Raw genomic sequence first — 288,358 nt, forward strand, 5'->3', positions numbered from 1 at the left:
TTGAATCGTTATGCTTGGGAACGATGTAATCATCTCGTTCAATCATGGATTATCAATTCCGTTTCGCCTCCAATTGCGCAAACCCTAGTTTTCCATGAAAACGCCATTGATGCATGGAATGATCTTAAAGAACGTTTCTCAAAAGCTGATAAAATTCGAATTGCTTCACTTCGTTCTAAGATCAACAATCTGAAACAAGGTTCTAGATCAGTGTTGGAATATTACACTGAAATGAAAACTCTATGGGAAGAGTTGAACTCTCATAGGCCTATGCCTCACTGCACTTGCCCTCATCCATGTCGTTGTGCAGCTATGAGGGAGGCACGCCAGTTTAGACTTGAAGATCAAGTCATGCAGTTCTTAACTGGACTCAATGATCAATTCAATGTGGTTAAAACGCAGATTCTCATGCTAGATCCTCTTCCTTCCATTAACAGAGTATATTCACTTGTTGTTCAGGAAGAAAGTAATAATCTATCTCTTGTTTCTTCCAACATTGAACCTTTTTCTGTTGCTAATGCTGCTGAGTCACGCCAACCTCAAGGTAGAGGTAGAGGTAGAGGTCATTACAACTACTCTAAACCTCCCAGACAATGCAGCTTTTGTGGTAAAACCAATCACACTGTGGAATATTGCTATCAGAAACATGGATATCCCAATTTTCCCAAGCAACATGCTTCAGTGAATGCCTCTAGTAACAATGATGAAGTTGAGGCTCAACCAGGAAGTTCTAGTGCTTCACCTTCCAGTTCCAGTATATCTCAAGAAAAGTATGATCAGTTGCTTAGCTTGTTACAACAAGTAAATTTGCTTCCTGCAGCATCTACCCCAACTTCATCTGCTGGTGCTAATCATGTTCATACACCAGATTCCAGTTTTCCCACTCAGTCAGGTATATCTTCCATTTTCACTTGTTCTATTGCTTCTAATAATCATGATTGGTTTTTAGATTCTGGTGCTAATGAGCATGTTGTTTCTAGTACTGATTGGTTTACTTCTTTCCATAAAATCAAGCCTAAACCTGTTAATTTACCCAATGGTACTTCTGTGTTAGTTGAGTATGCTGGCACCATTCATTTCACTCCTGATTTTTTCGTAGAGGATGTCTTGTATTCCCCTTCATTCACACTTAATCTGATTTCTATCTTCAAAGTGTGTTCTACTTTACAGTGTTTTGCTTCCTTTCATGCTAAACAATGTTTATTACATGACATTCACTCCCAGAGGATGATTGGTTTGGGTGAACAAGTTGGAGGTCTCTATAGATTAGTCTTAGATTCCTCTAAATTTCAGTTTCTTAATAAACCTTCTGTTAATAATGTTACCAATGGTAACACCTTTACTATTCCTATGTCTGCTCTGTGGCATTTCAGATTGGGCCACATTTCCAATAAAAGACTCCATCATATGTCTCACCTTTATCCTACTCTCACTGTTGATAATCATGCTACATGTGATGTTTGTCAATTTGCTAAACAAAAGAAATTACCATTTACTTCTAGTGTTTCTATTGCTTCTAGCAAATTTGAACTTTTACACTTTGATATTTGGGGTCCCATTGCTGTTACTTCCATACATAATCATAGGTATTTTCTTACCATTCTTGATGATTATAGTAGATTTGTGTGGATTGTCTTGTTAAAATCAAAATCTGAAGTTTCTCAACATGTCCAAAACTTTGTCAATCTTATTCAAAATCAGTTTCACATTACTCCCAAAATTATCAGGTCTGACAATGGTCCTGAGTTTTTACTCAATTCTTTCTATGCCTCAAAAGGTATTATTCATCATAGGTCTTGTGTTGAAACTCCCCAACAAAATGGGAGAGTTGAAAGAAAGCATCAGCACATTTTAAATGTTGGCAGGGCTCTTTTGTTTCAGTCCAAATTACCTGCTTCATATTGGTCTTATGCTTTGCTGCATGCTATTTTCATCATCAATAGAGTCACATCTCCCACTTTACATAATAAATCTCCTTATCAACTCCTTCATAACATTATCCCTGATGAAAAATCTTTCAAAATTTTTGGTTCTTTGTGTTATTCTACCACTCTTCAGTCCCATAGAACCAAGTTATCTGCTAGAGCCAGAAAGTTTGTTTTTTTAGGCTATGCTGTTGGTTATAAAGGCTATGTTCTTTTAGATATGCATACTAGAGAAATACATATCTCTAGACATGTTCAATTTCATGAACACATTCTCCCATATCCAACCAATCCATCCACTATCACTACCACTTGGGACTATTTTTCATTTGATGCTTGTTCTCCAAGTAACTCTTTTTCTGAATCTTCCACCATCACTCCTGTTTGTCCTCCACCTTTTGTTGATGTTGAGTCCTCCCAAACTACTCCTACTCCACCTATATCTCCTTCTCCACCCCCACCTGTCATTAGGAAATCTTCTAGAGTCACTCACCTACCTACTCATTTACAAGACTATGTCTGTAATATTCCTAATGTTGCTGCTTCAGTTCAATATCCTATTTCACATTACTTGTCATATAATAACTTGTCTTCTTCCCATTGTGCATTTTCTTTGTCTCTTGATGCTCATACTGAACCCACCACCTATGCTGAGGCAAGCAAGTTTGATTGTTGGAAGCAAGCTATGCACACTGAACTGTCTGCTCTTGAAAGTACTGGAACCTGGACACTGGTTGATCTGCCACCTAATGTCAAGCCTATAGGTTGCAGATGGATTTACAAGATCAAATATCATGCAGATGGTTCAATTGAGAGATACAAAGCAAGACTTGTAGCTAAAGGTTACAATCAAATTGAGGGTTTAGACTATTTTGACACATACTCTCCTGTTGCTAAGCTTACAACTGTCAGAACTGTTATAGCTTTAGCATCCATGCACAACTGGCACATTCACCAATTGGATGTCAACAATGCTTTTCTGCATGGTGACCTCCAAGAAGATGTGTATATGATTGTTCCTCAAGGTATCACACTTGCTAAACCCAATCAAGTCTGCAAACTCAACAAATCTCTTTATGGTCTCAAACAAGCAAGCAGGAAGTGGTATGAAAAACTTACATCCCTCCTTGTTCAAAACCACTACATTCAATCTGCATCTGATCACTCTCTTTTCATTAAAAAGACTGATAATGCTTTCACAGCACTGCTTGTTTATGTTGATGATGTGATTATCACTGGAACCTCTCTTTCAGAATTCCAACACATCAAAGCCATACTGCATTCATCTTTCAAAATAAAAGATCTTGGTCAATTGAAATACTTTCTTGGTCTAGAGATTGCTCATTCTTCACAAGGTATCTCAGTTTGCCAAAGAAAATACTGTCTTGATCTCTTGACTGATACTGGCTTTCTTGCTGCAAAACCTGCTTCCACACCTTCAGATCCATCCTGCAAGGTTCATGCTGATGAGAGTCCTCCTTATACTGACATTCCTTCTTATAGGAGACTCATAGGCAGGTTGATTTATCTCACCAACACTAGGCCTGATATCACCTATGCCACTCAACAACTCAGCCAGTTTCTTAACTCTCCTACTGAGAAACATTTTTTGGCAGCCACTAGAATCTTGAGATACTTGAAGAATGCTCCTGGTCATGGTTTATTTTTTCCCAGAGATTCTTCCTTGTTTTTGTCAGGTTACTCTGATGCTGACTGGGCAGGATGTTTGGATTCAAGGAGGTCCATCTCTGGCCAATGTTTCTTTCTTGGTAAATCAATGATTTCTTGGAAGACTAAGAAGCAGTTAACTGTTTCTAGATCTTCTTCAGAGGCTGAATATAGGGCATTGGGAGCAGCCACTTGTGAGTTGCAGTGGTTACTCTATCTTCTGCAGGACCTTCATGTCACAACTGTTAAGCTTCCAGTTCTTTATTGTGACAATCAAAGTGCCCTTCACATAGCAGCTAATCCAGTTTTCCATGAAAGAACAAAACATTTGGAGATTGATTGTCACCTTGTAAGAGAGAAACTGCAAGCAGGCATCATGAAATTGCTTCCTGTGTCATCCACTGATCAGTTGGCAGATTTTTTTACAAAGCCTTTGCTTCCACAACCCTTTCATGCTCTTCTATTCAAGCTGGGAATGTTAAACATTTACCATTCTCCAGCTTGTGGGGGACTATTAGAGGAAGAAGAACAAAAGAATAAAGAGACTGGTTCAGCTGTTACTTAAATAGCAAGCTTTCTTGCATTCCAAGTCTTTCCATTATGTTTAGCCTTAATCTTTGATTAGTTTGTAATTAGGCTAATTGTATTTTGTTCTATTCCTATAAATAGCTGATGTACTCTCATTTCAACACATGATGAATGAAGCTATTTTTCCATTTCTCTATTTTCATAATAGGATTTTTCCAGCTAGTCATTTTGTAAAAAACTATCCTTAAATGGTTAATTTATAGTTGACTCTATCCTTATTCTTTAATTAGTCATTTTTAACTAGATCAAAGCTTATCTCATCCACCTAATTTATGTGCATGTAACAATTATCTTTCTGACCTATAAATAGAGGCCAAGTCACCACTCGAGAGGTACCTTATTAGTACTTTTACTTTGTCTAATGATTCATTGAATGTTATATGTATATTTGCTTGTACAACGAAGCAAATGAGATATTAGTTTCAATGGTTTCAAAACTCAAAAGTACACCATTGAAGATGCCAAAAAGTAGCAATTTGTAAGATAAAGACCCCAATGTTCAATTCATGGAGTACCCCAAGTTGTCTAAAGTTAAAAATGTCGCTCCTAGGCATGTTAATTTGTACCTAGGATGCTCTTCAAGAAGCTGCTTGAATCATGGAAAGATTACAATGCAAGCAACATCTAAAACAGAAGCACACACAGTTGTCACGGTCGTAATTGCTTGCACAAATAATCATGGAAGACACAGACCAAAAGGAGTGTAAGATTGCAAGGCCATGGTCAAGGGCTTTGACTTTCTGAGAAAATCTAGTTCAGAACAAGACTGACGACAATATCTAAGATTTCATTGATGGCAAGGACGGGTTCTTCAGATATTTCACCTCCAAACAATGGCACCACCGTTGTTACCACGCAGCCAACACATGCGGCTTCACCAATCAACAATGCCGAACCAATTCTTGCATTTTGAAGATCTAAATCTTCAATGGATAAAATTTCTAAAGGTGGCAGGAATGTGTCTAAGTGTGTGTCCTCAACATGCACAAAACTGTATCTACCATCTTTAAGCCAAAGTCATTGCCATCTACCAATCCTAAACTACTCGACCAATGAGCATATGCAAATAAGGTATGTCAATACACCAATTCTTCTCCTCTACCATTTTTCTTCTCACCTCTTGGGTTACCATATGCCAGTTTATTTTATAGTTCGAGCTATTCTACAATGATCTCAATGTCTACGGCTCCCTTTGTGACCCAACAGTTATGTGTTTGTCATACGTATGAGTTGTTGGTCAAGATTTAAGAACAGTTGAGGCTGGCTTATCCTAACGGACACAAGCTAAATTCCCACAAGTATTGTTTTTTGTAACAAGAAAAGAAGATTGAAGATACGTTTTGGTAAACCAAGATAATAAAGGTGTGGTATGAGAAAGAGAAACATCACTATCAAAACTTATATTACAATTGTAATGCTACTCTGCTCACTATATTCCTATCCTCACTAGAATACATTAATCTGCTCGCTACACTCTTCTCTCTAGAACGTGCTTCACTCGTTGCGTCTTAAGCACCGGAAAATGCAAGCCACGGCCTGTTTAACTGAACGAGAATTTATTTCAGCATAGTCACCCTGAAAAATGAAATACAAATCTCAATAAAACTATTTAGTGGCAAAAGAGAGAAACAGTTACTAGAGCAAGAAACAACACCAACAATATATTTGCTGAATACTAAGGACATACTCAACATTGACTAGGATCCAAATGGTTAGGTTAATTATACAGGTTACTAGCAGAATATCAAATTAATTTTTAGTACTAATCTCTAAAATGCACTCATATTCCAACCACATTCCAGTTCCAGATTCTTCATAACTGATTTCGTAGGAAAATAGTTTCACTTGGTTCACATTACTTGGAAATTAAGCCATTAGGAGTGAGCTATATAAGCGAGAGCATTGGAGAGTCTACAAGAGTAGTGAGATGATAGATTAAAATCACAATGTCGCTATTAAGAAAAGCACAGGCTTCAGAACTAGAATCCTAAGATTTCATGTCTGTTTCGTTTGAGAAAATATTATATTCCTTGTTTTCAAGTATTTGTTCAAGAAAAAATTGAAAATAACTGTTTTCATATTATATTCCTCTTCAATATTATGTTTGCATAGGAAAAATCTGTCATTTTGTATCTTAAAGTAATTGCTAAACATTACTACGAAAATTGCAATTCAGTGAAAGTATTGGATAAACCATACACAATTACATATTGCCAAAAAAAAAAAAAACTAGTTAATTATACTTACTAACATGGTATATATTCTGTGAAGACTCAATCTGCGTCTTTTATTTCGGCTTCAACATCAATTGCTCTACCAGAATCCTTGTCTGCCATAAACGAAACACGGAAACACAGCACCATCAACAAAGATAAGGGATAATAAAGAATAAAGAGATAAGGGAGAAATTTAATTTAAACAAAATGTACTAATAACTTGTGAAGGTTACCATTTTTAGAACGCGAGAAATTGTCGAATGCTTGTCCAAATGTTGTAGATTGGTTTGAAAAATTCACAGGTTCCTTGACAAACTCATTACCATCAACTGATATCAAAATAAAAGTTCTTCAACAGTAAGAAATTTGCATATTTTGATTTTTTTTTTAAACGAAACACTGATGGATGATAAAACACAGTGAATAATTTTCTAACCACAGCTTACCAGAAAAAGGTTGACCGCAAAATGGGCACAACTGCAATTCTTCATTTAAAGTGGATCTGTATCAAATAATTATACGTATAAAATAACGATGGCTAGTTCGAACTACTTCGAAATAAATCATCTATAAGTAGCTTATTAGAATGTAAATAAAACACATCTTACTTGAAAACCTGAAAATCATTTCCACAGTTTGGACACTGCATATAAAACACAGACACAACAATGTCTAATTAAATAAATAAACCACAAGAAAAATAATCCATCGTTTAAAAAGTGTAAAAGTTGAAAGTGCAAGATGTAACACCCTATTTCTATTAAGCGGTAAAACGCGCGAATACATCAGAAATATTCTAGAAATAGATGCTACGTCTCCGAATAAACCACAATTCATACATGCATAAAGATCATGTTACACAACATAGCAGCGGAACAACATATAATTCATAAACATCTCTGGATCTCCAAACTAAATACAAATGTATCTCCAAATCTCAAATAACAGAATATCTCAACAACTCCGAAATACCAAGTCAAATAAACATCATGCAAAGACTATCCTAGATCAGAGCCCTAATCTAGACACTTGCATGAAAAAGAGGAACTCCACTCCTCGGCATCAACAAGCAACAACTAAGCATCCTGCACGCCGTCTACCCATCCATACAGAGAGGTAGGCGGTCCACCACAGACCACTGAGGGTTAGCATTACATCATCATAATCCGTAAAAGATTTAAACAAGAACATTGGAAATGAAAGATATATTCAAGAATACAAAATAACGAATCACACATGTATTCACAGTATTCATGATTCTCATACCATTCAAACCATTCCATATCATCATTCCAAGTTCATATCAACAAGTGTATCATACACGTATCACATATACATAACCCTCCCTCCTAGAACACTAGCATCACATGATCATTATTATCCCCCATCACTTACATTTCAAGCTATCACAGCATAACAGACATATTCAATCTCTAATCAAGACATCGACACAAGCTCATCATTATCAATAACAATCAATGAAAGGATTACTCACCTCATTCTTCACTTAGCATACTTAACGCAACAACTACAGTTCATCATTTCAGAATTAAAAGCAAGTACTCATCATCATCAAGGAAATCACCACATCATATGCATATACATATACAACTCTCACTTCATCATTATTATCAAATTAATTATCATCAAATAGATTCACCAAGTGTATAAGCACAAACAAATAAGACGTGCAATTAGAGCATAATTTAATTATTCACAACCATCAACAAATCCACCAATGTACATATACACCAATCCACACAATCACAACATTCACCAAATTTCACCAATCCACAAATTCATCAAGCCACATATTCAATTATGTCACAACTCATCAACTAATCAAATGCATGCAATGTTCTAGACTCTTCTAGATGCATGTGGTACCAAACTCCTCCAAGGTCGTCACCTTATGATGTAACAAAAACATCATTATCAACGGCTATAATCAACGGCAATATGGATACAAGTATCCAGTCAACGGCAATATGGATATAACATCCGAAACGACATATGATGCATGAACATATGACTCAATCCACAATGCATATGTTCACAACAATTCAACTGCTATAATCAACGGCTATAAGTCAACGGCTATAATCATCATTCAACTATATCATATAGTTCATATCTCCACATAGTTCCTTACATTCCAAATAAAAGAACAATTACAACATATGATCACAAACATCATATTAATCACCTAACAACCATTCATACATCATCTCATAATCATATCAATCTAATCATAGAGGGTTCATAAGCAATTGGCCCTCAATGATCATTTTCAATCTAGTTCGTCTCAAAAATCACAATATTGAAAATAATTGAGCACCTAAGTCAAAACCAAGTAAACGAGTTCAATTGCCTATGCCATGTATCCTCTCAAGTCACACATATGTGCAGTAGAGATTACATAAACATTTCATCGGCCAAATACGATGAATTCATAAAAATCACAAAGTTCGTCTCACCGAAACACTTTTCAAGAAATTTTCCATTTTCTAAGTAAAACAAGTTAAATCCTCACATCATAGTTTAAATACTACTAAACACCTTAATTGAACTCATAAAATATAAGTTTGAAAGTATGGAAACAATCCATAAGGTTTGGGTCGACTTAGAAATAGTTATGCGGATTTTTCGTAAAATTTCACCAAGACCACCTTGGAGTATTTGCCTCATAACTCAAAAACCAAGAATCATTTTCAAGTCAAACCAAAGCCATTGGAAAGCTAACAAAATTATCTACAACTTTCATGTTTACACCGAAAGCCAATTCAAAACAGAAACGAGCGAAAAAGATGCAAGAACGTGAAACAGGGGATGCTGTCACTGTGCAGCTCGCCGTGGCGAGTAAATCTACTCGCGAGGCGAGTAAGCTCACCAAAAGCACCTCCTGCTCGCCTCCAACTCGCCTCCCACTCGCTGTGGCGAGTTGGGACAGTCCTGTTACGAGAAAAACTCACTTTTTCACCCCAAAACCCCAATTTTGACTTCCCAAAGCTCAAATTTGATCCCAAAGTTTGTTTAAACATTTCTAAACATGAAAAGACACTCAAAATCATGTAAAACTTGCATCAAAACATCCTTACAACAAAAATCATCATTTGACCCATTTCTCATCAAACTTCAAACAAAACAACACAAAGTCATATCAAACTCTCCAATTATGATTACTCAATGTTTTAATCATCAACAACAACATCATGAAAAGACACTCAAAATCATGTAAAACTTGCATCAAAACATCCTTACAACAAAAATCATCATTTGACCCATTTCTCATCAAACTTCAAACAAAACAACACAAAGTCATATCAAACTCTCCAATTATGATTACTCAATGTTTTAATCATCAACAACAACATCTATCAACAACAACAGCAGCTAAACATCATGAATTCACCAACAATTCATCACAACAACATCTCATATCACCATTTTTGGGCAAAAATGCAAAGTATACATATAACCACAACTTAAGCATGTAATTTCATCATCAACAACTCAATTAACATTCAAATTACATACTCAAACATTGCATCAAAACATGAACACGAATTTGAAAGCAATTAGGTTCAATTCAACAATTTCACAAAAATGGGTAAAGAGAAAAAGATGTGAATTATGGTTGAAATCTAACCCTCTTACCTCTAGCACCAAGATTCTCTAACCCAAGCTTCAATTTAGCTCCTAGATGATGAATCCCTCTTGCCTCTAACCCTTGCACTTGTTCTTCTCTCTAGCCTCTATCTCTTATCTTCTCAAATGAAAAATGAAATGAAAATGTTGTAACCCTATCTCTTCTCACTAACATTAGTTTATAAAGGCTCACTTAATGGGCTTATCTCACAAACCTTAATGGGCCTAACCCATTTCTAATTCAACCTTAAAAATGTTACTACTCACCTACCGGTAAAATATAACACTATCGGTCACTTAACGGTAATTAAAATAATTACTACACCCTCTCTAGTAACTTGGTAAAATAATAACTTCCACTAAACACTAAAAAAAATAACTTTCTGCAAAATTACAAAATTGCCACTGCCCTCAAAATGACCAAAATGCCCCTAAGTCCAAAATGACTAAAATACCCTTCTAACACCGAATTCTACGATTCCCAACCAAAAATACACACAGAGGCAAATAATCACATAAGAGCACATATAACACACATAAATAAATAATAAAATAAAACTAGCGAAAATCGGGCTGTTACACAAGAAGTTTTTCAGAGTAAGTAATGAAGAAGCCTCACAGTGCCTTTCATTATATCTCGACCTGCCCACCAGAGGAAAGCACCAAGACCTACTATCGGTACTAACACCGCAAAGATCTGTGTGGGAATAAAGAAAAACAAGAAGAGAAAAGTTAGACGCTGAATTTACATGTATAAGTTTTGGAGGAATACATCATTTACTAGAAGACATTATCAACTAAGGGACAAAAAGCTAGATCTTCGAAAAATTATTTACATTGAACAGGAAGAATTTACATCACACAATTTTCTATATGAACAGTTAACATGTTTGACCACAAATAGCCTAATAATGTAGAATTTATATATAGTAAGCTAATTGCATGAACAAGCATAGAAAACTATCCTTCGCTTAATCTTTATTCAGTTGACACAGTCATGTCTGTCTTGTTTCTTGCTTCTTTAGATAGGTTATGTGAAATTTGGATTCATAACAGAGTTCAATTAGAAGAATGTTGCAATCAGGATAGGGGGAGATTCTACAAGGAGTTTAAAAAGGTAAACCTATTTGATTGGCTCATAATTGCTTTTTCTGTTTATCTGCTATTAATCTATCTTGTTGCAAGATGATAGCAAGAGGATGAACGTTAACACAGCAGTAAGGTTGCTGGTTGCTACCTCTTAAAATTTAGGTTGAGCCTTATTCACCCGTACAAAACTGACTTGTAAGGCAAGGAATGTCTTTTTCAGGTTGTGTCTCATACCATCATATGACCCTATCATAGACGCGTCTTACCTTGCATTTGTAAAGCATTTACAAGAGGCTAATTCCGGGAAAACATAATTTAAGAAAAATACTAGTCTTTAAAGTGAATAAGTAAAGGCTTATCTATGGTTAAATTTATTTTAATGGGGCAACATCAGGGTGCATGTAAAATTCAGTAATCTCTGTAAATTCTGAGTAAATTATGTGCGTCTATAATGAGATCACACACCTTGTATTTATAATGGTTTAACAATAAATACATTGAATGCTTAATTAGTAAGCACTAGCCTAGGAAACCAAGAGAGAGAGAGAGAGTACCCAAATGGAAACAATAGCATCAATTATCCAGCCAAGTTGTCCAGTCATTGAGAGATAAGTCAACCCAGCAGCCAGAGCAAGATTTCCCAAAATCCTAGCAGTGCTACCATCATCTCTTCCACCACCTCCACCATTATTGAATCCAAATCCTTTATTATTCTTTACTAAAACCACTCTCTTTTCCCTCTTGCACCCCTTTTCTTCCCACATACACCCATTTTTAAATACTGCGCCTCCCAAAAAAGAGCACCTCTCCCTGCATGCTCTCAACTTGAAACCACCCAGATGAAAAGAACTAAACTTTGGGTCTAAATTGGAGAAAGAAAAGGTGGGTTGTGTCTTGTATATGTTATCATTGGGTTTCAAGTGTGAAAATTTGATAGAGAATTGTACAAGAGTGGACATGGGGAATATTGTATATGGGTGAAGTAAAATCTTAGTGTACTAATGGAGTTAGAAAAGGTTTAGACATGTCGAATGGAACATTGTAGATGATGATGATGTTATTATTGTAGTTGTGTCAAATATCATCTTTGAGGTATCAACTTAGAAGTTGAATTCGTTAACTCTTTCGATTTTCCTTCACATGTTGTTCTTTCCAAATCCAACGAACATTTGCCACGTTGGTTTTAAGGACCCTTCAATCTACATTATCTTCTTTGGTTTATCTAAAAAAATTCCCATTATAACCTAAAACTATCATTCAAAAAATAGGTATATACCCTATCGTTATCATGTATTTGACACAATTGACTTTGTCACGCTCACGCATGGGAATGTAAAATTTTGATCTTAAATATTTTTAATAATCTATTAAAAAAAGGGTAGTGTTAACTTGTGTCCTTAGGGCATATGTTAAGAAATCCTAAAAAAAAAAATATTCTCTTAAACTTTGTGCATTCAACTCATTAAAACATTAAAGATTAAATTTAATACACGCATTCCAATATATTTTTTCTACATTTGGTTTCTTAACTTGTGCCTTAAAGACACAAGTTAACATTTCCCTTTAAAAAAATGATATATAATTATTTATATGGTCATGTTAACTTGTGCCCTAAGGGAAGTTAAAAATCTAAAAAAGGAATTAAAACATAAAGTTTGTATTGAAAAAATAAGTTTTTAAACTTTGAAGACATTGAATGCACGATTTCCAAAATTAAATTTCTACATTTAGCTTCTAAACTTATGCCTTGAGGGCACACGTTAACATTTCCCTTATTTATATTAATAGAAAGTATGATCAAAATATATTATATGAATAATATAAATTTTCAAAATAAGTCATTTTAAATGAGATGTACCGAGCATCTTTTGATACTATTCACAAAATAAGTGGTTAAGTTCTTAAAAAAAATGGGTTAAGTTTGTTATTTTTTTGAGAGATGTTAAGTTTGTTCAACAAAAAAATCTAAAATATATTTAATTTAAATATTTTGGCATTTCATCTGACACTTTGACGATATGAATTTCTCCTCCTCCTGATAAAAAAAATTGTCTCTTTTTTGTTTTGAGGGACTCTTAAATTTGTCTCTTGTAACAAAAAAGAAAAAAGAGTAAATTTGCTACTTGCTTTCTGGAGACAAAGAAGAAGAAAATAGCAAATGCACATGTAAGTGGGATTTGAAGTGAATATCTTCTCTATTGTAGGAGAGTGATTTTGCATGTGTCATTTGAAATAGAGAAGATATTCACTTTAAATCCCACTTAGAGAGTGCTATCTCATCGTAGGAGTGTAGTTTTGCAGAATTTAGCTAATTATTTTGTGTTAGAGAAGTGAACCAGTAGATTTTGTTGAAAATTTCATTGCAGATTTTCTTGGTGTTGTTTTATTTTGTATTATAGTTTTTGACAACTGAGCACATCCTGTGTTTAGCTTTGCAATTAAATCATATAAGGGATTTCGATTAAAACGCGGTAAAGGAGAAAATAGAAGGAATATTGAACGTGAGAGATTTCAAGCATGCTCGCCAACTGTTTGATAATATTCCTCAACCAGACCCCACCACTACTTCAATTCTTATTTCATCTTTAACCACTCATGCTCTTCCAAATGAGGCTATTAAGATCTATACTTTCTTGCGGACATGTGGGATCAAACCCATCAGGCCTGTGTTCTTGGTTGTTGCTAAGGCTTGTGCTGCTTCTGGTGTTGCCTTCAGAGTTAAGGAAGTTCATGATGATGCGACTCAGTGTGGGGTATTGTCTGATGTTTTCATTGGCAATGCATTGATTCATGCTTGTGGTAAATGTAAATGTGTTGAGGGTGCAAGATATGTTTTTGATGATTTGGTTGTTAGAGATGTGGTTACTTGGAACTCACTGTCTTTGTGCTATGTTAATGGTGGATTTCCCTTGCAGGGTCTGAATATTTTTCATGAAATAGGATGGAATCAGGTGAAACCAAATCCAATGAGTATAGCTAGCAGATTGCCCACGTGCTCGAATTTGAAAGATTTGAAATCAGGTAAAATAATTCATGGATTTGTGGTGAGACGTGGGATGGTAGAAAATGTGTTTGTTTGTAGTGATTTGTGTGCAAAATGTCTGTGTAAGAGAAGCTCAAGCAGTATTTGATTTGATGTCTCATCGAGATGTTGTGTCCTGGACTGGAGTTTTAATGGTATACTTTACAAACAAAGGATATGAGCACGGTGTTTCCTTGTTTTCTCAGGTGAGCAGAGATGGAGTCAAAGCAGATGAAGCTACATGGAACGTTGTTATTGGTGGACGCGTGGAGAACAGGCAAATAAAGGAGGCAATGGAGATGCTTAGAAAGATGCAAAATATGGGATTTAAACCCAATGAAATAACAATTAGTAGTCTCTTGCCAGCTTGTTTTCTTTCAGGAAGCTTGAGAATGGGAAAGGAGATACATTGCTATATCTTCAGGCATTTGATAATTTGGGACTTGACAAGAACAATAGCTACATGTATGCCAAATGGGATGCACGAGAATGGAAAAGAAGCATTTTTTCTCTTCGAGAAGATGCTACTATCAAGGGTCAAGCCTGACTATGTTACTTTTATTTGTGTTTTATCTGCTTGTAGCCATTCAAGGCTAGTAGACGAAGGAGTCCAAATATTCGATTAAATTGAGAAGGGATCATCTTGTTACATTATTCATGTGTGGTCTTATATCTATAGCCATGTTGGTCTCCTCGATGAGGCATATGAGTTTATACAGAGAATGGTTTTTCGTTGATAAATGGTACAAGCGTAATTGTTTTGATTTGTCGTCGTCGTTGGTTTTAGTCAATTTGATGAATTTTTAGGATTAGATATACTTTTTTTACTATAAATTTATTCCTGCATCGATTTGATATGTTTTTTTTTAGTTTTAATGACAGATTGCAACTCATTATTTTAGAATACAAAAATGATTAAAATTTAAAAGTGAATCATTTAAAAATATGACAATTTGACACGCCCAATTGCAGATGTTTTGATTTTAGTTTCAACTTTCAACAATTGATCTTGTACTTCAATTTTAGATGCCTTGATATGGAATAAAGGACAAATGAATTTAAAATTGGTTTGTTCAGATTAAGAATTATATGTGACTGGATGACCTGCCATATATAACTAATGTTAATTTCCGTTAAACCCATCAACCATCAACTGTTAAGCTACCAGCATTAGGTGTTATTCTTATTTCCCGCTGTACATGTTATGGTGAAGTGTGCCATTACGATGCTGATTGAATTATGTAATTTCTTAAGGAATGAAGTTAGGTTTAATCTTTCAATAACATATAGAATTATTAATGTAATCATGTTGAAACATTCTTGAATAATACTATGGTTTGACTCAACCTTATGTCTTGTACTTATAGAACATCATGTTGTCACAGGCCCAAAGGGCCTGATTGTATGCAGTGCTGTTGAGAAGATAAAATTAATGATGCTGCATTTCTGTTTGAGTTAGTATTGTTTGTGGTTTTTAAGTGGGGCTAACAGTATGGAAGCTAGTGCAGAAAAATATAACCTTACTGATAGCCATTTTTAGTGCAGTTGTGGACTACTTGTGGTAAAAGCCATGAACATTGCCTCGACACTGACTCACAGTATCATGCTTGGCAAATGGTGTTACTGTATTTTTCCTACTGTGGTTGTTGTTTTGAGTTTTTTACTTTTTTTTTATATTCTTTACATGTGGTCTAACTCAATGATGTTATGTATCAGTGGAAGAAGCGTGTGAGGAGGTTGAAGAGGAAGCCCCGAAAGGCGAAAGCCGAGACAGAGTTCTAAGTAGGAGCATATGCAGGAGAAGAGCTTTCCATCTTGCTTGATGCTTGCTTCATGATATGTTAGCCTGTTCTTGTTTAATGATCTTGAGGTTTGGATGGGAGGGGAAGCTTCTCTCTAGACATAGTTTAGATGTGTGTTATTCTAAGACAATTGATTTTGAGTATTTTGTAGTATTAGTAGCATGCACTGGTTTGGTGTACTTACTGATGTTTATAATAAGTCTTACATAAGCATTTTAAGTCTTGCATGAAAATTTGTTCCTTTTATTTATGCTTCAGTTTACCCTTAATTGTTAGGACAGATCAAACCGTGTTTTATGATACGCCTTCACTTGGTTAGCTTAAGACGTGGCTTTTCTTTCACATTCTTCATCTTTTGTGATTAAATACATGAAAACCAGTTGGATGAGGGGGGAAACTTGCTTACCATTTTCATGTGAATTTCGAAATATATATGGAAGCTTGATGAATTGTGTGGTCAAGCTTTGCACAAAATAGGTGAAGCATTTCCCTCTATTCATGTGAATTTTCCTTTCATCCTTTACAAAAATGCTTTCAAAATAGGTGAAGCATTTCCCTCTCTTCATCTTCCCCGTCTTCCCCTCTCTAAACATCAACATTATGCATGGCCATTATGAATGGAATGCAATGTTTTTCATTGTGTTTGTTATTATGAATGAAATATTATGCTACAAGTTGGTAATTAGTGTACTAAAACATGACATTAATAATATTTTTTGTCTTGCGTAAAACCGCATCAACCGAACCAAACCAAACCACATCTGTTTGGATTGGTTTGGTTCGGATTGCTTTTTAAAAGCCAACCGAACCAAACCGAACCGCATGCTTTTTTATATTGCGGTTAGGATGACTTTTATGCTCAAAACCAAACCAAACCAAACCGCACCGCGAACACCCCTATATGAAATTATGTTTGTTGGATATTTATTTTTATTTTATATATGTTATTATTTTAGTTTTTGGAGTAATCGAGTCACCGGTTCAATCCGATTTAATCTGATTAAATACCTATACAAATTTAATCTAAACACCGGGTCATCTAACCGAGTCATCCGATTTAATCCGATTCTGTCATGCAGTTCAACCAATGACCCGATGGTTCGACCATCGACTCAGTGACTCAGTGCCTCTGCCGATTCGATGACTGTGCTGAGTTTTAAAACTATGGATGTAAGGCTTTGGATACACGAAGCACTAATCCAAGGCCAAATTACATTGGGTATTTCTCTAGTTTAACTTACCGTGTGACTACAAATAACTTGGTATCAATCATGTTGGAACCGACTTTCTCTTCTTATTTTTGTGGATAGAATAATTTATTGAACTTTATTAGCTTTTCATAAATACGCCACTGGCTTAGTTTTGCTTAAAGCACATTGAAATATAGAATTGTCATGTATGAAATAAACTTTAAGCATGCAACAGATCGGCATGAATGAATGAGCTGGATTAACAAGACTCTACCCTCCATCATCTTCCTAGGTCAGCTAGGGAGCTCAAGTGGAGGTTTGCTTTTTTTTAGTCACGCCATATGGTGTTAATATACACATCATTTAGGCCCAGTGTGGTGTAGATGTTCTATATATGGTTTGGACTTCAATAAAAAAAAATCCAGGATCTTTTCAAAACGAAGTCAAAACACTTTTAATATATCGTCTGATTTATACACTTAACTTTTTTAGAGTTTCCGACTACAACACATATTTTCTATACACCCAACTTCTTTAAGCTCAGTTAAAATGTTTGTTTTCTTGAAAGAATGGTTTGGAGTTGGTTAATTAGGAATCTTCACTTTAACCTTCTGACTTTTATTTACAGTTCATCTACATATATATTTTAGCTATGGAAGAACTTAGGTACTACCTATAATGTTCAATTTCATTCCACCTAATCTTCATACAAATCACACTCACAATACAAGTGGAAAACTATTATACAAAATTATGTACGTGTTATTTGATTTGTTTTAGGGATACAAATTATTTCCTCATATTTATCATTTGATCTTTGGTGGATAGACTGGGCCTCTAAAAAAACCGAGAGTTGTTTGAATCATTTTTTTTTTTGTTTTTACAACAGTTGCCTAAAACGAATAGGCAACGATTATTCATAGGAGAATGGACAAAATGTAAAAATCTAGCAACACTTAAAAAAATTGTTGCCTATTAGCAACGGTTTTACAATCTTGATCTATATTTTTGTTGTCTAAAGTAAAAAATGTTACACTCTTGCTAACAATCAGCATGAGAGGAGGAGGGTTGCTGCAAAATAACTATTAAGTGTTTTTGTAGAGAACATTTCCCGTCTTTTTTAATTGTTGCATTCACTAAAAAAATCATTCTTATTTACACGTTTATGTAACATTAATTATTGTTTTGTTGGTTTATCTTTAGTAATTTATTATTGCAAAGAGATTAAATAAACTGATTTAAATATAATTAAGAATATTATAAAATAAAAAAATTAGAAAGGTCGTTAAAAATGGATGCTGCATTATTTGGGCACTTTCTTTGATTACTCCCTCCATTCATTCTTTTTACTTTTGACTATGAAGCTATGATTAAACTGCTGTAGTTAATTGATTAGCGTGAGAGATGACAGCAATCAATTATATACATTTGATTGGCAACGAATAAACATTTGGTTTCTTTCTTGCCATCTAGTGAAGGCAATCAACAGCACATATATAGATAATGATTAAGACTGGCTAACTGAATTGAATGTATATATGTGCACATGGAATAAAGGGCATAAAATAAGCCAGAGAAGAGGCCCAGCCAAACAAATAATGTTACAATTAAGGTCCCTTCAGTTGAGAAACACTTGTGTGGACCAGGACCAAAAATTTTGGTTTGGTCACACACACAAGTTTTTTCCTTCTCTCTTTTCTCTTCTCTCTTCTCCATTTTCTCTCTCTTCTCTCTTCTCTCTCTTCTCTCTTCTCTCTTTATGTGTGACCAAACTAAAATTCTTGGTCCTGGTCCACACAAGATTTTCTCCCTTCAGTTACTTTAATTTAATTAATAATCACATCTTAGTTGTTTATTAAGTGGACGACCATCTACGATGGTCGGTGCTTCACCTATTTAGCACCGAGCTAAATAGGCACCCCCATTGTGGAGTGATATTTAATGGTGTTTATAGAGAAGAGTGCTTATATAAGTACTCTCTCTCTTCATTTTTTTTTTGTGTGAATTTCATTTAATATTTTATAATGAAATAAATGAGTGTTTTAGAAATATAATAATAGAGTTATTGGTGGGACCTATTAGTAAATTTTGTTGTGGTGCTGAGTTGGAGGAATTGGGTGCTTATTAGGTATTGACATTAAAAATTTATAAAATGAATGATGTGTACATGTGTGTTCCACTTAAGCACCCAAATAGGGGAGCTCTATTGTGGATGGTCTTAGATATGCTCTTGGCTCTTACCGAAGTTTGGTCATGCACCAAAAATTATTGGAAGACCAAAATTACACATCAATTACAATAGATAAACTACACAAATACAATAAAAGCCTATAGCTCATGAAGAATACTTTTAAAAATAAAACAGACTGCCATTTATCTATGGTATCCTTCAATGCTTAGTCTTTTTGTTGGTGTTGACATTGAGGATAAAGAAATATAGAAGGTCCTTAAAGCATGATTTAGCAATGACAGTAAATAATAATCTATGTGCCACACTTGCCTGTCATGTATGATCCCATAGTCCATGCCTGTACACACAATAAATAATAACCCTCCTACTTTTTCCTTTTGCTTTTTCCAACCATTTATACCTAAAAATAAATTACATGGTAACTGAAATCGGCAAGCGATTTAGGGATAGGCTGTCGATGACGGGTTAGACAAGCATAGATACAAGCAAATACGAATTAGTCAAATCTTTCTCGAGTCTATTGAAAAGTACGAAAGTCGTAAAGACATCTGTCTTAGTTAAAATTCGGTGGAACTGGACAATTGGGCAATCAACTCATGCCTCATGTTTCCAGCGCCACTAACCGAAAGTGGATATGAGCCACGTTTTTAGGAAAGTTTTGTGTGTGTGGATAGGTGCAACGATACATGCCGAGAAGTGGAAGACTGCAATTCAAAAGTGGGGTGCCACGTACCCCTCATTGGGGAAAGACTCATGCACTGCCTGCGAAAATAGCCAAGCAAGACTAATTTTTGTAGGTCACATCATTTTGACCAGTAGGATTATTGTTTGCCTATATATATTGAACTTGTACATTTTATTCGACACATAATCAATCAAATTAGCTATTTTTCGCATTTTTATCTCTTTATTTTTACTTTATACACTTCTAAGATTAGTAGCTCAAAACTCAAAATTATTGTATTTAACACTCTTTGGAGTAGTTAAAAAAAACTCATAATTGAGAGACATAATTCATTCCTCAGCGCAATGGCTTGAAGAAAGGGAATCACTTTTGAAAGTTATTAGGTGATACCTCGACTAACTTTCAAGTTCAAAACTATTAGATTGGAGCTATGTGTGTCTAAGCTTTACATAATGGGTAAAGATCCTCTCCATTTTGTATAATAAATGAAGTATGCAATTTGGAGAGAGATAGACACATAAAATAGATAGTGGGTCCCACTATTAAGTGGGTCCCACCATCATTAATTACTTTTTAGTTTTTCGAGATTTTTTTGTGTCTATATCTCTCCAAATGGATGAAATGGAGAGAATACCAAATGGAGAGGATCTTAACTCATAATGAAGATTATGGACCATGGGGCAAGTCCAAAATGCAAATAAATTACGTCCAACACAGTTAATGTAGTGTGAAGCTAGTAAAGTCCAATTTTAGAAGGAAAACATGATGGATATGATAGAAAATTTGGGGAATCATTGTGACTAGTGTGGGCATGCTAAGAGCACCATTATCGGTGGTGTCTTTTGGCTATCAAAGTCCACGTGTTGCTACTGTGTCAGGAAGGCATGGATAATTGCACAACAGTTGGTATCTTTTCTTGGCAACCGGTTCCAAACTCTACCACCGTGTCTTTCTCTTTCTCACACACTTTTTTGATATAAATCAATTAAACAATATCATATAAACTATAAATCAATGGGACCCATTGTAAGTTTTGGAATATATTGTAAGATTAATGGGACCCATTGTAAGTTTTGTAAGAGTGGTATAGATATTTAGAAAATGTAGTTGAGTGGTTTAAATAATTGGAAAGTGTGAAGTAATATAAAGTATTACGTGGGACCCATTTATACCACCCATGTAGAGTGGCATGGATGTGGGTGCTCTAAGTTATGGTAAATGTTGTGCTTGTAAGACAAATTTACCCCAAAGTTTTAGAAAAAAAATCAATATAGTTTGAAAACATGTCCCTGTAATGGCACCAAAGTCTAAGATAACCTCCCTTAAAGTACGTGGTCCTTACCACCGTATATAGCCCACTAAATCAACGAGATCATTGCATACTAAATTTGTATAAGGGGAGTGCTCAAATTCAAATTAGTTTTTAAGGGGATTTATTTATTTTCAACAATAACAACAAATTTTTCACACGCAAGTATTTCATATTGGTTTTTTTTTTCTTTCTAAAAGCCAAATGTATTGGGGAAGAAAAAAAAAACAAGTGTCTGAATCAAAGGATAGATATACAAAATGATGTTTGGTCCAAAAACAAAGAAGTAATCCAACAAGTACCATCAAAGATTGCAAAAAATAAAATCAGAGATAAAAAGCCTAACCAACAAAACACATAAAAAAGGGCAGAAGCTTCCGAGACATTTTGTTGGGTGATCCCACCATTGATTTAAGTCATAACAAAACCTTTAGAATGGTGCTTGAACCACCATTAAGATAGAAGCTTAACCTAATCAATAATGCAATGGTTAGTTTCATCCTGATTAAAAAAACCAAATTATTATGAGCCTTCCATATAGACCACAAACAAGCACACCAAATCACAAACACCTTTTCCTTCAACTTCCCTCTCCCATTGAAATAAAATCCTTCTCCTCAATCACCCCCACCTTCCACATCTACTTCATTAAACAACATATTTGTGGCGGGTACCTCTTGGCACCAGATATGGTGAATGATAATGTGAGAGTGTTTGAGAGTATTGAACATTACTCCCTCCGTCTTTTTTTATAAGCAAAAAACACTAATTCACACTTATTAAGAAAACCAATACTTAGTGATTTGAGGTATAATTTTTTGTGTTCTCCTTGGAATAAGTTTCATGGAAAGATGTAAAAATAATTCTCATTGGTTAAAAATTATGGAGAAAATAAAAAGAGAAATAAATTGAATGCAACATGCATTTAATTTTATATTGGAAAAGATGATTTGTTTGAAAAAACACAATAATAACATAAAAGTTGGTGTTTTTTGCTTATATTTTGATACAAAGAAAATGATATTTTTTTGCTTATATTTTAGGACGGAGGGAGTATATTGTAGTTTGTAGGAATAATTCTTATTTTAAAAACTTTTTAAAAAAATGAATACTATTATTCCTTCAAAATAGTCTTTATAAATAAATAATTTTTTTTAGAGATTAAACTTAAACTTGTAATTTTGTAAAGATTAAAACATATTTAACCTCATTTTTTTTTTTTTATCTAGTTGACTCTATAGTAGAATGAAAGCGTGTGGGCCAATAAACAATGGTGACAAATAAGAAGAGTCAAGAAGTGCGTTGTGAAATTGCGAACACTATTTTGTTCCTCCTATATAATAAGACGAGAAATTTATTTCCATAAAGAGACGAGAGGGGAAAGAACGTCAAAAGACCATTTTGACCTTGGATCTTCTTCTTCTTCTTCCTTTCTCAAGCTTTCGTTTTCTGCAACTTCCCTTTCCGATTCGTTCCTGAAGCAATCACCATGAACGGAAAGGCCAACGTTACCAAAGAGCTTAACGCCAAACACAAGAAGGTTTCTTCTCAATTTCCCCTTTTCATTCTTCTTCGATAATTGCATCGATCATTCATCTTTACTTTACTCGTTTGATTTCAATCCATCATCATCATTTCGATTTTTGTTTATATTATATTAAAGTGTGTTTTTATTATATTTTATGTTAATTCGAATGTTAGTTTATTCTTAGTTGGTAGGTTGATTGATCTATGGTGTTTCACTTTGTTCGGATTAATCAATTAGGATATTTTGGTTTCAATACTTTTCTAGTGATGCATGGTTGCACACTTATGTCTGCCAGTTATGCTTGATCGACAGTGCAAAAATTCTTCATATGGATGCTGTATATGAATTAAATCGTACAACTACTTGAGTATATTTGAATTAATTTCTATGCAATGCATTCATTGATAGGGTAAAAATGTGCATCATGAAGTGGTTTGATTGGATGCATGTGCAAAAATCGTTGTCGTTGTATGTAAAATTAAATCCTATGGGAAAGATATACTAGTTGCATTTTTATAATTAGCAAGAAAAACAAGAAATACAAGATATTTTCGCGAACTAAGTATGCCCTTAGTTTCCCATATTTCCTTTTTGGGGGTTTTTCAGCGTTATTTGGATGCTCGGTGAAAGATTATTTAGCTTCTGGGATTCTTCAAGCTATATGTCCTTATTTTCAAGATGTTATGAGTCCACCTTCAAGGGTCTCACCTAACTCGTGAGGTTTATAAGTCATGGATTAGTCATTTGGGATGGACTCTCCAGGCTTATGCTCATAACACCAGAAAATTCTAAACCGTTTTTCCCAAGGCCATTTAGTTGTTTGTTTGAGTAATTGTAAATTTGGGATATTAAGGAGGACTTGTTCCGTTATGGCTGAAGGGATTGATTTCAGAGGCATATATGTTGATGACAAGAAAGGAAAAAACATTGCGAGGATCGTCTTTTTTATTTTTTTAATGTTTTATTGATATTTTGAGTGGAAAAGGAGAAAACTTTAGTTGTATCTTAAAAGTTATTCATATTTGGTTTTCCCTACATGAAGATGGATTCAGTTTAATTGGTTGCGAACAGGTTTACCTTGCAGTAACAAATATCTTAATTTTTTATGCATGATTGTGAGTTACATGTATTTGAGATCCTTAAATCCTTTCAACATAAGAACTACAATAATTTGAATTCTTTCATTTATTGAACAATTTTGTTTTTAGGATTTGCCACATCTTCGGTTTCCCTTCTCTTCGGCTTACGTCTTTTCTGTCTTTTACTTCAAATATGTAGATACTAGAAGGACTTCTTAAACTACCAGAGAATCGGGAATGTGCTGACTGCAAAGCTAAGTATGTATTTGTCTGGATCTGAAGGGGTCCTATCCGGATCTCATGTCAGCAATAAATCAAGCAAATAGATACAAAATTGGTTCTTGAAATGTGGATAGCCTTTGTGTTTTTCATTTCCAGGATTATTTATTATTATTATTCACAGTGTGAACTAAACATTCTATGCTAATTTACTATGCAGAGCTCCGAGATGGGCAAGTGTAAATCTTGGCATCTTTATATGCATGCAGTGTTCAGGAATACATCGAAGTTTGGGGGTACATATATCAAAGGTGATGCTATGTTCCATTAGCCCTTGGTCTGGAATGTCTGTCATATTGTGAAATATCAGTAGTGGAGACTCTTGGGTTCCCTTAAAATTTTGATGCTAAATAGTTATGTTCATGTCTATAGTAAAAATTTCACAAGTGGGCAATTGTATAATATGGTGATTTGTGGAAGTTATCTTTATTCAATAACACATAATGTTTTGTGGATATATTATGCTGATGTTTATGTGCTCGGCATATATTTCTGTTATTGTAATGTGTCTAGTTTTTTTTTTAGGGGAATAATGTGTCTAGTTGAATGGGTTGATTCTCTACACTTAATAATTTGGATAGGCACTGCAATTTTTGTATCACTCATATTTAAAACCCTTGATATAAACAAGAAATAAATGGTTTCTGAATGAGTATCATTTTCCTTATTTAACAGGAAATCAGCTATTTTTTTAATATTTCGTTTGGATATTATTAGCAAACCCCACCTAGTTGGAAAATACAACAGTGTTGTTGTTGTTGTTGTTGTGTGTGTGTGTGTGTGTATTGCTGAGCTGTGCTGCTGCAGGACATTCACATGTAAACTTTTAGTAAGACTGTTATTATTTTTTTACTGCGAATCACCGACTCCGGCAGTGTTTATGCAGTTCACTTTAACTCTGATGAGTACTAGGCTGGCTGCACCATAACTTTTTGTCGGCAAAGTTTTTCAATGTGGTTTTGTTGCTTTTCAATTAAAAAAATCATGTATCGGTACTGACTTAATTTGACGTGGGAATTGCTGAAGTATGGCTCCTAAGTCCAAAATGTTGGTTTTTATAGTGATTAAAGACTGTTCCTTTAAGTTCCAATGACTTTTGTCTTTCCTTCATTGTATACTAATGTAATTACTTTACTTTCAGGTTCGTTCTGCAACTCTTGACACTTGGCTTCCAGAGCAAGTTGCATTCATTCAATGTAAGTGAGTTGAGTGGTCGTGTTCTTGTTATTGTGGTTAATTTGAGCTTTTTTTATGTACATAAGTTATATAATCAGCTCATTATTTTAGAATTTCTTGTTTTGGTTCTATTCAGCAATGGGAAACGAGAAAGCAAATAGCTACTGGGAAGCAGAATTACCTCCACATTACGATAGAGTTGGACTTGAAAATTTCATTCGCGCAAAGTATGTATGACACTCTGAGTCTTGCTAATTTTTCATACTTAAACTGTTAGAAGTTAGAAGTGTATGCCTCTTGCTTTCTGCACCTGATTTCAATTATTGCATATACTTAAAGGTATGAAGACAAGAGATGGGTTTCAAGGGATGGGAATCCAAAAACACCTTCTGGACTGCGTGAAGATAAATCTCCTTCACATCAGCAGAGGCCTGCAGAAAATAGTGGACATGGTTATGCCACTGTTGCTGAGAATACTTTTGAAGAAAGGAAGAAAATCCAACCATCAAATGCAGTTCCTGCTACAAGACGTAGGGTTCCAGCTCCTCGCAAGGTACCGGAGCAGGTAATTGATATTCTAGATTTTATTTTGTTTTTGTAACAAGGAAATTTCTTCCCTTTTTGTACTTTAAATTTGGAGATTATTACAGTTTATAGTGTATGAAATATTCATTTTGTAAACAGGTAACTCCTGCTACCCAACCTCAGCACACTGAGAAAGTTGAACCAGTAGCCCCGCAACAACAAGCTGAAACTTCAAAGCCGGCTACCGACACAGCTCAAAGTACCCCTCCCAAAGTAGACTATGCTACAGACCTTTTCAACATGTTGTCTATGGATGACGCAAATGAAAATCGCTCCAAAGCAGCTGGTGCTACTGCTGATGATATTAACTGGGCAGGCTTTCAGTGTATGTTTATGTCCTTAAAAAAGAAAAAGGAAAAATAAATTCTATGGAAGCACAATAAAAATGTTACTCGACATTTTGTTTTGGAAGATTTGAAGATTTGAAGATGTCACTATTGATTTTGTTGTGAAGAACTTGGGCCTGTTTGCTTTGAGAATACGTTTTCTGTTTTCATTTTCAAATGTACGGAATATTGTGCAGGAAAAAAAAAGAACTATAGTTTTACCTATAGAAATCTTTGAAAATAGGAAACAAATTGAAAACAGTGTCAGCATTTTGTAGTTAAAGTGCAAAAACAAAATGAAACATAAAATGTTTTCTTAAAGTAAACGGACTCTAAGGTTGTAATTTTATTGCTATATTTGTTTCAGCTGCTGCAGAGGTGTCAGCAGCCGAGAAGACTGGCCCACCAAACGCAGTTGAGAGTACTCCTCTGTCTGCACCTGGAATTGAGGATCTATTTAAAGATTCATTTTCTGTGACACCAAGTTTAACTCCAGTAAAACCACAGAAAGATGTTAAAAATGATATAATGAGCCTCTTTGAGAAGGTATGAATCAATGCTTCAATAGGTTTGTAAAAGATTGTGTAATTACTTTTTACATGAACTTGCTATGCTTAGTCTTAATTATTAAATATATAAATTCTTTTATTCTTATTGGATATCTGCAGAGCAATATTGTATCTCCATTTTCAATGCATCAACAACAGCTTGCCATGCTAGCACAGCAGCAGTCTCTTCTGATGGCTGCTGCAGCTAAATCTACCGGTGTGGATCTCAAGTATCCTACAAGCATGCAACAGCCGAGTCCCAATGTTTCTGTCCAAAATTGGCCGGCTACTGGATTCCCGATATCTGGAGTAGCGCCCATTGGTGTTCAGGGAGAGTTGCAGAATCATATGCAGGTAAATGACTCAAGCAAGAGAAATTTGTATTGTTGAATGATTTTGTTTGTGTCCAGTCCAGCAACTAACTTATGTCTTGCCTCTCTGGATCAGACCAGGAACATGACACCAGCATATCCGGCAGGAAACTCTGTTCAATATCCACCATCTGGGTATGTCACTAGTTAGTGTTCTTAAAGCCGACTTAATGTCACATTGGGTAGCTTATTGGGATTTGTCAATATTACCTGCTATTGTCATTTGCTCCATAGAATTCAGAGTAACCCTCGGCTGATATTGGTGCTAATTCTTCAGTTTCACATGCCAAAACAAATGGGAGTTACTTGTAGACTGTCGTACCACAAGACTACTTTTGGGGGATATGTTTTTGTTACTACCATTATGTTTGTCAAAAATAGATCCTCCTTTAATCTAGATTTTTAATGACTTGCATTTTCATTTCACTTGAGTCAAATGCTATTTTTGCTGCTCCCACACACACGCACATGTGCTCATATGAAATTAATTTTGAATGCAAATCTATTTTGTTTCAACAGCTTCCCACTAGTTTAGCAGATTATGGAACAGTGCATTAATCCACAAACCACCAGAAAATGTCTTACACTACTATCAATTCAATTAATTTATATGTTGTTACTATCTGTTCTATTCTATCTTTTACTTCCTTCCACATCTAATCTATTGCATATACTGTTTATAACCTTCCATCTTGATGTCTGTGTTAAACAAATTTCCATTTGTTGCAGTTTCTATGGTATAGGGCAAGTTGGTCCAGTCAATGGTATGATGACAGTGGGAGCGAATAAGCCTCAGTCAACTCCAGCGACGTCAACCACTTCCAAGTCAGCAAAGGAGTACGATTTTTCCTCCTTAACACAAGGGATGTTTGCAAAACAATGATTGGTTTGTTGAACAAGGCTGGCTGCCGTGTAGCATATAGAAAAATTAGATGAAAATTACAGGAACTGCACTTCTTTTTTCGATTTTTCCCTTGGCCAATCCGTGGGTCTGTAAACCATTTGTAGAGCTAATTCAGTTTTCACCTCTTTTGTCTTGGGGTGATTTCTTCATTCATCAGAAGGTGTATTCACTTTTTACAATAAAAGTGATATATTAATCATATATTCCTTCCTTTGCATCTCTTTTATCTGATAGTAAACATAATTTTGATGTTTGGTCTCTCAGCTTACCATATACTAAATTTCATTCTTATATAGTAATTTTGTGCTTAAATTCTATTCTGTGCTTAAATTCTTAAATTCTATTCTAATATGATAAGTATGTGCTTAAGACTTGGAAATGGAAACTTGATATTAATGTATATGATTTTTCTGTGTTCTTAAGTGTGTGTTTCTTAAGAAGTTACTCAATTGCACTAAATCACGGTAATTGCTCATAAACGTAGCTTGTGCGTTGGAATTGCATTATCAATTGACATATAGATGTCTTGGTCAATATTTTTTAACGAAATGAAATAGTGTCATGTATAAATTAGCTATTAAATGAAGAGATTATAATGTCCTCTATTTATATGTGAAGTCGGAGAATAAATGATCTTATTCATAAGCCAAATGGGGAGGAAATCAACATGTGAAACATCAAGGGTATATATGTCTTAAGCCATTTAAAATTAACAAGTGATAGTAACTCAACTTTTTTTATCGGAGATCTTATAAATAAGATTCAATGTAGTGAGAACAGGTCACTTATTACTTATGCTAACATTAAAATTAATTTTTGTTGTCTCTTTCTTATGGTGTGTTCGAGAAAGTTCTACTTGCATTATTGAGAAAAATAATCTATAATGACTTTCATATCCTTACGGCTGGTGTATGATTTGATTCATACAGTTGATAATATCAACTATATCCATGATGTAAAATTCTAATCATAGCATGTAATAGCAATTTACGATGCTCTTATTATTAGTCCAGGCCTAGTTCAATACCTTGCTAAATAGGTTTGATGCATTACGTCCATGATATTCCTCCCCAGACCACTGGAAGAAAAAAAGAGTAATGAAAATTACACTTTAAAATGGTACAAGGAGAAATTGATTTTCTCATTCTCCATTCTCATATATATGTTATAACGTGTCACGTATCTAATCATTTGACGGTGCCATACTATTGACTAAATATAGCATAAGTAATACTCCTAGATCCATCTTTACATCATGACGCAAATTTACCAAACTTCTTGATCATATTTTTATCACTCACTAACAAAATAAGACCAGTACAGTACGTAAGTAATCCACTCCATGCATATTCCTGCGACTTTGATGATACTAACAAAATGAAATATTAATCTAGCAAGTAGCAAAACATATCGCTTTGTATTTAATTAATCAGGTTTTAGTAATAATAATATTTTAATTTTTTTATTTTTGACAAAATAATATTTTAATTTTGTGACGTCTAACATAAATATAAAAAATAATGCGATTAATACTAATATGCATCTTCGGTCAAAAAAAAAAATACTAATATGCATCTCACATTATTAAAAACTTGACCAAAAGCGTTCATCACGTACTTTTATAATTATGATTTGGTCATACATGGAGGGACATGTCACAGGTGCTATTTCATATAACTGCAAATAAATTCGACTTGAGTTTTCTTTACGTCGTTCTTTAGAAAATGTGCTATTTTTTTCCTTACCTTTGATTTTCATGTCAAGTTTTAAAATAATGTAAATAACACAAGGAATGTAAAGAAATACCTTAGAACAAAATATAACAAAAAATTAACCAAGCAATTGAGTTTAAGTGGTTGATGAACTTCACAATGATGAATTGTTTGAAAGATCCGAGTTCATTCTTGAGTGGAACAATTCTTAACTAGACTAACCTTATTTCACGGTTAAACTCTGGGTTACCAAGGTCTCTTTCTCTAGGAGCCGGAAGGTTGGCGAAAAAAAAATATAACAAAAATTTAGCTAATATATCTAAGAATAAAATATAAGCCAATAAACTAACATAAAAATAAACTATTTAATCTTGCATAAACATGTTGGAGTTTCCTCCTAAGTGTCTTCTTTTATATATAGTTTTCACTTCCTGACCGAATAAGTCACTCATTGTCATTCATGCCCACTAGGTTGTTTCTCAGAGTCTCTCCTTCCTCATATGTACGACAACGTGTGAAACTGGATGTCCTTCTTCAATGCAACTTGTTCTTCCTTGACGCATGGAGCTAAGATGCACTTCAAAGACTTGGTTGTTCTCATAGGACACATGGTAAATCATGAAGCACTTGACAAGGAGTACACAACAAGTTGAATTGCATTGCCGAGTCAAGGGTGAGATTGACATGGTTAAGTCGAGTTAGGCTTGAACCGAATGGTCATGCAAGTGTTGAGCAGGGCTTGGTTGATTGAGGTGAACTGGGCATGACATGAATGGTCAAGTTAGGACCTGATTGGTTGAGGTGAGTTAGGCAAGATCTCAATGGTCAAACTAATGCTAAGTAGGACCTAGCTGATTAAAGTGAGTTAGTCATGACATGAATTGTCTAACTGGTGTTGATGAGTATAAGATGATTGGTTGAGTGAGGTAGACATGACTTGAATGGTTAAATTAGTGTTGAGTATGACTTGACTGGTCAAACCAAAATATTAGAGGCCATGTGGTATAGTCGTCCATATCAGTCCACCGAACCTATTAGAGGCCATGTGGTATAGTCGTCCATATCAGTCCGCCGAGTCTCAAACATATTAAGGCATAGACATTAGCTCTTTGTCAGGTCGGCATGTACCAATCGAGTTTGTTGCAAAGAAACAAAGTCACAAGTGCAAGGGGTTGGATTCTCGATGCATTGTGGATTATGATGTCTAGTTTCCTCCTAATTGCATTGAAAAAACATGCTTTGCATGAATTGTTTTTTGCGAGCCCGTTCGTCTTTGCATTAATTAATTTGTTGATATAATATATCTTCCTCGTTCACATTTCCATTCGCCAAATCAATACGATAACGATATCTGACTTTGGTGCAATACAAGAGATAAAATCATTATAAAGAAACAAAAATATACTATAAGAGATAAATTTTACAACTATCATCAACTCCTATGGTCGTGGTGCTTGCTTGATGGTATGACACAACTCTCAAATCAAATGCAACCACATATATGAAAGTGTGCATGTGTCGCATTCGATCAAATTGATAATAATGTCTTGTTTTGGTAAGTGAAACAGGAAATCCAGTGGGCCCAAGTGTAATTTGTCTATGGTAGGCGTTTGGGGAAGATTATTATTAACCATTCATTATACGCTATCGCTTTTGACCGTGTAAACTATAGTGTCACACATGCATGTCAGTGTCCCTTATCACCCTGCTTATATTTTTTCAATGCAAGGGATTAGATTAGGAATGGCTTTCGTCGACATAACTTTACGTGTTTAAAAAACTTAATTGATACATACGGGTAGACTAGCTAGAAGGAACTTAAACTGTTCACCTTATAATAAACATGCAATATATTTTATCAATGTTAATGCAAAAGAAGCATATATATTTTGATGTTCAACAAAGTTATCATCTCAATTAACTTGATAAATGTTTGCACGTGTTTTAATAATATTCATAGGAAAAAATACTACTAATGTTACTCATCAGAGTAACCTCAATGTGATATATATTATATTAATGGACAAAGGAAAAGGATTATATATTTAACTTGCATAGCACGAAATTAGCTCTTTAGGTTGTATAAAGAAATAGATCATGATTATCTCCACTTGAAAAGAAAAAAAACATTGAGAAAATTTGTGGAGATCAACGGTTAAGATCTCCACATTATTTTCACAAGTAAATTTTTTTCAATAGAAAAAAGTAATGAAATCATATGGAAAAATTGTACATAGTTCGACTGATTTGAGTTAAGGGTTAAAGAAATAGAAAGTTTTCAAAGATACATGTTCGAATTAACTTGGTGAAGGATAATGTATATAGTAGCATAACTAGATAGATCATTTGATAGTTCAACTCTATTTAATTTATGGTTAAAGATATTGAAGAGTTATTAAAGATCAGTGTTTATGTCCTGGCTAAATAATATACACGCACTAAAACAACTAAAAACTAAGTTTTATCTATAAAAAAAAAAAAAATCTTTGAAGAGTTTTGTTGATGAAACCATTAATTAATAAATAAAGAAAATTAAATCGAAAAATTATTTAATATTGTGAATTTTTAAATAGTACTCAGATTTTTTAAATAATTTGGTATATCATCTTATAATTTTATAAGAAAAGTAATTTATATGTCATTTTTTTCCTCTTGTTTTCCAGTAGATTCTTTTCATCAAAAATAATTTTATTTGAAGCATGTCAGGTATTATGTGGGTATCTTTAAGCCAAAACTCAATTATTTCGCCGCATTGTGAGCGTCTAGTCCCTTCAACTAGATCCAACCTCTGTTGGTCGTTTTTATATTTTTTCAATCAGTCAAAATAATTAATGACACTATTTGTTGATATTGTGAAAATAATACATAAAATGAGTTTTTTTTTTTCTTTTTAAGCAAAATTCGAGTGCAGATACGTCACTTTCTACCCAAGACAACCCAACTATATATGATTTGGAACTTAAGTGTGAGTGGTTAAGTACAACATCTCTTATAAGTGAAAAAAAATTGAATATATAACAAAGGTGACTCATATGTCCATTGTCTTAAGATTTTGGGTGAAGATGTGGTGTGAAATTTGATTAGAGATCATGAACGTTTAGCTTATTGCCACCAACAAATGGTATCAGAGTGTCATGGTTTGAATTAATGGGAGAGCGGGATCTTAGTGTGGATCATGCTAGTGATATGGTTGATGATTATTTTGAAGTCAAATATGATTGGTTAGTCACATATCAACTAAGAATGAAGAAAATATTGTATATATAAGAAAAACGACTCATAGATGTAATGTTTTAAAATTTAGGATAAAGAGACGATGATGACAAAGTCCCTTACGAGCTTTTGACGTTTAGTTCATTGTCGATCTCGGTGTTTCCCCAAATTTTTGAACAATATATAGAAAAAAGTATAATCTTTGAACAATATTCGATTATCATCTATCATTTGCAACACTAATTAAGTGTATTGATGATAGGGATAAAGATGAAGAGAGGGACTTGACATTGGTCAAAATGCCTTCTCTTTCATTCAATTCAATTGGTCGGTGCGGTGGGCTTATCATGAGTGGACCATATTAAAAGTCAGGCCCGCAAGAGTTGCAATGGTATCCATATTACTTTGCTACCGCTCCATCTTCAACGGTCATATTCTTTGGCCGTTACTTACCCTTTCCCATATTAACTTAATGCCACTTACACCAACCAACTCTCCTCCAACGGAAATCCTCATTACTTAATCAACATTAATCCCTTTATTACTGCACCAATTATCAATTAATTAATAAACTCAGAGAAAAAGATAACAAGAAAGCTATGAAACATCTGGAACTAACATGTGTCTCTCCATAGAATACAAGATTTAATCGATTCATCAAGAGAATTAATAATAAAAAATTTGAGTATGGATAGAGAATTAGAGATAGCATAGCATAGTATAGTAGTACTATTAATAGAAAGCGTGATGATGTTGATATTGATTTGATTTTGCTGCGTTCGATAGCATTAGTGTCTTTTATTGTCACGTCTCATTACAATTTTCTCCATTTAAAATAACTTAGCTCACAAGCTAAGCAAAACAAAACACTAACACTGATCAATTTAATTAACCCTCCATTCACTACCGACTTCAAATTAGTACACTAATAATCAAACTCCAATCCTAATTTGCATTACCAAATTAATCAATCCCACATTTTTTTTTTTATAAACCATATCCTTCGCGCATAAGTGTAGAGACAAATTCTTTTGAGTCTTGTGAGACCTAAATAAACAATAAATTTTTCATTAAAGTTTTAACAATATTGCATGCTCAAGACTAAATTTAAACTCAAGACTTTGATTTCTTTTTTCCAACTCAAGATTTTGGTTAAATTAAAAGAGACCCGCGTCATAAAGCCACACCATTTTAATTTCACTATAGCATTGTTCATAATCATAAAATTAACAAAATTAAAGCATGATAACGAGACTTTACTTCTTTTCAGGAATTAAAAAGAAACTTTATTTTTGTACCAAAGTGGCCATAAATTTTTCCAACTCTTTCTCCCTAATTTTTCCTTTATACGCTTCATCAAACGGTCAACATTTCTCATCACACACACATTATAAATACCCTCTCATCCTTCTCTCACAAACCTTCTAACTCCCCACTCACACTCACAGGAACAAGGTAAGTTCCCGTTAGAACCATAATATCACAACAAAAACAAAAACCCCAAAAAAAAAAATTATGAAAATGAATTCTCTATCTCTGAAAACAGTTCTAATCTCCACTGCAATTCTATCAACAGCAATGGCGCTGAAACTCACAGTTCCAATGGTTTCACATTTCATCCTCAATGAAGCTCCAACCATATGGAACTTCATCCTCTCTTGCTTCACTCCTCCTTACCTTTATCTCCTTCTCAACCTCATCATCCTCACCATCGTCATCACCTCCAAATTCCACAATCATCACCACCATTCCCCGCCGGAGCACCTTCCTTTTGACGCTACATCTTCTCCTGTTCATGTTCCTGTTCAGATCCCTGTGCCGGAGACACTCCAGATCTCTGAAACCGCAACTCTAACGAACTACAACAGCTTCGTCGTTCCAGAAGCTTCTGAAGGATACCGTTATGAACTGAAAACCGATGAAACAGTTGCAGTAAGTAACGAATCTAACGATTCTGTTGCTTACGTCGCCGATGAGATTCCTCCGGTGAAAACAACGGTTAACGGAGTTGAGGACTCTGTTCACGGTTCCATTTTGCAGAAGAATGTACCGTTGCAGTTCGCGTTTAACGATGAGAATGAGAAGCCTCCGATTTCAGCTAGGTCTAGTCACCGGAAAACCGTTAGATCAAGTCCAGAAGGTACTGTCACCGTCTCTCTCTGGTTTTGTAATCGTTTTTTTGTTTCTAATTTTTGAAATTTGAAATTGAAAATAATTATTATTATTGATAAGGAAAAAGAAAACTGAAATTGATTTGTTACTATAGGAGGAAAGGTGAATGCGTTGAGAGTGGCGAAGACGAAGAAGCAAGAAACATTGGAGAGTACATGGAAAACGATAACGGAAGGAAGAGCGATGCCGTTAAACAGGCATTTGAAAAAATCGGAGACGTTTGAATCACAGCCGCGTCGTAACGGAGTGCCGTTAGCTGATTTGAACGGCGGTGCCGGTGGAGGAAGTGGTCCGGTGATGAAGAAATCCGATACGTTTTCCGGTATGGAGAAGAGTGTTTCTCCGGTGAGGAAAGAACCGTCGCTGAGTCAGGACGAGTTGAATCGGCGAGTTGAAGCGTTTATTAACAAGTTCAACGCGGAGATGAGGTTGCAGAGACAAGAATCGTTGAGACAGTATCGGGAGATGGTGAACGGTGGTAGAACTTGCTGACGTGGCAGATTAGTCCAACGGTCATATCTTGCTGATTTGGCAGATTAATCCAACGGTTTGATTTTTTTATGGGGAAATGGGAAATTCAATGGAGATTGGAGATGAGGGTTTGTTTTTATTTTTGTTATGATGTAATTGGTTTGAGACCAAAAAAAAAAAAAAAGAAATATATAAAGGTTTTTGTTATTTTTTGGGGAAAATTATCCAATTTTCTTCAACTGGATTTTTTTGTTCTTTATGATGTTAATAGAGTGATTTGGTTGCTAATGCAACTTTTTCAATTGCTTATAACTTGTTACTATTTATGCTTGGTCTTTGAATGCAAAATAAATGATGCGGGAATTAGAGCTAACTAGAACTAACTATTTTCTTGTAGGTAAAAATAGTAAAGTGTTTATGATATGGTTTTGTTTAAATTGTTTGTGATGTTTAGAATTTAGTGGTTGGTCATTACAACGGTCACTTTTCCTTTTGCAAAGGGGGTGTGTTTCGCATGATATTTGCATGAATGACTATACTCTCTTTTACTAAATATAATTGCTTTGAATTGAATGTCAAATTTCGTTAATTTAATACTCACTCAACCCAATCTAAACCTAATAATAGAGATTTAAAAAAAAATTGCAATGCCAAAGAAATCGAATATTAATGAATGTATTATTATCTTATTCTTTAAATCTAATATCTTATTATATTGGTCAAATTATGAGTATGTTTGTTTTAACTTGAAAAAAAAAAATAGATAGTTAAAATAATCTGGATTTTTTTTCGAGATTTTTAAAAAATCTGAATCTATTTTTGTTTGTTTACTATCATAAAAATCAATATTTAATGTAATGTGATTTAAAGAGATATTTTTAGAGATTTAAATTGATTTTTTTAGAGATTTAATCGATATTTACATAGACTCACAATCAATTTAGCTTTTACATCTTTCTTTTATGAGCTTTTACGTCTTTCTTTTGTCTTACACATAGGTCTTGCATCTAATTTAAACGTCATAATAATCATTTATTTTAAGGACAAAAGTATAGCTCTTAACATGACGAGGGAGTAGGGTTGTACATGGGTCAGATTCAATCCAATATAACATTTCCCTTTTATTAAAGGACAAGATTATCCATGCAACTCCTTTCAAAAAAAAAAAAAAAAAGATTATCCATGCAACTTATCAACATTATTGTTTAAAACAATCTGTTATCATCATTATTGTTTAAACAACCATTATTGAATCTAAGTTTTCCTTAAAAATGGGATGCTTTAGAAATAATTGATTATATGTAAGAATATGCGTAGCCATGATTCGGTGGTAAACCTAAAACAGAGCTGTGGTTTTTCATTTTCAATGAGAAAATAATGAACAAACTTCAAAACACTATCATAATGATAAAGATGCAACAAAAATAAGGAGCTTCAATCTTAAATAACACTTGGCCTAAACAAATAACTGAATTCGTCTAAACTAAATTACAAAGGCTTATATTCAGTGCTTGCAATATAAAGTATCAAAATTTAATGAGTGGTGATATGAGCCATCCAGCAAGTTATTTATTCGTAGAGTGTTTTCGCAGATTGAACTCTACTTTTTTTGTTTTCAGACTTGGAAACTTTCGCGGCAGACTTCTCATTTGCGGATATAGCTTTTGCTATTTTCTTCATCTTTCGAACACTTTTTGATCTCTTCATGGGCCTTCCATTCTGCTTCACCTTCCTGTTTCAGAGCAAAAGCATGCATTTGAAAATGCAGTAAGAATGCAATACTATCATACAGTAACTTTTAAATGTGCGAGATGAGAAGAACTTGAGCATTATTATGTTTTGCAAGTAGATGGAAATCAGGAAGCAGGTAATATGTGTTTACTCCACGACATATTGGACGCACCATAAAGTTTTAAACAATGATGGAACTTGAATCACATTAGAACTCACGAAGTATATTACAGAAGGGAAATCTCCTCTGCGAAAGTATAGAATATTTATTGAAAACTGATGAACAATTCACAGGAGGTTCGAGGAACCTGATAACAAATATCCCATACAACTATTATTATGCAAAATTTTCTCTCTACCAAATTTTCCTATTGATAGACTCCCATCCATCTACTCTTCCTAGCTAACTATTGTCAGTTATAAATATCGACAGTTATGACAAATAACTTCCCCTATTTAACTCTCTATTTGGCTTTCTCCTATCATAGACTCGATTGATATCGGGTTGCCTTGTTCTATCAAACAATCATTCAAGGCAAAAATTCTGATGGACTTCAGATCCAGCGCATGTTATAATTGAGGACATTGGCAACAACTAACAGTTAACATATAACTCATAGGCATGCCCATGACAAAACAGAAGAGCAAAACAAAGCAAGTGTATTCAAAAAAAAAAAAAAAAGTGTCATCAAAATGAGGGACAATGCAGAAAAAGCATTGTACACAATCCATCAACTATGCGAACTGAACTGAAGTATATAAATTTTTGTTAAACAAAATATTGCACTTACAAAATTGATCAGCATTGGTAACATTGTCCATTAGTGAATTGTTCGTATTCTAATTACACAGGCAATTTAGTGATGGAAAGATAATGTTTTCTGCTCTGCTGGGTCTCATAAAACTTGACTCATTAAATGTCTATAGACTTGACTCATAAGAGTTTGTTTAATACAAAAAATATGTTTAAAACATATATGTGCGTAGGATATATTCACCGCCTTCTTTAAAAAATTATAATACTACATCGAATTTGTATTTATAAAGTTCAAAGCAAACCCAAAATACAAGGCAACTACTATTACTAACAAACCACATCTTGCAGTGCACCAAGTGCATGCTTTAAAGAATACCCTTCTTCAAGAACTCAACAGATCAAGTAATCAAAACCAAGTCTAGAACCTAACATCCAGTGCAAAAGTAAATGTGATTGAAGATACAGTTGTTTTGTCCATGCAAAAAAAACTACATTGCCATTGCTACAATGAAGAAATGGCAGTAACGTGTGTACAGTTGAACGCAATTATAGGAGGGAAGAGGGCCCAGATTTCCTATATCACACAGTTAAGTGATCTCAACCGTTCGACAAAGAATGATGACTCATGATCTAACTTCACTACATCGACTCTAAAATACCAACTTAGAATATGAGGAGATATGGCATCATGATGACAATGCCCAATTCAACAACAACATCCAATAATCAGTTGAGTAACTGGACGGTAATTATGTTGCACCAAATCAAACTTATTGGATTAAGGGTATGTCTGAATTAACTATTATTAACGTATTTGAGCTTACCTACCAGCATATTCACATGTGAGATTGTTAATAGAAATAGCTTATTCATAACCACTCATATGGTAGAAGCTGCAAATTAATTTGTTTATCCAAACAAGGCCTGAATTGCAACGATTTGAGAAAATGTTGGTATCATTCTGTTCCATCAACCAAAGCATTAAAAAACTAGGGTTTTAAAACAAGCTCACAACCGCGTTAAACCCCATTTAACTTGTGATTCTCTACAATATCATTATCAAGCATCGCGACGAAGGCTAAAAATATAAGGGCAATAAAGAAAACTTACAAAATGGTAGCACCACCAGCAACCTTGATTTTAGCTCCTGATTCTGATGTATCCATTGCTGCAAATAAACAAAAGTCTCAAAATCTTAAACCACAAAAAAAAAAAAAAAGGAAAATTAAAACAAAACAAAACAAGAGTTCACTATAAGATTAGAAGCAGAGAAATAAAAGTAAAAAAATTGAAATTTTAGTTGTTAATTGAAAAGCGAATATACCTTGAGGTGCTTCGGAAACGATGGTGTCGGTTATGTCCATCGAAACGGCACCGTTTTTGTTCTTCTTGTTTTTGTTCCTGTTTTTCGCCATTGGATTGGAGCGGACGGTGAAGCGGCGCAGAGAAAGGTTTCAAGCTGCTGCTGCTACTATTTTCTCAAATATCGACTGATGGTCTTCTTTTTTTCTTTTTTTACAAAACTCTCAATTTACTTCATTTATTTATATTACTTTTGGTGAGAAACTTTATTTATTTATATTGATATAGTACTTTGGAAAAAAAAATTCCAAGAACATTTTAATGAGACTATTAGAGATATCTTCTAACTTAACTTAAGGTTTCAGGTTCTAACTCATTGTTAGAAATACCACAATGTTAAATCTCTTGAAAAAGAGTTTTGTCACTGATTACAGTTCTATCCAATATAAAAAATTAATTAATATTTTCAGTTACATGCAGATGGTATCTAATCACATCAAAAAAAACATAACATCAAAATAAAGGTCACTAATATTGGTAGAGTTTGCAACATGGCTCTCTCCAAAAAAACGAACTCGAGTTCAATTTCTGAAGTCAGTCAATCCAAAGACATTCCAACCCTCATATATATCACACCATGTAGCAGGTTCAAAGAACTTAAACAGTGGATATATCTTAAAGCGCTTATTGGATCAAAGATCCTAATTACAAAACTTATTACATCCTTAATTTTGATCATTAATTTAATTTGAAAGTTATTGCATCAGTTTGAGATCGTTGAAAATCAAATACACTCAATCGAAAATCCAAAAACCGCTTTTCAATAATTTATTATGCAAACGAATTCAAAAGTGCAAATGTTATTTTTAAGCAAAACCAAAGTGCAAAGTTATACTATTGGTATATACTAGCAGTCACACATGTTAACGATCTCAGAAAGGATAACTATCATTAAAAAAAAGGCATCATAAACTGGTTTTTTTTTTTTTTTTTGGAATATCATATAACTAGTTATTACACACTTCACTTAAAATTTTAGCTTAAAAATCATACTGCAGAAATACATTCATCCGATATATCATCATGTTATAATGTTGGGGAGCACAACTACTATAATTACTTCCTTCAAAAAAAAAAAAACAACTATAATTACTATTCGTCAATTCTTGACAAATTCTAGAATTTAATGTTGTTTAAAGAATTAAATTTCTTAAATCATTATTTATAAATATTTGTGACGAAGAAAAGCTTGCTCTACTTTATTTAAAAGATATTCAAATTCAAAATATATAATACAGAAAAAGAAAAAAAAACATAAATGGGACGATACATGAATCCCTGAAAAAATTCAGTAATAATATTGTAGGTGATGGGGACGGAAAAAATTTGGGTCGCTAGTCAACCCCTCCTAGAGCAGCAGCCAGAAACCACCAAGGACAATACAGCAGTATCAAACGTACTCCAGTAATCAAAAAAATTTGACAATGACTATGTTTACATCCGAAGAATCTAGGCCGATCCTGCAGCAACCTTTTTCCGTACAATCCTTTTTCGACGAGCTTTGGGAGCTGAAGATTCTGCACCAGACACATCTGCATTCCCTTGTTTGATGCCCAAGAGACCAAGCCCAGAAACAACTGCATTCTTTGATATAAACCATTTTGAGGATGATGGTTGTTCTACATTTTCAGAAGTCCTGTTGTAAACTTTCAAGAGTTCATCTGACTGAGCTAGTGGATCTGCCTCAACTCCAAGCCAGGCACGTTTGGAAGTCTCTCCCAGTTGAACGTTTAACACCCTGTAGGACATTTCAAATAAACCCTCAATACATACCACATCAAAATTCAACAATAGTTTATTCCAATACATACAAAACTATTGATAACATTTTCTAAATGGAGTGGTAAAAGAATTCAAATTTGTGTTTGAAGAAGTCAAATGAAGCAAAATCATTGTAAGATTTTTTTTTTTTTTTTGCCAATAAGTATTGTTTCCTTTCAACAGGATAAAGGGTACACATTATAGTAAAGCAAATACTGTCATAAATGCCCAACTTATTTAGTAGGAGGAAAAAGCATACCTGAATGCTGTGCTGAAGAACAATGCAACTCCAATAACATCAAACTGACGAACCATTCCTCTATCAAATCCACATAGCAGTTGATATCTCAGGTTAGCATAGATTCCAAGAAAAGCACCATAGCCAAGTGCATTACTGCTCACAGTTGGAACGGTTACAGATAATCTGCATACAATTCATGCATGGCATGTTCAAAATAAAATTAGAATGTAGCAGTCATAGTTTGACCAACACAAGTAACACTCTAGATCTATTAAATTCAATGCTTGAATGCTATTGAACATAAGCTGGGTTTCGACCCTGCACACCTTCCTTCCTTTTTCTTAGCCAAAGTGTTTGACAATGCACCCTGTACTGCACCCGCGCTTAAACCAACCATGCACAACTCAGCAGCCTTGAACAAAAAGCATTGAACTCTCTTTTGCAGGTCAAATTCCCTAAGAGGATAGCTCATTTCAAATATGTTGTTTGGAAGCTTCTGCAGTGTATTTTGTAAATCAAATTGAAATGTGTTTCCATATGATCGACAAGGAGCAAGGGACCAAACAACAACGGCATTGCATGCTGCTGCAGTGAGGACGTTGATAAGTGCAAGATCCCACTCTTGCTTAATCCTAAAATCAAAATAAAGTTAACAATTATTCAATTTATCAATGACAAACCCCAATAAACTTCCATATCTTTTCAAAATAGACAACACACCTATCTTTCCGATTTGTAAACTCCCACCACACAGAGCAGCCTACCGTAGCAACTTGCTCTAATAGAAACCTATACATGAAAGCAGGGTCTGCAAGCATCCTGTTCAAAATAATTTTATACATGAGAAAATAGTACTAAATACAACAATACACTCCAAAAGGAATATTCATCAATCTCCATCATATTCAAGATTTGATGACAAACTAAATTATCAAGTCTTATCAGACATGAGAGGACATCTATTCAATGTTCACAGGAAGTCAGTTTGACGAATCATATTAAAGTAACCATGAAAGCAAAATATATAGCCCTGTTATACTTTCAGGATAAAACATAGATGAGAACTATGGCTTCTCTCATTAAGATTTTCCTCGGGGGACAATGGTCCTCTCTTCTGTAGCTTCTACTATAGAAAGGTATTTGAACAAAAATTGGAAAATTCATGATTCAGAAGCAAGGACATGGGGTTAAAGTTTGAGATATCAGATTGCCAAATTTTCTTATATCTTAATGAAATATTTGAAGTCAACCGAAACATAATTGAGATTACCTGCCAATGAAAGATCTTGATAGTCCTTGCGGTAGTTTTCTGGAAATAAGCCTACTGGCAGTTGGCCTGGCATTCATTGCTAAGAATTTCACCATTTGGGCTGAGCTAACCAAGCCCTAAAATCATAATTTTAGTTAGTACGCGGCCAAATGCTTTACAACCTAAACAAGCATAAACTGTAAAGTATTGTACCATTTCATAAGCTTGCCGAAATCCAGCGGGCAAATCCATGATAGTCCTTTGCCATTCATTCAACACAGCATCCACAAATTTACGGTCAAATAGCTGCCACAACACAAGGACAAAATGGCGGTCATTCCTTCAGGAGACGTCAAATAAAAGCAAAAAAAAGATAATATAGCAGCGTCTATTTCACATAGGAAATTAAACCTGCAATTTAATAACATAAATGAGATGTCTAACCTCTTGAAGAAGTATGCGTCTTCTAAACAGGCCACCTTCATCTCCCTCATCACCATCATCAAAGTCATCAAAGTAGTCGTCGTCATCACCATTATCATCACCTCCATCACCACCACCATAACTGATTATCTTTCCAATATCTCCACCACCTCCCCCAGTGGCTAGCTGTCAATAAAGCATAAAAAGGAATTCATATATACAAACTACCAAATAAAAAAAACATAAAAAGAATTAACAAAGACTCCAATGGTATGAGTAGCCACAGGTGTGTTGCATACAGTATGGTATTTGATTAAATCTGTACGAGGTTGATACACCATTTGGATTCATAATACATTTTGATATTTTTATTGCTGTGCTTCTAGTATAATTTCTTGCACAACTGAAAATTTCGATACTACTTTGAATTAATACATTTGTCAATTTTGATATCACTTCCGCTTTATTTTTATATTAGCATGCATTATTGTCAGATATTTTTCCTTCCCAATAAGTGGGAATGCTTCAAAGAAATGCTTCCCAGAAATCATTTCACTAATTAAGTATTTCAGTTTTTTACCTCTGGTGCCAAAGGTCCCAGAGAAACAAAGTATAAACATCCTCCCCTTCCCCTCTTTAAAGGTCCTGTGGTTCAGGGGATATTCCTTCCTCTTTCTCATTCTCTAGGACCTCCCTCTTTCCTCTCCCCCTCCCACTTGATGTTCTTTAATTTATATAGCAGTGAAAAGCCTAACAGGGACTTCCTCACCTTCACTTATTTTATCTGCATTGCAAAAATTGGCCTCCCCCCCCCCCCCCCCCCCCCCCCCCCCTACCCCTTCACCGAAATAAGGCACCGCAACCAGAAGTAACAAAATAGGAGCTCAGCTCACAGTTGTGGCCCATTTCTGAACATATCTTCGACAACAAAACAAACTAGCACAAAAACGAACCGCAAACTGCCATGCATGGCCCAGATTATAAATTGTAGTGATGTTGTGCAAAGTAGGTAGCGGGGGCAGGACACTAACAAAAGAAGGAAAATCAAAAAACAGCCAAGTTTCTTTGACAAAATATATTAAAATACAACGGAGGCGCTTATTAAACATGAAGAAACTGAAGTAGTCAATGAGTTAAAAAAAACACATTAATTTTTAAAAAATATATATATTTAATGTTAGCTAACCTTTATAATATATCCTTTTTCTAAAAAAGAAAACTGTTATTTTAAATTAATAAATAAATTACGATCTTGAAACAACTTTTATACATCAAAATATTCAGGACACGTTATTGCTGATGCAGGATTATCACCGATGTAGGCCTAACAAATATTTTCCTACAATATAATTCTTACCGATGGCATTGATGATGCGTGTGATCAAATGATTCAATTAAGGTAATTCCTAAGGCATTATATGTGGTTCTCGCGACAACAAAAGTAGCACAAAACAACAAACGTATTAATGTGAAGACTGGTTGATCCGGACACGATACTTCACACAAGTAATTTCCTAAACAAATCGATACTTCACAAGTAATTTCCTAAACAAACAACCTAATATTTGCATAAAAAAACATTCATTCCTGTTTCATGTCACGAAACCGGCCAACATCATAAGTCTTCACGATTAGCAAGCAACCGCAATTTTACGTGTCCAAGGCAACACGTTTAACTCAACACGTAATCTCCCATAACAGACAGATTCATTTTACGTGTCCAAGGCAACACGTTTAACCCAACATGTAATCTCCCATAACAAACAGATTAATTTTCACATAAAATACATTCAATCAAGTCCAATTTCAGACACCAAAAACACCTTCAGTCTTCTCAATTAGCAACCCATCACAACTGAATGTGTGTTTTCATACGTTTCCAATACAACACATCTTGCATAACACGAATGCAAGCATGCAAACATTTGCACATTTATACAAACACATAATGTGTTGTACAAGCACACTTTTTCATTATTACCGGCGGAAAGTTGGAAAAAAACATGATTGTATTGTATCATACACTATTAAGCAAACCTTTGTAGCACCTACACTTCTGATACCAACACGACACCGACAAATATGATTATACAATTAATTCATTTTTAAATTTTTTACCAGTGTCGTCGACGTGTCTGTGTAAATATGTGTTTGGTGTCTGTATCGGTGCTTCGCAGAAAGGAAAAACGAAATACCGTTTAACAATGATAATTCAATTTCGAAACCAATCCTCAACAAATTATTAAGTACCTTCACTCCAGAATTTTCCTCTATTGTCGCCGTTACATGTGATTACATTCAACTATACCATTTTTTACGAATATAACGACTTGCCAGTGCTTCATAGGTATTATCACTACGTCAATTTCCTAAGCCACTGAAGTTTAATAATCAATTCAAATATTATAATAATTAAAAAAAATCAAATACATGTTCTACTAATCAATTGTAGCGTAAACACAAACAATATAATTCAAGTATTCAATCATTTCTTCAATTCAACAAGAAATAATCATAACAAAAATTGAAAAAATAAAATTAAAACTTAAAACCCTAATTCTAGTGAAGAAAGAAAGAAATATGACAAACCTCAGGCGCAGACTTGTTACTTTGCTGTTGCGATATTTCAAGCTTCGATTTCTCGAGCGTAACGGCACCAAACGCACCGTATTTACCTTTCATAACCGGATTAATGTTACCGGAAGCGGAAGGAGGCGCGGCCGGAGCAGCGAAACACCGTTCAAGCAGCGAGGAACCGGAGGAAATATCGCTGTCGACATCGGCGGGAGAAGCGGACCACGATCGGATAACAAGACGGCGGTGACGGTTACGGAGGAGAGGGAGTTTAGGGAAGGGTTTTGGTGATAAGGTTTTAGAAGGGATGGATGAGTTCATTGGGAGGATTTGCGCTGCTTGAAACAGCGCGTGAGACGACATCGTTTAGGGATGGATAAGAGAATTTTTGAAAGAGAGAAAGTGAAAAACGGTTACTGAGAAATGAAGAACTGAATTGTTGAGAGTGGAGAGGAAGGAGAAGAAGATAGGCCCATAGAGGGATCAACCAACCCAATCCCAAAGAGACTTCTCTATTTTGCTTGCCGGCCCCTTTTATTCATCATTAATTCGTTATTAAGCGGCTAATAAGATAACCTCGTCTGAAACTCACACATTTACAAATCTTGAATTTAAATTTCGGTTAAAGAATTTTTATTCTAACCATATCGATATTTTTTTAGGGTTTAACAATATCGATATTATCAATTGTGAATACATCATTTGAGTTTTTATTTATTCGTTGTTAACCGGCTAATAAGATAATCGTCATCTGAAACTCACACATTTAAAAATCTCGAATTTAAATTTCGGTTAAAGAATTTTTATCTTTATATAATACAAAAGCATAAACCTATGAGGGATAGTACACGTGGCACCTTAGTATTGCCTTGCATTTAATGTTATTTTGATTGCAGTATTTCAAATATTTGAATTTCAAATGGATTGAATAAAAAAACTATGATTATGGTCTTGAGATCGTGACAATTATTGTTGGTCGAATAAGGAGTCAAAATTTGGGAGTTGCTGAAATCTTTATCTTTATATAATACAAAAGGATACTTCTATGAACATAAGTACACGTGGCGCCTCATTTTGCTTCTACCATTTAATGCTCCTCAAACAAATTTTTTGCAATGCATTAGACCTTAGATCAAGAAAGTTGACTTAATTATGTATTATGTATTATGTATCCATTGCATTTAATATTTTTATCAACCAATTAGAATGGATCATGACTCATAATTTTTTTTCTTAACCAATCAAAATAGATCATGACTCATTTATATTTTATGAGCCAATCAAAATTGATCTTGACATGATTTTTTTCCTATATATAGACAATTTGTTTTTCATTATCTTCATATCATGACTCATAATTTTTTTTCTTAACCAATCAAAATAGATCATGACTCATTTATATTTTATGAGCCAATCAAAATTGATCTTGACATGATTTTTTTCCTATATATAGACAATTTGTTTTTCATTATCTTCATCTACCATCTTCCTCTCATAAAATAAAAGACATTTTGTGTCCATAATTTAGGTTTCGAGTATACTTTTTATGATTGTTTTTCATTGTGGTTGTATTTATGTGCTTTTTGTTATAGCATGTAGGTGTGAAAATTCTGTATTTAGTTTTCCTTCATTTTTTTTTATCCAGTTCCTTTTTTTCTTCTTCTTCTAATTAACTATTTGCATTTTCAGGGTAACAAAATTCATGCTATTGTATGAAGAAATATGATCTATAAATTTAAGAAGGATTTGAAGGAAGGAAAGATCTACTTTGGTGTTGTGCTACAAATCTTGGATCTTATCAAACAACGAAACATGACTACAAACAAAAATTTTAGTTTAACACAAATAAAATTATGTGGAGTGAATAGTGTACCTTCAGATATTTCAGTTCAGATATTTGGTGTTTCTTATTATGTCATTTATATGTATAATACTTTTATTTTGTTCGGATTAGTTTTTTCATCACAACATTATTTTCGATCTTAAACAATCTATTTGGAGGCTTTGATAAACTTTTTTTTTTTAAAGAATGAGGCTTTGATAAACTTGATCATTTGTTATTTACACAAGTACAAAAAAACAACCATTTTTAGAAAACTCCAATATTGTTTTAAGCAATTGTAAATTTGAAACAATTAATTGGACTCAAAGTGGTTAATGAGTTCTACTAAAAGATGAATTATTCAAGAAATTTTTTTTTTGTTAAGACTTTAATTTCCTCTTTGCTCGAATTACCCGGGTCCTTTTCCTCTGGGACCGGAGGGTTAACCCCAACAACAAAAAAACATATTAGATTTTTTCCACTATATTTTTAAACAAGTCTATGGGTGTGTTTGTTTCAAGTTTACCAAATTTATTCCTAGGAATAACATTCCTTGGAATATAAAGATGGGAATTTTATTCCAAGGTATTTAGGAAAAATATGTTTGGTTAACTTTATAATATTCCTAGGAACCATAAAAATAGGGATTATAATAGGTAACTATTTATGAATTTATTCCCATCTCCATGGGAACTTTATTCCCACCCTTTTCCTTGGGAAATTTTTTCTATTCCCAGGAACATTTTATACCCGGGAATAAAATTTAGTAAACTTGTAACAAACATAGGCATATATATTCCTATCATTTTATTCCCGGGAATCAATAAATATAACTTGAAACAAACACACCCTATGAATAACAAGATAAATGATACACATAAATGTATCAATCATGCAAGATAAATGTCTTTTGTTACTAAATGATTAATGATACACATAAATGCATCAATCATGCAAGATAAATATGGAAGCTATTTGTTTGACCAAATAAATGAAGGATATTATTATGAATGTGTTATGAATAATTGAAAAAGACATTTGTACTACTTTATATGTGTCATCACTTATATTATAAGTCATTCAAATGTTAACATATGTCAATGATAATTTCCAAGCCAAACAGATTCAAACACTTTAAAAAGGAACATGATGTAAAAAAAAATTAGCATTTATCTACAATATTCTTTTCTTTTTTTTTCCGAATATTACAAGTTTTTTTTATGGTATATCAATGTATGCAACAAAATAATAGTAAATGCAAAAAAAAATTATATATATAATCAAAACTGTGTATATTAATGTATATGCTCTTTGCTAAAACCATTTATTATTATTGAATGAATATGCATGTTTTTTTTTTGCTAACGAAATTTTTATTTTGTTTTTTGTTACTGCTAACGAATGAATATGCATGTTTGAACCCAAAAAAGTAGTATAGAATATGAAAGGCCTAGACATTTAAGAAAAAAATCGTATACTATCTATAAAAATGAATGAAATGAGCTTTCAAAACCTCTATAAAGGTAGTATTATAAAAAGAGAAATGATAGCAACACACACATTTCAACATACCTTTTTTATTGGTTGCAATTCGCACGGGTTCCACCAAATCATGTGAGACCCATATAAATTTGGTGGAACTCAAGTGAGTTTTAACCAATCAAAAGAGTGTGTTAAAAAATGTATATTAAAATGTGTGTTACTAACATTCCTCATTATGCAAAAGAAATGAAATTATTTTCCATGAAAACCGGTAAAGGTTATTGTCCCCTTTTTCTTATTTGATTTCTTCAATTTAATTGCAATCAACATTTGGTCTTCACAGTTTTTTTGCCAATCATAGACATTGATAAAATCAAGTGTACGTATTTTCCAAATGGAAAGGAATTATTTAGGAAAAACATTGCATTGAATTATATCATCAGAATAAAAGTTGGAAATTAATATATTTTAATGTTTTTATAACAATAAAAAATAGCACAAGAAAAAAGCGCACCATACAAGTATGTTCCTTTTTTTACTCATATAAAAATACTATCTTTTCCCCTAAAAAAACATATTCGTTTTTTTTTAATAATTTTATTTAGGTGAGATTTTTTTTTTTGGTCAATATCTCTCTTTATTTAGGTGAGTTGAGTCCAAAGAGAAAACCTCAGGAATCAAAAAGAGATTACAATGTATTATCCATCGAGGATGTTCTAATGCTGGTATTGAGGATTGTACTCACACTTTAATGGGGGCTGGAGTCAATTTATTATCAACTAAATCAACATATATCGACAATATAAGCACATTCTCAATCACACTACAGATCTTTATATTTTTTATCTTTATCTTTATAATAAACATTTGTCTTACATTACATATAAAGTACACATGACGGTCTCTCATTTCCTACCTCATTTCATGCTATGATATTTCATTTTTATAGAACAAAATATTCAAATAAATATTTAAAATTGTCCATGATGATTATTCTAAATTAAATGTTTTTATATCAGCATTTACACAAAAAATCAATTATGTCTATATTTGTTTTTTTTTTGGGGTCAAGTTATGCCGATATATGTTAATTGTGGGTGTTTACTAATTTGTTAAATAAATGTCTTTCAAGTGGTACTAACATGTTTTCCTAATTCAACTTTCAATTTATGGATTTCTCCCATTTAGTATCAAAAACATATATTCTTTCTCAATGAAGATTTGGTTCAATTGTCGTGAGTTTAGCTTTTACTGCTAACGTGAAAACTTCTTGATGGGTGGTACGTAAGTATCTCAATTAGAGCTCGATAAATCTCAAAATCTATCCTAATTCAGATGAGCCCTTGGAGTCTGACTCACTAAACTTTCACTTATAAAAAATAAACAAATTAAAAATAACAAGTTTTCTTTGTGAGAAAAACATCCGCAATGCAAAATATATTCTTTTATTTTTTTTAAAATGTATTTGATAGTTTTGAATATGTCCACCAACAAGCATATTTTTCTTTTGGTGAATTTTAATGGAATGCTTACTAACAAGTATATATACATCATCTTTCATAAAAAAATAAATAATACACATCATCGTAAATATATATATTTTCTTCAGTTTGATGTAAATATGATTTATTTTCAATTTAAATGACTGAATAAGTATACCACTTATTTTTACGATCACACCCCTTAATTAAGGGAATGTTTAATATGACGTTTCTTTTTACCATTTCTTTTTTACTTAATTAAAAAAATATCACATCATTTAAAATGTTAAATAAATATGTAATTTATCAGCTCAAGTAACACATCAATATTTTTCCATGGTTACTTTCCAGCAATTACCAAAAGTCTTCTCATGGATAATCACATTAGACTAAGAGTAACCACAAAGATGAAATTGACACCACATCTCCGTCCTAATCTTTAACGCACTGGTATATAAGTCATCTCATTTATATGTTTCTCACCACATACTCTTGCATCCAATATGAAGTTTTAACTCATATATGACATATTAAGTTATTAACATATCTCCTTTACGTGTGAGACTTTGTACATTTGTAATCTGGTAACATAACCAAATAAGATTAGAGAAAACATAACATGCTATAAAAGTGGGTTGGTGGTGATTTAATGGATGAATGTTTTTATTCTTTTCATTCATGAGAAGAGAGATAATAAGAAAAAAAGAAATGTTTGTGCTTTGTCTATGAGAGTATATAGAATAGAGTGAATTCCTGGTGATTTACGAGTTTGTTGAAGGAGTTCGAAATTTTTTAGTATATATTTTACCAAAAAATTAAACTAAATAAAAAATGTCACATTGTTTTAATAATAAATACAACAACCCTTTATTTTGTCAAATTAGCAAAACGCATGCAATTTTTCATTGTCAAATCCAACCAAAGATCAAAAGTGAATGAATTTGAAATAATAGAGGTTAAATAAAAGATATAGCATGAAAGTGAATAACAACCAATAACTAAAATTTAAGATAAAAAATTAACAAATGTCATCCAATACCTAACAAAGTAGTTTATCATAATTTTGGGATAATGTTCAGACTTTCAGATGAGCCTACATTGAGTTAGATCACCATATTAGGTCAAAAGCAACCATATAAGTGAGATTGCCACACCACATCTTCACAAAAAAATCTTAAGTCATTAAGTATATATGTCAACTCACACTTGATACATTAACATATGTCAATCAAGTCTGTGACTATCCACATCCGTAAATATGTGACATAGTCAAATAAGGTCAATCGTAGGCACATCATGTTCAAAAAGGTAGTTTGATAGTGATTTCATGGAGGCAAACTTATGTTTATTTATTTCATGATAATAGAGAAAGGAAATTAAAAAGAAAAAATAGAATACGAAAAAAGAATTTGAATATGATAAAAATGATTAGGGAAAAAAATATATGTAGCATGCTTTATCCAAAAAATTATTGGGAATAAACTGAGTTGCCGGTAATTATATGGGTTTGTTGAAGGGGTTGAAGATTTTTGGGTAATTATTTTACCAAAAAATTAGACTTAATTAACAAAGTGTCACGTCATTTTCAAATGTCTAATAAGCATGTGCTTTGTCAACTAACATAACACATCTGCATTTTTCCATTGTAACATCCCACTAAATACCAAATGTAAAGTAATTTTAAATGATAAAGGTTGAATAAAAAATGGCATGAGAGCGAATGACATCCAAAAACTATATTTAAGTTAAAAAATAAATAAACAAATGACATCTAAACACCAGCAAAATAGTTCATCTTAATGTTGGGACGACACAGGGAGCCTATATTGTGTTTGATCCTCATATTATGCAAAGAACAATCACACAATGGAGATTGACACCACATATCGACTTAAAATATCTAATGAGCTTATGAATATGTATTTTTTTCAACTCAGCATAACACTTCTACATTTTTCAATTCTTAGATCCCACCAAAGACTAAAAGTAAAATGGTTTGAAATAATAGATATTGAATAAAAAAACAGCATCAAAGCAAATGACATCCCTAAACTATAAATTTTAAGATGAAAAAAATTTAATAAATGATATCCAAAACTAAGTAAATAGTTCATCATAATATTGTGTCTTCTAAGGGAGCCTATTTTTTTTTTATATAATCAGTTTAGGCTAAGATCAACCACAAAAGTAAGATTCACACCACATCTTTATCTAAAATCTTAAGACATTATGTACATAAGTTATCTCACTTATATTTTCCTCACCATCTACCATTGAATTCGATGTGAAACTTTAACTCACATATGACACATTAACATCTCTCTTAAATGTGAGACTTTTTGCATGTGTAATATGGTGACATATCGAAATTATAAGGACAAACTGAGACCTAACATGAAAAAGGAATTTTTTACATGAGATAGATGGTAAGGAAAACAAGTAAGGGGTGTGTGCTTTAACCTTTAAAGTATAGCAAATGGATTGAGTTGCTTGCAATTTTGTAGGTATGTTGAAGGATTAGGAGATTTTGGGGTAATTACTTTACGAAAAAAATAGACTCAATTAAAAAACGTCACATCATTTTGGGGATTATGCATAGAGTTTGATCACCATCTTAGATTAAGAGAAACCTCACAAGTGAGATTGATATCATATCTTCGTCCAAAACCTTTAGGCATCAGGAGTGATCTCACTTATATGATGTTCAAAATCTATTATTCCATCCAATACAGAACTTTAATACACACTTGATAAATTATCATTCAACTATCCACCTCCGTAATTACATGATGTATTTAAATATGGTCAATTGAAATCACAAAATGTTCAAAAAATTTGGTTGGCGGTGGTTTCATGGAGAGGGGTTTATGTTTCTTTCTTCCACGAGAAGAAATAAAGAAAACTAAAAGAAAAAAAAATCAAAAAAGGAATTAAAACACAAGGGAAGATAGGCGAAAGAAAATAAGTATTGTGCATTTTTTTGTAAGAGTATAGAGAATAGTGTGAGTTGCTGGTTATTTTATGGGTTGGTCGAAGGAGTCCGAGATTTTTGGGTAATTATTTTACCAAAAAATTAGATTCAATTAAACAAACGTCACATGATTTTTTTTTAAGGAAAACGTTACATGATTTTAAATAGTCTAATAAATATATATTTTTGTCAACTCAACATAACACATCGACAATTTACCATTTTCACCTGTCACAAAAGTCCAAAAGTGAATAAATTGAAATAATAGACGTTGAATGAAAAAAAAAACATGGAAGAGAATGCCATATAAAAACTAAACTTTAAGATGAAAATAAACAAATGACATCCAAAAACTAAAAAACCGGTTGATAACAATATTGTGATTTTTGCATAATCCTACATTGAGTTTGATCATCTCAACATACAAAGATAATCCACACACGTGAGTTTGACACCACATCTTAACCCGAACCTTAAGAAATTATGTATATGGATCATATCACTTACATGTTGCTCAACATCTACTCTCACATCCAATGTGAAACTTTAGCTCACAGTCAACACATCAACATATCTCACTTAAGTATAAGACTCTCCGCAGCCGACATTTGTCACTGGGATTCACCCATGCTTCATTCGCAAAGTCGAACCGAGTTATAATATCATCATTGGACCTTATGGAAAGAGCCAGCACTGGTGTTAATCTACTCATTAGACATAGAGCAACCACATAAATGAGAATAATACATCTTCATCCAATGTTTTAATTACGACGAAATTCTAGCCCGTGTTTGGCACGGGTGTCTATACTAGTTCTAACCATATCGATATTTTTTTAGGGCTTAACAATATTGATATTATCTTGAGTTTTTAATTATATAATTTTAATAAAATAGTTTTTCTTAAGTAAAAAAAATATTAGATATCCCCGTGAGCTTAGCTCAGTCGGTAGGGATATTGCATATTATATGCAGGGGCCGGGGTTCGAACCCCGGACACTCCATTTCTCCACAATTTATTGTGTGAGCTTTAGCTACTAGACTATTTGACAAAAAAAAAATATTAGATAGTTTTTCTTTACTTTTATATTGTTCATGCTTTTTATTTTATGTTACTCTGACTCTTCTTCTACAATTTTTCCTATAAGTTTAAACAATGGTCAACATTTCTCTAATATTTGGAGGAGAAAGTTTTACATAGATACAAACATAAATAAAATTATTTGAACACACACAACAATAAATAAAATTAAATGATAAATAAATTAGTCACATCATTAAATCAATTTATATTAAAAAAATAAACATTTGTGTTAATATACCCAAACCTTTTATATTTGGGTTTGTCCCTAAGCAAGTATTTCTCCATTTAGAGGGGTGTGTTTTTAAAAAAAAAAAAAAAAAGTAAACATGCTCCTTGCATTTCATTAATAATAATATTGTCAATACAAGATGAGATGCGATAATAAATGACGGAAATAGCTAGAAATGTAGCATCTCCTGCAAGAACACGAGCAGCTGCATTTCCTTATCGCCTAGTGAACTCTACCCTGAAGTTTGTAAAGAAAGCGGAAAAAAGAGCTTTGCAAGATGCGATGACGTGCCCAAACTCCGAAATATCATCTCGACGGGCATGAAAGGCATCACATGTAACCTTATAATCTAGCTTGAAATCAACATTGTCGAAAGACATGTCACTAAGCCATTGGAGGGCTACAAATAAACCCATAGCTTCACCAACCGCAACTTGATGTAGACAAGGGGAAACTCGCCATCTTAGCTAAGACGAAAGTGCCTTCCTCGTCACATATGCATATACCAATCCCCGTACGTTTGAAATTTGACGAAAACGCTGCATCAACATTGCATTTATAGCGCCCCGAGCTCGGCTTCTGCCACACAACCGGATTAGCATCTGATGAGGTGGTTGCTGCAGCGTTGGGAGGCACGTGAACCTACAGTTGCAGCAGAAAGCACATTCGGACTGCTGGGATTTGCTTGTTGCCAATCAGAAATCATGACACGGGCACTTTCCACAACAGTAGCCACACCTTCAGATTCCGATGTTTCCATATGCTCCACACCATGGCCGCAAAAGCCTGTTTCCATTCGGTTGGAAGAGTTTCTACCAAAGTGAAAAACATCTCTGTTGCAGGCACAATAGTTGACACTACAGTTTGAATATGAGGCCATAGTTCTGAAAGACGTCATACTTGAACCGCAAAGGAACAATCAAAAAATAAATGTGTCATATCTTCTTGACCGGAACACAACTAACATAATGTGTAGGACATTGTACACCTTTAAATCCTTGCATAGGATATTGAAAGGTGTGTTGATGGCTTAATCCTTAACAATATTTATATTATTAAAATAATATTAAGTTTGAGAACCTTAAGATTAGTCAGTTAATTTTTTATTTAAGATTATTATTATTGAGAAAATAATGTGGCATGTTATCTATGTTTCAACTCTCACATAGGGTCACTTGAAATAGTTTTACTCGTATGGACTATTTTGATAATTGTGGATTTTCTCCTTCTTTTCAGGATTAGTTCTTTCTTTTGTATTTCTTCTCCAAGTTTCCCTTCATCCAACCATTTTATTAATGAGAATGTTAACAAGTGTCCCTGGAGTATTGGCTAAGCAGCTAAAAGATGTAAGATTTTAATAAAAAGTGGTGTAATAATTAGTTAGTCAAAAATAACAATTTATATTTCCAAGACAATTTTTCCTTCAAAAAAAAAATTCCAAGACAATTTTTCTACTTTTGGATTCCTTAACCAGTGCCCTGGGGGCACCGGTTAACCGGACCCTTTTATTAATAGTCTTTCTCTATTACATTACACTCGTAGTATTTTCTTTTTTTTAATAAAAATGTAGTATTTATTTTAAGTTGTTTGTTTTACATTTTATATATGTCTACATGTAATTTTTAACTAAATAAATAATGATATTATTAATAAGAAAAGTTCAAAAAGTTTTGCTGAGCAATTACACTAAAACCAAAATATTTAACATATTTTGCTTCAATAGAGATGTGCCAACTTGTACAAAAAAAAAAAGTGCTAACAAGACATTTCATACTTGATATTTGTAATATTTGAAAAATAAGTTAGTAGCAATTTTTTTTAACGAAGAAGCTCAAGTCTTTTTATATATGAATGATGTCTCACTTGTTAAGGAATGAGTTACACTATTCACTTGCCTTTGAACACAATTTTTTAAAGTCGAGAAAATTTAAAATCGTGTGATAAGTGATATAAAAAAATTATAAGCCAAATTATTATAAAAAAAAATTAACTTGGTAGAATATTTGACATTGTTAAATTATTTTTATCGGAGCTAAAATCAAATTATTAATAATCTTTATCTTTATAATAATAAAAAGAACATGAGTAAATTACACCCCCTCCCCTCAAAGATGTTTGAATTACACTCCCTTCATCTCTTATGTTAAAATATACACTCCCCTCCCCTCTTATTCAATACATATTAGAAAAATTTCACTCCCCTCCGCTAAGAGAAGCTTGAATTGCATTCCCCTCCCCTCATATGTTACAATCTACACTTTACTCCCTCAATATTTAATTTTTTTCTAATAATCTAGAAAAATAATAAATCAAACACACTTCAAAAAAAATAGTATTGCAGGTATATTTTAATATAATAAAAAATTGAATACATATTTTTTGCTATTTTTTATTCACAATTTCATTAACATGTAGTTTTAAATCCTATTATAAAATATGAAACAACCCAAAATAAAATTAAAATATGTGAAAAATTACTAAAGATAATAAAACATGATTATTTAAAAGTTGATTTTATACTCTAAATTATCAAATCAATAGCAAAATATTTAAATTTAATTATCATTGACATTTAAATTATAAAAAAATGAATTAATTTTTCTTAAATGATGGTTCAAAATTAATATATATCATAAAAATATTTATTTATGTTAAAATAGATTAAAGTGTAGTGCATATTTAATTATTAAAGGATGAGGTTGTAATTCAAGCATCTTACAAAAGATAAAGTATAAATTTTATTTTTTTGAGTGTATATTTTATCATGCATAGGAGATAGGAGTGTAATTTAGTCAAAGAACATTTTACTATCTTTTAAGAAAAAAAGAAGCCAATTTTTTTTTGCGGAACTGGAGAAGGGAAAGAAATGATTATGCCCAAGCCATTTCTGTCACCGGTTTGCAAGGTGGGTCCTTACCCACTTGATATCATTGCCACCGCCGCGTCCCTCCATTTCAGCCACCGTGTCTCCCACCGTCTCCGCCTTCACTTTCTACTTCGTTCCTGTCTCCAGGTCTTCTTTTTATTCACTCTTTTTACTACAAATTGCAAAAATTTAGACTTGGTTTTTTGTTGAAAATTTTCAAATTTTAGTTATATTTTCCTCATTTAGGTTATAGAAAGAAACCATTGAAATGGAGTATTTAAGTATCATATGTTGCTTTCATCATATCAATCATAGTGTAGTTAATGTTGATGATTAAAATGGGAATAGGAAGTAGCTCATGTTTGGATAAACAACTCAATTAAGCGCTTATAAATGATAAAATAAAGTAAAATTGTTTTTGTATGGGTTATAACTTGTTTTCACAAGCTATCTTGGAGAGTTTATGAAAATAAGTTGAATGCAGCTTATGAACATGTCATAAGTTGTTCAAAGTTTTAAACAAACTCGCCATTGCTTATGTCAGTAGATAACCTCAAATAAGCCAATCCAAACATATCCTTAATTAAGTGATTGTATCATAATTGCTTATGCATGAGCGATTTCTGTAACAAAAAATAAAATAAAGTCGATCTGTTTTCATGTAAGCTATAAGTTGTTTTCATAAGCCATCATAGAGAACTAATAAAAATAAGCTGAAAACAGCTTATGAACATATCATAAGTTGTCTCTCCATAAGCTCTCTCAAACAGTCTCACAAGTGTTTATGTTAGTTTCATAAGCTCTCCCAAACAATCTAACAAGTATTTATGACAGTGGATAAGCTCAAATAAATCAATTAAAATATGCCCCGTTTGTGTCTCTTCTTTCTTCTGAAATCTGGATGTTGCGGCAGCATTCCTTGACTCACATGTCTCTCTTGTTGAACAGAAACTTGCTCCCGTGTTTAGATTGAAGGATAAATGGTGTCAAAGATGCCTTCAACTCAAAGGATTGAATTATCTTCAATTGTCAAGTGATGGGTTGACTTCTGCATGTTCAGCTAGTTTCTCTTTTTTTAATGGAGGAAGACCTGAAGCCAGCTCTGGAAATGCCGACTCAAAGATGTCCAGAAAAAATCCATTTAATGGAAGGAAGTGGACAAATATTCTCCTTGCTGCCAATGTTTTGTGAGTATGAGCATATTCCCTTGATTGGTGTATTAAGTTTATGACTTCCTAGAATTTGGCTCCTCTAAAATGAGTGAAGTGTAAAGTGAAAAGAAAGAAAAACAAGGGTTGTTATTTCAACGAACTCATGATTTGTTATGATATACTTGCAGTATTGACCTTTGATTTGTTAATCAATGATCCATAATGCTCACTTTGCTTTCTAAAATGAGTTGCTCGCTTCAAATGAGCCGGATTTGAATAGTTTGTACTGCCATTTTTCTCTTCATTTTTCTGTTTCTAGTTCTATTAGCTGATATTACCTCTTTTCACAATTTTAGATACCTCTTGGTGAGAGTGCTTATTGATTATTATTTACTGTTTGTTTACACAGATTTTATGTTGCGCAACTTGCAACCCAAGGCAAGCTTTTGTCGTGGGGAGCAAAGGTAAGGTTGCAATTAAGAATCTTTTATGAATAGATATGATCTGTGTTGTGGATCGTTACATGTTAGTTGTGTTGTGTATGTTACTAGGTAAACAGTCTCATTGACAAAGGACAACTTTGGAGACTTGTTACATCTTCTTTTCTGCATGCAAATATTGGACACCTAATGGTAGGATTTGAATTAAATTGTTCCAAGTTTGTTCTGTCATGCCTGGTTTAGTTTTGTATTAAAATTACTACAAATTCTCTGCAGATAAATTGTTACTCCTTAAATTCAGTTGGTCCCACTGTGGAGAGCTTTAGTGGTCCTCGAAGATATCTTGCAATTTACTTTGCCTCATCAATTGCAAGTAACCGCTTATATTATTCCTACAATAGCCAATGAAATTCCTTACCTCCAAAATATTCTAATTCCATAATTTCTAGAAAATCAGGTGCAGCTATGAGTTATTGGTTCTGCAAAATGCCTGCAGTAGGTGCGTCAGGAGCAATTTTTGGACTAGTGAGTTCTCTTATTATTTTATTTGTTACAAGTTTGCTTAATCATCTGCCTTATTTTACTTGATACAAGTCCCCTGAACCATTTTAAAAAAAAATAAAAAAAATCAAACGTACTTGTCTCTCTTGGATTCCTATCTTGGTTTTCCATATAGAGAAGATAGAAAACTGAGATGCTGGTCCTTTATCTTTCTTCACTGTTTTTCTAATGAGCTGTAATGGTTTAGGTTGGATCGGTTGCGGTGTTTGTTTTAAGGCACAAAGACCTTGTAGGAGGTGGTAAAAAAGATCTGCAGCACATTGCACAAGTAATTGCCCTCAATATGGTAAGTGTCTCATTCCCTGTGTTACTTCTGATTCTGCTTTGTTAGTTTTGCAACTTCACTGGATTGAGTTATCACGAGACAGTGTGTGGTACATGCTTCTGATTAGCCACAGTGGAACAGAAATTTTACAGTAATTTTCTGCATACTAGTGCTTTTATGTTAGTATGTTATTATATATTTTTTCTTCTTATTTAGGAAATGTTTGTTCGGTAGAAGTGTTGTTGGTTCATGCAAGGGTTATGTCGGGAACTTTTTCTACTTTTAACTTAGACCATCACTCTATGGTTGTGACTTATAGATGGGATACTGTTTACTTTCCTTGTCTGTGTTCTAACGGTGCAAGTATTTCTCATGCAGCTTATTGGGTTATCATCAACTGGCATTGACAACTGGGGACATGTAAGTGTAGGAGTGTATCATCCATGGATTTTTTTACTGCCCTTAAATTTTTCATTTTCTTAGTTCCTTTGTTCAGTAAAAGTTGCGGGCTGTATAAATGTGTCTTATTTCGTTCTCGTTGCTTTATTCACTTTTTAAAATGTGGCATGACCTGGAATGACTCTAAATTCGAGAATAACTTAATACACTAACTAACCTCAACTAAGATAAACAACTTAATTAAGCACTTATATCATATAAATATTTATGAATAAGCTATTTCTTGAATAAAATATAAAATAAAGTCAAATTGTTTTCATATAAGCTACTCCCTCCATCTCACAATAATTGTCTCTTTACCAATTTTTCTTTTTCTCAAAATAATTGTCACTTTAGAATATCAATGCAGCATTTATTATTATTTTCCATTATTATACCCTCATTTATTGAATTTCATCCAACTTAACTACTCCACTAACTACAATTAATAAGGGTGTTTTAGTAAATGACACTACTTTTACCATCAAAATCAACACAATTAATCATTTCCTTAATAACCGTGCATAAACCTTAAACGACTATTATTTAGAGACGGAGGGTGTATAAACTGTTTTCACTTTTCATTTTCTATCATGATGAGCTTGTGGAAACAAGCTGATGACAACTTATGGACATATCTTAAGCTGTCTCCATAAGTCTTCCAAACAGTTTCATAAGTGTTTATGCTAGTAGATAAATCAAAAAAGTCAATCCAAACAGGCCTAAAAACTATGTGGACATGGACATAGCATTCATAAACAATCCTCAATTTTGTATTCCGTGTATAAGACTATCCATTTTGTTATGTATGTAGGCACTGGCGATCTTATGTTCAATTAAATAACTAAACCAGTGTAATCTGTGCATAGTTTCTTTTCTATTGCTAATGCTTCCATTAACATATACATTTTTCAGTTAGGAGGCTTGATTGGTGGAATTGCTGCATCATGGCTTATTGGACCTGCATGGAAGCATGAATCCACATCTTTAGATGGAAGAAGACTTTTCATTGACAGTGCACCAATATATAATCTCTTCAAGATTACGAGAGGACCTAAGCCATGGAAATAGAAACATTTCATCGGCCTATTGGATTACAAGCGCAAGCAAACAACAAATAGTTGCTTGTTGTGTTTACTTGTATGATGCTAATGATACCCTGTTGTAAGCTTCCCTTAAGAGAATATTTGAATGGTGGTTTCTACTCCCTGAAACCCCTTTAACTTATGTTGCATACTTTTGTTGTACATGGGGACATCTTTATGCTTTTGTTTGTTTTCCTTGCTTGTATGGATGATTTTTTGGGTCTAGGCTCTCCCTACAACCCAAAATGAACTATAATGTGGCAAAAGCAAAGAGATCTACTTCTCCTTCGTTACCATTCTGAAAAACCAATCCCACCTGGATGCACCGCTCCGGGTGGGAATTCAACATCATTTTCCAACATCCGAAACAATGAATCTGGAGAAAACCATGTTTTTTATTCGTCCAGAACGTGCATCTAAGTGAAATTGGTTTTTTAGGTGTTGGAGGGGATAAAAGCAGCTCTCAAAAGCAAAACTCTATCACCTACTCCCTCCGTCCATATATATAAGCACCTTTTGCCTCTAATAAAAGGGTGCTTATATATAGGGACGGAGGGAGTACATCACAAGACTCAAATGAGGCCTTATATTTATAAGGAACGAAACTCTTCACTACTTGGATAATTTATTTAGAAAATTGCTCTTCTCCCATCAAAAAACACTCATGTCCAACTGAATGGACGAAAGTACCCCGGCGTGACTTAAGTCACGCTGGGTACTTTCAGCGTGAGTTAATTCACGCAGGTTAAGCCCATCGTGATTTAACTCACGCTTCGTTGGCCGGTGGCGTGACTTAACTCACACTTTTTTGGCCGGGGTCTACACCACATAAAACACATTTATGGACGGTGGTTAGTTGGTAAAACTTTATTTTACACGTTTTTTTGACTCACCATTATGGGTAGATACAACCTATGCATCCATTCCCCCTATAAATACCCTTCCAACCTTCACCATTTCTCACACCATCATCTCACACTCTCTCCTCCTCTTCCTTCTACAACAACAATGTGTTTCCATTGTTGGCCTTTTATAGAAAGAGACCTCTTTAAAAATTTCAGGGACTGTATGAACGGTCAATGGGGATGGCAACACATTGCAAAGAAGTGCGGTTTGTTTGGGTGTCATGTTGGTTTATTTGGATGCAAGGTTGACCATCAAAGTCTCTTTCGCCTTAGACAAAAAACATATCTTACCCCAATCCACTTCTCCCCCACAGATTTTGCTTTACCCCATCACCTCCATCTTCTTCTGAAGCAGATGTAGTTTTACCCAAATCCCCCTTCCCTAGATAAGAAACATATTTTATTGTAAATGTATCGATATAATAATAAAATGAGATTTTATGTGTATCAATTTTGTTCTTTTATTTTTGTTTATATTTGCATTTATTTTATGATTTTGGCATCTAAAAAATATAATGTCTTCGAAGACTAATTAAACCCAACGTGAATTCGAATAAAGTTGCGGTATTGAATAAATTCGAATAAAGTTGCATAAGTACACAAAATCAATTCAAAAAATACACAATTTTATTTAGCTTTAATTTCATCTACATTACATTACATTCTCCCTAAATATATGTAGTATCATCATGATGTTGGATTTAAGTTAAATTGTTGAAAGTTTGCGGAAAATGTCGGCATTGAAGTGTCTTATACTTAGTGTAAAAATTTAAAGCGCCCTTTGAAAACTCAAAAGAATGGATATAACACATGTTGCATTCTATCTAATGAGTTGTACAAATTTTCTCATCAAATTCCCTCATATAAGATGAGTAGTGACAAACAAGAATGCATTTCAAGATGTTGTTTTGAACTTAATCTTACTGTCATGCCAACTGACAAGTTTCAATTGATAGAGGAGCATGATCAAGTACAAAACAACATCTTAGAGGTGCATTCCCTTATGTCCCACTCATCTTATACGAAGGAATTTGATGAAAAAATTTGTACAACCATTAGGTAGAATACAACATATGTTTTATCCATTCTTTTGACTTTTCAAAGAGGCTTGCAAATCTTTACATTGAGTATAAGACACTTCAATACCAACATCTTCCGCAAACTAACAAGAATTAACCTTGAATTCCAACAAAATAAAGATACTACATAATAATGATGCTACCTAAATATAATCTTCTAGTTCTGGCAAAATCAAACTGTTGAGGATATCTTCAGGCGATCTCAGCAACGTAACAAACATATCAATCCACGAGAACATGTTGTGCTGACAAAAAATCGAGAACATGTTCCTCACGTCGTCGTTCGTTAATTCTAGCCGACTGAACGTTATTCTCCCCTCGTCGAACGTTGGACGTTCATACCAAATGTAGTACACCCTCCTTGTGTCTCTGGGATTGAGTCCTTGGTTGATTTCATTCAGTTGATCCTTCATATCTTTTAACGTAATATTAATGTACCGAACCTTGAACAACTGAGGATTTCCACCGTTGAAGCGTATGCAATCAAATCGGCCATTGTTTCAAATCTACACCGTTAAAAATTTAAACAATCAATGAAAAACTCATTCAAACATTTCATCATAAACCCTAAAACTCATAACTACAACATAAACATGCAAACATCTAAACAATTAAGCAATATAAATCATTTACATGTAAATATTGTATCATTTCTTGCCAAAAAAAATAAATTTTTTTTGTTATAAAAAAAATCAATTTTTTTTTGTTACCAAAAAAATTTTAACATAAAAAAAAATCAAAATTTAAACAAACCCTAAAACTAAAAAAATTCTAATTTAAGAGGAAAAATCTAACATATAAACATAAAAGGTTGATAGTTTTTTTATTATGAAAACTTACTTGTTATTGGAGTGTTGTTGGATTTGAACTTGAAGAAATTAGGGATTTGGTTGATTTGAGAGAGTTTTTGGAGATTTGAGATGAGAAATGAGGAAATGAATTGTTGTCTGATCTTTAAAAGGACATGCAACGTGAGTTAACTCACGTTGGGGGTCAGCGTGACTTAGGTGTATAACCTAGCGTGTGTAAACTCACATTGTGTTTAACATCTGCGTGACTTAACTCAAGTTGGGGGCATTTTCGAAAGTGCAGTTGGGAGCAAGCAAAATGTGATGGGAGAAGAGCAATTTTCATATATTTTTGTTTTTCTTAATCTATGATAATAGATAGAAACATCCAATATTTTAATGATAATTTTTCTGTATACCTCAATGTTCAATTGTGCCATTTTTTTCTTTTTTTTGGGTAGTGTCTATACTTTTTTTTTGGTAGTGAGTGCCATTTTTTTCTAACATTCCTTTTCTTAAATTAGGAAAACTAAAAAAATAAAAAATGAATTTATTGAATCAAAATAAATTCCTACAAAGTCAAATTTTGAATTTTCTGAAAATCAATTATTGAAATATCATTTTTCAAACTTTTCCAATTTCTAAGATTGTGGCCATGGTTGGATCTTGGCTAAAACAATGTTCAACTATGGCTAAAGGAACGTACAACAACAAAAAGAAAAAAAAAACAGACTTTCCAAAATTTCACCATGCACTTCCTCTCTATTTCTCTTTTTGTCCCACCATCTCCACTCCTTGCAATACATCTCCCTCTTCTCTTCTTTTTGTCCTCCTTATATCGGGTGTGATCGTAAATGGAAGAAAATATCTGAAATGAGAAATTGTGCTAGTAGGATATTAAAGTATCAGAAGCACGTCTATGAATTTCACTTTTGTAGGCTAGAAACGATTGAACTAATTCTTATTGCTCAAATTTCACAGTAAGATTACTTAATAGTAAATCATTATACATATGAAGGCCTTTTACTATGAACTCGGAAAATTGGTCATAAAACCCAACTGTTCACATCAAAAGATATTGGTTCCACTTGAAACTCCATGGAGATCCCAAAGCACTCGCCACACCAATTAGGTGATGTCTAAGGTGCACGATGTAAGCAAGTCAAGAAATGCGTGTGAGTTCTTAAACATTAGAATTTAGGATGATGTAAAAAGATTACTCCTTAATATTCACATTATTTACCACTCTGATGGTTTAAATCCCCAATACATGACACGGTAAAAGACCATGTTGCCATCAACTTTGTTAAGAAGAGTAGTTAGTGTTTAATGGACATGTATTGTAGTTTCGATTGAGAGGTTTATCTACTTTACCGATTGCCAAAACTATATTATTATTTGAACATATTGGAGATCAACTACCTTAAATTTCAAGTACTTTAATTCAATTTAGATCGATTAATTATCCTCATCTATCTAAATGATTCATATCTCCTACTAGTAAAGATCTTATGCAAGATCGGATAGAATGTAAAAATATTTTGGAAAACAAAAGTGTGAAATTTAATCATTGTGCCCATAAAGCATTTTTCTTTAAACTAGTAAAAACTTCATATAAGATTGCACCAAAATGGTAAAAAAATATCAAATAAAAAAATTGAATGTTTTCGTGTGTCGTTAGGAAAAAGACATTTCCTAAAATACAAATATATTTCAGGGGCTCAATGAGTTATTCCTCATAAAATAGCAAAAAATAGAGGCAACATCAATGCGAATAACCAATTCAAGCTATTTAACGCAATTTTAGGGAGTTTTACCACACCACCTCAAATTTATGAACTTTGGTTATTTTTTATTCCAAATATGAGACCAATTAAGAAACAAAAATTAGCCTCACTCAACAAGACAATAAGGCAAACAACAATTTATTCCACGACTTCAAAGTAATAAAAGTACGAAGTGCTCAAATTCATAAAAAAAAATACAAAACCATAAGCTTAAAACCATTTTGATATTGGTTTGACATAACTTTCAATACAAAATAATAAAAAGTAAAATCATTTAGAAACCTCATGCTACAACAAAGGCAACTAATTTATTTGTAAAGAGAGATTTTGTCCATAGCTTAACTCACATCATTCAATGAAAACTCAATGCCTTCAACAATACTGTTTCAATTTGCTCGGGGGTCAATTCTTGGTCTTTGTTGTGTTGCTGAAAAGAAACATGAAAAATCAAAATTAACATAACAAAACTAAGGATGACAGTGATGGGTTAATAATGTGTGAGCACCAAATCCAAATACCAAAGATTTGTTATTAACAAATAACAACCAATATAAAAATCTCATAAGACATTTGACCTACTTCATATTGTTCTTCTTCGAAAGAAAAAAGCAAAGATGATTCGCTAATTCGTAAAATTCACAAAGATCTTTTGTAAATATCATCTCATTACAATTGAAATTCTTTCTCATTCAAAAGACAAATTTTTATTGTAGGAAGTAAAAAAGCTTTAACGTTCATTCATAAAAAATAATGAAAATAAAGAATGACAAGAGTCAATCTTGAAATTACAAATCTAATGATCAAAATTTACTCATATAATCTCACATTAGAAAATAATCTCATGATAGTCAATACAAACATCCACATTCTCCATAGAATCACTTAAGTTCACATATTATTGCAAAAAACATAAATGTAAGTGCAACTTTGAACTAAATAATTGTTGGTATGCTTTAAAAAGTCAAGCTAGCATAGATCATACAACAATCATTACATTTTTCTCATGATCACATATTGGCATCTAAAATGAATTTTGAAAGAATAGTTAATGGAAATTATAAAATAAATGACTTGGTAATTGAATAAGAAAATTTATAAAGTATGGTGGTGAAAAATAAATGTATACCTCAGCTTTGAACACATCTAAACAAAAATCATTGAAACAACTTATGTTTGCCTGGTGAACATCCAATCCAAGGCTATCTAATGCCTTCATAGTCGACGCCAAAACACCTGGTTTGCAAGCACAAAACATATGGATGTTGACAATTCCTCCTTCCCTTACCCTAACATCTACCTGCAAATACCATCATAGTATTATCTATACTTATATATCTATTTTATACCTATATATAAAGTGAATAAACTGTTACTTCGGAGTGGTTTTTTCTTTCATTTTTACCATTCGTTTAAACTGTTTTATCCTTTTTATAATATTAATTGTTTTGTTAATTTATAAAATTGTCAATTTTTTTAAACAGTTATATGAACAATATTTAATACTGTAAAAAAGAGCTTACTTGATTCTTATTTTTATAATATCTAGTCATTTTTCCTCAAAAAAAATTGATCATTATACATGTCTAATTATCTATAAAATTAAGTGTGCTAGAAAACTAGACAGATGGTTATGTTAGTGTCTGTCTTTTTGCTAGTTAATATTTGTAACACTATAAAACTAAATGTGGTTGACATTGACATAGCTGTTTGACTTAATTACACTTTTGGTTCCTCTATTTAATCAAATTCTCAAAACTAGTCCATCTGTTTTAAAAATGAACTATCTAGTCCTTCAATATTCACATTTATTACAATTTTAGTCTCAACATTTTTTTTCTGCCCCATAATAGGTAATTTGTTGCCTTTCAGTGGTGGTTTATTGCTCAAATGTTAAATTTCAAGAGAAAGTATCAATTTTGGGAGTAAAATTCATTTTCTTTTTGCATAAAAATAATCGATTATGAGGCAACAAATACGAGTTTAGACAAAAAAAAATACAACAAATATGAAAATAGAAGAACCAAAAAATTCCACAAATTTAGTTAAATATGGGGGCAACAATACAATTAAGTCAACCTATTTTTATAAATATTTTTGATCGAAGGTAGATATTAAATGAAAGTATCCAAAATGAACAAAAAAAAAATTCAAACATGTTTCAGTTTTCAATCATAGTTATCAAATGCATGCCTTATCCAAGCTTTTAGACTTTTTAGTAAGTTATCAAATTTGTGTGTGTGTTTGTAATATTTCACCCAAAATACCCCAAAAAATCGAAAATATAAGACTCCTAATGATGTCAACAATACATCGAATGACATGTCTTCATTTTACATATAAATGTTTATCTTGAAGGTGATAAGCATTTATTGATATGGAATAAGAACTTTCTATTAAAGTAAATAAGTACCTTTGTTGATTGGTTTTTAAGACCTGACACATTGTTAAGACATAACTCTTCCTTCATTTGAACTGGAAGGGTTGACATGGTGGATGTCTTAATGTGAGTTCCTGTAGGCGGTGGCATAAATGATGTAGGAGAGCTTGACTCTATCTCACTTTGAAGATCATTAATTTGTTTTTGTAACTCCTTTGAGTAGTCAATAGCATCCCTAAGTATTGAAATTTTATCCATCTGTGAAAGAAATGAAATACATAAACTTGTATTATGGAGGGTTGCATAACTCAACTTGTTTGAGCTAAGGGAAAATGTGTAAGAGGTTGCGGGTTCAAACAAGGGTAAAAGAGTAAATATTAGTCTAACAACTAAATACTGATATTTGTCATTAAAAAACATAGACCTTGCATTGTATCATACACAAATTAAGGGGCCAAATATTGTTAATAGCCTATGTAGTAAGAGCTGTTAAAAAACACATGTTAAATTTAAAACCATAAAATTGTCATATATGTATAAATAAAAACAAAAATCGTGTTCGTCAGTCATAAATATTTGTTTCATTTCACATTATATTAATACCCAAATTTAAAAGATGAATAAGTTATTATTTTTCCAGATAAAAAAAGCAGTCATACAGAATGAATCAATATCCATTGGAAAAAATGTCACTTGACCCTTAAATATTTCAGTAAAAATCACAAAATTGTTAGCATTATTATCATTTTTCTAAAGTAAGTCTATAATCTGGTTGTGACATCATAGTTTTTATGTTTTCACAGTTGTTGTATGACCTTAATTTAAATAGCTAAATAAAGATTTTAGTAGTTGGGTTACTATGTGTTCCCTGTCAATCTATGTGTATAGCTAATTATATTTAAATTAAGGAGATTTTTTTTCAATAAGTGTTTTATGTGAATGATAATTTATGGAGAAAATCATTCCCTAAAACATTTATGGAGAAAATGATATGCACTTACATATAGACATTACATTACGATCGTGTTTACATTGTCTTAATTTGTGTTATGTTAAGAACATGTTAGCTATTATGCTTTATATTTCTTGCATGCTATGTGTGTCTGTTTTATATATTATGTATATGTGTTGAATTTATATTATGACTCTCTGTTGTTGTGGATTGAGCTTAATACCTTGTACTTCACTAAATCGAGTTAGGGGATAACAATGATGATAGAGGCATAGAAGAATAGTAATTTGGATTGGTGGTCATATGCCTTAAGGTTTGACATCAATAATGGGTTTTTAGTACCCAATAGTCTTCATACTTAGAGTAGATACCAACTTACGGTTTTTATTGAAGTGTTATATCTCTTTTATTTTTGATTTTATGTTTGTTTAAAAGAGAAGGTATCCTATTTGAAATTGGTGTGCTTACATTTGTGAATATATCATGTGTTGTGACTTTGTTTTAAAAAATATGACATGTCTCTTATTGTCATTCTGAAAAAGGTTTTTAAAATAAATTTTACTCTAATTTTATGAAAGACGCTCATGATTGAGGATTCAAATATTTTTTGAATTTTTTTGAAGAAGAATAAAAATACACTATTAATGTTAAAAATCAGGGTAAAGTTATCATTGTTGGGTCATGAGGGAAGGAGCCAGTGGACCACCCACGTCAAGGTAGAGCAACCACATAAGTAAGAGAGACGCCACATTCTTACCCAAAACCTTAAGGGAATGGGTTTATGGGTCACTTATATAGTGTTCAACCTCTACTTTTCTCCGACATATAACTCACACTTGCACACAACACTCCCCCTCAAAATTGAGTCCATCAATTCATCGTGCTCCCCCTCAAGCGGAAGCTCTTTCATCCATTATTACTTGCTTGTACCATTGTTGCTGCTCTCTTCACGACGAAATCGGTCATCCGCGTGAGTCCATCAATTCACCGTGCTCCCCCTCAAGCGGAAGCTCTTTCCGCAATGACTTACTTGTACCGACGTTGCTGCTCTCTTCGCAACGGAATCAGTCATCCGCGTGAGTCCATCAATTCCTCATGCTCCCCCTCAAGCGGAAACTCTTTCATTCGCAATGACTTACTTGTACCGCCATTGTTGCTCTCTTCACAATGGAACCGGTCATCCGCAAATACTTGCTTGTAATGTTGTTGCTGCTTTATTCGCAACGGAACCGGCCGCCTGAACACCTTCTCAAGAGAACTTTAGACCCAAGGAGTATGTCACACCCTTCTTAGAACCAAGCTCTTATAACATTGTTGGGTCACGATGGCAGCTGGGGGGGCATTCACATCTAGGCTAGAACAACCATATAAGTGAGAGAGAGGTCACACTCTTACCCAAAACCTTAAGGCAATGGGTTTATGAGTACTTTCACTTATATAATGTTTAACCTCAACTTTTCTATCCGATGTGAGACATATAACTCACACTTGCACACAACAGTCATAACAATTAGGGATGTTTGTGGTATGATTTAGCTCGGCTTTGAGACAAAAAAAAACTATCAAATTCCAAGATTAAAATCACAAAGTTGTTTGATTTGATTTGGATGACTTATTTATTCTTTTAAAGTCACAAATATTTATACTTATAATTGAAATCAAAATCAAAATATTATATAAAATGTTGTTCATAATTTACATGTGTTATTGCAATAAAAAGAGCGGAAAGACGTTAGTGAGAATGATAAAAAAAATTAAACGAAGTTATGATACCTTGGTAATCTTTGGCACAACAGAACGAAGCTTGCGCATATTATCGCTGAGTTTCTGCCTTCGCTTCTTTTCAGCGATGAGACTCTTTGATGGCATTTTCTTTTTCTTCCCTTTTCGGTCCCCCTCAGCAACACAATTTTCATCATCATTATTATCTATGATGTTATTATTACTACCACCAACATCGTTATTTGCATTATAATTATTGCCCTCATTTTTCCCATGATTCCCCATCTTCCCAACACCAACACTCTCATTAGAGTCATAATTCGATCCTCTGCCAACCTCTCCATTTCCATCTTTTTTTGTCTTATTCTCGATCTCGTTCAACCATGTCGAGGTTAATTGCGCAATTGACAATGGAGGTTGAAAAACACCTTGGGATTTTAAATTGAAGACATTACCAAATGGATTGTTTGTGGTGGTGGTATCAGTGATGTTGATATTGTCATTAATATTTAGTTGATTTGAGAAATTGGATTTGGGTGATGGCAAAGAAAATGAGGATAAATGGTGCTCAATAACAGAAGTGTTTGGGTCTGAAGAACCGACAATGTTTTGTTGTTGAATGTGGTTTTGAAGATTTGGGATAAGTTCTTCGGTACAAGGTGGTATATTGTTCATATACCACTCTTCGTCGATTTGGGGTTTCCACCAAGGTAGCATATCTCTCTCCATTGAGAAAGAGATAAAGATTTGATTGTTGGTTATGGTCAATGAGAAAAAGTTTAAGAGCCTTTAAGTATAAGTTTTTAGTTCTCAAAGAAAAGTATTAGTATTGTGATTGTTAAAATAATAAAATAAAAAGTCAAAATATTTTTATGTAAGAAAAACGAGAGGAGTGTGAGTGACTAGAATGAGAGGCGTGAAATAAAGTGTGCTCTCTATTTCTCTATGTGCGCATTCGGCTGCGTTACAATTTTGCAATCATAATATTCTCGAGAATATGACCTTTATGGCGTGGAATTAGAATGATTACTAAATTTACAGGGGATTCAATTATTTCATTTTTCACATTATTAAGACAATGTATATATCTTAAAAAATACTAATCATTTATAATAATAATTATTAGTATAGCAATATTTTTTTTTAATTTTTTATTTATTTATTACAAAAACAATCAACGATTATATTTAGACTTAGTTACATTTTTTATCCCTTTTATTTTAATTTGCTCACGGGATTGACCCCCCATTTAAAAATCTATCAGTTTTGGTTCCTCTCTCAAATTTTTAGACTAAAAAATTATGATATAATATGTTTCCCATGACGTGATATCCGATCCAATGATGCATAGCCATCTATACAAATAATTTTTTTTGCATTTTATTATTTACATTGTAAAAGTTGAAACCTATTTTTTTTTTAAATGATTTTCTTGTAATTTAATGGGTGTTTTTTTATAAAGTAATTTAATGGGTATTGGTCATTACATATCACATCAACACTTTTCAATCCAAAAATTTGACTAAAGGGCCAAAACCTGTGGGTTTAAAATAAAGGTTGGACCAATTTCGTGAGTATGTAAAAAAAAATCAAATTTATAATTAATTCTTATATTTATCCGAATAAAAAATAAGTAATCAATATACTATACGTTATAAATTCAATAAACAATGATACTATTTTTTTTTTTACAAAAAACAATGCCACTGGTATTAGATTTTTTTTTTTTGTGGTGACCGGGTTCGAACCCCAGACCTTGCATGTATTATGCATTGTCCATACCAACTGAGTTAAGCTCACGAGGACAATGACACTGGTATTAGATATAATAACACTCATTAATATTTATATATAATTTATGTCAAACAAAATATTTATAAATTTTGTAACCAAAAAAAAAAAAAGAGTAGAAGTCAGTGTTGAAGCTTGATGACCGAAGTTGGCCCTATTTTAGTGTTGAGGCAGGGGCTCCGGTTTTTTCTTTTGTCATTCAACTGGAAAAAAAAAATCCTTAATTTGGGTCATATTTAAGGCATGTAAAAAAAAATATTAAGCCTGGAGGAAATGGTGATCACGTTGTCACTAGTCTCACTAAAGTTTTATCTCAATCAAAGTCGGTGACATATTGCACCAATTCCTATAAAAAAAACTTACATGCAATCAAGGTTGTTAGAGTAGCAAGTCTACATAAACTTGAAATATGTAGACTCGACATGTAAACTTGACTTGCACACTCATATGAGTTTATGGAAAATTAAAATTGACTTTAAAAAATCTGTAAGTGACGAACGTCAAAAACAAAAAATGTAAGTGACACATAAATGGCATGTTTTCTATACTATATACTAAGGGAATACATAGTTTTGGGTTATTTTTTTCATTTTCAATTGTACCCTTCAACAAATGTGCTTATAAGAATGATATATTGTTGACGTCTTTCAAAAAAGATAAGAATTTATGTCATATTTGTTATATTGTTGGCGTCAATTAAAAGAGAAATATAGTTTGCTACAATATGAAAGTGTGAAATATATATACCTATAATTTTAATTAAAATTAAAATTTTATAAAAACATTACTGCTCATAATTTATACGCATTAGCACAAGAGCAGGCAGACAAGCACGGAGTCCCCGCATGAACACTAGTGTTTATATTAGAACACCATTTAACATAAAAACTAAAAATTCAAATTCCATAACAAACTTTTTAACTAAAATTCCATATTAAAACAGGCAAAGTAGAAAATTAAGTAGATAATGTCCTAGTTCCTTTCTAATTGGCTAATACATATACTAAAATAATCATAACATATATATGCTAATGACTTCAAACATCCAAAGATTCTGTGAAATCTTATTGATCATCACCAACATTGTCATCATCACCAGCACCTTCACCAATATCATAACCATCATCATCAAACTCGAGGCCAGATAAAACACCTTATTAATTATTAACCGTAACCTAACTTGAATTTTTTTAACCTCTACCTAATTTAACATTACCTCCGCCACCACTCTACACATCATTATATAAGAATTAATGTCACGCTCATTAATTTAAATGTGTTGCTGTTATGCAAAATTTGGTGCTTAGTTGGCTAGTTGCATGATCGGCGTCATGACAACTTGGTTAATTTACGGATTCTTCGGTTGATAAGATGATATGTAAATTAATTTGCACTTGAGACAATTATCCTCTATTTTATCAAACGATTATGTTAAGAAAGTGATTATGTCTCTCAACTGCAGTTACCTAGACAACTCCAAAGTGTGTCTAGTGTTGAAGGATGAACTATTATTTGAGAAGACATAAAGATAAAATAAATGAAAGCGATAAAGGAAAACAATAAGGATATATAAAGGCACCATATTTTACTTAAGTTGACTCTAACATCAATTGATTGTGATGTAAGTGATAGTTGAATACATACAACATGACTGACAACAATCTCCAAACCCATTTGAACATGGTAGCCATACTCGGTTGTCATCGATTCACCTATCAACCAAATTTGCACAAGTTGTCTATCAATTTTTCACCAATTATGCATCACTTGATTCTAGTGTCAACTAATTGTGATACAGCTGATAGTCAAATCATTCCACTTCAGTTTTGTGGGAACAAAATAAAATATCTAATCGGTGAAATTTATCCTTAAAAAATGCATAAAAATTAAAATCTTATATTTTAGAAGTACGGTAATTAATAGCCAAGAAAAAAAGAGTACAATAATATAAATTAGTCTTTTTTTTTTTTTTTTACATATGTTAATCCAGGATACATGTTTCTTAGTTGATAGAGTATCTCATATTTAGTGTTTGACATGACACAAATAAAATTACCAAGAAACAAAAAATTACTGGATTTGTAGTTTATATATTCATAGATATTCAATATAAACATATTAACATATTTTTTTTTCAAAAATTAGAATTAGACTACTTGTACAAAAAAAAATAGCCTATTAATCATACTTTTTTCCCATTAATAATTGAGAAGCATAATACTCCCTCCGTCCCATATTACTTGACCTATTTAGAATGTTTGCACTATTCATGTAACATGTTTTGACTCTATTTTTCTACTAATATATAAAAACAAAATATAGCATATAAGATGTTGTTAGATTCGTCTCGATTAATATTTTCAAAATATCAAATTTTTGTAATTTTTTCTACTAGATTATTAAAGAAATTTAAGTTTAAAATTGTGCATTGACATACGTGACAGAGTCAACTAGGTCAAGTAATATGGGACGGAGGGAGTAATATAAAAAAACTTTGATGATTATTTTATTTTTGTGTTTCATAGGTTCATTTAACTTTAGATAATTGAATTTGAGGCATAAACTCAAACTCCCAACAAAAATTTAAACCTTGAAAGTTTAGTTTACTTCCCTAAACTCAAACTCCATCCCCCATTGGTAATCATGATAATAAGTAAGTATTGAAGAATTAATATGACAATATTAACTAAACATTTTATTGTAAGTGACTATTTTGATTAATGAAATGTACAAACCAATCATTATCTTGTATATTGTGACTATTTGTTTTCGAGACTAAAATTAATTAGAATCTTATTAACGAGTGTCCCGTGACACTCTTTAAGCAATCAAAAATAAGAAATTACGTTAACATTTTCCCTGTTAGAAGTCAAAAGTAGAAAGTCAAAACCCTCTCTCCAAACCTCGAAACTGTTTAGCGAGTGCGGTGTAGCTATGTGTTACACTCACACCACGACACATTACACAGTCACACATGCATGATGCATCTTCATTCTGATCAAATTGAAAACAAAGAGTGAAGGAAAAACAAATATTCTGATCAATTTCCTCTTTTCTTCAACCTAACAACATTATTCTGTGAGTTTTTTATTTTTATTTTTCATTTTTCTGCATCTTAATTTTAAATTTCACATTGATATATTTAATTTCAAAATGCTCTTAAATTAACATGACTAATTAAGATTAATTTCTTCCTAATTTAGGTTTATGCCTTATGGATTTGAAAGGAAAAAGTCTTTGTTACCAGAGAAAATCTCTCACAACCAAACCATTAAACAACGTTGTTAGTGACAGAAAATTCCTCATTGATTTCATAATCACAACTTACCTAGGACCTGATGTTAAATCCGATAATCCAAGATGTTCATCACTTCAAAGATTAATCACTGGATTACCACCTTATAATTTGCATGATTTAGGATCTTCTTATGTTTCAATTTCCCTCTTAGAGAAATTATATTACTATCTCCTTAAAAATGCAATTCCTGAACTTATATTAGATATTAATATGTTTCATATGTATTTAAAGGGAGAATTGGACTTGCCCAATAATGAATTTTCAGAGGGTTGTCAACAATTTACAAGTATTTTCCCTTTGAATCTTCATAAACAGATTTGGTATCCTGATAGCTTTAGAATTGTTAAAGGGGTTGTTTTGATTGATGATCCGAGTGTGTCGTCGTGTGTTAAAGAGGAGGATTTGAATAGGTTTAGGTCGTTGACCGGTCTTGATAGTTTGAAGTTGGATTTAAGTGAATGTTTGCGTGTTCGGATTCAACCTCGGTTGAGCAAAGAAAGTAGCGATAGTGATAGTGATTGTGATAACAAATTGAGTAAAGAAAATGAGGGTGACTGTGTTAACAAATTGGGAAAAGAAAGTGATAGTGACCGTGTTAACAAATTGAGCAAGGAAAATGATGGTGATTGTGTTAACAAATTGAGCAAAGAAAGTGATGGTGACTGTGTTAACAAATTGAGCAAGGAAATTGATGGTGATTGTGTTAACAAATTGAGCAAAGAAAGTGATGGTGACTGTGATAACAACTTGTTGGAGAGTAGTCCTAATGAGGGGTGCCAATCGGGGAAGTTTCGACGAGAGTGTAAGAGAAAGTATGTTGATGATCATGATACTCCTTCAATGCCGGAATTTCCACATACTGCCAATGGAGAGCCTTCTTTGGACAAGATGTGGAAATCTGATGGGCCTTCGATGATGCCGCTTCTCTCGATACCTGATATTGACAATTATGTGCAAAATTATTCTGTTGTTTTGACAGGGACAGCCAATAGAGGGCTACTTGGTCCGTCGGTTGGTGTTGTGGATATTGGTATTAGTAAAGTGGCATATCTATTTCGAGTTTTGGTACCAGGTGTCAAGAGAGAGCACAGTATGTTTCTCTTCTTTCTGTGTACTCAAGTTTATTCTTCCAGATTTTTTTTATTATTATTATTATTATCTCTGATTGTATGCTGTGGAAATGGATCTTCATGTATTATAGCTATAGAGGCAATGCTTTTGTTTTTTTATCCATATATCTTGGTCAAGAGTCATGAATATTTGTTAACAAAGTACCTGTAGCCTGCATTTTTTACATGCTTTTTTATTAGAATTGTTCTATATGCAACAATGTTATTAAATGGTGGCTGTAGCGTAGTGGAATTTGAATAACTTGCTATAGTTCTGCAATACGCTATTTAATACAAAATGTTCTCAACAGCGCCTATAGTGATGCTATAGCACTGCTGTGTAACAAAATTTGATCAAACCTTTGTTTTTCGCAATCTGCAATTGACAACATTGATATGCAATCAACTTATTTCTTTGGGATATTTTAATTGGAGCTGAGTATTGCAAAGAGTGCTTAGCACCTTCAGTAATAAAGAGGACAGATCGAGGGAGTGAAATTCATAGGAGCTCTTATTGCAAGTTTGTGGTGTGGGAGGGCCAGAGGGCCTTGAAAAGAATTTCAAGTTTAATGTGATGCCATTTCTTTTAATATATAACAAATAACATTTAATAATTGCTAATCTGGTAATGAACATAACGTTCTATTATTGTGACATGCCTCTTTTGCACACGATTCATTTTACCTTATGTTTTTTGGGGGGAAAATTGGGTTAGGAGAACTGGAAAACAAAAGATAATAGTACGTGCCTTTTTTCATGTGCATGTTGCTTCAGGGTCCTCAAATTAGAAAATTTCTGAATGCCTTGGCACATCCTCCATCTCTAGTCCTTGTCTTAGAACATATAGTTATCTTCATCAAATCAGCGTTGTCAATCGTGGATCGCAGAAGATAGCGTATTAGTGACTATAACAGCAAAATTTGATGCTGTTGTAGTCACTGTTTGATTTTGAAAACAATCTGTACTAAATAGCGTATTGCAGAACAGTAACTATTTGTTCAAATACCACTGTGCTATAGCGCTACAGTGCTGCAATAGACTATTTGAAAACAATGATACATTCATAACAAAACTGTCCTAACATGTATATATGCTTTTCAGAAAGATTCTTTTATACTTGTTTCTTTAAATGAATGTCCATCCTACATTTTGCAGATCGGTTCAGTTGTGATATTGAATCTGATGGGAAGGTTGAGATCAGAGGGTTGTTATCTGGTGGAAGAACTATAGCGAGACAGTCACGTCTTTTCCAAATGAAAACCCAGCAGTTATGCTTTCCTGGGCCATTCACAATTTCATTCAGTCTTCCAGGACCCGTTGATCCAAGACTCTTTGCACCTAACTTTAGGTCTGATGGTATTTTTGAAGGAGTTGTAATCAAGCTCTAGTTTTGGGCATCTAGCTTTTGTAGGTAAATCTAAATGTTCTGAAAGTGCAATGTACAAATTTTGGTTTATTTTTTGCTTTTATTGCACCAGATACTGTTATGTCATCTAAGTTGACAGTGAACTAATTTTGTTATCCAACTATTGAGGAAATGGAATGATATAGATTAGTCTGCTACTACAAAGAGTTTGCATGTGTATTCTGTAAAGCATCACTTTTCTTTAATTCAAGGTGTTGGGACCTTAGTTGGCAATAGCATTTCTCTTTACCTATTTGGTATTGTGGTCCATACTGTAATGTCATTTTTCTTACACACACATCAGACATAAATGATTACTTTACATCTATCACAGCCAGTGTTGTCAAATATCAGGCGGCACCATGGTGAATATCGGAGGTGGTTTTTGGGCTCTCCACCATGCCCAATTTTGCCCAATATGGCGGGATTTTCCTCCATAATCTGATATGATGGCGCCGCATAGTGGCTGATATGGCGGGATTCTGGCTCTCCGCCCTGAATTGGATCGCCATCCGCCGTAGACAAAACTAATCATCACGTTTGGGAACAATTGAATTTAATTTGCTTCCTCTGTTTCCTGTCCAAATCTTTTTGGTCTACACAAAAGTAATTAGAAAAATCAACTGTCCCTTTCTGACAAGGCGTTTGCTCACTAAAACAAAACATGCTCTGATTACTTCATACATATTTGAAGGATGTTCCTTTATTCCTGAGTCATGTTTACATTGAAAAAATGTCACCACCGTAAATGTAGGATGCTCATGAGGCAGACAGTTATTGCACCCCATGACAAGTCAGTGTTTGCTAGGAAGTCCTATAAAGCTTTTTGTGATGATTGGAAGAAAAAACATCAGTCTTTCATTTTCCATACTGACATGTATGCCTTCTGCTTTTATTTAAAAATAATGATGCCATTGACCACTTCAATATACATGTGTCATTCTTGTCATTCAATTTCTGAGCTGCCTATTTTGGAGGCAGTTAAACCATCTGTATAAAAATCAGATGTTCCATTGCTGACTTAGTAGGGTCTATCTGGGTTAGTCTTTGCACTAACATTTAGTGCAACGAGTTTGCGTGTGCATGATGTAAAGTATCAATTTTCTTTAATTGAAGGTGCTTCATAATTCATATTTTGGGTCACTGACTAAGTGAAACCAAGTTTCTGATCGACTTTGAGATCAACCATCACATTTACCTGGCAATATGTAAATAAGCTAGGTTGCATTGATTGAGGAGGACAAGAAACAATGGTGAGAACAAGGACATCAATAATGAGAGGTACACTTACGTATTGTAACATACAGATTAATCAAAGAGCTGAAATTATGGTGCATAATGGCTATCTACAATGGTGGTCCAAATTAGCCATTACCATTTTCAAAAGACAATTTCAAAGGGGTACAATTTTCTCCACTCCTACATTCCTAATAAACCACGTGTTTTCAGAACCGCACTTTTAGATAATATTTTTTTGTGAAGTGGAGTACACTTATGGACAACCAAAATTCATGCTTAATGGGGATTCTCAGTGAACCACGTACCATAATAATTCACCTCACTATACTTTCATGAGTTGTTTAAGACAGTGGCACGTGAGATGAGTGATTCAAAGTTCCACAACTTGCTTGTAGATAGGAACTAACAATGTCTCACAATAACATGGCCCGCACATTAAAAATTAGAATTGAGTTGAGGGAAGGGAACATAGGCAAATGATTTATGGTATCAATAAAGCAATGGTCACTCTTTAATATCACACTTTGATCAACTCACTTCCTTTACATGTCAGAACACGACACCATGCGTGTGGAGTATGCAATTGTAATGGCCCTCTTCATTCATATAAATTCCTTTTCCTCTTGTTATATTTGTGTGGGTCCAAAGCAACAATTGTACCTAACACTATGTGTTTTCTGGATTTAATGTTTGTTATTTTCCACTTTTAACATTTCAATGATCAAATGCCATGTTGCTAAATCCATTTGTAACCTGTTTGACACTTTTTGATTGCATTTTATGATTGATTTGAGGTTTGAGTTATGTATTTGTGTTATTTTGTCTATCCAACAGATGGAAAACATTAATTTCCCATTAATTTTTGTTGCTCAATGGCCATGAAATCAGTTCCCACTTTATTTTTTTTTCTTGATAAATCAATCAAGAGAGGGATAAAAAGAAGAAAATAATGTGTTGGAAAATGATGGATGTCTAAATATAAGTTTTATGTGTGAAAGCAGAGAGAATCAAACCTCGAAAACAGAGAAAATCGAACATGAAAGCTTGAGGAAGAGTACATTTTAAGGTTTGCAGTTAACACCGCCAGACCAGACCAATCAAAATGGGTTAAAATATCAACTTTATTAGGTTTTTAAAACCCTATGAAGTATGATTCTGTTATATTTTTTTCTATCACAAACTATAGTGCTTTTTTTAACAGAAGTATACTACTTTTTTATGTACTACATTTATGGGTCGTTTGTTTGAGATTTTCTAGAAAAAACAATTTTTACACCATTTTTATAAATACTGTTTACTTCAAATCTTTAAAAATATTATTTTGTTAAAAATATAAGTTTTAACATTAAAATAAAAAGTTTTTTTTTATAAAAAATGTTAAAATGAAATTAAAATGTCAAATGGTCAAGACCTCCCAGCACAAGGTGTGCCATGAAGAACGAGCTAAATCAAGAGATTACATAGTAAAAAAATAGAACCAAAAATGAAAGAAAAATAAAAATTAAGTTATAGCTTCCAAGTACATAATTGGGTTAAGCTACCAAGAATGATAATCAAAAGAGAAAGTAGCATATTTCGCTTTCAACCATCAAAATGTCGGAAGTTTGATTTTGTTGCCTAATATAAAGAGAGATCTCTTTGTGCTTGAAAATACGACGGTATTTTCATTTCATATCACTCATATGCAAGAAAGTTATAAAAGAAACATTAAAATAAAAAGTTGATACCGGTAGGTTTTTCAAAACCTTTTTTTTCCATGAACAAGGAACTTAAGTTTAAGACATTCTAATTTAAAATATATATATATATATATATATATATATATATATATATATATATATATATAGGGTAATGCTAATGCACACCCACCTTAATCTTAGAAGGTGTGTGTTAGCATCCTACACCTTTATGTTTTTGACAAAAAATACCCTTTTCTCTTTCTTCAATTGTGATTAAATGCATGACTCTTAAAGTAATTTTATTATCCATACCACAGTTATAAACTTTTTTCTCTCTCTCTTTCTTTCGAACATCTAATGAAGAAAATATTCATTGTTTTTCACTGTTCCGGTTAATATACTCCACAGGTCTACACCAAGATCTATTGTTCAACCATTAACCTCTTTCCTTTACATAAGCCATATTTTGTAGAATAAAAGCGTTTCAGAATTTTTTTTAAAAAATGACCCAATCTAATTTCATTTTTAACTTGAAATCATTATTAATAATTTGAAGAAATTTTCATAAGCTGCAACTTGAAGGAAATTTGAAGAGGAGATATGGCAGCGACAAGGAAGAAGGTAATATGAGCAGTTGCCTATGGGAGAAGGAGAGAGAAACTGATGTATTTTGTTTTAATGGAGAGAGGTAATAAAATTACTTTAATAGTCATGCTTTTAATCACAATCAAAGAAAGAGAAAATGATATTTTTTGTCAAAAACATAAAGGTGTAGGATGCTAACACACACCTTCTAAAATTAAGGTGGGTGTGCAGTAGCATTACCCATATATATATATATATATATATATATATATATATATATATGATTGTAAACAAACAAAAATTAATCAACAAAAATCTCTAGATTTTTTTAAAACAAAATAATCTTTTAAGTCAAAACAAACACACCCTTAGTCTGCTTTTGCAAAAAAAATATAAAACCACATTCTACTTATTTTCCTCCTTATTGTGTTTTGTTATGCGGTGACAATAATTGATTTTGAGTAAATTGATTATGTAAAATCAAGTAAAAAGTAAAGTAAAGTAATTTATGTTTGGATAAGTCATGTAAAAATTACTTGAACAATACATTTGAATCTAAAAATCAATCATAGAATGAAAAACTTCAATTTCTAGCTTAAAATTATAAACAACTCTTGATGCAAAATCAATTCTACTCGAAACCAAACTTATGTTAAAATCAATTTTATATGTCTGTAATCAATTTTGGCTGATTCAAAGGTAGAACCAATACAACTTAATCAACGAATGCAAGCACTAAACCTTAGTTTGGTGACTTGACAAGTATACCTTTTAGACTGCATAGCAAGGATTCCCACAATAGAAGTAGGATGTGTTGATTAACCACCAACATGGATTGAGTCTATTTAATCTAACAATGATTAACTGTTATCCATAACGTGGCATAACAATGTTTGAATTTTGACCGAAAGATGTATCAATATTTAATGGATGACAAACATCAAATAGGTTTACAGTTTACACATATATGTTGGGGAAAACCTATAGAAAAAAATACTTTACTTAGCCCCATGACATTTTACTATTTAATTAGTAAAAAATATTTTAGTATTTAAACTAATATTTTGTTTTTGTATAAATTACATTTCACAAACTTTTTCATATGTAATCTATATAAACTTTGTGATTATACCAAAAAAACTTTAATTTGAGTCAGATAAGAATGCATTGACGATAGTATAACTTTATCAAGAGTTTAGACGTTGTTGTATTTTCAAGATTTTCTTTTGGCACAAACATTTTCAAGGTTTTAACTTTAGACATTTGATTACGCTAGAAAAAGACTACCATGTTTTACATGTTTAGTATTTTATGTTTTATATTCTATACGTTAGTATATTTCTCTATTGAGTATCACGTTTGCCTTTTATTTAATTAATAACTAGTCTTGTTTAACATTTTATGCAATTTATATGTTTTCTTTCATTAACCACCTAAACTCAAATACCACCTAAACTCAAATACTTGAGAATATACTAGACTATCCGTTCAATTTCTTGTTTACGGAAATAACTCAGAACTAGTGGTCCACGAAAACATAGTTTTGATGGACAAAAATAACTCACTATACTAGTTTTGATAGAGAAATGTCTAGAGAACATAGTTTTTAATGTGAAAATTGGCGGGGATGAAAATATTATTTTCTTTATAAATAAATATGAGTTGTTAGTTTCTTTGAAAAAAATTGTTAGCAACATAGATCAAATTATATATTTCGTCCTCGTTTTGATCGGTTCTTTAGTTCAACATCTCAACTCATGCCACTGGTTACACCTCTGGGAAAAAAATCACTTCTCTTTTCTATAAACATTTTATAGTTTTATTTTGATTAAATCAATGTTTTTATTTACTATAGAATTATGAATTTATTTTTCCATCATCTCAACTTCATGAAAAGCAAGAAAAAGACATTTATAAAATCCATGTCAAGAATTGACTCATAGGGAATTATCTATATGTTATGGCATGGTTTGTGCCACGCACGTATGATTAAGTTTTAACCAAAAAATTTCCTAACCACCGTTCTGCCACGAACCCTATGTTTCTAACCAATACCATCACTTATATATACACCACATAAAACTTGTTTGGAAAAGGACAATTAATCTACCGCTGCATTTATGAAAACTTGGCATTCAACATAATTTTTGACATCTTCCAAAAGTGATGCAATCATATCTCACGCATTAGTCTTAATCATATTCGTTTATTAGCTCATTCATTCATCTATACTCCTATATGCTTTCCTGCTTCTTTTAGCCCATAATATTTATTAGCCAATGACCTTTTAATTAAGGGCAAAGAAAAATGGATTAAAGCACTAGGATGTAGGGATGACCACTTTACTTTTAATAGAGGTGATGATAGGGGAGGTGAGGAGAAATCAAGGAAAACTTTCATGTTGAATTTTATGTTATGGTATTTTAGTCCATATATTTAAAATGTTTAAAATCAATCTTCTCATTTTTTCTCCTCTACAAATCCCTTAATATTGAAGGTTTGTGTATGGACATTCCTAATTGCATTTCCTTCTTATAAACAAAAATGAAATTGATTTGAAGTAATACCCTTCATATAACTTATACTTTCTCCTTTTATGTTGCTGCGTCAAATAACTTAGCTATAGTAGAAATCACACACTAAATGTAGAGAAAAAAAGTCTCACGAATTTCAACCGACATCATAACACATAAATTATCATCTAAGCCGCACTTACCAGACTCGTCTCCTCAAACTCCATTTATTTCCCGATCAAACATTGATTTTTTTCGGGAATATGTGACTAAGGCAATATTTAAATCAAATCAAATAATTAAAGAAATGTCTAGATTATAGTGGTATATAGTTTTGGTAGCACGAGTGCCCTCTCCTATTCAATTATGAGTGAAGCTCATTCATAGTAATTTAAGGTCATGATGGGTTTACGTGGCCCTCATAGGAATTTAAAAGCGTTCGTATACTTTCAATTTGGTCATGTCCTTTTCTACAAGTCCAAGTGCATAAAGTTTATTTTTTTTTATCTCATTTAATAAAGTTATTCAAACATTGATCGGATAACTAATTTGCCCTTTTAGATTATGCAATATTGCAAGGTACTATTGTTTTCATATCAATTATTGCAATAAAGGAGCACATTATCCCCATGCCCAAACGTTGCTGCCTTGTCTTTGGCTACACATATATGGCACCTTATATTGATGAAATTTTAAAAGGTAACCGAATGAAGGGGGCACTAGTTATGTTTTGGCTAAGCATGTTTGTCTTAAAATATTGCTTAAGTTGAATTTTCTTCTGGTGAGGTCTCTCTACTCCTAATTACATTTTCTTCATCCACAACTTTTCTTTAACAATAAAAAATGGTATAATACACAAATGGGAAATGTTAACTTGTGCCCTTAGGACACAAGATAAGGATCTTAAATTAGAATTAAACAATAAATATTGTATTGAAAAAAATAAGTTTTTAAGCTTTTAAGGTTATGAATGCACAATTTCCAAGGTTAAATTTCTTTATTTAGTTTATTATCTTGTGCCCTTAGGGCACAAGTTAACAAGACCGTAAACAAATCTAGGACATCTTCTATGCAGAAGGTGTATCCAGAAGACTCCTAATAATTACAGCCTGTCAATATTACAGAAACAATTAGCTAATGCCCAAACAAATCAAGGGGCTTGACCACCACGAACTGAAACCGTAAACAAAGTTAGCTTGACTAGTCTTAAGCCACCATAACGATGTGTGCTTTACTTTCTCTAACAAGTGATCTATGAAATTTTCTACATTATTAAACAATCTATTATTGCGATCATTCCAAATAGTCCAAACACAAAGAAGCCAAACTAGCTGCAAAAATGAACGCCTTGCGCGTAAACCGTCTGCCGAATGAATAAACTGATAAAAGTGTTCAGAGATGTTGTGCGGGTCCGGTCCAGACACACCAAGCCAGGACCGCACCACCTGCCATAAAGAGCCATGAAAACCGCAAGATAAAAAAAAATGCTGAGAAGTCTCGAGATTAGGACACCCCGCCATACAGCTCGCTGCATCACCTGTGATGATACCGCAGTCCAAAAGGTTCGACCGAGTAGGTAACCTATCCCGTAATAATCTCCAAGCGAACATTGAGACTTTCAAAGGAACTTGTTTATGCCAAATCAGCTCCGTCGTGTTATCTACCAGAGATGTATCCTGAGCAGCTAAAAGGTGGTATGCACCACAGACCGTATAGCCTTCGGCAGGATGAAGCTCCCACCTCCAGTAATCTATAACATCACGCTACAAAGAAACACTGCAAAGTAATGTGATACACGCCTGTAACATCTCCTCCTCCCAAACCCACAACCGCCTTGTTTAAATTATTTGAATTCAGTTCTACTCAAACCAATGTAATATTGATATATTGCGTTGAATATATTAACATAATGTCAATTTAGATAGTTATCTAGTCATATTTATTCATCAGATAAATATATGTATACAGGGACGCTTGTTTATCATTTTTTCTTTTAAGAAATAATAATGTAGCATAAATTGCCTATATCCGACTAGTGGTGAAAACTGAAAAGGTATGATGAAGTCGTTAAACTGATCATCTTTTTTATTTTATTTTTACTAAACTGATAATCTTTTATGATCATAAAATTTATGATATAAATCAATGGATACTATATTTGCAACTAAATATGTAAGAACGTATTGACTAAATCACAATAATTAAAAAAGTTGATAATACTATTGAATTTGTTCACAGTTGATATATATTTTTTAAGAAGTTAAATTAAATTAACCCACCTAAAATTGGTACAACCCACCTAAAATTGGTACTGGAGTAGAGAATCGAACTTGAGTTTTAAGAAACTAAATTAAATTAACCCACCTAAAATTGGTACTGGAGAGAATCGAACTTGAGACTTAAGGAGAAGTACCAGGCCAATACCACCACAATTGATATATTATTTTTCAAAGTTTACCATTTGTAGTATTTATGTTTTACTCATTGGTTCTGAAAAAAAAAGATTAAAATAGTTAGAGATGATTTGATACAAAAATACGCAATTTAGTATTTTTTTTATTGTATAATAAAAAGTTTCCTCACTTACTAAAAAAAATGTTTTTTTAAATGATTTTTAGTTTTACACAAATATTACATAGTAAATTCTCCAAAACTATATGTTTCATAGTAGTCGTATATTGCTAAGCATTAAGCACAAAAGTGACCATCAAAAAATTATACTACATACCTTAAAAACTCAAAATAATTATCTATGTATTTCGAGTGACTTGAAAGTGTGACAATAAAACATATTGAGATGAAAAAAAGGACAGAGCACAAGGCAATTTTATTTAAAAATCAAAGATAATTCAGTAATATCCTCTATAAAAAAAATTATATTTTTTTGGTGGGCTGGGTCGTGGCCTATCCGAGCCCTAGATGGGCTTCACCACTAGCCATCGATATCTCTGAACTTAGCAAAGGACATCCTACATCAGTGGCGTGTTGTGTGCACCGATGACACCACACACACAAACACACGGAGGCCGAATGGTTTGAAACCAAGGGAAGATTGGTTGCAGTGAGGAGTTCGAGCATAGGGCTCAACAAGTCACGATGTAGGAACAACCAGTGAATAATATGATAGTGGTCATGATGCAGTAGAGCAATGAGTGGCTTTAGTGATAGGTGAAGTAAAGTGTAATGTGGATGCGACAATTTTTAGAGATAATTCATTTTTAGCACCGATGAGTGTAAGAGATGACAAATTAAAGGAGGGGTTGCATGTGCACTAACAATAGTGCTTTTGCCTTAGAGATAGGGGTCTAAGGCAAACACTATTGTGGCTTTTGAACTTGGGTTTCACTCGAGTGTCTATATTGAACTAGATAGCAAGCTAGTTAATGGTGGACAACATTTGGAGTAAACTTAACCATATGTCACAGGTTAGTGCAATTCTAAATTCTTCTAAGAATTTACTTCTTTTTTTTTAAAATTTTTTTAGGATAAGTTTCATCTGAAGACAAGTCAACAATATTGTTCACTTGTTAGCTAGATCAACATTGTCTTAATTCAAAACATCACACTTTTAATCATATTTCATCTTGTATTATGAGTGCTATAACAAATGAAGTGATTTAACTTTGATTTTTAAAGAAAATTATATATTAATAGGATAAGGTAATGGGTTGAAGCTTAGTGTTACAATTGCAACGAAATTTTTACCTACTCAAACTCTATTTATTAGTAGTTTACTATAAAAACTCATAATTAAATATGTTGACCCCATTGGTCCTTGTTGTTTTTGTATTCTTATCCAATTTTCTTTTTCAGCCAGGCAATTTCCTATATTTCGTTTTCAATCGTGCAATTTCCCATTCTGGACATTTGGTAAAGGGAACACAATAGTGCATAATCGATCTTGGGTTTGCATCACTTCACGTCAAAGTTACAGCAAATATCATTATAGATTGGAGAGTAAGGAAATAAATAACATCTTGCTTTTTATATTTACTTGTTTTATGAACTGTCTCTTTTTTAAGAGCTTCTTGCTCAATCCTGATTCAAGTCATGTGTCTAATGTAATTTTCAAAGACTAAAAAAGGACTTTGACCAAACAAAAATTAGCATTCAATAACTTTTGATTTTTTTTCCTTAAAAAAAATAATAACTTTTGATTTATTTATTTATTTTTTATATAAAAAAACTGACATTTGGTGGAAGTTTCTCATATGATCAATGATGTTCTAATTTTTTAAAATCATTTGAAACTCTAGCAACGATCAACATGACTCTGTGTAAATAGAAACTCATGATATTATTCGTTTTCACAGTTGAGGTGACGAGTCAATCGATGTCGGTCCGATTAAACACAAAAAATGGATAATATTGTAAAAATGTAGAAGACCTTGAACTTCTACTTAAATGTGCCGTTTAAGGTCGACGTTGAAGTTTTGAGTAATTTCCAAGCATGAATTCACCGTAAACCACATGTGACACTTTTTTGCTCTAGTAATTGTTTATATAAGTTGTTGGTCGAGTAAATATTCAAGTTGGTTACTGCAGTTTTCGGATCACATCAACCTAATTTATGGTGTTATCAATGCTCTAAAACAATCAATAGAATTTTGCAATATTAACAAAGTTCATCTCATTATTTGTGGATGTTACTAAATGCATTCTTAACACATTATTCACTTGGTTTCAAATTCTTTATCAACATTACTAACTTAATATCATTCCATTTTTTAATTCTTCCACACTTCAAACTTTAGTTTATGTCAATTTGCAACAATATAAATCATTTTAATTTTTTTAATCAAGTCTTGTGTTTAGGGGCAAATGTAGTACAACTTTAAACATTTCTATAAAGTGTTAAACAATTTTTTTATGTAAATATCTTATGCAAAAAGTTAAATGAAAATTTATATACAAGAATGGTAGCTTCATAATTAATTTGAAAAGTCAGTCCATTTCAGTGATTTTGTTTTGTTGAATTCAGTAAATATTCCTTTATCACTCACAGTCACAGACATCCCCCCTATATGTGTTGACTGTTGAGTACTGTTGTCCTTCCAAAATTCACAAACTTTTATTTTATGACATTAAATTCAAATTCTTTTATTATATATTTTATTTAAATAAATAAATAAATAAATAAATCACTGTATAGCCAGCCAGATCCAAACGGTTTTATGAAGAAACGAACATAGTTGTTTGTTCCTTCCTTCTCCAACTCACACATGACAAAAAATTCAAATTTCTGAACAACCAAAAAAAAAAAAAAACATCATCATCATCATTCACCAAACAAAACACTTTCAAGCTCAGAAACATTAAATTTCACAAAAACACAACAAATCCTTAAAACAAAAACCACTTCATCAACAACAACAAAAACAAAATTTCCCATTTTTTTTTGGTATCACCATCATATCATATTCAATATTCATCATCATTCATAATTTTTCTCTCTCTCCTTTTTCTGAGGAGGTTGTTTTTTCCAACAACCTCAACCTCCTCGAAATTATGAAAACACGACACTTTCCTAGATTTGGCAAATGCATTTCTGTAATTTGTTTTACGAGAATTTTAGTATTATTGTCTTGAGGTTTTCAAAACCTTATCCCTTGTTTTTTTCAAACCATTCAAAATAAAAGAAACATTTTTTACATTTTCATTTGTGTTTTCAACGTTAAATCTCAAATGGGTTCTTCAGTTTCTTTGTTTTACATAATTGTAAGGTAAAATCACAACATGGGTCGGTGAAATTTTGTGAAATCTCTATCTGGGCATGTCAATTTGACCAAAAAGTTTCAAAATTTCTTTGAATTTTCCATAAAAAAATTATTCAATTTTGTTGTTTTACCAAGATGATGTTATCACCTTCACCATCTTCTATTGCAAGAAGCTCTTTAGAAGAGATGCTTGATTCGCTACGGCGGCGAGACGAAGAGGAGAAGCCTAAAGACCTACCGCCGGCATTGCCAGCAAGGCCAACGTCAAGAGGCCGGTTGCCGCCGGCGAGGAGGTCTTTGCCTAAAAGTTTTAAGGTTGATGGTGAAAATGGAAAGGAAATGGGGCATAAAAGGAAGGGAAGTTTTGGAAATAAGAAGTTGATGTTGGATTTGGAATCTCCTTATGTGGTTATTTCAGAAGAGAATAGTGTTATTAGTGAACAATCTTCACCTTGTGCTGTTTCTACAATTCCTGTTGATGATTCTTCTGTTGCCTCTGTGGCTCCACCTTCACCGGAATTGGAAGATGACAATGTTTCTTATTTCATCAAAAAGGTAACTAAGGACTTTAAATTTTTGTGGTTTTGCAATTTGCAATGGTAACTAGATTTTGGTTGAAGTTTTAACAGTGGTTTTAGTGTTAATCTGTTTCTTGTTTTGTATTTTATATTCTAGTTCTTGAATATGATGAGGTTTTGGTGTTTGATTGGATGAAAAGCAATTGCTTGAGTGAAATATGGAAGGTGGTGTTAGAAAAAAGCAATTAGCATGGCCCTTTCAGAATTACAAATAAAACCACACTCTACACATGTTAGTTAGATTATGGGTTTTGTTAAACAATGCCTTAAGTTAAGGAGAGTCGATATTTAAAAGTTTTTATTGAAAATCATAGCAGCATTCCATGGATTATTATTTACTAAAAAGTCACACTTTCTAATTGATTTTTTTTTAATATTTTTAATTCCTAGACAAGTGCTTTTCGAGCACTGCTTCACATTTGCCTTAGATGATTAAAATTGATGCAAGACTGTTTCTAATTTAAATTTAAAGATATCATTATATATTGGTATTTATCGGCTCATACATTGGTTCGGAGCCTTTATTTGGTTGATATTTCATACCGGCACCAGTTCTTTGGTAGGTTAATATTTGGCATAGATAAATTGTTTGTGGCATGCCTGCATTCTTCTAGTCTAATTTTCTTTCTGTTTCTGTTGCTTCCCCAAAACCTTCCTATTGCTTGATTTTTATATAATTGAACTACATCAAAGTTACTTTTAACGGATTACCTAAGATGGTTTTTTGTGCTTGTTATCTATTTAGTAATTAGTAATGTGTAAGAGTGTTTTTTGTTTTGCCTATTAACTATTGGTGTAGATTCAAGTTGAGAGGTTGACTGCATGTGTTTTTCTGTTAAATTTCCTTTCTGTTTTTGGTTTTTCCACAGAAACTTCATGTTTGGTGTAGGCAACCAAGAGGAAAGTGGGGACTGGGAAGAATACAGTCAACTTCTGGAGAACAAGCATCAGTTTCACTCTCAAATGGAAATGTAAACTTCTAAACATTTTGTGTCTTTATAAGATAGTATTCATTGTTGACTATGCGAGATAACATGCTATTTGTGTGGATGAGTTGTTGCTGCAGGTTATGAAAGTGGCACGAACAGATCTCCTGCCAGCTAATCCTGATATTTTAGAGGGTGTGGATGATCTTATACAGCTCAGCTATTTGAACGAGCCCTCAGTTCTTCACAATCTTCAGTTTAGATATTCTCAAGATATGATTTATGTATGTCTGCTGCTATGGTTTGTTGTTTTACTCAGATGATTATCTATGTATTCTCATATGCTGCTTGTGTGTTTTCTGTATGCAGAGTAAAGCTGGGCCAATTTTAATTGCTCTCAATCCCTTCAAAGATGTACAGATTTACGGAAACGATTATGTCTCTGCTTACAGGAAGAAATCTCTTGATAGTCCTCACGTTTTTGCCATGGTAGATGCAGCTTATAATGAAATGATAGGAGGTAAATAAAATTCTCCTTTCTTTCTCCTCCTTTGAAATCGTTATTATGTAGTTGTACGATATATGATATATTTACATAGGTTTTCTGTTTACGTGTTGTTCATTGCAGAGGAAGTAAATCAATCCATTATCATAAGGTCAGAACTTGGTACATTTAAGGCTCTTTTTGTTTATGTTCCAAAAATAGATAGCATCAAATTGTTATTTTTTTTTATAATAATCAAATTGTTATTATAATAAGAAGATATAGCCTGCTTGTATATTTGTTAATAATCACAGTTACAATTACGTTTACAGTGGTGAGAGTGGAGCTGGGAAAACAGAAACAGCGAAAATTGCGATGCAATATTTAGCTGCTCTTGGTGGTGGCAGTTGTGGGATAGAAAATGAAGTTCTTCAGACAAATGTTATACTAGAAGCTTTTGGCAATGCAAAAACATCTAGGAATGACAACTCTAGCAGATTTGTGAGTTTTTTGTTCTTTTCATTTTGGTGAAACTTACTCCTGTTGTTGCTTTATTGTAGCTCTGCTTGACATGTTTTCTATCAAAAATGTCCATAAAAAGACAAATCTACAATTTAAGCCTTTCTTTTAATTTTCTGAAAGCCGTGTCAAGTAGTGTTGTTGTTGTTTGATCCGTGTAGCCGACCCCACCTAGTGGGATATGGCTTGGTTGTTGTTTCTGTGTAGAACAGTGTTATCAAACTGCAGCTATAGCGACACTATAATGTTGTAGTGTAGTGGAATTAGTCGCTATTGTTATGCGATATCCTATTTAGTACAAATTGTTGTCAAATAGCGACTATTGTGGCGTTATAGTCCTGTAGCGTAACAGAATTTTAACAAACTATTTTATGCGATCCACAATTGACAACACTGGTTTAGAATGTTGTGGATGGTATCTAATGGCTGATCACTTCAACTGATTTCCATTTTTAATTTGGTGTAGGGGAAGTTGATTGAAATTCATTTCAGCACAACGGGAAAAATGTGCGGGGCTAAAATTCAAACCTGTAAGCATGTTCAAGTGAAATATGTTTCATAAAGTTTTGTTCTTTTAAGATAGACGATTTTTTTTTTTTTATTAAAAATCTACTGATTCAACTTGATCTGACGGCTTCGTGTTTCTCATATGCCGATTCCCATATGTCATCATAAACAGTTCTATTGGAAAAGGTAACTTGTGTTTCTTATTTGAACTTAAGTATGGAACTGAAATATTTAACTTTCTCGATTTCTTATATCACCGTGTCTTCTGTCGGCAGTCAAGAGTTGTTCAACTGGCTAATGGCGAGAGGTCTTATCACATATTTTATCAACTTTGTGCTGGATCTTCACCTCATCTTAAAGGTGTATTTTCTATACAACCTATCAATTAGTTGGGATACATGTATACTTCTGTATCATCTTTGATATCTCAATGACCATCTTTGAGATAATCTTTTTAAATATGACTTTGAATTGGATCCTCCTCTGCTGTTTAATTTTATTTACAAATTTTAAACAGACACCTTTTACATGGAAATTCATTGACACCGATTCCCGTAAACAAATGCATAATTTACATTTGCCTTTTGATTTCTACATCAGCTTAATTGAGCTAGCTTGTACATATTATTACTCACGAAATCATACTCTTTTCTGTGCAGAGAGGCTAAATCTTAGAGCAGCCAGCGAATATAAATATCTAAATCAGAGTGACTGCATGAACATTGATGGCGTTAATGATGCTAAAAAGTATCATAGGCTAAAGGTATATTGTTTGACAGTTCATTTACTGAACAATAACTTCCCAGTATATTTACGGCCTCCTGAGATCTCATGTTATTTATTTTCCCCTTTTGGCATCTGTATTTTCCCCCAGAAAGCATTGGACGTCGTTCAAATGTGCAACGAGGATCAAGAGCGGGTCTTTAAGATGCTCGCTGCAATATTATGGTTGGGAAATATATCATTCCATGTTAATGATAATGAAAATCACATTGAAGTGGTGAACGACGAAGGTAGGATTCATAGTTTATGCATAATGTTTTTAAATGGGCTATTCACACCTTATCATGTTTATAAATGTTTATTTATATTTTGTTTTGGCAGCTGTAACCAGTGCTGCGACGCTGATGGGTTGCAGTTCTCAAGGACTAATGACAGTATTATCTACTCATATAATCCAAGCTGGCAAGGATACTATCACCAAAACATTGACATTGCGGCAGGTCCGTTTATTACTTGAACAATTCAGTCAGGGCCAGTTTGTTACGGTTATTACATTTTTTGTATACTTTTAGGAGTTTTTTCAAAATCAATAATCACTTTTAGGAGTTTTTATCTACTTGTTACAACTTATAAAAAATGAAAATCTGGAAGAAAAAAAAAATCTAAAAACTGCTTAAAATGAAAAGCAGTTTTGAGTAACTTGGTTTAAAAATCAATTTTGTTACAAGCAGGGCCCGTAACTTATTATTTTATAGCTCATTGTCGAATTATATTAAGTCTAATCTTTATATTCCATATTCAGGCAATTGATGCAAGAGACGCGTTGGCAAAATTTATCTATGCCAGTTTGTTTGACTGGCTTGTAGAACAAGTTAATAAATCACTTGAAGTTGGCAAACGCCGTACTGGTAGATCCATAAGTATCCTTGACATTTACGGGTTTGAGTCATTCCAGGTTTGCTATTTATTTATATTCTTATTATTGTTCCTTCTTATACTATCGGTATGTTTTCTGATATTTTTTCTTTTTGTTTTTCTTTTGTAGAAAAACAGCTTTGAACAGTTGTGCATAAACTATGCCAATGAGAGGCTTCAACAACATTTCAATCGACATCTTTTTAAACTGGAGCAACAGGTTAGTGACTGTTTTAAGCTTCAATTTTATATGAAAAATTATGAATGTGTGACACAACGTGAACATTCATATGGCATGCTATGTATCCTTGAATAGACATGATATGCATTACAGCATTATCACAACTTATATATCTTGTCTCAGGACTATGAAATTGATGGCGTTGATATGACAAAAGTAGATTTTGAGGACAATCAAGAGTGTTTGGATCTCTTTGAGAAGGTATTTATATGGTTTAAGCTTTTTTATATCTTTTGTCTGAGCCAGTTAATAGGCCGTTGAGTTGGCTTTTGTTGCATCCATTTAAGGACAACACACATTTTTGCAAATCAAAATATTTTGTTCTGGTCTCAATATTGGAGCTCACATTAACATTATTCTGTGACTTAGTATACTAATTATGTATTGTTTTGTAAATGTGCAGAAGCCTATAGGTCTACTCTCTCTATTGGATGAGGAATCAAATTTTCCAAGGGCCACTGATCTAACACTTGCCAACAAACTTAGGCAGCACCTGCAAGCTAATCCTCGCTTTAAAGGGGAATGGGGAAAGGGTTTCAGTGTTTGTCATTATGCAGGAGAGGTTAGTAGCTTCTCTGCATTTAAGACACTTCGTCATTTGGTTGCTTTAAAATTTATTTGTTGCATTTTTTTAATTGTCAAATTGATCCTTCTATTTAGTTATAAATATACTTCTGTTATTAACTCAGTTTTTTAGAAGAATTTTGTTCCTATTTATTTGTCATTTTCAAAGTTCAATGCAACATTAACAATTTTTCTGCCAATAATTCCTTTTAACTATTTCATGTAAAGAGAAAAATAGGTGCAATACGATAATATATATACCTTTTAAATATAATAGTATCTCTCTCGATATATATATATATATATATATATAAAATATATACACGCACACCTTTTACCAATAAACTTTGCTTATTTAAGTTTCTTTTCCTTTTCTTGCAATTCAAAACTTAAATGTCGGGTGTTTTCTAGAAAAAAAAAATATTAACTTACAATTTTGTGATAAAATGTTTTGGCTGATTTTTTTTTAAGTAGCATTGATAATTTTCTGGTTGCAAATTTAAATGTGAAATGCATACCATGGAAGTTAACTTTGTGTACTTATGTTTCTGATCATTCTAATATGGTCCTCAATCAGGTTGTGTATGATACAAATGGCTTTCTAGAAAAGAACAGAGATCCAATGCCTTCTGATTCTATTCAACTACTATCATCATCTAGTTGTGAACTGCTGCGGTCTTTCTCCAAGACGCTTAACCAGTCTCAGAAGCAATCAAATTCCCCACACATAGGGGCTCTGGATTCACAAAAGCAGAGTGTTGGCACGAAGTTCAAGGTATTCTTGTTCCATTACTTGACTTGGTTCTAAATCTTTAATAGTTCGAAAGAAATGATTTTGACATTATTGATTTTTGGAGATGAACTTAGATTGATAAATGACACTGAGAAATAAGCAAAATGGCATTATTTGGGATTTGGATTCCACACATCGGATGCACGACGCATTAATTAATTTTGATCGTCAGATCTCAAATCAATAGTGTAGATTATTTAAAAAATGATTTAGTGAAGGTGTAATGTGAGCCAACTGACCTCAAATCAATGGCCGAGATAAATTAATGCGTCTAAATGCATGGATTTATAAATGCAGGGATTTCGAATCCCAGTATTTGAGGTGAATTTTAGGACTGACGTCTCTCTTTCTTTTAGGGTCAATTATTCAAGTTGATGCATCAGTTGGAGAGCACCACGCCTCACTTTATTCGCTGTATAAAGCCGAATGCTAAGCAACTTCCTGGCATATATGATGAAGATCTTGTTCTCCAGCAGCTCAAGTGTTGTGGAGTTTTGGAGGTTGTTAGGATTTCAAGGGCCGGATATCCTACTAGAATGACACATCAAGATTTTGCCAGAAGGTAGTGGAGAAAATGACTATATTTTTGGATTATCTTGAGTATTGTGCTAATATATACATTTCTGCATATATTTAGGTATGGGTTTCTGCTCGCTGAGGCCAATACATCTCAAGACCCATTGAGCGTCTCGGTTGCTGTCTTGCAACAATTTAATATCCCTCCTGAAATGTACCAAGTTGGCTTCACCAAACTGTATCTTCGAACAGGGCAGGTATGTGTGAGTAGCTTCATGTTGAAACAGTGTATAGCGCCAAGAGCTGTAGCATTGGGGGATAAATCATGGTTAGGCTGGCAATTAGATTCAAGAGTTTTATTTTTTTTAATATATAAAATATGATTTTAAATGGATGAGTTGGATATAAAATCAATCAAAAAGGGTTTTATGTATCATGTATGGATTGAACATCCGATTAATAAAAGGGGTCATGTATAGTTTTAATGGGTTTTAGTAATTTTCAGTGGATCCTAAATGTATTGATGGATTTATGTTTATCCATTCCTTACAATACAATCCCCTTATATTTTTTCATTTAACATTTCAGTCACAGTTGATTCCACCTAACAGTTACTGTTTAGAAAGTTATCAACTATTTTCTTCCCCAAATGAGTATTTTGGTTCTGAACTGTGAATTTGTTTGCTTGTTTTAGTTATATATATATAGATTGACTTTGATAGTCTTGCTTTAGCCGATTTATTTTATCAATTCATAGTCGGTTTATCTGACGTGATTATTTTTGTGCTTTGGTTGATTTTGTAGGTTGGTGCATTGGAGGATAAGAGAAAATTGGTTTTGCAGGGAGTACTCGGGGTTCAAAAATGGGTTCGGGGTCATCAAGCTCGCAGTCATTACGATAAACTTAAGAATGGAGTGACAACTTTACAATCATGTAATGCCTGGATATCAATATTACTTTATTTGTATCAAAAGCTCAGCTGGTTCTTCATTTTATGAATCTTTTTTTCTCTTTTTTGTGCATATTTTTTCAAAGATATTTTACTAAAAAAAAAAACATAACTAATATTAAACCAAAAAGAAAACTCGGTGCTTTTTGCTTAACCTTGGTGGACTTGAGTGTTCTTAACCTCGGTTATAGTTTGTATGCATATTAATTGCTACTTTGATTATATTGTAGTTGTTCGTGGAGAAATTGCAAGAAGGAAATATGGTGTTATGGTGAAGTCTTCTATAACTATTTCTTCTGAAAATATCGAGGAGATAGAGGCTATCATACTACTACAATCTGGTTAGTGTGTTATATTTTTTGTAAAGTATACCCTTGGTACAGGCATGATATATGATTTTCTTAATATTCGTTACCTTTTTATGTAGTAATTCGCGGGTGGTTGGTTCGGAAGCATAATAGTAACTTATGTAAGTTTAAGATACATCCTGAGAATGGAAAAACTAGGCGAAGGTCACGTTCGAAGATGTCAGATGACAAGGTACTGTACTATGCATATGTTTTTTTTTTAATTTGGAAAAATATGCAATAAACTCTAATCTGATTTGCTCAAAGTTTAATTTAGATAAGTCATTGATTTGGGCTTTTTAAAGTTGTTTTATACATTTAAATAGTATTCTCCTCCTTTTTACTTCCCTCCAACTAAAAATTGTCAATTTTTAGCAGAACTCCAAACCTCGTTGAAGTTCCTAACCTTTCAATGTGTTAAATGTCTTAATTCTTTTTTTTTTTTTCCTTTTTTTTTTTTTTGTAACAGGATGCATCGAAAGATCGGAGTCAAAATCTGCCTTCGGCTTTAGCAGAACTCCAAAGGCGGGTTGTCAAGGCCGAATCAACTATAGAGCAAAAAGAAGAGGAAAATGCCGAGTTGAGGGAACAACTAAAACAATTTGAGAAAAGGTGGATTGAATACGAGACAAGAATGAAAACGATGGAGGAAATGTGGCAACGACAAATGTCATCTTTGCAAGTATGTTTTCATATCATGAATTTTTTACATGCTCATTAATGTCATTGTAATGGATGGTGTTGATTCATCTCATCAAACCTAGCTTTTGTTTAGCTCATTCTGTTGTAGCCTTTTTGAACATATGCATGGTATCTCTCCAACCCTCCATCCATAATTAAGAGAAGTGCAACCAGTAATACATTCTTTAATACACTACTGCAATTGAGACCTAAAAATTGCAAACTTATTTACTATAATAGTCATATTTGTAAACTGTATAAGCGTTTGAAACCTACAAATTCTGATTGCAATTTCAATGCAGATGAGTCTTGCTGCTGCTAGAAGCAGCCTTGCTTCTGAGAATGCAAATGGTCAACCTTCAAGACATGATGTTGCATCCCCATCACCTTTCTGTTATGATTCCGAGGATGCTACATCAATGGGATCTCGAACTCCTCGAACACCCGGTTGCAGCACACCTTTGAAGTATTCTAGCAGTCTTTCCGAAGTCAAAGCAATGAGAGATGGCAACGGTAGTTTGGGCAATCTGATGAAAGAGTTTGAGCAGCGCAGTCAGACATTCGATGAAGATGCAAGAGCTTTGGTCGAGGTAAGAACAACAGGGCAGTCTGCGAATCCACATTCCATTGAAGAACTGCGGAAACTCAAACACAGGTTTGAAGGATGGAAGAAAGAATACAAGATGCGATTAAAGGAAACGAAAGCAAGACTAAAATTACGGAATTCGGAAATGGAAAAAAGTCGGCGGAGATGGTGGGGGAAATTGAGTTCTAGAGCACAATAACGTTAAGAATGTTCTCTTTGCCAAAACAAAAGTGTATAAAACGTTAAGGATCTTTCCTTTGGAGGGAACATTTTTGGAATGTGTTACACACTATTGTACTAGTTGGTGAAGGGAAAATAAATTGTAAATCTACCAATTTTGTTACATGGTGGAAGTTGTGTGTATAGTTGTAGACTTGTAGGTTTGCATAGTTGTATTGTATTGCATAGTTTAGATTTTATGCTATGTACATTTTGTTGTTACTGAATGCTGATGTAATGTAACAATACTACCTACGGGTACAAATAGTGAGTGTTCATATCTTCACTGTAAGGAATATTCATCACATTTGTTTGGTTAAGTAGATAGAAAACTTAATAAGAGGTTCATTTTAGCTGCAGATAGATACTAATGTTTGTTTTAATTAGTTTTTGGTTTAATTGTGCTTTTTAGTTTCTGTAAGTTTTTATTTTGAGTTAAATCAACTTTGTCCCTGTAAAATACAAGATGGAGAAATCATATGATCCTAGGTGACAACCAATGAAAGAAGTATGATGTGCTTAGATACATTCATACTTTTCATGAGGATATAGATCATTATCTGCTTGGCAAAGGAACAAATGCAAAGATTAGAAAGCAGGTGTGATGCAAACCTCCACAACCAGGTCTTTTGAAATTGAATGTTGATGGAAGTTGTAACTCTCGTGGAGGGATTGGTGTTAGTGGTCTTATTCGGGATGATAAAGGTAATTGGTGCTGGGTTCTCCTCCAATGATGGTCAAAGTGATGTGCTATTTGCTAAGCTTTTTGCAATTTATCATGGTATCATTCTTCTGCTTCAACATGGGCATTCAAGAGCAATCATATAATCATATAGCCTTGAGGCATTCAGTAGTTGACTTGAAGAAATGAGTTAGAGTTTCATGAATATAGTTCGTTACTACTAAGGATTACCAGTTTGATCAACTATGCCCCATATTTGGTCTTGAATCATATGTTTCGAAAAGCTAATCTTAGCGCTGATTGGTTGACAAAATATGGAAATTCTTTCGTCATGAGTGTCACTACATGGTTGTCTTTTCTTTTCCTTTTCTTTTGATTTAGTTTAATTCAAAAAAAAATATATCAAGTTTTTTGACCGGGTCCCGAATAAATATTTAGATGACATATTTTATAAATAATAATATTTTATAAGTATTTAGATTATGTTTGAAAATATCATGATTTTATATATTTAACTCTTATTTATGATGTAGAAAAGAACTTTTTGTGCATAATATAATATGTTGATTTGATGATTAGATTAAATAAGTGTATATGATTTGGATGGTCTTTACCACACTGAATCATATCCATGTTCTTTCTCTTTCCCTAAACCCTACGAGAATCGCTTCATTTTTCCCCGCACGTGTTTCACCCGTGTGCGCCGTCGTGTGTTCTCTCTGTTTACAGTTGCACCATCCTCCTCCGCTGTCGAATCTTCTCCGGCAGCTCTCTCTCTTTCATAGAAGCAAGCAACAATGGCGACTCGTGACGGAGGAATAAAATCAACATCAATAAACGGTGTAAAAGTATACACAATAGCTTCACAACAACCTTCACTTGCTTCATGGATTCCAACTAAGAAGCAACAATCTCATCGTCCTATCAAAAGTAATCAACTAACTTCTTCTTCTTATTCTTATTCTTCTCTTCACCTTTTCTCTTATTCATTCTTTTTCTTTTCTGTTATTATTAGGTTATACACAAAACGTTCAACTTATTGAAGATTTGAGGTTTACAACTGCTACTACAAAGATTAAAGCTACTCCTGATGGCGAATTCATCATTGCTTCAGGTACACTAAGCCCTTCTTTGGATATTAAAACAACTACAAATTGTTTTACTATAACTTATAAGCTGTTCTAGGCCCTGTTTTGATAAGCAGCTCATTTTCAGCTTATAGCACAAGCACTTATTATGATAAGCGCTTATATAAGCTCGTTCTATAGGAAAAGATAAAATGAAAGTTAAATTGTTTTTGTATATGCTATAAGTTGTTTTTTGTAAGCTATCTTGGATAATTTATGAAATTAAGCTGGAAAAAGCTTATGAAAAGTGTCATAAGCTGTTTTCATAAGTTCTTTCAAACAGTCGCACAAGTGCTTAAGCTAGTAGGTAAGCTCAAATAAGGCAATCCAAAAAGACCAGTAACGTTTCACAAATAATAATTAACATGTCTTCTTGGTAGCTACCCAGGATTTAGATTGCAGCTGTGGCCACATTTTGATTTTTGATATTTCGGCCAAATATGCTGTTACAATTGTAGTTGTGGAATTTTAAGCCTTCAATTGCATCGGTTATAATAGGTTAGTTTCCTTGGTAGTTAGTTAGCTGTCAAACAAGTCACAGCGGGCAGAGAAAATCATGTTTTAGGTTCCCACAACCAGCAGGACATGCAAACTAGGAGTGATAGAGATTTTGATTTTATTTGTAGTGTCCAGTTTTGAATTCCTCGAGTCTTGAACAAAATTATAGCTAGAAATTGTAGTTGGCTAAGACGCCAAAGTTAAAAGGTGACCAGTCACGTGTTGTAAAAGATAGGAGGTTGCTTCTGAATAAGATGCATTTGTTAAGTATTTGAGTGGATGAAAACATAAAGATTGTGATGAGTAAGGAATGATATATATTAATTCAATAGTCATGTGCATTCACATCGATTCAATATTGAAGGTATATATCCACCACAAGTAAAAGTGTACGAAGTCAGGGAGCTTGGATTAAAGTTTGAACGACATTTGGATTCAGAGATCGTTGATTTTCAGGTACTTTAGTTCAAAATAGTTGATTTATACTACTATTATCTAGCAGAAAATGAAGTGATTGCATAAGAATCCTTCCAATGTTTCATTCAATATCATTTTTTAATTGATGTATTTCTTAGGTGAAATATTTCCGATAGATAATAGACCTTTAGATATACTTCTTGAAGAATTTAGTCTCATATCCTTTGTTCAATTATACTAAAATACTATAGGAATGTTCTTCGCGATGTAGAACAAACTTAAAGGAAGAAGTTCAACTTTTCATGAGAAAATAGATTTTTTCTTTTTCCCTTTTGGAGACAATTTACTTATAAATCAAGGAAACTCGTTTATGTGTTTTGTTTAGAAAGCTTCCAATATCAAATTTATAGAGTTTGTTATCTTCATTCACTTTTCTCTTCTCCTTATTTGGTTTCATGTATATCAGGCTTGAGTCCTATAATCATTCTTCTATGTAGTTGTTTGTTTTCAATAACTATGGTGTTGCATGTTCTATTCAACAGTTTGTATGATGCAGTTTAAACGTCATCTGTTGTTTTTAATTTATAGGTAGACTTGTATTCTTGCAGTTCTCACATGTCGTGTAAAATTATATTATATTCCGATTGTTTTTGTGCTTCATTTCATTTATATTGATATTAATATTTCGTTAGTGTTTGCAAGAAATCCTTTATAAACATATCAGGCGGTTGACTTACGTTTACCTATGTATACCTGTAATCTTCTTATTTCATAACTAAATATTTTTTCTGGTGTAGGTTTTATCTGATGACTACTCAAAACTTGCATTTTTATGTGCTGATCGTTCTATAAATCTACACGCAAAATATGGAAAGCACTACAGTTTGCGAATACCAAGGTTTCATCTTTTGGCTTATTGCTCTTGAAATATAAAAGTTTGTTTTATGCCAAAAAAAGCTAATTATCACATTGATGTGTTTTGTGGAGCAACTAGGTTTCATATACACTAAAAGTATTAATATTGAAGTTAATTACCATAGAAAATCTTAGTTTCTGTACTGAACTTGGCTGTTATAGACTAAAGGAATGAATTTTTTTTGTTATTGACTCTTATTTAATTGGTATTAACTTACTCATTCGCATGTTCTTCTTTAGTTTCTACCTTAAATAAGAATTTCAACTTTTCATCATCACACGTTCCCATATTTGGTGAAATTGCGGTTGAACTCAGACTAGTTCTTGACTTGGTTTAGAAAACAAATAAATTTTTTTGTTAATGTGTTTAGTGAATTTAATTTATATTATACAATTGAACGCTAATGATAAAAAGGAACCTCTTGTGAAAACTTGAACAGATAAGGTACTCATTTGAAGCTCTAAATTCTCTTGATGTGATGAATTTGTACAAATACAAAGAGCTTTAAAGCCATAATATTGTAGCACTTATTTTGGACAGAAAAAGCTATAATAAACAACTAATCCTGATAAATTTCGGTTTTATTATGGTTATTGTTATAAAGCAGTAATGGCACTGAAATTTATCCGGATTTGTTGTGTGTGTATAATAATGAAGAGAGCTGTTATTTGGATGTTATATTTCGATAATTGGTTCTGATTGTTCTTCTGATATGCTAGTTTGTATATAGTAATATCTTTCCTCTGGATTATGATTTATTGTCCAGAATTTTTCCTTTGTTGTGGATCCAATTATAGAATTGTAGGAAAGTACTCCCTCCATCCCTATTTATAAGACCCGTTTGGAAGTTTTGTTTGTCACTAAATATAAGACCCTTTGCAATTCACTAGATGCATTTATTGGTTTTTCTGTCCATATATATCCCTTATTAATACTACAATTTGTCTTAGAAGATGAAAAGTCAAATTGAATACATCTATAAACAAGGGGCAATTTAGTAGTAGTTACACACAAAATAGACATATTAACTATATTACCAACTTTTCTGAATATGTGTAAATGTGCCAAAGAGTCTTATAAATATGTACAGAGGGAGTAGGAAGTTGTGGATTGAATTGTTTTTATCTTCCCATGAAAGATTTGGATGTACTTAGTTAGAAGCTTGGTCTACTGCAAAGTGTATGTTTTGTTCTGCGGTAGTTGGTACTTAGTAGTTTCTTTGATATTTTAGCTATGAACATTTGAGTAGAAATCAATTCCTTACAATATAATGGTTTTTATTCTGTTGTGCTGCACTACTTGGTTATCAGTTGGAAACTCTGTTCAAAATCATTCAAATTATGGAGTAGTTAGTATATTGCTGTTAGCTTAAGACACTTAACTTAAAAAATCTTTCAATAAAAATTATTAATACTATCCTATACTTTCAAAATAATTTCCTTTGTCATGCTTCGTCAATGTATTTCTTCATAAAATTCCAGTTATCTTATGAGTAGCCGCAACTGTTGTTTGATTAAATAAACATGCACGTTACTTCATCCAACCATCATATAATCAGATTTCTTTGGTATCAACTTTTACAAGTGTCGTAACACGACTTGATGTTCTCTTATGACAGGATGGGAAGGGATATTACTTATGACGACTGGTCTTGTGACTTGCTTTGTGCTGCCTCTTCCCCAGATCTTTACAGAATTAACTTAGAGCAGGTGTTTAGCTTTTAACTTGCTATTGTTATTTTTTCATAAAAAAAAAAGCTTGCTATTATTATTATAGCATCATCAGTTGCATACACATGTCTTTTCAGATTGGTTGAATTTTGGTGAAGAAGTAATTTATTATTAAATATGGAAAGCTGTTTGTATTATTTTCCTTTAAATGTAACTCCTTGTTTAAATTAACTTTTAATTAATTTTATTGATCATTTGGAATAGACCTTTACTAAGCTTTATTTATTGGCTCTTGGTATCCCATATCTGGTATATACATGACAACTTTTGTTCTGTTTTGTGATTTGCATCTCTTTTACAGAAAAAAATATTTGATTTTTCATGTCAATGCTTGTCTTCTTTTCTTACTTGTCAGGGGCGATTTCTCTCCTCCCTTACCACACAATCCCCTGCGTTGAATGTAGTTTGTCGAAGGTAAGTAGTGAAACTTAAATCCCAATTTTAATCTGCATTATTTTCTTCATTTATAAAAGCTTTTCATACTTTTTTACGAACCCTGTATTGAATTTGTGGAACTTGAATCTTACCTGAATTTTAGCAAGGTTCATGGGTTAGTTGCCTGTGGCGGTGAAGATGGTGCTGTGGAATGCTTTGACCCACGTGTAAGATCTTCAGTCGGTAGAATTGATGCTGTCGGACCTAGTGGTGATGTTGACCAGGTAGCATTTATTCTGTATATCAGTAGATTATTTTGAGCTCTGTTATCGATCCCAGATAGCGGCGCAGAGCAGCCGGCACCAATATTAGGATAACGGTTTTGGCATGTAGTAGGATGACTGCCATTATAATTTTTTTACTAGGACAACGGTTTTGGCATGTAGTAGGATGACTGCTATTATAATAATTTTATATTCACAATTAAATAATTTGTAATTTATACACTAAAATGGTATGTTAAATTATTTCATTTAATTTATATTCAATGAAGAGAAGATATGATAATATGATTTTTTACACTGGAAGTGCTGAAACTGTTATAAGGCAAATGTGCTGGATCACAATCTTGTGCACGTGGCCGCTAACCATTTATGTGCTTTTATAAGTTCCATGTAGTCTGGAAACATCTTTCTCATGTTTACACGTCATAATTGAATCCGAGGTTTAAATTTCTTCGTAAATTGTTTTGAATTGACATCTTTTTTGTTTAACGTTCTATATTTGTAGGAGGTCACAGCATTGGAGTTTGATGGTGATGGGGACTTCTTAATGGCTGTTGGAAGTAGTGCAGGAAAGGTATGGTGCTATTTTCGTTGCAGTATATTATAATTCAATAGCCAAGTTTTGTATGAGATGATTAAAGAGAAATTAAGATAAAGTGATAGAAGGAGAAGAAAAGTTCTGTTAGTTCAGTTCAAATTCTAACAAAGCAAGTGATCCGTAGAGCCTTCTCCATGAGTTTGTCACACATGTCACCAAATCCGTAGAATATTGTTTTGGTTAGAGTGTGAGCTTGCCAAATTTGAGCTAGGATGTGACCTTTCGAGTAACACCTTTTCTCTAACAAGGAATAGGTCTAGTTCCATATACTTAGTTTCATGTCACCATGTCCCGCCTTGAGTTTCATGTGTGATAGGGATGCTGGGGTATGTGATGGTAAAAGTTTTCTGTATAGTTTTCTGTATTTTTTGTAATTGCTATTTGTATATGTCGTGGGATCACATATTCATATTGTCACTAGCTAAACCACATACCCCTGGTTATATGTTTTTCCCTTCAACATTGGATATTCTTTACATTTCATATGGCACATGCAGGTTCTCATCTATGACCTGCGCTCGTCACGTCCTGTACGAATACAAGATCACATGTAAGTCGGCATTATTTTATAGATCTGTTTGCGATTTATTTCTATCACTTATATATCTATATTAATGGTTTGTTGGTTAAAAATTGTCATACAGGTATGGCAGCTCCATATTGGACATAAAGTGGCATCGTACTCTTAACTTCGAAGGACCAAAGTTGATAACTAGTGATAAACACGTCGTTAGGATATGGGATCCTGACACGGTTTGTGAACTGATTCCTGCTCTCATGTTTTCTGATTAACAGTTTAACATCTCCAAATTTATCTCTACCCCTCGAGCATGATTGTTTTAATTCATTATGTTTGCATGTTCTAGTGTCTGTTTTTACTATGATATGAGCAACATTCTGCTGGGCAAAAAAGCATCAATAATGTTGAATGATATGATAATTTTCAAGCATTCCATACATACAAATATAATAATTTGTAGAATTTAAAATATAACATACTTCTATTAAAAGAATGAATATATATTGGATGATTTTCTTTTTTTTCTTTTCAAAATGTAGTGATAGTAGGAGATTGGCTGCAGTAGGCTAGAAAAGAGATGATGGGAATCTAAGGAGAAAATGGAAATTGGGAGAAGATATTCAGCTAGGATAAGAACAAAAAGAAAAACAATTAAATGAACTAAAAATTAAAAGTCAGTACTGAATAAAGAAGTAAATTTTCAGAAATAGATAATAAGTTTGAGTTATAATTGACTAATATACAAAAAATGTGATGTGTAGAATAAATAGGCCGAAATGTAGGACAAAATAGTTGAGCATTATCAGAAGTTATTCTTCCGGATGTTGAGGGAATTAATAAACATAATACCTATAATATTGAGAAATAAAATTAGATAATGAGTAGATCAATCCCTGCACTCAATGAGACATTGAGAAAAAAGAAATTAGACAATGAGTAGATCAATCCCTGCATTCAATGAGACAGGTTTGAAAGATCTATCATACCACATCCTATCTTTTGGAGATGGTTGCTGGAATATGTCAGACTGTAAAAACAGGATCTTAATGTGTTATTTGGTGCAAATTGTACTAACCAGTGTTCGAAATGAAGAATCACTTAGAAAGTGCTGGAAAGCATGAGAAAATGAAAGCAAAGAAAGGAGAAAGAGAATAGAGCGGCTTTCTGTTTTTGAGAAGCGATCAACTGTAAACTGAACTGTACTGGTTCTGTTATAGTGTTATGTTTAATGCTAGGGAACCGATTCAGGGTCCGTTTGTTGCGAATTATAAAATTAAAGTGATTTTGATAGTCAATAATTTAAAGATTATTTTTAGATATTTTTTAAAAAAGCAGAAGCTGTGTGTGTTTACAATAATGAAAGTCACTTTTTTTATTAAAAAAAAAAATCAGTTGTCAAAATTGATTTTCAGGAGAGGCTACTCAAAAGTCAAAACAACTTCTCATTTGAAGCATTTTTTAGATTTTTTCAATCCTCATTTTTTTGAAAATCTCTAACAAACAGATGGAAACTTCTAAAAGTGATTTTGTTTAAAACAGTGATTGTTTCAGGAAAAAAACAGTAACAAACAGCTCTCAAATTCTTGACAAAATTTGTAGTTACTCTAACCATGATAAGTTAAATTTGACTGCTGAGCATGTGCTACTAGGTGCTAGTCTAGTATGCTATTAGTTGTAAAGTTATACGAAAATCCTTTTTGGAAGATTAAAATAGTTATACTCAAGTCAGCACCTCCATACTGTGGTTTGCTGGTCACTTGTTACTTGCAATATATTTTTCTAAATAATGTGTTTGCAATGTCTACACTAAATTGTAAATTCATGCATGCTATGTTTAGATGGGCTTGGAATGTCAAGTATCTAAACACTTGGTGAATCCTCCCTTAAAAGTTAGCTGTCAAGGGGGAAGACCAAGCCACTTAAACACTCCACCGAGCATCCGATACTACTCGATATGGGACTTGGGCACCCAAAAACACCCAATTCCCAATTAGAGTGCCTTTTTAAACGTAATTGCAGCATTTATATTGTGCGTTCATCAGCATTGGTTGCCATATGACAGATTGTACTCTGTTTTCAGGGAGAAGGTTTAACCAGCATTGAGCCGACGACAGGAGAAATAAATGACGTGTGTACATTTCCTGGTAGTGGTTTGATCCTGTTGGCCTTGGACTGCAGCCAAATACCATCTTACATCATACCATCCCTCGGACCTGTTCCCAAATGGTGTTCTTCTCTAGAAAATTTCACGGTATGATCATAATTACTTCGGTATTGCTATCACGGTATGATCATACCTGGTTGTCTTTCTTTTGTTTATTGACATCAGAACTATTTTTACAGGAGGAACTAGAGATGGGTGGACAAACAACTATTTATGATCATTACAAATTTTTGACAAAGGAGGAGCTTGATAAGTTAAATTTGACCCACCTGATTGGCACCAATGTACTTAGAGCCTACATGCATGGGTTCTTTATTAATTATAAATTATACAAAAAGGTATGTTGTCTTTGACATATTTTTATTCATTTAGACGTATTTCACGAGTTATTAAAATGCTGAGAACTTTTTTTGTTTTTCTATTTTGAATTTCCTATTTTTGTATCAAATGAAGCTGATAACAAATATTTACATGCCTAGCGGAAAAGGATATTGTTAGGAAAGTTGATAATGAGTATAGCAAAAAGCCTTTGCTACTCTATCGCAGTAGGAAATAAGATTTAACTACCTTTTGAGTTAGTTAGGTGGTTATATATTTTTTGTTTTTAGGGAAGTATCTTCCTCGGTGTATCTTTTCTAGTCTTGCTAAAAAAAACCATAACAGATATATTCAATTGACATCTGTGAGGAACTTGAGCTAGTTTCATGTGGTCATGTCTGCAACTGTGGTTAATGAATTTTACCAGTCAATAACACTGAGGAAAGTTGCAATTTTGAAAAGAAAACGGACTAGGTGCTAACAATCATGAAATGGTGGAGTAGGCTTCTCTGTACAATATTCACCTTTGAATTTTCCTCATTTTCAATAATTATTTTTTTAGAATTTATACGAACGACGCTGGAAACCTGCCAAGAGCTTTCCCTGAAATCCTACAGGAACTACTGTTAATTTTCCTTGACAGTCGGTAGCATCCCCTGTTTAAATGAGTTTGGGCAACAAGAGGAAGAGTTTTGAAATGAAAAGTGTTCAGGAAAGATTGGACTGTTTTGCTGTTTTCTCTATTTTCTTAAAAAATATTTGATCACAGTAGGTTTATGGCTTCGTGCAAGTAAACTTCTAAAGTTGAATTCAACAACCCTATTATAGGATGAAAGACTTGTACTTTTCCCTCAGCATTGTTGAGTAATATATGAAATTGGTCTGGATGCCTAGATTGCATCCTGAGTGTTGATCACATCACAACAGCAGTTCTTAACAGAGTTTTTTACCCGTTTTTTTAGCGTAGGACCAGTTAGTTCAATTTGTTAGTTTTTTTAATTTTATTCTGTCTGCTTTATTTAGACTTTAAAGTGTTCTACTATATATCAAATGACTTTTGAACGGTGTTTACTTCATTTGGAAGAAGACTGGATAGTTTTTTTTTTTTTTCTTCTTGTCTTCATTGTGTTTTTTATGTTTTGGAGGATATCAGATGGATCTGCTGCGTTGTTATGTTCTCCCTCCTGTCACTTTAATAAATCTTTATTTTTATGAACAATCTATCATATCTTTCTTGATTACAATAATGCCATAATGGTTGTTTTTTAGATGTTGCCAGACCTAGATTCTGCTTTTGTTCTCTTATATGACGTATTAATTCTTGCAGGCAGAAGATATGGCGGGTACTTCTGACGCTGACAATTATATTGAACAGCGCAAGCGAGAAAAATTAGAAGCTGAACGGGCCTCAAGAATTACGGTTGACTGCTTTACTAAGCATTTAATTTTTCTTTGCATATTTTACATTTTTAAGGTTGATTAAGTGATTTATATAGAAATATTAATCCATGGCAATGCATCAATCACTTCCCTTGCAGATCAAGAGAAAATTACCCAAAGTTAATCGGCTCCTTGCAGCTCGCCTCCTTGAAACTGAAGATGCTGAAAATGAGAAGAGAGATACTGTTGAAGATGTTGAAACTAAAAAGGCATCCAAGAAAAAGAAAGGGCTTAGCATGCAAGATCTTGAAGATGATAGATTTAAAGCTATATTTACAAATAAGGTACTGTGATCTGAAATATGTCAGTTTTTTTAGCCTTTTTAATATCTTATGCTCTCCCCTCAGCCCTTTTCTCTCCTGAAATGTGAAGGTTCAAATTACTCCTAACTGCCAACATTTAAACATTGTAACTTCCCACTTCTCCAATAGTGATCTATTGAAATTTTTGCATACAAAATATCATGCTTTACTCTGACTGATTTTTCCTCAGTTTCATTTTTTATTTCGTACGGATGCTTAAATTAAACTTATGCTTCCAATAAGTTTTGTTCCAAAAATTCAGATTTCACTGCAGCATTAACATATTTGAATGCCATGATGAAATTTTGGTGTGTTGCTATGACTGCACTGTCTTTAAATTAGACACATTTCTCTCTGACAATTATTACTTCTTATTTGGCTTCAGGAATTTGAGATTAAGGAGGACTCTGAAGAATATCTGGCTTTGCATCCCATGGGTGCTAAAAAGCAAACATCCTTGTTGAAGGAACATTTCGAACCTGTCATGTCTGATGACGATCTAAGTCTAGGTGAAGATGATGCATCTGAAGACGAACCTGCAAATAAAACAAACGAGAAAACTCGAGTTCCAAGGTGAGAATCTTTTACCAATTTGTATGGTTTCTTTTCCTTTTATAGGAGATAAATGTGCTGATTCATCATATTAATAGGTGCATTTTAATAGAATTTCTGTAATTATTCACACCGGTTTTCTTTTCCAGGAGATTTTGTAGTTTATTCTCTGCATGTTAATAATGAAATAAAATGGAGTATCTTATTTTGTTTTTTATAGTGTTGATTTCTGAAACATTGTCACATATAATGTAGGATGTATGAAATTAAGGATGAGCAGCATGCAGAGGCATTTTGGAGCCAAAAATCAATTGCAGATGAGGAATCACTTCCTATGGGAGATAGAGTGAAAGCTCTCAAAGATGACCGACAATCCTCTCATATTCCACGTGGTGTTAAGCAGGGTCCTGGAGGATCACGGGAAATAACCTTCACTTCGAGAAACAGGGCAACCTACAATGAAGATGATATAGATAAAAAAGTGGAACCCCGGAAAAAGAGGGGAGTTCAATCCTTAGGGCTCAAGTCGCAGGGACCAGTATTTAATGGCCGTGGGCGTGGCCGTGGGGGTGGCCGTGGGAGAGGGAACCGTGGGGGTGGCCGTGGGAGAGGACGTCGATAGTGACCATATACATAAATGTAAATGGCATTTGATTTCCCAGATCTTTGCCTGATCTTTACGGTGTCTGGCATGGTTGCACAATTGCATTACCTCTAATGTATCATTTATACACTATCATCCTAACCGTTTACTTTTTTACATTTTTGTTTTCCCCCCTTTATTTTGAATTCTCTATCAAGATAAATTTTGTTTCCCTTGTTAAGGGGAAAGGGGAAGAGGTTCAAGTTATCACGGGACATGTTAAACATAATACCATACTGAGCATGTAATCTGAATTGTGTTTATGTATTCTTTACCCATTTCGGATAAATTTTTGCCCTTAAATTGTTTGATTCATAAAAGAAAAGCTCCATTAACTTCTACTTAATTATCAGTTTAGATCGAGAAAGAAAGGCCAATAGATGTTTGTTGACTATTTCTGATGGTTTGTTTGTTTTGTTTACACGCACGCACACACACACACACACACACACACACACACACACACTCTACAGGGGCTTCTAGGATGTGGTATTAACCAAGTCCCTCATCATGTACCACATTGAACAACCATTAGATTAAACGAGCTCATGAATTTCATCAAAACAGCCCACCACATTTGATTCTTTCTTCTATCTTCTTACTCCTTTATTTTGAGTCTCACGACTCTTCTCCACTACCACCACCACGTGATCACCACCACTATCGTTCATTGTGTCCTCGAAGACATGACAGGTTTGAAAAGGGATGCCAAACCCAATACCCATAAGCAAAAACATCTTCCCCCATAGAATTCTTTTCTTCCTTCTCCTTCGAGAAGATCTAAAAGAGATTCTGAGTTCCATAAGCAAAAACCTAGAACCCCATGCATACTCCAAACTCCTCGCTACTAGACCAATCCTAGCGGCTTTGCATACACTCTTCATTGCACATTCAAATTAAGTTTTTGTAATTGTCATAACACCCAACGGTAAAGTAGTTCGATTATAGTTTTGTTAAAAAAATTAATAAAAGATGAAACTATCGATATCGATGTAGTCAACATTGCACTAATATTTGCGTGACAAAACTTGAGAGCAGTTCTTTGTGTGCTGTTATAGGGCTCTTCGATCACAATTCAATTCAATAACAAGCACAAATAGTATTTATGCAATGGTACTTAAGTTTTTTTTTTCTCTTCATATTTATATGACTTCCTTGTTGGTTGGTTGGTTTAAACAAAACATATCAACATGAGATATTCCATCTTTAAAATGAACATTAGTCCGTAAGAACCAAAAACAGATATACTAATCCAATAATCATTAAGATCATAATTTACACATAAATGCCATGTCTAATCATCATCCACACAAAGGCAATCATAGATAACATTGATGTTTAAGAACCAGGCACAAACTTGGTGGCATAAACCCAGGCATTATTGGCAACAGGGTTGTCAATGTGATCCAAAAGATTCTCCAAAGGTCCTTTACCAGTGACAATAGCTTGAACAAAGAAACCAAACATCGAAAACATAGCCAATCTTCCATTCTTGATTTCCTTCACTTTAAGCTCGGCGAAAGTAACTGGATCGTCGGCTAGACCAAGAGGGTCAAAGTATTGGCCACCAGGGTAAAGGTTGTTGCCCTCTCCGACACCAGGAAGACCGTTGATGCGGAACCCTTCGACAAGACCCATTAGAACAACTTGGAAACCTAGTACTGCTAAGATGCTTTGTGCATGAACAAGGTTTGGGTTCCCTAAATAGTCAAGACCACCTTCTGAGAAGATTTGCGATCCTGCTTTGAACCAAACTGGTTCTTTGAAATCAACTCTCACCCATTTTTCAAGTACTTCAGGTGTGATGCATCCGAGTGCTCCTAGCATAGCCCATCTTCCATGGATCACCTTCAAAATTCAACATAACTTAATATCTTTATCGGTGTCACTAATATAAATTATTCACTCTTTAGAATGTTAACAAAATTTTTGGTAATTGAAATATTTAGAAAAAAACATAAGAATGGAATGAGAAAAAACCATGGTTTTGGAGCATTTTTAAACATGGAAACTAACCTCAAGAGCCCTGTTCTTGGCAAATGCTTCAGGATCAGCAGATAAACCAGCAGTATCCCATCCATAATCACCAGGGAATTCTCCAGTTAAGTATGAAGGAGTCTGAGCTGAAAATGGTCCCAAATATTTCACTCTGTCTGGTCCATACCACAATTCATTTCCCTTCACAATCACAAACACAATGTATGTATCAGCCACATAAGCAACACTTTATAACTACGAGTAGACAATTATTTTAGTACATAAATGTGCTAGTCATTGCATGTATAACAAATAAAAACATATCTAAACGTGTTTTTATAGTCATTTTCCTCACCGAACGTGTCTTTCATTATTTAGTTTAATCTCTCAATGTGTCTAACTTTAGTCAATTTAGTCTATAACATGACTAACAAAAGATATGCTTTATGGCCTACTCTATGGTGCGAGACAAATCTTGCATCATGTATAAGTTGGTTTTTGCGATTGGATCAATAAATCTTACTAGTAAATCATTATTGATCCAACAATAAAAAACATACTTGTGCATGGTGCAAGTCTATTTTACTTATGTAGATTAGACAAAATCATACTTTATTAGATACAATATTAGTCACACTAGTTAGTTAAACTAATCAGTCACATCACATATTTAAGGACTAAAATGAATGTTATTCCTATAAATATGTTAGCATAGTGAAATTTTTATAGGGAAAAGAGGAAATACCATGGTGAATCTTGAGGTTCCCATGGCAACAACATCTCTAAGAGGGTTGGCAGCACCCTTCCTTTGACCAAGGAAAGGAGTTTGTTTAACAACAGCTGCTGAGCTTGCTGCCATCAATGCCATGGTTTGTTCCAAGTTTTCAAGTGCTTCTTTTTGTTGAGTTGAAACCTTAGTTCACTCAAATAACTGATACTAGAAATGTGTGGAAAGAGAGACTGAGAATAACAGCATATGTAGGGAAAGAAAATCAGAGGGATTTGTGGTTGGAAACATATGTGGAATTTGGTGGTTGAAATCATGTGGTTTGAAGCAACCAATGAGAAGGCTTTAAAGGATTTTATGTATATCTTACTCATATCTTTCTATCCACATTTTATCCTTCTTGTCTAATTATATAGATTTTTTTTTTAATTAATTAGTTGGCATACACTTCCTTTCTAAATTAGTTTTGATAGAATTCTTTATTTTTGCATGTCATATTATTAATTTTGAAATACAGGTACTAAAATGAGATAATATGCATGTCATATAAAAACTAATTTTACAAAGATAATTTTGAAAACTAATTTTAAAAATAATTGTAAAATACTAACTTTATATATATATATATATATATATATATATATATATATATATATATATATATATATATATATATATTTTGTAGCTATTATTTTGTCTATTTGTATCTTATTATCTTCCTTTTTATTTTTATCCTGGGTCTAATTAGAATTCCAGATATTCTTTTCTATGACCGGAAGTCTAATATGCTTCTATCATACAGTATATTACTTCAATTAAATATGTTTCTGTTAAGAAATAAACTAAAAAACACAAGATCAAAGAAGAAGAGGAAGAAGAAGATGAAAACACTTTGTATTATTCTCTTCACAAGTGCACCTTTACAATACAATATGAGCCCTATTTATAGGACACAAGATGAGTAATTCAGTGATCAAGGTAATTAAGGTCCACTAACTATTCACTCACTAATGGGGATTATAAGAAGGTGGAAGACAGATGGACATCCACTAAGTCATTATTTTTCATAACATTTTCCATTATTTAATTCTTTATTTTTTTAAAATTTAAAACATGCATAAATTTTCGGGAATAAATGCATGAGCTGAATCATTAATATGTTATGGGAATTTTATTTATGCTTTTTTCAATATCTCCTTGCTTATCTCAATGTACAGTACTAAATATTCCCCGAAGGTTTAAAACTGAAAAAAAAAAAAAAAAACAATTAAAAAAAAAAAGTGTTTGCGGTGAGCGTGGATCGAACACGCGACCTTCAGATCTTCAGTCTGACGCTCTCCCAACTGAGCTATCCCCGCAATGTTGTTGAGGTTGAATATTTATTATATTTATAGACTTTTAGATTATTATGCATTTTGTTTTGTTAAATATCTTCTATGCCATGGTTTTGGCTTTGGCAAAATCTACTATTATCACATGATACATTATATATAGTCTGATTGTTTTCTTAATTTCAGATATTTTATTTGGCAAGGCTAGATGTTTTTTAATGTTGATGTTATTATTTTTATTATGTAACGTGTATCAAATGTTGTAGATAACAAACAAATGATATAGTTGTGATTTTATGAACAATACAACAAGAAGCACGATGACACGTGAAACTACTCCACAAGAAGATTAATATATAGAATTGTTCATGTCACCAGAAAATGGATTTTAGCTCATTAAAGTGGAATTAAGAAAGAAGTATATTGCATGAAAACATCAAGGATGGTTAATGATAATATAAAGCAAATGAGGGGTTGTGAAACTCTTTAGGCACAGTAGCTGAGATCCCAATTCCCTAAGGTCTCAAAAAAAATACTTGTACTCTTAAAAAATTCGAATCATGGAGGGTAAAATTATAAGTGTTGATAAGACTTGATCAATGTAGTATGCATTACAAGCTAGATGAAATTGATTATCATATTATCTATTATATGAATCAAATGTTATTTTTTAGAGCTATTAAGACTCAAATGTTAAAAAAATCCTTTGTTAAAAATACGTGATGATAAAAGTGTGGTCAATAAATTTTCAACTTGAATGCTAAACCAATTTTTCAAATGATTGGTGAATTTTATTGTATCCAACTCTTCTAAAATGAGTAATATTAAAGTAACAACTCTTGTTTTTTTCTTACTTTATTATACTTTACTCATTTTAGCGGATCCAAATCCAATTTATCGGATCAAGTCACATGCATAAATTTTGTTTTAAGATTTCAAAAATTGTAACTAAAGAGAATCCCAATAGGAGGTGCTTTACATATTAAGCAATACCACCAAATAGCATTCTCATTCGAGGGTAAAAGGGCATGGTACTTAACATGTTGTAATGCTTGCACAACTAAGCTTCTCTCATCTTTTATTTAGATATATACTCCATAATATGAACCACATACTGTCATTAATTGAATGAAAAGTCAAATTTACTCATAATTAACAACGGAGGGGAGTAGTAAATAATCGAATATTTATAGTAAATAAATCATTGTCGAAGCATAAGGTGTAGAGCTAAAGGTGGACCAATTCATAAAGGGTCATGTTAACTTGTGCCCTAAGGGCACAAGTTAAGAAGCTTAAAATGGAAATTAAAAATAAATTTTATATTGAAAGTATAACTTTTGCAACTTTTAAGACATTGAATGCACAAGTTTCAAGAAAAATATTCTACATTTAGTTTCTTAACTTATGCCCCAAGGGCACAAGTTAACATTTCCCATTCATAAAAGTTGGCAAATGCTGGATTGTAGGGATGAGATACATATTAGGTAGAAAAATGCAAATGTGCACGAGAAAAATTCATATAAATCCAACTAATAAAGATTGTTATTCAATGTTTATTACTAGTTGATCCTTCCGGATTAAAAAAGAAAGCATTGTGGTGAATTGTTCCCATTTCGCACAATAGGTACATTTGATTTTGCACGCTGGTTTGATTTGATTTCAAACAATGAGCAAATCTTTACAAACTATATTGATTTTCTTATTTGATCCTGCAGTAAATTTAAGTGCAAAATGTCAACAAAAACTTATCCAAATTTGGATTTAATCATGCTTGTTTTCAATTAATTGTTATGTATATGAGACATACTGAAAATTAGTTTTTATCTTGACAGTAATAGAAGCACTTTTTTATCGCATTTCTGTTGACTATTTTAAACATTAGCTTGAGTCAACTTAAATGTGAAAAAAATATCTGTGAGCCATACCTATAGGTTAATTTTGTAGATTTCTTTTGCCACCACATTAGCACTTGGGTAATCATGCTTTGCTGCAGAACACACATTTGTGTTAATATAGTGAAGAATGAAAGCAATCACAAGCTTCCAGTACACTCACTTTTACACATCAGTCACTGCAAATTGAATGGCTTCATGACCCCAAACCCCATAACAAATTTTAAAAAAAAAACATTCAGAATAAGAAAAACAAGGTGGTTGGTGAGCTGGAGGACCCATTCTCGAGTAACAGACAGGTTTTTGTTTTGTCGTCACGTTCCGGAGCTCCTGTCTACCATTGTTTCTTGCACTACGATAAACTAGTTTATCTATGAATCTTGGGCAAAACGTCTAACTAGTTAACAGACTTCAGACATTTTTGCACAAAGTAATGGAGTTAAATTCATCATATGACAGTAATTATCTTGTCAGCATGGCCTGTTGAAAACGTCAAATAGAACCGAGTTTTCATCTTCTGATAGCTCCATAGTTTCTTGTCACCTAAAAACAAGAAAAGGGCTTAGTTCCATGAAACCACACAACTCCAAAGAAGTTATGAATCAAAAAGTTCCACTATCAACCAGTGTTATCAATAGAGGATGACAGATTATGACGGTGAGCCAAAAAATCTGCCATATAAACAGGGTGTTGCGGCCTATGGCAGAGACATGGCGAATCCAAATACAATAGGTGTTGCAGCTGGCACAAAATCCGCCATGTCATAGCACCATGCCAAGACTTGACCAAACTGACCACAACTGCATTTTATATTTGCTAGAAACAGATCTTGGCAACATGGTGATAAGAGGCATAAGCAAAAGTATAGATAAAAAAGTCAGCAATCAATTCCCCCTTCAGTTAATCTTAACATTGTTTAGTTTGACTGAATGAAACACCAACAAAAATTTATTTGCAAGTGCCAAATACAGAAATTAAGAGAATCATGCGGATTTCAAGGTGATCTATCAAAAGTATCCCGATCAACATTTTTGTGACATTTAATTTGGAATATCTCTGAGGTCTTTGCCACCCAAGCATAAATAAAATTCTCATGTTCTGCTGGCTATAATTACTATGGGTACCGTAAAGGGTAATGAGTAGTAAATGTAAAAGAACACAAGATGGACCATCATTTGTTCAAATAAGCATTTTGCATTAGTAATATAGATCCTATAAGAAACAGGTGAAGAGTTGAAAGGGAGCACAAACCCGAGGTTGAGACGTATTTAATCTCTTTTGAGGATTGTCATCATCATCGTCGTCGTCGTCATTGTTCATGAGCATTCTATGGATTGAAGAGTTTTCTGTTTTCCTCCCCCGTTTAGAAGACTGTGTAGCACCTCTACCTCTTCCCCTTGGAGCAGCCCTTTTCCGTGCCGGTAGATTGGATTCATTGTCCTATGCAAATATAAGATGCAGCAGGTTACTTAATAATTGAGAATGTACAGGATATTTCGTGACAAATTACAGTTCAATGCACACAAAATTGTCAGGCTGTAGAAATCAAACTATAGCTGAACCAAAGATCTTAATATATTTCATATTTGAAGGAACTTGCATTAATCCATACCGAACTGTCATCAATCTCTTCCACTGCATTTCCTTTGGCATCGTCACTTGAAGCCATATTATCCCCATCATCAGCACCACATTGGATGGAAGTTGCTGCAGACCTGCATCAAGTCAATGAAATCATGTTGGATGCATATTCACAGTCAAGGCACTGTCAAGGGAAAATCAGAATGACTTTATCTAAACCCTAAAATGGCAAAAATAATCTAACTTTAGATTCTTTTCATGATCTAAAAAGTGCTTTGTCCACACTGGCTAAAGCAACAGGGATGCATGAAGCAGCTAAGTTGGGTATCAGAATCATGACTCTAATAATAATATGAATATATACTGAAATGGGATAAATATATTCTCACTGTAAAGACATGTTTGTTCAATTGGATGCTGTTGGACATTAAATAAAAATGAACTCATTCTTTTGGGGGGGGGGGGGGGGGGGTAAGGGAGGAGCTCATTTTTTAGTCATCATCACTTCAGTATCCCCTCTGGATTTACTTTGTTGCATAGAAATGAAAAAAGTAACTAAAATGATTTATTTCTTAGCAAATGCAACCTTTGAGAAGGGCGAAACCCTAAAGATCCATCAAGGGTTGTCTGCTTCAAGGTGCTGGAATCCTTGCCTCTGCCCCTACCCCTGCCCCTTCCTCTTCCTCTGGTTGTAGTTTGAGATGCAACAGATCCTTTCCGACCTCTGGTGCTTGGTTTTGAGCTTGATGTTGGCATGGCATCTTCATCATCGCTGAAGGAAACCGCACTATCAGCTCCAGCTGCACTTCTGCCTTGAAAACCCTGTACGGAATAAAGAGATAAGCTAAGAATGAAGGTCATGAATAATATCACCTGCCCAAAACCCTGCTTTTTCCATAATTTTCAAATTGCAATAGCAAGTATCAATGTATAATATCATTTGTTGGATTTACCTCAAAGGACTGAGCACCAGGAGTGAACTGTGAAGAGTCCTTGGAGCGTGTGGATCGTTCCTTAACACGTTCCTAGAACAAAAAGGAGAGCGATATCAGTCACTGATCGCACTTACGTGTATGTTCTGTCCACTAAATAATTCTGATCACAATGACCTAATCAAAGAATCACGAAGGCCCAGTAGTTGCAAATATTGCAAAAAGAAAAGGAGATTGATGAAGGTCAAGAGGACATAGGCAACTGTAGTACCTAGATTATCTGCAACCACTATAATGCTATTTTATGAAAGCCCTAGTAATTGTGTCAAAAAAAAATGAAAGCCCTAGTAATAAAGGCCTTCCAATAGGCGAAGTGAACTTTTAACCTAAGGCTAAATTTAATGGAGAATAATCGATTCCTAAACTAATGAAAAACAGTGGTGAAACTTCTAACCTCAAAGCATTCTCCAACTTTAACAACTAAATCTTCCACATCAAGCTTCGGCTCATTTGAATCCTTAGCAATTTTGTTCTGCGCAAGCATAAAAGTTAGTCATCACGGGAAGAGGAGGGTTATGACATTAACATAACACAAACAAAAAATGAAGAAATAATGTACTCATTCTTAATAAATAGGGTGTCGGATACAATATGTAGTAGATGCTCCAGCATGAGTATCACACACAAAAGCATAAAAGTGGATAAATATCATACAGAATCTCACCCGTGTTTCATCAATATTGTACTGTACACAAGTGTAAAATGCCATTTTATCATCCTTGTTCACAAAATTGTGTAAAGCAATATCCAAATCATTGACTGGAAGTATCTCCATTTTCTGCAAAACCATCAAGAGTTAAATACATCAGAGATAAAATAATATTATACTAGCATTTCTTTAAATTTATATTTCTTACCTTCAACAAAAGTAAAGTCAATCTAGAATTCCAGATACTAATGAAGTTGTCCAGTAAAGGTGGGCATCGCTAAGGTTGAGTTAGGCCCAACCCAGGTTCTGAGAGTTCCCAAGAAAATTAAATTGTGAATTTAAAAATATACACTACTACTTATATAGGCACATAGCACCAGAGGAACAAGAAGACACCAGCTTAAATCTTGAATTACTGATTCATTAGGATTATTTTATCTTTTTAAACTTCTGTTAATTAGGAATTGTTGATTAGGATTATTTGATCTCTGATAAATTATGCTTTTGAAGTTTTTTATCTTGATAAGATTCTGGATAACAGAACCTTTATCATCAGCAGTAGTTTTATTTCTTTATCGTGATAAGATTCTGAATAGCAGAATCCTTCCTTATCAGTAGTAGTTTGATAAGAATCACTTCATTATTTGTAGCCTTTCGAAACAGCAAGACTGGTATTGCAAACATGAAAGAAATCATTTTTCTAGGAAACTCTGCTAGTATAGGATGGGTTCTGTCAAGGACTAGTCTGCTTCTTGTTTTAACCATAATCGAAAGAAAGATTCTACCGGATGCCACGTGAAGGATCATAACAAATGCACAGTCAGTGAGTCACATAAACCTATGTGGTTGTTCATTGTCGAAATAGGAATATATAGAAAGAATAAAGGATTAAAGTACAAAATGAATAAAATACCAGATTATTTTCAGCAACCAAAGCCTCTATGTTCTGTTGATTTAATTCTTCTGGACGAAGCCGTTCTGAATCCTCAATTTTGCCTACAAATGAATAGTGTAGGGGTAAACAATCAAATTCCCAGATGCAACTTAACCAACATGGTATTTTAGTTGCTTCAACAGAGATTACATATGCCTTGTAAGCAATTATTAATATAACCAATAATATTACTTAAACATTACCTTAATGTTGATTCTAAATTTTTAATCATAACAAAAAAACAAAAAGGATGCGTAACTCGGGGAAATTCCTAATCAAAACAAAAAAACAAAAAGGATGTGTAACTCAGGGAAACACAAAAGTTTAAATGTGTATAGCATCCATTAATTATATAAATATCCTATGTAGGTGGTTTTATGCTCTCTGCATTGCTTTTTGAATTAAAGGATATGAATCTTGTGAATTATAATTTGGGTCACTAATATGGATGTGTAATATTCTATACGGGATATTGCAAGGAGCTACTAAGGCATGGCAAACTGATGCTTAAAATAAATCACAATGGGATCCGTCATACTCAAAGTAACAGCGTCAAATGTTGGAGTGAACAAGATTAAACTGAACTTCAAAATAAATGGATAAACCTGCACATAAAATGTACTTTGCAACCAAAAAAGTGAAATAAAGATAAACTATATCCAGATTCAGCAAGATAACTAATAAAAGATGTCTGTGTTGGATATTTTAACTGGCAAATAATGCGTTGATAATGTCAAATGAACCGGTAAAGAAAGTTAAAAAAAATATTTAGATTACCTGCACCCTTCTCCAATTTGGATGCCTTTGAAAATATAAGAATGTCTTGCGGGTTTGCAACCTAATATAAGGATGACCAGTCAACAATAGAAAAAACTTCCAAGTAAAATCAGCATTAGCACAGTTATTTAGGAAGAATGATAGAAAATCACCTTTCCTACATATTTCTGCCCAAATCTTTGAGGATTTATAGTCATAAATCCAGAGTAATCTACCTGTAAAATAAGTTTTATTAGTTGGAGACCTGGAGTCATGCCAGAAAACATAATGTAATATCTTATAAAACTAGATGTCATTAAAATCAATACACTGAACATAAGTTCAAATAAATATTAATAACAAACTGTCTTTTGAGGGATCTGTAAATCCTACTCCATGCACGATGGATAGAATTTAATTGGTTTGGTATCATGAAATTACTACCTTTTATAGAATACAAGTGTCATATCAAAACCAGCGAGATTATAGAATCATGAATTGCAGATCAAACTTCCTGCAAATTGAAATGCTAAACAGGAGGAAGTGTCCTAGAATATAGAAGTGATTTTCGAAAGTCATGCTCCGGTTTATAGAAATTACCTTGATACGTACTAGTGGAAGCTTAAGTTCTGCTCTTTGGACAACCTTCTTACTAGATTTTTCTATAAGCTTCTCAACCTGTAAAATCATCTATTATCAAAATAATGTTGATACACATATGATCGCATATCTCTACATAAATATACAACAAAAACCAAGTTTTACGCCACTAGGTAAGGTCGGCTACATGGGTCAAACAGGGCATTGATTTCTATCAAAAATCATGTCTATAGCCAAACCATTGGCCCCTACGACTTTTGAGAAAAGAAACCTAGGTGGTCCTCTCCCCAAAAACTAACAAGAAAAAGGGTACAACAAATTATACGGCATAAGAAAAAGAACTTTCATTCAATATCAAGAAACCCACACATACCACTTTGTCAAGATGTTCAAGAATAGAATTCTGATCATTGGAATCAATATCAGGCATATCTTTTAGTACTACCTGCATTATAAAGATTTATATGGTTATTGAAAACCTATAAGACGGATGTGAATGTCATGAATTCGAGAAATGAATTTTGTTGGACTTAATTGATATATTCCCTCGATACTTTATAAAGTTAATATAAGACTATTTTGAGAAATTATTTGCCCCTTTTTATTAGACACCCTCCAAATTATCTCTTGCATTAATAGTTTTTTGGCTTGACTGCACTTTTGGTCTCCTTATTTTATGTTATCTAAAAAAAAAAAAGTTTTGGTCCCTCCACTTTAAAAAACTGATTTTTTGGCACCCCAATTTTACTTTTTTTTTTCTTCCTGAATTTTCCACCCCATCCCATTTTGGGGTCATCTATGCCGATGTGGTCTATTCATTAATGATGTGACAAGGCTTATATGGCCACAATGAGTATCCGTGTCATAAAAAAAAATGCTAATAAGTTTTGCCACGTCATTAATGAATAGGCCACATCAGGAAAATGACCCAAAAATGAGACATGACATGAAAATTCAGAAAAATGTGAAATTGGGGAACCAAAAAATCGGTTTTTAAAATGGACAAAATTTAGATGCAGTTCTACATGTGCTGTTTTCGTTGCTCCTCTCACAAAGAGACGGTTTTTGTATTTTTTATTAAAAAAAGTGCAAAAAAACTGTCTTTAAAAAAAAACTACCTTTTTGTGGGAGGAACAACAAAAACAGCACACATAGAACTGCATCTAAGTTTTGTCCTTTTAAAATAGGAGGACCAAAACTGCATTTAAGTTTTTTTTTTACCCAAAATACCTTGATTACTTCATCATCTCTCTCTCTTGAGGATTGGAAAAAGAGGTGTGGAGTGATGAGTCACAATACAAATTAATTAAGTGGAAAGAGTGAGATGATAAGTCCCGACAATTTTAAGTGTAATTTTGGCATTAACAATTAACAAATTTGATGCTACAAACTAAATTAACCAACTTTCTTAATTCTTGTGTATTAGTAGTTCAAAGAGCCATATTTAAAGAGACGGAGGGAGTAATTACAAATGAAAACAAAACAATATCACCTGACCTCTGTATACTCGAAAGGCCGGACAGATGTTAAAGGTATCTTAGTAGGGCGGTACTGATTTCCCTGTCAAGAATAATTATGTCAAGAACTTATATAGAATATATAGAATAATTATGTCATTAGTCAATTTCAATTTCAATGGTGTCGTCCCCAGCGTTAGCTGTTCCAGAGATGTCGCTAAAAGTGTTGTCTTCATTAAGCTATTGTCCCGAACCAATACGGTAGTAGACAATCTTTCCCCAGTGAAACTACATTCCCCCAGCGGAGTCGCCATTTCTGTCGCGTCATTTTTCGGAGATCAAGGCTATTTGACTAGCTTTTGACTCACTTGATTATTTCACGACCGAACATTTTATTTTTTTTAAGAAAAGGGGAAAAAAGTTCAAACTACCCCATATTTGAAAAGATTTAGGGTTCGGGGGTTAGTTACATAAAGGGAAGGTGTTAGCACCCTTTATGTCCGTAGTACTCTACGGGAACCTCTTGGTTTTTATTTAATTTATGTGCTATAACTTGCTTGTTTTTGATCATTCAAAAATGAAGAGTCATTAAGTTTCTCATTATATACACAACCTTAATTTCCAAAAGAAGCACATGTTTTGGCTTCGATTCTCCATCGATAAGTGATGTTGCAACCGACGATCCTGGTTGTGAAATATGAAATCCCATCCCTGGAACTTCCTGAAGAAAATTAAAATCCATATTAAGTTTGCAGAACACAACACATGTCTATCTGAGCTCACGTAAGATATGTTTAAACAGCTAACCTGAGGGTCAACCAAACATTCGTGCTCATGCCCCCATACAATGAAGTCTAGAAAGCGTGGCAGGAAGTGCTCATTTATTGCATTTTTGGGATTTGTTTTCACTCTGCATACCATTGTTCAAAAAAACATCAATTGTCACATTGATTGAAATCTTAAATCTCACACACTGAACACCATTTACACGACAAATAATTTTTAAATGTGTAGATCTTGGGTTAATCAACACATTTTGGTGATATTAAACACAATCTTTCAAAAAAGTTAGACACAAAGATAGACAACCTGTTCTGATGAAGTACCAGAATGTTGAACCAATCAGAAACTTCACACCCTTCCTGAGATTCAGGTCGCATCCACTGCACAGCATGTGGCGTCTGAAAAAGAATATACCACATACATATTTTAGCGCACTTAAATATATGAATGAACTACTTGAGACTTGAGAGTAAAGTTTATCAATTGCGTACTTGAAACATCCTATTAAGTCTTTCATCTCTAATGTTCCCAAGGCCATATAGAGCTACAGCTGTTGAACCCTGCCATTCATAAAAATAGATCTCAGGACAAAATGAGATTCATGACCATCCTGCTTTTCTCATATCCACCAGCCCCTTTTAGTGTGTGGATCAGTGTAACAGTACTCAGCAACAAACCTTCTTTATGAGAATAGGATTGATAGTGATCTGACCAACACCAGAACCCCCAAGAACCGTTTTTCCAAAGTAGTTGACTAGATTACATGCTGACAGAATATCAACTACGGAAAGGTTGTCCTGTCATAATCATTACATATACAATTTTTCTTAGTTTAGAATAGTTGTAAACAGAATAGGATTAAGTAGACAAAATATTAAAGTGAGCAAGTATATATCTAGCTAAAATAGAGTGAAATAAAATCAGTTCCCTTAGAATGTAAATGAACAATTTACCACATATATCAGTGGGAAACTAGTAGAAATGGATTGGAAACATTACAAAAAGCCAATCTTTATCTTAAAAAACCCACTTCAGAATCAGTATCCACTTGATACTGAAGCACAGATCAAGAATGTACTACAGAAACTCTCCTTGTAATCGCCATTTGTTCGAGAGACCTGGTTCTCTCCCTCCTCTCAATTAAGTTCACTCTCACAAGATGTCCCACACTATTCCCTTAATTTAATTACCTTACAACAACTACCCTTTAATTACCTTATAACAACTACCCCTGTACAAATCCCACCAAAACTGAAAAGGCAGTTATTATTCTGCTATTTTTATTAATAGTCCCTAAGGTTCTAATTCTAAATCCCTTGTTCCTCCTATTTTTCCTAGTATAAAGTATAAACCCACCTATTCGGAGGTCCTCTATCAGAAACCAAGAAGCAAAATAAATAAAGATCATCAAACCTTCAGCATTACATACAATCTAGGTATAATATTAAAAATCTTGAGTTTTAACTACGTAGTATAAACAACACATTTCTCAATGCTACTCAGAATTTTTCTTGCTACAATTCAAAATACAAGGCTAACAACTCTAGCCATAGCTACAATTTGAAAACAAAATTCCCAAGCAACATATTTTCATCCAATGCCATCTTGATCAAAATTCAATGGTGAAATAAATGAATAATTAAACAGATATAAGTATTTATCGCCAGTGCAGTGTTGATAACCAGCCAAAATACACTTCCAAGTCCATGGGAAATATTAATGCCTTCAGTGATCTTTAGCACCCACCCAACCCCAAGTAAAGATAAAATATCATCCCCCTTCACCTCTTCGACAATCACTGAGTTCCCGGTTTATAATTGATGCCCTTGTTCCAACTCCTAGCTATTTAACGTTACTAAAGTAATGAGATCAACATTGCAAGTAAAATGCATTTTAACAACCAAATATCACCACAGATCATGTCAGAAGTTAGAAAATGCCAACTTTCAAAAGGACCAATAATTTCCAACAAACACAGAATTTCCTGAAAAGTTATTTCTTCGGATCATCTTTCTTCTTGATTGACCATTTTTAAATAAAGCAAAGAACAAACCAACTCAAGCTCATTGGATTTATTTACATATACCCTGAACAAGTTATAGCGATCTGTCTCCTCTAAAGTGAACTAAGTAGTGTACTATGAGGTGTAAAGTTATAACCACTAATTGAATTATGACCAAATGCATACATGCGAATAACAAACTACGACATTGCTAAAACTTCAAATATAAAGCTTCAATTTTCAAATAAACTGGTTATAACTCCACAATTTACCCATCTAAAGTGAACCCCTCACCTTGCAGAAGCCAAAGTCTATATCCTAATACAAAGACTCCACTGATAACGAAGTTGATTAGCACCAACTATGTAAGGCCTTGTTTGGATAAACATCTTCATCAAGTGCTTGTCTGTAAGTTATTTCTAAAACATAATATAAAATTAAATTAAATTGATTTCATATAAACTATATACTGTCTCATTATGTCGTTTTTATAAATCTTTCAAACAGCTAACAAATGCTTATGACAGTAAATAAGCTCAAATAAGTCAATCCAAACAGGTCCTAAGTTAGTGACACAAGTAAACACGACAACCATTTAGCAAAACAAAAAAGACCAATCAAACACTACAGATATAACAAACAACAATATCAAAGATGCACATGACACATACCACTCCAGCAGGATCATCATGATTTCCATGAATAGTAAACACAGGCAAACCAACATTGAAATGCGGATCTTCATAATTTACATGACCAAACCTGTAAAAAAAAAATTCCACAACATAACATTCACTAACTAATCACACATAAAAACCACAAAAGTCGTCATTATTTAGTAAACAATAGAATATCAAAAAGGTTTACATATGATTTTAGTCCCAGCGTTTATAGCGTTTTTTTGGTTTTAATACCTGTAAGTTTTTTCGACTCGATATCCTACAAGTTCAAAAACGGTTTGCTTTTAGTCCATGACGTCAATTTATTGGACCAAATGGCATGATTTTATTGGGTCACATACGATGTTAGGAGTTAGGACACGAAAAGCAACATTTTTTTATTTGCAACGACCTAAAAAAACGTTATAATTGCACAGGCAATGGACACGACACTGACATGTCTGGTAATAATTTTAGCAAATGATATGATTGAATATAATTGCATGTGTCAGTGGTGTCAGACGCTAACACATGTCAGACACGTCTTCAATCAGAAGTGTCTCTACTACGTTGCAACTTAACATTCACTAACTATAACACCATAATAACCATCAAAATCATCATTTAGTACACAACATTAGAGTTAAATAACTATACATACACTGACAGTGCAAAAGTATTTTACACATGCATCCAATGATGTGTTGCATGTCAATTAATGAATATAACAACTACTAGTATTTTTCATAGTCATTAAATTCACAAGATAATATAAAGAAACTATAAGAAAAACAAAAAAAGAAGAAGAATGAGAGTGTTTGGAAACGAACGTGTTCTGAAAATTGAGAGTTTGATCGCTAACAACTTGAAAAGGAACAGGACGATCATTGAGACAGTATCTTCTTAGAATCTCAATAGCTTTGACTAAAGTTGACCTAGAAGGTTTATTTTCATGGAAGAGGTCACCACCGAGTAGCATGAAATCGACGTGTTTCTTTTCCGCTATTGAGCAAATTTCTTCAAATGCTTGAAACGAATCATGGCGTCGAACTTCGTCTTTCTCCATGTAACCTAAGTGACAATCGGTTGCTATTAGGATTCGAAGCGTGTTTTCTTCAGCGTCCGCCATTGTTGCTGAGTCTGAGAGAGTGAGTGAGGGAATGTTACGAATTAGGGATGCTCAGCTTGGCTCTTCGTGAAAACGTGTCTCAGTGTTTTAATTTTTTTATTTCATTTCTAGGATTATAATATTTGATAGGCAACAATTATATTTTTAATCCCTTAATTTAATTTTGTTTGGTCATTTTTCTTTTACAATTCAATTTTTTCTTTTTAGTATTTTCAAGATTCAAATCTAATATTTATATGCAAACATAGATTTAAATATTGGGAGGCCATAAGAAAATAAAAACATGAATTTGAAGTTCGAAATTCATATGAAAATGACCCAAAATAACAAAATTAAAATGAAAAAAGATAAAGGGTTAAATTGTTATCTAAAATTAAGTTAAAGAACTAAAAATTGTAAATTTGTCTATTTGATACATTAAAATCGAAGACTTTAATATTTAATTATCTTGGCTTTTGTCGAATGGGTTTTTAAAGTTGAAGACTATAATATTTGATATTTAATTTGATACTTAACATATTAAACCATATAACAAAACTTGGAATGCATTAACAAGAAAGAGTTTTTTTGTTAAAAAAAATCTCTCAAAAGAGACAAACAAAAGAAACTTTAGATTGTGAATCGTGCACAACCTAAAAACGAAAGTTAATCTAAGACCAATAGAGTATAAAACTATGCTCATTTTATTTAGTTGTCAACTTCATTGAGCCACACTAAATAAATTTCCTTAATTCTAGGTTGTTCTTTGCTGAGTCTAATTTCAAATTGAACTCATTGAGCACGGAGTTGTTAGAGATATTTAAGATATGGTAGAGGTCACTAAGATATACTACGTTTATATCGAGCAAGTCATTGGTTTATTACAGCTTTCAACAATATCAAAGATTATGTGTTACATAATGAATTAAGTGTAGACCGTAAAATCGATAAATTCTAGAATTTGACAATCTCGTATTATTAGTAACAATTTTTTAATTGCAATGGCTTATGGAGGTGCATAATGAGTATTTCTTGAATTGTCAAACAAGGCTCCACAATTCCTTGCAAATGTTTTACTACCGAGGCAACAAAACTTTTTCATCATTATTGTTCACCTATGTAAACACAAGTTAATTATAACAGTTGAGCTGCTTCGTGAAACGTCTTAGGTGGAGTTTCAAGAGCACTCTTAAGAAGTAAATAAAGAATACACTACTTGTCATTTCACCATGTTTTGTCCCATCATTGTACCCACCTCATTAATGTTTCTTCACCTTCATAATTACTCAACGGATCCCACCGTACCCAATATTTGTTTAAGACAGATCCAAAAACAGTGAAAGCAAGTGTATTCTTTATTTATTTCTTAAGAGTGCTCTTGAAACTCCACTTAGGACGTTTCAGGGAGCAGCTCACCTGTCCTAATTAACTTGTGTTTACATACGTGAACAATTATCATCTAAGTCTATGTTCTCTTCCCTTGGATAATCTATATCATTATCGGTCTTGCTACTTTCTTTACCATTCAGTTCATATGATTCTAAAACATGGATTTCACAATATTCTTCCTTTTCTCTTGTGAAATCTTCCACCTCTATTCATTGCATTTTTTATTCCTCTAATGCAACCATTCTTGCTCGATCTTTGTCTCTTGGATATATGCAGGTATAGGAATGAATAGACGCACACACACTTCAATCTCGTTTTCATTTGGATCTCGCTTTTGAATCCAAACTCCTATACATAGCATGCAGGTAACTTTTCTTTTGGTTATAAAAGAATTGGATCAATACCAGATTGTGGTAGTATGTAATATTGGTGAAAATCACTATCATTCTGTGTTATAATAACAATGCATTGATGATAATTTCTACAACCTACTCACATATAGTAACACGACATCACATCAAACATGTAAAAGGTAATGAAATAAAAATAACTGCATGTAAGAAAGAAGCAACTCACCCTATATATAACGGGATTTGAAGATGAACAGAAAAAATTTAATCTTCATGATTTGGATGGAAAGCTTCAAAGGAAGCTGAGATGTGCAAAGCTTCAGAGAATGTTTTCTCGAATGGTTTATTTCCTTGGGAATAAGGCTATGAGTGGGAAAACATATAACCGTCCACCGCGAGATACCGTCGCCGCATCACCACTCCACAATAACTGTGAGCCTTCTTGAAACAACCATCATCACATAAACTGCCTTCTTAACATATCTAATTTTTAATCATATATTAGTGCAAAATATCTACTAATTTTGCAAATGACCAATTATCTACTTACTACAATTTTTGTATGTGGGATGATCACTTTTTATAATTCATAAGAAACCAATGCCCCCTACTTTTAGGTACACATCAGGAAATCTTTTTTTTTTTTTTTTATCCATATTGATAACTGCACTAAAAGACATGGTTAACTGCAGTTGATGTTTTGGTATAAGCTAAAACGCAACAACAATTAACCGCTGGTAGAGACATTTTCGGATTCTAAGGTGTTAAAGAGCAAATTTAGAATTGAAATCAGCAATTTTCATCCAAAACAACAAGTGGCTTTCAACACAATATGGGCTGCAGTAGTGGGCCAGATCGAAAATAGAGGGAGGCCCAGTTCAAAAAAGAAAATTGCTTTTCTGACATAGAATACTTCCTATTGACACAAGTAAATGACGTTAATACCCCCAGCGGCAGTTAACAACCACTCCATGATACGCCAGCAATTAACAACCGCTGGGACTCAGCGGTTGTTAACAACCGCTGAAGCTGAAGGTAGCGGTTGTTAACTGCCGCTACGTGCTTATCATTTTCCAGAAACTCATTTCCATCTTCCAGTGTCTTTCCTAACTAATTTTAACTTTCATTTTCATTTTCATCAAAGATTTTTATCAAATAACCAATTGAAAATTCTTCTAAAATTTTCATCTAATAATACCTAAACATATTCATCCAATATTTAACAGGAACATCGTAAAATTAAAACTCAAGAAATAATATAAAACGAACGTACGTATATGTCATAGAAATAGGAAAATGTATGGAACATGTCATAATAATACATCATCATCATCATAGTCAAAAAATACATAAAAAAAATCCTAATACTAATCAGCCCTGCCTACCCTGCCTCTGCTGCCCCCTGCGCCGCCTTGAAATCTGATAAGTAAGTGCAGGCTCAATAGCACTAGCTATCCGCATGACCTCCTGGACAATCTCCTCTTTGGTCATCTCGCCATGCCTGGCCACAATATCTCGGGCTATGTGCGCCACATCCCGGACGATCGTCAGTGTGTCAGGCATCTCCCTGGCATGCTCCTCCTCAATGAGCTGCTCCACGTTCGCCGGCCTGGGAGGGGATCCCTCATCAGGGGGGAGAATGCGAGGGTGAGAGACTCTGGCATACCAAGCCATGTAGCCAGGAACATGCTGCCATGGTGTCTCACACCCATCTCCCCAAGCAGGTACTAACCATGCCGCAGCGTCCATCAACACAATGGTCAACATCTGTGTAGGCACCAGAGGGACATCTGACGGATGTCTGGGAACGTCCTGCACAAAGGAGAACTGCCTTTTCACCCGCTCAGGCAAATGACGGTACACCCTCTCCTTCCCGCACATGAGCCATCCCGAGTAAGTGCACAAGATATTAAATGGGTGCACGTCTCTGTGATCACCATAGGTAGAAAACCTGACGTCATCCACCTCCAAGCGATCCAGGCGTGAGCGGTAATGGTGCACACTCTTATGCCCTTTGCTAGTGAGCCATCTCCCAGCACATGGTGTCCGTGGGTTCCACTCCGGGTTACGCCTCCTTGAGTAAGGACCTGGCAAATGCTCCAAAATCCATCCCTGCAACAAAATAAATAATACACACAAAAATAATTATTCGAGTTAAATATTCAATAAATCTAAAACATTATAAAATAGTCTAACATGATAATAAAATTTATAAAATAAATTCATAAAGAAATTAAGATAAATATTACCATAAAAAGAGTCGTAGAGCCAGTCATCGTTATGTTATTCAAGATAACAGAATCATCCAGATAATCGTAGAGGTAAGCTAAGGTCATCCCTCCCCAAGACCACTTCCCAATCGCCCCCAAGTCCGCCATGCAATCTAGATATATCAATTCGATGTGTCTGTTCGTTTTGTTAGTGAACAGCGCACAACCGACGAGATATAGAAGGAAACTCCTCACACAGCACGCCCTCCTCCTAGCTCTCTCCTGCATCTCCTCCCTCGACTGTGGATGCTCAAGTCGTCTAGCCTCAGTCAGGCGTTGCTCATAAACCCGCTTCAGTGCGGGATAACTGATATGACCAGCAGATTCTTCCCTAACCTGAGCACTGGCATCAGCATCTGACATGCCCAACAACCTGGTCATCATATCAATCGAACGGTCCCTATCCATCGCCTCGTCGTGCTCCAGCATGCGGCCGTAAATAGGAATGTGCAGAAGATTATGCACATCGTCCAGAGTGATCGTCATCTCCCCCACAGGTAGATGAAAACTACCGGTCTCCGTGTGCCACCTCTCGCATAGAGCACGTATCATCGCATGAGTCACAGTCGAATACCCAACGTGTATCAAACCATGGAGGCCAGACCCCTCCACATGCTCCCAAAACCACCTCAAAGCCGGCTCCGGCTTATCAAGATCTTTCAACCTTTTCCCTGCGTTTATGCTCTTATAACCCACTTCATCCTGCCACATCTGAAATTCAAATTAAATAAGACATTGTCACTATTTTAATAAATTCAAACACTTACGCTACATTATATTTAATAAATTAAATCAATTCCGCTACATTATTTTAAATAACTAAAACACTTACGCTACATTATTTTAAATAAATAAAACACTTACGCTACATTATTTTAAATAAATAAAACACTTACGCTACATTATTTTAAATAAATAAAACACTTACGCTACATTATTTTAAATAAATAAACAAATTTTAAAAAACATACAGTAGAAACTCTTTAATTTAATACTCGGTAAATTAATAAACTCTTTAAAATAATAAATTTGTCCGGTCCCGACTTGGGCCAATGTAAAAAATTGAAAAACTGGATAAAATAATAAGATAATAATTTTTCGGGAGATCCCTTTATAATTTTCGGTCCCAAGAAAATCATAAATTAATAATTCATAGAAACTGAAAAAAAATCTATTAAGAATACATTGAACACATTTGTTCCTCTTGTTTACATTTGTTGTATTTCAAAAGTCATTATTGATTTCCAATGCATATGAACACAGTAGTTACTAATTTACGTTGAGTTCCAAGGTTCGCTGCAACGTAATTCTAAGAGGCATAGACTAATTTGCCTTTTTGTTTGGTATGTACAGTATAATTAGTTAAAAACTCTTTAAATTAATAATTATTAATTTATCGATAAATTAATAACTCTCTAAATTAATAAATTTCTCCGGTCCTGACATTATTAATTTATAGAGTTTTAACTGTAAATAAGTTGACAAAAATGAAACTTAGGCATTCATAAAATAAGTTCATCAAACTTTATATAACATACCACATTATGTCATGCTTCAAACTTGCCAAAAAATTTAAAAATCCAAGCTTATAATAATTATAACATATATACTTTATAAAATTGAACATATTTGAAAACAAATTACACAAAAAAAGCAAGATTTCCTCACTTATGCATTTTATCAAACACCTTATGTGCATTCTAAATTAGGAGCATAATTAGTGTGATTTGAACATCTAAAGGGCTACATTGTACCTACATTGTTTCTAAACAACAAATACAGCATAAACAATACTTTAAAACATCAAAATCATGCTTAATTTTCAATTTTCTAACCTAATGTGAAACTAACATTTTGCTCCAAAATATGGAAAATAAAACCCTAAACAAACTACATTGCTTGTAAATACGAAGAATATAACTTACTTGTGAATTAATTGACGAAATTTGGTTGATTTTCGAGCAAATTGAAGTTTGGGTATTTTTGGTTTGAATTGAGAAGTTAGCATGCAACACTGTAACCAGAAAATGGAGGTTTCTGCGTTCTTAAGATGCAGAACTCAGCGGTAGTTAACAACCGCTGGCACTCAGCGGTAGTTAACTACCGGCGTGTTTCCCAGCGGTAGTTAACTACCGCCAGGGGCATTAAGGTCATTTACTTGTGTCAATTGGAAGTATTCTTTGTCAAAAACGCAATTTTCTTCAAAAAATAGGAGGAAAATTGTCTTTCACACTTTACACAATACTATGAAACACCATGAAATGATAAATTTAACCCCAAATTTCATCGGTACCATCGGTTAAAATCTATCTGTCGTTAACTACCAATTAGATTATATTGGTAATTTCATGGTGTTTTCTAAAGATCTTTGATGTAGGAGCAACAATTTTAAAATAGGAGATCACAAGCAACATGAAAACATGGTAATTCATAGTAAAGGCACATGCACCGCAGCTATCAACCAAACACGAACAGATGAAATTGAATCAACAAATAGTGTGAGTTTGAGCTCCGGCGACTTCTTCTTTTTCTTCTTATTTTGTTTTATTACTTTTATTATTTTTTAATAGCTTTTTAACTCAAGAAAAAAATAGTTACTCAAGGTGAAAAGTGAAAAATGAAACACTGAAACCCATAACTCACTTCCAAATTAATGTACGTAAGTGGAGTGAGAGTAGAGGCATGGCAACGTCATTATACTCCAAAAGCTAGCTACCATCCATCAGTTTCCTTTAATGTTCTCTCTTCCCACCTCACTCTAACCCTTTGCATGCATCCCATTTCCCTTAATATAACTAACTAACCACTCCAATTTTTCTTCATTCTCTCTCTTTCTTTGATCATCCTCCATCCATGGCCCCCGATCAACATCACTCAAGTTTTAATTCAAACATGCAACACTACTATTACAACACCACTGACGATGACATCGACGATATCGTCAACAACGAGGTTGTTAACGATAGCGACGAGTACGATGAGGATGAGTATCAGTATCAGTATCAGCACGAAGAAGATGAAAAAGACGAAACCAAACAGCCACAAAAACGTTGTTCATCTTTTTCATTGAGTAGGGTATTACTTGATCCAAGAGGAAAATGGGCTGAAGAATGGAATAGAGTTTTTCTTCTGGTGTGTGCAATGGGTTTATTTGTGGACCCACTTTTCTTCTATGCACTCTCTATAAGTGACACGTGTATGTGTCTGTTTTTAGATGGTTGGTTTCTAGTTACCGTCACCGTTATCCGTTGCATGACGGACATGTTACATCTCTGGAATATTTGGTTGCAGTTCTATATTCATAAACATAAACGCTCCTCTTTTGGCTTCATTCATCATGGAACTCTTTCTTCTTCTAACTCCTTCTTCAAAGCCAACAAAGCCTTTTTCTTTAACATCTTTATCCTCCTCCCTCTCCCTCAGGTAATTATTTATGGATCTTACTAATATAAAGACACATTAAAGTTTGTCATTATTTATTACATTGTAAATACCATTGGTTCTTTTTATAAGATACATGTGAGTTAACAAAAAATTACGTGGTTTATATGTTTTGATCAAACATATCAATATTTGTTGAATCTTATGTCTTGTATAAAAAGAAATGGAGGTAGTAACAATGTCTATGTAAATAATATTTCATTCGGTCATATTTATAAGAGAAAGTTTGGTCAACAAAAGTTGAAGTATTTGGACTGAATTTTGATCTAGATACATCAACTTTTGTTGACTAAATATTCTTCTTATAAATAGGACAAGAGGGAGTATCTAAATTGCTTATTAGCAAAAATAATAATATCAAAATAGCATTTATAAAAAATAAGATATTAGAACATGCAATTTAGAATTACGATAATACTATATACTCTCTCGATCACTATTATAAGCAAAAATCAATTTTTTAGATTCATTCAATAAATGATGTATTTAGTCTATATTATTGACCAAATACATTATTTATTCAATAAACCTAAAAAATTGATTTTTGCTTATAGTAGTGACCGGATAAAGTATTTAATAATGGATGCGAGTTCGAACCCACAATATTTTACTTCTCTTATTTTTATATGTGTGAATTTTGTTATTATATTCTATTATTCTATATAAAATAATTTAAAAATATCACTTCTAGGTGTTTTAACTTTTTAAGTTAAATGTATTAAGATTTAATTTGGACTAACTACATTTGACATGCATTGTAACTTGTGAACTTTGTCATCGTAAAAGAGCCCATTCACCACAAATATCCCTTGATTTTTTTTTTTTTTTACTTTTAAATAACCAACATATTTTATTTGTTTTATTTTTTAAAAATGTACTGCTCACCTACTTTGTCATGATCCTTAAAAAAGAAAAAACTAGTTTGTCATGTTGCATAATACTGAGTTGGCAAATGAAGGAGACGACAAGCATGAAAACGTTGTTTTCATACATGCAGATTGGATGCTTATTACCTGCATTACACTTATAGCTTCATGATCATGTGCATGTTAATTAATTTTCTTGTATGTACATGCATAACTTTATGTGTTTTGGACATAAGATGTGTACGTTTTGGTTATACTTATATATATTGAATACAGTTATTGAGATATAGCTTATGATTACACACGTTTGGAAAACTTGTTGGCCTCTAATCAGCAATCAGACATTGCCATACAAATACTCAACTTTGTTTGTTATATTTGTTTCAAAAAAGATACATTAGTTAGTTACTACTTTTTATAAAAATATTCTTAATAACCAAACAAATTAAATATTCTATACTATGTAATTTTTTTAAAAAAAAATATGTGAATTTTTAAAATGTATTTGGTAAATGCTTTTTATATCACTGTTTTGCAGATTGTGTTATGGGTGACAATTCCATCTATGTTAGAGCAAGGATCAATTGCGCGGGTGATTTCTGTATTGTTGATTATGTTCCTGTTTCAATACCTTCCTAAAATTTATCACTCGGTCTGCTTCGTGCGTCGAAACCTCACAAATGGTTTCATTTTTGGAACCGTTTGGTGGGGATTCGCTATCAATATGATCGCTTATTTTGTCGCTTCCCATGTAAGTACTAACGATTACTTGATATGCACTAACAATGTAAATATTTTTTAACCATAAATGTTGTTAAACCCCTGCAATTTTGTCTATGTAGATGTTTGCATTGACGGTTAAATTGTCAAAATCATGGTGAATCATCGTAACTTTTTATACTATATATATGGTGAAACAGGCAGCAGGGTCATGTTGGTATTTGTTGGGACTTCAAAGGGCAGCAAAGTGTCTAGAAGAGCAATGTGAGACAACACCTGGTTGTGGGCTAAGAACACTATGTTGCAAAGAACCAATATACTATGGAAACTATAACATGTTGAAGAAATTAGACAGAACAAGGTTGGTTTGGTCACAGAACACAGAAGCAAGGTCTACATGTTTAGCTAGTGCTGATAACTATGAATTTGGAGTTTATGAATGGAGTGTTCAACTTGTTACAAATAATAGCCGAATTGAAAAGATACTCCTTCCTATCTTTTGGGGCCTAATGACTCTCAGGTATTTTCTCATCACATTGTACACTTTATGATGACTAATGGCTATGGTTACGCTGCAAACCTTTATATTACGGTAAAATGTGGATAATCACGGTATTTATGGTTGAAATATCATTGCAGAGGCCTCTAAATTTGTTATATTCCAAATTCAAATAAGTCTATTTATGTTGTGCTAATTGTCCATTCAAAAAAAATATGTTGTGATAATTGTAAACAAAAAAAAACTCTTTTTATTGGCTACTTTTTTTTTTATTAGAAAACATTATTAGCTATATATATATATATATATATATATATATATATATATATATATATATATATATATATATATATATATATATATATATATATAAAGATCTTATCAAGTCATAAATGTTTTTTTATTTAACTATGATTTTAGTCCCTTCAATTAAAATACTTATTTGGGTTTGGTCCTTGTAAATTTAAAAGATGTTTTTAATCCCTACTATGAGCTTATTGAGCCACGTCGTGACCGTGATTATGTTGGGTCATGTATAACATTAGATATTTAAAATCAACAAATCTTCAATTTAAGAGGTAGAATTAAAAAAAAAAAAAAAAAACTTGCAAAGACTAAAAAAAACACTATAATTGCAGAGACTAGAATCATATTTAAACCAACTTTTTCTCTCAAATGAATCCATTATACCCAATTGGAATTCATGATGACATATCACTACAAGAAACAAAGGTAATTCCGACCAATAAATTCCGAGGAACCATTGTTTCTCGTTAAACAGAGCTAATTCCGAGGAACTTTTTCCTCGGTATGCACATGTCAGGAATCTCTACCCACCCTGCTTCAAAATCAGTTGACACGCCTTTCTAGATTAAATTCCGAGGAAAAAGTTCCTCGGAATGTATGTTGTTATTATTAAATTTTAGAAAATCCCTCCATCTTTCCCAAATTCCGCTCAATTGAAAGAAAAACCATTTAATTTTATTTAGTATAAATTTACAGTAAAAAATATAAAAAAGAAAGAAAGAAAGAAGAAAGACCCATTTGTGTTTGGGAAGAAGAAACATGAGGAAACACCATTCCTATCTCACCGTTCTCATCTTAGAATCGCATCAACCCACTTTCAAGCTTGTATCTTCATCACACCAGTTTTCATTTTAGAATCTAGAATCATCCACCGTTCTCATCTCAATCTCAAGCTGTACTCATCTCATTAGCCATTCTTACTCAATCGTTTTCCTGTGTTGTTCATTTCATTTTCTTCTTCAGAAGGGTTTCTCAATCGTTGTTCGGAAGCTTTGTTCATCTCATATGCTGAGTCAATCGTTCATCTCAAGTGAGTTCAATCTTGCTCAATCCTTTGTTTACTAATTTTTTCTCCTTTAGATTTGGGGATTTTTTTTTAATTGTATTCCTCTTTTCTTCTAAAGGTTCTGAATCCCATTGTACACTTTTTATGGTTTTGGAGTTATTTCAAGCTAGTAATTTGGGTTTTGTTTGGTTGAAAACGTGAATCTGGTTGTACCCTTCTTATCAAGCTTATTAAGATTTGGGGTTAAACCCATCTAAGTACATAGGTTCTGTGTGCCATAGATAGCTAGAGATAAATTCTTTTTGAATAAATAGCTAATGAGGATTTTGGCTATATGATTTTTTATGTACAAGGTAATTTTGTTTAAAACCACCGAATGGAACTGATACCAATCTGGGTATAAAACCACCGAACTGTAGTTTAGGAAAAATGATTTACTTCATTCCGTTTTCTTTGTTCTAGATAAAAGAGGATTTACTTTTCTTTTGTGTCTTTGTTTTGTTTATGTGTTTTGGTTTTTCACTCTTGTCTAACACGAGTCCTCTTTGAAATATAGATAACAACTTCAAAGTGGAGCGAATTCAACGTTATTGATGACAAGTATCGGAATGGAAGGATGAAAGAGGATTATTGGATGAAAGAGGAAAGGATGAAAGTGAATTCAAAAATTGGAGCTTTTTTTAAATTTGAAATTTAAAAATATTTGGCCATTTTTTAGAAATTTGAAATTTAAAAATTGGCGCATTTTTGAAATTTAATTTTGAACCACAGGAAAATAATTATAATTTTAAATATTTTTTTAAATAAAATACATTCCGAGGACAAAGTTCCTCGGAAATGCTAGTCACTTTTCTGTCAGCCTTAGCAGCCGCGTCAGTCTGAGTTTCAGTTGTCAAATCATTATTCCGAGGACATTTTTCCTCGGAAATAAAAGTTCCTCGGAAATTTCCTCGGTAATTGGATTGCAACCAACTATTTTTCCAGGACTTGAGTTCCTCGGAAAAAGTTGGCATTCCGAGGAGTTATGGACGATTTCCAAGGAGTTTCGTGCCTCGGAATTTCATTGCTTTCTTATATTGAATTGAATAGTGACAAAATACCATGTACGTGATTCACATTATTTGTACGTTGGTTGAAGTTAAGGATGCTTCATATGCACTTTATACATCTCATTCTCACAAAAGTTTTTTGGTGATGTTGTCAGCACTTTTGGGAACCTCCAGAGTACAACAGAAAGGATGGAAGTCGTTTTCAACACTATTATATTAACTAGTGGCCTCCTTCTAGTCACTATGCTAATTGGAAACATCAAGGTACGTAATAATTAACAAGGACTTACTTAGGTCATATGTTTAACAAAAATAATGCATCTATTTGATACATACCATTTTGTTTAGCAAGATTAATTCTATAATCTGTGTGACATAATTATCTTTTTTTATAACCCTTCAATTTTTTTTAAGAAAAATGAATCTTGGTAATTCATTTGGAGTTTAATACGAGATAAGTAAAATATGACAAATGCTTGTTGATTTGTTTATGCTAGAGATCAAATGCAGGTATTTCCGATCGATTTGACCGGACAAAAATAAGTAGTTTAATTTGTTATTACATTTTGATTTTTTTTTTTGTTGGTGAATATAATAGGTATTTTTACATGCTACAACATCAAAGAAGCAAGCAATGAAATTGAAGATGACAAACATGGAGTGGTGGATGAACAAAAGACGGTTGCCACAAGGACTTCGGCAGCGTGTGCGTAACTACGAGAGACAGTGTTGGGCTGCCATGCGCGGCGTTGATGAATGTCAGTTGATAAAAAATCTCCCGGAGGGTTTGAGAAGGGATATCAAGTACCATCTTTGTTTGGGTTTGGTGAGACAGGTAAGGTTGCCCAATTTATTTTATTTTTTACCAAAGAGGGTTTGAATGTTAATGCTTCAAAATCTTGTTTAGGTACCACTTTTTCAACATATGGATGAATTGGTGCTAGAGTACATTTGTGACTGTGTCAAGTCCCTTGTATTCACAAAGGGAGAAACAGTAAGCTCTAAATTGCATTATTATTATTATTATTCTAGGCATTATGCAAATTTATCAATTAACTTGATTAAATTATGTTGCATACAGTTAACAAGAGAAGGAGACCCAGTTCGTAGAATGCTATTTGTGGTAAGGGGTCACCTTCAAAGTAGCCAATTCCTAAGAGATGGAGTTAAAAGTTGTTGTATGCTAGGACCAGGAAACTTCAGTGGAGATGAACTTCTATCATGGTGTTTAAGAAGACCATTTATAGAACGTCTTCCAACATCATCATCGACTTTGGTGACGCTTACAACAGTCGAAGTATTTGGACTTGAAGCAGAGGATGTCAAATATGTGACGCAAAATTTTAGGTACACATTTTTTTTATCATATTATTAGTGCAAAGTATGATCAAGTGTTTGTTTACTACAATTTTTGTACGTTGCGATGATAACTTTTTATAATTCGTAACAAACAAGTGTGCCCTAATTTTAGGTACACATTTGCAAAAGAAAATGTTAGAAGAAGTGTTAGATATTACTCACCTGGTTGGAGAACTTGGGCTGCTGTGGCAATTCAATTGGCTTGGAGAAGGTATAGGCATAGGTTGACTTTGAGTTCTTTGTCCTTTATTCGGCCTCGTAGGCCTTTGTCAAGGTCCACTTCTTTGGAAGAGGATAGACTTCGTCTTTATACAGCTTTGCTAACCTCACCAAAGCCAAATCAAGATGATTTTGACTCTTCATAACATCGTGTTTGTGGAAAATGAATTGATGTAGTTATGTATGTTGTTTATTATGTAGAGTTTTATTTACTTTTCGGATTAATTACAATTTTAATCTTTATTGTTGGCTATGTTCGATTTTGTTTTACACTTTTGATCTTTATTTTTGACAATGTGGTGAGACTTGAAGGCCAAGGTAGCCAGTTTTGAATCACTTTCAATCCATGAATAATTTCAACTCTCATTAATTCAGCAAAGAGAGCAGATTGTCCAGGTAATGATGCTCCATCCGTATTACGTCTAATCCAATTAAGGATTCGAGGTTGCCAAAAAACTTCCAGAATTTTTGGCGCTTTGTGATGGTGTGTGTCAATCTTGAATGCCTTTAATACCACAAAATCAAAGATAGCTGGACCGGTGACAGCTTTGGTAAGATTACATGAGAGCAAGACACTGGTGTGATGTTATTGAATATATTGTTGTTCCTGGTGAACCGTATTGTGTTAATGATGTTGATGATGCTGCACAAATAATTAATGATCCTGCACAAATAATTAACATAAAAAATGGTAAAAATAAAGGCCAAGTTTATGTTGAGTCAGTTCCTGGTAGACTAAGCATTTTTGCAGCCAGTTCCAAAGAGGTAATGCAAATGGACATTGAAGGAATAGGTGATCAACAGTTTCTTGTTGCATAAGTTACATCTAGAGGGTAAGCAGCAACCTCTAAGAGATATATTTTCATCTGTTGGAAGCTTATTGTGAATAGTTCTCCAAGCTAGAAATGATTTTGAAGTTGGATAGTTCTCCAAGCTAGATATATTTTAATGATTTTAAAATTGTTTCTTACAACTCGAGAGTTTACCTCAACTCGTTTTGCCTAAGTAAACTCGACTCGAGAACTCGTACGAGTTTACCTAAAATTAAAATTATATAAAATTTAATATATGCAAGACATATATAAGCTAATAAAAATATGTGAGCTTAGCTCAGTTGGTATGAACAATGCATAAAATATGCAAAGGTCCGGGGTTCGAACCCAGACCACCACAAAAAAAAGATCAATAGTGCATAAAATAGTGCAAAATATGACTTAATTACAAAAGCAAATTATATCAAACTACCATAATAAAACGTTATTCTCAACTTAGCATCAAAATATTAAAATTAATGCAAAATTTCTTATGACTTAATTACAAAAGCAAATTATATCAAACTACCATAATAAAACGTTATTCTCAACTTAGCATCAAAATATTAAAATTAATGCAAAATTTCTCAACTTAGCATCAAAATATTAAAATTAATGCAAAAAATCATAAGTATTCCATCCATAATACCATCCAACAAAACAAGTTTCACAAGTTTCTAAAGTTGTTAATAAATGGGCTAGAAAAAAGGGCCAATTTTTTTTTTTTTTAGATGTAAACTCGTAAAACTCGGTCGAGTTTACACAAGTTTACCGAGTGTTAACTCGGTCAAACTCGTCAAACCTTCCGATTTTACCAGAAACCGAGTTTACCTCAGAGTTAACACGATTTTGGTACCTAAACACGTAAACTCGGAGTGTTAACACTCGATTTGCGGAACATTGCTTTTACCACTGGTCAATAGAATGCATCATCTCCCAACCCAGCTTTAAACTGGAGGCTTCATTAATTTTTTTTCCAAAGATCTTAGTCCAAGATCCCCTTCTTTAATAGGAGAGCACACAACTTTCCAGGAAACTGTTACTAATTTTCTGTTGTTTAGGTCACCACTCGAGAGAAAATTCCTCATGCATCTTTCTAGTTCCTTGATAAGACTAACTGGCCAAGAATATATAGTAATGGAGTATATATGATCATACCATATATGACACGTTTTAGAAGCTACAATCTGCCTGCATAAGTAAGCAATGAAGCCTTTCAAGAAGCAAGCTTGACTTTTATTTTGTCCACCACTGGTTGAAAATAGGCTGCTTTTGGTTTCCTTCGAAAATAGCTAGGAACACCAAGACACAAAAATGGGACGGAGCCAATATTAAATCCAAAAGAGTTAGTTATGTGAGCTAATCTTGATTGAGATATGGAACCAACAAAAAATAGTAAATTTTATAGGGTTGATAACTTGACTTGTGATCTGTGCATATCTTGCAAAGAATTATGATAGAATATGGATGTAGGATGATGTTCCTTTGCATAATAACATTAAATCATCAGCATAAAGAATATGAAAAGGGATTGTGCTAGTCTTGTTGCCTTTGATTAACTTTAATTTGCCAATGGAGACTAGCAAAGAGAGTCCTCTGCTTAAAACTTCTTCAGCTAAGCAGAAAAGAAGAGGAGACAATGGATCACCTTGTCTGACTCCCTTAGATCAAGCAAAATATCCTTCATGTTTTCCATTAATTGAAATAGAGAGCTTTGTTGAATGAAGAATAGTGTAAATCCAGTCACAGAAGATGCTATTGAAACCAAAAGCTTTCAATACCTTGATCAGAAAGTTCCAATCAATCGTGTCAAAAGCTTTTGCAATGTCTATCTTGATTTTATTTTTGCATCAGATAATTTTTTTGTTCGAAAACTGATCAAAATCGTACCGCTAACACTAGTCAATGGGACAAGCTTGTTGGTTGACTAGTTCAGAAACTATATTTTATGTAGGATCGGATTACAAAGCACTTTAAAGTCGTTTTCACAACTAGCTTAATATACATTATTGTTCTTGTTTATCTTCATATCTTGTCTAAATAATAATAATAAACCAAACTGCATATATAAGGTGGTGGACAACGTTGTCCAAATAACATTTGTTGTTTTTATTAGAAAGTAGATTTAAGTAGGGATGGGCAAAGTTCAGTTTAGACCAAAACTGTGTCAAAACTGAACTGAACCATAATGCAATAGTTTGAACCAAACTGAACTGGTTTTCAAAATAGTTAACTGTTTTGATTAAAAAAAAACTGAACTGAATTACTACTTTAGTTTCATCTTTTTCTTTTCTTTTCTGGTGATAGAGAAAGCGAGACAGGAACAAAAACCAAACAGCAAGGCAACAGCTATGGGTATGAAATCTAATAAAACTAACCAAAATTCAAGCCCCTAGCTATGCCTAAACCAACCTGCAACAGCCCCATCACAGCTCCCAAACCAGAAAACAGCTACTGCAGCCAAAACACCAGCACACAGATGCACAGCTGACAGAAAACAGCCCCAATAGCTGATGTTCTGTCATGACAGCAGCGCTAAAAACAGCCAGCAAGCCACCCCACAGCCGAAACACACATAAAAACCAGACGACAGCAACAGCGTTACCTCAAAAGGCATATGAAATTGAGATAAATTTTGATGAATATGAATGAAATGGGTACCTCGGAGCTGCAGCAGTGGAGATGAATCACTACGGAGGGATCCCGTCAGTGACTGGAGATGGAGGGATCACGACAGTGACCGGAGATGAATCGTTACGGAGGGATCACGGCGGAGGAATGAATCATGCTTTGTAGGTTTTGTTGGATGGATCGCAAGAGAGCAATGAATTTGGTCCAATTTGGGTTCAATTCATTCTATTTTATTTTTCAAAACAGTTCAGTTACAGTTAGAAACTGATACTTACAATACAGTTCAGTTTCGAACTTTTACACACGGTTCAGTTTAATATTGGTTCAGGTCGGTTCAGTTCAATAGTTTGGTTCAGTTTTTGGTTTTTATGCCCACCCCTGGATTTAAGAGAAATTTTATCGTTTTTCATTCTTAGCAAATTTGGATGTCAAGACTCAACTCAAGAGTCATTGCATCATGTATATGACTTTTGCCTCAGGTTCACGTAAATCTGAAACAACTAGTGGTAGATCCAAAATAGATGTTGACATCATTCATTGATTTTCAATCTTGATTTGATCATCCCACACAAGTGGTAGTGGGGATAAAACCAAAAGGGTGATTTTCAATCTTGATTTTATATGGATTAAGTTAAGGAAGTTGTTTTGTTTTTATCATCAAAAGGAATTGGATCATCCATTTTCTGGAATATACTCTTTTTACTGAATCCTATTACAAGAGCATGGATATCATTTTTAAGAGCCTAAACATGTTTTAAGATAAAACTTGCCTATTATTATAAACACAAAATATCAGCTATTTTTTTTTTTTTTTGAAGAATATCAGCTATTTTTTTAATCAGCAGTTTGGAAATACTTATTTTCCACTCTAAAATAAATTGTTCACTTGAGAATAGCTAGATCCAATAAAATTGGATTGAGTTTGAAGAAATTGATGTATGTGTTTGTTCATAACAAAAATACCCAACAAAAAATGATATGGTCATGAATAATCTGTTATTTTAGCATTATTTCACAAATATGGCAGGGAAGACTAGCATTTATTTTACAAACAAGCAAACTCTACTATTTACATGTATGACTTTTCCTCCAAAGAACAAGAACTTTGACAATAATATCAACATACTAAGTTATATCTTGAATTGCATCCAAGGTTGATGGCGACAAATCGACACCAATAACATCTTGATTTACCATTCTCTGAAGAAAAACACTAGCTAGAAAAACAAATTGTGCTTTACACTGTATCTACTGCTTGAACTTGCTGCCGAGCCAGGTACTTTTCCCTTCTTTCTTTCTATAAACATTTGGAGACAATTTAGGGCTTAAGTAATAAAACATATATTTAACTGAAAACACTAAAGAGCACAAACTAACCCCTAAACATTTTACATACCCATTCATCAATGACAAGACCTTCAGCAGCAACACGAGGACCTGTCTCTGCAGCAGGCTTCTTCCGAGCTTCAACTGCAGCATCAGCTTCAGCCAACTGCCTTTTCAGTTTTTCCAAAGCCTAAAACGACCAAATTTCTATAATTACACATCAAATATGTAAAGCTTAATTAAGACAATTTGCAGAAAATTTGACTCACGGGACTTGGCCGTTCTGGATCTAAAAATACAACTCCCAAGATTCGCTCCACTGTAACTAGATCCCTTTGTTCATCAAACTGCATGACAGAAGGCCAAAGACCAAACTTATTTCCTATTAATTAATTGCTCACCGTGAAAATATTGTCAATAGCATGAATAAATAAAACAACTGATATAACCCTGAAACATCCTGCCGCAATTATTTATGGAACAATGATTCTTATACAGAATTTTGAGTTTTGTTTTCCTAGCCTATATCACAGGTTATGAAATGCACTGGCTGGACTGTTAATTATTATTTTTTCTTCAGTTACGGTCATCAAGGTTCATGATTACACAACACAAAAAAATCACAAGGAAAATTAAACATGTATACTTGCTTCAGGCATAAACAAGAAGAAAGTGAATAACCAACAGTATTCACAACCCTTACAATGGACTGTACATTATGACGCTGAAAATACAATAATTAGCCAGAATCATGTGCATTTTCTCATCTCTGAGTTTCATATACTAGTCCCATTGTTTCTCTTCCTCTCATCTCTGTTTATTTTCTACCTCACATTTAGTTTTTAAATTCCCTTAACCCGAAAAAGGTAATTAAGAAGATCATTCGTGATAAAACAGGGTGATAATGAGGCAATTCATCCAATACAATATCACAGTTTAGTCCAAGGAACAATCTGTCGAAAACAGACAATAAATCTGAACTATCCAACTCATAATGCATGTGCACAGGCATTACAAGTTCTCTAAATTTCCCAAAGAATGGTGGATGCCACTTATAAGAAGCATGCTGGTATTACTGTGCAGCCCCAAGTTTTGAATAGTTTGTTGCTACCATTAAGAAAAAGTTAAACAATCCAAGCTTCAAACATGGCCTCAAGGGAGAGGACTGCATAATTTTAGCTTTTGGGCAGTTAAGTGTTAAGCAATCCAGGTTCAATGTCACAATATGGATTTAGCAGCTATTGCTCAATTTTCTTTTTTAAAGCATAAGGTTCACATATCAACCAACAAATAATCAAAAGGCACAAATAAGCCAATTATCTCCCTCCCCCTGTCTCTCATCAATACAATATATATCAGAAGAACCAGACGTACCAGCTCGGGCACATAGTCCACCCCTAATTTCACTTTGAGACTCATGATTTTGAACTTGACCTTGTTCTTCTGATTTGACAACTTTTCATTGTTTTCAGGTTGTTCCACAAATTTAAACACTGAACACCACATTTGAAAAGGAATATATTAATATAATGCAAAAACAAACAAAAATAAAACTAACAAGACAGGCAATGAACAAACTTTACAAAAACCAATTTAATGAAAAAATTACCAGCTGCAATCATGCTTTCTCCAGGAGCCAGAATGCCACCAGGAGGCCGCATGTAACAACTCTTTGGCGCCGTAGTTTGAAACTGAAAAAACAAAAGTGAGGTTATTAAAGAAGTCAACTAGACAAATGTAAGGAAAAAACATACACAAGTAATCAAACAACCATGACAATGAGTGTATTCATTGTTCATCATACTTTCACATCAAAACAATATATAAAAGTGAAAAAAATAACTGCACTGTTAAATTAACATTACAAGACAAACCCCTAAGATGTTTCTTAAGGAACAAATATAAATTGTAGTGAACAAACCCTCAATTTAATCCCTTAAGTGTCACTCTTTCACCAAATTAGTCCATAAAGTATACAAAATCTCTCACTTTAGTCCCTACTGTTAAAGATACAACAAACCTTAGAGGCCAAATTTTCATATACTCTAGGGACTAAAATGACAGATTTCATATACTTCAAAGAATACTTTAATATCATCAAGGACTTCATTCATATACACTATCAATACAGGGATGTTCTAAACCAACAATTAATCATAATTGTCAGATCATTAAACATTTTACTTTTTTTTTTTTTTTTAAAACTCGGTATCCGATCCATGGACCGACTAATCCAAGGGGACTAATAAACATTTTACTTTTAATGTAACCACTTCTAAAATCTCACACATGATTGATCTGATGGTGCATGAAAATTACAACTCTATTATTTAAATACCTTCATGATAAGTGGCACATCATACATGGGGATAAACAAATCCTTCTATATTTAAATTACCCCACATTCTCCTGCTACTATGTCGGTGTCCATGCTTCTTAAAATTGTAGTAACTACCAAAATAAGAGACACATGAATCCACAAAAACCAATATACCTTGAAAGCAACATGAGACTTGCTAGTGTTTTTTAATCGAACAGCACTCCTAACCTGTTTACCCGGTTCATCTGTAAAACAAACAAAACCCAAAAATTTAGTATTAATTAACCATTAAATTAACAAACACACCTATAGATTGTGCTCATCCCAATTTTTTTTTTCTATAAAAACAAATATGATTACACTGAATTATATTATTTTCTCAAAATATTATCCGTGTCCGCTGGTCAGGCTAGTATATTTGAGCTAATTTTTTATCTTCCAATTATACTTTACCCTTCAAAAAATTATACTTTTTTTTAAGGACACTTTATTCAAAGGGTCATATTAACTTGTGCCCTTAGGGCACATGTTAAGCAATCTAAATAGAGCAATTTTGCAGTGGAAAATACAATATAACAACTTTTAAAAGTTGAATGCACGTCTTTTGATATGTGTATTTCTATAATGAGTATCTTAACATGGGCACAAGTTAACATTAGCCTTATTCAAAGTACAGTGAAGTGATAATAACTATTGATTGTATCTAAAATTGGGAACTTCCCAAAAAGAAGAGAAATCTCGTTTATGTTATCATTCACACACACGTGAAAAAATTATTACTAATAATTTAAAAAAATAAAAACTTTTTCTTGCAAATAGTAAAATGAAATTAAAAAAAAAAAAAAAGAGTAAGAAATTGAGAAAGAACAGCTTAATTTAAAATCAGAAGAGCTGAATTTTGAATTCAGAGCAGTTCAATTCACTACAAAAATCAACAAAATGAGTAAAAAGCAAAATAAAAACCAGAGAAATGCTGAAAATGGTGAATGAGAAATAGAGAAAGTGATGGTTACATGGAAAGTAGAGATGATTGGAAGGATCAAGACGGAGTCTACGTCGGGGAGGTAGCAACAATGACCTTGCTACAGATGACACCGTTTTTGGCGTTTTTTGAGTGTTTCCTCCTTGGGTTTGATTCTGTGCGTTACCGGAGCTCCAAAAGGGACAGAGACGAAAGAGGCTGGCGTCGGAAGTAGGTTTCTGGTGACCGGCGGCGATGGCCATGGCGTCGCCGGAGAGTGATGGAATGAAACGCAGGGTTTTATGTTATGGAATTTGATTTGAAGAAGAAGAAGGGGGAGAAGAGAAACAGAGAGTATTTGTGTTTAACAACGACTTTTGTGGGAACGTGTTTCATCCAGGTAGCGTTTTATTTAATGCGCACGCTCCTACTCATTTATTATCAAATATTTTTAATCGAATATAATATAGGACCGTTTGAATAAATGGAATATATAATTTTTTTTTATTTTCTATTTTGTTTTGAATAGGTTATCTTTTGTTTAATTGGAGAGAAAAATCTCTCGAACTGAATATGATCGTAGTTAATGACAAAATTCTTTGATTTAGCACTACTTTATTTTATTTCGATTTAAAGTCCGGCCTCTCGTTAAATGAAATTCAGGTTTAATTCTTCCGGTATCAATTTTAGTGGATTAATGTACCTTTTTTTTTTGAAAAATGGATTAATGTACCTTATTCAACAAAAAAATTATCTTAATTTTAAAACTGTTTTCTTTCATATGGATACCCACAAAAAGAAAAACCTAGACTTAGATTTCGATCTCAATCATTCATTAATCTTATGTACAGTCGAAAACCTTTTGCGTGATTAATATATTTTATTTTGACTCGTTAAAATTTTTTATTTTTTAAAGGTAAAACAATCTTATTCTTTTTGAAAAGTTCATGATTATAATTGATTAATGATATCAAATATAAACACATGTCGGGCTTAGTTTTTATTCATTTTAATAAATTAACATTTTTTAACACGATAATTTCTATGAGACACTCGGAAGTTCAAGTGTACTTTATATATGCGGTTTTTAAATTAAATGAATTCTTTTTTGAAGATTATTTTCTATCATTTACAATTATAATTACTAATTCTTATTTACCTAAGTGTCGGCCAAATAAAATTTACTCATAAAGATGAATATTTATTTTTTTTTTTACGATGAAATGTAAAAAAGTTAATATGATTGTTACAACAATAAAATGATATTCTATAAAATATACAAATTGACAAACAATTTTTTATTTCAAAAAATTATTATTATTTTATTGATTTACGAAGTAAGTATATTGATATTTGATACACTTCAATATGCGACCGTACCGTAAAATATCTTTTTTCTTTCTATCAATTTATAGATTCTATCAGAGTATATAACTTTGTGTGAGTGAAACTATGCCTTTCTATCATTTTCATAAATATTGATTCAATATAGTATTTTATAAATTTAAATATAAAAATCATATATCATGATTATGATGATCTTTTTTAAATTACGAAAATATCTTTTTTCTTGTAGATAAGGAAGGAAAATGAGTTAAGGGTTGGAATGGGACTGATTGAAGTGTAAGGGCATTTAATGATGGGAGATTAAGTTAGGTGTTAGAGAGGCATTAACAAATGTGGGCTAGGTTTGTTGGTGTAGGTTTGTTGTTCGTTGGGAAATTGATTATGGGAATTGTTATGATATTCCTTTGATTTCTTACAAACAAGGATATTTTCTTCCTTTGTGGCACTACTAGTAGTGTTCTTCAATGGTCTTTAACTCTCTTTCACCCTTTTTGTTTCCATTAAATGGACGGCGATGGTAGGGTTATTACTCTACTTACCATGAATTCAAGACTCATTATTATTAGTTTCAATTTTATTTCAACCAAAGATCAAAGGCAGGTTCTTATCATTACTTACAATGTTTCAGATAGATGGACTAGTACCTAGTTGTAGTAGCCTTTTCATCGGCCTAATCATTTTTAGCCCAATTAATCAAAAGTCTTTCTTTTTTCTCTCAGAAAAAAATGGAAAATTTTACCCTATTATACTAGTCCCCATTATGACATTCCCAAACATTTACCCGTCCCAAGTGCGATATTAAGATCAAGGATTGTCATAACATCTTCTTTAACTTAATTTCGAACATTTTTACTGATAAAACTTCATACTTTCAAAAGTTAATCAATTTTTCGGACGCCTCACCATAGTTTGTTCAGATTTCTTTCATATTTTCATCTTCCACGCTAATGGCCTTGCAAAAAAGAAAACATTCATCTACAATTAAAAGATGCGACACAATATGCCCATTTTGGAAAATTTGTACACCATGCATTCGGCCACCCCTCTCTGTTTGTCGCATTAGCGTCGATACACCTTTCGTACAAAGGATCAAGAGGTAGAGTGATAGTGGATCACCTTTCCTTAATCCTCTCTCTAGATAAACAAGACTAGTCGTCTCATCATTTACTAGTACCGATATAATGTATACGCCCTATCAACTCTATCATATGCGTTGTTGAAGTCAATTTTAGTGCAACATCACTAGTATTTCCTTTTGTCTTGCTCTTCATATAATGTATAAATTCAGAAGCAGCTAAAGCATTATAAAGTATGGACCTAACTTCCACAAAAACTGATTGATTAATAGACACACACTTGAACATAATTCTCTTTAATCAAATGGCCATCACTTTATCAAGAATTTTGTATACAACATTGGTACATGTCTCCGATCTTTGATGGTGCTTTGAATCTCTACCTATTGGTAACAACACAATATTGGTGTCATTAAAATTGGGCGACAATGCTTCATTATCAAGCAACATTTTACACGCTTCAAACACATTCTTAGCACAATGATCCCCAAAATTATGATAGAAAGTCAGATTTAGTCCATCCGGGTCGGGTACTTTATTGCGCTGCATCTGGTGAATAACTTCAATAACCTCCTCTATACTAAGCTCAACATGTTATCATCATCATTTACACATGGCGGGATAACTTGTAACACACAATCATACACACTTTGTTGATGGTTAAATAAAGAGGAGAAATATTGGATGACCTCATCAACAAAACCTTGTTGATATTTAATTGTACCAATCTCATCAATGAGCATTTTAATAATATTTTGTTGTTTCCTAGTCGTAGCGGTGGCATGAAAAAAGCAAGTACATCTACAATCACATCGTTATCGAAAGCTAAATCAAACAACTGACTAAACCTTTTACATAACGTCACCCCACCTTCCCAAGGATTCCTCCGGTAAAAAGTATTTGCACAATCACCTCCAACACCATTTTCCTAATAAAGCATAACCAAACAAATGCAAGATACGAACAAGCAACCACCTAACTCCCTCATCTAACAAACTTTATCTCAATAAATCAAATGAATTTTTTGAGATTCCTTACACCTCCCCATAAAAGAGATTTAAAAAGAGACCAACTTATAAAATAGTACTTGACGGATCCTTGAAGAAGGAAAGGAAGCACACTCGTAATGAAGATAAAACAAAGTTGAGAAGGAAGAGATTGTCTTGCATGGATAGATTGGGGCTCTTTCATCCCGACAATTTTGCTCGAATCTTATCAATCACTATATCTCCTTAGGACAATTTTTCGGGTTACCACCGATGGGTAAACCTAAATATTTAAAATGGAAGATGGCTCATTTTACAATTCAACATTCTCATTGCGTCCACCACTCAATAGTGAGTCAGATTAGCTCTAACTAATAAGCTCTAGTGAAAAGTTAACCTTAAACCCATACACCGATTCAAATAGTAATAAAATTGATTTCACAATTCTTACATTGTTTCAACTCTTTTTACAAAACCAGACAGAGCAAAGGCAAAAAAAACAAGAGATATGAAATTTCTTGCAGTTTCTATATACGTATAAAATTAATATTTTGCATATATTTCATTGACACATTATGCAACAAATCAATTTAATATCAAGATTTTATTGATTCCTCTTCTGATATAATACTAGGTTTAATTTCTACAACACAAAATATTAGAGATTCAATACAAGGACTAATCAGAGACATAAAGTTGAAACAAACAATCGAATAAATTATGAAACTAGATCTCAAATCTCATTTTTCTTGATCACATGATCATTGCATAAACTAAATATTGGATAAATTAGATGCATAAGTAGCAACTAACTTGCAGCATAATGTTTGAGTAACGGATTATTACATCACATTACAATAACATTATTCATTGAAATATTATCATTATTTAAAAGTGCACAATATTAAAACCTTGAAGTACTAGGACCCCAACAATTCAAGTCAATGACTTTCCTCATAGATTCTTCCTTCGTTCGCTTGACCTTGTTAGAAACCGCAGCAGAAGAGGCAGATGACAATTTCTTGGCCTGAGTGTATGATCTGATATTGTTCTTGGCATGCTGATGAAGTGATCTTAAAGAATGGTTCCACCTGCATACACCAAGTTGGTCTTTTAAGGCTTCCACTGCTCCTGTGCTTAATGCTACCATCCAAGCTCTTACTGCTGCACTCATGTTGTGCCTTTGTTGAATGGACTAGTGTTGATATTTTTCCAATATATATGGGGTATGATTTAGAAGTGGGGGTTAAGAAGTAATCCATGGGCTTGTTTGTTGGGGAAGTAACAAAAACTGGAGGAAAAAAACTAGGGGCTGTGTCAAATGTCTTGTTTCCCAAGACTAACTTTATTTGTTGTATTATTGGCTATTCATATAATTTAATTTAGGTAATAATATTTTGGTTTTAACTTATTTTCCAAGTTAAGTTTGGCACATTAACTCTAATTTAATTTAGGTAATAATATTTTGGTTTTAACTTATTTTCCAAGTTAAGTTTGGCACATTAACTCTAAAATGAGTAATCCCTAATTACTAACATTTATGTTAATGCAATTCGGTCTGATAAGGAAACAAATCAGAAGGTCAAATACCAATACACTAAATTAGAAGTTAGCAATTAAGGAAAAAATGTGGTAGTAACAAAATTTTGATCAAAATAATTACTTTCCTTTCACAAGAGATATACGTTTAAATAGGTTGTGTAGAATTCGGATCTGAATCATCCATCTCCACCAAATTGTCTATTGTTTTTATACCAGACTCAATAAAACCGTTAGATATCTTAATCTTAATATATATAAATGTTAAACAGTTCTGATTAACCCTAATCCCGCCTTTTTTGAGGGTTTTGAAAAATATTTATGAAAAAAATTCTTTCCAAAGATTCGAACCCATGACCTATTGTTTTTATACCAGACTCAATAAAACCGTTAGATATCTTAATCTTAATATATATAAATGTTAAACAGTTCTGATTAACCCTAATCCCGCCTTTTTTGAGGGTTTTGAAAAATATTTATGAAAAAAATTCTCTCCAAAGATTCGAACCCATGACATAAAATATTTATGAAAAAAATTCTCTCCAAAGATTCGAACCCATGATGAAAAAAATTCTCTCCAAAGATTCGAACCCATGACATATTGGTTACTTCAAAGCAATTTGACCACCAAGCCACTTACTATTTTTGTGATATCGTTTGGCTTCCACTACATGATATCCAACATTAAACTCCCTTTTCTAAAAACCTATTAATTCTTTTTCCTTTCTTTCCAAACGGTTTTGAACCCTTTTTCCTCCTTCGCAATCTAAACCCAAAAGTTTGTGATTTTCAACCATTTTTTCCCTTCATACAGTAACTTTTTTCCAAAAAATTGTTCATTGTTTAAACATGTCGACAACTAATGATATAATCAATCTGATGCTTATATATGAAAATCGAAATAAACCCGTGCATCGCACGGGTCAGGGTCTAGTATTTAACAAATGCGAGAGAGAAAGTAATGACAAACAAATATTATAAAATAAATTATTTTTCTTAACTTTTAAAAGAACATATATCAACAATTTATTTATTGAAAAATGCTAAACATCCCGATAAAAAGTGTCCCGAGAGGTTCACGAATTACCTGTACCACAACGTTTAAATGAAATTTTAATCTTCCCCAATTCATCACACACAATATCTGCAATTCTCTCCCTATGAATCCGGCGACCACCACACCCACCACTCATCGTGTTTCTCCCAATTTCCATTGTGTTCTCTTTCATCAACGTTGTTCCTTTGTCGTGACTCTGTCATCGTTCCTTTCGCCGTCACACCGCTCCTTTGCCGTACTCCCTGTTCCTTTTGCTGTCACTGTTCCTTAATCGATTTTCTATGGAATTTGGGTAATTATCTCTTTTAAATTGAATTAATTTTCAAAAAATATTTTGCTTCTATGTTCCAGAAATTGCCATAGGCAAGACCAGTGTTTACGCAATGTTTTTGGGTGTGCTTTGTTGATAGTAACAGTGAAGTTTGTTTCAGACATTTTTGCTTGTGTGTATGTTGTTGATAAAAAGGAAATGAGTGTTGCTTAATTTAGAGTGAACAATTGCTCATGGAGTGTTGCTTGATAAAAAGGAAATGATAGATAAAACAAATTAATTTGGCTTATCTAAATTAATTGAATTCGATAGATAAAATCAAATTAATTGAACTAGTATGTGGACCCGTGCCAAGCACGGGCTAGAATTTTGCCATACTCAAGGTAGAGAATATTGTGATTTATCAAGTGCCACCTAAAGCTCAACAATGGATAAAAGAGTGGAAGTCGAACCAAAATCAAGCGAAAAAAACTCATACCTAAGCCTTAAAATTTTGGATAAGACAGTGCATCATTCTCACTTGTGTGTTTTCTCTTTCTTCAACTTGTCGATCCACAACAGTGTTGACTCCTCAAGAAGGCCCAACAGTTGTATCATATCCCAGTTCAACATTGTGGGGGAGCAGGAGTGGTTCTTGGTGGTGGACCACACACACGGAGAGTTCAACACTTAGCGGAGAGATGTTAATGTGTCGTGTTAAAATTTTAAATTGGATGCAAGATTAGATGTTGAGCAATATATAAGTGAGATGACCCATATATCTTTTAAGACTTTGAAAATGAGATGATCCATATACCTAATATTTTAAGACTGTGAATAATGATGTAATGGCTATCTCACTTATGTGGTTACTCTCAACCGAATATGATGATGCAATTCAATGTACGCTGCCACATACATCTCAATATTATGATGATTTATATGGTTAGTTTTTAGGTATCATTAGTTTAATTTTCTATCTTAAATTTTAGTTTTTGGATATCATTCATTTTAATTCAACTTCTAATATTTTGAATTCTTTTACCGTCGATCTTTGGTAGGATCAGACAATGAAAAAATATATATGTGTTTTGCTAAGTTGACAAAATATATGATTATTATCCTTAAAAAATACATAGTTATTAGACATTTTAAATTGATCTAGCATTTTCTAAATTAGTATGATATTTTGGTAACATAATTACCCAATAATCTCCAATGATCCTTCAACAAATTCATAAAATTAACAGAAACTCATTATTCCATATACTATCATAGGTAAAATACACACCCCTTAAATTCTTCCCTTATCATTGATATCATGTTCAAATTACTTTTTCATTTTCTTTCTTTTTTTAATTTATTTTCTCTCTCTGCAAGAACAAATGGAACAAAAATATCCCTATATGATGAAACCGTCACCAACCCATAATTTTTATCATGTTGTTTCTTTGATCTTATTTGGCTATCTCATCTGATCACAGACACAAAGAGTCACACAATTAAGATAAAGATGTTAATGTGTCATGTGTGAGTTAAACATCTACATTTGATGCAGTAGTAGAAATTGTGCAACATATAAGTGAGATTTCCAATACACTTAATGTCTTAATGTTTTGGGTGAATATATGATGTTAATTTCACTTGTGGGGTTTCTATTATTTAAGTGTGGTGATCCATTTACTTAATATATGGATGTCATTTGCTAAAAAAATATATATTAAGTATAAGTTTTTGGATGTCGTTCGCTTTGTTGCAATTTTTTTATCCAACCTCCATGTTTTAAATATCTTCACTTTTGATCTTTGGTGGGGTCAATGAAAAAATGTAGATATGTTATGCTGAATTGATAAAGTACATGCTAATTAGACATTTTTAAAATCAGTTATGCTATATAGTACGGAGTTTTGCATACAAAAAAAGACGAAACTCATAGGTGTTTCACGCTGGGAGAATTATAATTCCGTATTGGATGGAATAAAGGCAGTATGGGGGTAAAAAATTGGCTGCCACGTAATGCATTTTCTTCCCTTAGCTTTTCGTTCCGTACTAAGAAGCATTTCTCTTTTAAAATAACGTGGTATTTTTTAATTAAGTCTATTTTTTAATAAAATAATTAATCATAAATTTCCAACTCCTTCAACTAACTTACAAAATTACGAGTAATTCATTCTATTTTTGATACTTCCTTTTGCTCTTTTCATGAAGGATAGGAACATAAACCTACCTCTATCAAACCATCATTAACCCATATTTTTTTACCATATTAGGCCTCCGCTTGACCTTATTTGACTATGTCACCAAATCACAAACGTAGATAGTCTCACACTAAGAAAGATATGTTAAAAAAAATTACCAACGAAAAAGAAAAAACAAATTATATAGATTGATTAATTTGTTGATGCAAATTTTTGCAAAAGTAAAATTTTGCTGTAACTTGATAATTTTCCACATTTATAACTTTTTGTTGATCATCGCTCACTCGTTCCTGAAATCAACATCTTATTTGTTGTCTTTTGAGGCGAATTCCTAATTTCAAAAGACCTTTTATTTGTGAAAAACAATCTAGAAGAAGTCAAATATACATGAAGGGATTATCATATAGGATTATAAAATTGACACACAACTTAATATTATCCGATAAATACAGCTTCTTTTAGACCAACTTACTCCGAATAAAAAGGAAATCCCAAAAAAAAGGTGGATTCAAAACCAAATCCATTAAGCTACTAATTTAAACTAAAAATATACACTATTAAACAAATTAAAAATAAAATATCTCAAAATCATCATACACATGGAAGTTAATAGTGAACTGAGAAAAAAATTCAACCAATCCTATAATGAAGAACAAAACAGTTGGAAGTGTCATTTCCTATTAAAAATATATGTTGCTCCTTAACATGTAAAAGAGAACAATTGTTCAAGAAAACAGGAACACTTAGTAATATTCTCCTTCTCATAAGGTGTGATTTTTATTTAAATTGATTGTGTAAAAAAAGGTATAGATAACGAAGAATAATCGGAAGAGATAAAAACATATGAGAATGAATCTCTTTTATTTTTTGGTAGAAGAATGAATCTCTTTTTTTTATATATATAAAAGAAATAATAAATCAACGTAAAAAAAGGTAAATATGACAACAAAATATATTTTAGAAAGAAAAAAAGGTATAGAAAGTAAATATGAATTTTTTTTGAATTTTGACTTGAATACATGTTAATGCTTTTTAATGACATCTATGAGAGAATTATTGTGTGAACATAAAGAATTAGACACTTCATTTGATATCACATACATAAAAAGAACAAAAATAATAGAAAAATAATAATTAAAGAATCATTAGGTTTTAAATGATTATATCATAAGCATTGTTTGTGTGCGACCAAACGAAGTGTCTAAATCGTTGTGACCATCCAAGAACTTTTTCATCAATGATACATTATAATGCTTTGAAAAAAAAGGAAGTAAAAGAAGTAGAAGAACAAATGCTAGAAAAAACAAATATTTATTCATATTCTTTAACCCAGACCTGAGGTAGAAATTTCTAATCGAAATTCATTCCATATTTGTGAATGTAAGACCATCCACAACAGAGCACCCAACATTGGGTGCTTAAGTGGGTCCCCTATGTCCATATCACCAATTTTACGGTAATACTTAATAAGCACCAATTTTCTCCAACCTAGCACCTCAAAAAGAATTATTAAATAGACCCTTACAAATAACTCTATATCATTACATTTTTAACAAAATTTATTCATTTTACTAAAATTTATTAAATGGGGCCCCATGAAAAATGAAGAGAGAGAGAAGGTGCTTCCATAACCACCTTCCTCCATAAGCACCCATATTTTATTTTATTTTTGAAATTAAGCACCCATATGTTATACTCCACAATGAGGGTGCCTATTTAATGTCGTGCTAAATAGGTGAAGCACCCACCATTGTGGATGGTCTAAGAGCCTTCTACATGGATATGTATATTATCAAAAGATAGTAGAATAACCTTAAAAGAATTTATTGATGAAATGAATAATAAATTTACATGAATTTTGTAATAAAAAACAATGTATAGAGAAATATGATAGGCATTCAAATATTGCTTGTATAGTTGAAAAACAGTGTTAATTTCATCATTACTCGTATCAATCGTTTGTAGTCATTCTTCTTATGAAACAATTGAACATAGGGGAAAAACCAAAATAAATTGATTCAATACACACAAAAAGTTGAACGAAAAAATAAGAGACATACACACACACGCGCGCGCGCGCGGGGGCTTAAGAATCAAGCACAACATGAATCAAAACAAACATAAGAAGCTAATATGTGGTTGAATCAGTTGCAGAGTGAACGCTGATAAGTGGCTGAATCTATCGTATAGTGAATGATTCAACACTAAGAGAATAAAAAAAGTTATCAAAACATTTTCCAAGATTAAAAAAATATACTTAATAATGTGCAAGAAAAATAATTTTGCATATTTTATTTAATTCTGCATATGTCATGAATATAAAAATTGTTTTTATAAGTTTACTCCATGTTTTGTACCTATAAAAAAATTGTAAATTAAAAATAAAAATTCGTTGGATGTGTGTGAAGAGAGACTAAGTAAAGAAAAAGTACAGAAATAATTCGAGTAACGTGAGTATATATAGTGAAGACATGACTAAAAATTTGAATACAAAATAGGTACCCAAAATCAATGCAAAATTATTCTCAGACATTTTTATTTGCATTCAATACGTTTAATGTGAAAAGGGAAGACATTAAAAAAAATTGCATTGACTTCGACAACTTCTATAAAATATTAGTACCAAAGATATCATTACCAAAAAAGAAATAGACCACTAAAGCAATAGAGACATGAACAAATGGTAGCAATTAGAAAAAAACAATTGAAAGCAACTAATGATAGAAAGCAAGATTATGTGCAACGTGTACTTTGAAACTCTTGTAAGTTAGATGTATATTATAAAATAGACGGCGTATACATTTAAGATCCACTTAGGTACATAAAATGGGATTTCTATTGTGGATCTTCTTTGTAAAATGTGTTCACTCCCCTAAAAAATTGTGTACACCATGAAAGAGTCCGAGATCGAATATCAATCATAACATCCGATGAAACAATTTTGACATTTTTATTATTTGAGTTAGGAATTTTTAGGACTAATTTTCTCAAACTATAAAATTGTTTTAAATATGTATTATATATGTAAACTTAAATATATCTATTCACACTGGTTTTGTTTAAGAAGCAAAAACAGAAATTGAGACAACAACATGTACTTGGGAAACCGCCGTATAGAACCCGCTCAAGGGATGCTTCATCTCCAAGTGTCCAATGATTGTCCTATATTGGAGTGCTTAAGGTATTGGCAACTCGGACACAGGAGTTGCTTTCCGTCTCATAAACCATTGTTAATTATTATTGCGGAATCTTTGATTTTGGCGGTGTCGAACAGGTTCCGAATGTTTATTGATGATTTTGGTGGATTTGAAGAAAATCAAAGCCATGTTGCTGGTGATGTTGACTTTTTACAATTTCAGAGACTCGTGCTAAAAGTTTAACAGAAATTGTTGCCATTTTATTTTTCATTCTCTTTTATTTTCAGCTTTTGAGGGTTTTGGCTTAGTCCCCCTCTTGTGTATATATTTTCCCCTTTTTTAAATAATTTTTTTGAGTTTGGCGGCATAGGATACGGGATGCGAACCCAGTTGAGATGCCGTTGTTTCCTCTTGATATTTGTCCTTTCTCCCGGCTTAAAAAAAAATACTTGAAAAATGTAAAGTTACTAAAATAGGCAATAAACCACCCAACTGGTAGGCATTATTGTTGGATGACAACTTTTTAATGTTCCAAACATACAACAATGTTTATAGTAACTACCATTCATGGAAATTAATCAAGCAAGTATTGATTATTTTTTTTTACCGTGTATCCTTTAAGCGTAAATGGAGTCGAGTAAGACCACAATGAACGGGAAAGGTTTCTCTTAGGAGATTTAACATTGTTGTATATTTTAGGCTATATTTGAACATATGATTTTTGATGAAGCTTCAGAAAATCTCTTACCATCCCATCTAAATACCCTTGAATAACAGGTATAAATTTTTTATAATTGGAAATGAGTCAATCACAAATAAATTGTATAAAATTTTGAAAACTGTAAGGATGATTATAGACGGGTAACCAAACATGTCATTAAAAAATGAGTAAATTGTATAAAATTTTGGAACCTACACATTTACCTATAGTAAAAAATGTCACGATCTATAAGTAATTGTATTTTGTTTTGGCACAATAAGCAATTGTATTTATTAGGGAAAAATATAAGCAAACATTATACTGTTGTCTTTTTTACAGAGAAAATCATACAAAAAAAAGTTATGTTTATACCGTATGAATTTACAAATTTAACATCAATTTTTTTTTGGAAATAAATATAAGTGAATTGGATTCCTAGAACGCTTACAAAAGTAATTTTCAACCATCTGGATGAGTCAATTACTTACTAATTGAGTCAACTTTCATGGCTAAGAGATTATTTAACTTAGTAATTTCGATTTTTTTGGATTGCTGAAAAAGAAATTACCTTAATTTTCCCCTTAATGATTAGGTCCGTATACATGCATTTTGAATAATTTTGATACACGTTCTGAATTGGTTTTAATTTTGAATGCTTATGATTCATATTTTATTTTTACCGGAACTTATGATTCATGTTTTAATTAGCGCATTAATAATTTGCGCTGAACAATTTGATTCAGTTTTGAGTAGAAAAAGTGTATAATATTTCATAAATGTTAAGATTGTCTTATTTATGCAACATAAAGATTAAGAATTGATGGACATTTAAAATATATAATCTCATTGACAAATTTGAATGTGTGATGAAGAATATGTTTTGCTAAAGATAAAAAGAATAGGGGATTAAAAAAAAGATAAAAGAATACCATTTGTGTTTAATGTGCGTATTAATGGTCATATTAATTTGTGAATAATTTTTTTTTTACATAAGTAGTTAATTAGGGAGAAACAATACACATGTACTTTTGCATATTTAGTTTCATTAAATTAAAAAATAAATGTGAAATTATGAAAAGGTAGCTTATGACCTTATGTTTACAAACATATTAATAAATAAATTTAAAAACATATTTGAACCAAAAAAAATTAAAAACTTATTAATAAATAAATGAGAAACTTCCTTAAAAAAAATGAGAAACTTATGACCTTATGTTTACAAACATTGATTACAGATTTTATTTTGAACAAATACATTAATGATTTTTTATTATGATATTTCTAAATATAAATCAATATAAAAGTGTTAACTTCAATCAAAAACACATATGTGACCAAAAAAAGGCAATATACATATAAGTTTTACATTAATATTTTTTATTATGATATTTCTAAATATAAATCAATATAAAAGTGTTAACTTCAATCAAAAACACATATGTGACCAAAAAAGGCAATATGTTGGAACAAAATGTGTTTAACAATGAACCTTAAAGAGTTTTGATGATAACAAGGTATTAAAAATTGTAAATTGGACTAGCTAATATTTGTTCAAGTGTACAGGACCATAATTATAAAGTTACATCATCATTGGTTCTGAATGAGCAAATAAAGAGCAAAGGAAACGACAAAAATTTGAAGCTTGGACGCTCCTGAAGGTAACTTGTTACTGAAGAGAAAAAGCGCTCCTGAAGTTAAGTCGCTTATGAAGTAAGGATAGTGCTCCTGAAGTTAAGACGCTTCTGAAGTAAGAATAGTGCTCCTGAAGACAAGAAGTCCAGAAGTCATATCATCAGAAGCTGCATCATCAGAAGCTGCAGAAGTCATATCATCAGAAGCTGCATCATCAGAAGCTGCCTCATCAGAAGCTATTTCACCAGAAGCTGAATCTCAACTGGATTTGCAAAAGATTCAAGAATTGAAGAATTATCAATGCAAAAGCTGTCTATTGGATTCGAAAACACAAACAAAGGATTAGTGGAATTTTGCAACGGTCATTTCAAAGGTGTTTGAAGGCTTGTGCTTGCAATTTGGACGAAAGCGTTGACATTGTACTTTGTACGAATTGTACAACCACGTTCTCCACTACTCTGTTTTGTGTCCACGCTACAAGACAAGAAAACAGCTCCAGAATACGGTTTCGCCTGCATATATGTTCCTTTGGATAAGGAATGGATTTCAAATTTGTTCTTCATAGGACAACAACCAAATCAGGCAATATATCATTGGTGAAAGATCAAGCTTCAACAACGACTCTTTGGTGTGCTGGCAATTTCACAACGTCTCTTTCACACCTCTATATAAAGGAGTGAAGACTTAGAGTTTTGGCAATGCAAGAACGCTGAACGAAAGACTCACAAGATTTTCACAAGTACCAAACCTCTGCTGAAATTGTTCTGCATTCACTTAGAATTTCTGTGTCTCAAAGTCATATCTTAGAAATTCTTAAGTCCATTGAGTCTGTATCTGATTTGTATTGTGAGCACCTCTGATTGTATATCAAGTGTTCAACCTTAAACAATTTTCTGTGTAATTTTGTTTAGTTAGGAAGTCTCTTGCAGTTGTGCTTGAGCAGGAAGTCTCTTGATTGTGTTCTTGAGCAAAGGAAGTCTCTTGCTTGTGTGCTTGAGCATTTGTAATCAGATATTACTCATAGTGAACTCTCCTTGGAAGTGCAAGGGGGACAGGACTACTTCCGGTTTGTGGAAGGAACCTGTATAATTGCTTTGTGTCTTTCTTCTTCTCTCTCTCTGTTTTTTCCGCTGCATATAGATTCTGATAATCACTTCAGAAGCTGTCTCACTTAGCTTCTGATCAGTGTGTTCAGTGTTTAGGAGAAACGAAGAATTTTCCAAAAACACAATTCAACCCCCCCTTCTTGTGTTTTTCTCACCTTCACAATATACATAAGTTTTTTTTTGTGTAAAAATATAATAAAATTTAGATAATATATATTTTTCAAATTGTTTTGTAATTATATAAGTTCATCTTTTAAACAATATCATCATTCAATTTGTAAAATAATAATTCGAGTAATATGATAAAACAATATTGAAATCAAATAAACAAATAAACTAAATTGACCACAGAAGTTTATAAGGTAAATATTTATTTTAAGGTAAGCATTATTTAAAATAAACAAATATATTGAATTGATTAAATAATAAATAATAATACAAAACATTATGTACAAAAGAGTTTTGATGTTTATAAAGATGACACTCATTTCTCTAACATGATATGAAAAAACAAAGTGTATCTAACACATATTAAAAAAAAAAAAACAAAATATAGCTACAAACTACAACATTTAAAGCAAACAAATGAATTGGATACTTCAAAAAAATGAATTGGTTGAATATGAAAATATAGATGACAATTAAAATATAAATGTATAATCTTCCATTACAGTGTCGTTAATCTTCTCATCCTAACTCTGTATCTTATCATACTATGAGAGTTCTCTAACAGTGACATGGATTTTCTCAAAAAAATAAATAAAACACAATAGTTAGAAAAATATTTATAATCATTAAGACACAAAAAAACACAACAATACGGAAACTACTATAATAACGATTATTACTAAAGATCATATTTTTTCAAAAATAAATAAATTGCATAAACAATCAAATATTGTTTGGCAAACAAAATATTTCTCATTCACACAAAAAAAAATTAGCAACCAACGATTGACAAAAAAAAAAGAAGCAAAGAAACTAATAAGAAAAAGAGAATACATGGAAGAAGCAATGCAATTTGCAACGGTCTTTCGAATATCATTTATATAGACAATTTTGCAAGGGTATTTTAGTATTTTTGTTTCATACCAAGCACATTCAAAAAGGAGTCTTTATAACGAAATCATTAGAAATCTTTTTCTTTTAATTTTGTAACCTCTCTTTGCTAATTCCATCAAGCATTTATATTGATATTGTTCACCATCCTTTTTAATAAACTTCTAAAGCAAACTATTTTTTTTATTCTCTATTTTGGGTTTTATTTAAATTACAAAAAAAAATTAAGAAAGTAATTTTTTAAAAAAAATGTAAGGATTCATATTTTTTTTATATAAGTTTTATACATTAAAACAAATTCAATAATTGTTGTGCATATAGACACTTGATTTCTAAATAATTTTATAACGATAAATCATTATTATTATTATTATAATTATTATTATAATTATTATTATTATTTCTATTCAAAATTACAAAAATAATATCAAAGTCATACCTTAAAACAATTTAAATGAAATTAATTTTTTTAATGGTCAGATTGTCATTACCTATTTCACTAAGCCTTGAAATTTGAATTTCAAATGGAATATCAAGTTGAAATTTGAAGTTTTAGGTGTATTAGAGCATTAATGATGATTAACAATTTATAGTGCCACGTGTACTTTTACAATTTTTCAAAGCAAATATATATAATAGAGAAGAGATTTGATAGATAAAATCAAATTATTGGTGATAACTGATAAGCCAATTTATTGTAACCAATTATATTACTTTGACAGCATCACAACAAATTCCATGATAGTAACTCCATGAGCAATTGGTCACTCTAAATTAAGCAACACTCATTTCCTTTTTATCAACAACATACACACAAGCAAAAATGTCTGAAACAAACTTCACTGTTACTATCAACAAAGCACACCCAAAAACATTGCGTAAACACTGGTCTTGCCTATGGCAATTTCTGGAACATAGAAGCAAAATATTTTTTGAAAATTAATTCAATTTAAAAGAGATAATTACCCAAATTCCATAGAAAATCGATTAAGGAACAGTGACAGCAAAAGGAACAGGAAGTACGGCAAAGGAGCAGTGTGACGGTGAAAGGAACGATGACAGAGTCACGACAAAGGAACGACGTTGATGAAAGAGAACACAATGGAAATTGGGAGAAACACAATGAGTGGTGGGTGTGGTGGTCGCCGGATTCGTAGGGAGAGAATTGCAGATATTGTGTGTGATGAATTGGGGAAGATTAAAATTTCATTTACACGTTGTCATGTACAGGTAATTCGTGAACCTCTCGGAACACTTTTTATCGGGATGTTTAGCATTTTTCTTTATTTTACTCTTTTCTTTCTCAAAAACCATTAGCCATGAAGGAACCCGCTGTGGCTTAAAGTTAAGGAGCACATCGATGCTATGCATGTTTAAATTTTGAGTTATAGTCTACGTGCAGCTATAGATATTGATAACTCATGTTTGTGAAATCTAAATAAATGACCAAACAAATTTAAGAGTTTTGACGTTGATGTATGGTCAAACTCGAAACCTTAGTTAAGCAAGAAAAGACCTTGTATTATTTCATCTAAGCATTTTTGGACATTGGTCATAACAATTAATAAAAAAAAAAGTGGTTTTTGCTGCAACGAAGCCTAAACTACAATCTCAGACGAGCAACTCCAAAAGCATAATTCATAAGAGAATGATGCGGTTGAGGAGGGCAAAAAATCCAAGACTCTAGAGCATCCGAAGAAGAAACACCGTGCTTAGCAAGCCAATCCGCTCACTCATTGCTTTGACGGAGGGTATGATGAAAATTAACAATCCAATCTCGATGTTGCAGTTGGACAATCTGACTAATCAGAGGAGCACGAAGATGATGAATTTAGACATCCGACGTAGATTAAGAGTCACCCTATAAAACTAATAATTCTTTCTTTCTTTGTGAAAAGACTCAACTTGCAAGCCCAAAAAACAAATAAAATATGGAAACTATATCTCAATTCTCATTTTTCTTGGTCATGTTATAATTTCATGAACATATTATCGCTCTTTAAGTATGAGGTTTAAGTATGAGGTCTGCTTTCACTTTGGTAATGTTTCGTACCAACTCTCCTAAATGTTTAATTATAAAAAATAAACTTGCACCAAAATATTTAATCAATAAATTATTACAATACAATAACATCATAAATTAGCATCAATTCAAAGTCCACATTAAAACCTTGCAGTACTAGGACCCCAGCAATTCAAGTCCATGACTTTCTTCATGGACTCTTCCTTGGTTCTTTTGACGTTGTTGGAAACAGCAGCAGAAGAAGCAGATGACAATTTCTTAGCCTGAATGTATGATCTAATATTGTTCTTAGCATGTTGATGCAGTGACCTAAAAGCATAGTTCCACCTGCAAACACCAAGTTGGTCTTTTAATGCCTCCACTGCTCCTATGCTTGATGCTACTATCCATGCTCTTGTTGCTGCACTCATTTTATTGTATTGTTGGACCTTTGTTGAATCTGAATTTTTTGAATATATGATATAGTAAAAGTGTATGAAATTGTTGTGATTTGTGTTGATGGGTTAGTGTTGATTCATTCATATATATGGGAAAGTTGAGTGGTGATTTAAAAGTGGGAGTTAGGAACTAAACGAGGGGCTTATGTAAATACAAGCAGAGCAAAACAAGGGGCGCGGTTTCACCTATTTGTTCATTTGTTTGCAACCAATTTACGCTTTTCTCAAAATCTACGCGGTGTCAAATATCTAGTCTCCTAAGATTGTTAGTTGTATTTTTTTTTTTTTTGGTTACAGATTGTTAGTTGTATTGTCTTTTACATTAATTAATTTAATTTTTTTTAAGAGGCCAAAAACAATATATTAAAAATCACCCTTTGAACACATAAGGTTGTGTCTAAAAGAGAGAGAAAAAAGTATAAATTACAAAGCGAGTTAGAATACTTACCAAAACAAAAACACAAGGTGAAACATTGCGTGGGATTATAACTCATAGGAACGAGGGGATTAGACCACCATGAGTGAAAGTCGAAGAAAATAGAAGGTTTATGAGTCTTCAACCATACCATTAAGTGTGAAGTTTAACACGATCAAATAACTGCTCCAACGATAGTTCTTTGTTGAAAAAATACGAGCAACTCCTTTCAAATAATCCAGATAAAAGCTAACCAAATTATCTAAACGAGAAACAAACATCCTTCCTTTCTAAACATATGTGAACCACATAATTGCATAGCCTTCTCCCCAATATCATATAGGGATATCCGAGGGAATTGCTGTAGAAATTCCCAATCACGTAAGAACAATATGTCAAATGCCACCAAAAAATGTGCATATTATTTTCAAAAAAATATCTCTCAGAAATGATTTTTATAAGAATCCGTTCAAAATAGCTTCTCATTTAAGATTTTTTTTTTAAAAATTATTGTATAAAAAAAAACCGTGCTAAAAAGCTGAAATACTTTTTTTTTTTGAAGGAAAAAGCTGAAATACTTTTTTTTTTTGAATCGGCAAATATTATTAAACGTCATCCCCGCAAGACGCAAGGTATGGAGGAAATAAGATACAAATGGTGCCGCATATAGACGGTACACCATAACCACCTAAAACACCCCTGAAGATAAACCAACCAAAATACATCACCACCTAAAACAAGCTCCATAAAAACAAGCACTGTAAACACGGTATCCACCATCGTCCGTCGTCACTACTCACCCTCAAAGAACACCCTCAAAATAAAACTCCCAGACCCCGACATCCAAGCTGAGCCACATTTCAAAGAGCACATAACCGAAGGATCATGCAGCTATCACAAACCTCGCGACCTCCGATCCACCGAAAGAGCACAACACAAAGCCCAAAAACCAACTTAAGACAAAGAACTGACTCCCGATCTCGAATCAAAAGTGATCGGCCCACCAGACTAAAGTATCAAATTAGCAGGGCACCCCTCGCCCCCGGTACACCAGAGAAAAACCAAACCAAGTCAAAAGACGATTGCAGCTAAACCCCGACTCCCGATCTCGAAGCCAAATGAACCGGCCCATCGAAAATCAAAACACAATAGGTAAGACGAAAGACATGGCATGCGAAGTTTAAACAACAAACAAATCAAACGGAAAAAGCTCAACACAACGTGACACACACCCTCCAAACTCTGTAAACATCTAAACCACCCAAAAAGCACAAAGAGAGCTAGAGACGACGAACATGGACCCGTGTAACAAAAGTTGCTTCTAAAGGAAATCACCCCAACCAACACCCACCTCCTCACTTAAACAACACCAGCTACCCTCAATATTGCTCTCGTCCGCAAACCGTTCTGACACCAAATCCAAGTCCAAAAAAATCGACGACCATCCATCCAACCCACACCAAGACAACCCCACGCAAAGTCACCATCACCTCAACCGAAAACACCACCAAGACCCCGGAGAGGGTCTGCCACCAAATCAAGCAAAACCACCAAACTGGAATTGAAAAGGAAGCTACACAGCCACCGACTCCCACCGCCACCACTGGTACGAACAGCCACAACCATCACGATCCTTACGGCAACGAACGATCCGGGAGTTGCGTTGAAGGAGGATTAATCGTGGATGAAAGAGATTCCGCCGCACCTATAGCCGCCGGATATGGAGCAGCCGTAGCCTATCACCACCATCAAACCCAACTAAACAGTCACCGATCTGGACAAAAATAAACCTCAACGAGGAAAGGGGTGTTGCAGAGGACAAAGCCACCCATCGCACCACCACCAGCCACCACAACAACAAGAAACAATAAGGTTGGATAAGGAAGGAAGAGAGGCGATATCTGGATCCAAACTGAACATGACAGAAACGCAGCAAGACCAGAACAAAATAGAGCGGTGAAAGCACACCACCACAAACCGACCTGGAGAGGCTGAAGAAGGTGGTGTCACACCACCAACAACAACAAAACCACCACGTGAAACCAACCCACCAACAAAACCACCATCAGCCTACAACTACGACCCACCACCACAAAAGAACCAGCCCTACCCACCAATAGATCGCAAGTTCCAAGCAGATCCAGCCTAGAAACGCAAACAACCCAAACCAGATCGAACACCAATCCCAGCAAAACGTGAAACCAAGAGAAACTGGGAGAGGAGCTCATGAGGATCTGCGAAAGAACCAGCGAAACCAGATTGAAACTGATGAAGAAACCGACCCAGATAGGGTTAAAAGGCAAGAAGGTGATGCGGAGGAAGGACCTCATCGCACCACCGCCACCGGAATTACATTGGAGAGGAAAGGTTTGGAGAAGAAGGGAGGATGTGTTGGTTTCGGGAAAAAACTTTTAGAGAGAGGTCAGAGGTTTTGAATTTTAGAGAGAGAAGCTGCTGTTTTTATATATTTTGTTAAAGCTGAAATACTTAAAATAACTTTTTATGGGAATCTATTTAAACCAATTTCTCATTGAAAGATTTCTTTCAAAATTCTTTGAAAAAATTATTGCAAAAAGATCAAACACAATAAAAAATCATTTAAAAAAATAACAAACAGACCCTGTACTGAAAGTTGGAATTTGATGTTATTGAATTAAACATGACTTTTTTCATGTTATTTTCAATTTAAATAAACATTATTTGTTTTTAGTTTTTGGTGCTTCTCTTTATTAGAGTTCAATTTTTAAGATTAAGACATCACCTTCAAATTGTTTGAGACCGTCTTGATCACATTCATCAGCTTCTACTCTCATCCATCACATCTTAGAGCTTTTGGAATCCATTCTTGGAGATTGAAGCCCATGAGAGTTGGTTCATAGTGAATTGGTGCAAAGAAACTCATTTTTTACTCGTATTTTTCTCGCTTAGAACTAAACTATTCTTACATAGTCACACGATTAAATCTAGTGTTTAGATGCACACACAATAATGTCTTTTTTTAATAATTAAAAAATATATATTTAACATTTTACGGAAAGTGTCTCTTTGTGCATGTGCAAGTACAGAATATTGGTCATGTGGCCATACAAGACTATATACTTCATTTAATCTATTGAATATCTCTGTAACGACTCCTTTAATTTAATGATTTATTCCACGAAAAGACTCAAGCAGAGAAGCACAACCAGACGGGAAATACTTCCATGACATAGTTTTGGTGCCATTGGTGCCATTGGGGAAATCCTGGCCATTGATGTGTGTGGATGTGTGTGGGGATGTGTGTGTGATGTGTGTGTGGTGGAGATGCAAGCTATGGCACCAAATTGCTACTCCAACCAGACATAGGAATGGAAAAAAAAAAAAACGGAGATATATAATTTCTTGCAGCTGAGATATATGTATAATTCTAGACACATAACAATACACCAATTTAATTTCAAGGATTAATTGATATCTCTGCTGATAACACTAGATTTCTCACAACACAAAATTCAGAGATTTAAACAACATCTCAATTTTCAGTTTTCTAATTGGTCACACAATCATTGAACGAACAAAATTTTGGATGAATACAAAGTACTAGTAGCTAGCATGTAACCTGCATCATAATGGATTTATTACATTACAATACATTATAAAAATTAGCACCAATTCAAGGTCCACATTAAAACCTTGCAGTACTAGGACCCCAGCAATTCAAGTCCATGACTTTCTTCATGGACTCTTCCTTGGTTCTCTTGACTTTGTTGGTAACAGCAGCAGAAGAAGCAGATGACAATTTCTTGGCTTGAGTGTATGATCTGATATTGTTCTTGGCATGTTGATGCAGTGATCTAAAAGCATGGTTCCACCTGCAAACACCAAGTTGGTCTTTTAAGGCCTCCACTGCTCCTATGCTTGATGCTACTACCCAAGCTTTTGTTGCTGCACTCATGTTGTATGTTTTGTTGTAACTTTGTTGAATATTATGATGAAGTTGTTTTGATGTGTGATGATGAATTAGTGTTGATTAATTCCTGTATATATATGTATGAGCTTGAGGGTAAGTTGAGTGAATTAGAAGTGGGATTTAAGAACTAAACAAGGTGCATAATCAAATACAAGCAGAACAAAACTAGGGGCGGTTTTACCTATTGTTTGGAACAGAGACACAAGGTGTCAATTGTCTAGTCTTTTATGACCAACTTTATTCATTGTACAGGCTATTCACAAAGTAATTAATTAATAAAATTCTTAGCTTTAAAAAAAAAATAAAAAATTTAAGTGTATTCAAATTCTTCTATGTAATTCTACTGTTTTACTGATAAATTTTAAGAATTTTCTAAATAAAGATATTTTGGGAAGTATTTTTTATTTTTCCAAAAGTGAAAGAAAAAAGTTATCTTGCTAAAATGAAAGAAAAATAATAATATTTAAATAAAATATAAAATGTATATCCTTAACAATGCAAAAAATATATTTTGTCAAACTACAACAATTATTTTGTTAAACTCGATATCTGGTTCAATAACCAACTAATATGGGTGATCCAATTCACCATCAACTTGCATTGGCTCTATTTAAAGTCAAAGCAAAATTTTGTATGGATTAACTCACAAAAATTAAAACTAAGAGAATTGGAACATAAGACCTTAAGAGGAACATACTCCAAAATCTCAAACCTACACAACCAAACAACTCATAGTTTAAATACCTTATTACTTTAATAAGCTTAAAATATTTGCATTATTCTTAAGTTAAGACTACAATAGAGGAAAACACTCTCCATTAAGAGATTTAACGTTGCTGCATTTCTAATATTGAATTTGAGTTAAGGACTCTAATTAAGACGAAAGAAATCCATTATCATATCATTCAAGTAATCTTGTGTTATTCTTAAGTTAAATTAGAAATAAAACAAAGTGTTAAATAAGTTTTTAGTCCATGTAAATATATCAAACTTCCTATAAGGATCTAAGCATGTGTGTGAAACTCATTCAAAAATTTAAAATTTTAAGTATAATGAAACAAATTTAAATTTATCAGGGACTAAGACTTCATACTAAAAATGTTTATAGGGACATACTCATGCCACATTTTTTTTTTTAGGATTAAATGCAGAAATTGATATATTTTTAGGAAACAAAACTTATTTTACCCTTAAAAAATCAAATATATATTTTTTTTATAAATAATATTTGTATTACCATTTTTTTGATAAGTTTTTGAAATAACTCTATATCTCATACTTTAATTGTGTTCTTACACTCTCTCTATTGTTTTAGTTTTCGTGTCAATATCTACATTCTTTATACATTATATCTTTGGTTGTCTCATAGATTGTCCTAAAAATTGTTGTTTAAGTAACATATCTCTTTTCCTTTTTTTAGCACCTCAGTTTGTATTGTTACCATAAATAATATTATGAATTCTCTCTTTCTAACGCCCAATATCGTGTACTGTGAAACTCGTGTTAGTCTCACGATTTTATATTAAATTTATTTCAAAAGTGTAATATAATTCTATCTTGTTTTGTTAATATAATTCTATCTTGTTACCATATAATTCAAAAGAACACTTTATATTAAACTTATTTCAAAAGAATGGATGTTAAAATAGTATTTATAACACTCCTCTTGTTACCATATAATTCTATCTTGTTTTGTTAATATAAAAATAAAGGAAAAAAAATGGAGTAATATCTCAAATTCGTCCTTGAATTTTCACCAATCATCCAAATTCGTCCTTGAATTTTGCAAAATATCTATTTAGTCCCTGAATTTTACAAACGTCCATCAAAATGGTCCCTCCGTCCAAAAGCTCCGTTAGTGGTGATGATGTGTCTTCTTGCATGTTGTGTTGTCCTGTACACATGTCAACAAGGCATCCATGTGTAAAAGGACTAATTTGATGGAAATGGTAAAAATCCGAGATTTAACTTTTCTGTGTCATTTTTTCTGTGTTTTCCAATTATACCCTTCTATGATAAGGATCGATTTGATACTTATTGTGATAATTTAAGGACTGATTTGATGGATAGTGTTATAATTTATGGTCTGATTTGATTGATTTTATTTCAGGGAATGAATACAAGGAAATATGGCATGAGAGGACGAGTGATTTCAAGTGACAGGCATAAACAAACACCACTGAGGGGTCCTGCTCCACAATATCCAACTGCTCCTGGAGTTATTAGAGTTCCAAATCCAAATTACGGGTCATCCACTTCTACACAACCCCAATACATGGAGTTTATCCCAACTCCAGGATTTCCAAAGCAATGATGCTTGTTTAAATTATGTTTTTGGACTAGTTTCATTAATGCTTTTTGGACTTGTTTAATTTATGCTTTTTTGATATGTAATGACTTGAGAAAATCAAATGACTTAATGACTTGATGGCTATGTAATGTGATTTTTTGGCTATGTAATGACTTATGAACATCAAATGTATGACTTATGATGGTATGCAAATGTCTGTCTTTTGACAAACAAAGTGTTTGTCTTTTACTTTTTACTTTGTTCAACAAATGTATGCACCAAGGATCACAGTGATTTATGTTGTGGAAATTCAAGGACTTATTTGATGGTCTTTTCACTAATTTGGGGATCGATATGATGGATAGACATACAATAGAAGGACCGATTTGATTGGAATTTTTTGACAGAACGGTTGGATTCATTAATTGACAACCTCTTTTCATTACAACATTACACATACTTGGCACAATACAATAACATTTTAAACAACTCAATCAAACAAATTACTCCTATCAATATCTTAATTAACCTAAGCTCACTTCCTACACAATCAACTTTATCCATCAACCTTGACCTCCAAACCTCTTCTCTGACACTATCCTTTGGTTTCTCCATCAACCTTGCATTTATTCCATGACAAGCACCATTGTTTTTAAAATAACCTAGTTCTTCAACTTCATCAACCCACACAAAAAATTTACAATTTTCACCATCATCCTATACAATTAAAAGACAAAATCAGCACTATTTAAACAAACCATTCACACATCACATAACCATTGTTAAACAAACCTTTGGCAGAGGGCACACATAGAAAGGTCTTCCTGGGTTATTGACAGTGTTGGCTTTTCTTACAACACAAATTCTAGGACACCAACATTGAAGCTCTCTCACATCACCATTGTACATAGAGCTTGAAGATCAAGACCGACTGTTGTAGTTGTTTTTGCCCATACGTCCACCACCCATCTTTTCTAAACACCAAATCTTCAACAATGACCACTGATTTTTGAATTTCGAATTGAATCAAAAAAATTAGGTTTTTAAGTTTTTTGAATTGGGGAAGAACTTTGGCATCAATTCATGGAAGAAATTTTGGGGATTTTGAACTCTAGGTGTCAAATTATAACATTAGGGTTCCAAATTTATATATTTGGGGAAGAAAGAGCCGTTAATGAGAAAGATGAGAAAGAGCCGTTGGAAATTTTGCAATTTTCTGAAAATCAATCAAATTGGTCCATGACAATTTTCTGAAAATCAATCAATTTGGTCCTTGACAATTTTCTGTAAGCATCCGACGTGGTAAGCTTTGTAAAAGGTTAACGGTACACGCGATCTCCGTTAACAGACCAACTTAACAGAGGGATTGATTTGATTGATATTTTGTAAATTCGGGGACTAAATAGATATTTTGCAAAATTTAAGGACGAATTTGGCTAATTGGTGAAAATTCAAAGACGAATTTGAGATATTACTCGAAAAAAAATGTTTAAAAAAAAAACACTTAAACTCAATCACGAGGAGTTGAAGTACATTTTTTGTGCTAAGAAATTTGAAGTAGCTGTTTAACCTTGCAAAACCACGATCTCAAGCACTTCTTCACCAGGCACCATAATGACATATTCCTTACAAAATTGAACGAATAAACCATGTTATACACTAATTGAGATGAGGGGACAACTAAAATTATTTAATGGGATTAATTTACAATCACTGTTCACAATCCCACCTAAAATGTTTAAAATCTTATTGTAGGTGGACCCCAACAATTCAGCTCCATGACTTTTTTCATAGATTCTTCCTTGTTTCTCTTCCCCTTGTTGGAAGCAGCAGCAGAATTTGACAAATTCTTGGCTTGAGTGTATGGTGATCTGGTATTAACATGTTGTTGCATTGACCTAAAAGCATAGTTCCATCTGCAAATCCCTAATTGATCTTTTAAGGCCTCCACAGCTCCAATGCTTGATGCTACCTATGAGTGTAGATTTTATTGGTACTTATATATGTGGGTTACATGAGACATTTTGGGTGATTTTTAAAGTTGGATTAAGAAACCACGTGTTTTGTTTTTCAGGGGAAAGAGGGTGAGAAAAGCAAAACTAGGTGCGGTCGAAATATTTGCACCAATTGTTTGGAATGAAGACATGACATGTGTCTCGAAATGTCCATGAGGTGTCAAAGAGATTCCCGTGCATTTTTACTTTAGGAGGTCCTGCTATGTTCTCCTTAGACCATTTACAATGGTCTGTGTAATGCCAGTTTCAACAACAAAAAGGCCTGCAATGGGAGTGTTTAATGTGCTGCAAGCATGACATGGATGAGAGAGGTGTTGAACCGGTTCAACACAAATTAATGTCTCAGAATTGCCACGCGTCCAAGTTTGATTGGATTAAATATGGAGCTTGCAGAACACGGGCAGACATGTTGCGTGGAAAGCATAAAACAGAGAGAGAAAGAAGAATTGTGGAATGATTAAGGACAGGTGCTGCTTGCTGATTGGTTTTGAGATTTTTATATAAGAATAATAAATAAAAAGTGGTGGGGTAGAGTGTTGAATGAAAAAACCATTGGAGAGGTAAAAATTGAATGAGTGTTGAATTAAGAGAGAGAAGATGATGTGGAATGTTAAAAAGTGAAAAAGTGGGTGTTGAAGGGTGTTGAATTTGTTGAACCACTGTAAATGGTCTTATAGAAATTCTCATTTGAATTTTGTATAATTAGTTGGGTTAATTTTAATGATAGAATAAGTATAATTTATCAAATAAACATTGTAAATAACACATGAAGAATATTTCCTTTTATTTTATTTTTTTGAGGTGGAATAAACTCAGAATTGCTAAATGCACAAATCAATACACCGAAAGTGTGTGAATAATACATGACTGCGCCGGCCAATTGTTTTCTGATAAACCAGCTATATTGCCGTTACGTTATCGGTTTGTTACTCAGAGTTTTTCGAACTTTTTGTGCAAAACGACAATAATATATATATGAAGCAAATAATAAAAACAACTAACAATCAAACGGTCCTAGCAATAACATTCAATCAAGAACCAATCTAACAACCTTGCAGTGTAGCAAATTCAAACAAGCAACCAAAGCACAAGAGAGAGGAGCAGACACAAAAATTGTTTACCAAGTTGGATCAAAATCGACAAGTCTTTATAAAAGATATAAAAAAGTTACAAAACTTAGTTATAACAACCCTAATTTCTACCTCTTTGTGTCCATTCTCTCAATCCACAAGAAAATTTCTCGAGAAGACATAAGAGAAAGCTTGAATCATTTCTCCCTCTATCCGGCGTATTTAGAATGTATTTTTCAACCCTAGTTTTTCACCCCAAAAGCTCTCAATCCTTAACCCTTAATTTTTCTCTAATGGTTTTCTGTTCTGGTGACATTGTCTCCCATTCAACAACCCCACAAGAAACATTTGGTATAAGAGTCATGATCTTCTATTTGTGCTTCCTCTTGTTGCATCTTGTTCTTGAACCCTAGCCAAACGGCGCCAACTCTTAGCCTTTTAAGTTTCTCAAGGATCTTCTCTTTAGGTGGTTAAGTTAACACTATCATTGTTTTGAAGTCAATGTGAAGAATTGTGGAAAAATACTAACTTTAAAATAGGGCTATTAAAATGACTTGGATCTCATCTAAAAAGTTAATTCAATTGATGAAAGTTAATGCAATGTGAGACTCCAATACAACTTTAATACACACCCCCACGCCTAACAAAGATCTTGGGGTCCAATTCTCACATTACATCACTAACCTGACTCTAATGCCATGTTAAATTGACTTGGACCTCATCTTTAAAGTGAGCTCAAAAGATGAGGATGTCCAACCCCATTTATACACCTACAACTCAAGAACTTGAGCAATATGAAACTTTAATATAACTTCAATAATTATGATGTGTTGTATAAAGTATAAGTCATGAGACAAAAAAAAATTTCACTAGTTAATTAGTTATACGTCGGTCTTTTCTTTTGGTATTCATTTATTTTAAAAGTATAATGTTTTTCTTCGAGAACTGTGGTTAGTTTTTAAATAGAAATATGTATTTTTTTTTTTTTTTTGGTAGTGAAATAGAAATATGTATTTCATTACTACGGTGTCTTTTTCACAGTTTTTAGATAAAAAAAAAATTTGAAAAATTATAATACACTAATTATAATTTAATATATAAATTGTATATGAGATAAATATTTTTCACTTTTCAATTATTTAGAAAATGATCTTTCACAAATCAATTGGTTAAAAGAAAAATATGTATATCAACAATGGATTTGTTCAAATGGTAAGCGATTTGGGTGCCTTAAGCAAGTGGTCATGGTATTCTTGCATATGGAAACAATTTGGATGGAAGAAGAGAATCCATCTTGCTATAGAATTTTTTGATCGATTCATATCCAGGCATAAAATGGTCTTGGAGGTAACATATGTTTCTTTTCACTTCTAGAGTTTTTTTAAGTATCTTTTTGCTTCAACTATTAAAACTGAAAGTATAAGGAAATTGCACATCCCAGTACGTTTGGCCAAATTGGCCCTAAAGTATGTTATTTGAAAATTTAAGTGCATTGCATGTTATGTCTTAAGAGCAACTTTGTTATAGTTTAGGCGTATTAAACACAAATTTTTAGAATCAATGACATGATTAGGCCTTTATAGTTTATAAACTAAAATTATAGCAGTGAGCTTTGTAGCACCAAAAGACACTAATGATCCAAGTCATGTCCGTTGCACGCGGATACGACACCAACACGTGTGGTTACACTCAATTAATTCATTTTATTCAAACTATCATTGGGGATGTGCGAGTGTTGTATGTCCGGTGTCAAAGTCTGTTTCAATGCTTAATAGGTAATGAGGCTGTTACTTTTTTCTTTTTTTTGAGAAATAGAGATCATCTCTGCACATTGAATATAATAGATATACAAATTACACCAAAGCTTTTATAAATTTTCTTTCAGGAGCAGGTGCAGGTGGAGCAATGTGGCAAGCATATGGCTGATCTTTGCATTAAAATGAAAATCAAGATTGAGTCCCCTGAATCAGGAACTGGCTCCACTTCAAGTAATGTCGTGGCAGTACCCCAACAAGGCAAGGGGAAGGTGGTGGTAGTTGTTGATTCATCTGATGAAGGAGAGCGGACTGCGTTAATTAGGTGCAAACCGGACACAAGCAAGACGACTGAGACTTCTTAGGTGCAGGTGTCAGTGCAGGTGGAGAAGTTATCTGATTCTGATGATGAAGTAGCAGAGAAGACTGAGGAAGAAAAACGAAGACTGGCCAAGGGTAAGGCAGAGGTGGCTGAGGAACCACAGCCGTAGATTGGAGGATCCATATGCTAATGAACTTTGAGATGAAGTGGCTCAGTGATGTTCCCTCACTAGAAATACCATAGTCACACGATTCGTAATTCGCTTCAGTACGTGGTATGGTTCGGATACGTGGGTATACATAGTTAGTTCACTTGGGTTCGTGGTTCAAATATAATGATTAGTACATTGTGGATAACAAAATTACTTAATTAAAAATATAAAATTAACAATGCAAATATTAATACTTTCAATAAAAATAATACAAATTTTACAAAAATATAGAGATATACTAGTTGGACCTCTCTGATACGAGAACATTGAGATATATAAGTTGAACTAGTCTCACATCGGCTACTTAGCAACATGGAATGAAAAGCTAAGTTATAAATAAAGCAGCCTCCATCCATATTTCTCATTGAGTAGAAATGTGCTTCCCATGCCTTTAATAGGCAGGGCCAATGAATTTTTCTTTTGGAGTACGTTCGCTGTGTAAAAGTGATCTAGTTTGCGGATTTGTAGTATATGTAATGTGGCAACATCAAATCTATGTGGTAGCTGTAGCTAAGCGGTAGCTGGTAGTTGCATTGATGTTCTTCACTACAAATGCTACAAATCAAACATTAGAAATACTTCAAATAAAACGCAATGCTACAAATCGAACATTAGAAATACTACAAATAGAATGCGTAAAGCCACTACTGTCCACATTCGTAGGCATTAGGTCTGGTTTTGTGGCAGCGGTAGCTGCAGCATCGCTAGGATAGCAGGATTTGATAAAATTGTATCTTTGTTGCTGCGGTAGCTGCAATGTCATTTAGTTCTCCTAACGCAGATGCTCTTTATTTGATCAAGTGGTCTAAGATTTGGCTTTGGAATGTGTTCAGTTTAAAATGGTCTGGTAGTTTCTTGTTATGTAGTTCAAACTATGGCTATAATTACTGTTGAAATCGACTTTTAGTACTTTCCTAATTTCTATTGTTGTAAGATCTTTTTATGTGTTAACTCGTACCTTTTTTTTGTCAAATAGTCTGTTTAGAAATTCACCATCTCTTAAAGTGAAAAAGTGAGATAAGTGGGTTGGAACATCTCATCTTATACTAGTTAACTATAAACTTCCAAACCAGACTGATTATTTACTAATACCAGCCACTTCATCAATTGATTCATTGGTTATTACCTTGTATTAGCACGAGAAACATATCATAATAAAAATCCTAATGTTTTATCAATTAATTTAAGGAAAATAAAAAAAAATAACTTTCAAGGAAATGTATTTTGGTTTTCAACTTAGATTAATCATGTCATAATAGTATATAAGATACCTAAGCAGACCTTTAATTATATCTCACTATTGTATATTTGTGCATACATCTATTAAAAAATATAATAATTAAATAAAATATCTTCAACCTCTAAATTCCACATTCAAAACTAACGAAGTGTGAATACAAAGTCTATTTATTACTCATAGCTACTATGAGCAAAAAAAATTGTATTAGATTTTTCTTTCTTTTGTATAGCTGAAACATTTCGTAACTTCAAAAGTACTTTAGAACGCCTAAGTGTTAATATTTCAGAAAAATAAGTAATCCAGAATAGTTGCAAAACAACTTGGTTCAAGTAAAAACCAAACTTTAACTAGAAAACTATGAAAGGTAAAAGGTAAAGCATCATGTTTTTTTTGTTTTTAAGAAAGGTGAAGCATCATTTCAAATATCGACCATAAACTATTATATTATTTAGATTCAGACGCATAAGAATCAAAAGAACAAATTGTAATTTTTTCACAAAAATAAATATTTTTTAACTACGAGCATGATACGGAGTTCCTATTATCATCGAAAAGAACTTAAATTACTTGTCAGCATTTATCAGCCAGTCAAAAACAAATTTTTTTGATCCTGGTCACAAATTCTCTGCAGTATAGAACAAAAGATGTTATGAGACAAAAAAATTATTGTATAGAAAATAAACATACATTTCTTTGGAACCTAGATGCAATAGTTGCACCATTTGGAGATTCACTAAAATAGAAGAAATAAATAAAATACTTTAGTTTTTTTTTTTGTTAATTACTATTTCCCAACAATGAGCAGAAACAACCCATATTTAAAACATTTTTTTTTTGACAAAACCCATATTTAAAACATATAAACTATGGGTGTATATTAAAGAGCTTCTTTACAACTTATTTGGCATTAACTATAAGTGAAGTGATTGGGAGAACCTAATAAAATTGCTTATGAATTTATGTGCATTAGCTATGTCTAACTTATTTCAATAAGCTCTTCATTATTGATTATGAAAATAGCATATTCCTTTTTGGATTATAGAAATAGCTTAAATATATAAGATAGCAATAGATTCGTTCAACGGTACAAAGTGCAAGTTAATTAAATTGGATGAAAAAAAATTAAGGCCTTGAAGAAGATTTGGGACTTTCAAGTTTTTTAATGCAATTTGAGCAAAAAGAAAGAAGTTTTTTTTTAAAAAAACAAAATATAATTTTATTTATTTTAAAGGTATAAAAGTTAATACTTTACATGGTTTTTTTTTTTGGTTACAATATACTTTACATGGTTTGATCAAGAGTTAGAGAAAAAAATATTAATTAAATATTGATTGTAACATGGATTATAAATAATGTTGTGCATCTTCATCACCTACCCAAACTAGAACAGATAATAATCGAAGAAAATTGAAAACTAAAATGGTGTATTACAGGTGAACCCGAAAAGAAAAAGAAAAACTATAATTCAGTTGAATTGGAGTATCAAGAAGCAGTTGTGGTTGCTAACTTTAGAGGAGTTTTGTCCCAACCAATTAATGACTTTCATTTTTAAAAATCATATCAACGACCAAACTTTATCCTATTAGATGAAATCGCGCTATATAAATCAAATCAGGTCATAATATTCTGTCATAAAATAGACGTATTAATGTAACACCGAATAGCAATTCCTTGATATATAAGAATATAAAAGGAGGATATATCTAATTGTTGGATCAGAAGCATGTCAACTGAGCAAACTCCACTTGTGAAATGGTAGAGAACTGACATAATGAAAAATGTTACTATATGCTACGAAATATAATTCGATCATATATAAAATATTTTGGGTACATTGTTTATAATCTAAATCTATATCTATATTATATATATAAAGAAAACTACAGTACTTTTGGATTGGATTTTTTTCTACGAAATATAATTCGATCATATATAAAATATTTTGGGTACATTGTTTATAATCTAAATCTATATCTATATTATATATATAAAGAAAACTACAGTACTTTTGGATTGGATTTTTCTCTTTATCAAATTACCCTCAACTTTAAATACAAATAAAACATATAACAATTAGATAAAAATAAATTCAAATATTAAAAAAATGTGTAACAAACTCAATCTTTATTATCCACTATATATCAAATTTTTTTTCCTTATCCTATATTTTTTAAAAAAGATAATTGATGAGAGTGAATTCAAAATTTAAAAAAAAAATGTAACAAACACAATATCAATATGTACAGTTTTTTTTTTCTTTTATGCTTTTAAAAGTGTAACAAACTATATCGAGTATGTATAAGATATTTTTTTGATAAGGCAAGAGCAAAATGACATCAAAAAGAATAGTGCCCAACTAAATTGGTACCCTACTCTAATCTTGTGTCAATTGCTCATATATATTATTCAAAAAAAGGGAAAAAAATTACATAAAAACCCAGGACATAAAACCTGGCCCAGTCAATCCATGTGAATCAACCATAATGGGTAATACATCAAAAAAGAACAACATATTGGATCCAACCCTAATCAATTCTAACAAACGATAGATGTTTATATGTACCAAGCCTGTCTATAATTTGGCGAATGAATCGTTCGTCAACACGAAATCGGTTTACGTACCATCAACTCCCTGCAACAACTGCAGCAAGCATTGACGAATCTTTCGAGTCCACAAAGTCCCATGTCAATGAATAGGATGATTGGGATATGAAACCACTGATAGATTCTTGAGAGTGGGGAGTGAATTCGACCGCCAACACAGTAATTAGCGAACCCACACGCACCAACAGTTTACTGTGATAATCTACAGCAAATTAACAACAATTTCTAGCCCAACAAACACGACATGGCTACCCATCGGAAAGGCAACAACACCGTCTTTTTGAATACGTCACAAAGAGAACCACTGGTGTGATGGAGGCAACCCAAACACAATATAATATATGTCCAATTTTTTTTCTTTTATGCTTTTAAAAGTGTAACAAACTAGATCGAATATGTATAAGATATTGGGCCCACTTTTTTATTATCCCAACTAAATGATTGTTGTTGGTTTCATTAAAAAAATAAGAATTTAGATTATATTTTTTTGTTATATTGTTAGTCTCATTGAAATAGATAAACAAGATTAATTTGGTTTGTTATAATTTGAAAGTAACAATCATTTATATTTATACTTTTAATCAAAATCAAAATCTCATAGGAAAAACGTTAATAATTATCAAAATTTAACGCAATAAAAAGAGCAGAAAGACGGGAACGTGAATGCCCGTCTTTTCGCTAGTTACCTATAGTTTAAATAATTTAAATCATGTTAAGAAATTAGTTACTACAACATTTAAAATGGTGAACTGATAAATCTACTAAACTTTGGATAATGCATGCTTTATTAATTAAACAAAAGATAAAAAACACAATTAGTTTATCATTGACTTTAAAATAAAATAAAAAATAAATTTTGGATATTAGATAAATCACACATAATTGATTTTATCTCATTTTCATGAATTAAACACAACTCTTGAAGTCATGCATTTCAATTACAAACAACACTATCAACTACATGCACGAACCACCAAGATATATTTTAAAGAATGTATATCTTCCTCACTCTTTGTGTATTAAATATGGATCTTTGAGTCATGCATGTCATATGAGAATGAACATTATATATGTTAGAATTAAAAAAATTATTTAAATCATGGTCGTAATAGTTTATATATACTACATATAAAGAAAATAAGTTAAAAATACCTAAGTTGGGGATGGATTTTTCATTACCTATCTAACCCTTCATTTATACTATTTTATTTACTACATTATCCTTTAATAATATTACTTTAAATTTTAATTAAAAAAATTAAATCCCATTAAAATAGGAAATATCCCCAATATTATAAATATTATATATGAAGAGGATAGAGATTTTGGGCTGAATTATTTATAATTTCAATTATACCCTTAAACAAATTTTCCTATCTTAATGTTATATTATTGGTGGTATTAAAAAAGATACGATTTTTGCTAAAAAAAAAAAAGATTTATATTATATTTGTTAAATTATTGTTGTTATTGAAAAAGATAAACATGGTTTTTTGGATTTGTTGCAATTTAAAAGTCACGAAAATTTGTACTTATAATTTTAATCAAAATTTTATATAAAATACCGTTCATAATTTACACGCATCGCAGTAAAAAGAGCGGAAAGACGGGCACGTGAATGTCCGTCTTTTCGCTAGTTATATATAAAATTTATTCATCTTGCTGATGGGAACTAGTATGTTTTTTTGCAAAAAGACATTTTATTTTTAAAAAAATAATCGTTTCAATCAAAAGAAGGTGAGTGTATTTATTTTATTAAAAAATATATATGGTGAGGGCAATGGCGGATCTTGCCTCAAATATTGAGGGAGTGACAAATACTAACTACTTTTTATAATTTTTTTTAGAGGAAACTAACATATTATAATTGAAATTCATAAAAGTCATATACAAACGAATCACTTAATTCCACTAGTCATAGTGTCCACTGATTTTATTAATTTTTCTGTAAGAGTGTATATTCCAAGTTCCAAAATGAATTTTACTCTCAAGAACTAACTTATTTACCACACATGTTCACGAATATGTGACAACCCCTATTTTTTGTTGCATCGAGGAAGTAATAGTAATGTAGCGGCCTTTTTTGTTGCATCAGGAAGTAATGTAGTGGCCCTTGTTCATTTAACATTATACTCGAGTTATAAAGTGTGTTTCTTCCGAACAAGACAATGACCTAAAAATTCACGTTATTATACATTTGGTTCATGTTATAGAGATTCAACGTTTTAAGTTGACTAGAAAAATAGTACGAGAGTGAAATGGATTACCTAAAAAAACTTTAGGTTGTTTTTGGTAAATTTCATATAAAAAAAAATACTTTTTTAAGTTGAAGGATAATGTCTTAGTCTACTATATGATAGATAATAGAATTCAAACAACGTATATAAATTTTATGCGTTCAATTTCACATATAAATTTTGATGCGTTCAATTTCGATTTGCTTTGTGTCACTTTAATTTGATGTGTTAACTTTCCGAATTTTTCTTTTTTAATTTGTTTCACTTTGAATGAAAATTCTCATCTTGTCGCTATTAGATTCTTCTCGATCTGTTTTATTTGCTGATTTATTGTTTGAAGTTCAATTTCAACTTTTTGAGTTCAAACGTTTTGTTTCTTGAGAAATTTGGTTGTTCTGTTTTTAGTTACTTTCTTTCTTGCGTTGTATCAATTTGATGTGTTCAATTTCAAGTTTAATGTTCAGATTGTTATTAACTTTTCGAATTTTCCTTTTTGAATGAATATTTCTTGCAATTGAAAATTAGTGAATGTGTTGATTTTGTTTTTTGAATCTTGTTGTTATGTCTCAAAGATTGCTCAACCTGATGCATTTATTCCGTATCTTGTTCTGAACTTTTTTGATCGATACATATCCAGGCACAAAAATGTATGTTTCTTTTCATTTCCATATATTTTTCAAGTTTCTTTTTCTTTGAACTATCATGTATTATATCTGAAAATTCTATGGTTTCTATAAGGATGTGGAAGTTCGTACTGAGATCGAAAGACTTCGTTTGATTGCTATCACTTGTTTCACTTTGTCTGCCAAGTTGAGGAATAAATACTTCTCAGATGATCCATTTTGGGTAAACCTTTTTTGTGTCAATTTACTCATTATTGAAGCTCTCTCACATCATCATTGTACATAGAGCTTGAAGATGAAGACCGACTGTTGTAGTTGTTTTTGCCCATACGCCCACCACCCATCATTTCTAAACACCAAATCTTTCCACTGATTTTTGAATTTCGAATTGAATCAATAAAATTAGGTTTTTAAGTTTTTTGAATTGGGGAAGAACTTTGGCATAATTCATGGAAGAAATTTTGGGGATTTTGAACTTTAGGTGACAAATTATAACATTAGGGTTCCAAATTTATATATTTGGGGAAGAAAGAGCCGTTAATGAGAAAGAGGAGAAAGAGCCGTTAGAAATTTTGCAATTTTCTGAAAATCAATCAAATTGGTCCATGGCAATTTTCTGAAAATCAATCAATTTGGTCCTTGACAATTTTCTGTAAGCATCTGACGTGGTAAGCCTTGTAAAAGGTTAACAGTATACGCACCTCCGTTAACAAACCAACTTAACGGAGGGACTGATTTGATTGATATTTTGTAAATTCGGGGCCTAAATAGATATTTTGCAAAATTTAGGGACGAATTTAGCTGATTGATGAAAATTCAAGGACAAATTTGAGGTATTACTCGAAAAAAATGTTTAAAAAAAAAACACTTAAACTCAATCACGAGGAGTTCAAGTACATTTTTTGTGGTAAGAAATTTGAAGTAGCTGTTTAACCTTGCAAAACCACGATCTCAAGCACTTCTTCACCAGGCACCATAATGACATATTCCTTGCAAAATTGAACGAATAAACCATGTTATACACTAATTGAGATGGGGGGACAACTAAAATTATTTAATGGGATTAATTTACAATCACTGTTCACAATCCTACCTAACCACTAAAATGTTTAAAATCTTATTGTAGGTGGACCCCAACAATTCAGCTCCATGACTTTTTTCATAGATTCTTCCTTGTTTCTCTTCCCCTTGTTGGAAGCAGCAGCAGAATTTGACAAATTCTTGGCTTGAGTGTATGGTGATCTGGTATTAACATGTTGTTGCATTGACCTAAAAGCATAGTTCCATCTGCAAATCCCTAATTGATCTTTTAAGGCCTCCACAGCTCCAATGCTTGATGCTACCTATGAGTGTAGATTTTATTGGTACTTATATATGTGGGTTACATGAGACATTTTGGGTGATTTTTAAAGTTGGATTAAGAAACCACGTGTTTTGTTTTTCAGGGGAAAGAGGGTGAGAAAAGCAAAACTAGGTGCGGTCGAAATTTTTGCATCAATTGTTTGGATTGAAGACATGACATGTGTCTCGAAATGACCATGAGGTATCAACGAGATTCCCTTTTCTACGTGCATTTTTACTTTAGGAGGCCCTGCATTACTCTCCTTATAAAAATTCTCATTTGAATTTTGTATAGTTAATTGTATTAATTTTAAGGCTTAAATATGAAAATAGTCCCTCCAAATATCTGACATTTTAGTTTTAGTCCCTGTAAAAATATTTTTTTAGTTTTAGTCCCTGCAAATATAAAAAATTTTGTTTTGGTCCTTGGTATTTTGTTTTAGCCCTTGTAAAATTGATTCATATTGGATTTGGTCTTTGTAATATGTAGAATATTTGATTTTAGTCCCTCAAAATGAGGACTAAAATGAATATTATAAGGACCAATTTCAATATGAAATGATTTTACAAGGATTAAAACAAAATACCAAGGACCAAAACCAAATATTCTATATTTGCAGGTACTAAAACCAAAACGCCAGATATTTGCAGGGACCATTTCCATATTTAAGCCTAATTTTAATGGTTTTGTTAACAAGTTCCAGACACTATTTAAGCATACTAAATTAAGTAATTATTTTTTAAAATATGTTACTTTAAAAATGTTAAATAACTCAGAATTGCTAAATGCACAAATCAATACACAGAAAGTGTGTGAGATTCTAACGTGGTCTAGTTGGCTGTAGGCACATAATACATGACTGCGCCGGCCAATTGTTTTCTGATAAACCAGCTATATTGCCGTTACGTTATCGGTGTGTTACTCAGAGTTTTTCGAACTTTTTGTGCAAAACGACAATATATATGAAGCAAATAATAAAAACAACTAACAATCAAACGGTCCTAGCAATAACATTCAATCAAGAACCAATCTAACAACCTTGCAGTGTAGCAAATTCAAACAAGCAACCAAAGCACAAGAGAGAGGAGCAGACACAAAAATTGTTTACCTAGTTAGATCAAAATCGACGAGTCTTTACAAAAGATATAAAAAAGTTATAAAAACTTAGTTGTAACAACCCTAATTTCTACGTCTTTGTGTTAATTCTCTCAATCCATAAGAAGATTTCTCGAGAAGACATGAGAGAAAGCTTGAATCATTCCTCCCTCTGTCCGGCATATTTAGAGCGTGTTTTTCAACCCTAGTTTTTCACCCTAAAAGCTCTCAATCCTTAACCCTTAATTTTAGGTTTTCTGATCTGGTGACATTGTCTCTCATTCAAGAACCCCACAAGAAACACTCCGTATAAGAGTCATGATCTTCTATTTGTGTTTCCTCTTGTTGCATCTTGCTCTTGAACCCTAGCCAAACTATCAAATGGCGACAACTCTTAGCTTTTAAGTTTCTCAAGGATCTCCTCTTTTGGTGGTTAAGTTAACACTATCATTGTTTTGAAGTCAATGTGAAGAATTATGGAAAAATAACATTAAAATAGGGCTATTTTAATCTTTTAAAATACACTAATTATTATTTTAAGGTCATATACCTCTTTTCGTCATTTAACTTTGACAAAAATATCGGGTCAGTCCTTTAATTTTATAAGTTTCAAATAAGTCATTTAAGTTGTTAATTTAATGCATTGTTACATTTTTAAGGACTTATTTGAAACTTATAAACTTAAAAAACTTCAAATAGGTGGATTAAATTAACAACTTCAATGACCTATTTGAAACTTAAGAAAATTTAAAGGACATATTTGAAACTTAAATGACTAACTTGATATTTAGCCTTATTTTAAAGTGCCTTGGATCTCATCTAAGAAGCCAATTCAAACGATGAGAGTGTCAAAACACATTTCTACTCCTAACAACCCAGAAACCTGAGCAATGTGAGACTCCAATACAACTTTATTACCCTCTACCACGCGTAACAATGATGTTGGGGTCCAATTCTCACATTGCAAATCCCTAACCCGACTCTAATAGCATGTTAAATGGATTGGATCTCATCTCTAAAGTGAGATCAAAATATGAGGATGTCCAACCACATTTATACACCTTAACAACCCAGAAACTTGAGCAATGCAGAACTTTAAAACAAATTTGATACGTTCAATTCCGCGTTACTTTGTGTCACTTTACTATTTGATGTGTTCCAAATTTTTCTTCATGGATTTGTTTCATTTTGAATGAAAATTTCAAGAGAAAGTTGGTTTGATTGCTATCACTTGTCTCGCCATATCTGCCAAGTTGAGGAATAAACACTTCTCAGTTGATCCATTTTTGGTAAACCTACTTCTATGTGTCAATTTACTATAAATTTATCTCAAAACTTACAAGTATACTTTCAATTTTCTAGCAGCATTATTTTCAAATTCACTAAATGAACTTATTCGTGTTGTGCAGAAACTTACGATAACTCCTCAGATGCTAATGAAAACGGAGCTTCTCATTCTCAATGAACTTAAATGGGAAATCCAACCTTTGACTACTTTCACTTTTCTGAACTACCATTACACTTACTTCAAACATTTGGCGGTTTTAAACGTCGTACATATATGAGATCTTAGTTCAAGCTCCAGGAGGTAAATAGAAACTCTCATAAGTCATAACATAAAACAATATAATTTGTTTAATTCCAAGTTTTTTCCAATAGTGATGCTTGGAAAATATATAACATTCATTGGAATTACTTTCTTACTCTGCAGACAAGACCTTCATTCAAAAAGTATACGGAAATTGCACATCCCAGTACGCTTGGCCAAATTGGCCCTAAAGTATGTTCTTTGAAAATTTAAGTGTATTGCATGTTATGTCTTAAGAGCAACTTTGTTATAGTTTAGGTGTATTAAACACAAATTTTTAGAATCAGTGACATAATTAGGCCTTCATAGTTTATAAACTAAAAATTATAGCAGCGAGCTTTGTAACACAACAAAACACTAATGATCCAAGTCATGTCTGTTGTACGCAGACACGACTCCAACACATGTGATTACACTCCATTATTTCATTTTTACAAATTATCATCGGTGTTGATGTGTGAGTGTCGTGTCCGGTGTCAAAATCTGTTTTGGTGCTTAATAGGTAATCAGGCTGTTACTTTTCCTTTTTTTTTTTTAGAGATCATCTCTGTTGTGAAAGTGACTCAAAATTGGAGTTTGGAGGCCAAAATTGATGTTTGCTGGAAGTGGAAATCGGTGGCCGATTTGAGAAATCAGGGCCCGATTTTGGACGCATGTTGGAAGCTGTTGGTGCTAGAAAAATTGGCGCCCGATTTGGAAAATCAGGGCCCGATTTTGCGTGCTGTTATTTTTCAGAAACGTATTTTTTGGGCCAGATTTGGTACAATTTTATGGGAGTTACTTTTACTATAAATATAGGCATTGTATCAGTGTAAACCTGGAGATAGAGGGGGCTGAAACAAGGGTTTAGAAATCAAACTAGGGTTTGTATAAAGTTTGTCTCTTGGCAACAAACTAGGGTTTGAAGGTTGATTCACCTTGGGAAACACTATTAGGATTGAGTCTTTTGGTTACGGGAAGAGGCTGGGATTTAGGTAGAATTAGGCAGGAGACTTATTCTTGTAACCCATTGATATCTCTTTTGTAACGTTACTCATCATATAGTGAAACGGAGGGCTGCTCTCTCCCCCAGACTAGGTCAATTTGGACCGAACTGGGTCAACAGATTCTTTTGTGTTCTCTCTTCTTTTCTCTCGCTGTTTTTCTACTTTTGCGTGTTTAATTGCAATTCACTTTGATATTGGTTGCTTAATTATCCCTTGCTCCACACATCAAGTTTGTTATTGGTGTGTTTTCTCATTGAATTCGCAACAATTGGCGCCCACCGTGGGGCAAAGGTCAAAGGATAATCTAGTACCATGGGTTCGAAGTGGGATATTGAGAAGTTTACCGGAGATAACGATTTTGGGTTATGGAAGGTAAAGATGGAAGCGGTGTTAATACAACAAAAGTGTGAGAAAGCTTTGAAGGGTGAAGGTTCGTTACCGGTCACCATGTCACGAGCGGAGAAGACCGAGATGGTGGACAAGGCCGGGAGTGCCATTGTCTTGTGCCTCAGAGATAAAGTTTTGAGAGAAGTAGCAAAGGATACAACCGCGGCATTGATGTGGTCAAAGTTCGAATATTTGTATATGACAAAGTCTTTGGCTCATCGGCAAGTCCTAAAACAACAATTTTACTCATTCAAGATGGTAAAGTCAAAGGCCGTCATGGAGCTACTTGTGGAGTTCAACAAAATCATTGGTGATTTGAAGAACATTAAGTTGTGTCTTGAGGATGCGGGTGCTCTGATGGTGATGTGTTGTTTGGAGGATGAAGAAGGTGATGTGTCTCACCTTGAGAGTGATGCCTAGTGGAGCGGTGCCCGTCTGGAGAGACGTTAAACACTCAACATCAGCCTGGAGAGGCGGTGGTAAGAATACTCATGATCAGCCTGGAGAGGCGGTGGTAAGAATACTCATGATCTACCTATTGAGGTGGAGTTTCAAGGTGGAAGACATCGTGGGATGTACTCATTTGCTAGTTGAGAGGTTGGAAGCTCAACTTTAGGTGGAGTTGAACACACCGGGAGTGGTACGACTATGGAGGACCTTGGGTGCTATGCTCTAGTGGTGAGCAAGGGATTTCTTCATGAAGACGGAATGCATTCCGGAGGTTGAAGAATGTATAGCACGGCTTGCGGGATTACCCTAAAAAAAGGCCAAGGGTGATTGGATGCAAGGTGATCTTCAAGGAAGCGGGAGATGTCCTGTGTTGAAGATGTCATGGTGAATGCTTGTGGAACTACCTAAAACTCATAGCGTAGTTGGACTGCAAGGACCTTCGAGAAGGCGGAAGACATTCTGAGGGCTGAAGGGGTTGAGGTGTATACTTGTGGATTACTCTAAAAGCCAAGGGTGATTGAGAACAAGTAGATCTTAAGGAAGCGGGAGATGTCTCGTATTGAAGAGGTTATGGTATAGGCTTGTAGAACTACCTGAAATTCCAAGCGTAGTTGGACTACAAGCATCTTCGAGAAGGTGAAAGACATTCTGATGGCTGAAGAGGTTAGGGTGTAAACTTGTGGAGCTACTTGGTGTAGTGGGAAGCAAGGGAAAGAGCAGCAAGGTGTTGATGTTATATTGGCATCATCACTAATTTGGAGTCAAGGTGGAGATTGTTGTGAAAGTGACTCAAAATTGGAGTTTGGAGGCCAAAATTGATGTTTGCTGGAAGTGGAAATCGGTGGCCGATTTGAGAAATCGGGGCCCGATTTTGGACGCATGTTGGAAGCTGTTGGTGCTGGGAAAATCGGCGCCCGATTTGGAAAATCGGGGCCCAATTTTGCGTGCTTTTATTTTTCATAAACGTATATTTTGGGCCAGATTTGGTATAATTAGGCGGGAGACTTATTCTTGTAACCCATTGATATCTCTTTTGTAACGTTACTCATCATATAGTGAAACGGAGGGCTGCTCTCTCCCCCAGACTAGGTCAATTTGGACCGAACTGGGTCAACAGATTCTTTTGTGTTCTCTCTTCTTTTCTCTCGCTGTTTTTCTACTTTTGCGTGTTTAATTGCAATTCACTTTGATATTGGTTGCTTAATTATCCCTTGCTCCACACATCAAGTTTGTTATTGGTGTGTTTTCTCATCGAATTCGCAACAATCTCTACACACTGAATATAATAGATATACAATGCAAATTATGCCAAAGCTTTTATAAATTTCCTTTCAGGAGCAGGTGGAGCAATGTGCCAAGCATATGGTTGATCTTTTGTGTTAAAATGAAAATCAAGATTGAGATCCCTGAATCAGGAACTGGCTCCACTTCAAGTAACGTCGTGGCAGTACCCCAATAGGCAAGGGGAAGACAGTGGTGGTTGTTGTTTCATCTGATGAAGGAGAGCGGGCTGCTTTAATTAGGCAAAAACCGGACACAAGCAAGACAACTGAGACTTCTCAGGTGCAGGTGTCAGTGCAGGTGGAGAAGTTATCGGATTCTGATGATGAAGTAGCAGAGAAGACTGAGGAAGAAAAACAAAGACTGGCCAAGGGCAAGGCAGAGGTGACTGAGGAACCACAACCACTGATTGGAGGATCTATTTCAGAGATTATACCACCAAAGATGCTAATGAACTTTGATCTGAAGTGGCTCGCTGATGTTCCGTCACTAGAAATACAATAGTCAGACGGTTCACAATTTGTTTTCGTACGTGGTACAGGTTCGGATACGCGGTTCGCAACTCATAAAGAATTCGGTAAGTGAAGGTATACATAGTCAGTTCACTTGGGTTTGTGGTTCAAATATAATGATCAGTACATTGTGGATAACAAAATTGCTTAATTAAAAATATAAAATTAACAATGCAAATATTAATACAATCAATAAAAATAATAATGTTTTTACCTAAATATAGAGATATACTAGTTGAACCTCACTGATACGAGAGCATTGAGATATATAAGTTGAACGAGTCCCACATTGGATACTTAACAACATGGAATGAAAAGTTAAGTTATAAATAAAGCAACCTCCATTCATATTTCTCATTGAGTAGAAATGTGCTTCCCATGCCTTTAATAGGTAGGGCCATTGAATTTTTCTTTTGGAGTTCGGATCTCAAGCTGCGATTCTTGAGCTCCCTAGTATATGTAGGATTTGTAGTATATGCAATGAGGTACATCAATGCTATGTGGTAGCTATAGCTAAGCGGTAGCTGGTAGTTGCATTGATGTTCTTCACTGCAAATGCTACAAATCAAACATTAGAAATACTTCAAATAAAACGCAATGCTACAAATTGAACATTAGAAATAAATGCTTAAAGCCAATACTGTCCACTACTAGTAGTTTAGAAATTCACCATCTCTTAAAAGTGAAAAAGTGGGATGGGTAGGCCTGGATTCGAACCTCAGCATGTATATATTATTATGCAATATATTCATCAATTATGTTAAACTCATTAGAACATCTCATCTTATAGTACTAATTAACTATAAACTTCCAAACCAAACTGATTATTTACTAATACCAGCCACTTCATCAAATCATTCATTGGTTATTACTTATTAGCACAAGAAACATATCATAATAAAAATCCTAATGTTTTATCAATTAATTGAAGGAAAAAAATAACTTTTAAGGAAATGTTTTTTGGTATAAAATTAGATTAATCATATCATAATAGTATATAAGATACCTAAGCAGACCTTTAATTATATATCTCACTATTGTATATTTGTGCATACATCTATAAAAATATATAATTAAATAAAACATCTTCAACCTCTAAATTCCACATTCAAAACTAACAAATTGTAAATACAAAATCTATTACTCATGACTACTATGAACAAAAATTTGTATTAGACTTTTCTTTTTTTCGTATAGCTGAAGCATTCCTTAACTTGGTTCAAGTATGAACAAAAGTTTAGAACTCCTAGGTGTTAATATTTCAGAAAATAAGTAATCCAGATTAGTTGCAAAACAACTTGGTTCAAGTAAGAACCAAACCTTAACTTCAAAACTATGAACTGTTAAAGGTAAAGCATCAATTTTTTTTTTTATAAAAAAGATGAAGCATCGTTTTAAAAGTCGACCATAAACTATTATATTATTTAGATTCAGACGCATAAGAATCAAAAGAACAAATTGTAGTTTTTTCACGAAAATAAATACTTTTTAACTACGAGCATGATACGAAGTTCCTATTGTCATCTAAAACAACTTAAATTACTTGTTAGCATTTATCGGCCAGTCAAAAACAAAATTTTCTGATCCTGGTCACAAATTCTATACAATATAGAACAAAAGATAAAAAAAAAAAATATTATTGTATAGAAAATAAACATACTTTTCTTTGGAACCTAGATGCAATAGTTGCACCATTTGGATATTCGCTAAAATAGAAGAAATAAATAAAATACTTAAGTTACTATTTCCCAACAATGAGCAGAAACAACCCATATTTAAAACATATAAACTATGGGTGTATATTAAAGAGCTTCTTTACAACTTATTTGGCTTTAACTATAAGTGATTGGAAGAACCTAATAAAATTGCTTATGAATTGATGTGCATTACGTAGCTTACTTTTCTTTTTAAAAAGAGAGTATGAGAGGTGAGAGCTTCCAAGAGAGACGTGATCGCTTGCGATCATACCGGCGTTCATTATCGCCGGAAGTGAGGACAAATTGGGGGGGAAGGGATCCAAGCAGGGTGCCACAAACGGGGAGGGATGGGGGACGATTGGCAGGATGTGAGACCGAGACGTGGGAAAGCGCGGCGACAGGATGTGTATGGTCAGGACAGACAGCAGGGAAGCAAGCGCCATGGAGGGTCTACAGGCAATGGATTGCGGCAGTCTAGGTCAAGGGTTAGTACTGGGTCGCGAATGGGAATGGACGGCAGGGGCATCACTAGGGTTTCAAACGGTTCAGGTATTGGTAAAGGCAACTTGCGGGGGAGGTCTGTTTCAAGGAAACCGCACAGGTCTGTGGTGGTAGAAAGGGCGGCTGCTGTTACTACTGAGAATCCGCATGAAATCAGAGGTGCAAGGGATGACTCAGTAGCAGATTCATCAATCAAACGGTTTGTAACTTTTTATTTTATGAACTTTCCGTCATAATTATCTAATTTTTATTTGAGGAAAGGGTTTGAGGTATGTGGTATGCTCGAAGAGGTAGTCGTTCCTAGTAAGCGTAATGTGTATGGGGAGGTTTATGGGTTTGTTAGGTTTTCAAAAGTTAGAGATGTCGGTAAACTCTTGAAAGCGGTGAATGCGGTTTGGTTTGGTAATTTTAGAGTTAATGCTAGAGTGGCAAGGTTTGATCGAGCGGCTGTAGTGGTGGGAGGTAGGGATGGTGAGGTTGATCGCGGTGGTGTGGAGAAGGTGTCGGATAACAAATTGGTGAGGGAGAAGGAGGGTAACGTGGAAGGGAAGCAAAGGGCTGAGGGAGAAAAAAGAGAGATTCTGGAGGGTGTGAAAGGTGTTGCCGATGGTAAGGCTGATGTGCAGATTGGTAAAGTGGTGGTTCCGGTGAGGGTGGGTAAGAAGCATGTTAAGAAAGGTAAGGCTGATGAGGGGAAAGTCAAGAGGGAGGTGGTGCATGCGGTGGGAGGAATAAAGGGCAGCGAACATGATTCAAAACTGATCCGGAAGTACAGTTCACAAGAAGATGATTTAGAATGGGCACGTAAAGGTGTTGTGGCTTCTGTTATCAACGGGGAAGCGATACGTGTGGTTCAAAACCGAATTGAGGATGCTGGTTTTTCAGATTTGGATATTGTTCCGTTGGGTGCTGACAAAGTTTTTATTCGAAGCTTATCGGATTCGGATGTTTCAAATATGTTGGAGGAAGCTTCTGATTTTTTTAATCACTTTTTTGTTAATTATAGTCGATGGGATAAGAAGCCATTACCATTTCAACGAGGAGCTTGGTTGAGACTTTATGGGATTCCCCTTCATGCGTGGAATGAATCTTTTTTTAAACTTTGTGTTTTGGATTGTGGGCGGTTTTTACGATCAGATAGTTGTTCATTGGAAAAAGAAAGGTTTGATTATGCTAGGTTATTGGTTGCAACTTCTTCTCTAGATATTATTTCGGTGGTGGAGAAATTATTAGTTGATGATGTGTTGACGGAAGTGAAGATTGTTGAGGAATGGGGTTTCAACTTAGGGGACGACGTCTGTCTGTATGAAGAGGATGAAGGACAACTGGAGCAGAAAGACAACGAGGAGTTTCATGATGATCCGGATATGAGCAATAATGTTGATACGTTTGTTGGGAAAATTGTGGAGGATTTAAAAGCGGCTGAGGAATCAGAACATTTTGATTTCGACAATCCGATGAAAGAGGTGGAGGGTGTTGATGAATGCAATGAGGCGTCGAATATGCAACGTGAGGATTCCCCAAAGGAGGTGGTCGTACCTTGTGCTCAGATGAAGGCTGATATACCGTTACCTAATGACATACTTGTTGATGATAATACGGTAAATGTGATGGTAGAAGATGAGGGTGGCGTTCCTAATACGGTTGTTATTCGCAAGAGGCGTACGTCCTCTTGCCCACCCCGGGCAGGGAGGTCGTCAGTGTCCGGACCTTGGAGCCTAGAGTGGTTACGTGATCAAGTTCATGGTGAGGCAGGTATTGTTTCGTCATCCAGAAAGAATGGTAAACAGGTTGCGGATACCAAAGAAGCTAAGCAATCCGGTGTGGACTTGGTATGCAAACGTAAAAAGGTAGGTGGTTTGCTTCGTCATTCTGTTCATTCTTTGAAGAAGGTGGCGAGGCTCCCTTCTAAAGATCGATCGGCAGTGTTACATCATTTAAAGAGGAGAGTTAGTAAAAGAAAAGGTACTGAAGGTGTGACTAAATCTGTTGATTTTGTGTCCAAAGTTGTGTCTGAGGGGGCTTCTTCTTCATCTTCTGTTAATAATGACTGGAAAAATTGTGTGGTTTTGCGTGGTAATGAGGATGTGTGGGGTATGGGGAAAGCGATTGGTGTTAACTTTAAAGGGGTTTGTCAGAATAGGTTTAGTGTGCTTGCGAGAAGGAGGAAGGATAATAAGAAGTCAACAATTAGTGGTGAGGGTGGTGGAGAGGGACGGTCAGGGAGGGAGGTATAGGTGTGTTGGTGGAGTGGGGGGAGGGTGAGGGTGGTTTTTATGAAGATTTTATCTTGGAATGTTAGGGGGCTGGGTGGTGCAGAGAAGAGAAGGGATGTCCGATTGCTGGTGGGTGAGAAATTACCGTATATATTATGTCTTCAGGAAACAAAATTGCAGACTTGTGATGATGTTGTGTGTGCGTCTGTGTGGGGAACATCTTCACATTCTTTTTCTTTTTGTCCGTCGGTGGGGGCCTCTGGAGGTATTTTAACTGTTTGGGATAGCTCGGAAGTGGAGGTGTGGGATTCTACTAGTGACAATTATTTTCTGATGATTCATGGTCGCTTTGTCAAATCCGAGGAAGAGTTTTATTTGTTCAATGTTTACGCCCCGTGTGATAATTCAGCGCAGCAAGTATTATGGGATTCTTTATCTGCTCGAATCGTTATGTTGGGTGACAAAAAAGTGTGTATTTGCAGTGATTTTAATGCAGTTAGGAATGATGGTGAGAGAAAGTCAAGAAGAAGTGGCAACATGGCCGTATCTTATGTTCCTTTCAACCGTTTTATTGAGGATACTATGTTGGTTGATCTTCCGTTGTTTGGTCGTAAATTTACTTGGTTTCGAGGTGATGGTAAATCAATGAGCAGGTTGGACAGGTTTCTTCTTTCGGAGGAGTGGTGTTCGGAGTGGCCTAATTGTATCCAGGTAGCGCTGTTACGGGGGTTGTCAGACCATTGTCCCTTGGTGTTATCGATTGATGAAGAAAATTGGGGACCGAGACCAACTCGGTTGTTGAAATGTTGGCAATACATACCTGGGTATAAGCAATATGTTGGTGAAAAATGGAATTCTTTTGAAGTTTCTGGCTGGGGTGGTTTTGTTTTAAAGGAAAAATTCAAGTTGATCGAAGCGGCTCTAAAAGAATGGCATGTGTCTCATACTCAAAATTTATCAGGAAAGATTGCTTCTTTGAAGGATAGACAGGCCGCTCTTGATGGAAAAGCTGAGGAGGTTGACCTTTCTGAGGAGGAGACTGTCGAATTGTTTGGTGTTTCGACGGACCTTCATTCGTTGTCTCGGCTGAATACTAGTATTTGTTGGCAGCAATCTAGGCTCACTTGACTTCGAGAGGGTGATGCTAATTCAAAATATTTTCACTCTGTGTTAGCAAGTAGGAAGCGTAGAAACAATTTGGTGTCGATTTATGTGAATGGTGTTATGGTGGAGGGTGTGCAGCCTGTTCGTCAAGCAGTGTTTTCTCATTTTGCAAGTCACTTTCAGTCTCTCAATTTACAAAGGCCAAAGATTGATGATTTGTAGTTTAAAAGGTTGTCGTATGCTGATGGGGGCAGTCTAACTAAGCCGTTTTCAATTGAGGAGGTTAAAGCTGCTGTTTGGGACTGTGATAGCTTCAAGAGTCCGGGTCCGGATGGTATCAATTTTGGCTTCATCAAAGACTTTTGGGGTGACTTGAAAGAGGATGTTATGAGGTTTGTTCATGAATTTCATCGAAACGGAAAGTTGTCAAAAGGTATTAATTCTACTTTTATTGCCCTTATTCCAAAAGTGGAGTGTCCGCAAACTTTAAATGATTTCCGTCCGATCTCTTTGGTTGGAAGTTTGTATAAAATTCTGGCTAAGTTGTTGGCGAATAGATTGCGGCAAGTTATTGGTACCGTAATTTCAGATACACAGTCTGCTTTTGTTAAAAATAGACAAATTCTTGATGGGATTCTGATTGCGAATGAGGTTGTTGATGAGGCACGTAAGACCAAAAAAGAGTTGTTGTTATTTAAAGTTGATTTTGAGAAGGCTTATGATTCTGTTGATTGGGGGTACCTTGATTCAGTTATGGGTAAAATGGGCTTTCCGACTTTGTGGAGGAAATGGATGAAGGAATGTGTAACAACGGCTACAACATCTGTTCTTGTTAACGGCAGTCCTACGAATGAGTTCTCTTTAGGTAGGGGGCTCCGCCAAGGGGATCCGCTCTCACCTTTTCTTTTTTTGTTAGCAGCCGAAGGCTTGAGTGTTTTGATGAAAGCAATGGTGGATGCTTCTTTGTTCCGTGGTTATGCTTTAGGTTCTGGAAATTCGGTGGTTCTTTCCCATCTTCAATTTGCAGATGACACATTATTGTTAGGGGAAAAGAGTTGGGCTAATGTTCGTGCACTTCGAGCGGTATTAATTCTCTTTGAGGCGGTGTCTAGTTTAAAAGTTAATTTTCATAAAAGTATGCTGGTAGGGGTTAATATTACTGACTCTTGGTTGTCAGAAGCAGCGACGTTGTTGAACTGTAAATTGGGTAAGGTGCCTTTCCTTTACTTGGGGCTACCTATAGGTGGTAATCTGTGTTTGTTGTCTTTTTGGGACCCTGTTGTTAACCGCATAAAATCTAGACTGTCTGCTTGGCAAAGTCGGTATTTTCCTTCGGAGGTCGCTTGATTCTTCTTAAGTCTGTCTTGACTGCTCTGCCTGTCTATGCTCTTTCCTTCTTCAAGGCTCCATCAGGTACAATCTCTTCCATAGAATCTCTTTTGATTAAATTTTTTTGGGGGGGTGTGAGGATCATAGGAAAATCTCTTGGGTTGATTGGAGGTCTGTGTGTAATCGAAAGGAGCATGGGGGCTTGGGGGTTAGGAGGTTGAGGGAGTTTAATGAGGCTTTGTTGGGAAAATGGTGTTGGCGAATGTTAGTTGATAGGGAGGGACTGTGGTATAGGGTGTTGGTTGCTAGATATGGTGAGGAGGATGGGAGGTTGGAGGATGGGGGCCGGAGTGGTTCTTTGTGGTGGAAGGAGGTTGTTAAGATTAGGGACGGGACAGTAGGGGGCGGTGAGGGGTGGTTTTCGAGTTGTGTGGCGAGGCGTGTGGGTGATGGTGAAGATACTTTGTTTTGGCATGATCGGTGGTGTGGTGACATCCCTCTCAAGGTGCGTTTTGGCAGGTTATTTGATTTAGCTTTAAATAAATCAATCACTGTTAAAGACATGTTTGAGCATGGATAGGGAGAGGAGGGTGAAGCTTGGCAGTGGCGTAGGGTGTTGTGGGTGTGGGAGGAGGAGCTTTTAGCGGAGTGTAGGTTATTACTTGCTGACATTTCTTTGCAGCCTCTTTCTTATGATGTTTGGCAGTAGCTTCCGAACCCCTCAGAAGGGTACTCTGTTCGTGCTGTGTATGCTATGCTCACTGACCATGGAGCTCCGCAGGTTTCGCAGGATGTAGACTTGATTTGGCATAGACAGGTACCGCTAAAGGTGTCAATTATGGCTTGGAGATTGCTTCGGGATCGTCTTCCTACTAAAACAAATTTGGCGATGCGTGGTGTCCTTGATGCAGAGGCTTGCCAGTGTGTGGCAGGTTGTGGTTTTAGGGAGGATGCCAGTCATTTGTTCTTGTTGTGTCCTTGTTTTGGGTCGGTGTGGCCTCTGGTGCGCCAATGGATTGGCTTTGATGGTATTGATCATTGTGATATTTCAAGCCATTTTCTTCAGTTTATTCATTCCACAGGTGGCTTGAAGGCAAGAAGGTCTTTTCTGCAACTTGTTTGGTTGTTGACTGTTTGGGTTTTATGGAGCGAAAGAAATAATAGAGTTTTTAATATGAAAGAAAGTTCCATGATTCAGTTACTAGATAAAGTAAAGTATTATTCTTTGTGGTGGCTGAAGGCTAATAAGACTATTTTTGTTTTAGGTGACCAATTGTGGTGGTCGAGCCCGTTGTCGTGTTTAGGCATTGGCTGATCTCTTTGTTGTACTTTTGACAGAATGCTTGTAATTTTCTAGTTGTCTTGTCGGTACACCTTGTGCTGACAGGACTGCTAGTAAGGTGTTAATATATTTCATTTTTGATTGTTCAAAAAAAAGAATTGATGTGCATTAGCTATGTTTAACTTATTTCAATAAGCTCTTCAGTATTGATTATGAAAACAACATATTCCTTTTTTTATTATAGAAATAGCTTAAATATATAATGTGCCAATATTTTCGCTCAACGTTACAAAGTGTAAGTTAAGGGACAAATGTATTAAATTTGATGAAAAAAATTAAGGCCTTGAAGAAGATTGGGGACTTTCGAGTTTTTTAATGCAATTTGAGCAAAAAGAAAGAAGTTTTTTTTAAAACAAAATATAATTTTATTTATTTTAAAAGGTATAAAAGTTACTGCTTTACATGGTTTGATCAAGAGTTAGAAAAAAAAATATTAATCAAGTATTGATTATAACATGGATTATAAATAATGATGTGCCTCTTCATCACCTACCCAAACGAGAACAGATATTAATGGAAAAAAATTGAAACCTAAAATGGTGTACTACTGAACTGTGAACCCGAAAAGAAAGAAAAAAACCTATGATTCATTTGAATAGGAGTATCGGGAAGAAGTTGTCGTTGCTAATTTTAGTTTTTAAAGGAGTCTTGTCGCAACCAATTGATGACTTTCTTTTTAAAAAATCTTATCAATGACTAAACTTTTTTCTATTAGATGAGATCATGCTATATAAATCAAATCATTTATAATATACTGTATATAAATAAAACTATCTCTTTCAGCACTTTTGGATTAGACTTTTCTTTTTAAAAATACCCTCAATTTTCAATACAAATAACGCATGTAACAAATAAATAAGAATAAATTTAAATATTAAAACAAATGTAACAAATACGATATAAATTTATACTTACTTTTTCATCATTCCAATTATACCCTTAAACATCTTTTTTCTATAATAAAATTGTTGTTGGTGTCATTAAAAAAAAGAATTTAAATTATATTTTTTTTGTTGTATTGTATTATTGTCGGTATCATTGAAATAAATAATCATGTTTTGTTTATTTTTTATAACTTGAAAGCAACAAACAAAATCAAAATTTCATAAAAAAAACACCGTTCATTATTTTCAAACGTTAGCGCGATAAAAAGAGCGAAAAGACTCTATAATAAAATAGAAGTATTAAAAAAGAGGATATATCGTTGCTGGATTAGAAGCATGTCAACTGGGCAAACTCCACTTGTGAAATGGTAGAGAACCGACATATGAAAAATGCTACTATATGCTACGAAATACAATTCGATCATATATAAAATATTTTGGGTACATTATTTATAATCTATATCTATACTATATAAAGAAAATAGATCATTTTGGCCTTTTTGTGCTGGCTTTTTCTTTATTCTAAACTACCGCTCTTTCTACTGCTTTAACGCATGTGTTTATTTTATTATGTTTGTTTGTATAATTTTGATTAAAATTTTAAAATATTAATGGAAATTATTGATATATTGATTTATAAACAAAATAAAATTATTTTTGAATTCAACATATTTTAGCTTGCCTGCATATAAAATTAAGAAAAAGTAATGATCATTTATTGTTTATTCTAATAGTAATTAGTAACATCATAACATAAATGTATAAATGACATTTTTTTTTTGGGTCAAGTAGCCTAGTGGCTAGAGCTCACACATTTAAATGTGGAGAAGTGGGGTGTCCAGGGTTCGAACCCCGACCCCTGCATATAATATGCAATATCCCTACCAACTGAGCTAAACTCACGGGGATGTATAAATGACATGTTATGTAAAAGAAACATTGTTATGATCACAATAAAAAAATATTTTTAAAAACTACATTTTTCGTAAAGTCACAATCTTCTCATTCTATTTTCCCTTCTTTAATGACAACTTTTGTTGAATTTTGAGAAACTCCCCTTGATAAAGCTACATATAATTGACAATGGCTGAAAACATGTCGTGGAAGATAGATTCCGACATTGCTAATGGTCTGCCCTTGTGACTTATTTATGGTAATAGCAAAACTTAGTCTAACAGGAAACTGTTTTCTACTAAGCACAAAGGGAAGTCCTGAACTCACATTTATTTTTAATTTAATTTTGGGCAAGAATGCACTTTTTCCAGCATTGCTTCCTGTTAGGATTTCCACATCCAACATATTCTTAAATAAACCATGACATAACAATTGTGTCCAATTACACAGGTCATATCTAGGGTCTATGTTTTGCAACAACATCAAAGGTGCACCTTTTTTACCTTTAAAATATGTGGTGGGATACTTCCTTGAGCAATTGAGTTTAGGAATTTCTGTTGATATAAGTTATTAGTATCCCCTTCAACCTCGTCAAATGACAACAAATTATGTTCTTCTCCTGAAAACTGATTGATAATTAATATTTAACATAGTGCTAACAAATCTTTTTCTAAAATATTGAGTCCTAATCCTTTTTTAGAGGATTTAAAGTTCAATCTTTAACATTATTTTTTGCTCACGTTTGTTACTAATCTTATTTTAGAGGATTTAAAGTCAAATCTTTAACATTATATTTTGCTCACGTTTGTTACTAATCTTTTTATCTGAAGATTTAAAGTCCAATCTTTAACACTATTTTTTGCTCACGTTTGTTACTAATATTTTTTTAGAGTATTTAAAGTTCATTCTTAAACATTATTATTTTTTCCTCGCGTTTGTTGCTAATCTTTTTTTAGAGGATTTAAAGTCCAATCTTTAACATTATTTTTTGCTCATATATTTGTTACTAATCTTTTTTTAGAGGATTTAAAGTTCAATCTTTAACAATATTTTTTGCTCACGTTTGTTACTAATATTTTTTTTAGAGGATTTAAAGTTCAACCTTTAACATTATATTTTGCTCACGTTTGTTACTAATCTTTTTTTCTGAAGATTTAAAGTTCAATCTTTAACATTATTTTTTGCTCACGTTTGTTACTAATATTTTTTTAGAGTATTTAAAGTCCATTCTTTAACATTATTATTTTTTCCTCGCGTTTGTTACTAATCTTTTTTTAGAGGATTTAAAGTCCAATCTTTAACATTATTTTTTGCTCACGTTTGTGACTAATCTTTTTTTAGAGGATTTAAAGTCCAATCTTTACCATTATTTTTTGCTCACGTTTGTTACAATTGATCAAAGGCTAAAGAAGAGTAACTTATATTAATAAAATAATATGGAAATACTGTTTTTTGTGGAAGGGATATGAAAATACTTGACAATCTTTGTCGGTTGTATTGAGGGGAACAACTCAGATGTACAACATAAAATCAGCTGATAAAAAAGTAACATGGGTTTTTGTTTTGTGCTAGTTTTTTGTGAGTTTGATATGTGGTTAACTGAGGTAAAAGAGGGTTAACGGAAACGATTAGTGATATGGATTAGTAATTCACGTGTTATTTTATAGTTGACTAACAGTAAGAACAGTTCATAAGGAATTGTGTGTAATTTTTCTCCTTAAAATAAATTTATTATTATATATTTGTTACATGCGTTATTTGTATTTAAAATTAAAATTAAAATTAAAAATAAAGGGTATTTTTGGAAAGAAAAGTCCAACCCAAAAGTGTGCTGAAAGGGGTAGTTTTCCTTATATATAGTATAGATTACGCTCAATTTTAAATACAAATAACACATATAATAAATAGATAAGAGTAAATTCAAATATTAAAAAAATGTGTAACAAACTCAATATTTATTTTACACGATATCTAGATTTTTTTTCCTTATCAATTATTTTTTTTAAAAAAAGATAATTGATGGGAGTGAATTCAAAATTAAAAAAAATGTAATAAACACAATATAAATATATGTCCAATTTTTTTTCTTTTATTCTTTTAAAAGTGTAACAAACTAGATCGAGTATGTATAAGATTTTGGGCTGACTTTATTATTATCCCAATTATACCCTAAAACATATTTTTCTATAATAATGATTGTTGTTGGTATCATTAAAAAAATAAGAATTTAGATTATATTTTTTTTGTTATTTTGTTGGTGTCATTGAAATAGATAAACAAGATTAGTTTGATTTGTTATAATTTGAAAGCAACAATCATTTATATTTATGCTTTTAATCAAAATCAAAATTTCATAGAAAAACTGTTCATAATTTTCAAAGTTTAGCGCGATAAAAAGAGTGAAAAGACGGGCATGTGAGTGCCCATCTTTTCACTAGTTACCTATAGTGTAGATAATTTAAATCATGATAAGAAATTATTTTCTACAACATTTAAAAAGGTGAATAAATCTACCAAACTTTGGATAATGCATGCTTTATTAATTAAACAAAAGATAAAAAAACACAATTAATTTATCATTGAATTTAAAATAAAATAAAATAAATTTGATATTAGATAAATCACACATAATTGATTTTTTTCTCATTCTCATGAATTAAACACAACTTTTGGAGTCATGCATTTCAATCACAAACAACATTGTCAACTACATGCACGAACCACCAATATATATTTCAAAGAATGCTTATCTTCCTCACTCTCCATGTATTAAGTATGGATCTTTGAGTCATGCATGTCATATGAGAATGAACATTATATATTTTAGAATTACAAATTTATTGTAAATTTTATTTAAATCATGATATTAATAGTTTATCTATACTTTCTATAAAGAAAATAAGCTTAAAATACATAAGTTTGAGTTGAATTTTTATTATCTATTTAACCCATCCTTTAAACTATTTTATTTACTATTTTATCCTTTAATAATATTATTTTAAATTTTAATTAAAAAATTAAATCTCATTAAAATATGAAATATCTCACTACAACAGGAACAATATTATCAATCAAAAGGAGGTGAATGTATTTCTTTTATAAAAAAAAAAGTATGGTGAGGGCAGTGGCGGATCTTGTCCAAAATATTGGAGGAGTGACAAATACTAATTACCATTTTATATTTTTTTTAGAGGAAACAAACATATTATAATTGAAATTCATAAAAGTCATATACAAGTAAATGACTTAATTCCACTAGTCATAGTGTCTACTAATTTCATAAATTTTTCTGTAAGCTTACTCTCAAGAACTAACTTCTTTACCCACACATGTTCACGAAGATGTGGAAACCCTTGCTTATTTTTTGTTGCATCCAGGAAGTAATGTACCGACCCTTGTTCATTTGACATTATATTCGAGCTATCTTACGTGAAATGACCTAATATTCACATTATTATATATTTGGTTCATGACATAGAGATTCGACAACGTTTTATGTTGGCTAGAGAAATAATACGAGAGTGAAATGGATTACTAGAACTTGAGGTTTTTTGGTAAATTTCATATATACATATATTACTTTTTTAAGTTGAAGAAGCCATAGCATATAAATGGGCTCCTGAACAGATTCGTCACTAGATGAGGGATAATGTCTTAGTCTAATATATATTAGATATTAGAATTCAAACAAAATATACAAAAATATTTATATTTACCTGCATCTAAAGACACTAGTATGACTCAAACTCAAAATCTATAAGTTTTAAGGTTGTCTTTTTACAACTAAAGTAAACATCTAGAGTTATTTTAATTTATTTATTTAGCAGAATTTGGATTATTTTTTTTTTATAAATTTGATTAGTATATATATTTTAATTACCATGAATTAGATTATTATAAAATACAAACGATACTTTATGAATTTTTTTATTTTTTGAAGGAAAATGATACTTTATGAAGTTAAAATTGAGATAATCTTTTTTCTTTAAAAAAAAACTGAGATAATCTTTCTATAAAAAAAAATTAAAAAGAAAAAATTGATAAGCTTTGTTTACGACGTCGTTTCAAGATCCTCATGCGGAAAGTTCAAAAAAATTGCAGGTTTTCTCTTTCCCTAAAGTCGTTAAATATCAAACCATCTAGAGAGACAAAGAAACTCAAAGATGAAATAACAGATTTTTCAAACAAACAAATTTTCTAATCTTCTTCACCTCAACAATGGATCTGGAACTCGAGTTTCCCGAAATCAACCAGAAAGAAACGAAACTCATGAGGAGCTACATGACGTACAAACAAATTTCATTGTTGCGGAAGATTTCTTTGATGTCCCTCGGAACACTCTTCATCGCAGCCATGCCATTTCTACAATCACCTTGAATTTTTTGTTACGAAAACTTATAGTCATGCTCGATTCTTGAACATGTTAGTTTGTTTACATAGAAATGCATATAATACCTTCGTTCACTATAATCCTAGTCTAGTTGCATTCTCTGCTTTTTTGGCTGCTTCCAAACTTGGATACAAATGCATAGTAATGTTATGTATTATTGTATCTCTCCATTCCTCAAAAAATAATAATTAAGAGCAACATTGTTTTAGTTTATAATCAGTGACATAATTAGGTCTCATTTCTCTATATTTTTTAAATGCTCTTTCAGGATCAGGTCGAGCAATCTATGCAAGATATGGTTGAACTCTGCAATAAGATGGAAATCAAGATTGAGACCCCAGAATTTGGAACTGGCTCCACTTCAAGTAACATTGTGGCAGTACCCAAACAAATTAAGCAGGGGAAAGGCGGTGATAGTTGTTGATTCATCTGAAGAAGAAGATGAAAGAGAGGAGATTAGGCCAATCCCCCGAACACGGGTACATGCAAGATGTCTGAGAAATCTAAGGTTCAGGTGCTAATGCAGGCAGAAGAGTTATCTGATTCTGATGATGAAGTAAGAGAAGTGACTGAGACTTTTCAGGTGCAGGTGCCAGTGCAGGTAGAGAAATTATCTACTTTTAATGATGAAGTAACAGAGAAGACTGAGGCAGAGAAACAAAGATTAGTCATGGAAAAAGGGGAGGTGTAACACCCCAATTTTCTATTTTTAATTAACTCTACGATTTTTAATAAGTGGAGTTTTGATTATTATTATTGTTGATGCTTCTTGTGCTTGAGTATAGTATTATATTTTTGTTGAGAAAATAGAAATAATGATGTGGAGTGGGAGGTGGTTTGAGAAAATTAAAAAGAAACGAAGAGGAGAGTCCTAACAAAATAAATAAAGAGTCGTGGACGTAGAAAGTAAGATTTTAATAAGTGGAGGAGGGGAGAAGTAAAAGAGTAGTGCGTAGGAAATAAAGGCAATTATAACGATTGGTGAGCCCATATATAAATGGAAATATTAGGGTTTAGAAATCAATTTTGATGATCAGATAAAAGTAGAAGAGAAGCAAATGGAGAGAAGTGGAACCCTAGTGCAGCAACATCGAGCCAAACTGAAGGTTTCTACGGATTCGAGGTAAGGGGGAGAATCTAATCATCTCTAGGGTTTATATTTTTATTGTGGGGATGTAAAGAGGTTAGAGTAGGATGTTGTGGTATGATGTGAGATTGCGTTTGGAGAATGATGATGAACTAACTAAAAGATGAAGTTGAGACAGGAGAATTGAGGGTTATTGTTGAAAGATTAAAATTCAAAAACCAAAGTTAGGGTAATTGATTTGAGAATTTAATCATAGGAAGAGTGATGCAATTAGATAAATTGTGTGAAAAAGTAGTGTTTGAATGTTAGGGTAACCCTAAGTAATGTTTCATATCAGTTTGGGATCATAAGGGCTCTTAGAGTGGACATTTAGGGCAATTTAGAAGCATTCCCGTAGCTCAAAAATGTAGAATTTGGACACATCGCAGCGCTGCGCTTCAGTAAAGGCGCCCAGCACCCACAACCTGAGAGCTGGCTCCTCAGGTGTCTATTCCTGGCGCCTAGCGCCCACATATAGGTTTTTTTCACCCATTTTCGTTCCGAACTGGGTCTTGGTGTAAACATGAAAGTTGTCGGTATGGATGTTAGATTTCCAATGTCTTTGGTATCACCTCAAGAGGACATCCACAACGTGGGTTGTGGTCAAAATACTACACAGGGGTCAGCACGGCTATGCGATCTGCCTATGTTCAAGAAAACCAATCTTTCCACCATTCTCTGTACCGAATTGGATTTAGGTCTCTTCATGAAAGATGTAGATAAAGGTGTTAGATTTCATTTGCCATTGGATGGAATCCATTAGTCCCTCTAGAACTTGAGTTATGATTTAAACACCGCACCTGGGTCATGATACGTTGTTAATGAAATTTTAGTGCAATCCTTTTAGTAAACTCTTCAACATCTATAAAATTAGTAGTGATTTTAAGAAATATATTAGTGTGTAAAGTAAATGTAAGGACCCCTAAATTACATATATAGATGAGGGAGTGTGTTCGAGCAAAATAGAAGTGATCACCTCAGGATAATAACAAGCTTAAGTATGAACCGAAGATAATAGTCTATGAGAAATTAAGAATGTCAAGATGACTTGGAAATAGGAAGTGAAAGATAATATGGATGACACTACGAGGAATATTAGTAGAGGGTTAAACACTTAAATTAGAATGGAGAAGGGGGTATACTATTAGAATGAAAGATGTAGTGATGGAGAGAACGAATGACGAGTGTAGATTCCAAATGTAGTAATGAATAGCAAAGGAATGTGATGTGTACATATGCTTGTGTAAGATGTTGTTTAATGATGAAAGGTTACTGTCGTGAGATGAAGATCTATGTTGATATGATAATTGTTTAATGGTGATGATGAATGATGTAATAAATGATGTTTGTGAATGACGAGCAATGCTGAAGACGTATCTTGTTTAGGGTGACGAGTAATTGATGAAGTGGGTTATGCTGCGAGTAGGAGTTAAAACACTGGGCAAGGTCGGTGGTGATAATAATAGTGAGAAAAGATATCCAATTAACTAAGTTTATAAGACGAAAATTCAATAGAGCAAATAGCGTGGGTACGTGGTGAGTCTAAAAACACACGATATAGTAAAATGAGTATAAGATGATGAATAAAACGGGGATCAATTAGAAGAGGGAAAGATGAATAGGAAAGAGGATAATAGGTAATAGTTATAATGGTTGACGATGATAATAACGACTAGTATCGAGAGAATGAAACCTTGAATTATAATGTAGTCTTAGTGAGGAAAGTTGCTGAAGTCGAAATTAATGATAAGGTGAGATAATAACTTTAAATTAGAATGAAGTTAAGATTAGGGAAATGGATGATGAATAGATGACTACGAACATCAGAACAAAGTAATAAGATATAAAATAGTTTTATTGAGGAGAATAAGTATGAAAGATTTAATGACAATGGTGAGGAAGAACCTAGTTATGTAGGGAGGGTAAGTTGTATGTAATGATAATGAATAAGAAAACATCTTGAGACTAGGAATGAGGAATAGGATATGATATCAGAGATAAAGTTTATAGAGAGACTAGAATAAAGGAGAGAATAGAGTATTTCCATAAAATGAATAATGAAATAAAATAGAGGGATGTTGACGTAGAAATGAGTCATGCGTAAGGGTTGGATTAATAAAGGGATAAGGTGGTGATATAAACGGTTGATAAAGAGTAATGATGAGGAATCCATACTGTCACAAAGAGTGATGACGATTAATATTATATATATAAAGAAATTACTACGATAGGAAATGATGATGTTATATTATAATAATGATGAGAATGACGATGTCTATGTTGTTGTGATGATGTGGTGATGGTCTTTTGAGTGCTTGCATAAGAGTCGTGCATTAATTTGTGGGTTATGTGATTAAGTGTATACGTGTAATACTTGTTGAATTTAATTCTTTACGTTCATATAGGGTCTAGAGCATGGTGTCGTGCATTGATGTCGAGAAAAGTCTAGTAATATACCTCTGGCAAATTATGCAGGTGAAAGTCCAGTAACATACCTCTGGCAAATTATGCAGGTGAAAGTCCAGTAATATACCTCTGGAAAATTATGTAGGTGAAAGTCCGGTAACATACCTCTAGCAAATTATGTCGGTGAACGTCCGGTAACATAACTCTGGCAAAATGATGAGTAGGTGTGGTACCACATTCATATAGGTTGATAGGAGAGTCCATATGCATATATATGATGATGTTTTGTGCTTGGTGGTTGTAAGCGTGAAAATGATGTGTTGTAGTAATATGTGAAAGAAGAGATTATGCATAATAACGGTTGAGAGTGAAGATATGGTGGAGATTATATTATTTTGATATTTATGTAATATGCGTGCTTTTCCCTATTATTATGTTATGGCAGGATTTCTCACCCCTTATTTTGTTGTGTTGTTTTCTGTATATGGTGTCTGTACTTTGAGTACAAATACTCAAGTTGACAAGGAGTAGCTATGGGACGTTTTAGAAAGTGGAGATGAGGGGATGCCTCCGTTTAGTTCTGTTATTAGTAGTTGAATAAGCATGTAGTCGCTACGAGCTCTGATATTGTAACACTAGGGTTTGGGAATGACGATTTAAATTTTAATTGCAGTTTGAGTTGAATCTTGGAAACTTTGATATTTTCCTGTTTATGATTATTGAACGACGAGTGTGAGTTTATTAATATGATCAATGAATAATTTTCTTCTTCTCCGGTGGATTTATTTTAAAAGAAAACATTTTATCGTTATTTTGTTAAATAATGTCGAGTTTTGTAACATCCTTAGTATTAAATATATTCTTATTATTTAAAAATTATCATTGGGGAAATAGGGTGTTACATAGTTGGTATCAGAGCAGGTCGGTCCATCCGGCCTAGGTTATATAATTTTATTATGTCCCCACAGGCGGCATGTGTGTAGACACTGTCGAAGCCTGATTTTGTTAATAGTTGTTTAGTTGTTAATGGTACATAAGAGGATGGTTAGAGAGATAGTTGGGCGGAGTATGGCACTACAAGAGCAATAGAGAGAAGGAGGGTAAGAATTAGGAGAGTAGTATGCCTTGTAAGGTTCTGGCCGATGAGGGAGGGTGGAAGTTCCAACAGGAGGTTGCGGGTTGGAAAAGAAACAAGTGGGGGAGACACTCAGGTTCTCGAAGATGTTTCACCGGTGGTACCATTTCAGCAGAGAAGTTTTAGTCTTTGAAGTGAGGAGTTAAACGTTATGGTGACAACCTTGAAGGTAGATTAGTACTAAGTATAGGTTGAAGAAATGAGAGGGGGCATGAGTTTGGTATTGAGGCTTAACAAGTTAAGATGATGATATGAGTTGAGAATTTTCAGTTCGACCTTGTATGCTTAACTGTGAGCCAGTAAGTTGTAGTAGAATGATGGATGTGGTTTAGATTAGTTATCGACTGGGATGGAAATCATTTGGCGGGAAGTTTCCATAAGGACAGTCGTCATGTGTTTAAGATAAAGGTATTCTTGGAGGACATAGGTTAAGTAGTATTCATTTACATAATGAAAAATATAAGTTTCGATTAGTCGAATTATCCTAGTAGGATTGAAGTGTAGGCAACCTTGTGTCGTGTTTTAATCTTTCACATGAGTTATTAGATAGTAGGTTGAGGATCTGAGCGGCCGTGTCATTAAGAAACCAAGGGTGAGGTACGATAAATTCAAGAGAATGTTCGAAGGATTTAACATATAACAGGTATTGGATGTATGTCGAAGGTTGATGACGCGTGAAGGTGTAGTCTATAGCTAGTTGAAATTTTATTGCGTTAAGAATCTGGATTTCTAAAACTTAACATGAATGAGAGGAGTAGATAATAGGTATAATGGGGCAGCATCGGGTGACGACGTTTTATCCAGAGTAGTTAGCTCCAAGCAATTTTCGAGGGCGAAAATCCTTTTAAGTGGGGGAGAGTTGTAACACCCCAATTTTCTATTTTTAATTAATTCTACGATTTTTAGTAAGTGGAGTTTTGATTATTATTATTGTTGATGCTTATTGTGCTTGAGTATTATATTTTTGTTGAGAAAATAGAAATAATGATGTGGAGTGGGAGGTGGTTTGAGAAAATTAAAAAGAAACGAAGAGGAGAGTCCTAACAAAATAAATAAAGAGTCGTGGACGTAGAAAGTAAGATTTTAATAAGTGGAGGAGGGGAGAAGTAAAAGAGTAGTGCGTAGGAAATAAAGGCAATTATAACGATTAGTGAGCCCATATATAAATGGGAATATTAGGGTTTAGAAATCAGTTTTGATGATCAGATAAAAGTAGAAGCGAAGCAAATGGAGAGAAGTGGAAACCTAGTGCAGCAACATCGAGCCAAACTGAAGGTTTCTACGGATTCGAGGTAAGGGGGAGAATCTAATCATCTCTAGGGTTTATATTTTTATGGCTTAATTGTTATTTTCGTCCTTAACTAATTTTTTGGTATCGCTTTGGTCCCATAATTAATAAAAATTCCGTTTGAGTCCTTTAAATATGTGTCTGTTACATAAATTGGTCCCTTCCGTTAAACTAATATGTAATTTGCAATTATTCTCCTTTCAATTAAAAAAGGTGATTATATCACATCTTCATAGCAATACACAAACAATTTAGTTCGCAATTCACAAAGTTCAAAAGCTTTCCCTCCAATTCCGTTAACAGTATATAACAGAATAGAGAGAGAAACTCAGTAACTAACTAGAGAGAGAAAGAAAGAGAAACCCAAAAACACTCTGCAGATTTTCCCTCTCTTTCAACAATGGATAATTCCGAACCTGAATTTCCAATTCCTACTAGAAAAGAACTTGAAATCACAAAGAACTACTTCAATGTCGAATCCGAATTCATCGCCGTAACAGACTTCTTCACAGTCCCTCGTGCCATTCTTTTTCGCAATCTTGCTGTTTCTATAATCGCCAAGGTCAGTCATCATTTCCAGCTTCGTTTTCTTCAATTTCGTGAAAAAATTCATGCCATTGCATGCTCGATTCATGATTTAAAGCTTTGTTTTCGTTGATTTTGTTCCGTCGCGTTAGATTCTTCTCCCGCTTTGTGTTTCATGAGAAATTTGTTTATTCTCTCTTCGTTCATTTTAATTTAAATGCATGCTCGATTCATGAGAAAATTCTCATTCCTTCGTTTTTTTTTTGTTATGATTTCAGTTTTCGATGATTTCAGTTGTTAGATTCTTTACAGGCTATGTTTTCTTTGATGATTTCTTGTTGTCAATTGCAGATTTGCTTTGTGTTTCATGAGAAATTTGCTTTATTCTGTTATAATTGTTTGTGTTCAATTTCAATTTGTACTTGTAGTTAACTTGATTAATTTTCCTTTTTGGATCAGTTTCGTTTTGATTTGTAGTTAATTTTCCTTATGAATTTGTAGTTGATTTCATTTCTGAATCATATCGTTGTTGTGCTGATTTTTTGTTACATTCAGCTCTCAAGGAGTGATGATCCTGATTCATTCATTCCGTACCTTGCGATGAACTATTTCGATCGCTTCTTATCACATCACAAATTGAATCTGGAGGTAATATTGTTCGTATGTGTATCTTTTTCTTTGAATTATTTCTGTGTTCAAACTGAAAAGCTGAAAACTCTCTTTCGTTTTCATAAGGACGTGGAAGGTCGTACTGAGACTGAAAGAGTTCGTTCGATCGCTGTCTCTTGTCTCACCATATCTGCCAAGATGAGGACAAATTCCTTCTCAGTTGATCGGTTTTTGGAAAACCTATATGTACGTGTCAATTTACTCAGAATTTTAAGTTATGGTTAGATATGTTTGTTATTGCTATTAAATCGTTGCAGAATTTTCAAATTTAGTGATCTCAAACATTTATCTGTTTTTAGACTCTCATGGAAGACTAAAAATCGATAAAATGTATATAACTACTCAACAATAACACCGATTTTCTAAACTCTAATTTATGGTTGTATAGCAATTCATGAAAGTACGGCGAATTGGTACTCGTACAATACGTACGTAGTTCTTACAGACTGAGCCAATTCTTAAATCTTTAGTTGTTTTCCAAATTAGGAGATTCGGTTTTGTTAGGTCTGATATAAAATTTTGCTTGAATTGTTAAATTCTGAAGTAATGGCTGCACTGTTAAGCTCTTTTTCTTTAGAATGTGGAAATGCTTTCATTCCACGTACTACTGCATTGAAGTATTAGCCTATTAGGTACAATTTTTTTATTGAATTGTTAAATTTACATAGTAAAGTAGTAATATTACTGAGTTAATATTAGTTATAGGATCAATCCTTGCTGTCTATGCATATATGTGATTATAGTTATACTAATTATTGAAGCTGTGATTGGTTTTTCCCTAAGAGAATATGGAAAAGAAACATTTGGGTTCCTAAAACTAAATAAATTTGTATTCCAATGACTATGTTATAGAGCATTGTTTTTAAATTCACTAAACGAACTTACTGGTTGCACAGAGGGACATGAATGTGAGGATAACTCCTCCGATGGTAATGAGAATGGAGCTTCTCATTCTCCAAGAACTTCAATGGGCAATGAGATCAGTGACTGCCTTCTGCTTTCTGAACTACTATTACCCTTATTTCAAAAAATTCTGTGGTTTTAAACGCCGTAGCATTAATGAGATCATAGTTCAAGCTCAAGGAGGTAAACAGAATTTTCTATGCATTGATGATTTCATACTTCAAGCTCATTATAATTTGCTATTTCTATGTTTTGTCCAACAGTCATGCTTGGAGAATATATACTAATATTCATTGGAACTTTTCTCTTCTTATTCTGCAGAGCACACCTTTGCTCACTACATGCCTTCTCATATTGCAATCTCCGCTTTTCTGGCAGCTGCCAAAACTGAATATCCCTCAAAGTATAGCGAAATTTCAGAAGACATTAAGAGCAAAATTGGCCTTCAAGTATGTTGATTGAAAACTTAAGTGCATGGCTTGTTATGTCTAATAGTATCTCTATATTTCTCAAAAGTCATTAAGAGCAAAACTGTTTGAGTTTAGGTGTATGAAACAGATATTTCCAGAATCAGTGACATAATTAGGCCATTATACCATAAAAGTTATAGTAATGACGCGTACAAATTATGCTAAAGTTTTATTATATGTTCCTCCAGGGGCAGGTGAAAGAATGTGTGCAGAAAATGGTTGATCTTTGCAACAGATTGAACATCCAGATTGAGAGCACTGAATCAGGAACTCGCTCCACCTCAAGTAAAGTTGCGGCAGTGCCTGAAGAGGAAATCAAAGAAGCTGGAACATCCGAAGAAGATGAAGACGAAGAGTCGACTGGGTTGATCAAGCAAGTACAGGACATGGGAAAGAGGAAGGCTCGGGTGCAGGTGTTGGTGCAAGCGGAGGAGTTGCCTGATGATGAAGTAAGGGTTGCAAGTGGCAACGAGGTAATGGTAGCCGATACATCTGATAAAAAAGATGTAGAAGAAACAAGCCTGGCCAAGGGCAAGGGCAAGGAAGTGGATGTTGATGATGAAGTAAGGGTTGCAAGTGGCAACGAGGTAATGGTAGCCGATACATCTGATAAAAAAGATGTAGAAGAGACAAGTCTGGCCAAGGGCAAGGGCAAGGCAGTGGATGTTGATGATGATAAAGCCAGGGTTGAGGCTATAATCCAAAGATCATTGGCAAAGGAGCCACGGATAGAGAGATCGATTTCAGAGATTGCAGAGGTTGTAGTACCAAAGAAGCTGATGAACTTTGAGCTGAAATGGCCCACTGATGTTCCATCACTTGAAGAAGACGAAATACAAGACGCTCAGCCACGACAGTCATCTGGCTGCATAATCTGTTAGTTCTGCTTCAGCAAATCTTACAGACTACAACTTTTTCTGGCTCAAGTACTTTTCATTTGGCTTTGGCTTTGGATCGTGCCCGGTATAAAATGCTCTGGTAGTTTCTTTAGCAGTTCAAACTATCGCTATTATTACCATTGAAATTGACTTTTTATACTTTTCTAATTGAATTCTCACACATCTTTCAACGTTCTAAGCTCTTTTTAGTTAGTTATCTCATTGTGTACTACTGGTTAGTTATCCATAAATTTCACAAGCTAAACTCATGATTACTGATACCAGAAACTTCATCAATTGATTCATTGTCTTGTATGAGCACAAGAAACGTCATATATTATAAACTAAGGGTATGATTAGGAGTTGGTTTTTAGCTAGACTTTTATCTGAGACTTTTATCTGAGATTTTATTGTGAAATTTTCAATCACTATTTTAATTGATTTTTGAAACATTATATAATTTTTCTAATTTAGAAATAAAAAATAATCCCTCTCTGAAACTCAACTCCTAAACATGGTTTAATATTCTATATGTTAACAAATTATTTTAAGGAAAACAAATTACTTTCGAAGAAATGTATTTCGGTGCAAAATTAGACTAATCATGTACTAATAGTGTATTACTGTCAAAAAAATTATATGTACAAATAGTGTAAAAGATATACAGTTAATCATATCTCACTAATATGTTGTGTTATTAAGCTATTTTTTATAGTATTTGTTCAAGCATCTATATGATAGAATACAATTAGATGTATATAAAATTTATTCACATTGTTTGTGGAAGTAGTTATTGTTTCCGACACCTGTGGGAAGTTGTCTTTTTTCTGTCCTAGTGACTAAAAATTCACCTCTAAGATGAATAAATGGGCAATCGAGTTTGAACTCTGATTCCTGCATATATAATGCAATATCCCTACTAACTGAGTTAACATTGTGGTAACTGGGGATAGTTTTTTTTTTTAACAATAGCTTTCGAAAGTAGTTAAATTCATAAAATTTGACTTCTATTATTTTAACTACAATTTCAGTTTGCCTCTGCTTTCTGCAAGGAATCATATCCGTCTTTTTGTTTTTTTTTTAGTTTGAATTTGAAGGTTTATACCCCACGCCAAATACTTTGCCAGTTAAATATGTAGCCAGATTATTAAACCTATTTTTTAATTAATAATGGAGAGTACAGAATTATCGTTAAAAAGGAATCGAGTACAGAAAATATATATACATTGACTTAGTATGTGTTTGGTCCGGCTTTTGGTTTAACGCAGCCGTGCGATGAAACAAAAGTTAGGAAATCCAGCTTCACAAAATCACAATAAACATTGCATCACGATATTTGATATTCTAACGCGGAACCAAACATTGTCTTAATGTGTTAAGATATAGACTAAAGAAATTATCAATTATTTGCCAAAAAAAAAATACTATGATTTTTTTTTACTAAAAATAAATATATGATTATCTGTGAATGTGTATACCTCATTAAAAGAATTATTTAAGTTTTTTTCCTTACAATTGTATAATAACAAAATGATAATTTTATTGTTAAAATAAACACTACCACGTAATCAAATCCAAACAAGAATAAATCAAAAATTAATAAATAATTTATACAGTTAGGCGTGATAATAAATAATTAAAAAATTGTTATCTCGTTCTCCATTTAAAATTGCGTGTCATTTAAAATTTCTTCATGAAGACAATAGTCAACTTCACGAGTGAAGTAATTTACTAAATTGTGTGCACTAAACATCAAGTATTATCATTGCTATAAATACACAAGAATTATATGAATTTATACAGTCGCAATCAAATTTGAAGTGAGGTAGAATAAATTGAATACTTCGAATGGTTACATTTATTTATTTATTTTTAAAAATTGAATCTTTAACTAGTAAATAGTTAGTAAAGTGGAGTATCAAGGGTTGATATTTTAACCACTCATGTATTATGCACGCACATGTAATATTTAATCATTGATTTATTTATCAACAATGATATTACTCACTTTACTTTCTTAAGTGAATTGCTAACTTCAGTGTATTCTCCCAACCAACTGGTGACTTCGTTTTATAGATGAGGTCGCGCTATATAAACCAAACCACATCATAACGCTCTATCATAAAAAGACCTATTAATAACGGAATTGCAATTTCATTTTGTTTGTATAAAGATCACATTCTCAGTTCCTAAAATGATGTATTACTGGCGAACCCAAAAAAATGTTGAGACAGCCAATGAGGGCCTGTTTAACAAGCAACCAAGACAAAGGAAGCAATTTAGAACACGGTGTGCCTCTTTACAAAGTTGAAATGTTCAGAGTTCAATTCTTGACACACAATCTAATTCAAGAGTCAAAGCCTCTCGAAAAAGTAAAGATAGCCCATGTCCTTGGGAGGATTAATGGAAGCCCCTACCTTGTTGTCGTTAAAAATAACCCATCTACCATCTTTCAAGATGTGTGCAACATAGTGACCGCAGTGTGTTGAGGTTCCAATGTGGCTAACAATTCCCATAAGTCGATATCCTGTGGAAAACCAAGAGAGAAATTCATTACGACCATTTGTCGAAGTAATAAAGTTGATATGAAAACTTGTCCATTCTTCGGGAATAACCATCAACAACCCTATAAGATCAAATAAAATATCACAACATTAACGAAGACAAGTATCATCATATTTTCGGATTATTAATGATAGATAATCATCAATAACAGAAGTAATTAAGAATCTAAGATGTGAAAGCAACTCACTTCCTCCTCCATCGGATAAATCAGCATCATTTGGACCAGATGTAGTGTTTGATGCAGTAGCATCCATGTTGGAAACGGATGCATCAGGATTGCTGAAGATCCAGTCTGTTGCTTTCTCAATGTCACCACCCTGCAGAGCAAATATTCCATTAAAATAGTCAACTTAAAGACATTTATGGACAATGTATCCGGCCAAACCGGACATACTTGAGAGAAATGTGAAAGTGTTGAAAAACAAATTTACCGATGCTATCAGTGCCTTTCGAGCAACGTCATCTTGAAATCCAAATGAAAGTAGCATATCAACTTTCGACTGGTCAACACTTTCAGAGCCACGCCCTCTCGAAATGGGAGCATCAATATCTAATAGACAAATATACATCATTATTTCCGGCATATACAGGTACCTAGATATACAGAACTATTTTGCTAAATAAAGAAAACAACGAGAAACCTGGATCCTCCATGTGAGCTAGTAACCAAGTCATTGCCTCTTCTACTCCAGCATTTGATGTATTTATAGCAGCTTTTTGACAGTGAATCTGGTTAAAGCCCATAGAAACCAGCTGTGAAACAATGTCTTCATTGGCTAAAGGTATTTCTGAATCATCCTCAACGGGTACTGTGCAACACAGAAAACAGATTCCAACACAAAAAATTAAAACTTCAATCCAGCTAAAAATATTGAATTGTTAAGCTGAAAAGGCATTAGCCCACATAACATAGGATAATAAGACTCGCAGAAACTGATGACAATCAGAATTTGCAGTTATCAAAATACCATTTACATCAAAAGGTCAACAGTGCTCTTAGTTTTCTACTATGTATTCCTTAATATACGAAGTGAACACAGTTCAGTTGCAAACAGATTAAAAGGGAGGATGTCAAAAATCATTTTGCTGGATTTGAAGCATATGTGGAAAACATAAAAGTATATTATCAACCTAAGCAACCATCCTTAAAAAATTGGTCTCTTGACGTCTCAATTGAGCAAACTGCATTTGTGAGACGGTAGAGAACCGACATATGAAAAATGTTATTACATACATATGTCTGTTAAGGATTTAGCGACCCAAATTGAATCTATATTGTCTTCAGAACTAAAAAAAATAACTACGTACCCCCATCTGGTAGAAGCTCTTCCCCAGGTTGATGACCTTTGCTGCGCATGTGACTGATATCAATGATATCAGGAACGTCAACATATACATCTGACAAAACAAAAGTTCTTAATAATAAGGATATAGAATAACAATAATCTGAAGGAATAGATTTAGTGAGTATAACAAGTACCGAGTTTTTTGGGTACCCATCCCTCCTCCATAACAAATTTGCGCATGTGCAACACCAGATAATCCGGAAATGATGTCAGACCAGCCGACCTACAGGTTATATTGAGTTTTAGCATCAAAATGGTAATTTAACTTAATAGAAGGTTTTCAGTAAAGGAATGCTACACTTGGTTATCATCTACTCGCTCAAGACAATGGCTTTGAAAGACAAAACCTCTTTGGTTTGAGAAAACTGTCAATATTTTCATTTTTCCAATACAAAACATTGAAAACAAAAACAGAATAAAAATAATGTAGCAATTTTGTAATCAAAAGTGAAAACAGAACGTTTGCTTAAACCATATAAGCCAAGATGAAATTTTATTGAAAGTGAAAAACAAAAAATAAAAACAGAAAACATTTACACACACTAAACTAAACAACCATACAATTCTCATGAAACCAAAAATTGACCTATTTCCAATATGAACTACCGTGCACGGCATTATAATTTAACACAATTTTCAGGAGATTGCTTACTTTACTGCTGTTGTCTTTGTTTGCAGAGCAGTGCTGTAAAAATCATGTATCTCCTCGGGAGCTGAGAAGCTTGCAAGGCAAGCTTCTAAAGGCACCCTTGGACGTACAACCTCATCACCAGACCTATCACAACAAATAAATACAATAAGCAAAGCTTGGATGGGTGCAAATGAAAGAAATTTTCAGATTCCTAGATATTTGAACTTACACTTCTTTTCCCTCAGAAAGTTTCTCTGCTTTCATCTTGTGAAACAATTCCAATTCTTCTGAAATTTCTCAAGAAACAAATATGTAAGAATTAAATACAAGACCCTAAGATTTCTCAGTTTGTCAAAATTTATGACAAAAATCCGACCTTTGTTAGTTGCTTCATGCAATGGGATATTCAGAGAAAGAATGTAGTCATTCCTTCTATTGTATGCAACTTTTCCCGATGAACACAAGATACGATCTTCAACACCAAACTTGAAACTCCTTGCGGGATCCAGTTCAGTTTTCCCAGCATTAGCACGCTCCACTTGGTCAAGAAAATGAAGGAAAAATTCTAAAGCATCCTAACATCAAGTTGCAATCAAACGGTTAGAAGATAGCAAAGAAATGATGTCTCTAAATATAACATTTATAATTATCTACTACACGCCTACTAGAAAAGAAAAGTAAATATTAGAAAGCCAAAAATTTTATAATAATAATTGTAAGTAAACCAAATGAATCAATGACTGACATGCTTCCAGCTTCAATTGATATTATCTCTGATCTTCTATCGGTTTATGGGGTCAGGTGGCTATTTACTAAGGCTACATTTCCAATTGAATTCACAAAAACTATGGACATCGACTTATCAAATGAATTATAATATCATACTCTACTTTCACCTTTAATTCATGTTGAGGAAATAAAAAGTTGGTGAAGATACCTGTTGTCGCATAGTAGAAAATTCCGGATGGCTAGCAGCAACTAAAGTTTTGAACATACGTGGTGGTATCCCTTCTTGCTCCTAGTATTTGAAGATGGGAAACAAAAAATGGTCACGGGACACAAATTAAAACAAGAAACGGTAAGATGAAACATAGATATATGAGATGGTGAGAACTGAGAATAGTTAGTGGCATAAATCTGTTATTTTATCAAGTGACATTACAAGTCTTCAACCAAAACAATTGCAACATATGCAAATGATTGTGATCAAATCTCAGCCTAAAAAAATTCATTTCCTAAACTGGTACAGTATATAATCCCCCCAAAAAAACATAAGTATAACAATGTTGCTAACTGAGAAATTCATTTCGTTATCCCTATGATCAAGGGATTTGAATGTACTCACTTAGTTATAAATAACAAACCTAATCTAAGAGAAGTTTTCTCCAAAAAATGTAAATTAAATTTATACATATTGTAACAATTCAATAACTTTAATATTCATGATCGTACAAGTCAGCAAGGAGATTTAGTCAGCAAAGTTCTAGAAAGCTCACCGCAGATGTAAGGGTGCTTGCAACATTTTTGTTGTCATCATTCTGGAAAAAAATAATGTAATATAAAAATACTTAAGACTCGAAACAAACTTTCAAGAGATAAGTGAGGATACTAGTACATACCTCAACTTGTGGAACAGAATATTTCCCAGACAGTAAACCATGTGCAAGTTTCGTCCTAGAATAAAATAGGAACAATTAATATATTCCCCTTTTCAAGTTTTTATCTAGAAAAACAAAATCCATTTTGTCAAAAAAAAATTCTAGAAAAACAAAATTTAGTTTTGAAGTACCTCATTATTAATAAACATTTCTTTTGATGAAACAGAATGCTCTACTATGATATATAACTACTTTATAGATATGGATTATTTATGTTGATAACTAAATACATATTTACATCAACAACAGAACATGACCAACAGAAAAGGGATAGAAGTAGTATTGAAGTATATTAAAAAATTGTAGTTTCTTACAACTGCATGTTGAGGTCCACAGTTGGATCAGCAGGAGCCTCCTCAAATGCCTTCTTTAGACTTTGGTTTATATAGTACCTAAGAAGCAATCATAACAAATAAGTAACTTCAAACAGGGTCTGAAACAGTTCAGATAAAAATTAGAGGCATGAACAAACCTTGAAGAGAAAGATCGTGCTGAAAATACAGCTTGCATAGTGGCTGCCAAATAACAACTGAAAGAAAGAAAGAAAAAATGAGGAACTAATAAAATGTCAAAAACAAGTGCATTATAGCAAACAGAGATCAACAAGAACCAACTCTACCTGTTTCCTAGATTGACCAATCCTGTGTATCCAGGTCCAAAAATTGGTTCCACTTCCTGCCCACTTTCTTGGATTCTATTCCATTCAAAATTGGTATTTTGGTCGAGTTCTTTTTCAGCCGTAGTCATTTCAGTCTGATTATCAGAATGCGTGTATTTATTATAATTATATACATAATACAATACTCATGATATGCATACTCTTCAACAAGTTTGTTACATAGTAATACACCAAAAGTTATTGCTTAAACATCCATTTAAAACTTCCTTAATAAAAAAAAAGCATATTATAGAGTAATACAGGAAAAGTCTATGCAAACATTTGCTTAGAAGGGGAAAAAACTGGCCAAGTAATTGGACATTGGAGTATATTAAACAGTGGTAATATTAAAAATATGAGGTCTCGAGCTCAGAAGGAGGGATGATACTACTTACTGTTTGGATTTTGTTGTTTCAATGTGATAGATAATAGAGCACAGTAATAGAAATTGTAAACAACATATCCCAGAACCACCCCAAAGATTACTAGGTATATTTGACCAAACAAGATTATTAGGAATATTTGACCAAACAAGTGCATTCCCAATTTCAAAGAGCAACAAACTCTAGATTTGTGAGATTTGCAACTGTTTCACTCAGATATTAAATGAAGTGATTCGCAAAAGGCCAAAAAGGAAATAAAGCATATAATCATGCACAATTAGAAAGAGTTCACTGCAGAACTTCACAACACAACATGCCTATTACAAACCATTTTAGCTACCACACAAAGCATTCACCAGATTAGAAGGAAAAAGGTGTGATATATCTTTTAGATGTAATATCTCTGCTCTAAAAATGTATTCTAATTTCAAAATTAATATGCTTGAAGAAAGTATAAAGAAATATTAGCATATCGCATGAAACCAAATACGGAAAGTATAATCAACTAATCAATTACCATCTACAAAATATCAATTTAAGATAAAGAACTAACCTTTTGTAGTGATGAGAAATCAATGCCAAAAAATGCTAGATGCTGTGCTAAAAGTGGATCCAACACATTATCATCCTCCGGATAGGAGAAAACATCTGAGCTGCCACAATATGTTGTCCATAATTAGCACACACAATGCAAAATAAATAAATAAATTGGCATTAAATTCACAGTATAGAGTTCGTATAATATACGAAGGGTGAAGGTTATCAGCATCAAAAATAAGCAACTCTGAGGTAGCATTTGGTAGACAGATTGAAATAGACTAGGATAGAACATGAGTTTTATTCTATGTTCAGTACATACATATTAGAAGTAGAACAGAATGGGAGGTAAAATAGCAGTAGACTCCACTAGAAATGACAGAACCAAAAAGAACATAACAGCACAAGCTGTTCCATTCACTAAAAATTCAAATGATTTTTTCCATTGACATTATGATTCGTAGCCTTGCTAATTTTGAAACTAAACACTTCTATGTCAGAAAGTTGAGCTACATCAAAATCGTGTCTTATGCTTGAGACAAGCAACAATGATAACAAAAGTGTTTTCCCACTAGGTATTACTGACTTTATGGATCAAACATATCATTATTCCTATCATACATCATGTCTAATCATCCATCATTTAAATACAAACCTTATTAACTGTTTAGCACATAGTTTTATTTAGTTTCCCTTTATCTTCAATTATTAGAGTATCCTTCTTCTGATTTACTCTTTTTACCGGTGCTTCTACAGTTCTTCTGTACACATGCCTAACCCACATAAGGTGGGGCTCAGCAATCTATACCATAATAGGTGCTACCCAACTTTCTCGCTAATGCTTTCATTTCCTGATTGATATTTGTCTATGTAAGTAATATATTCTGATAGTATGATTATTAGATAATCAAGATCATAGACATGACAACGTGGTTATCTTATAATGAATAATGTGATTGTAAATTGATTCTCTCAGAGCCTATCTAAAAGAGTCTCTATGGTGTAGTTTAAACACACTGGTTCACAATACTATGCCTCTGTTTTCTCATTTAACAACAACGTGTCTACCGCCCAAAAAAAGAGACAACTCTAAGACTATAACTGGCCATTTATTTCTTCTTTTGGCTCTCCAATTAAGACTATATCATCTACAAAAGCATGTATCATTGAAACAACTCTTGTCTGTTGTTGTACATCAGACATAGATAAAAGACAAGGGCCCAAAGTTGACCCTTAAAGCATCTTTTGTGGACCCATCTTTGATTGCTCAAAAATAGACAATAAAAATCATTTCCTCTCCAAAGCTATCCAAAATAATTCTCAGGGAACCCCGTCATATGTCATTTGTAAATCAATGAAAAACATGTAAGCCTGTTAGATTCCTTTGTTATCTTCATGTCAACCTCTCCGGCATAAAATCAAATTAATTTTTTGAAATGCGGGTCTCTTGTCTTAATATTTATTTAATTAGCCTCTTCAATAGCTTCACAATATGGATCATGAGCTTAATCCCCCTATGGTTTTGTGCAATTTTGTATGTCACCCATGTTGTTATAGATAGAGTCAAGGTCACATACTTTTCCACTCGTTCGGCATACTCTTGGCTACATTATTTTTATTCCACTCTTTCAGCATGTTTACACAAGAACCTTGTTTTATAACACAGCTTTTAAACTTAACCTTAAGTTCCATGTTTGTGTTCGACCACTAAGAATCATGCATGCATAATCGATTGGCTAGAGTGCTGAATCATCATAAAATAAAGCTTTAAAACAAACATACAAATTCATCAGTAAGAATGTGTTTGGCCACTAAGAATCATGCATGCATAATCAATTGTCTAGAGTGCTAGACCATGATAAAATAAAGCTTGAAAACAAACATACAAATTCAATCGTAAGAAATAATAATATAGCATAATAGTAACCTTTCATGATGGTACATTAAATCAAACTATTAGAAACGTAAGTTTGTCAAAATAAAATATGCTAGAAGTGCATCACCTGCTGCCTCCAGATCAGCAGTAATAGTTCCGAGCTTTACAGCGAGTGGGTAGCCTGTCTTTTTGTAATGTTCAACTGCATGGTTGTTTCCGCCACTTCCATCCCAGTTTTTCCTCCCACAAAGGATCACTCCATCAGTCAAATTTAACCAAAGATTGTCTGTCTTGTCACATTGGGAGCATTTCCACCCAGTTGGGGGAATAACAACACCATTGTCAATTTGCTGTAAATTCGTTGCATAGACACTGACGAGTTTCTTATCAGCTGTCCATGCTGCAACTTGCTCCTTCCGTTCAGCACCCGCATCTAGCAATATAGCATCAGCCGCCAACCTTACCTGAATTTTTTTCCAACAAATAACCGAAATAAATTAAAATCTCCCCGGCATAAGACTTCTCTATGAATCAAATTCTGCAGTGAATGAACAAAGAAAAAACCAAAAACAGTGGGCAACAAATACCTTCTCCGGTAATTCCACAGAAGGATATGAAAGTGAAACATAGTCAGGTAATATAACAATATTATGAGTTTCTTCATAGTCAGCCTCATTGTTATCAAATCCCCCATCAATACCTACAGATGCATACAATGGATAATCACATTATCCATAAAAGAATCATCAGTTGTTAAAAAAATTATAAAACAACCAAGCCAACAACTCAACAACCAAATTGACCAAAACCAATTACATGCAACAATAACAAAGACAAACCCATAGTTTTGATTGGCTTATATGAGCTTATCTACCAACATAAGCACTTGTGAGTATGTTTGAGCTTATGTAATCAACTTAGGACGTGTGTATAAGCTATTTCCAACTTATTTCTCTAAGCTCTATAGGATAGCTTATGAAAACACCTTATAGCATATATGTAAACAGCTTGCCTTTATTTTATCTTTTGTTAATGGAAATAGCTTATACATAAGCACTTATGATAACCGTTTATGCTATAAGCACTTAAATAATATTTTTATTCAAACAAGTTCATAGCTTATGCATAAGCACTTATAATAAGCTTTTACACTAAGCACTTAATTAAGTTGTTTATCCAAACAGGGTCATGGCTTATACATAAGCACTTATGATAAAAATTTACGCTATAAGCGCTTAATTTGGTTATTTATCGAAACAGGGTCATAGATTATGCATAAGCACTTAAATGATAAACAACTACGCTATAAGCACTTCATTAAGTTGTTGTTACAAACAGGGTCAAAGCTTAACCAAAAGCACTTCTGATAAGTGTTTATGCTACAAGCCCTTATACTACAAACTCTTATTAAGTTGTCAATCAAAACAAGACCTAGTAATGAAACAACAACTGAAACAAGACATAACATAAACATATACAGCTTCAATAATCAAGTAACATATACAATATGTCATAACACAAACCTATAGCCAATAGGGTAGGTTTCTTCAAAGGCCTGTCTTCCGGAACCGGCTTCTTCGTCTTCTTCACATGCAAATAAACCGGATTTCCAGTCTTTTCAAAGTTCCAACCCACATAATCCTTCCCAAATGCAAGAAAATTGAACATGTCGATGAACAACCCACCTTCTGACATCTGAAAAATCAAAAACCCGCAACCATAATCTTTCAAAATCACAACAATACATTAAAAAACTGAAAAATTTAACAATGTAAAATCGATTTCAAATTAAAATATGAAAAAAAAAAGGAAGGATTTTTACAGGAGTGTCGAACGATAAGCAGCATTCTTGCTTGTAGACGCGATTGGTGGGTTCTGGGATTCGAACTCGAGAGAGATTTGATCGGAGCAAATCCATGGTGGTGTTGAAGCAGTTGCAGAAAGCTTCGAGATTTTGGAACGAAGGGTTTTAGAGAGAGAGAGAGAATGAGTGTTTGCCCTAACCGATCAATTAGTGTTTCGTATCTTTGGAGTGGAAAGAAATCAAGCTAATATACTCTCTTTTGTCCTATCTCAATTAAATTAACCAGCAAGTTTAAGATAATTCATATTCATATTTTGAGTACAACAAAAAAAAAATCACATTTATTTATTACTAAAATGATTAAATAATCCCATATGTTGTGCTTTTGTTCAAGTGTGCTTAGCTCAATTGGTAGGACGCATAGCGGATAGCTTATAAGCTAGCTGATAAGCTAGCTGATAGCTTTTAGCTGATAAGCTAGCTGATAGCTTTTAGCTGATAACTTATAGCTGATAAGCTAATTAAAGTGTTTGGTAAAAATAGCGGTTGAACTAGCTGATAAATGTAAAATTACATAAAAGGACATTATTAATTCATATAAAATTTATACTACTATAAATTAATATTTAAGATATTTGATAATTTAAATATTTTAAATTTAATAACTGTTTATTTTATTTTAGTTTTTATACTTTATATAAAAAAAAATTAAGCAAAACCTTTCCAAAAAAAATTAAACAAAAGTTACTTGTGACCCTCTTAAAAAAAAGTTAATTGCGACAACAATTTTTTTTTAAAACATAGCGTAATTTTTTTAACTAAAAAGTAACATTTTTTTAAGGGAAATGTTATGTAAAAGCAAGTCTATATTTTGTAACCAAAACATAACGTGAGCATGTAATTTTATTATCAGCCTTTTTTTAAAAAAAAATTATTATCAGCCAATGAAATCTGAAATTTAATTAAACATAAGCACATAACATGTCTTTTTTTTAAAATAGCTATTTATTACAAAGGGTAAACATGGGTTTTAGTTAAAGTGGTAAGGGTATAAATGGAATAAAACATGAAAAGCTATAAGCTATAAGCTCAAACGCTACTTGAAGTAGCTTCTGAAAAATAGCTTATAAGCTCATTGAAATTCGTGAAATAAGCTATAAGCTCGTTGTAAAAAATGTTACCAAACAGAACTTATTTTGTCAAACGAGCTTATAAGCTATAAGCTATAAGCTAGTTATGTGGCCTTACCAAACAGTGTCATAATATATGCAAGGTTCGGAGTTTAAACTCTAGCCACCACCAAAAAATTAACCCCGTTAAAAAAAAGTTTGGGCAAACCGATAAACTAGTGATGACGGGTTCAAAATCACATACCTTCTTTTTTTTATAGCGGGTTGGTCCGGGTGTCACTTTAGTGTATTGCACCATAATTGAAATATATAGTTTATGTTATAAATAAAAGGGTTAAGTTATTAACCCGTCAAAAAAGAGTTTGGGCAAACGGATAAACTAGTGATGATGAGCTGAAAATAAAAAAAAAGTGATATGTTTTGCTCCCTAAAAAAATTTCTACAGTAAGAATACTCCAAATAAGTATGTAAAAATAGTAACAATGTTCGCGACTGTTATGTGCGTATTCTGTGTGTGTTCTTTTCAATTTTGTCATATATTTTCCTATATCCGCTTAATTCTTGATAAAAAAATCCCCAATTTCATGAATAGTGAGAGATCGGAGTGGAATAGAACTTCTTGAAAAAAAAATCCCCAATTTCGTGAATAGTGAGAGATCGGAGTGGAATAGAACTCAAGTTGAGTGAGAAATCAAGGTTGTAGAGAGCGAGGAAGCCGACAACGATGGATGGTGACCGAGACTCATTTCACTTACAAAAATATACTTACAAAAATAAAAGGATGTAGTAAAATATTGACCTTTTATTGGATGTTAGTATAAAATAATTTTACACATACCATGCATATCCTTTCAATTCTAATAATGTTAATGGTAAAATTGTATGTCAAGATGGCTAAAAAGGACCATAAAATTATTTTTGCGTAGACATGATTGGCAAGTTCAAGAATTCGAACATGAAAGAGATTTGATCGGAGCAAATCCATTGCAGTGTTGAAGCTTAGGGTTTGGGAGCGAAAATTTTGGAACAAGTGTTTTAGGGGAGATATATATATATATATATATATATATATATATATATATATATATATATATAGAGAGAGAGAGAGAGAGAGAGAGAGAGAGAGAGAGTCGTTGATTGCCCTAACTTTTTTTTTTTTTTTTTTTGAAGGAAAGCTAACTCATTTCATTTCATCCAAAATAATAGAGTGAATACAATATGGAGAATGATAGAAAGTAGTGGGACTAGCATGTAATATAGACGCTCGAGCAAGATTATGAGCGACTCTATTAGCTTGTCTCCTAACATAAGCTAGAGCATAACTAGCATTAGAAAAAAGTAAAGTTCTGCAATTAGAGAGTAAGATTCCTAACTCATTCACATAGGGGCTATTACCAAGGACTGCATTCACAACTAGCTGACAATCTGTTTCGAATACTACCTGATTGAGGCCAAGATCAAGAGAAATTTGGAGGGCTTGTTGTATGGCGGTAGCTTCACATTCAGCTGCAGTTGGGATAGAGGGAAAAATCATTGAGTGAGCTTGGATAAGTTGTCCAAGGCTGTCTCGAAAACAAATACCAACACCAAATTTTCCTTCAGCTTCAAAAAGGGCACAATCAACGTTACACTTTATCCAATCTGTCGGCGGTTTAGACCATACTGGAGTAGCAGGCTGCACATTACCATTGGGACGGTTGCACCACTTGAAGTCTCGAACAATATCCAGTGCTATGATACAAGATGTGTTTGCATTGACTGGTTTTTGCTCCCATAAACAAGCATTACGCGCGCGCCAAATACTCCATAAGATAGCTACAAATCTTGCACAATTTTCCGCCTCAAGCGCTCGAAGTATGGCAAAGATAATAGAGGAAAAACTGCCGTTGGACGTCATGTACGGTGCTATCGTACCCCAAAGATTTGCTGATTTCCAACAATCAATAGCAAACTTACAATGCATAAATAGGTGCATTTCATCTTCAAGGTCGTTATTATTGCATGTCACACAAGTTGACTGACAAGGTACTCCACGACCTTGCAAATTAGACCGTGTAGGTAAACAATTACGAAGCAATCTCCAACAAAAATGTTTGATTTTAGGCGGAACATGCAGTGTCCACATTAATTTCCAATCGCCTGGGACATGATAGTTTGATCGTTGCTCTGAAATATTCAAACACATCTTGTAGGCAGATTTTACTGTGTATGAGCCATTAGAAGAGGCATTCCAAATAATTGTATCAGAATCAGTTCGAGAGTGCAAAGGTAACTTACAAATATCTAAAGTATCTTGCGTGTTCATAATAGAAGCAATAAAGTCTCGATTCCAAGTGTTGGTTGTTGGGTTGAAAAGCTGGGAGACAGTCATGTTGGTAAGATTACTTGCCGGTATCGTGAAAGGCCGCAAATTCTGACGAGTGCGGATCCAAGGGTCTTTCCAGAACTTATATTGATTATAGTTTGGTATCTTTTTGCAATATAAATGAAGCTAATATACTCTCTAGTCTCTATGTCGCCATAATAGTTTTTAGGATAAAGATATTCACATTTATTAGGAAAATGAATAGTTTCACTTCATAAGTTGAGTTTGAGTAATGATTGTAGTTCCTTTGCCTCTCTCTATCTTAGCATAGGTTTTGATTTATGCATTATTAAATACTTCTAGACAGGTATCGTGTCTCTCTATTGTATGACTCATTGTCACTCGCACATGCATATTTTGCATGATTGCATCAAATCTTTGTTAAATCCATGTTTTTAACCTACTTTGAGGTGGAAATCATATTTTTCAAAGTTTTAGGCCAAAGTGTAATTTTCAACTAATTTTTAATGATTTTTAACACTCGATTCTATTGAATAGTCATGTGTAACATTTTGAATCAATTCAAAGGTAACATGAATACCTGGTTCTACTTTGTATCGATTCATTTCTTAAATAAATGTTTGATGAATCGATTCATTATTCATCTAAGTTGAAACATTCTTCAAACAAGCTCAAGAATGTGCCTTTAAGCATGCGATTCGATTCATAATTTTTACGAATTGATTCACACTGTGTATTTATTTACAAAAACTCAACTTCAAAGTATTCTAAAACCCTCCACCTATAATAAATATAATTTTTCCTCATTTTTCTCATTATTGAAATCATTCTTTACCTTTCTCTCTACTATCTTTCTCTAAGAAACACTTGTGAAAACGCTTTCATCAAGAAACTTCGAGAGATTGTTCCATAGGATTAGGGGGTACTCATAGGCTGGGTAATGATTGGATTATCTCAAGGAATTTGAGGTGGCTCAAGATTCTAAAGTATAGAAGAAGGTTTATTTTCGCCTCTAACATCTCAAAGGATTTTCTTGCAATTCAACACCGAAGAAACTTCATGGAGCTCTTAAGAATGAAGAGATCTTTTTGAAGATAACTCAAAGATTGCATGGAGTTAAAGAATGGAAGGGTTCAAGTTCTAAATTCTTGGAATATTACTTGTGGAATATTAGAATAGAACTAGGACATAGCATCTTTTATAGCAAATAATGCCATATTGTGGAATATTACTTGTAACAAAAACCTTGTAAAGGTGTGGAGCATGAAATTTATATATTGTTGATAAAACACGTGGAACTTCATAAAAATAGTGTAATTACGTAAACATGGTAGAAATTCAACTCAATCATAAAAAATTCAAACTATTACACATAAACAACTAAAGATTTTATCTAAAAAAAGATCAAAGATAAAAATCATTGAATTCAATGGTTTAGAAAAACTTCTCAAATCCAAGTTTCAAGGGATTCTTCATCATATGTTTTTCTCTTCCATCAACACTCTTCTATCAATCTCCTCTAAAAAACACCATTTTAACAAAAAGTACTCCAACAACGGCATAAATGGATCACAAAATCTAAAGAACACCCTTCCCTCACAACAACAACAAAAACACCAAAATCAAAAAACAAAAACTTCAATCCTTGCATGTTCCGAGCGTTAGAGATTTTGCTTCATTATATGAAATTAATGTTCCAAAACCCTGTTGTGCATTGGTTTTGATTATCATTCTTCAAATTAAGTATAAAAATCACAATAACGTTATCCATATTCATGTTATAATGGAGTCCGTGCAAATGAACAAAGAAAAATATAATAAAAAGTCATTATTTAATTGTTTTAAAGCCGTCGTGGACGAAGACGATGATTTCAAACCACCAAAAAGAAGAAAACATGGCGTCACTACCAATTCTGTTCTTAATCCTGCCATTGCAGATGACGAAGATGTCTTTTTATTTTCACCGGGGGCAAAGGAAGAACGTGGTAATCAACAACGAAAGAGAGGAAGGGAAACATGGCATGCCCTTAGAATGGCGATTAATGACACAACATTGGTAGTTTTCTTTCATTTATTTTATACATCTTTTTTGTTTTTTTTTTCCTTTAGTTCTTTTTTGTGTACATATATTTTATTCTACTTGTCGTTATATGCTTTTTTATTTTTTATTTTTTATTAGAATAATATGTTTTTTTATGAAACTAGTGATTGTCATAATCTTAACATTAATTAATAATTTAATAAAATATATATTGCATATGTATGAATAAGGATGGCTTAAGAACTCTTGATTTCACCAATTGTTATGTTTTTACTTCTTAATTTGTTTCTAATTGGCTCTTCTATGGAGTATCTTTTTGTGAAAATGACTTATTTACGTAAATTCTAAAAATCATAGTACTTACATTGATATCTACTTAGTTATCTAATTTTGTTTAGTAAATACTTTGTAATGAATTACAATATACACGGATGTTGCCTCATGTATTTGGAATGAAATATAAGTATGAATGAAATATCTCCTCCCATATTTAGTAGGAGTAATAATATTTTTAAAATATTATTTAATTTAACTTTTTTTATATTCAATGATCTAACTCGTTAGTCATAAAATGTAATTTAAAAAAATTATTTAGTTCTTCTATTGAGATTACATAAATTCAATGCAATTAGCTCTATTTCTCAAGATGAATAAATTTTACACATAATTCATTTTAAAGAAGTGCATTTTTGCTGTATGTTTATCAGTATAATATTTTACGGTAGTTAGGTTGCCAACAATGAATTGCTCTATGTGGCATCACAAATTATTCGAGTCTTTTCAGGAATTGGTCGGTTATTCGACATAGGTTAACTTGGTAGAAACAATGTATTTATAACATGATTTAAAAAAAGTATATAGGCTGCTATAGAGATTAGATTTTTTTTCACACATGGATTTTTTATTATATTTTTTATTTATTTTTCATGTTCTTAAAAAGTTTTAGATCTGTTTAAATTAGAAAAAGAGTAAATACGTCCCGTAAGTGTAACTCAGTTGGTAGCTATCAGGGACAATGTTTGCAGGGGCCGGGGTTCGAACCCCGGATTCTCCACTTCTCCACACTTTAAAAGTGTGTGATCTAGCCACTAGGATATTGAACCAAAAAAAAAAAAAAGAGTAAATACTAGATATGATAGTACAAGCATTAATGTAACCAAAAAAAAAGATATGATAGTACAAGCATTAATATAATTCAATTTGACGTGCCTAAATTTTCTTAAATTTTAATAGAATCTTCAATCGGGTTCAGTTTTTGTCTTCAACACAATTGAAATTTTTCTATCTTTTGGTGGGTGTTAGACCGACTCAATTAATCTTCTTTGTGCATTATGACAGATGAAGAAGATTCTTAGTAGAAGGAAAAGAAAAAAGGATTCCATGTTGAGATCAAACAACAACACAAAACAAGAAATCATCGATAAACACAAAACAACAACACATGAAACCACTTCAAACACTTCCTCTATCAATATTGGTTCATCCACAATGTTTTCCTCTTCATCATCTCTTAATTCATCTACCTCGTCACGCTTTGATCGCATGTCAAACTCTTCCACTTTTGAAATAAATAACACACCAAAACCACCATCATTAACTGGAACTAATGGAATATCAAAGAAAATTAATGGTGTTTTTGAAGATAAGAGGAAAAGAAACATAACTTTATGTATTCTATGGATTATTAATTTATTGGTTTTGATTTTATGGGGTAAATTTTTCGCTATATTGTGCACTTCAATTTGGTTCTATCTTGTGCCTTTTAGACATAGAAGGAAATGTAAAGAAAGGGTTTCTTCATATAAATAGAGTGAATTTGACTTTGTTCAGTATAAGAAGATTATTATGGGTGGGACTCGAAAGGAGTCTGTTCTCCTTTGACTTATGCTAATTCCATGATAAAGTCATAAAGTGTGCAAGTTTAAGGGTGCTAAGTTTGTAACACTATGAGTGTGTATGCAAATTTGTATACATGATTTTCATGATGAACTTTGGGAGTAATCGATGAATATATATTGATGATTGTATACTTATAGACTTATAAATGTGTATAATTAACATTAATATATTTATTTGTAACTTGTGAATTATGTTGTACGGTGGTAAAAATATTGATCATACTTAAAGAAAATTAAAGGCTTAATTGCACTTTTGGCCCCCTATCTTTCCAAAACTTGCGGTTACAGCCCCCTAACTAATTTAAATACAAAACAGCCACCTAAGTATTGAATCTTTGGCAGTTTTGGCCCCCCAAGGCCAAAAAAAATAAAAAAAATGACATGTGGCACCTCATTTATGATGCCACATCAGCGTTGGGGGCCAAAACTGCCAAAGATTCAATACTTAGGGGGCTGTTTTGTATTTAAATTAGTTAAGGGGCTGTAACCGCAAGTTTTGGAAAAATAGGGGGCCAAAAGTGCAATTAAGCCAAAATTAAAACATATAACTTTGACATGTGAGTTTTCATTGTTAGTTTGATATATAAGGTGTTTAATTGATTGAAGTTGGCTTCTTTTGTACCATAACTTTACGCCCCTTTGAAGGTGGAGTAAGAGGCAAAAGTGTCTCATTTTGATTTTACATTCACTTTGTTCAACTATTTGAAATTTAAAAAAGGTCGTATTTTTTCGATAAAATGTAGATAAATTATGGCTGGTAAAATATATTAAGGTATAGTCATAAAAATTATTTCTAACAAAGGGGACAAGAGTCTTGTCTGTATTACGAGCGATGTGTCAATTCCAAATATTGTTTGAATGTTGGATATATGAGGCTGCTAACTTACTCTCATTGAAGGAAAAAAAAAACTTAATCTCATTGAAAAACATGAAGGAGTAAAAATTAGCAAGTTTATTTTCACTCTAAAAGTAAGTTAGCAAAGCCTGCTGCTCCTGCTTGCTTTTTACAAAAATATTTAACTTCTACTCTTTTTAAACAATTTTAAATGTAAGGATAATTTTGTAACTTTTCTTTAATTAATTAAAAAAATACATAAACTATTCTAAATCCCTTTTCGTAAAAATAAAAAAATCAAAAAGAATAAGACGATAATGTTGAGGAATCATATTTTGACCATATTCCCTGATTCATGTCAAGGTTGTTGCTTTTTTAGCAATACTAACAACTCTCTTAAAACAAATGCTAAAGGTCATAGAAATAAAATGAAGGTGGCACAATTTTCTTTTTCATTTTATATAATTTTTAATTGTGTGTGTTGAGACTCTAGGGTCTCTTTCATCAAAAAATTACTATAGTGGCTTTACTAAGGGTATCGTTGATCATGGTCAACGACTGGTGACGACGAGCGTATGAATTTTTTTATGCAAACGGTTTAAAGGAATTTTTTATTAAAAAAAACAAAATTAAATGACATTTACATAATAACCCTTCATTTTAAACCTACTCATGATAGTAGAAAGAGGTTTTTTAATATAAAAAAAAGAGTAAATTTGCTAATTTACTCTTTCATGTTTTTAGGTAGGAGTAAATTAGCAGTCTCAATATATACATACATACAAGTATATATACAGACACCCACATAGAGCCGTCAAAACGGGCCGGCCCGTTTAGCCTGATTAATTATAGGACTTTTTAGCCCGACCCTAAAAAGGCCGGTACCCTTTAGGGCTAGCCCGAACAGGCCGCGGGTAGCCCGTTAGCCCGCATAACAAAAAAAAAAATCTTATAAATTATATATATTTTTCAAATAATTCTTTACTTAGTTGATTATCAAAGTAAAAAATAAAAGTGAAAATTCAATGAATTAACACATATAAATGTAATATAAAATTATATTTACTCGTTTCGTTATTTATAATTTTTAAGATCGAATATATAAATATATATATATATATATATATATATATATATATAACTATAACGTATCTAATTTATTTAAAAATATTTTCCTCGCCGTTTTAGTTTACGACTAGTGTACGAAAATGTTTACAATTTATTTTTGTGCTAGACATTATTTAAACATATCAAAAATATTATTTATAAAAAAATTTATAGGAGTATTTTATAGTACTTTTTTTATATAGAAAAATGTAATTTTTAATACGGGCCGGCCCGTTAGCCCGCGGCCCGTGTAGGGCTGGGCTTGGGTAGTATATTTCAAGCCCGTTTTTCAACCGGGCTTTTTGTCCCGGCCCGATAATGCCCGAAGCCCGTTAGGGCCGGGCCGCCCGTTTTGACAGCTCTACACCCACATAAAGAAAATAACATATTTTGACTATTTTGGGTTGACTTTCTCTCTTTTTAAAATTGCTCTCAACTTTCAACACATAGCAAATATAACAAATAAATAAAAGTAAATTCAAATATTAAAATAAAAGTGTAACAAACACGATATGAGTACGTACATGTCAAGTTTTTTTCCTTTATCCTTTAAAAAGTGTAACAAACTAGATGAGTATATATATATACTTACTTTTTCATTATCCCAATTACACTCTTAAATAAATTTTTCTATAATAAAATCGTTGTTGGTGTCATTGAAATAGATAATTATGGTTAATTTGGTTTGTTATAATTCAAAATCAAAATTTATAAAAAACACCGTTAATAGTTTTCAAACGTTAGGGCAATAAAAAGAGCGAAAAAGACGAGAATGCTCGTCTGTTTGCTAGTGTGTGTGTGTATGCCTCTACCGACGTATCTAGTCCCAAAATGATGCTCATTTGTACCACAGTGGGTATGTTCTATGTTGACCTTATCAATTTTGTGATATTTAAAATCTTTTTGATTTGCGTTGATGATTTTCTTGTTTTGTGTTTCAATTAATGGCTTGTTTATAGTTTGGCTTAACGTTTTATCTAATGGTATTTGATGAAAACACCCTGTGTATGTTAGGCCTTTTAAAATAGCTTTTTGAGTACAAATTTAATGGTGAACACCATCATTCAACACAATTTGCTCACAGTATGTTTGATTTATTCTCAGTTCAATCAATCTTTCACCCATTTAAAGACAAACTAACAATGAAAATAGACAACACAATTGGAAGATGGACGTGAGTTTAGTTGGGTTCCACCGTTAAAACAAACATAGTGTGAGTTTATATTGGCTTTTGAGTCTCTAAAGCAACATCCAATTATGTTGTTAACGTGGTTTCGTAGAAGCTACAAAACGAAGCTTCTACATAGGTGTGAAAAACTTGTCGTGGTTTCAAGCTAAAATGGAAAACATGCCGCGAAACCAAACATACCAATAGTCCCAATCTAATTGTATTTTTGTCTCTTGGATGAAATTAAGAATAAATGCACATTTAATTTTTTTGGGTTAATTAGTATTATGGTCCCTATAAAAATTCAAAATTTTACTTTTGATTCCTACAAAAAAATTGCACTTTTTAGTCCGTGTAAAATTTTTTGTCAGCATTTTTAGTCGTTGTAAAATTTTTCCAACATCAATTTTAGCTCCTATAAAAATTTCCGTCAACATTTTTTGTCCCTAAAAATTCAAAGAAAAATGTTAAAGAGACTAAAAAGTGTGATTTTTTTATAAAGGCTAAAAAATGAAATTATGAATATTTATAGACGCTTTTACTTAATTAACCCTGTTTTTTCTACAAAAATAATTTTTTATACTATAAATTAAATTTGATATATCTTGTTCATACTTCACATCTAAGAGTCATGCTAGTGCCCTTCAAATGGGAAGAATACTTTATTAGATACATAATCAACCACCATGGTGAACAACTTATTCCTAAATCCCCAACTTTACCGTCTTCTTCCATTTCCGTCCAAACTCCTCTTCACTCACACTCTCAAGTACAAACATTGTCTTCTTCCAATCAACACATTCTCTACCACTACCACTACCACACTTTCCTACTAATCAACCCTCCACAAAGGCGATTTGTGGTGTGGCATCAACTCATGGGTTTCACATAAACTCAAAGATCAAAACTCTTATTTGTGGAAAAACTTATGAGCAATACTTTGGGGAGTATGCAAATATGGAGTCATCAAAATTAAAAACTTTGCTGATCGGATAGGTTTCGAGAAAGAATTTAAAAATGAATATGGATGGTTGGATTCAGATGAGGAAGATTCAGAAGAATGAAGACATGAAACCTGGAGGAGTGGGGTTCCCAAGCTCAACTTAGACACATGCATCAAGCTCGAGACGCTAAACAAGCACTGAATGAGAGGCAACCCATTTTTTTATTTTTCAAGTAATTTTAAATTTCAGTCATTTATTTTACATATCCGCTCTTTCTCATAATCTCTTTCTTTTATTGTTGATAACTTGCTACTAGACTCATTGTTTTTACATGAATTGCATAACTTTCTCTTTCAGAAATCAAAAAAATTTGTTTTAGTCTTGGAGAATTGTTCGAAACATTGTCAGCAGAGGGCTAGCTTACTTCCAAAGTTCAAGAGCACGATAACTATTGGAGCTTACTGCGGAAGATACTCAGAAAAAGTCACCACTACAATTTTGTATAGCTTACTGGTGAGATTTTGAGTCACATATATATTCCAATCTATTTCTAATTTGCTATTTCATTACGAGTGTTCCATGTTGGATTGCTATTTTTGCTCGAAATTTCGGTCGTTCTCTATGGACTATAGGTTGTATTGTCATACACACGAGACATTTGTTTTTGGTACCTAGAGCCTTTTTCAAGCCACCCTGAATATCATAATTTATCCTTTGTGAAACCACTTTGAGCCTCCATGCATTAATTTTTTCTTGGTTACTTTTAGGTGACTTTGAATCATATCACAAGTTTTGAACCCAATTGATTAATAAAATTGTCATTCTAAGTTTTCATCATTTTGTTATAACTTGTTTTGGTTAATAAAATTTCCAAACATCTCTAAAACAAAAAGCTATTTCAAATAACTTCTCATAAAAATCATTTTTGAGAGATGCGTTTTTGATAAAAAAAAATGTGGTTTTTATTATTTAAAATCTTTAACAGTGAATATTTAATTTCAGCAATGATAATTTGACACACTATTTTGGCCAAAAATACGACACCATATGCCACTGTTCATTTATACTTTTTTTTTCTTTTCTCCTTCCCTGTAACCGCTCTTCCTTCACCTTCCTCGGTGGCGAGATAGATCAACCTCAGTCGCCCCTCCTTCATCTGACGCCCACCTCAGTCGCCCCCTCCTCGTCTCCGCCGACTTCAATGCCAGATTTCACACCTCCTTTCTCGCGTCTCGCCGTCGTGGATTTCTCTGCCATCACTGACCGTTAACCTCGCCGGCGTTCAACTCGTCGTCTGCACCCGTTGATCTTACTGACCATCAACTCTCTTGCACTGTTGCTCTATCAACCAGATCCCGCACCTCCTTTCACTGCTGTCGTCGTTAAACCCACCGTCGCCGAGAAGTAAACGCAAATCAGACGAAGACATATGAATAAGAGAAATAGAACGAAAGATGGTGGGAGGTGGTGATGATACATCGGCGGGAAAGATGGGAGGGTGCGACGGTGACAAAAGAGTGAAGATGGAAAGAGAAGAGGAGAATGCGGTTGAGAGGGAAGAGGGAACAATGAAAAGAGAAGAAGAAATTTGCATAATTACCCTTCATTTTCTATTGAAAATTCAAATTTGTCCTTGCTCTTTAGAGGAAATTACGAAATCACCCATGGTGTTGTATTTGTGTCCAAAATTTTGTGTTTGTTTATCATTTCTGATTTAATTTAATGAAAGCCAAAAAAATTCTTTTAACTTACACAAATTCTTCTTACTATTAATGATTACGGATAGGAATAGGCTTGGCCGAGTTAGGATTTGCAAGGTCTATGTCTGACCCGTCAAATTTTTTTAAGGCCTAAGTCTGAACTGCGGTCTGTCATAGGATTATTTTTTAGGTCTGAGTCTGACCTTCTGAAAGCGACGAATAAATCTCATATGCTTATTGTAATTCCATCAACGTCCTGTAATCCACTCCATCTTGGTTTTTTGTGTTTGTTGTTTTTTTACGCATGTGCTTTATTCTTGTGCTACTTGCCGACAACTGTCGTAAAAAATAGCAAAGCTCATTTACTTACAACAAATAAGTTTGAAATAACTTTAATTATTTTTTAGTTAGTTTTAAAAAAACATTTTTAAATATAAAAAGAAAAAAAAACACTTTTTTAAAATCTTAATATATATAAATGTTAAACAGTGCTGATTAACCCTAATCCCGCCACTGTTTAACCTAATCCCGCCTTTTTTGAGGGTTTAAAAAATCTTTATGAAAAAACTCTTTGCAAGGATTCGAACCCACAACATTATGGTTCCATGTAAGCACTCCAACCACTAAACCAATAATTGTTTTTGTGATATAATTTTGATTCCACTACCTCATATCCAATACCAAACACCCTCATTAAAAAACAAATTAATCCCTTTTTCGTTCTTTACAGAATTGAACATTGAACGGTTCTGAACCCTTATTCCTTTTATCTCAACCTAGAAGGCAGCGGTTTCCATCCATTTATTCCCTTTTCTCCTTCGATTTATCCTAAAAATTCTGACTGTGATGCAGATTTCGTCCATACTAACTTATTACTTGTATGATCACTAAAATAATTTTGATATAAATCCTATTTTATTCATTTTGATTTTGTGGATTGTGATTGTGTCAGTTTTGATGAAAGTTGATGCTTGAAATCCTATTATGATTGTATTGATTATATTGATTGTGATTGTGTCAATTTCCTTGGTTGTCAATGCTTTAAATAATAAGACGCTTAAGGCTTTAAGTAATAACACACTCATGCTTTAAATTGTAATGTGTTGGAACAAAATGTGTTTAACAATAAACCTTAAAGAGTTTTGATGATAACAAGGTATTAAAAATTGTAAATTGGATTAGCTAATATTTGTTCAAGTGTACAGGACCATAATTATAAAGTTACATCATCATTGGTTCTGAATGAGCAAATAAAGAGCTATGGAAACAACAAAAATTTGAAGCTTGGACGCTCCTGAAGGCAACTTGCTCCTGAAGAAAAAGCGCTCCTGAAGTCAAGCTGCTCCTGAAGAAATAGCGCTCCTGAAGAATAGTGCTCCTGAAGACAAGAGGTCCAGAAGTCACATCATCAAAAGCTGCATCATCAGAAAGCTGCAGAAGTCATCTCATCAGAAGCTGCATCATCAGAAGCTGCCTCATCAGAAGCCATTTCACCAGAAGCTGAATATCAACTGGATTTGCAAAGAATCAAGTATTGAAGAATCATCAATGCAAAAGCTGTCTATTGGATTCGAAAACACAAACAAAGGATTAGTGGAGCTTGCAACGGTCATTTCAAAGGTGTTTGAAGGTGCGTGTTTGCAATTTGGACGAAAGCGTTGACATTGTACTTTGTACGAATTGTACAACCACGTTCTCCACTACTCTGTTTTGTGTCTGCACTTCAAGACAAGAAAACAGCTCCAGAATACGGTCTCGCCTGCATAGATGTTCCTTTGGATAAGGAATGGATTTCAAATTTGTTCTTCATAGGACAACAACCAAATCAGGCAAAAGATCATTGGTGAAAGATCAAGCTTCAACAACGACTCTTTGGTGTGCTGGCAATTTCACAACGTCTCTTTCACACCTCTATATAAAGGAGTGAAGACCTAGAGAATTGGTAATGCAAGAACGCTGAACGAAAGACTCACAAGATTTTCACAAGTACCAAACCTCTGCTGAAATTGTTCTGCATTCACTTAGAATTTCTGTGTCTCAAAGTCATATCTTAGAAATTCTTAAGTCCATTGAGTCTGTATCTGATTTGTATTGTGAGCACCTCTGATTGTATATCAAGTGTTCAACCTTAAACAATTTTCTGTGTAATTTTGTTTAGTTAGGAAGTCTCTTGCAGTTGTGCTTGAGCAGGAAGTCTCTTGATTGTGTTCTTGAGCAAAGGAAGTCTCTTGCTTGTGTGCTTGAGCATTGGAAGTCTCTTGCTTGTGTGCTTGAGCATTGGAAGTCTCTTGCTTGTGTGCTTGAGCATTTGTAATCAGATATTACTCATAGTGAAATCTCCTTGGAAGTGCAAGGGGGACTGGACTACTTCCGGATTGTGGAAGGAACCAGTATAATTGCTTTGTGTCGTTCTTCTTCTCTCTCTCTGTTTTATTCCGCTGCATTTAGATTCTGATCATCACTTCAGAAGCTGTCTCACTTAGCTTCTGATCAGTGTATTCAGTTATTTAGAGAAACGAAGAATTTTTCAAAACACAATTCAACCCCCCTTCTTGTGTTTTTCTCACCTTCAATTGGTATCTAGAGCCTTGGTCTGTTGTGTATCACTTAACCGTGCAACAGTCAAAGATCTGAGAAAAACATGACTACTCCTCCTCCTGATGGTGATACTAGCTATAAAAATGTCTCACATGATTATAGTGATAGTAAGAAAACCAGTGTTGGAAAAGTTCCAAAGTTCAATGGAGATGCTGAAGAGTTCTCTTGGTGGAAGACCAATTTTTACAGTTACATCATGAGCCTAGATGAAGAATTGTGGGATATTCTGGAAGACGGCGTTGGTGGTTTAGTCCTTGATGAAGAAGGAGCTGCTGTGGATAGAAAGAAACATACTCCAGAACTGAGGAAACTTTACAAGAAGCATCATATTATCAGAGGAGCTCTTGTCACTGCCATACCCAAAGCAGAATACATGAAGATGAGTGACAAATCCACTGCTAAAGCTATGTTTGCTTCTCTCTGTTCAAATTATGAAGGGAGCAAGAAGGTCAAAGAAGCAAAGGCTCTCCTGCTTGTACATCAGTATGAGTTATTCAAAATGAAGGATGATGAAACTATTGAGGAGATGTACTCAAGGTTTCAAACCTTAGTTTCTGGTCTACAGATTCTAAAGAAGAGCTATGTTGCTTCTGATCATGTAAGCAAGATACTCAGAAGCTTACCTGCCAGATGGAGACCAAAAGTGACTGCCATTGAGGAAGCTAAAGATTTAAACACTTTAAGTGTCGAAGATCTTGTTAGTTCTCTCAAAGTTCATGAGTTAAGTCTTAATGAACATGAGTCTACTAAGAAGAGTAAATCAATAGCTCTTCCATCCAAAGGCAAGTCATCAAAAGCTCTCAAAGTGGTTGAATCTGAAGAGGAAGAACAGTCAAGTTCAGACTCTGAACCAGATGCTGCTGAAATGGCCATGCTCTCAAACAGACTTCAATATCTGGCCAAGAAGAACAGAAAGTTTCTCTCCAGAAGGGGTAACTCCAGAAGCTCAAGGAAAGAAGATCAGAAGGGATGCTTCAACTGTAAGAAGCCAGGTCACTTCATTGCTGAATGCCCTGATCTTCAAAGAGAAAAGTCAAAGGACAAGTCAAAGAGGTCTACCTTCAAACCAAGCAAACTCAAGAAGCAGATTAAGCAGAGTTTAATGGCAACCTGGGATGATTTGGGTAGTGAATCTGGATCTGATAAAGAGGAAGCTGATGAAGATGCAAAGGTAGCTGTTGGGTTGGTAGCAACAGCAACTTCAGAAGCTGGATCAGATTCAGACTCAGAAGATGAAAATGAGGTATATTCCAAAATTCCCAGAGATGAACTTGTTGAGTCACTTAAAGAACTTCTTACACATTTTGAAGTAAGAACCAATGAGTTGAAGGATTTAAAAGAAAAATATGCTGATTTGGTACAACAGCAAAAATCAACTCTATTGGATCTGAAAGCTTCTGAACAGGGACTTAGGGGCTTTGACTTCATGTGTAAAACATATGAAGACCAGCTCAGGTTCTTATGTCAGAAGCTACAAGAAAAGTGTAATGAAAAACCTTTAAGTAATCATGAAATTGCTCTTGAAGACTTCATTATATCTGGCATTGACAGAAGCAGAGTGGCTTCTATGATTTATAGCATTTACAAGAACAATGGCAGAGGAATTGGCTTTCCAGAAGTGAAACTGGAGAAAACCAATCTAAAGTCTTGTTGTGAATGCATCAAGGAAGGTCTGAAAACATTCTTTGTACCAGAAGGGGCTGAGTTGGAAACTGTTGTTCAATCAGAACCTGAAGCTTCTAGTTCTAAGGCTAAGATTACTTCAAAGCCAAAGAACTCTAAGTCAAAGGCTATGATCAAATCTGATTCCAAAACTTCAAAGGTTAGGATCCTGAAAAGATCAGAACCTATTCCTCAGAGTCTGGTGAAACCAAAATCTGGGGTTCTGAAGTCTAAGTTTCAGAAGAAGACAGTTACTGCTTCTGAAGTACCAAAACCTAAGGTGATGGCTAATCAGAAGCAACCCAACTCACAGCACAAGGTACAAGAAGTGAAGAGTAAAGCCTTAAGTACTAACCTTCCAGGACCCATAGAACAATGGGTACCTAAATCTAAAAATGTCAATGATGCAGGTATGTCTAAGAGCAGTGCCAAAGCAAAGATCATGGTACCTAGACAGCGGTTGCTCAAGACACATGACAGGAGACAAGTCCATGTTCCTCAGCCTAACAATGAAAGAGGGAGGAAATGTGAAATTTGGAGGCAACCAGTCAGGCAGGATCATAGGTACAGGAACTATTGGTAATTCCTCTACCTCAATTAATAATGTATGGTTGGTAGATGGTCTTGAACATAACCTTTTGAGCATAAGTCAATTTTGTGATAATGGTTATGATGTGCTTTTTGAAAAACCCAACTGTACAGTAATCAACAAGAAAGACAAATCCATTGTGTTCAAGGGAAAGAGAGTTGACAATGTCTATAAAATCAATTTTTCTGAACTGGCTGATCAGAAGGTGATCTGCCTACTATCAGTGAATGACAAGAAATGGATGTGGCACAGAAGGTTGGGACATGCTAACTGGAGGTTAATCTCTAAGCTTAGTAAGTTACAACTTGTGAAAGGGCTACCAGACATTGACTATCATTCAGATGCACTTTGTGGTGCATGTCAGAGAGGGAAAATTGTGAAATCATCTTTTAAAACCAAAGACATTGTCTCAACCTCAAGACCTTTAGAATTACTCCATATTGATTTATTTGGACCAGTGAGTACTGCATCCTTATATGGAAGTAGATATGGATTAGTCATTGTTGATGATTACAGCAGATGGACTTGGGTGAAATTCATAAAGAGTAAAGATGTTGCGTGTGAGGTATTCAGTAGCTTCTGCACTCAAATTCAATCTGAAAAAGAATCAAAAATTTTGAAAGTCAGAAGTGATCATGGTGGAGAATTTGAAAATGAGCCATTTGAAGCTTTTTGTGAAAAACATGGAATTTTCCATGAATTCTCTTCTCCTAGAACACCACAACAAAATGGAGTTGTAGAGAGAAAGAATAGAACTTTACAAGAAATGGCCAGAACCATGATTCATGAAAACCATTTACCAAAACATTTTTGGGCAGAAGCAGTGAATACAGCATGCTATGTTCAAAACAGGATCTATATTAGACCTATTTTGGAGAAAACAGCATATGAACTCTTTAAAGGAAGAAAACCCAGTATCTCTTACTTTCATCAATTTGGATGTACTTGTTACATTCTGAACAACAAGCTCTACCTAAAGAAATTTGATGCCAAGGCCCAAAGAGGAATCTTTTTAGGTTACTCTGAAAGGTCAAAGGCATACAGAGTGTATAATTCAGAAACACTCTGTGTTGAAGAATCTATGCACGTTAAATTTGATGACAAGGAGCTTGAAGATAAAACTTCAAAGCAGGGTGAAAGTTTTGCAGAGATACAGGTTCCTGAAGCTACTCCAGAACCTGATCAGATAGCTGAGTCTGAAGATAGTCCAGAAGCTGAACCCACATCAGAAGCGCAAGATGAAACTGCTTCTGATGAAGCACAAGATGGCTCACATCAAGAAGATCCTCCCAGAAACACATTCAAACACAAGTCTTCACATCCTGAGGAGCTAATCATTGGAAACAAAGATAGTCCAAGAAGAACAAGATCACATTTCAGACAAGAAGAGTCAATGATTGGACTAATCTCAATGATTGAACCTACAACAGTTGATGAAGCACTTTCAGATGATGGATGGATCCTAGCTATGCAAGAAGAGTTGAATCAATTTCAAAGAAATGATGTGTGGGATCTGGTACCCAAACCTCAGCACAAGAACATTATTGGAACAAAATGGGTATTCAGAAACAAGCTGAATGAGCAAGGTGAAGTAACAAGAAACAAAGCCAGACTTGTTGCACAAGGGTATAGTCAACAAGAAGGCATTGATTACACTGAAACGTTTGCTCCAGTTGCAAGATTGGAAGCAATCAGGTTACTTCTTTCCTATGCAGTTAATCATGGCATAATATTATATCAGATGGATGTCAAGAGTGCATTTCTCAATGGTGTCATAGAAGAAGAAGTGTATGTTAAGCAACCTCCTGGATTTGAGGATATTAAATATCCTGACCATGTTTTTAAATTGAAGAAATCACTATATGGCTTGAAACAAGCTCCCAGAGCTTGGTATGATAGACTAAGTAATTTCTTAATCAAAAATGATTTTAAGAGAGGACAGGTTGACACTACACTCTTCAGAAGGACCCTTGGGAAAGATATTCTTGTTGTGCAAATATATGTTGATGATATAATATTTGGTTCTACTAATGCATCTCTTTGCAAGGAATTTTCTGAGTTAATGCAGGATGAATTTGAAATGAGCATGATGGGAGAGCTGAAGTTCTTCCTTGGCATTCAAATCAATCAATGCAAAGATGGAGTCTATGTTCATCAATCAAAGTACACAAAGGAGCTTCTGAAGAAGTTCAAACTTGAAGATTGTAAAGTGATGAACACTCCAATGCATCCTACGTGCAACCTGAGCAAAGAAGATGAAGGAGCTAAAGTAGATCAGAAGCTGTATAGAGGTATGATTGGTTCTTTGTTATACCTCACTGCATCTAGGCCAGATATTTTATTCAGTGTATGCTTGTGTGCAAGATTCCAATCAGATCCTAGAGAATCTCATATGACTGCTGTCAAGAGAATCTTCAGGTATTTGAAGGGAACAACTAATCTTGGACTCCTTTATAGGAAATCCTTAGATTATAAGCTAATTGGATTCTGTGATGCTGATTATGCTGGTGATAGGATTGAAAGAAAATCAACCAGTGGCAATTGTCAATTTCAGGGTGATAATCTTATATCCTGGGCTAGCAAAAGACAAACAACTATTGCTATGTCTACAGCAGAAGCAGAATACATTTCAGCTGCAAGTTGTTGTACACAACTACTTTGGATGAAACATCAGTTGGAAGATTATCAGATAACTGCTAACAGTATTCCCATTTATTGTGATAATACTGCTGCTATTTGTTTGTCTAAAAATCCAATTTTGCATTCAAGAGCTAAGCACATTGAAATCAAACACCATTTTATCAGAGATTATGTTCAAAAAGGAATTTTAGATATACAATTCATTGATACTGAAAATCAATGGGCTGATATATTTACTAAGCCTTTAACTGTTGAAAGATTTGATTTTATAAAGAAAAATTTGAACATGCACTTCGTGTCTGATTAAATGTTTGCTTGCTCCTGAATAGGATTTTAGGTTCTGAAGTTAGTTCAGAAGCAGTAGTCCATCAGAAGCTCTTCATTGAGGTTCTGAGGAAAACTCGCTTCTGATGATGACATCAGCATCTGAAGTCCAGAAGCTGGATTTGTTGCTTCTGAATAGTTGAATAAGTGGAAACGTTGGGAGTTACTTGTTAAAGTAACTTCTGGCCCACTAACTTGGTAGTTACTCTGTGAACTTCTTACGTGGCCTGTATGTGTTGGTGTATAACTAAAAAGGGCAATGATGATTTAAAAGCTTTGAAAGTACTTTTCACGCGCCCCCAATTTTGTCATTAATGTTATGTTTGTTTGTCTCTTTTGAATTGCAATCGTTTTACTTTTAACACTTTGTCAATTCACACACTACTCACTCACAACAAACACATTTGCTCTCAAACCGTTTGCGAAGTAAGCGCATTCTCTCAACCTTAGAACCCTAAAATCTTCATCTTCTTCAAATCTTCGTCAATCATCAAATGGCATCATCAAGCTCGCAACGAAAAGATTCAGAATCTACTTCAAGAATGGTCCCTGAATATGACTACAGAGGAAGAAGCATGAAATTGGAAGAATGGGATTTGCAAGTTCAGATAGAGAATCCAGTGGACTTTGATTCTCTGAATTTTCATAGGTGTTCTATCAGAAGCTACTATGAAGAGCAAGGACTCATGGATTATTTCAGAATGTTGAATGGACCAACATATGAAGCTCTGGTTAGACACTTCTGGGTAAGAGCAAAATTTTACAACAAAGCGGCATCCTTATCTGAGGAAAGTCAAATGGTGCTAATGTATCCTGAATTAGAAGGGAAAACAAGAGAAGAAATGAGTCTTGCGCCATTTGTTGAAGATGAAATCAGATCCAGCATCTGTGGTATTCCAATAAGAATTGCACAATGGCACATAGAGTATGTTCTCAAGGCTGCAGCCTCTGGATACTACTCTGGAATTGATCTTTCAGATGCTGCTGAAAAACGCATTTGGAAAAAGCAAGCCAACTTGGTGATTTACAATTCTGAGAAGGAGAAGAAATATGCTGAATTGAGCATGGAAACCAAGATGCTTCTGAAGATTCAGAATGAGACCCTGTTTCCAAGTGGTGACTGTGTGAAACCAAATCTAGCTCAGAAGGTCCTTCTCCAGCACTTCATCAAGAAGGAAAAGGTGAATGTGCCCAAATACGTGTTCAAGTACTTGGTAGAGTGTTTGAAGCAGAGTCAGCTACTGGATAAACCCTGGGTTCCTTATGGAAGACTCCTCTCAGAGATATTCTATCAAGGAGGTATCTTGAACAGTCTCAGTCAATCTCAAGGCTTCACAGATCAGCTACTTGACACAAAAACTGGAAAATTCATTAATGCTCATACTCTATTGAATATGAAGCTAATCAGTGAAGTCACCAAACTTCAAACTGATTTAAGTGAATCACTTGTTATGTCTGATCTTATGAAGGACTTTCCACCCATCTGCAAGAAGGATCCCATTGAAGTGCAATTGTACTATATCAAGGAACATTTTGAGGCAACCAATGAGAGAATCAGATTGGAAGATATTCCAGAGGAAATGTATGGTGGTGCTTTGCCACGAGCCAGAGGCAGAAAGTCAAAAAGGAAGATGACTGCAGAGCAATATCTAGAGGTTGAACAAACTACTAAACAGGCAAAAGTTACTGCTGACAAGCTCAAAATTGGTAGTTCATCAGTACCTTCTATTGAAGAAGCCATTGAAGACATGGACTCCAGGATGATCATGGGTGTTGACATTCCTCTTGATCAACCTGCTATACCAAAGAGGAAGAGAAAGCCAGCCTTGAGGAGAACCAAGGATTTTCCTCATATCACCTTAAGAGCTCAAGCTGCTTCTGATTTGAAGTTAAAAGAGTTACAAGAGAAGAAAGCAGCCGCTGAAAAAGTTCTGGAAATTGCTGCTGAGCTACGAGAGTCTGTAGTTTCAGAAGCCAAGCAACTGTTGCAGGTGTCCAGTGAATCTGCTAAAGAGGATTCTGATCCTGAACCAGAAAAGGTAATTAATATATCTTCAGATTCCGCATCCGCATCATTATCAGATTCTGATGATTCTGATGATGATGTACCCTTAGCTCAACTTTTTCAAAAACCAGTAAAAAGCCAATCAACATCAACCAAAACCAACGATAAGCCCTCTTCGTCAACTTCTTATGAACCAGTTGGCCACATAGTTAATGAGAAGTTAGCTGAACTGGCTGTGCAGAGAGAAAGAGTCATTGATTCTATCTTTCGCCTTAACCCTCAACCCCTTTGCATTCAACCTCTCAACATGATTCCTCCTGAAAATGTTGAGTCCACCTCAGAAAAAGCCTCTGAAACAACTCCAGAAGCAGCTGCTTCTGAAAACGTTGTTTCAGAAAACCCCCATCAACAAACACCTGAACCACAAAAACCCACAACACCCCCACAATCACCAATAGCCATCACTGACCCCCAACTCAACACTCAAACATCAACTTCACCACAACAACCACCATCTGAAACTGAATTTCAACCTTTACCTGAACACTCTCCTGAACCAACTCCCATGGATGTTGACATCTCCCTAGTCAATGTTCAAGCCTCAACCTCCACCACACACATTGATTCTGACCAGCCCTCATCTTCTAACACACAAACACACCTTACCATTCCAGTTCCTAACCCTATTCAAGACTTAGAAATCAGTGATTCTGATCTTGAAATCCTTGAACATCCACCCACAAACATCCTGGAATCTGGATATATCAATTCTGAGCTTCTGACAATCCTTAGTCAATTGCTTAATCTTGTGGATCAACGAAGGACAATTGATCTCACAAGTGCATATGAAGACTCCTGGGCATCACTTCAGAACCGGGCAACTGAGCTAATTGAAAGCTTAAGGGCTAAGTGCATCAGAAGCAAGGAAGCTTCTGTCAGGAAGTTAATGGAGCATCTGAATCAGAGTCTCAGAGTAAGAAGTTCTACACTGCTCCTGGCAAACCAGCCTTTCTTCTTAGAAACGGATTACTTGACCAGAGAAGCAAGATTGTGTAAGCTTCTGAAGAAACAGATGGCACAGCAGCAGCAAGAAGCTAAGGAAAGGGAACAGGCTCTTCTCCAGAGGCAACAACAGCTTGAAGAACTGTTGCAGAAGAAGATTGAAGAAATGGAGGAGATGAAGAAACAACATCAAACCAACACTTAGTTGCACACCCTTGTGTTTTTCTTTTTGTTTGTTGTTTGTTTTGAATTCCTAGTCCTTGCTTCTGAAACCATTCTGTTTTAATTCTCTTTGCCTCTGAATGCTTACTGATTCTGACTGTTTAGCTGCTTCTGACAATTGAATATACATGATTTTTGCTCTGATTTATTTAGTTCATTGCTTAGTATACTCTCTCACGTTTGAGTTTTTCTCATATCTTTTTGTCTTTTGTGCTTAGATTTATTTTAATTTTTTTTTTTTTTTTTTTTGATAATGACAAAAGGGGGAGTATATGTGACAAGTATTTAAAGGCTCTGAGCCCCATTAATGGCATTTGAAATTTTTGAAAAACTTCTATCTTTTTACCTTATTGGTATAAGCTATGAATGAACGAAGGAGTATCAAAATTCAAGTAAAGTTAATTGAACCATTCTTCTTATCTATAAGTAAATTCTTTCAATGATTCAATTTTGCTTTTAAGCTCTGATAATAATTATTGCGCGCAAAATGAATTTAATTAACCTGGATAGAACTTAGGGGGAGCTTACAAACCTCACCTTAAAGACTATCAGACTCAGGGGGAGTTTGAGCTTACAAACCTCAGATTCTGAGCTTACAAACCTCAGAACCCCAAAGTCAACTTGTTAATTAGATTAACAACAATTGATCAATTTTAAATACTTTTGTTTGTCATCATCAAAAAGGGGGAGATTGTTGGAACAAAATGTGTTTAACAATAAACCTTAAAGAGTTTTGATGATAACAAGGTATTAAAAATTGTAAATTGGATTAGCTAATATTTGTTCAAGTGTACAGGACCATAATTATAAAGTTACATCATCATTGGTTCTGAATGAGCAAATAAAGAGCTATGGAAACAACAAAAATTTGAAGCTTGGACGCTCCTGAAGGCAACTTGCTCCTGAAGAAAAAGCGCTCCTGAAGTCAAGCTGCTCCTGAAGAAATAGCGCTCCTGAAGAATAGTGCTCCTGAAGACAAGAGGTCCAGAAGTCACATCATCAGAAGCTGCATCATCAGAAAGCTGCAGAAGTCATCTCATCAGAAGCTGCATCATCAGAAGCTGCCTCATCAGAAGCCATTTCACCAGAAGCTGAATATCAACTGGATTTGCAAAGAATCAAGTATTGAAGAATCATCAATGCAAAAGCTGTCTATTGGATTCGAAAACACAAACAAAGGATTAGTGGAGCTTGCAACGGTCATTTCAAAGGTGTTTGAAGGTGCGTGTTTGCAATTTGGACGAAAGCGTTGACATTGTACTTTGTACGAATTGTACAACCACGTTCTCCACTACTCTGTTTTGTGTCTGCACTTCAAGACAAGAAAACAGCTCCAGAATACGGTCTCGCCTGCATAGATGTTCCTTTGGATAAGGAATGGATTTCAAATTTGTTCTTCATAGGACAACAACCAAATCAGGCAAAAGATCATTGGTGAAAGATCAAGCTTCAACAACGACTCTTTGGTGTGCTGGCAATTTCACAACGTCTCTTTCACACCTCTATATAAAGGAGTGAAGACCTAGAGAATTGGTAATGCAAGAACGCTGAACGAAAGACTCACAAGATTTTCACAAGTACCAAACCTCTGCTGAAATTGTTCTGCATTCACTTAGAATTTCTGTGTCTCAAAGTCATATCTTAGAAATTCTTAAGTCCATTGAGTCTGTATCTGATTTGTATTGTGAGCACCTCTGATTGTATATCAAGTGTTCAACCTTAAACAATTTTCTGTGTAATTTTGTTTAGTTAGGAAGTCTCTTGCAGTTGTGCTTGAGCAGGAAGTCTCTTGATTGTGTTCTTGAGCAAAGGAAGTCTCTTGCTTGTGTGCTTGAGCATTGGAAGTCTCTTGCTTGTGTGCTTGAGCATTGGAAGTCTCTTGCTTGTGTGCTTGAGCATTTGTAATCAGATATTACTCATAGTGAAATCTCCTTGGAAGTGCAAGGGGGACTGGACTACTTCCGGATTGTGGAAGGAACCAGTATAATTGCTTTGTGTCGTTCTTCTTCTCTCTCTCTGTTTTATTCCGCTGCATTTAGATTCTGATCATCACTTCAGAAGCTGTCTCACTTAGCTTCTGATCAGTGTATTCAGTTATTTAGAGAAACGAAGAATTTTTCAAAACACAATTCAACCCCCCTTCTTGTGTTTTTCTCACCTTCATAATGGTTATTATTGACACTTTCAAATCCAAATCATCCTACTATATGGAGACACTGGAATGGTGTCGTACTAGGACTGCTGCCATGGTTAATGATGAATGTTTCTATGTAGTTTACAAAGAAGTATTTTCGAATGTTTAATAGTTACTTATCTACTCTTTTTAGACTGAATGTAACTTGATTTGTGATATTGAAAATGATTTTAATTTGAATTATTCAATAATATAATTGTAGTATTTATTGAAATCTAATACAAAATACATTTATCCAATTTGATGTTTATATTGTCAAAAAAATTGAAACAAACAAAAAATACCCGTGCATCGCACGGGTCAGGGTCTAGTCTATAGTAAACATGCAGCCCTCAGTCTTGCACAAAATAAAAAATCAAACCCAATCGTAAAAAAATCAATTCTATTACACATAGGCAACTAAATATATTATTATCCGGTTTGAGAGATTAATCTCTACAATTATATACAATAGATATAGGACACCCGATTCAAAAAAAAAAAAAAAAAGATTAGAGAGATGCTAGGGACAATTGCTTTAACACTCCTATTAACACACATTCATTCATCGGTCCATGTTTGCATCCAATGCTTGGTTACTGGTCATTAAAGTTTATCTATTTTTTAACACATTCTTTTTAGTCTCCCCTAAAAAACAAATCAAAGATTAGAAACGTTTTCATTGACCATTGTTTTACTTGTGAAAATTCTATTGTTGCCATGAATTTCAAAGTCACTTTTCCAAGAGATGAAGTTGACTGTGTCTTAACTCTTTTGGTTGTTAGTGATGATGGATGATTTGAATTTTGAAGTGGCGTTGTTGATGATGGTAGATGAATTTTGATGCTTGATGTTTAACTTACAACGATGGTCTTTGAAAATCTCAAATTCAGATGTGAATAGTTTACTCAATATAATGATTTTTTAATAATAAAACTGTTAAAAAATCAATGCATTTGCATGAGTTGCATGTAATTATATAAAAAACAATTATATTGATAATAAGGATGATATCCTTATTATGTCGTGAAATCTCTCTATTGATCGATTTTATTTGAATTTATAGGCACATTCTCTTGCAAAAAAATGTCATATTGTATTTTTTAGATTATAGAAAATGACTTAATAATGCATTTAGATCTTTTTATCAACCACCCTTTTGTAACTTCTCTTCCATATACAGTATTCCTTCTTGATGATGTATTTAAATTTTTCTAGTTTTCTTAAAAGATGGTGCAATCGATCATAGAGATAAAAATGAACTAAGATGAATAACAATGTCATCTGGATGCAACTTTCATCCACATGACTACATCCTTATAAGCTTATAAAAAAATAAACGCAGAACAACTATACATATCATATGATTCCCTAACCTCGTTCTCCACTCATCACAAACTTTTCATTACCACTAAAATCTTTTCATCCAAATACCAGAATTAAAAACTGCAACAACCAGGGCGTTTCTGAGATTTTGGTGGCCTAGGACGAACCTACATTTTCGGTACTAACTAATAAATATATATAAACATCAAAATTGATACAAAAAACTAAGCCATTTTTTTAGGGCCTAATAGACCGCTAAGAAACAAATTTTGGGCCCAAATTTCATACTTATTTTTTGGGGCTTTAGGGCGGTCGCCCTCTTCGCCCTGCCTCAGATACGACTCTGGCAACAAAAGTTAACGTATTTGGACTGAATTTTTAACCAAATACATCAACTTTTGTTGACCCAAATTTTTCTTATAAATAGGACCGGAGGAAGTATTATTAATTAAACCATTCAAATTAATCTTGGACAATTAAAATGCAAAAAAGACAACTTAACCCATAAAATTAATGATTTAAATAGATTAGTTGAGGATAATAATGGAAATTTGGTAGTAATCAAAATTCATATATTAGTAATTAGTAATAGAATTTTCAAATTGACTCAACTACCTACCGATAAACAGATACTCCCTCCGTCCCTATATGTAAGCACCCTCTAATAAAAGGGTGCTTACATTAAGGACGGAGAGAGTATTTGGCTTTAAAAATATATCAACGTCTGACATGGCGCAACATACAAGTGTGTGTTAGAGCGTTGGTCCATAGCATTTCTCATAATATTCTTATTATTATTACCCGTTTTGAGAAATAATAAATAAAACGACATCCTATAAAAAAAAATAAAGAGGCATCGGTTAAATTCAAATGGTTTAGAAATCTTGTGAAATCCAAATTTCAAGGGATTTATTCTTATCCGTTTTTTCTATTTGAAGCAACATTCTTCTAAAAAAAATGTATTCAAACAACGACGTAACAAGAACACAAAATCTTAAACACCACCACCCTTCAAACAAAAAAACAAACATAACATAAAAAACCTTCATTATTGCATGAACCCCAACCCAATCTGAGAGATTTTGCTTCATTTTGTTATATAACTTTATGTTCCAAAATCCTCTTATTGGTTTTGATTATTATTCTTCAAATTAAGTATAGAAATAATAAAATTATTCTAGTTCATATTATTACGGAGTCGTTGGAAATGAACAAAGGCAAATGTAATAAGATGTCATCATTGTTTGTGTGTTTCAAAGCCATTGTGGATGCAAATGATGATTTCAAACCAACAAGAAGAAAACGCAACCCTAGCAGCGACCCTGTTCTTGCGTATATGGCGACTGCAGATAAAGACGGCGTTGTTTTGTTTTCATCTACGTCGAAGGAGGAAAGCAGTCGTCGACGAAAGAGAGCAAGGAAGACGTGGTATGCACTCAAGATGGCGATCAATGACACACCATTGGTAGTTTTCTTTCTTTTCTTTTTATCCATCTTTTTGATTTCAAATATGATATTTGAACACCTCTTAATTTTATGCACCTATTCAACACCTCAATTTCTCTCAATCTCTTTCTTTCTATCACATCACTAATGTATCACATCTATCCCATTATTCTATCCATCTCTTTATCTCTCCTCTCGGTGCCTATAATGAGTTTTGGAGGTCTATTGATTATTTCCCTTTGACTTTTCCTTTTGTTGTTTCTTGTGTACGTGTATGCTTTTTTATTCTACTTGTCATAATCTTTGTTTTTATGAAACTACTTTTTATAATAATCTTAATATCATTTAATAATTTAATAAATTATATTGCATATGAGACATGTAAAGTAAAGATACTCATCAATTTTCCTCTATGAATAAGGATGACATAAAAACTAATTTTCCTGTAAGTAAAGATACTCATCAATTTAATTGGCCCTCCAATCGAGTGTCATTTTTGCAAAGATGACTTATTTGAATTTTAAACGTCATAATACATATGTCAATATTTTTTGGTTATCCAATTTTGTTTTGTGAATAATGTCCCTAATAAAATATAAACACATTTTCCCTCATGTATTTAGAAAGGAACAGGAGTATAAGCAAAATAGTTACTCTCATATTTAATAGGAGTAATAATATATTGGGTTGAATAATATTTTTCCTATGACATTTGAGCAAATTCTGGTTTACCCTGCATATTTTTTTTTTAGATTTCAACCTTATAATTTAAAGATTCTTTGCTTTTAAACCTTCCTGAAATTTGACTTTTAAAAATAGATGATGTAGCAAGGGGGTAAACTAGAATTCGTCTAAATGTCAGGGGGACGAAAATACTTGTAATTCCGATATTTGACTTTCGTATTTAGTAAGGATTTGGTTCCCTTAAGGAATTGGTCAGGGTCCTCTTAATGAAGGTTAATATAGAGAAAAGACTTTTTCATTTTATTTTTTGTCAACATAGGTTTTTTATTATTATATTTCCTATATTTTTCATGGTTTTAGAAAGTTATGTTTTCGTTTAATTTGCAGAATAGTAATAGACAAAATAATATAAACATTAATCTAATTCAATTTGACATGTCACATGCCTACAATTTCTTAAACTTTGATAGAAGCTTTAATCGAATTCAATTTGTTGTCTTGAAATATTGAATTTTTCTGATTTTGGTGTGTGTTAGACTAACTTAATCTTCCATGTACATTATGATTTATGACAGATGAAGAAGATCTTTAGTAGAAGAAAGTCAAAAAAGGATTCCATGTCCACAATAAACAACAACATAGAACCAGAAATCATTGACAAACACAAAACCGTAGGTCGAACCAATTCAAACACTTCCTTAAATAATATTGGTTCATCCGCAATGTTTTCCTCTACATCGTCTCTTAATTCAATTACCTCATCATACCCCGATCACATGCCAAACTCTTCCTCTCTTGAAATAAATAACATACCAAAACCACCACCATTAAATGGAACTATTGGAGCATCAAAGAAAATTAGCAGTGTTGTCGAAGATAGGAGGAAACGAAACATAACTTTATGTATGTTATGGATTATTAATTTTTTGGTTTTGATTTTATGGGGTAAATATTTTGCTATACTATGCACTTCAATTTGGTTATACTTTGTGCCTTACCATTTGATATGGAAATGCAAAGAAGGGGTTTCTTCATATAAAGAGAGTGAATTTGACTCTGTTCAATATAAGAAGAAGATTATGATGGAAAGGATGCTTGAGAGGAGTCATGATCGTGATTCTATTCCAAATTCTGCTAATTCTAAGACAAAGTCATGACAGTGAAAGCTTTTTTTCCTTTCATTTTTTATGTATTTATTTATTTATTCATGTGATGCTGCTAAGTTTGTAACATTGTGAACATGTATACAAATTTGTATACACGATTTCCATGATGAGCATTGAGACTAATTGGTGAATATATTTTTTCTATATTGATAGTATCAATTTAATTGTATTTTTTTTATCTCGAATGAAATTAAAAATACTGACTCAAGAACACTACGATATAGAGATTTCTTCCGGCTTAATCATAGATCTTGAGTTTAAATCTAACCCTTGGAAGGAATGCAACAATGTTAAACAGTGGCGGAGCAAGGAATTTTTTAGAGTCTGGGCAAAATTTTAACCGCAAATTCACATGTGACATAATATATAAATAGTCATAAATCAAAATAAAAGAGACTCGTCATTTTGTCAACAAAAGTACAATTTGAAATAAGAGAGATGAAATATAACCTGCTAATAGTTTGCTAAACAAAATTAGGAGGTAAATGCCCTTTCCGAGACCTCTTTGCGGTGAATGTTCAAATAATATCAACATTATCAAGTGACTTGAATATCTCTCGCTCGGTGTAACATATCATCAAGTCATTGAACCACACATCGTTGATCTTGTTGCACAGTTTAGACTTGATAATCTTCATTGCTGAAAAAGCTCTTTCAACGGATGTTGTCGACACCGACAATATCAAAGCCAACACAATGAGTTTGTAGACCAATGTTGTAATATCCCGCCTGTCAGTGTCAAAATATTATTAAGTGATGACAGTCAAATACGAGCTAAGTCTCAGAGTCGTCTTTAACCCGCTTAAGACAAAGGGCATTTTGGTAATTGCGCATCAAGGGAGTATTTAATTGATTTTGGGGCCAAATATCTTCATAATCTTTTCCCTTTCTCTCTCTAGGGTTTGAGATGGAAAAAAATTGCTCTCTCTTCTCTCTTCTCCCACGCCTTCTTCTCTCTTTCTCTTTCTCTATCTTTTCCAACTTCTTCCATCTATGGCAAGGCTTCACCTTGTGATCTTTCAAGATACCAAATCATTAGAAGCTTGTATTGAGTTGTCTTTCTCTTCTTCTCTCCCTCAAGAATAGATTATGAAGTTAAGGTTGTTGATGTTGGTAGAGAATGATGCTTGGAAGCTTGGGGGTTAAGTGATTATCTTGGTGATCTCATGGTTAAGAGCTAAAGAGAAAGTTGATTGGAAGATTGGATTGATGAACCAAGAGCTAGGGTTTGAGGTTGTTTATGGTATGTATGGCAAATTGGAAGCAATTGGTAGAAGATTGAGCATAAGCTAGAGTGTGGATTGTGTTCTTGGCTAACTTAAAGCTTTGGAAACAAGGAAGCAAACTAGGGTTGGTTGTGAAGGGAAGATGATGCTTGCTTGAGGCTTGGAATTGCTTTTATAACTTGCAAGGTGAGTTCCTTAGTTAGATTACCACCCATGGTTTATGTGTTTTCTCTTGTAAGATAACTATGCATTTTTCTAGGGTTTACACATAGAAAAGTTGCCCCTTTCATGTCATGTAGTTTTACACATGTGAATACTTGCTCAATGTCTGTTTTACAAGTTGTATATGATCTCTAGTGCCATGATATGCCTTGGAATGATTGGAATTGAGGTTTTTGAGTGAAAAATATCATTTTTGACAGTTATGGACTGTCACAGCTCGCCACGGCGAGCAAATGGCTCGCAAGGCGAGCTTGAAGGCCGAATGGGGGTGTCCACTCGCCTCCTACTCACAATGGCGAGCAGGTGCTCGCCTCCCACACACAACCACTCGCCATGGCGAGCAAACAGTGGCCAGCTCATTGTTTGTTCGCTTCCGGGTGGTTCTGGCGTTTCGCGAGCGGTTCTTTTCAAGCAATCTTTTTAAACTATAATCCCTCAATCATGATTCCAAGGCATAAGTTGTAAAAAGGATTTTATTGAAGGTAAAGCAAGTATTTTCTTTGTGTAAGGTAGCATGGCATATGAGTGATCTAATGACTTTACGAGCGGGTAGCAAGATATTCCTTAAGCAAGGGGAAAACTAGAGCCTCGACATAGTAGTCGAGAACTAGAATGATAGCAAGAATCACTAGAATGATTAGGAGCGAAGTATGTTATCTTCGCACATGATTAAGGTAGATATAGCAATGCATAAGTCGTGGACAAGATTACACCACGTTATGAATGAACAAGTATGAACACTTACCGCTATTCGGATCGATCAAGGTTCCGAGGTAAGCTTTAAGTGTGAATAAGTTTAACCTAAATAAGCGACAAGACCATGACAAGTATAAGTAGGTGGCATGTCTCTTGTTATCCACGCCAGGGGGATACAAGGGGTTCTCAATATGAGAACGATCCAAGCCGTAAGGGACCCGCATGTCACTGAAATTAACAAGATGTAGGTGCTCGTGTCTCTTGTTATCCACGCCAGGGGGATACGGGAGGTTCTCGACCTAAGGGGAACGGTTTAAGCCGCAAGGGACCCGCACGACACCGAGGGAGTCCGATGTACGTACATCGGTCATGTATGGGATTGTACTCGGGGTTACTCCACCCGGGACTATCCGTAAAATGAATCAAGATAAGAATGTTTGTTCAACGCTAACATAATGATTAATGAACTTAGATGCGATTATGATATGACATGATTATGATTACGAATGAACTTATGTATGAAATGTTAAGTACAAGTCAAGACTAGGACAAGTAAAGAATGTGATGCCGATGACGTTCTTAGGTTTCCCTAATCGTCCGGCTTAGGATGGTGTCATGAACATGTTATATGAAGACCTCGATGCGTTTACCGTATCTTGGCATAGTGGTCTTAGGTTCCCTCGACCGCCATGACACATATGATTATAGTAAGACATTAACAAGTAAGATGATTTATGACGGTCCTAGTATGCACCACCGTCTAAGCATGCAAGTCCCCACACTCGTATAATCAACCGTCAGGTTGTAAAATAGATACGTGGCGACCTTAGGTTTTCCCCCGTGGTTGCCTATAGCCTAGGATTAGGTGGAACTCACTGAGACATTATGTCTCATCCCAATCCTTATTTTGTTTCAGATAAACAGGTCGGACGTAAAGCTAGTTGCCGAATGGATGTATCAACAAGTGTTCGATCGTACCGCTGGAGAAGGATATGGACGTTCAAGGATGCACCTTTTATGTTTTGGACAAGTAGGGTTGTATTTTATGTACGAACACATTTAGTTGTATAATGTTTTCATTCGAAGTATTATTTGTTGTAAATTTTTAATGTATCCAGTACTAAATTAACACACTTGCTAGACTTTCTAGATACGTCTAGTATGAGTGTTACAAATGTAAATACCAAATGTTTCTTAGTTTGAACCATCTTCATAACCAAACTTTGAACATCTTCACAAGATGAAAAGGAAGCATGCCTTTTCACTTGAAGTGCATAAGGGTCAAGTTGCTCCCTTATTGTTCCACGGTCATCATCAAAAAAGTCTGCATGATAAATATCAGCAAGACGAGCAAGCTTATCAACATCAAATTTGGAGAAAGAGTTATTGGGGTCGAGACATGAAAGGCAATCAAACACAACTTCCTTCACTAAAGTGGTGATCCATCTCCACACATATTTTGTCAATAGCAACATAAAAAATCTCTACAGGATAATGGTGAAGATTAGTGACAGTCCTCTCTTCTAGTCTTGAACGACCCCGAACCAGTATTTCTTCATCCATATTTGGCACTGGAATACCTTTAGCAACACAAAATTCTTGGACATTAAAAAATAAATTATCCCAACCCCTCTCTCAATGTGGCCAACCGAGCTTTGACGACATCAACTAATTCCATGGCAAGCACAATATTAAGATCTTTTCTTTGCAAGATTTTTGAAAGCTCGTTTGTGATACCAAACAACTTTAACATTAACTTCAAAATGAAAGCAAATTTAAAGCTCTCCAATTTTTCTATCAAACCTGTCGCTTGAGATGGTCCTCGTCCATCTTCATTAACCATACTAAGCAACTCTAACACGGAGGACCACATCTAATCCAAATGAAGCAAGGTAGTGTGATGTGAACCCCATCTAGTATCCTCAGGTCTAGCGAGACTAGATGATTGGTGCAAGCCCCTTCCTCTAGATATCTCACTTCTCTCAAGTCTATTCAAAATATCTCGGTCTTGTGTCTCCGTCAAAGCATCCCTTCTCTTACAAGATGCACTTGATGTAGTTACAATCAAGGAGATATGCTCAAAGAAATCATGAATTGATGAGAAACTACTAGCAACAGACACAATCACCAATTGCAAACGGTGAACATAACAATGGGCATAGAAAGCATATAGGTTTTCATCTAGAATCTTTCTTTGACATGATGCAGAGTAAGAAATTGTTTCACAACTTTCCCTTTGTCGTTCAAGAACCTAGAAAACAAATTCAAGAGGGTTATATGGAGGCATGGAGAATAATAGGTAATAGAAATTGGAAAATACAACTACTAACCTCAACATCACCACCATTTACACTTTGACGGATATATCACGCGACTCATCAATAAACACAAAAAATTGTCTATCACTAAGCTCTTCCATAATCACATTGGTAACTTCATGTGCACAACACATTGCGAGCTCCTTTTGAATGTCACTGGAAGTCATTTTACAATTTTTTCCACCACGGTCAAAAGCATATCTCACTAGTTCATTATTAGATTTTACTCAATCTACCATCTCTCTAAAATTGTCCTTGTTTAGAGAAGTAGAGGTTTCATCATGGCCACGGGAAGCAATGCCTTGTGCTATGAGATATATAGAACAATCTACATAACAAGTCAAACAAATCTTATACAATTCTTCTGATTCCCTAGTTGCTTTAGCAAACTTACTTGCTACACTTTGTTTTTGATTATTATAATCATGATGGTGCTTAATACATGAGCTATGCATACTATCATGACTACCAATATGATCTTTTAAGCCTTTAGATGCATGCTTCTAATCTTTAAATCCGTTTTTGGTGAAGACTTCAAAACAAAAGTGCTTGGCCCTCCCGGGTTGCTTAAAGAGAAAGGAATAGAAACAATAAGTTGCATCCTTGAACTCACTGTATTCAATCAATGTATAATTGTTATAACATGATTTAGAAAATGCTCTTGTAGCACTCTAAAATTGAGTACGAGGAAAACTTGACAAATTTGGTTGCAAAAGAGCTGAGACGAGAGAGAGCCAAAGAAGAAAAGTTCTCTTATGTGTTGCTGTCCATCACGCACAAAAGAGAAAAATTTCAAAAGTTGCCCTATTTTTGTTAAGTGGGTTAATGAGCAATTGAGTTGGACCATTTACAAAGTAAATATCGATTGAGCTCGGGTTTGTGCCAAGGCTAGCTGGATGGTGAAATCACCTATGACACTAAACATCTTGAATGAGAGTTTTGTCACCTATTGTGTTTTTATCTATGAGAGAACTTAGTCTTTGCAATTATGCATCAATTCACACCAAATGAAATAAAAAGATTGCAGATTTTGATTTTTGATTGTTGTCCTAAGAACTTTCTCCCTTTTATTTCACATGAGTTCATGTTAGCTGCATAATCAATCAACATGATGACCAACTTATTCCTCATAAAACCCCAACTTCATCTTCTTCTTCCATTTCCCTCTAAACCATTCTTCTCTCACACTCTCAAATACAAACCTTCTTTTCTTCCTATCAACACATTCTCCACAACCACCATTGCGACACTCTCCTACGGACCTTCCCTCCTTAAAGGCACCAACCCTTTCCCTCTCTCTTCCCAACCCCAACTCCCTCAAAACGACGGCGTTCTCAATGAACAAACCTTCACCAGAATCTTCAACCTCGCCGCACTCCGTGTCCCTTCCTCCGATTGCTCCGCCTTAGAAAATCGCCTCCGTGGTCACCTCCTCAATTGGCCTCGTATTCGTAACATCGCTCGTGTTCCCGGCGATGAAATTGACCCTAACATTGCTCCATTATTAGGTCAAAAATCGGAAGAAAACAACGACGGTGATGACGATGCATTGAGTTCTGTGTTGTATCGTGATAAACTGGCGAAAACGTTTAACACTCGCGGTTATGTGAAGTTTCGGAATTTGGCGAAGATTTCTAGGCCGAATAGGAATAAAAACAAGAAGGAGAAGGAGGTGGAGAAGGGGAAAATTGGTGAAGTTGAAGGGAATAAGCGAGTTGGGAGGAATGGTTTTGTTGAAGTTGAGGTTGTTGAAGAAGGAGGTGTTGATGAGGGTTTGAGGAATTTGATTGGCGAGGAAATTGGGAGTGGAAAGTGGAGGGGTTCGACGAGGTTGCTGCTGCTTGATGAACGGTATAAGGATCGTTGCGAGGACGAGTTGCCTGAGGCGATTAAGGTGCCTTTTCAGTGAGTTTTCACTGCCACAAGTGTTTTTTGCATTATATTTCTATGCAAGTTTGTGTGTTTTGATTTATCATTTACATTGCTTATGGTTTTTCTTGATTTTTGTTAGTTTTTAATGTGAAGAAAAATATGATTATAACGATTATACTTGTTTAAAATATAATAGCGGTAACTATTCTAGTTTTTGACCTGGTCAATTGAGGCATGAGGGGGTTGTTTTAGGCATATATTGCTTTGTAGTTGGGAATCACGTTGGTTCAATTATGTAGATTTCTTCCTCTAGGTATGTGTTGAGAAAATACATTGTTGATAGTAATTGGTTTTAGTGGCTAGTGACGAGTTAAGCTAAGATCTGCACTAGACAGGTTTGATTGCAATGGGAAATGTTTCATTGTAATCTGATCCGGGTTGTTGATGTAAGTCATGAAATCCTTTTGCCATTTCAGAGATTACATATTTGTTGATAGAGCCTATCTGTTAAGAGGTAGAGAAACCAATGTCCAAGTGCCACTTTTCATCGGAGCTTCATATTCAGCTGTCATAGCAGTGACTCACTTAGGGATAAACGGCTAGCTAAGGCTGGTTTGCCGTTGTAGGTTCTACTTGAGCGAGGAGTAAGGTGGGATTGAGTTTAGCGCTGTAAATTTTAGGCTTAGACCATGTTTGTATTGGATGTATAATTGTTCGGTAATTGGAGTGATTTTGGAGCTGTTTAATAGAAGATGAGGTATTTCATGATGGTTGTGCTTGAGATACGTGGAGGTTTGAGTACTTTGTGCTGGACTTATTGAGTATTTTGCGTGACAGTAGGAGTAATCACTGGAACAGTAGATAAAGTGAGTCTAAACGATTAAGTGATGACGGTATAATTCTGTGTAGGAAACATGGTCTCATTGAAGATTTTCATCTTTACAGACATAAATTTTTTCATTTTCTGCTAGACATTTATAGACTCCGTGATGTGGAATACCCTAGGAAAATACATTCTTGTGACCTGAAATTCTGTTTGTGAGGATTGTATGGTCTAAGTAATGGATAGTCTTGGAACTTGGAAGTGTTTGATAGACTTTGGTGCTTGGTACTTGAAATTGCAGAGAGAATGTAGGAATCTGTTTACATGATAAACAACAACATGAATGATCCCAGAATTTGTAAGGCAGGGAGACAGTGGCCAACAAGTCGAGTTCCAATTCCATAACGTGTCTTTGTTTTTTTTCAATAATACCACTTTGGTGATCTGTGGCAAAATTTTGAAGTACACTTGGCAATGGGCAGAATTGCGGCCGACCTCTTCATCCTCTGCTGCTGCAATTGCGACCACCACAACCTCTAAAATCTTTATTGTTGGGACCTCAACCTGATTTCTGTGTAATATTCACTGATGGCATTTCAGTTTCTGGGTTCCGCTTCTGGTTCTCTATCCATGATTCTTGTGCAAGAAGGTATTCAATTTGCAGCAGCTCAAATTTTCCGCTTATAAATGTGACTAGTACATCAGATTCAGGCGGTAATCCTTGCAAGATCACATTAAGTTGTTCTTGGGATGACATTGGGTCACCGGTTGCAAACAAAAAATTCATGATGACTTTGACTTTAAGGAGAAATTGTTGGATTGACCGATTACCAACTTCTGTATTTCTCAGTTATTGTTATTGCTCAGCTGCACTGCCTTTGCATTCATTTGATTGTGAAAGTATGTATGAATCTTGTCTCATAGCTCTACTCATGGATACACTCAATGACTTGGGGCGAGGATTGGGCTTGTAATTAAAGACTATAACTGAGAAAGCACGGGTTGATCTTGCTGTTCCCAAGATGAATAAGCACACTTACTTGACTTGGGTGTCTGTCTTCCTCGTGAGGAACTTGACAGGGATTTGAGGGTTGAAGGGGAAATGCTAAAACTTGTGCCACATCATCACTTTCTAAATTTGTTGTTTCCACAATAGAAAATTTGTCATCCAAGTTCTACTCGGAAACTGTATGCCAGAAGGTGATCTTGCGGCGGCACTAGAATTCTGCACTGGTTGCAGCGGGTAGGTGCGTAGAGGTGCTGGGCTCACCAGAAACCCATTAATAGCTGGCTTATGATTAGGAATGATAGCCATTGGGGGGTGGGGGTCTAAAATAGGTGGGATCGGAAATGGGTGGATCAAGAACCAGCTCTAGGTACCATATTGAAAATCAGAATAGAGGGAATTGCAGTAGGAACTAAACTTTGTTTATTCAGTTGACGATGATTCTGATACATGTAGTGTATTTATATTTTATACATTGAACAGTTACCAATTTAACCTTCATTTAAAATTTTAATACTTACTATTAATCAAATGTTTGATATCTCCTTGTTATTTTGTGTTCTATCTCTTAGTTTCAAATGGGAATAATCACATTATGTTCTTGCTTTTCTTTTTTTTCTAATCATGATAATTTGTTCTATATGTTTTTTTGACACCTAAAATATCATCTACTCACTTGTGACATTGTTCGTATTTTCATCCTGTCTAGGCTGTTTTGAAGGAGTATGCAGAAAAAAGCTGCACTTTGACTTTTGAGCTAGTTAGATGCAAGTTGACTCTGTTTTATGATTACTGGCAGACGAATGAGGTATATTATACCAAGGACACTTGTTTACACGTAATCTGTATTTGGTTGTAGGTATATAAGTGTATCTACTATTCTACATTTTTTATATGTAAAATTCTTCTGCTCTCTCTCTCTGTGTGTGTGTGTGTGTGTGTGTGTGTGTGTGTGTGTGTGTGTGTGTGTGTGTGTGTGTGTGTGTGTGTTTATATATATATATTGCGCACCTATATGACGCCTCAAAACAAGTTTGATTTTTTATTTCCTTGATATTCGTTATTGGACTTCAAAGTGTGTAGAAAATAAAAGATTATCAGTCCTATATGATTTTTGCAGATCTTGGAGGCCTTGCTGCCTGAGGGTATGATTGTTCCTACAGCTTTTGAAACTGTTGGTCATATTGCGCACCTGAATTTGAGAGAGGAACATTTACCATACAAGAAGCTTATAGCAAAGGTTCTACTTTTATAAATATTTTTGGTTACTGTATGTTAAGTGCGGGATATTAACATTAAATTGCAAATTCTTTTGTGTTAATGTATGAAAGGCTACCTTCATATTCAGGTTGTGTTGGATAAAAATAAGCCAAAGATACAAACAGTTGCGAACAAGATTGACTCCATTCATAATGAGTACAGGACCATGCAGCTTGAAGTTTTAGCAGGAAACCATTCTCTTGTGACTACATTGGCTGAGAACGGACTTCGCTTTCATGTTGACTTAGCAACAGTGTATGCTCTTTTTCTATAACCGACTAGTGTAAAACAGTTTTAAGGCCTGCCTTAGGCTTACTTGAAGTTTGTATAAAATTTTCTAGGTTATATCTTAATTGGATCTTCTGATTTGTGTTAATATGTGTAACTCTATTGTAGCATGTAACTGCAATCATACCCTCGTTAATCCACGTGTAGGCTTGAAACGTTGAAGGGATTGATACATAACATTATAGGGTTTTTAACCCATGGGCAATCATTTCCTAGATAACTTTATGCTCTTTTGTGGGTACTAAGATAATTTTTTCCCTCTTCAGTATATAATTAAAATCATTATATAATTAAAATGAATAACGAGCTGTTTCAACTGAGAATTTAGAGGAGCACCGACATTCATTTTTAACAACCCATAAACTCCATGGTTACATGTATCAGTTGAAAAGGTGCACATAGGGCCTCTGGAATCTGGATGAGACCTTCAACAATTCTCTATATTCCTCTTTTCGTTTGTATACAACTCATCTCTTAAAACAAGCAAGAGAAGGCCCTGTCATGCTGCATTGGTTAGTCACAGGGACTTGAACTCTAATTTGTAAGGAAAACCTATAAGAAGAAAGTGTATTATGTATATGATAGAGACCTGAGTAGGAGTCATAAGGAAAAAGAGGGTATCATGCAATAATAATGAATGTGGTAAGGATATATGGTAAATAAAGAGTGAGGTAGGATGCTTGGTTGGTTTGTTATGCTTTAGTAGTATATATAGCGAGGTAAGTGAGTTGTAGTGATTATGCAAGAATATTGGCTGAACCATTATGGTTAGGCAGAGAGAAAGTTTTCTCCATCTATGAGGAGCTTGGCTCTGGGGTAGATTGGGATTCACTCCCTTCTACATATTTCCTTTCTTCATCAATTAAACACTTTCCATTTTCTATTTATTATCTCTTTCATTACTTAATTTCTGTTTCTGACTTTTGGGTTCCCATAAGGAAGTTTGAATGCTTAGAAGACATCCATCAATTGAAATAATAATTATTTTTTGTATTAGTCCATGATTACAAGACATCGTCAGTTTTGATTGATTGTGTATATTTAAGTAGAACCTGGATAGGTGGCTTTAATCTCTTGAACTCTGTCTTGTTTCATCTGAATCAATTTGTGGTTGCACCATTCAAGCACATATTGATTATTGCATGTGTTTTCACGACGCATCATTCAAAGAATCTAGAATCTAAAATAAGGAATAAATACATTTTTGGATTTGTTTTTGAAATATCAGAGTATACTCTAAGAAGAGGAAATTAGGTATAAGTGAAAAAGGGTAAAGTATCACTTTTGCTTCTTTCCTTTTTATGCAGATATTGGAACTCTAGGCTTGGAACTGAAAGACAAAGGCTTCTGAGTGGTTTTACCCGGAATGATGTTGTCTGTATGTGTCTCGCTACCTGTTTGGATTATAATACTATCCTACTTGTGTTATGTATTCACTTTCCATGTCTTATTATAATTATTTCTCTCAGAATGCTGATTGTGGGATTTGGTTGGCTAGAGCAACCTGATATCATATACTGATGTCATGATGACAAAGATTTGGTTTTGTTTGCTGTTGGGGTGTGAATTTAGAAAAGACAATTGTCTTGGTAGTTAAACCCCCTCCTCTGATAAAAAAAAGATATTTGCTTTGTGGTGGCCCAAACAGGTTTATGCTTGGGGGCTTGGTGTAGATAGATGTAACATATGAAATTATTCATCGCTGATTTAAACAAGTTTTATGAAATTTTGCACTGCACTCTCGGATTCTTGGAGTGGTTCATAAGAGATTAATTTTGTTTGTATGATATGTGCTGGAAACCTGGAATTTGTTATTTCTTCAAGCATCATTACTTTTAAACTTTTATTTAATTGATATAGACACAGATTGTATATTCTGGATAGATTTAGTTGATATGACTGCACTTAAAATGGAAACATAATGTATTTAAACTACCATTGTTGCATTCTACATTTTAGCTTCTAATTTTTATCAATGCGCATATATATATATATATATATATATATATATATATATATTATAAAGAAACTACTTGAGATTTGTAGATGTTGGGACATACAAGGTTGACGAGGGAAAACAATAATCCATGAGGCATGTTAGGACTAGGTTGTTTTGACTCGTTTTCTTAATTAATGTAGCGAATGGCAAGTCTGCTCGAGCATCTTTTAGAAGTCACACAACTAGAGATTTGAATAACAAATATCCCTACACCCTCGTATAAAGAAAGTGAAAAATTATAATAACTAATTATAAGTTATTTTAATGCAGGAAGTCTAGATAAAAAAGAAAGCAAGAATTAATAGACCTCCACCATAAACCCCAATACAAAAATGTCCAGATTTCTATTTCTTAACCTTTTTTCACTCTCAATAACTTATATTTGTATATGTGTTTATTGAATTGTTAAAGAGTGTTCTTCTGTTCATTTATCATTTATTATGAAAAATATTCGTGGCTTGCTTGCACATGTAACATGAACATCATTTTATGTTCAATTAACAGGTGATGTTTTCGCTGGAGTTGGTCCCCTTGCCATATCTGCAGCAAAGATAGTTAAGCGCGTTTTTGCTAATGACTTGAACCCTTATGCAGTCGAGTATCTGGAAAGAAATAGTGTTCTAAACAAACTCGAGAAGAAGATTAAGGTATGCTTGATGTTGAGTGAGCATCTTCTCGAAGTTGTTTTTACCTTTTTTTCAACTTTTAAACATAAAACGATCACAAAGAAAAAGTATATTGGAAAGGGGCATACGTTTTGGATTTGTATATGCTGTTTCTTGGTTATTATCATGAATTAATTTTTTTTAACATTTTCTTTGCGATTTATGTAGATCTTTTATGCTTAGGTTTTAATTGCTGTGAATGATTTTTCTCCACGTATGGAACTATGAAACATAACAAAGAAACAGTAAATTTTGAAGTGTCTAATTAGGATTTGAAATATTACAATGTGCAGGACTAGTGTCCATATATGTGTCTCAAAACACCCATGCTTAATAGAATCTTGGTGTCTAATGATAAAAAGAATGTGCTTTACTTGTTCTAATGTGTTTTCACACATTGACGAAGAAACAAGGACGAAGTTGCATTTGAATCTGCACGTGGCAGCATTATTTTTCTTAATGGAATTTTCTACCAACTAACATTGTTTATTGTTCTAGGTTTTTAAAATGGATGGAAGAAGGTTTATAAAGGCTATGTTTGCCAGTGATAAAGCTCAATCCATCACACAAGTGGTTATGAACTTGCCGAATGATGCTGCAGAATTTCTAGGTACCCTATTCTTATATGACCTCTCTTTTTCTGTAAAATATTGTTTTATATGCCACAAATCCAACACAATTTTTCAGCATGATATAATTTCTGGATTGCTGAATTTAATCTTTGGATGTTTTGCTTCCCCTACAGATGCATTTCGAGGAATATACAAAGATAGACCTAAGGATGGGGAATTCACTTATCCAATGATCCATGTTTATGGATTCTCCAGAGCAGAAGATCCAGAATTTGATTTTCACGAGGTTGGTCGCTGATATATTGTATGCATATTTCTGTGGTTACTTAGTTTAGACTTGAGAAGTCTATTCACAAACCACCCAAAATTTGACTGCTAGGCTAGTTTTTTGTAAACATTTGCAGTAAAGACAACTTTCTAACAAAGCCCCTGTGATGCAGCGAATAAGAATTGCATTGCTTGAAGTGGCAGTCAACGTGGACATGCGACGGGTACGACTTGTTGCACCTGGAAAATGGATGTTGTGCGCATCATTTATTCTCCCTAAAAGCGTAGCATTCGCTAATACCGCAGTTGATACCTAACCAGTTAGATTGTCAATTAGCCATAGCAAGCAGTAAATTTTGTTTCACTACATAGTTATTGTAATTGATTTTGTATATATGTAACATGATGCATTTTTGCCAATTCAATATCATTTTTAAAAAATAATATAATGAATGAATGAAGTCAATATTGTGTATTTGACTTTTATAGAATGGCCTTTGCCAGTTGCCACTACTAATAAGGAGATTTAGTTAAAATTAATTTTTAAATTCTATTTTTGAAGATGTTTTTTCATTTGATTTTCCATAGAAGAATTATTATTTTAGTAATTGAAAAAATATCATGTATTTAAAGTGAATTTATACGGGAGCATTGGGCTATAATGTACAACCGATTTTAGTAGTATTGAATTGAATTGAATGAAGGTTCTGTCATGTAATGAGGTAAAAGAGGTACGTCCTGTCATATACCTCTAGAGTAATGAAGAAGCATGACAAAATCTTAACCACCAATCTCAGCAAAAATAATATCCAACTGAATTTGTAGATTGATATATCTCAATCTAAATCGAATTTTGAAGTGTCACAGCATTGATGAGAAGATGCTTTTAATGTCCCTTAATATAGATTGTAGAAGCCATTGCATTTGCACCAGAAAATTGCGAGTACAGCTGACGCTGAATTTGTTAGGTTCTATTCATACACTACGAACAGGGTCCACTGCATCTCTTGTTGAGATTCATATATCCCATGCCCTCTTCTCTCCAATGAAGTAGGTTGGCACTCATTTTTGTTGTGCATATTTGAAATCACGGCTAGTTTACCGAATTCACGGAGCCACCATGAGCTGTAAAAATACGGCAGCTCTCTGTCATTTTGTCATACTCACCGCGAATTTATACATGGACTTAATATTTTGCACTCAACCGAGTGAATTTGTTTTTAACTTCTGTTTTCATGGCAAAATCTTATTGAATTTGCGAACCACCGCCTTTTTTCCATGTGTTTTAAAAATTGGACCGAAGTATAAGACATTTAGGATATGGTTAAATTGATTCAATTACGAGATGAAGCTTGAATCAGATGACCAATAAAGCCCACCCAAATTTTCATCAGAGAGAATCGAACCTGAGATCTCAAGGAGGAGCTCACTCTCAGATCCCAAGTCAATACCACCAAGTATTAAAAAGGTAAATAATGCAAAACATAAATAACAAAGTCCAACTCAACTTGATTCAACATTTCATTTCGATTCAACAATGGTTCAAATATTTCTCCACCCCCACTACATTTTCAAAATCCCTCAAATATTTTTTTCTTCCCTTCCAATTTTGCCTCTTCTGGATTACACAAAACGGGGTGAGATTTCATTTGACTAAATTGGCTAATCCGGACCGTTATAATTGTACAATCTAAAATGCATTTTTCAAGATTTTGTACACATCCATTTTTCAAGTCCTGAAAAATGCATTTTGCAAATCCAAAGACCAAATGTATAAACTTGAAAGTGCATTTTGTAAGAATGAAAAGTATATTTAATCCTATTAAATAATTTGATGAAATCACAAACTAGGTTCCAGCCAGCCCTAAGGAGAGTAAGATAAGAAACTTAATTAAAAGGCAGAAACTTAATTGTTTAGTCCTGATGAATAAGACCAGACCTATGTATAGCATACATGGGTTATTACAATGGGCATTTATGTACATATATACGTATATATGGTCTGTTAAAACTGTTGTGTGGGTTGCAGTTGGAGGACAGCTGAGAGATCTGATCTGCATCTGTGGGTTTTATTTACTGGGAGTGTAGTGTGGGACATGTATCAGACACATATTGCTTTTATGTCTGCTCTTTTTGTTTTGTAATTGTTTTCCTTCTTGCTTCCAGGACCAATGCAACTACCAAGTGACAGTGACATCTTCATGCATCTAAAAAACAGTACTCCCTCTTATGTACGTTGTACATTTAATGAATTTATATGCTCTATAGTACTTTCAAATACAGTTCACCCAACCCAACTCTTTCATCCTATACCATCCATGTATGGTCCAGATCATTACACTAGATAAGAAAGTAGCACATATATGCAGTTCTATGGTCTTGTTGCTTTCATTAAAAAAAATCTTTGTGTTCAATAAAATTCATGATTTTTAATTATTTGTACAACTAAATATATTTTTAGTCCTATAAAATTTACTCCCTCCGTCCCGGAATAACTGACCCATTTTCTAAAAAAAAGTGTCCCAAAATAACTGACCCATTTCAATTTTCAATACAACTTTCATCATTCCCAATACAATATAACACTAAATAATATTACTTTTATCATTCCCAATACAATATATTCCACTTTCCCCTTCATTTATACACTTTTCTTAATCTGTGTGAAAAACCAAAGTAGGTCAATTATACCGGGACGGAGGGAGTACTATTTTTCAAATTTATTCATTCCATATAATTTGTCCAACTTTAAATTTTATAGAGACCAAATATATGTGCAACCCTTATTTTTATATCATTATTATTCATTTTGTATATTGTGTGTTTGATTTTGCACTAAACTTTTTTTTTTTTTTTTTTTTTATAAAATTGGTTTCAACCGATCTATATTTGGACACATTTACATAAACGTACTTAAGAATAATTTAAATTTAAACTACTTTTCAAGGTAAAAAACACTATAAAGCCATATCTTAAAAGGAATGATATATTGTTACACCCTAATTTTGGACCTAAAAACACTTGTTCAATTCTTCTTTTCTTGCATTTCAAGTCATTTGATATGTCTCTGATCAATTACATCTTTCTTTGCATTTTATTTCAATATTATTTGCAAAATTCACATAGAAGGGTATTTTAGTCATTTCCTATGTTAAAATTTCTTTCGGTCTTTTAAAAAGTTGTGTGAGTCCTTTCAAATAGTTTGAATAAGTCCTCATTTCAATTCTATGTCAAAATCCATCTCGAAAATTGCATTTGAAGTCATTCTGAGTCAGTTTAGCCCCTAGGGGCATTTTAGTCTTTTCATGTGTAAAAACTCTGTTTAAACTCTTAAAATTGTCTCTGAGTCTTTTAATTTTGCTTGTATAAGCTCTTGCTTCAGTTCCCTATTAAAAATCCATTTTTAAAATTGCATCTGAGTCATTTTTAGTCGTTTTAGTCCCCAAGGGCATTTTGGTCATTTCACACGAAATTTTGGCAGAGAGAGGTTACTTTGAAGTACCTCATTTAAGTAGTTGGTTCATTTTAGTCCATTTTGTGTCTTTTATTGGTTTCACTTTACGTTTTTTCCAATTTACCAATTTTATTCCAATTTTATTATTATTTTCATTTTAGTCTCTAAACTGTTAGAAATTGCACTTTGGTCCTTTTATGTCATTTTTTTTTAGGTTTTTTATTTTTAATTTTTAGTCCTTTAAGTCATTTTTTGCTTTAAGTCCTTTTGAGTCAATTACAGTCCAGTCCTTTAATTTCAATAAATTGCAGATTGGTCCTTAAATATTTTTTGCAGGAAAGTCCTTTAAGTCCTGGAAATTGCAGAATGATCCAAAAGTTAGTTACAGACTCATGATCACGTGGCAAGCCCTCATTGGCCTACAGATACACATGTCAGCCATATAAAAGGTCCCAATCATTGCCATTCCACTCAGAATTGAACAACTCAGCAAAAACTCACCAATAACACGTTTCTAATTCTCTCTCTGATCAAAAAAGATCAAACACCAAAATTTCCAGAAAAAACCTTCAAGAACATTCATAACAGAAACCCTAACCGTTTCCAGGACTTCAAAATTCATCAGATTCATATCAGTTTCATCAATACAAAGCTTAATTCAACAATTATTGTGCAAAATCAATTCAAATTGATACGAATTCTCAGAGATTCATCAAGAATCTTCATCATTGAATTCGTACCTTCGCAATTCAAGCACAAAGTGCGATCACGAAGGATTTTTTTGAGGTGAGAAGAAGAGAGACCGAAGCAATTTTGAATCGGTGAAGAAGAAGAAGAAGATTACCGATTTATTTTCGGTTCCAGAACTTACCAGAAGCTTCAACAAGGATCTTTTGTTCGAATCTCCAAGTAAAACCAGGTAATCCTCAAAAAACCCCTTCGTTTTCATCGCAAAAGCTCAACGAAGATCCACAAACAGAAATAAACGGTGAATTGAAGAAGAACTTCGAAAAAGATTCGAAGGACTTTGAAACGAAACCCTAAAGATGTGAATCTTCAAAGATTCACCGTTTCTTTCTTGAAACGAGGCTTATAATCATCATAAGTGAGTAAAGTAGTTCGGTTTAGGGTTTCGTTTCAATATATTCCAAAAAAAACTTTCAAAAACTTCGAAACCAAACCCTAAAATTTAGATCTGCAAAAATTCACCGTTCATTTTACAAAATCGAGTTCAAATTCATCATCAGCAGAGAAAATAACATAGATTAAAGCCTCATTTCAAAAGAGTTCGAAGAGATTTGAAAGATCTAAAACTGAAAGGTTTAAACTCCGATCTGCATTGATCCAAGCTTTGTTTGCAATTTCTGGTGTTTGTTTCATGTTTAGATCGAAAAATGAACGGTGAAAAGTCTTAGATCATGAAGATTTGGTGAGTTTAGGGCTTCATCGTCACCGGCGGTGGTTGTTTCCGTCGGGGAAGACGGTGGAAGTTTTAGAGAGAGACGAGAGAATCTGAGAGTTAGAGAGAGAAATGAATGGAACGAATGAGGCTTAGACCGGCCTCTTAGGTTATATAGAGGGAGTGAGCCAGACCGGTTCACCTGAACCAGTCTGGTTCGCCCTTGAACCATGTGTCTGACCGTTCGATCTAGGGTTATACCGTTTGGATCAATCCAACGGCTGTGCGTGCTCCTTGTGATCCAAGTCTGTTAGGGTTTGGGCCTGGGTCTCTTGTTATTGGACTTCGTTTGTTCCTTCATTTTTTTTTTGCTGTTTGCACCATATCACATGCTTTTCACGCCCTTTTTCACTCAAATTTTTCTCTTAAAAATTCCTAAAAATTCCCATAGGTTTTTGATCACTTTCTTGATATTTTTATGATGATATTTTGTGTTGAATCTTGATTAAAAATATGTGTAGCTTTTTAGTTTGTTTACTATTCTTGTTAAAATTTGTGATGTTTTTGTGTATCCTTAAGTCCAAAAATACTTCAAGAGGTTCTAAAAATTTTTCATGTAGGCTTCTTATTAGTTTTGTGATATTTTGTGATGATTTTTGCACTAAAAATTGATAAAAGAGTAATGTGTTGACTTTCTTGTTGTTTTGTGATGTTTTGTGCTAAAAAGTTGGTAAAAATTGCTTGATTCTAGTCCCATTGTCTTGATGAATATTTGTGACCTACACCACTTGATTTTGTGAGGTTTTAGCTACTATTTGTGTGTGTTTTCTTGCTGTATGTGAATATGTGTAGTTGGTTACTTGTCTTGCAAGGCATAATAATGATTGTTTGTGAAAATAAAATGTTAAATGCATCTAGGAATGAGTCATAATCTTGTAATTTGAGCATGAACTTCTAATTCTCACATTTGGCTGCATTGAAACCCACTTTAAAATTGTAATAGTGTGAAAATTATGAGCCATGTGCATCTTGAAGTATTGTGATTAGTTTCTAGTGTATCTTAACACCTTATATTAGTTTTTTCTCCACATTTGCTTAATGCTCTCTTGCCTTATTGTTTTCCTCATTATATTTGGTGCTACTAACCCCTTTCATCTCATGTTTCATTCATTCATAAGCATTCCATACCTCATCTCCTCCTCCATCTTATTTCTTGCACTTTAAGTTTCACCAAAAAATTAGAATGTAATACTTAGGATTTTTTGTACTTTACTTTTATGCCATTTTAAATTCTTGCAAGACCATAGAATGTATCTAGGCCAATGATGTAAAGGACAATGGACTCTAATAATGTACACCGACACAAGCACCGACACATGCACACACCTCACTTTAGATGTATGCTTAGAATATGCATGTTTAGATGTATGTTTAGGATTGTATGTTTAGACGAATGCTTAGGCTTTATACTTAGAAAAAATCTCTTTTCCAAAAAAACATGAACAACATCACTCAAATATTTTTCTTAATAAACCTTGGGATCCAAAATCCCATTGTATTCTCTTTTATTTTCTTAATCAAATTTTAAAGAATTTTAATAATACTTAGACCACATTTTGCAAATAACTAATTCCAACCTCACAATTTCACAATCTTATGCCCTTGAGGCCTCTTTTCCTCATTCTTCAAATTCCAATTTTCAAACTTAAAATCAACCAACAAAAACAAAAACATTTTTGGAAGAGAACTACGGTGGATTTGACCCCTTAAACGGGTACGTAGGCAAGGAATCAAAATTCCTTCAATTCAAATAAAACAAAAATTCAAACGCTTTCTTCTCCCTCCAATTCTTCACTTAGAATACCTTTAGGCTTAATAAACACTTTCAAATAGCATTTAAAAATAAAGCGCGCGCGTAGAAATTAAAGACGGTTCCTATAGGATACTATAGTCGTTATGGGTGCCTAACACCTTCCCGTAGCGAAAACAACTCCCGAACCTCGATTCTCAAGGGTTTTGCTTACTTTTTCCCTTCCCAAGAAAAAATAAGATATCACCGGTTAAAAAGGTTCAAACGTAATCAATGTTTGACACCCGAAAAACCAAGATAAAACATATATGAACATCATTTTTGTACAACCAACAACTTCTTTGCTATTTTTTAATATTTTTTTAATGATTTCGATTTGCGTGCTTCTCACAATATTAAAAGGTGTTACATTAGTTGTTCAATTTTAGTTGTACAAATAACATTGCTCTATCTTTAACTTAAACTATTTTTTATTGACAAAAAAAAACTTAGAATCTATTTTCAGTGAAAAAAAAAATCATATCTATTCCAAAACATCAAGTGTTTGTTTTGGGGAAATCACGATAATTTTGTCCAATCCACTGGGCAGACATCAAAACCTTTCAAAATTAATTTTATATCTAAAATATTGTTATTATAGTCTTTGGTCACAAGACCAAATACATAATGTTTAGGCACACAAAAAAAATAACAAAAAAGTAGGATCATTTTTTTTTTATTAATAGAAAAAATGTTTCTCATATGTGTGTCTAAGCGGTATTCATTTGATCTTGTGACCAAGGAAGATTAACTCCTCTTACAAAAGGGAATCCAAACATGAATCTAGTATATATGCACACTATGTATATGAGGGACACAAGTGCCAATTCAAGATGGTAGATGAGGGCTGAAGGGTAAAATGAAAGACTGAAAGGTATCAGAGAAAATCTCAGTTGAGATTGAGTTCTAAATAATGATCTGAGTAGTGTGGTCCTTGTTTGTATAACATTGTCTTATTGGAATATGGATATGTGAGGGAAATGAGGTATTAAGAGGAGTTTGAAGAGGGATGGATCTTTTTGCTCTTTAGTACTAAAATGGTTGGACCCTTCACAAGTTGCATAAAGCTAGAACCAACAGTTACCCTAACTTCTTCCATTCTTTATGGCAAATCTTTACAAAGAAACAAGTTGTATTAGTTTAGCTTACCTTCCCCACTTCACTGTCTCTCTACCTCATTAAACCATCCCTTTTTGTTGCTAGAAAACAACAAGGGAATGCTTTATTTCAGAAGGTGGATTCCTCTATATTTATGAAATATTTTATTAGTTATATTTCTAGGGCGTATTTATATGAGACCTCTTTGTGGGGCACTTTTGTTTTCCTTTTCAATATCCTTATTCACTTGTTAAAATCAATTTCAAAGACATATATGCTTCCCTTTGTTTATCTATAGTTGACACATTAATTCATTAAGAAAAAACATATATACACCCAAAATTAACATTAGTATCCAAAAACATATATTCAAGTTACAGACATTTTTTTTTTTGGTGATCGGGGTTTGAACCTCAGACCTTACATGTATTAATTATGCATTGTTCCAACCAATTGAGATAAGCTCACGATAACAGTTACAGACATAATTTACTCTAATAACATTAGTATCCATAATTAACATATACCATGACAAAGTATACCCAAAATATCCATGCCAATAATGCAAAGTGCTTATTTTGTAACTTGGATAAGGGGCAAACTAGATTATCATATGGGTTTGGAGGTGGGATGCATTGGCAAAAGAAAATGTAGGAGATGGTTGGAAGGTTAGTACTAGCAGTATTATAGGAGTATAGGGCAGTAACCTAAAGCTTACTAGGTGTAAACTATAAAGTGGTCCTCACACCAACCAAGTATGAAAACAGTCCTAGGGGAGGGCCACCCCACACCACCACAAAGCTACAAACACAACATATAGGAAGATCAGTAACATGTTAAGTGATCCCAAATGCCAATGATGTAATTTCCATGCAAAAATGATCAAAAGCTCAGAAACTCGAGAATCTACCCATGTTTGCTCAATCCAAGCCAAGCAACACAAAACCCTATTTTTCCTCTCTCACTCTAATTACTACCAATCATATCCTTACATGTGGCAATTCTCTCTCATCTCTCCTTCACTCTCTCCTCAGCTGAGCCGCCCATATACTGAAATCTCTACCTGCTTGCCCTGACACAATGTAGTATGAGGACCACTGTGGGACCCACCTGTTAAAGCTAGCAAGAGAAGCGGCGCGCATACGTAATATTGTAGTCTTCCAGCTCTGTTAAATTTGTTGCACTCTTGTTTGATTCACATATGATCCATCATCACCATATGTATTGTTGACCACCATCATCCATATGAATCTTTTTAAGAGAGAATTATTAAAAATTAATTATTGTTGGATAATCTAATTAGTTTAATTTTTAGGCTTAGATGCCCTATTTTTTTTAAAAGAAATGAAGTTTTGATTTTTAGGCTTAGGTGCCCTATTTTTTGTTATAAAAGAAATTAAGTTTTGATACTTTATTTTTAAAATCATTTTTTTGTTCCTTTTATTTTACTTTTTCTTTCTTTTAAATTTTAGTCATTCATTTAGTTTTTGTGTATGTGACAACGTTTATTATACCACATTGAATATTTATTTGGTAAATATATGCCTAATAATCGCTGTCGTGTCATAAATGAATACGCCGCGTTATTAAAAAACAAGGTTAAATAAAGTCTGAAAAACCAATTTTTAAAATAGGAGGAGCAAAAAATTTATATATATTTTTTTAAAATAGGGGATAAAAAATGCATTTAAACATAATTTTTATACCAAATTCAATTTAATTTGATTCAATTTTTATCTTCGTTTAATTGGATTATTTTTCTCTTTCAAGTTTTGGTTTTTGAATTTGTGCTTGATCACCCTACCTAAAGTACTTGTCCAATTTATCCTTCAAGATTTGAAAATGGTATCCTAGGATTTACGTGTATGTGTGTGTTGGAGTAACGCTGTACTTGTGTGTTTGTGCCAATATCAAAAAATCAAATTTGGAGTGTATATATGTTGAGATTAATTGCTAGATACTTAAATTCAAACTATTATTATACTAGTGTATATATCATAGTACAATTTTTATTTTTATTTTATATTTTTTTTATATCAAAATATCATAGTACAATTGAGTGATATATTCAAAGTACATACCTATGTTTTAATTTTGTGGTGGTAAGTACAACGTTTATAATTGCGAAAAAAAAGTTAGTGTATAATATGCAACCCCCATTCTTATACTTCATTTCATTGAATAAGTTTAGTACCATTTTTATTTGATTCCACCTTTATTATTTTGATTTGGCTGTTAAAAAATAAAACAAAAGGATTGAAATTTAGAATAAATAATAATATATTTTTTTTGGTCAAATCTAATTTTTTTTTAATAGAAAAAGTAATCTAAGTTTAGCTTATATAATTTTCTCAAAAAAAAAGTTTAGCTTATATAATTAATTCTGTCCTTCATGTTATTTGAGGAATTAATGATAGACGGATTTAGATTTTATCTCTTAAATATTGCTGTACTTCATTTTGAATCTAATTATATGCATGGTCAAACATTAATGGTTGAGTTCCAAAAGAAATGTTACAAGGTACAAATTGATGAAGAATCATGCATAGATAAGGTTGGATTAGGGATAGGGCGGTTATGAAATGATACGGTAAAAGATTTTACCAAGAAAAAATGATTGTGAAAGGGACATACTGTTTACATTTATTTTCAATTTTGGATATCCAAAACAAACTTCCAACAATTGAAAACAGATAAAATTAATAACCAAAAATAATAATAATTCTGATTTTCTCTAAAAAATAATAATAATTCTGATTTGTGGTTAATATATGGTAAAATAAATGTTGTAACATCTATGTGTCTCTGTATAAATTCATGATATTTGATGCTGTTACTAAAATTCAACAATGTTGCTTTGAATCACATGATACCTTGACTAAAAAAACTTAAAGTTGAAGGTATCAAAGTCTGAAAATTGCAGAAAACAAACAACGACAGAATCATACTAGAAATGTTGGTAAAAGTAAAACTACAAGAGATTTCATTGGTTTGTATGACGTAAACGATGTTTGGATAAGATTTTTACTAAATAAATGAAAGGAGGAAGAACAAAACTAATCTGAAAATTCCTTCAAAAAAAAAAAAAACTAATCTGAAAATAACCATAAGGAAAAAATATTTTTTAGTGTAAGCATATATCAATTAATGGCTATAAAGTTGTGATGACTTTAATTTATATGGTAGGAGTAATTAGGCATCCTGTATAATAGATTAATAATACCCCGTTTGATTAACACCCAACAGCTGTAACGGTGTTTTTTGAGGAAAAAACATAGGTTATTTTAACTTTTTTTTTTTTTTGACAAAAGGTTATTTTAACTTATAAATTATTTTCCTCGTTAAAAAACTTATAAAATTTTCCCCTTGTAACAAAAAAAAAAAACTTATAAAATTAGTTTCCTTTGTAGCTAATTTTTTTTTATAGAAATAACAACTCCTTCCAAATCAATTTTACCAAAAATATTAAATAAATGGACCTTACCTTGTATTGGATATATATATTTTTTGGGTCATGTTAACTTGTGCCCTAAGGGTACAAGTTAAGAAACTAAAAATGGAAATAAAAAGTAACTTTTGTATTGAAAAGATAAAATTTCAAACTTTTAATGTATTGAATTCACAATTTCCAAGAAAAAATTTCTATGTTTAGTTTCTAAACTTGTGCCCCAAGGGCACAAGTTAACATTTCCCATATTTTTTTTATAAACTTACCTTGTATTGGATTATTACTACTATTATAATCGATTAATTAATTAAAAAGTAATAACGAAATTTAGTATCCGTTTAATTTTCTTAAATAGAGTAAATACAGTGAAAATCACCTAGGGAGAGTGGATTTCCATCCATATAAAAGCAAATTAACAACTAAAAAAAAAGTAGAAACAAGAAAAAAAAACAATAGAAGATCATAGTATTGATTTTACTATTTTACAGTGGAAATTGAAAAAGGTAGTGGGAAAGAAAAGTTTCCAAATTAGAAGGCACCACATGGGTTCAGCTTTTTCTTCGATTACCAAATATGAGGGTAGAAGAGATAGCCATCATTACAAGTCTATTCCATAGGGAAGATTCTTATTATTCCAAATCTCACTCCATATGATTGTAGAAAAACCGTTTTCAAACCCATTTACTCACAACTTAGACCAATTGGAGACTTCACAATATTCTCACCCCTTATCACTGATAGTCATGTGCCCAAAATTCATACACCTACTTGATCATATGATCATGACTATTGAAACATACATTTTGTGCAATAATTGTGATCCTAAAACACACAGTGGCATGCATATACTTAGTATCCGTATTGTATTATCATCATCTAAAGGTTAAAAAATATAGTACTATTTTTTTTCAAATTGAAGATTTTAAAGAACAATGATATGTTGCTAATTTGGTTAAAATTGACAGTCTATCATCTTGCAAAGGCTACCTAGCCAAGGAGAGGTTCTATAATGCCCTAACCTTCCGACCACTGCTCTTACATTAGCCCACAAGTCTCACATCATGCCACGTGGCAC

At 33.5% G+C, this 288,358-nt stretch overlaps 21 protein-coding genes, 3 long non-coding RNA genes, 1 other non-coding gene and 4 pseudogenes across 34 annotated transcripts; 14 read left to right on the plus strand and 15 right to left on the minus strand.

Annotated features, from left to right (window-relative positions):
- Window positions 1-4,823: 4,823 nt before the first annotated feature.
- LOC146949851 (uncharacterized) lies at window positions 4,824-12,209 on the minus strand. Of its 3 annotated transcripts, none has more exons than XM_085745876.1 (7): window positions 11,689-12,209; window positions 10,665-10,742; window positions 7,006-7,040; window positions 6,844-6,899; window positions 6,631-6,726; window positions 6,433-6,510; window positions 4,824-5,756 (listed from the first exon to the last, which is right to left on the minus strand). In XM_085745876.1, exons 1-6 carry the CDS (start codon window positions 12,091-12,093, stop codon window positions 6,455-6,457), a joined length of 726 nt encoding a protein of 241 aa, XP_085602002.1. In that variant the 5' UTR covers window positions 12,094-12,209; the 3' UTR covers window positions 4,824-5,756; window positions 6,433-6,454. The 3 variants fall into 3 exon arrangements, with proteins under 3 accessions (XP_085602002.1, XP_085602001.1, XP_085602003.1); XM_085745875.1 differs by having other exon boundaries at window positions 6,429-6,510; XM_085745877.1 differs by lacking the exon at window positions 4,824-5,756 and adding an exon at window positions 5,844-6,092 and having other exon boundaries at window positions 6,429-6,510.
- LOC146949852 (uncharacterized) lies at window positions 7,263-10,183 on the minus strand. The gene is made up of 2 exons (XR_015027396.1): window positions 10,055-10,183; window positions 7,263-7,493 (listed from the first exon to the last, which is right to left on the minus strand). It is a non-coding gene; the product is annotated as an uncharacterized LOC146949852 (long non-coding RNA).
- Window positions 12,210-13,599: 1,390 nt separating the features above from the next.
- LOC146949853 (pentatricopeptide repeat-containing protein At1g11290, chloroplastic-like) lies at window positions 13,600-16,191 on the plus strand (annotated as a pseudogene). The gene is made up of 2 exons (XR_015027392.1): window positions 13,600-15,781; window positions 15,873-16,191. The product of XR_015027392.1 is annotated as a pentatricopeptide repeat-containing protein At1g11290, chloroplastic-like (transcript).
- Window positions 16,192-22,697: 6,506 nt separating this feature from the next.
- Window positions 22,698-28,378, plus strand: AGD5 (ARF-GAP domain 5). Of its 2 annotated transcripts, XM_085745878.1 has the most exons (11): window positions 22,698-22,873; window positions 24,140-24,198; window positions 24,380-24,470; window positions 25,361-25,415; window positions 25,532-25,622; window positions 25,735-25,960; window positions 26,080-26,305; window positions 26,674-26,852; window positions 26,975-27,208; window positions 27,302-27,360; window positions 27,955-28,378. In XM_085745878.1, the coding sequence occupies exons 1-11, from the start codon at window positions 22,823-22,825 to the stop codon at window positions 28,106-28,108; spliced, it is 1,425 nt and encodes a 474-aa protein (XP_085602004.1). In that variant the 5' UTR covers window positions 22,698-22,822; the 3' UTR covers window positions 28,109-28,378. The 2 variants fall into 2 exon arrangements, with proteins under 2 accessions (XP_085602004.1, XP_085602005.1); XM_085745879.1 differs by lacking the exon at window positions 24,140-24,198.
- A 6,102-nt stretch (window positions 28,379-34,480) lies between these two features.
- Window positions 34,481-35,918, plus strand: LOC146949855 (uncharacterized). Its single transcript, XM_085745870.1, has 2 exons — window positions 34,481-35,194; window positions 35,321-35,918. Exons 1-2 carry the CDS (start codon window positions 34,570-34,572, stop codon window positions 35,716-35,718), a joined length of 1,023 nt encoding a protein of 340 aa, XP_085601996.1. The 5' UTR covers window positions 34,481-34,569; the 3' UTR covers window positions 35,719-35,918.
- A 1,110-nt stretch (window positions 35,919-37,028) lies between these two features.
- On the minus strand, window positions 37,029-39,728 carry LOC146949856 (uncharacterized). Its single transcript, XM_085745880.1, has 3 exons — window positions 39,510-39,728; window positions 39,296-39,353; window positions 37,029-37,429 (listed from the first exon to the last, which is right to left on the minus strand). Exons 1-3 carry the CDS (start codon window positions 39,598-39,600, stop codon window positions 37,267-37,269), a joined length of 312 nt encoding a protein of 103 aa, XP_085602006.1. The 5' UTR covers window positions 39,601-39,728; the 3' UTR covers window positions 37,029-37,266.
- Window positions 39,729-40,724: 996 nt separating this feature from the next.
- Window positions 40,725-46,301, minus strand: LOC146949857 (plant/protein, putative (DUF3411)). The gene is made up of 8 exons (XM_085745881.1): window positions 45,811-46,301; window positions 43,243-43,407; window positions 43,012-43,104; window positions 42,820-42,935; window positions 42,270-42,368; window positions 41,876-42,181; window positions 41,568-41,732; window positions 40,725-41,285 (listed from the first exon to the last, which is right to left on the minus strand). Exons 1-8 carry the CDS (start codon window positions 46,156-46,158, stop codon window positions 40,997-40,999), a joined length of 1,581 nt encoding a protein of 526 aa, XP_085602007.1. The 5' UTR covers window positions 46,159-46,301; the 3' UTR covers window positions 40,725-40,996.
- Window positions 46,302-57,706: 11,405 nt separating this feature from the next.
- Window positions 57,707-61,853, plus strand: RBL10 (RHOMBOID-like protein 10). Its single transcript, XM_085745882.1, has 9 exons — window positions 57,707-57,876; window positions 58,678-58,916; window positions 59,290-59,344; window positions 59,432-59,512; window positions 59,597-59,693; window positions 59,778-59,845; window positions 60,069-60,167; window positions 60,525-60,566; window positions 61,500-61,853. Exons 1-9 carry the CDS (start codon window positions 57,730-57,732, stop codon window positions 61,653-61,655), a joined length of 984 nt encoding a protein of 327 aa, XP_085602008.1. The 5' UTR covers window positions 57,707-57,729; the 3' UTR covers window positions 61,656-61,853.
- Window positions 61,854-66,350: 4,497 nt separating this feature from the next.
- On the minus strand, window positions 66,351-72,064 carry LOC146949859 (transcription factor ICE1-like). Its single transcript, XM_085745883.1, has 4 exons — window positions 71,331-72,064; window positions 68,639-68,863; window positions 67,355-67,525; window positions 66,351-66,655 (listed from the first exon to the last, which is right to left on the minus strand). Exons 1-4 carry the CDS (start codon window positions 72,006-72,008, stop codon window positions 66,581-66,583), a joined length of 1,149 nt encoding a protein of 382 aa, XP_085602009.1. The 5' UTR covers window positions 72,009-72,064; the 3' UTR covers window positions 66,351-66,580.
- A 3,865-nt stretch (window positions 72,065-75,929) lies between these two features.
- Window positions 75,930-79,047, plus strand: LOC146949860 (increased DNA methylation 3-like). Its single transcript, XM_085745884.1, has 3 exons — window positions 75,930-76,148; window positions 76,274-77,458; window positions 78,633-79,047. Exons 2-3 carry the CDS (start codon window positions 76,285-76,287, stop codon window positions 78,863-78,865), a joined length of 1,407 nt encoding a protein of 468 aa, XP_085602010.1. The 5' UTR covers window positions 75,930-76,148; window positions 76,274-76,284; the 3' UTR covers window positions 78,866-79,047.
- An 11,025-nt stretch (window positions 79,048-90,072) lies between these two features.
- On the plus strand, window positions 90,073-100,523 carry LOC146949861 (myosin-2-like). The gene is made up of 24 exons (XM_085745885.1): window positions 90,073-91,170; window positions 92,063-92,164; window positions 92,260-92,403; window positions 92,489-92,639; window positions 92,748-92,775; window positions 92,936-93,104; window positions 93,589-93,652; window positions 93,802-93,815; window positions 93,905-93,989; window positions 94,289-94,392; window positions 94,504-94,642; window positions 94,734-94,852; window positions 95,155-95,307; window positions 95,398-95,487; window positions 95,632-95,709; window positions 95,912-96,070; window positions 96,650-96,847; window positions 97,222-97,427; window positions 97,503-97,638; window positions 98,186-98,315; window positions 98,562-98,672; window positions 98,759-98,871; window positions 99,148-99,360; window positions 99,662-100,523. Exons 1-24 carry the CDS (start codon window positions 90,751-90,753, stop codon window positions 100,142-100,144), a joined length of 3,609 nt encoding a protein of 1,202 aa, XP_085602011.1. The 5' UTR covers window positions 90,073-90,750; the 3' UTR covers window positions 100,145-100,523.
- Window positions 100,524-101,492: 969 nt separating this feature from the next.
- On the plus strand, window positions 101,493-113,055 carry EDA7 (embryo sac development arrest 7). The gene is made up of 16 exons (XM_085745888.1): window positions 101,493-101,776; window positions 101,862-101,960; window positions 102,836-102,927; window positions 103,686-103,786; window positions 105,423-105,513; window positions 105,890-105,948; window positions 106,073-106,193; window positions 106,699-106,767; window positions 107,289-107,341; window positions 107,436-107,544; window positions 109,392-109,562; window positions 109,655-109,813; window positions 111,121-111,213; window positions 111,332-111,517; window positions 111,921-112,108; window positions 112,343-113,055. Exons 1-16 carry the CDS (start codon window positions 101,644-101,646, stop codon window positions 112,707-112,709), a joined length of 2,091 nt encoding a protein of 696 aa, XP_085602014.1. The 5' UTR covers window positions 101,493-101,643; the 3' UTR covers window positions 112,710-113,055.
- A 901-nt stretch (window positions 113,056-113,956) lies between these two features.
- Window positions 113,957-115,656, minus strand: LHCB3 (light-harvesting chlorophyll B-binding protein 3). Its single transcript, XM_085745889.1, has 3 exons — window positions 115,453-115,656; window positions 114,747-114,908; window positions 113,957-114,578 (listed from the first exon to the last, which is right to left on the minus strand). Exons 1-3 carry the CDS (start codon window positions 115,573-115,575, stop codon window positions 114,069-114,071), a joined length of 795 nt encoding a protein of 264 aa, XP_085602015.1. The 5' UTR covers window positions 115,576-115,656; the 3' UTR covers window positions 113,957-114,068.
- Window positions 115,657-116,719: 1,063 nt separating this feature from the next.
- On the minus strand, window positions 116,720-116,792 carry TRNAF-GAA (transfer RNA phenylalanine (anticodon GAA)). Its single transcript has one exon. It is a non-coding gene; the product is annotated as a tRNA-Phe (tRNA).
- Window positions 116,793-118,687: 1,895 nt separating this feature from the next.
- MRE11 (DNA repair and meiosis protein (Mre11)) lies at window positions 118,688-130,288 on the minus strand. Of its 2 annotated transcripts, none has more exons than XR_015027397.1 (20): window positions 129,901-130,288; window positions 129,083-129,173; window positions 127,087-127,206; window positions 126,901-126,969; window positions 126,716-126,807; window positions 126,434-126,536; window positions 126,240-126,347; window positions 125,667-125,729; window positions 124,543-124,614; window positions 124,170-124,247; window positions 123,743-123,805; window positions 123,591-123,651; window positions 122,793-122,875; window positions 121,895-122,008; window positions 121,625-121,702; window positions 121,192-121,263; window positions 120,961-121,060; window positions 120,270-120,372; window positions 119,909-120,097; window positions 118,688-119,200 (listed from the first exon to the last, which is right to left on the minus strand). XR_015027397.1 is itself a non-coding variant. In XM_085745886.1 (20 exons), the coding sequence occupies exons 1-20, from the start codon at window positions 130,197-130,199 to the stop codon at window positions 119,168-119,170; spliced, it is 2,127 nt and encodes a 708-aa protein (XP_085602012.1). In that variant the 5' UTR covers window positions 130,200-130,288; the 3' UTR covers window positions 118,688-119,167. The 2 variants fall into 2 exon arrangements, 1 of the variants encoding a protein (XP_085602012.1); XM_085745886.1 differs by having other exon boundaries at window positions 120,825-121,060.
- Window positions 130,289-136,905: 6,617 nt separating this feature from the next.
- Window positions 136,906-143,905, plus strand: LOC146949866 (cyclic nucleotide-gated ion channel 4-like). Its single transcript, XM_085745890.1, has 8 exons — window positions 136,906-137,610; window positions 139,033-139,245; window positions 139,415-139,734; window positions 142,230-142,338; window positions 142,673-142,909; window positions 142,982-143,068; window positions 143,156-143,421; window positions 143,546-143,905. The coding sequence occupies exons 1-8, from the start codon at window positions 137,041-137,043 to the stop codon at window positions 143,796-143,798; spliced, it is 2,055 nt and encodes a 684-aa protein (XP_085602016.1). The 5' UTR covers window positions 136,906-137,040; the 3' UTR covers window positions 143,799-143,905.
- Window positions 143,906-148,074: 4,169 nt separating this feature from the next.
- Window positions 148,075-152,083, minus strand: MAMI (membrane-associated mannitol-induced). Its single transcript, XM_085745891.1, has 7 exons — window positions 151,755-152,083; window positions 150,916-150,986; window positions 150,031-150,112; window positions 149,796-149,914; window positions 148,691-148,768; window positions 148,492-148,611; window positions 148,075-148,392 (listed from the first exon to the last, which is right to left on the minus strand). Exons 1-7 carry the CDS (start codon window positions 151,963-151,965, stop codon window positions 148,333-148,335), a joined length of 741 nt encoding a protein of 246 aa, XP_085602017.1. The 5' UTR covers window positions 151,966-152,083; the 3' UTR covers window positions 148,075-148,332.
- A 3,746-nt stretch (window positions 152,084-155,829) lies between these two features.
- On the minus strand, window positions 155,830-156,403 carry LOC146949868 (uncharacterized). The gene has a single exon (XM_085745892.1). The coding sequence runs from the start codon at window positions 156,283-156,285 to the stop codon at window positions 156,016-156,018; it is 270 nt and encodes an 89-aa protein (XP_085602018.1). The 5' UTR covers window positions 156,286-156,403; the 3' UTR covers window positions 155,830-156,015.
- Window positions 156,404-169,289: 12,886 nt separating this feature from the next.
- On the minus strand, window positions 169,290-170,363 carry LOC146949869 (uncharacterized). Of its 4 annotated transcripts, none has more exons than XM_085745893.1 (2): window positions 169,960-170,363; window positions 169,290-169,587 (listed from the first exon to the last, which is right to left on the minus strand). In XM_085745893.1, the coding sequence occupies exons 1-2, from the start codon at window positions 170,220-170,222 to the stop codon at window positions 169,473-169,475; spliced, it is 378 nt and encodes a 125-aa protein (XP_085602019.1). In that variant the 5' UTR covers window positions 170,223-170,363; the 3' UTR covers window positions 169,290-169,472. The 4 variants fall into 4 exon arrangements, with proteins under 4 accessions (XP_085602019.1, XP_085602020.1, XP_085602021.1 ...); XM_085745894.1 differs by having other exon boundaries at window positions 169,290-169,591; window positions 169,960-170,360; XM_085745895.1 differs by having other exon boundaries at window positions 169,581-169,650; window positions 169,960-170,359.
- Window positions 170,364-174,093: 3,730 nt separating this feature from the next.
- Window positions 174,094-174,694, minus strand: LOC146949870 (uncharacterized). The gene has a single exon (XM_085745897.1). The coding sequence runs from the start codon at window positions 174,596-174,598 to the stop codon at window positions 174,329-174,331; it is 270 nt and encodes an 89-aa protein (XP_085602023.1). The 5' UTR covers window positions 174,599-174,694; the 3' UTR covers window positions 174,094-174,328.
- A 3,657-nt stretch (window positions 174,695-178,351) lies between these two features.
- LOC146949871 (uncharacterized) lies at window positions 178,352-180,688 on the minus strand. Its single transcript, XM_085748576.1, has 3 exons — window positions 180,673-180,688; window positions 179,048-179,148; window positions 178,352-178,875 (listed from the first exon to the last, which is right to left on the minus strand). Exons 1-3 carry the CDS (start codon window positions 180,686-180,688, stop codon window positions 178,642-178,644), a joined length of 351 nt encoding a protein of 116 aa, XP_085604702.1. The 3' UTR covers window positions 178,352-178,641.
- Window positions 180,689-187,511: 6,823 nt separating this feature from the next.
- Window positions 187,512-196,269, plus strand: LOC146949872 (uncharacterized). Of its 2 annotated transcripts, XR_015027394.1 has the most exons (6): window positions 187,512-189,003; window positions 189,095-190,343; window positions 190,425-190,522; window positions 192,826-193,004; window positions 193,128-193,196; window positions 196,163-196,269. It is a non-coding gene; the product is annotated as an uncharacterized LOC146949872 (long non-coding RNA). The 2 variants fall into 2 exon arrangements; XR_015027393.1 differs by having other exon boundaries at window positions 187,512-190,343.
- A 2,395-nt stretch (window positions 196,270-198,664) lies between these two features.
- On the plus strand, window positions 198,665-202,162 carry LOC146949873 (uncharacterized; annotated as a pseudogene).
- A 15,034-nt stretch (window positions 202,163-217,196) lies between these two features.
- LOC146949874 (uncharacterized) lies at window positions 217,197-220,642 on the plus strand. Its single transcript, XM_085745899.1, has 6 exons — window positions 217,197-217,494; window positions 218,013-218,105; window positions 218,193-218,312; window positions 219,023-219,212; window positions 219,351-219,478; window positions 219,688-220,642. The coding sequence occupies exons 1-6, from the start codon at window positions 217,333-217,335 to the stop codon at window positions 220,378-220,380; spliced, it is 1,386 nt and encodes a 461-aa protein (XP_085602025.1). The 5' UTR covers window positions 217,197-217,332; the 3' UTR covers window positions 220,381-220,642.
- Window positions 220,643-222,511: 1,869 nt separating this feature from the next.
- Window positions 222,512-232,054, minus strand: LOC146949875 (ubiquitin carboxyl-terminal hydrolase 14-like). The gene is made up of 20 exons (XM_085745903.1): window positions 231,854-232,054; window positions 231,555-231,726; window positions 230,619-230,731; window positions 230,159-230,495; window positions 228,172-228,266; window positions 227,197-227,330; window positions 227,050-227,106; window positions 226,892-226,969; window positions 226,539-226,593; window positions 226,416-226,457; window positions 225,857-225,937; window positions 225,296-225,494; window positions 225,149-225,206; window positions 224,941-225,063; window positions 224,423-224,511; window positions 224,251-224,340; window positions 223,584-223,751; window positions 223,374-223,492; window positions 223,130-223,259; window positions 222,512-222,904 (listed from the first exon to the last, which is right to left on the minus strand). The coding sequence occupies exons 1-20, from the start codon at window positions 231,947-231,949 to the stop codon at window positions 222,732-222,734; spliced, it is 2,409 nt and encodes an 802-aa protein (XP_085602029.1). The 5' UTR covers window positions 231,950-232,054; the 3' UTR covers window positions 222,512-222,731.
- Window positions 232,055-238,584: 6,530 nt separating this feature from the next.
- On the plus strand, window positions 238,585-239,213 carry LOC146949876 (uncharacterized; annotated as a pseudogene).
- A 21,271-nt stretch (window positions 239,214-260,484) lies between these two features.
- On the plus strand, window positions 260,485-262,980 carry LOC146949877 (uncharacterized). Its single transcript, XR_015027398.1, has 2 exons — window positions 260,485-260,990; window positions 262,231-262,980. It is a non-coding gene; the product is annotated as an uncharacterized LOC146949877 (long non-coding RNA).
- Window positions 262,981-263,285: 305 nt separating this feature from the next.
- On the minus strand, window positions 263,286-267,522 carry LOC146949878 (uncharacterized; annotated as a pseudogene).
- A 609-nt stretch (window positions 267,523-268,131) lies between these two features.
- Window positions 268,132-276,571, plus strand: LOC146949879 (Met-10+ like family protein). The gene is made up of 9 exons (XM_085745904.1): window positions 268,132-269,177; window positions 271,694-271,792; window positions 272,105-272,224; window positions 272,333-272,499; window positions 273,840-273,910; window positions 275,036-275,178; window positions 275,695-275,806; window positions 275,942-276,054; window positions 276,209-276,571. Exons 1-9 carry the CDS (start codon window positions 268,392-268,394, stop codon window positions 276,350-276,352), a joined length of 1,755 nt encoding a protein of 584 aa, XP_085602030.1. The 5' UTR covers window positions 268,132-268,391; the 3' UTR covers window positions 276,353-276,571.
- The last annotated feature ends 11,787 nt before the right edge of the window (window positions 276,572-288,358 follow it).

The sequence above is a fragment of the Medicago sativa genome, chromosome 2, assembly GCF_051527215.1.
Source record: "Medicago sativa cultivar Bolivia chromosome 2, Bolivia_mono, whole genome shotgun sequence".
Classification (NCBI taxonomy): domain Eukaryota; kingdom Viridiplantae; phylum Streptophyta; class Magnoliopsida; order Fabales; family Fabaceae; genus Medicago; species Medicago sativa.

Bases quoted from the DNA above. Each gene is read 5' to 3' on its own strand.
- LOC146949851 (XM_085745876.1), bottom strand. From the start codon at position 12,093: ATGTCCACTCTTGTACAATTCTCTATCAAATTTTCACACTTGAAACCC. The intron at 7,041-10,664 runs GTGAGGCTTCTT...TTTTATATGCAG, and splicing joins GAGATATAATGAAAGGCACT to TGTCCAAACTGTGGAAATGA. The intron at 6,727-6,843 runs GTAAGCTGTGGT...TTTTGATATCAG, and splicing joins TTGCGGTCAACCTTTTTCTG to TTGATGGTAATGAGTTTGTC.
- AGD5 (XM_085745878.1), top strand. From the start codon at position 22,823: ATGAACGGAAAGGCCAACGTTACCAAAGAGCTTAACGCCAAACACAAG. The intron at 25,961-26,079 runs GTAATTGATATT...TTTTGTAAACAG, and splicing joins CTCGCAAGGTACCGGAGCAG to GTAACTCCTGCTACCCAACC. The intron at 27,361-27,954 runs GTATGTCACTAG...CATTTGTTGCAG, and splicing joins GTTCAATATCCACCATCTGG to TTTCTATGGTATAGGGCAAG.
- LOC146949855 (XM_085745870.1), top strand. From the start codon at position 34,570: ATGAAAATGAATTCTCTATCTCTGAAAACAGTTCTAATCTCCACTGCA. The intron at 35,195-35,320 runs GTACTGTCACCG...TTGTTACTATAG, and splicing joins CGTTAGATCAAGTCCAGAAG to GAGGAAAGGTGAATGCGTTG.
- LOC146949856 (XM_085745880.1), bottom strand. From the start codon at position 39,600: ATGGCGAAAAACAGGAACAAAAACAAGAAGAACAAAAACGGTGCCGTT. The intron at 39,354-39,509 runs GTATATTCGCTT...GTTTATTTGCAG, and splicing joins CGTTTCCGAAGCACCTCAAG to CAATGGATACATCAGAATCA. The intron at 37,430-39,295 runs GTAAGTTTTCTT...GCTCTGAAACAG, and splicing joins GCTGGTGGTGCTACCATTTT to GAAGGTGAAGCAGAATGGAA.
- LOC146949857 (XM_085745881.1), bottom strand. From the start codon at position 46,158: ATGTCGTCTCACGCGCTGTTTCAAGCAGCGCAAATCCTCCCAATGAAC. The intron at 43,105-43,242 runs GTTAGACATCTC...GTGTTGTGGCAG, and splicing joins GACGCATACTTCTTCAAGAG to CTATTTGACCGTAAATTTGT. The intron at 41,286-41,567 runs GTATGCTTTTTC...AATGTCCTACAG, and splicing joins TTCTTCAGCACAGCATTCAG to GGTGTTAAACGTTCAACTGG.
- RBL10 (XM_085745882.1), top strand. From the start codon at position 57,730: ATGATTATGCCCAAGCCATTTCTGTCACCGGTTTGCAAGGTGGGTCCT. The intron at 59,513-59,596 runs GTAGGATTTGAA...AATTCTCTGCAG, and splicing joins CAAATATTGGACACCTAATG to ATAAATTGTTACTCCTTAAA. The intron at 60,168-60,524 runs GTAAGTGTCTCA...TTTCTCATGCAG, and splicing joins AAGTAATTGCCCTCAATATG to CTTATTGGGTTATCATCAAC.
- LOC146949859 (XM_085745883.1), bottom strand. From the start codon at position 72,008: ATGGAGAGAGATATGCTACCTTGGTGGAAACCCCAAATCGACGAAGAG. The intron at 68,864-71,330 runs GTATCATAACTT...TTTCTTTCACAG, and splicing joins TTGTGCCAAAGATTACCAAG to ATGGATAAAATTTCAATACT. The intron at 67,526-68,638 runs GTACTTATTTAC...TGGTATTTGCAG, and splicing joins TTAAAAACCAATCAACAAAG to GTAGATGTTAGGGTAAGGGA.
- LOC146949860 (XM_085745884.1), top strand. From the start codon at position 76,285: ATGGATTTGAAAGGAAAAAGTCTTTGTTACCAGAGAAAATCTCTCACA. The intron at 77,459-78,632 runs GTATGTTTCTCT...TACATTTTGCAG, and splicing joins AGGTGTCAAGAGAGAGCACA to ATCGGTTCAGTTGTGATATT.
- LOC146949861 (XM_085745885.1), top strand. From the start codon at position 90,751: ATGATGTTATCACCTTCACCATCTTCTATTGCAAGAAGCTCTTTAGAA. The intron at 94,643-94,733 runs GTAGGATTCATA...TTGTTTTGGCAG, and splicing joins TGAAGTGGTGAACGACGAAG to CTGTAACCAGTGCTGCGACG. The intron at 95,308-95,397 runs GTTTGCTATTTA...TTTCTTTTGTAG, and splicing joins ACGGGTTTGAGTCATTCCAG to AAAAACAGCTTTGAACAGTT.
- EDA7 (XM_085745888.1), top strand. From the start codon at position 101,644: ATGGCGACTCGTGACGGAGGAATAAAATCAACATCAATAAACGGTGTA. The intron at 107,342-107,435 runs GTAAGTCGGCAT...ATTGTCATACAG, and splicing joins GTACGAATACAAGATCACAT to GTATGGCAGCTCCATATTGG. The intron at 107,545-109,391 runs GTTTGTGAACTG...CTCTGTTTTCAG, and splicing joins GGATATGGGATCCTGACACG to GGAGAAGGTTTAACCAGCAT.
- LHCB3 (XM_085745889.1), bottom strand. From the start codon at position 115,575: ATGGCATTGATGGCAGCAAGCTCAGCAGCTGTTGTTAAACAAACTCCT. The intron at 114,909-115,452 runs GTATTTCCTCTT...GTGATTGTGAAG, and splicing joins GAACCTCAAGATTCACCATG to GGAAATGAATTGTGGTATGG. The intron at 114,579-114,746 runs GTTAGTTTCCAT...TGAATTTTGAAG, and splicing joins CCAAGAACAGGGCTCTTGAG to GTGATCCATGGAAGATGGGC.
- MRE11 (XM_085745886.1), bottom strand. From the start codon at position 130,199: ATGGCGGACGCTGAAGAAAACACGCTTCGAATCCTAATAGCAACCGAT. The intron at 122,009-122,792 runs GTATTTTATTCA...ATGGTTTTGCAG, and splicing joins TGGTTGCTGAAAATAATCTG to AAAATGGAGATACTTCCAGT. The intron at 121,703-121,894 runs GTGAGATTCTGT...ATGCTTGCGCAG, and splicing joins ACAATATTGATGAAACACGG to AACAAAATTGCTAAGGATTC.
- LOC146949866 (XM_085745890.1), top strand. From the start codon at position 137,041: ATGGCCCCCGATCAACATCACTCAAGTTTTAATTCAAACATGCAACAC. The intron at 142,339-142,672 runs GTACGTAATAAT...TGAATATAATAG, and splicing joins TGCTAATTGGAAACATCAAG to GTATTTTTACATGCTACAAC. The intron at 143,069-143,155 runs GTAAGCTCTAAA...TGTTGCATACAG, and splicing joins TATTCACAAAGGGAGAAACA to TTAACAAGAGAAGGAGACCC.
- MAMI (XM_085745891.1), bottom strand. From the start codon at position 151,965: ATGGCCATCGCCGCCGGTCACCAGAAACCTACTTCCGACGCCAGCCTC. The intron at 149,915-150,030 runs GTAATTTTTTCA...TGTGGTGTTCAG, and splicing joins AGAAAGCATGATTGCAGCTG to TGTTTAAATTTGTGGAACAA. The intron at 148,393-148,491 runs GTATGTAAAATG...AAATGTTTATAG, and splicing joins GTCTTGTCATTGATGAATGG to AAAGAAAGAAGGGAAAAGTA.
- LOC146949868 (XM_085745892.1), bottom strand. From the start codon at position 156,285: ATGAGTGCAGCAGTAAGAGCTTGGATGGTAGCATTAAGCACAGGAGCA.
- LOC146949869 (XM_085745893.1), bottom strand. From the start codon at position 170,222: ATGAGTGCAGCAACAAGAGCATGGATAGTAGCATCAAGCATAGGAGCA. The intron at 169,588-169,959 runs GTTTTAATGTGG...CTGATTAGTCAG, and splicing joins TGGGGTCCTAGTACTGCAAG to ATTGTCCAACTGCAACATCG.
- LOC146949870 (XM_085745897.1), bottom strand. From the start codon at position 174,598: ATGAGTGCAGCAACAAAAGCTTGGGTAGTAGCATCAAGCATAGGAGCA.
- LOC146949871 (XM_085748576.1), bottom strand. The intron at 178,876-179,047 runs GTCTTCATTCCA...CTACACTCATAG, and splicing joins CATTTCGAGACACATGTCAT to GTAGCATCAAGCATTGGAGC.
- LOC146949874 (XM_085745899.1), top strand. From the start codon at position 217,333: ATGGATAATTCCGAACCTGAATTTCCAATTCCTACTAGAAAAGAACTT. The intron at 217,495-218,012 runs GTCAGTCATCAT...TGTTACATTCAG, and splicing joins CTGTTTCTATAATCGCCAAG to CTCTCAAGGAGTGATGATCC. The intron at 219,213-219,350 runs GTAAACAGAATT...CTTATTCTGCAG, and splicing joins CATAGTTCAAGCTCAAGGAG to AGCACACCTTTGCTCACTAC.
- LOC146949875 (XM_085745903.1), bottom strand. From the start codon at position 231,949: ATGGATTTGCTCCGATCAAATCTCTCTCGAGTTCGAATCCCAGAACCC. The intron at 225,495-225,856 runs GTATCTTCACCA...ACTTGATGTTAG, and splicing joins TTTCTACTATGCGACAACAG to GATGCTTTAGAATTTTTCCT. The intron at 223,752-224,250 runs GTACGTAGTTAT...TGTGTTGCACAG, and splicing joins AGAGCTTCTACCAGATGGGG to TACCCGTTGAGGATGATTCA.
- LOC146949879 (XM_085745904.1), top strand. From the start codon at position 268,392: ATGATGACCAACTTATTCCTCATAAAACCCCAACTTCATCTTCTTCTT. The intron at 272,500-273,839 runs GTATGCTCTTTT...CTTTTTATGCAG, and splicing joins CATGTTGACTTAGCAACAGT to ATATTGGAACTCTAGGCTTG. The intron at 275,179-275,694 runs GTATGCTTGATG...TTATTGTTCTAG, and splicing joins AACTCGAGAAGAAGATTAAG to GTTTTTAAAATGGATGGAAG.